At 32.8% G+C, this 288,358-nt stretch overlaps 3 protein-coding genes across 7 annotated transcripts; 1 reads left to right on the forward strand and 2 right to left on the reverse strand.

Annotated features, from left to right (window-relative positions):
* Nucleotides 1-3,249: 3,249 nt before the first annotated feature.
* msk (importin-7 msk) lies at nucleotides 3,250-96,042 on the reverse strand. 2 transcript variants are annotated; one of them, XM_085821005.1, is made up of 24 exons: nucleotides 95,824-96,041; nucleotides 83,343-83,578; nucleotides 72,171-72,329; nucleotides 67,409-67,655; nucleotides 60,067-60,161; nucleotides 57,211-57,384; nucleotides 56,762-56,807; nucleotides 56,583-56,682; nucleotides 51,990-52,183; nucleotides 47,854-47,943; nucleotides 44,748-44,913; nucleotides 43,067-43,227; nucleotides 40,262-40,451; nucleotides 37,003-37,128; nucleotides 32,541-32,638; nucleotides 32,082-32,174; nucleotides 28,396-28,479; nucleotides 27,773-27,909; nucleotides 26,193-26,338; nucleotides 18,739-18,798; nucleotides 17,278-17,529; nucleotides 14,082-14,198; nucleotides 8,369-8,443; nucleotides 3,250-3,365 (listed from the first exon to the last, which is right to left on the reverse strand). In XM_085821005.1, exons 1-24 carry the CDS (start codon nucleotides 95,905-95,907, stop codon nucleotides 3,361-3,363), a joined length of 3,135 nt encoding a protein of 1,044 aa, XP_085677131.1. In that variant the 5' UTR covers nucleotides 95,908-96,041; the 3' UTR covers nucleotides 3,250-3,360. The 2 variants fall into 2 exon arrangements, with proteins under 2 accessions (XP_085677131.1, XP_085677130.1); XM_085821004.1 differs by having other exon boundaries at nucleotides 3,250-8,443; nucleotides 95,824-96,042.
* Nucleotides 96,043-99,908: 3,866 nt separating this feature from the next.
* LOC118181176 (uncharacterized) lies at nucleotides 99,909-107,280 on the reverse strand. 4 transcript variants are annotated; one of them, XM_085821006.1, is made up of 5 exons: nucleotides 107,143-107,280; nucleotides 106,190-106,350; nucleotides 105,157-105,299; nucleotides 104,938-105,051; nucleotides 102,194-104,284 (listed from the first exon to the last, which is right to left on the reverse strand). In XM_085821006.1, the coding sequence occupies exons 4-5, from the start codon at nucleotides 104,959-104,961 to the stop codon at nucleotides 103,850-103,852; spliced, it is 459 nt and encodes a 152-aa protein (XP_085677132.1). In that variant the 5' UTR covers nucleotides 104,962-105,051; nucleotides 105,157-105,299; nucleotides 106,190-106,350; nucleotides 107,143-107,280; the 3' UTR covers nucleotides 102,194-103,849. The 4 variants fall into 4 exon arrangements, 1 of the variants encoding a protein (XP_085677132.1); XR_015042231.1 differs by lacking the exons at nucleotides 102,194-104,284; nucleotides 107,143-107,280 and adding an exon at nucleotides 99,909-100,299 and having other exon boundaries at nucleotides 106,190-106,628; XR_015042230.1 differs by lacking the exons at nucleotides 102,194-104,284; nucleotides 104,938-105,051; nucleotides 107,143-107,280 and adding an exon at nucleotides 99,909-100,299 and having other exon boundaries at nucleotides 106,190-106,615.
* A 122-nt stretch (nucleotides 107,281-107,402) lies between these two features.
* On the forward strand, nucleotides 107,403-123,706 carry LOC118181175 (exosome complex component RRP41-like). Its single transcript, XM_035350249.2, has 3 exons — nucleotides 107,403-107,710; nucleotides 112,088-112,294; nucleotides 123,310-123,706. Exons 1-3 carry the CDS (start codon nucleotides 107,540-107,542, stop codon nucleotides 123,658-123,660), a joined length of 729 nt encoding a protein of 242 aa, XP_035206140.1. The 5' UTR covers nucleotides 107,403-107,539; the 3' UTR covers nucleotides 123,661-123,706.
* The last annotated feature ends 164,652 nt before the right edge of the window (nucleotides 123,707-288,358 follow it).

Here is a 288,358-nt window from a genome sequence, read left to right on the forward strand (position 1 = left end):
CAAGATTCAAAGTTTCTGAATCACATTTTCATTATTTGAAAAAATTCAGGTACATTTTTCATTTATTTCCTTATATTTATTGAAAGATCACAGTTTCTATAACAAAACAAGGAAAACTACATTCCTGCCTGGAAGGTAGCCAGCAGGACAGATACTATGACAGTGAAGGTGATGATAATTGCCTTTTCTAGAGAAAACCAAATCTATTTAAAACTTACATCTGACAGATCATACGCGCCCAACGAAGTGTTAAGTACTGTAGCTGATTTCCAAAGGATGAAAGCCTCTTTTCCTATTCTCCACAATAACTCTTCTACTTCCATACTCCTATGAGGTTTCCCCACTTTGGCTTTATCTATGAGACTATTCTGCTTTGCTGCTAATTATTGTCTTTTAGTATTAAGGTCTAAATGAGTCAACTGACAGAGAAGTCTAGCTTGTTTATTGCTATAAGTGCCACCGAGTTTATTATTCAGTGAATTTAGCCTTTGCTGGGTAAGCAATTTAATGATTCTTCTATGCTTTCATATCTTTCTAGAAGCAAACAGAATTTAGTGTATTATCATTTAATTCCGCCACAGAAATTAGGTTGCATGCATTTTAACCCTCTAAGTGGCAAGGCCGTATTTATATAGCTTAGAATATTTATTGTGATATCTGTAAGAACGTATATATATGTGCATATTAAATATGTCAACGAAATTAAGGCAATATATCAAAAGAAAACAAACCCAGGTATGAAATACCAGGAGAGTTTTTACATTAAAATAAAAAAAATAATTTCTTCTCATAGTAGTTTTTGGGAAATTTGTGCTTTCTTAGTGAAAACCCTGGCCGCCGAGAGAGTTAATTGTGCAAAGTGCAACAAATTCTTTCATTAAATTCTGCAACAATAACTTCATACAATGACATTCATCCTTTAGCCCTCTGGCTGATCATCCCGCGTCAACAAATTCTTTCATTAAATTCTGCAACAATAACTTCATACAATGACATTCATCCTTTAGCCCTCTGGCTGATCATCCCGCGATTTACGCGGGCATATGTTTTTCTTCCTTTATTGAGGAGCGCATCCCGTTTTTTCCTCATTTAACCATTGAAATAAATTATATACAGTATTAGGCGTTCAATTTACGTTTTGGCCACTAGATATCGTTAATTGCGGCATTTCAAGGCACGTGGTATTAGCACTCAAACTTCACTTTTTGAAGCTTTTTTCTTACAGAAATGGCTGCTTGAAAACGTTCAACAATTGTCTTGATTATTTAATTAAATTAATAAATTTAATTAGATTTATTGAATTTGCTGCAAAAACTGTGAAGTTGGACTTTGCCTTGAACCCTGTTTAGAACTCTACCATACTAAACTGCATTTCTAAGGTATTTTTCCCTCAGCGCTTTAATATTTTCTTAAATTTTATACATTTTACTTTTTTATATTATGGAATAAATAGAAATTAACTGTAATTCGAGTGAAATTTATTTTTAAAAAGATTTCTTTTGTGATAACATCTGAAATTGGTTTTTCTGGCAACTTAGTTTCTCATGATAAAAATCTATATAAAAAATTTTCTAAAAAGAAAAAGTGCATTTTTCAACTCTCCAATATACATAGATTTAAAATATGGGAAACAAATAAACAACACCCCCCCCCAAAAAAATTTTTTTTGGAAGCGATTTTGGTTTACAAATTGAGCAGTCACAGGGTTAATTTTCCAACACCTCTACATTCAAATGTCACAGTAGCAAGTACTCAACGATTAAAACATATCATATTTGAATGAACATTTACTTGCAACAAAGTAATATTCAGCAAAGTTAACAAGGATAGTTAATTTTATTTAAGCTTTCCAGAGTAGTACGAATTAAAAAAGGTTCTACCTGAAAATTTGGAAATTTCATTAGTGAAATTAATAAAAGTAGCCAGCAGAAAACCAGCTGGTGAGAAATAACAGCACTTGTTCAGACTATAAAAAGATACTGGTTTCTGGAAGATTATAAATTTTTACAAGTCTCAAAGGGATAATTGTATATGTGTGTACGATAGAACAAAATACAATAGCTGCTTTTAAAAATAATTGGTGACCTCAAAATTTAACATTCTAGATTTGGTGATCTCCCCTTAAATTCATCTGTTGTCCCAAATTCGAGATTTTTTGACGTTATGTAATGCTGCTTGAAAAGGGTAACCAAAACTGATAACTAACTAATGATAGCTTATCTCTAGAATCGCACCTACTCTGGTATAAAAACCCCTGGCAGTTAATTACATCACCTTTTTTCTTAGCTTCCACCTTGTTAATACCTCGCTTTGCTTCCCCATCTAAACTGCCTGCTAATTTTTTTAGAATCAATGTACGTAGAAATTTACCATATTTAAATATGAATGAATAAAGTGTCTGCCTAATTAATTGGATATGTGTGAAAATAAAGACTGGAAATTCTTCAAGTTCATGTTTTATTATCTTCATCTGTATGCCTTAACCACAGCCATGATGGGCATCGAAAGCTGTTGGAGAGTTCCAGCCATTGCAACGGTGCTTAGAAAATATGGCATATATATATAAAGCATTTCATATAAGAAATCAATCTTACTAAGATTTTGTCCCTAGTGATGTTGCAAAACTTTGCAACAACACAAATTCATTCATTCAAGACACACACGCAGAATGAAAATGTTTAAAACAATAAAGGCAATAACAGCATTACAAATAGAAGTATCACTTCAAAGAATTCTTTTGACCCTTTCCCAAACAGCTAAAGGTAACTAAATTACCTTTTGCAGCATAATTTACCCTTTTAAACATCTAAGTTTGTTTGTAATTTAGATTATATACACTTTTATTGTTATTCATCATTTGTTATTTTGAGTCAGAGCTGTCAGCCAGCCAGTTCAGCAATTTATTTCAGGATTATGCAACCATCCTGAGCTCTTGCTTGGTAACTTAGCTGGTTGAAAACTTGTCTCAGAAATTTAATCTGAAATATTTCTTGCACATTAAAGAGAATTTACCTTATTTCTGTTTTTCTCTTTGGGCTATTTATAATTAGTTAATCTCATCTATTATTTGTTCCAATAAAAAATCAATTTCTTCCTATAGTTATTAAATGAATTTGTATCATACATCATATTTTCTACATAGATATGTTTGGACTTAATGAAATATTCTGTATAAACTGACTTTTAATTGTGAAAATGCAGGTTTCCCACCCCCAAATAGAGACATGATAAATGAAAATGTAAGGAAGCTGATGGTCATACAAAAATATTTAATGCCAGCAATCATTTTATTCTGTACAGCACCTTTATCACAAACCATGGCCTTGCATATTTGCACAGCTCTCACACAGAAATAAACATCTAACCTGAAAATTTCAAAATACTACTATAGAAATCTTAAAAAAAAAAAAAAAAAAAAAAAAAAAAAAAAAAAAAAACAATAAGTTAATTAATATACATGAAACTATAAAAGTTATGAAGATGGTTTAGAAACAGAACACTTTTGATAAATAAGGAACATTAAAACACTGACTTTTAACAGAAAAGCAATATTTAGATTACTCTGCTATAGATATAAATTACACCACACAGTATAATAATAAGACATTTTGAATCAATGAGAATTAATATTATATGCAATGAATGATCTTACGATAAACTGCAAACCAAAGCAAGAAATTATTTATACAATAATGTAATCAAATTAAGAATAATTAGTTTCACTACAAAAGTTATTTCTTTGACAAATATAAATATCTCTAAACATTCTTACATAGCATTTCTTTCACATTCTGCAATTAAAAATCTGCACAAGCATTTAATGAATTTCAATGAATAATAATAAAATAACATTCAAGACACAACATAAAAAAACTAACAAATATAAGACAGTTGACAAGCTAATTTCCTTAGAATAATGGGCACTTTCCTAGCAGCATGCTTAATTCGAATTCCAAATTAACTTCGAACAAATTTTACAGGGAAAAACTTATTTTGGGAAAAATAATAATTAATAAAACTACAATTCAGAATCAAGGGGATATGTAAATTAGAAATAATTCAGACTTTTTGAAATTAAAGTTTGCAAAAAAAATTCAATTTAGTTAAAACCCTAGGAATACACCACAAATTTCTTTCTTCTCTTTTCACATACTGCATGAATCAAAGACAAAATTAGCATCAAAGAAAATTTTAATGATTTTCATTAAGTTTATTAATTTTACTGATTTTTTTAAATTTAATATTACATACACAACAATAGCTATTACTGCCAAATTTTGCAATTCCTAATTAACCCTGCAGTAGTTTAGAAATAATTTATAATTTTACACTAACTGTGTGGTGGAATATCTAATTAATACTATAGTAATATATAACCCGATTCATATTGTCTATATTTACATATCCGATTTCATTATTTTCAATTTTTTTGCAATGCCCTGCAATCACATACAGGAGATTCCTACCAAAAACTGTCTAGGGTTCAAAAACTTCATCACAGTTACAGATGGATAACAGGTATCATTAACATTATCAACTAAGTATTAATAAGTGGATAGTAGTATTTGTATCTCTTTCCTAATTTAAAGAAATTTTTGTTTAGTAAATCATAGCCGATAATTTTTAAGTTAAAAAAAAGTAAAACGTTTTCATGTAGCACTGTGATGTGACTTCACTCCACTGACAAATCTTCCTTCAAGTCACATGCAATGCAATATTAAGAGTTATTAAACCAATTATATGATGATTTTTATGCAATATATATTCACTTAATTACTTATTCATTACTCTAAATTATGATTTATGGCTAATTACAATCAACATTTGTAAATTTCTTAAAATTTTATATTGATGAAAACCCAAATAGGAAAAAAAGCTTTTGTGTTTTCTAAAATGCTTTTAAGCATGATAAAAATAAAATCAAAATTAATATGCATGTAACTGCATAAATAAACTTACTAATGTTATTAGATAAATATAAATATTTATCTATTAAAGATTAAGTAAATCTTCTTAAAATGCTCAACATATTTCTATAACCATGAAAACCAATGAAAAAAAATTTGCACAGTGTTAATTTCATTTAGAGATGACATTATAACCCTTAACTTTTTAAAGAATTTTTTTAAACTAAGTGATCAACATTTCTACTAGTGCTACATTTAAAAGAAAAGAATCTACACTCAGACAAATTGATAATCGAAGCTCTGAGAGATGCGATAAAATATCGGAAGTCTTTCGATTTTACCAAGATGTTTGGAAGAACTGATAAATACATTTATATGTGCTCTACATATTTGTTAGCTTTGTCTTTTCAAATTACTTTCATTAATCTTATTTTGATTTTTTAAATTTTATATTATGTGAAAACAGTCAATATTTTGAAAATCTACTGATACTAATTTTTTAGAAATAAACCAAATGCCTTATCTGATATTTGAACACACAGACATCAAAGTTATTAATTACTATACAGAAGCTTGAAATTACGTTTATTTCAGTGGATCAAACTAATAATTTATGGCAAGTAGTGAGGAAAGAGACAAACAGAATGAACTCTAATATGCTGCTGAAGAGGTTATAGGAAGCTGATGTGGACAAAAATATCTTTTTCACCTAACTAAAGTTATGAAAATGGAAATAACTACTGATCTCAGTGTCTACATTCAATGACCACATCAATTATACTTTTTCTTTAATATAAAACATCTTAACGGAAAACAAAAGCATATAAAGTTATTTTATCAGTCTTATTGAAGTTCAGCTTTCAATTTCTCTAACTTTCTATGATAAAACAGAACAAATTTTCTAACCAAACATGACAAACTGGTCCTCAAATTCTATGCCAGTACCTGAGCACTTTTTAAGGCACTTACTACAAAATAAAATGCAATAACTAATGTCATAAAAATTTATGTTATTCAATACTGTGATGGAAATGAAATATATGTACAAAACATGCATTTAATTTATTCAAAAAAGGCTTAAAAGAAAAAGAAAACAAATTCTGGAAAACAGTTCAGAACACAAAAGTAATTTATAATAGAATATTATTCATAATGAATATATTGCTTCTTATGATGTTTCAAAAATAAAACAAAACGCAACATTTACACAAGACTGAAAATGGTGTTGCATAATTATGGAAATTTATTGCAACATACACCCACACAGCATAATGTCTTCCTAATTCCATTATTTATTTTTGAAAGGCAAGTACATTTAACAAAATTGCATCTTGATACAAGAGAGGCAAAATATTTTCTAAAAGTAAATTTTGCAGTAACTTTTATTTCCTTACATCTTAGCAGGAACAATTTTTATGTATCATACACTATTTAAAACATGAGCTTTTATTATTTTAAGAAAACTTTTTTTTTTAAAACTTCAATGACTTTCCATGTTTCCATTTCCCTCGGAAAGAACTCCATCTCCTTAGGCAGAGAGCCCACGCATGCTTTGTCATATTCAAAGAACCTAACTTAAACTAGCAAGTGTTTTGAGACAACTACTCCAGGGTTAATAAAACCAACAACAGCTATTCAGCATACTACTGGAAAGTATAAAATAGGTTTTCCTATATTAATTATAAAAATAAAACTTTCAAAAATTTATTTGTATCTTTAAGAATATTCTTTCTTAACTTTCAAATTTAACCTCAAACCTGTTTTTGTCTTTTTAAGCTTAATATCAAAATGGTACAGAAGAAAAGAAAATATGAAAGAATTTTATGTTATTGTATACTTACACCTAAAAAGTACAGAATATGGCCTTCAACTTGAAAATGTTACCAAAATATGAATGCCAACAAAAAGAAGCATTAAAAATTTCTGATAAAAATGCAGATATGACAATAAAAGAAATGAATTTGTATTTTTAACCCCCTCCAAAAGAAATATAGCAAAGTTCTTTAATTCTTGATCACACTGACTTTTGAAAATCTTGTAAAATTTTTCAAAAATCTACACAGTAGAAAGTTTTTTAAAAATGCATGGAATTAAAAAATACTTATGATTAAAAAAAATCAGATTATTTGAAAGAAAAGAAATGCATCTGAATGCAAAATATTTTATATCATGATGTTATTTCATGCTTATGCCATATAATAAAAAATAATGAATATAATCAAACTGTCAGAGGGAAATTTTTCTCTTCACCATTCTCTCTCTTTTTCAAAATTATTTTGATAAAAATCATGTCAAAAAACTCACTAATTGAATACTGAAAGGGGAACAAATTAAAATTTCAAGCTCAAATACACTTTAGGTCTGACTTGTAAACTGGCGGATTCTTTGCTTAGCATATTAACGATAATATTTAGAAATTTACTTCAGTCCACTCTGATAAGATAACAAAACAAAATATATTTCAGAAGCAAAAATTACATTTCAATCACCAAACTGGTAAAGAATTTTTTAAAAAATATAATACACAGTCAACATAGGCATGATAGAACAATAAAAGGAACAAAATGAAGAAAGGAAGACTTCGGAATCTCGTTCCCCCCCCCTAAATTTTAAATACCTCAATCTTATATTATTTGTATAACAAATAAATACAAGTTTAGCTGCAAAATATAACTTGCATATTATACTGCATACTTGAAAAATATACATATTTAGACTAAAAATCTCTTTTCTCTAAATTTTTATTTTAAAGAAGGATCCTATGAAAGAATACTTTAAATATAAAAAGTAATCCAAAATTCATCACAATATCTATAACTGCTTATGAAAAACAATAATTTAATTTAGAAGGGGAGAAAAAGCAAATATTAACCCAAATATACATGTGTTTTAATTATTTTCACAATAAAAGACCAAAGGCAATAATGCACTGTAATTCAAATCTATGACACAAGGTTACTTCAGCTTTCTTAATTCAATGTAAAGGAAACAGTATTAAAAATACTAAATTACAACACTACATTATTTGCATGCTTAAGCGCAACTGAAGTCTTTTATAAAACAGCAAATTTTATTTCTCTGAAATCTGTCTTTTTCAATTCGCTATCGAGAAATACAGTCACTCAGCTGATGAAGACATAAGATAGCAATAGATTTCATAGTGCATTTATTCCCCACATGGCACACAAGGTAGATGAAAAGTGTTTATCACTGCACCCCACCCTGTCTTTGGTGTGAAATACTGATCGTCTTTAGCTCATGATCACTTCAAGAGAGCAATATTTTACTCGTTACATATTTTTATACAATAAGCCACAGGTGGAGTGCTGGCAAAGGGGAAAAAAGATAGGACTGTATATAATTTTTCTTGGAAGTGCGGGTGAGGAAAAAAAAAATTTCCCCCTTCCAATTGTCTTCACAGATCAGCTGATAAAACTATTTGGCTTAAGAAAGAGGCGTACCACCAAAATTAAAAGATGTTGGAACAGTCTGGTTTTGAAAAACATAACCACCACTTTTTTCTATTCTTCTAGATTCTGAAAGAGACAAAATAATAAATTAAAAAAAATTTTTTTTTTGCATCTAAATTACATAAAAATATTACACAGCTTTAAAATTAAGCTTAAAAAAATCATTGTATAGCACAGATTTTGAATAAACTATCAATTTCAAGGGCAGGCATGGGAGTGGATGGAACATAAAAAATTTTCCATTGGTCGCACAGGTATAGTCCTGCTACGCTAATAACTGTGCAGTCTACCGCTAATTTTGAGGAAAGCACCCAATAGGGCTGTCCCAGAGTCTCCCATTGCACTACCCTACCACCAGTCAATCGCTTGAGAGGACTTTCGGCTCCCCTTGTCGCAGACACTATACACTTACAAACACACACGGCTTCTTTCGGATTTGAACCCAAGCCAATAGGTATCACAGTTAGCTTCACTAACCACTAAACTGCAAGAAGCAATAAGACATAGATTCATCTTATTACACAGCTATTAATGAAACTAATAATTTCAGTTTTCAAAATGTTACTCACAGTATTAAAATGCTGCGTTATCGCTGAGCTGAAAATGACATCATGAAGTTTCACTTAAAACTTAAAAGCAAGCCCTTCAGAATGTTACAAATTAGTAAATCACAGAAGATTATTACTACATAACATTAAAGGGTTAAAAAAATCAATCGCAAAAGATTTAACTAAATGATATTAAATGGTTAAAAAAAATCAATCTCAAATTATTCTTAGTTATTTTTTTAATCACAACCCCCTTAAGAGAGAATGAACATGAGGTTAAAAATACCAAATTTTAAAATTAAATAACTGTCAATTTTTGTTGCATGAGAGTCAAACTTTCTATGTTTTGTTTCTTAGAACACATATAAATTTTTTATGGACAAACTACAAGAACAGGAGGAAGTGCAAAAATTTAGATTTCATAAATTTTACAAAATCAAATTTTTAAACTGAAAAATGACAAAACATGACAATTTAAAACATTTTTACAACTAGAAACATATGTCTATGATCAATGACTGTGAAAATAAAGACTGCATAAGAAATATAGCTGATCAGAACTTTTGATAAAATATTAGAAAGTTCAAAGAGCATTTTACTTGAAAATGTTATTTATAAACTATGAGTATTATTCTTGAACATACCTTTGGGAAAAGTGCAATCAAATCTAAAGTGTCGCACTCTTACAATAGATTAAAGTATGATGTATTAAGAGGAGTGATTACTGATCTTTTACTGATCATTGATTTCAACTGATCTAAAATTTAAAGTAGAGAAATATTTCTTTTGTTTATATCCAATTTCTACTTTGCTTTACAATAGCTGCTAATTAAATTTTGGTTATGTGAATTACATTTTACAGGTTTCCAAAAATTGGAATACTGCACACATTTTTTGGAGGAGAAGATTTTTTTTTTTGGAAGAACAACTAAAAAATTAGAAATTCTTTCAAAAATTTAATGCACCAACTTTCTTTTAATATTTCACTTAATTTTTAAAATGCAGCTTTAGATCAAGAGATTTTAAAGAGTCTTGCATAGGCAATATGCAATAACAAAAGCAGCCTCTCGATAGCATTTCAAAAGCATTAATGGTCTTTCCTCCAGGTTGTTATCTTATTTTTTACACATTATAGATTTAAATATTTTATGCATTGGAGGGGAATAAAAAATTTTTTTCTTTTACCAGTGTCATGGTCTGAACAAAGAGCCCTCACCCTCCTCCAAAAAATAACACCCAGTTTCTTTCTAAATTTTTCATATTTATATTGCTAAATTAAAGCAATCTAGAATTCCTCTTTAGTAGCAACAGGGAAAATAAAATAAGTAAAAGTGAATACATTTTGGAATTTTAAAGAGTGATGTATTTATACAAGTAACAAACATCAAGAAATACAACTACATATTTAAATAAATTTATAGAAAATCAATAAGCCTATGCTGCCAACTGGTAATAACACTTTGCAGTCAAGTGACACTACACTAGTTTTGTGCGAAGCTGGCAAACAAATGCCCATTTACCAACATCTCAAAATGGGAGATAAAAGCTGGTGTTACCAAACTGGTGTGATGCACAAAGTTGTTGCCAGGTCATTTGTCCTTCCTACTCTCCACTTTCTATTTTTAATAAATAATTTAAAATTTAAACCTTGTGATAATGGCAAAGCAAGAAACAAATGCATTTTTATGAGATGAATACGTTAAAGATTTATTCAAACCTCCAAATGAAACTGAGAATTCTGAAGAAAACGATGAATATTTGGCATGTTTAGATGAAAATATTGTTGTAGAACTTTCAAATCCCCCCCAATTATAAACTTTGCCAAGTGAAGCAGAATAAGATGATAATGCTTCTTTAAGGATTATTTTATACCAATATGAGAAGAGGGTGATAAGAAAATGTTTATTGTTCATGCTCATATAAAAGTGTTAATATAAATAACAATATAAATTTACAAGTAAATACTCAATGGTTTGTCACTTTATAAGCTATTTAAACTATAAATATAGCAAGCTATTAATTTTGCTTGGCAGTGGCTCTCAAACCATTTATGGTTTATGTAAACTGCAAAAATATAGGTAAAAATGTTGAAATATGGTACATAATTATACGTGGGGGGAACACCGCATGGGGGAGGGAGATACTAAATCTCCCATACTACTGGGCTGATTGATGGAATTAAACCTGTGTTTTTTATGTCTCGAAAGCACGACTTAGGATATGTATTAGATTTATATATAGCATTGTTTTAATATAGGTACTTTGACACAAAATCAGACCTTCTCTGAAATTACGTGGCAATTTTTTTCCATATTTCGATTCTACGACTCAAATTATGAAAAACTGTCAAGTTTTTTTTTTAAATCGCATAAGTACATTTTTAAAAATTAGCTCTGAAAAATGTTTGCTCCTCAGTGTTAGTTGAATTTGATATAAATTTATATCTCTTTTTAAAATAAACTTATTAGATTCTTTCTTCCAGAATTTGAAAATTAGGCTTAATGCAATTATAATTTGCACATTTTTCATTATTTTAAAAATTTGTATTTTTAAAAATTCTGTATTATAACCTATAAAATTTTTGACAGCATCTTAAAGTAGATGTATTTCTAAGCATATCTGCAAAGAATGAGAGTTTTTTTTATTGAAAATTTCCTAGGATATAGATGGAATTTACATTTTGGCACGTTTTGAAATATGGCTTATTTAATATAAGCGATAATAACGAAAATTGGATTTACGCACTTTGTTAAAATTATTTGAAAGAATGAACCATGGACCTTTTTTCCTCTCGTGCATCAATGAAAAAAAAGGAAAGGAAGAAGGTTACTATAAATTAAGAATTCCACCACGTGAATATTTTATATAAGTTAAAAAATTTCTCACCAAACATTACAAAATTAAATATCTAGGAATAATTTGAATCGTAGAATCAAAATATGGAAATAAAATGGTAAGCCATTTCAGAATTTATTCTGTCTGATTTCGTATCAAAATACCTAAGAATAATGCTATACATTCAAAAGTCTTTAATTCGGAACGATCTATAATCCGGGCCTTAAAGCTATAAACTTTCTGTGCATGCGTCAACGCGCGTTGACGCATGTGCATAATACCTTACCGCATGCGCGTTTAATGTGTAATGGATGGTATAAACTAAGCTAAAATTATCCAATTATCTATTTCGGTTAATGTTCCAGATTGCATTGTTCCTTAATCTTCTAATTGGATCTGGCTTATTAGTTTTTGCAGACTGTTAGACCAATTTTATAAAAGTAAGCTTGAACTTTCGACTACGTCAAAAAAAATTTCCGATTTTGGAGCTGCCAAAGGATCTACAAAGCGAAAGAAGGTTTTGATGTCTATCAAACAAAAAGTGGAATTGCTGTAAAAAAAATGGATAAAGGCATATCCTTTGTTTCTCTAACCATTCCGAAATCTGTTTATCAATTTCACGCTGGTCGTGGCAATGAACTGGAAGTTGATCTGTCAGCACTATCCTTATCTTCAGGGCAGATGTTTTTATTTTATTCGGCTTATAATTCCTTACTAAATGTAGTATTTCATCTCGATGCATTCCGTCTTTGATATGATTTGATTTAAATCAAATTCCTCGTCAATATAAATATCACGAATACACATCAAATAGTTTTCTGGTTGCAATTTTCTAATTTCGACTATGCGTAATGTATCCTTTACGCATGCGCGCGTTGAAAGAAATGTTTAATAAAATAAACAAATAAAAATTAAGCTTTTTTTTGTAAATTTCGATACTCTTTAGATCATAATTGCTCTTCATTTCATAAATTATGGTTTCATATTTTTAATTTTATAATTTCTGCATGCAATGTTTCCAGATTTAAACTGATGATCTATAATCCAGAATCGCCGAAGTCCCGACGAGTCTGGATTAAAGACTTTTGACTATACATATATTTAATGTGATTTCTTCGAAACATGAAAAATTAAATTTTGAATTTCGTCAATCAGCCCAGTAGAACGGGAGCAACAGAATTCTCCCCCTCCCCAGTGTAATGGTAAAGTTACAGTAACACAGAAAAGTTATACAGTACAATCCTTATAGTTAAGTTACAGTAATAACAACGGGAATAAACGCACTCATTTAATATCATAATCATAAATTACAAACTTAAATAAATAGTGATAAATATTTTAACAAATATTAAAAACTATTCATTTAATCAGGTAGTCTTCCGTAAGAAACAAGAAAGACAAGCCTGCACAGACATAGAATGACACATGCTCTATTAGTTAGATATTAATCAATCATAATTTTTGCGAACCTCACACCTTTCTTATTAGATCTACTGACATTCAAAAACTCAAATACAACACACACATGACAACTAGTTTCAGGAAATTTTCCTGTTTTGACAGTACGTAGTTCTAACCATCCCTCCCTTTTTCTTGCTTCTATTTACATAACCTCACATTTTCTTAATTTGCAGTGACTGCCCTAGGAATTCGGTAAGTAATGGATTGCAAAACAAGTTTTGGGTTATTTCTAAATGCTGCACATTACCTTTCACATAGATTTGTTAAAATATTTTTCTAAAACTACCGATTTTTTGTTTATTTTTATTATTACTTAAATTTAAAATTCTATTATATAAATAAATAGTAGGGGAAAAAATTCATTTGGGCAATTTCTAAATGCTGAACATTATCTTTCTTTCACATAGTTGTACTAAAATATTTTTCTAAAAATAGATAACTTTTGTTTATTTCTATTATTACTTAAATTTAAAAGTCTATTATACAAATTCAGAATAATATACAAATAGAAAAAAAAATTCAATAATAGAACCGAAAACATATATCTTATTCCAATTATTTGAATTTGAAAAATACTACACTTAAATTTGCTTATATAAATAAGACATTATATATTCGCTTATATTAAATAAGCCAAATCTTTTTGTTATTGTTATTTACAAAAGCTTTCCAAAGCTTCTGTAAATAACAATAACAAAAAGATGCGCAGTTCTCTCATTCCAGTAGTAGTTTTTTGCACATCCCCACCACGTGCTTAAATATATCACTCAGTTTGATAAATTTTTGCAGAAACTTCATGTTTCATTCGTATATGAAAATTAAATAAGATCACAATTTTAAGAAAATAGATATAATAATACCTGCAGCAGCTTTTCTTTGATCTGCCAATATACAAACTTCCTCAAAAGACCTCTGCTGTTCTGTTGTGAGATGTGATGTTAAAATATTATACCAGTTAGGATCACTTGCTTTAAGATCTAAAACAAAGAGAAAATATAAATGAAATCTATAAATCAAAAAGCAAAGGCAAAAAGAAAAAACAAAATAGTTGTGTATTGATAATGGCAATTTACATTATTAAAAACATTTTGCCTCATGTATCTGTACACATTAAGAAGCCACAGGCTTAAAAAATGAAACTCTCAGCATTTAAATTTCTTTACACACTTCAGTAATAATAATAATTTATCCAAACTGAATTCATAATTCTGGCTGGCTACAACAATCAAAAGCATGGAAGTGAGTAAACTATGTTTAGAAGAGATGAAAAATTGCCTGGTCAAAAGTGCAAGACCATGATACTTTCATAAATGTACTGGCACCTTAATACATATCAGCCATTGTTTGAAAAGAAAGAAAATTTCTTTGTTGTAACAGCAGATGAACACCCATTCCTTCACAAATTCACAGAATATTACTATGTCTCAGACAGAACCACATCATTCTTGCAGATACACTAAGGCAAAAAGTTCTTTTTTTCCGAAGGTCTCGCTTGCAGACACCAGCTGCTCTCACCCACATCATGCTGTGAACAATACTAGAGACTTGCTGTATTATGCACTTCATACAAGTCATGTGGAAATTAAATACAGTAAGCCCCCGCGTCGAAGTAGAGCGTAATGCGAAACAGCGCTAAGCGAGGCTATCTTAACATGTAAATAATGGGGTTAGGGGAAGACGGATAAAAAATGGTTAGGCATTAAATTTAATAATGTTTTTTTAATAAAAATAAAATCAAACATTTATTTCTTACAAAAATAAAAACAATATAAACGCATATACTTTTAAAAACAAATAAAATTCTCAGTCAGATCATTCAGTCTATTCTGGGTTTCCAATTTTCTGCCTTTTTGTCAAGAAGGCATTATGATAGATTGGCTTAATGGCATATTGTGTTCAATTTCGTCGTCAATCCATATAGACAGTCGTTTTTCCATTTCCTCTATAATGTTATTTCTAGAACGGGTAATTCTAGTTGCAGAGCTTGACGTAGTTGCAGTTGCCGATGACAGTATTTTTTCTTTATTCTTAAGAATTGTCCTTATTGTTGAAGTTGCCAAAATCAATGCAGCACTAATTTGAGATTGACGTTCACCAGAATCTAATCTTCTAATCACTTGCATTAGAGTTTCCAGTGAAATGCTTTTTCTGGTTGCTTTCTTTTCTTGTTTTTTATTATCACCCATGATAAAAACTAAAGATCATAATATTTGTCACTGTATTAATCGTTATAGTATTATACAAATTTAAACTTACAATAATGTCAACAAATGTTTCAAATGATAAAAATGCGTCCCCAAAGCAAGAAACACAACTACACTGTTTCGGATATAATATTTGGAAACCTAGCGCTGCGCACAATTTCGGAGAATCCCCGGGTTGAAATAAAAGAGCGCTAAACCGAAACAGCATTAAGCGGGGTCTTACTGTACTCTTAAGTTTTATTAAAGATTTTAGCAAAAATGAATAATAACTATACTTTTACATAATATTGCGAGTATTATTACTTTGTTTAAATTGATTCATATAAATGATGTCTTCTTCATTAGCTGTATTTGAGCTCCCGTTATGTATCAATTTGTCCTTAAAGTTTTATAATAGTCATGTTTAATACGAAGAATGAATTTCAACAAGTCCATCATATCCTTTTTCTTTTCTCTTGTCACAGAGGCTGGTCTACATTTTTCAGACATAATGGTCTACCTGCTACACATTTTCTTATATTAATAGTATTAAATTCGGTATCTTCATTAGAGTCACACTTGAATTGTATCTCTGCAAGTAATCCTATAAAACTACACAAACAACACAAGAGCTAAGAAATGACAGTATGGAAACTTTTTGGAAGTGACCTCGTAACTTGTGGGGAAAATCAGATGTGATACATACGACTAACAGATTACATAATCAGTTTACTGTGGATAGGATATACCTAGCTAATAAAAATAGGTTTACAGAAGTTGAAAGGGCATTATTTCAAAGATAACTTTATTCAGTTTCTTTACCAGAATATTCATCAAAATACTCTGAAATGCCTAAAAAGCTCAAAAAAATGCTTTAAAAGAGAAAAATACCCAATGCAAAAAAAATCCAAAAATCGTCAAATGATGAAAAACCGGCCTTGTTTATGAATATGATTCGTGATACACCCACCGGAAATATTAAATTTTGCTCTTCCTGTTAAGCTGCCAACATTCAGATGATATAATGTCTATGGAATCATCTTAAACGAATAATCATATATGAGAAAAATAACAACTGAGATGGCAATCCTTCAACAAATTTCTGACCATGTTGAGAGACATCAGGTTGTTTGAATGAATCAAAACTGAGATAGCTATAACTATTATTTTATGTTTGATTATAGTACTGAAATGATGTTGTAACAAATATGACAGATGCTGCTTTCTTAATGTTTTTAAAGTACGATGATGGTCATTAAGGGATAGAATACATCCTTTTCAAGACCATATCAATACTTTTTTCTGGTAATGCTGTATAATAAATCTGGTAATGAAATAAAAGTAGGTAGGTATAAGTTCTTTGTATTTATTAATTTTGTAGAGATATTAAGTATTTTTTGGAAGCAGGCAAGATGAAAAATATGCAACGCCTTCACTGGGAATCGAACTGCGAACCTCTCAATTACACACTGTGCATGCACACCACTACATCACGAAGGCAGGAGAAATACCTTATAATTTATGTACCGCTACTTTTGTGTAGTTTAGCATGGTTATTTTTCCAGCTTCCTTGGTTCTGATCACGATCCATTAGCAACAGGTTACCTGTTGCAAAAATGTCTTTGCAGTCTACTAAGCAATTATTGTAATATGCTGCTTCATTTTACATTCTTTATTCAAAGAAGAAAATGTTCCAAAATAATAATAGGAAATACTCCTTGTGCTGAACATGGCATAATACACTGTATAGAAATGGACTTTCATTTCAAAGTTTTGAGTTTAACAGATTTTTAGAACACAATTATCTACAGCTGCAACACCTAGATAACAGCAGATCTAGACTTAATCAAATTAAATTTTAAAAAAAACTTACTATTCATAACTTCTTTAAAGACAACATATTCATCAACAGATGTATCTTCATCATCTAAGGGAGTAGTATAACCTTCTAAAGCTGTCTCTTCTGCACCATCATCCTCTTCATCTTCGTCATCTGTAGCCTCATCATCATCAGTTATTGTCGCAGATGTAACTGCAAATGGAGACTTTTTCTTTATGTTGGCAGAAATTTTTTCAAGATATTCACCTTCATCATTTACATCATCATCATCACTCCCTAAAATATCTGGGAAAAGGACAATTGGATAATTAAGTAAAGTCAACAATTAAATCATTCACAAAAAAGCTTTTGAGACTATTCAGAAGTAAAAACAACTTTCCAAATATGAAAATTTTAATAACAGATTTTTTTCAAAATCATGTCTAATTAGAATGGAGACAACTAGGATATAACAGCCCCCAAATAATCATGGCAAATATTTTTGGCAATTAAGAAATGTATATTTTAATATTTTTATACAAAAGCATGCATTAATTCATGTTCATTTTTGCAAATAATTATGTATTTGATCATATTTTGGTTTTTGAATATTTTTATATTACTTATTGCATTTTATGTGATAATTTCAGAATTTATTTTTGTTTGATCTAATTTGAGGCTGACTTTTGTATCCAAATCTATCCTATTTGTACATGTATTATAGGCATTTATTTTTCATATAATGCAGATTTTGTGAATTCTAAACTGCCATGTTGTCGAAACTTCGCTACTTTATGGGAAATTTTTATTTTTGAAGCCCTAAAATTTTTTCCAGATACTTTCAAGAAAATCAAACAAACTTTATAAACAGCTGCATTAAGCCTTGGAGTTCAATACAGAGAATCAGCTAAGTGAATTAGTTCAGAATTGTGTAACTGATTATAGTGCATTCTTGCTGAATGATTACTGTTATAATAGTTTACTCTGTGAGTAATATTGATAATCTCCAATGATCGAAAATTTGATATACAAAATTTGTCCTGCCTCTGGTGCTCTCCTTTAAGCTATTTACATTGCTGCGAACTGTTTCACTGCAATAAACTGTCATTTTCTTTCTGCTTAACTGGCATAGTTACTGAACAAACCTGCAAAGATCAACAATATATACTCTGATTAAAAAGATACTTTCTAAACACGTGGAATCTTTACTTATGTTTGAATTGTAATAATGTACTGTTCCCAACAACATTGAAACTTTTCTTTAACATGGTTATCAAAAAAATATGTGCTGTTCAAACAAGCACTTCCATTTAGCAATTTCATTATTTGTTACCAAATATCAACATTCTACTTATTTATACTTCTGCTTAAAAATAATGAAAAAATATAACTTAAATGGTGAAAGCTTAATCGATTGGTCATGAATGCCTTTGCCTCTTTATAAATAACAATTAAAAGAAAAAAACACTTGTCTCTTGATTTCCTCTGATAAAACTCTACTGTTTGAATTCATACCTGGGTCATATTCTTCCTCCTCTTCTTCATCTGTGTCACCTTCTTCCTCTTGAGCTTTGTCTAAGTGTTAGAAAATAATAACTTTAGAAATATTAACGAGGAATGCAAAATCTCAGGGGGGAAAAAAACAGCCATCAAGAAACAAATATTACAAAAGTTAATTAAGAAATCTGTAATCCAGCACATTTATTATCGTCGCTCTCCTTTCCAATATTATTAACTTTATATTAATAAATTTGGGACATCTGTGACAAAACATCTTATGATGATAACTTTAATGGCCTCCAATAGGGAAACCATCATTTTTTCCATGGTTTCTTTAAATGTACCTCTTGTCCATCATACTTTAGCTTCTCATGCTCAATATAGTGATTACTCATGCAGCTGCATCAGAATAAATACAAAATAAAACATTGAAACAAACTTGTCATTGCATCCTACAATTAAACGAATCATACAAGAGCATCTATTAAAGAAAGTGATTTCAGAAATCTTACATCCCTTCCTGCGCACTTTATGTTATATTTAAAATGGTGTAAAAATTAGAACTATATGTAAGAAACGTATATTTCTAATTACAGTCACAATGAAAAAATATATGAGGAGTGTGTTGAAAACATATGGTCAAACTTGCTAATGAATGGATTGAAGGAGGCAGCATAGTAGTTAAAAATCAGGGCTGCGGAGTCAGTAGGAAAAATGACCGACTCCGACTACCTCATATATATATTGTGTGTAAACATACACATGGGTTACAGCTCATTTTTTTAATATAAAAGAAGTAATAGATGGTATAGAAAAAAAAAAAAAAAAAAAAGATAGAAATGATTCCTTCGGCAATAAACCCTCCATTTCAGAAAGAACTAACATCACATTCTTTCATTCTAGCATCCTGTCAATTCTTTAATTGCAGTTTTTTTGTGTCAATATACTGTGTAGAAAGAATTTCCAATTCTGCAAGATTATTCTACAGTCTTTCTGTTAGTGAAACATTAAGGTTATCTACATCTTCTAAAAAAGTTATTAATTCCAACAACCTCTTTATCATCAAACATGTACTTCCTTATTGTGTTGCTTGATCAATAATAGCTTTTTTTCCTGCTCGCTTTCTAAGAATCACATCAATTTTGGGAGTTCTTGCTGCTTACCTAAACTTACCAGTGAGATTTGTAACTAAATGAATAAATTTAATCACTAATGGCATATATCACATCCATCCTCTTATATTTATTTATTAATACATCAATAAAGTAGAAAATAACTATTTATTAATGTATATAGTTCATAAATAAAAATAATAACTCAGCTTGTCATTAATTTTTTTCAATTCATTTTAATTTCATTTCAAATCCAAATTGTATAACAAAAATTGGAGTCGGAGTCAGCCTATTTTTAGAGACTCCAGCTCCGATCCCTTTTACTTCCAAAACCTGCCCAACTCAAATTCCGACTCCACAGCCCTGGTTAAAATAAACAAGTCACTCTGTTCATAGAACAGGCATAAAAATAAATTTTATAATCACCTTCCATGGTGATGCATATGTTAGAAAATAAGAGAATCTGCTAAAACAGCCTTAAAAAGAAAGAATGTTGGAGATAGAAACTTGTTTAATAGATTAAAATGATTTCTCTTTATGGACCACATTAAGTTTTACCTACTATCAGTTGGAAGAAATGAAATCAATGAACTGGTATGAGAATCAATAATATTTAATAACACTACCATTGATTGGAATAATTTTACAAGGGGGATTAGTTGAAACATCTTAATCAGGGTTCGTACACATTTCTGCACACGAAAATTAAGTACTTTTAAGGACCATTAATGAAAAAAATTAAGGACCGTTGAACAAATGGAAACTGAATAAATTCAATTAAAAATATTATCTATGCCTGAATTTCACTTTTGTAATACTATCCTAAAAATAAAATAGATCCCTAAGTAGTATGCATTATTACTAAATATGAATCAATGAGAATAATCATTAATAAGTTCGAGAATAAAATAAACTTTATGCAATTTATCAAGTAGCATTAAATATTTTACACTTATAATAATACTCAACAAAATATTAATCCGTCATTTTAATTGGAAGCCTTCCCAGACATTTTGGCTAGTTTACATTGATTTCCTTCGCTTTAAGCATCTTTTATAACAATATGAGATTTGTCTTAATATGCAAACCAAAGTTCTCGCTAGTTTCTGCGTACTTTATCTTCTAACTTGTCAATCTCTTCACAATGTACCTATGAGGGTTTACTTGATCTGGTTAAAGTTATATAGTCCAAAACCCCTGACAGACTTGAAGCATATTATTGCTATGTCTGAAACTAACTACAATATCAGACAAAGGTTTAAATAACAGGGTTGCCACTCAAACAGGAGAATGAAATTCCCTGACTTTTCCAGGTTTTCCAGGTGCGTTTCAAGAAAATTCCAGTCTATCCGCGTAATGTATGTTGCCTACGCTAAGAGGTAAATTATGGTATTACTTGTATTGTGTAGCAAATTCACTTAATTATTCAATAAATCCCAGAGGACATTTATTCTTAATTATTCTTGGTTATACTTTGTTTGATAATTTTGTTTACTTTTCCACTTAAGAAACTTAATAAAATTTAAGATATATACATTGGATAACAAATGTATGTTTTATTTAATTATTACTCATGATCATCACCAGTTCAACACGAGGCTAATCCGGTCCTTATAAATCACAACGCAATGCTAAATAGTTAGGTTAGATTTTAGGTAAATTTAATTTGTGTGAGGTATGTTCTTAAAAAGCACCTTAACACTTGAAAACACAAATATAATTATAATAGTTCTTGTTTTCTCCATTGAAGATTGAGATTAGAATCTTCCCAATCTGGAATAAAATAAGGCTTTTTTTGCAGACATTCTGCAGCTAAACGAAACAAAGAAATCTATTTTAATAAATCGAGGTATTTTATATTTAGTTTGCAGCATACATAAGAAAAAATATGTGCATTAAATTTCGTGATGGTATGTCATCATACTGCTAGAATTAATTTCAAGATTATGCCAGAGAAAATTTCCTAAAATTTAGAAATATTATTTACTAATAATTAATAAATTTAGAGGAAAGAAGCATCATTAAATTATACGAATAACATAAAAATAAAGATAATTACTTAAAAATTGAATTAGAATAATCAACGATATTTTAGCGAATATAGTTATATTACATGGTTAGCCTAGATGACAGATTACTATTTTTTATTTTACTGCAAAATGGCAAGGTATTTATTAAAAAGAAAAGTTTAAAAAGATTTTGCGGTAAAATTCTAGTATACGGTAAGGCTTTGGCACGATTTTGAAAATTGTCGCCAAGACCAAAATGACCCGTTTACTGCGCATCATCATGTCGCCAAATCCATACATGGAGATTATTTTAACCAAAAAACGTCTATGCAAAGAATCTCTTAATTCTTTGGTCTATGTAAAGAAGAAAATTTTCCATACAAGTAAAATGCTATTACGCCGCTAGAATGCGGAGGGAAAATTTGCCAAGGGATTTGGCGACGGAACCTGTCGGCCAGAATTTCCCTCTCCGCGATGTGTACCGGAAATTGAGAAACGTGTTAAGAAGAAACGTTCTTTGCCAAAACGAAAGCTACGAAAATCCGTTTTTAAATTATTGCAAAAAATCCAAGAAGAAACGTTTTATCAAAACACGTTTCTTCTTGGATTTTTCGCAATAATTTTAAAAACGGATTTTCGTAGTTTCCCCCCCCTGAAAATTACTAACCTATGAATTAATTTACTTGCGCCAAAAAATATTTTCTTTTAATTTAGAGTTTAACTACTTGCGCTAAGACTAAACTTCAAGGTTGCGGTGCCGTGCGCTACAATATAGCAAGTGGTAAAGTGTCTCATTTACGCCGCTCCGCATCTGCGAGTGCAATCCAGAGCTGTAACTCGAGAAATAAACAATCTCGTTGTTAGGCGACGTGTGCACCACGTTATTTTCATTTTTGCGATAAATGCTTATCGACGTGGTGTTCACGTCGCTCGCAGTTTGAGACAAAAACATCTCGACGTGCGTGGCACGTCTTTTTAGCGCAAGTGGTTAAAGAAATTTTAAAGGATATTCATTTAATGAACTCTTGATAACGTGACCTTCGAACTTCGACACCAGTTTCCAGCTTTGGCGGCAGATATATCACGCATGCACAGCTGTTTCCTTCTATTATGGAACGGAGCCACGTCTGTTACAGAGAGGTTTTCCTTCTTTACAATACATATTCTTTGATTCTAACCTCCATGGTACCGTATACTAAGATTAAACCCATTTTGTTTTATACGAGAACAGGTACTTTCTTTAGTTCATGCACTGCACATGCGATTCTCGAGAATACTGGAAACCAAAAGTTGCGGGAAACTTGCTTTGCCTTTCTAAAAGGCAATCAAATTGAAGCTGCGAAAATTGGCTCTATGCCAGCAGACACTCACGTGATAGGCAATTCGCCAAAAAAGTTATCTCTTCCGACGTCGGCGCAAAAATCGCTTTTTTTGGCGGGATCATTGTATGAACTTCCCTGACTTTTCCAGATTTTGACAAAAATACTTAAATTCCCTGACTTTTCCCTGAATTTTTTGGTCAATTTTCGAATTCCCTGACTTTTCCCGGTTTTCCAGGTAGCGTGGCAACCCTGAAATAAGCCTCTTATTTAAGAACTTAAAACATAAAGGCATGTTCTGATGCTAACAAAATCAATTACAGCTCACGGTGACGCAATTAAACAAGAACAGTCAAATTCAAACTAATATTGTGGACTAGTGGTCAAAGATTATACAATTAAATTTAAATTTAATCTGGCTCAGTAACTCTATCATATGAGGAAATAGAAATGAGAAATTATAGTAAAGGCTGAAATCATAAATAATTGGGTAATTTACATAATAATAACTGCATATATCTTTGAAGAATAATTTTCTTTACGTAATCAGTTTCTTTCTTCAACATGTTTCTTTTTCATTTTAGAATTTTGGATTTAATTAAGGGTTTCTGTTATTCTAAAACACACTAAATGCATTTAGAATGTTCAGAAAAAGCAGATAATTTTACTTTAGTAATATGAACATTCAGAAGAAATATGAAATATATATGGTAGAGACTGGTTTCAGAGCTGATGTGGCAGAATTTTTAGAATTTACAGCAGGCACTGGAAGCAGAATTTAGAAAGGCACTAGGCAGCAGAATTTAGAATCCACAGAGATTGCATCAGGTGGGAAAATGCCTAGTGCCAGCTATGTGTATAATGCATTAAGACATATCAGATGAATCTTTTAAATTGTAAGTTTTCAATTTCTTTATTAATAAAAAAATCCCTTTCTATAATGACTGCCCAAGTGATACGATTAGAAGCATTTTTGATATTTTCCATGCTTGTGTCTAGTGAAAAAAAGAGAAAATAAAGGGAAGATAGACATGTTAAGATTCTAGCATCATAAGTAAAACATTCAAATATTATGTTTTGATTGTTCTTCCAGACGTTCTCCAAAAAGTAAGAAATTCAGTGCAAATTTTCTGTAAAATACATCCATTACTTGAACTGGTATCCATTATGTGTTGATACCATGGAGACATCTTTGTCATATATTTCTTGAATCTTCTAGAATCGTGGATCTATAAATCTTGCATTCAAATCCTTTTAAACTTGCCAAGCCGCAATGTCTAAAACCCTAAAGTGAAGGAATTTCAGGCCAGCTTCCTCAGAAAGGATATTTTAATATGCAAATAAGTCTACTGAAGACAAGAAAATACTGTGACTAAAGGGTAATACCACTTCCATGTGACAAGAGGTGAATAGGCATTTAAATACATTAGACTCCTGATTATCCGTGCCTGCCGCACAAAGTTTCTTTTTTCTTCTTTTACAAGCGTAAAGCAAAGAAAATAAAATTTTTCACAAAACTGAGCGAAACGTCCAATTTGCTAACATCATGCTTATTTATGGCAAAAATATCCCAGACCTTCTCGGAACCTTCACTTCTGATGAGTAGGTGATTTCTTACTCACCCTTGCAGTGCCTGCTCCACCGGCCTCTCTCGTCTTAAATCTTACTGACATGTACACTTCCTCCCACTCGCCATTGTTAGTTTAAGCCGGATAGTGTTTGCGAACCGGTCGGAGTTAATTTCTTATCATTTATTTTGTTCAATGCTTGTGCTTTTTGGTTTTGTGTTTTTCGTTATGGATTTAAAATGTCAGGAAAACGAAAGAAGGTTGTTTTGGCGATAGCGCAAAAACGAGAATTAATTTCCAAAGTAGCAAACGGCGCTACAAGGCAGCAGATGGAATTAGATTACGGAATATCGGAAACAACAGTGCGTGACATTCTAAAGCAAAAAGACAAACTGGTGAACTTTGCATCAATATTGTGAAGAAGAGAATGAAGATGTAGACACGCCCACGGCAACTCTTGCCGATATGGTGAAAACAGTTCCGGGTGGTGAGAACGCCGATGCTGAAAACATTAACGAGTTGTTGGAGTGTGATGTCAACGAACCTGGCTTCGAACGCTTGACAGATGACGAAATTGTGAAGAAACCAAGGGGAGAGACCGAGAATGAAGGACAGCGAAGAAGAGCCCACTGTGCAGATGCGGAAGACTCCTGAAGGGGCTTTGCAACAAGTCGACGAACTGCTGAGCTATTTGGAAGAACAAGACGATGTGGAGTTGGCCGAGAAACTTATGTTACGAAAAATGCAATCTCGGATCAAGAGAAAATGCTTCCAAAGCAAGAAGTAAACACAAATGAATGATTTCTTCAAAAAGGTGTAGTTTTACAGTTATGCTTTTGTAATTACATAATACATTACAATATTAAAAGAGTACATATGTATTAATTTTTCTGTGTATCCTTGACGCCTCTCGTAAGTACAATGCACTTTTCTGTTTTCATTAACAAAATGCATTTTAGGTTAGTTTTGAGTGATATACTAAAATATTAAGCGTTAGTTAAACATTTTCTGCTGTTTATTTTACGATTTTTCAAAGTTGGAATGACTGTTTTCTCTTTTGCTGTACCCGTTTTTAGCTTTTTTCGGATTATCCGCAATTTTTGTTATCTGCGGCGGTCGCGCCACCCAATTCCGCGGATAATCGGGAGTGTACTGTAATACAAAAAGACTGCCTGTTTTATAAGGCTGCCTTGAAAAAGCGCAATCTAATAAAATCAATAAAAAGTCACAAAATAAATAAAATTTAAAAAAAAAAAGTCAGAGGACATTTGATAGCTCTGGTGAACAGTAAGTTAATATTTTTCTGTAATATGTACAACAGAAATTCAAAACATGCTGAAGGTTGAAATGAAGGAATTGACAGTCAAAATCAGAGTAACAAAGTAAAAACAGTATAAATAGTTTTTTTTTTTTTAAATTAAAGTCAACAGAATGTTCAAAATAATCATAATTTTTACTTACAGGCATAAGCTCGTTTTAGACCATCAAATAGAAGTAACATAGAGGGAATCACTTTTTGAACCACTTCATTATTCAATTTTGCTTTACAAACTGGTGTAGATACCAATGTGCACAATCCTAATACACACATTTTTCGATCGTGTAAGCTAGGGAAGAAAAATGCAAAATGTCAAATTTTTTTTAAAAAAATCACAAATTTACTGTATTCATCTTTGAATAGTATTTAAAAATAATAGTTCAGAGTGTTTAAAAACAAAATAAAATAAATATGCAACACTTAAGAAAGACAAATCCTTCCAGCAAATTTCTGGTAATCAAACTTAATGTTTTATCTTTCCCATTTACAAAGAGGTTTCAAACACACTATGTATGTTCATTCACATTCAGCCTTATTAAAATTTAAAAAGTAATTAATGCAATTTAAAAGAAACATAGCTTTTTTTATTTTACAAAGGACAAAAATAATCAATCGGTATATCTTATTGAAAGCGCATTACAAAATTAAGTTTTCATCATGTCCACAGAATGTAGGATTTGTTCTTCGGTACTACTGTGCATGTAGGGAGGTTCATGACACAGCAATTTTGTGCACCAGACAGTATTTCCTAATTCCTTACAAACGTATTATCACAGTAGCTGAACACTGCACTTTTATTCCCTCCCCAGCAAACTGCAAGGTTAAAAACCTATAAGAACACATGTTCATCATAATACAATGGAACACTTGAGATCATTTTGACCATGTATACATTTAAATGTTTTTTTTACCCTTATATTTTAAAAAACATCACAAAGCAATAAAAAATTAAAGAACATTTAAATTAATAAACGAAGCTTATTAAACATGGCTGATAATAAATGTATAACAATTTTGAAACTTGTAAAAGCAGAAAACTTGTTACCAAACACTGACGTATTATATACTGGTGTAATGTAAAGTTCACTAATTCCCTGAGATCCAGTGTCAACCAGTGTTGCCAATATCAGAATGTTAAAATGCCATTGGTCAAATTGACCAATTTGTACTTATAGGTGTTAATCTGTGATCAAACTTTTGGATATACTAAATACAGTTCCAACTGAAATTAACTACTTCCATCTGTTATATGAACTGGACTTTATGAACAAGCATATGTAGGATTTGTTCTTCGGTATAGTCAATCACTGATGCAGTAAATTTTCAGAAAGCCAACAAAATATGCATGAAGAGAAGCATAGTGGACAACCATAAATGCATAGCACTTGAGGAATTGTCTGATGGAAAATATTTCAACATTTGCCATACAGTCTTGATCGCTATCCCAATGATTTCCATCTGTATCCTTTCTCAAGTGATTCCGGTCTGTTCAACATTTCCAAAGCCATACAGAGGCGAAAATTGCGGGTTACGCAAATTTTGCTATTTCTACATTGTCCGTGGAAATCACGGGATGCGCAGTGAGAGGGTTAAAAGTTGCTGTTTTATATGTAATAAACAATCACATACTATATGCTTAACACAGAACTAATAGTGATTAACATACATCTACTCTTGTTGACTTTTGAACCAGTTTTCATAAACTAAACATTAAAATTCTTACCCAAGAAAACAATCTGTATCATGTATCCACTGTTGAATAAAATGTGAAGTTATAGAGTCTGAAGTATTAGGTATATGAATTTTTTCTAGTGTTTCTAATAGAAGAGTAGGATTGTAGTATAATGCTGCAATGACAACCTAGAAAACAGGGGAAAATAATAATACTAATTCTAAAACAGATTGATTGCATTTGGATATTTAAACATGCCAAAAAAATTTCAAACACATAAAATGGTACAGTTTAAAAAATAATTAATGATATTCATCATTAAGTCAAGTAATCAGTGAAAATATTTTAGCACGTACATTACACATTTTATCCCAAATATATCTTTAGATTTCATTTGCTATTTTAATGACCATAAATCACACAAAAATAAGAATTAAAGCATTTAATGAATAAATGAATCATTATATTCATTAAATTTTTATTTCCCAACTGAAATTTAAAAAATGCCGCTTAATTATTCTCCTACACCCACCCCAAACCGATCATGCAAATTTCACTCTAAAGAAATCATAATTTTTAAAACACAATATGACATATGAAATAAAAAAATTATAAAATAATTTATAATATCTAAGTAACAATTAATGTCCAGCAAAAAGAACTTTTTCTCTTACCTGTAAACACATTGTTCTTAATTCCGATGTTTTAACTTCCCTAGTTAATCGTCCTAAAACCAGTTCAACAAATGAAGGAATACACTGAAATGAATTAAAACTACAATGAATATTATAAACTTACACAACAAATGCTATATTCAGGGTTGCCACTCAAACAGGAGAATAAAATTCCCTGACTTTTCCAGGTTTTCCAGGTGTGTTTCAAGAAAATTCCAGTCTATCCGCGTTATGTACATTGGCTGTGCTAAGAGGTAAATTAATTACGGTATTACTTGTATAGTGTAGCAAATTCACTTAATTATTCAATAAATCCCAGAGGACATTTATTCTTAATTATTCTTGGTATACTTTGTTTGATAATTTTGTTTACTTTTCCACTTAAGAAACTTAATAAAATTTAAGATATATACATTGGATAACAAATGTATGTTTTATTTAATTATTACTCATGATCATCACCAGTTCCACATGAGGCTAATCCGGTCCTTATAAATCACAACGCAATGCTAAATAGTTAGGTTAGATTTTAGGTAAATTTAAAAGGCACTTTAACACTTTAAAACACAAATATAATTATAATAGTTGTTGTTTTCTTCACTGAAGATTGAGATTAGAATCTTCCCAATCTAGAATAAAATAAGGCTTTTTTTTTGCAGACATTCTGCAGCTAAACGAAAGAAAGAAATCTATTTTAATAAATTGAGGTATTTTATATTTATTTCGCAGCATACGTAATGAAAAAATATGTGCATTAAATTTCGTGATTGTATGTCATCATACTGCTAGAATTAATTTCAGGATTATGCCAGAGAAAATTTCCTGAAATTTGAAAATATTATTTACTAATAATAAATAAATTTAGAGGGAAGAAGCAACATTAAATTATACGAATAACATAAAAATAAAGCTAATTACTTAAAATTGAATTAGAATAATCAACGATATTTTAGCGAATATAGTTAGTTATATTACATGGTTAGCCTAGATGACTGATTACTATTTTTTTATTTTACTGCAAAATGACAAGGTATTTATTTAAAAAAAAAAGGTTTAAAAATATTTTGCGGTAAAATTCTAGTATACAGTAAGGTTTTGGCACGATTTTGAAAATTGTCGCCAAGACCAAAATGACCCGTTTACTGCGCATCATCGTGTCACCAAATCCCATTGTACCATACATGGAGATTATTCTAACCAAAGAACGTCTATGTAAAGAAGAAAAGGTTCCATACAAGTAAAATGCTATTACGCCGCTAGAATGCGGAGGGAAAATTTGCCAAGGGATTTGGCAACGGAACCTGGCGGCCAGAATTTCCTTCTCCGCGATGTGCACCGAAATTGAGAAACACGGTTTAAGAAGAAATGTTCTTTGACAAAAAGAAAGCTACGAAAATCAGTTTTTAAATTATTGCGAAAAATCCAAGAAGAAACGTTTTATCAAAGGACGTTTCTTCTTGGATTTTTCGCAATAATTATAAAAACGGATTTTCGTAGTTTCCCCCCCTGAAAATAACTAATCCATGAATTAATTTACTTGCGCCAAAAAATATTTTCTTTTCCTTTAGAGTTTAACCACTTGCGCTAAGACTAAACTTCACGGTCGCGGTGCCGTGCGCTACAATATAACAAGCGGTAAAGTGTCTCATTTACGCTGCTCCGCATCTGCGAGTGCAATCCAGAGCTGTAACTCGAGAAATAAACAATCTCGTTGTTAGGCGACGTGTGCATCACGTTATTTTCATTTTTGCGATAAATGCTTATCGATGTGGTGTTCACGTCGCTCGCGCTTTGAAACAAAAGCATCTCGACGTGCGTGGCACGTCTTTTTAGCGCAAGTGGTTGAAGAAATTTTAAACGATATTCATTTTATGAACTCTTGATAACCTGACCTTCGAACTTCGACACCGGTTTCGAGCTTTGGCGACAGATATATCACCGCATGCACAGCTATTTCCCTCTATGATGGAACGGAGCCACGTAAGTTGCAGAGAGAGGTTTTCCTTCTTTACAATACATATTCTTTGATTCAAACGTCCATGGTACCGTATACTAGGATTAAACCCATTTTGTTTTATACGAGAACAGGTACTTTCTTTAGTTCATGCACTGCACATGCGATTCTCGAGAATACTGGAAACCAAAAGTTGCGGGAAACTTGCTTTGCCTTTCTAAAAGACAATCAAATTGGAGCTGCGAAAATTGGCTCTATGCCAGCTGCCCGAATGACACTCACGTGATACACAATTCGCCAAAAAAGTTACCTCTTCCGACGTTGGCGCAAAAATCGCTTTTTTTGGCGGGATCGTTGTATGAACTTCCCTGACTTTTCCAGATTTTGACAAAAGTACTTAAATTCCCTGACTGTTTCCTGAATTTTTTGGTCAATTTTCGAATTCCCTGACTTTTCCCGGTTCTCCCGGTTTTCCAGGTAGCGTGGCAACCCTGTATATTCAGCAAGGTAAACAATTTCACAAGAATCAATTAACTTCCAATTAATGTGTTGGTCCAAATTAAAGGTAACAGCAATTCCATTTCAAAAAAATGAACCTGCATGTATATTATAAAGACATGAACAATCATAAATAAAATTTGAGAAACAAAAATTAAATTGTTTTGTTTGCACATAATTTTTGTTCACTGCATTTATAACACTTTATGCAATTTCCTCGTGCAAAATTTACACATTCCAACGACCTACATTTCTTCTATGGGTCAATAGTTCATAAAAGTATATTATTACCTGATAATACATTTTCATAATTCATCACATCAAGCCTATCACTATGAAGTAAAAGTGTATTTCAATGGTTTTAAATAAAGAACCAAATACCGCAGAGCTTTAAAATTAAAAAAATAATAATAATAATAAATCTAAAAACAGATATGCCAGTTGCAAAGTAAAAAGCAGACTCCTTAGAAAATTAAAGAAAAAAAAAGTATAAAACAAATTTAACAAACAATAAATAAAAATATCTGAATACTTTGCAACAGACTGGAAGAAGGGGAGGAGGGCTTCCAGAAAATCAAACAGCAAAATGTATTTACAATAGCCTTTTTCACTCCAGCTTAAATTAAGACACCATACTACCTCATTTCAGTTTCGCAATCATTTAAAAACCTGTCACAATTTTAATATATTCATTATTTTGATGATATAATAAAATTATTCGCTATTACCAAAGAAATTATAATAAAATTTTAAAAAATCTCTAAATTTTTCAACAACATATTTATCTTAAAATTTCCAAAATACTGAAATGTTGCAAAACCTAGCAAACACAGTAGAATTAATCACTCCTCCAAAAAGATATAGAACAATTTTTTTTAAAAAAAACTTGTTTTTGATGTAACAAAACGGACATAAAATGGTAACTCAATTATCTGATAAAAGTATTCACTTAAAATAAAAGATTTTGTTACAAATATTCAAAGTGAGACATTCTGACTTCTTTAGCCACCCTCCCAAAAAAAAAAAAAAAAAAAAAAAAAAAAAAAAAATAAATAAATAAAAAAATAAGCATAAGATCATAATACTATCATTCTGAAAAAATTATGAATGCTCATAAAAATTTGATTTAAAGGGAGAGGTAGTAATATTCCTTATAATGATATTACAGCATTAAAAATACATTAAATGAACTAGCATTTTAGTAAAAAACACAAAATTATGTATTCAATTATACCTGATCAATCATTCCTTTACACTGCAATATAATTATTTCTAATAACTTTGCTGCATGACATTCAGCATCTTCACCTGCTTCACCATTTAAAATCTATATGAAGATAAAATATACATCAACTGGCACAATTAAAAAAATTACTGTAAATGATTTCAAAATTGATGTTTCTTACCCAATAAATGTTGAGAAATATAAAAAACCTCTTTTTAACATTAAACATACCTTCACTGATATTAAAACTACTGTTATATATAAGTACAAAGGAAAGAAAGAAGAAAAGGGGGGAAAGTGGAAAACAAGAAATGCATGCAAATTCTTTATTCTTTTAAGGAAAACAATCATTAATTTACTAAATTAAATTAATTTGAAATTTCAATTTTCATATACTGTATTTTTCTCCTGAAATGAAATGCAAAAATAAATATGCATAATCAATATGATACTTAAAAGCTAACTTACTGCTTTGCACATATTGTATATTGCTAAAAGGTGGTTTTCGTTACTGACAAATGCTTGTGTGTCCACTCTGACAAAATTGTGAAGAGCAGGCATCATATCTGCAAGTACAAAATTAGACAGAATAAATTGATTTTATCATTAAATAATACAAAAATGTTTCTGAAGTATTTGGTTGCATAAGCCGAGACATTGACTTTTTAAGGGGAGTACACATAGTAACTAATTCCAATACCATCAGAGAGCATTAATTTCAGAGGTAAGTGATAATTCTGCTTTGTTATTAATACACACACGTTTTATTTACAATATAATACAATGGTTTACAAGCATTATTATTAGGCACACACTTTCATCATTATTAGGCTTAACACCTTCATTCTTCCATCAAATTAAAATTAAGTTAGAATATCAAGAGACAAGATGCTTGGAGCGCCACCTAACGGCACAAGCTATCAATTTATAACAGCATATCAGCAATACCTAACTGAATTACAATCACAACTGAGTGTTTCACAGATGAGAGGGAAGAGGTTCGGATGCATAAACGGGATGATACAACGTATAAAAGGCACAGTACTCACAAAGAAATAAACACTTTTGAAAAAAATATTCCTCCACATTACTGTCCCTGACAAGGTAAACTTTGCTCCCCGCTTGTTCAAACTTATGGCTTAAGTTATCCTGAATGCAAGCCCCTCGTGACAGCATCTAACCAAGTGATTGATACACTTGAAAGATTTCGTATCAAAGCCCCCCCCCCAGTTGATGCACTTTTACTAACTACACACAACACAGGTGCATTAAATCCAGTGTGGAAGAAAGAGCACTAATTCTACAGGAAAAAAACTTAAGGGAACCAGATCACTTTTTCTTGCTGAACTACTGATTTTACCAACAGTGGGAAACCTTAAAACTCAGAAGGGAACCAGACTGCTTTGTCTTGCAGAACTGCTGCTTTTACCAACAGTGAGAAACCTCAAAACTCAGAATGGTTTTCTTTAGACAGTCTTTTCTATCAGAGATCAGCTAGGCCTTAGATGGGAACCTATCGATTTTGTGAAACCACAATGTCCACGTGATAAAAGAAAATATGTAGTCAGAAACAATATGTTACAAGAAAATCTCAAAAAAGAAACAAATGACCAAACTTTAAAATCTATGTCTTTGGAAACTATTAACACTTTATAATCTGAGAGTGAATGGCAGCATGTGTTTACGGATGGCTCTGTGTTGGACAACAGTGCCAACTGAGGTGCTGGTGTCTTTGCAAAAATATTCAAAGTGAGTGAAAATTTTACAACCCTGCTGGAAGGAATAGGACTGCTTTTGATGTTGAGATTACAACCATACACAATGGCTTATCCCACCTCCAATGTCACCTTGAATATTTTTCAAAAGTTGTCATACTCTTTGATTCTAAAGCTGCTCTTCTAGCCATTTCTTCTTTTGAATCTATTGATGTTTTAAAATGTCAGCAGTCACTAAACAACTTAGCTCAGGATGGCAAAGTTGCTATGCAATGGATAACATCCCACTGAGGCCTTCGTGGAAATAATAAGGAAAATTTGTTGGCAAAGAAAGGGGCCAGTATTATCTAAATAACTGATAATAGCATCCCTTTTTTACACTGCCAAAAGAGTAACAGAAAATTATTACAGAAGTTTTTCTGGAATGACATTACTGAAAGGAGCAGTCATAAAATATGGATTATTTGATTCTCTGGCATAATGCTAAAAATCCTTTCAGTCAGAGCAATCACTGTGAGGTACACATAAAATAGTCAACATTATTTTGCATTCACAATACTGGGTAATGTGACATCTGTTCAAGAAGCAGCAGGAGCTTCTTCATCAAAATCACACTGATTTCCAGTTGGTCAATATCAACAGAAAAGTTTATGAACAACAATTTACAATCTACACACTGAACGCAAGAAAATGAAACATTCCAAGAAACATGCACTGCTTCTGCATGCTTTAGAAATTCAGTGGAAGAGTATTTTCTGGATGTAGGAGCCACAGTCTACTCTCTAAAATCCCCCTACAATGGAATAACACTAACTTAACTGTGAAGACATAAGATTCTTTTCTACAATATAAATGCTAGTCTTAGCATTGTTTATAACTTTCTGACTTTTTTCCTCTGCAAAAGTCAACATTAAGAACTGGTTCATCATCAGAACCAGCTTTTAATGGTTGTGACTTAATAAATCTTACTATTAAATTTGTGAAGTACATGCATTCGAAGAGATTCTTTTAAAAGAATACATTAGTGAAAAAAAAAAGGGGGTGGAAAGCTATTAGTAAAGACCCAACAGTATTTATATGCAGCATTTTCTACCTGCGAAGAAATGTTGTGAAATTAAGAATTTAAATAATCAGCAATTTCATCAGATAAGAAGAGCTTTAAAACTTTCAAAATGTTAAAATAGCCTGTTAACAGATTCTAAAGGAATAAAATGTGCAACTAGCAGTGTTCCACAGTGTGAATTTATATTAATTTTTTTTCTTATTATTATTTTTATCAATGACAAAGCTTAAATTTTTTTCAAAATATTTAAGATACATGAGATAAAAATGCAAGACTGCAATGCAATGTTATTTATCACTTTAATAAATAGTAAAATTATGGTAGTATACTATGTTAATTCTAAATAAGCAATTGATTATGTTTATTATCAAAAATAAAGTTTTAAAGAATTTTATGTTAAATTAGGACAATAAACAATTGATTACTGCTATTTTCAGTATAAACTGCAAATCAGAATTACTATGATAGATGGAAATAAATTCTGCTGTCACAGGTGTATTTCCATCCATCTACGCCACAAAATCCTCCCCTCACAGCATTTTCAGCAACATACTGTACACTTTTATCCAATTTACAAAACTGTATCACAATAGTTTTTATATGCAATAATCACCCGCATGCATATTTATGGGTTCAAGAATAACATACTAAGGTTTGACATAGCTCACATTACATGAGTACAAAAGCTTGAATAGATTTGAAACATGGATCATTGAAGACAATATGATATGATTATGATATCAACACAATCATTAAGTTTTCATCTTTCATTTTTGCCACTCACATAGAGCATTTATGTAGTTCAAACTTGACATTTTCCATAGCAATTTTCATCAAATCCATTTCTGTAGTATAAGGCAGAAATCCATTTTAATTACAGAAAATCAGTAATAGTATCCATTTTCATACTTATTTTTTAACACGAATTTGACAATACTCACCAAGATATTTGTTAGCAGCTTATGTACATGAAGGTTCAGAGTACTGGTAGTTCTTTATTTTTGTTAAAGGAAAATTCATTAAAAATTTAACCTAAAATGCTAAACAAATTAGAACATGTTTGGGGGGGAAGATAAAGTGAATATGCTATTCTTCATGATCAATGTTGCTTTTTCCCATAGAACCATTTGAAATATTCAGATATGTTTCAGTTTTCTCTATAAAATTCAATACAGAAACTCCATCTAACAAAATTTGGCATTTTTGAAAGTTTCTTTAAATTTCAAAGCAAATTGCATAGTACTTTTCAAATTACATCTAATTACCTGCTAGTGTCATCGATGTTAAGTCCTTTTTCCGTAAATCCCACACTGCCACGCAAAATGTCCAAGATACATTTACAATAAACTCAGCACTTTTATTTACATTCTTTTTTTTGGGGGGGGGACGGAATGGTGTTTTTATCAAAAGTAATTTTCGCTTTTATGGAGAAAATAAAAGGGCATATGTGGAGATGTAGGAGTTAAATAAATAGTGGATCTTCCAAGTCCACACTATGTAACAGCTAAATATATGCATATATATAAATTAAAATATATAAGACAAGGACCAACTGTTTTGCATGCATGGTATAGGAAAGTTAGAAAAGCACTGGAATGATTGCATAGCTCTTCATGGTGATTATGTTGATGAATAAACGTGAAATTTGTGAAATGGATGTCGTTTTCTTAGTTAGTCTCGGGACTTATTGAATGATGTGTTATATACAGAGCAGGCCAAGCCACATTCAAAGTAAGTCTCATTTTTTAACATATTCTTCCTGGAAAGGCAGCAGTGTCTGAAAGAATTTCACTAATACATATAAAGTAACTGACACATATAATTCTACTATAAACTAATAAAAGGACCCTCACTATTTTAATGCAGAGGCGATTTAAACAATATACCCATTGTAAAAATATCTCTAGGAGTTTTACATCATGAAAAAGCTAGAAATAATCTGACACAACTGCAGAAATTTTTTAATACAAAACTGCTTTAAGATTTCTCTGCATATTATTAGATAAAAGACATCATATGCATGATTTGTTTCACAATAACACGAGAAAGATAAAAAATAACAATTGTTAACATACTTTACATACAATGCCTTTAAACATTATTTATACATGTTTAAGAATATTTACATATTTTGACATTATTCATACATTACCTGTAAAGAAATCAAACCCATCCTTTAAGAAAGTCTGATACATGAGCTCAAAAACTTTCCACATGTCAGGGGAAATGTTATTCGATGATAAACTGTATATTAAAGACATTGACTCTTCATAAAATTCTAAGGGAGAAAAACATTTTTCAAAATTTTTTTAAAACACACATTATACATATAAGAACAAAGGTAAAAGTTCAGAATATCTAATCCTGCATCTATATTGGATACAGATTAACTGAAGCCATGAAAACCTTAACTAGAACATAAAAAACAACATAATTCAATCACTTTAACACACACACACACACAAATGCACAATTCATCAACATATAAGCAAGTCTGACCATAGCATAGTCTAATAAAGAGAAATGTCTAGGGCCCGGTTTTTGGATGGGCCCATCAAACCGTCCACTTTGGAAAAAAAAGTAAAAATTAAAGTTTCCTTTTATTTCACAAAATATATAATAAATCTACAGGTTTCCTTTTTTTTATTAAGATGTACTGATATAAATGGTCCAATGTACATGAACAAAACTTTACTAAGTTTGCAAGGCTGACTAGTTGATATAAACAATGTGACAGTTGATATTGGAAGCGTAGGTGATATTGGTGGGGCGCGACAGCTGATATTGGAAGCATATTGTATGATGTGCAGAAGTCTAGTAAAAACATTAAACATACCAAGAGTAGAGAGATGATTTTTGGTTCTTAAAGTTTCTGGGCAGCTTTGAAGCAGCTTTTTATGTAAAATGAAAATGAATTATAGTCACATTTCCGGTGGCGAAAAAAGAAAGTGTTAGAAGAAAATGTAGGGGAAAAAAAAAAAAAAAAAACCTCTGCTTAAATATGTTGTTAATACAAAAACAGATAATATTGATGCAGAAGTTCAGTCCAAAGCAAAGATTATAAAAAAAGTTGAAGAATGCTCTGGAAACTAGGAACTACCCGCAGAAATTACAGAAAGCAATCAAACAGCAATTAAAGTAATAGAAATGAAAAACACAGAAGGCATACCAGGTATTGCGGAGAAAAACCAAAATGCAAGTGATGATGAAGAAATTCAAAATACAGAATGATACTTCAGTTTGGAAAATTTTGACATTTCTTTGTGACCTTTAATTTTACAACAGACATACAACATTATTTGCTTAAAAATAAACCACTATCAAATATTTCATTTATAAATACCACTGAAAATGTAGTAACAGAAGGTGGGAAAACTGTAACTCGGTCATTAAAGAAAATATATATATATATATATATTGCAATAAAGCAAATAGTGAAAAAGTTGAACGGGAAGGGTTAGTGTACAGTCCAAAAAGTAACATAATTTAAGGCTATATTTGCAAGATATTCTCGATTAAGCTAACAACTTTTATAGAAGGATACTCGGACTGGAAAAATGCAAATGTAAGAACATGAAAATCCTATCCATCATATACATTCTATTGAAATTTAGTTGAGGGACGTATAGATATTACCGTTGAAAAACAGTATTTAGAAAAAATAAATAAATAAAAAATTGGAGAAAAGTACTGCTATGGGTAGTAGCGACAAAAAATTTTTTGGCTAAAAACTCTCTTGGATTTCTTGGATGAATGAACTCTTTTCTGCTTCTCATAGTGGAAATTACATAGAAGCTCTAGAATATTTGGCTGAATATGATGAGTTTTTAGTTTGGCATATAAAAAAAATTTTAGGTCAATTCGAAGAGGCAATCTGAGTTATCTTTTGTCAACTATTTGTGATCAATTTATTGAAATATTGAACAAAAAATAAAAAATATTTTATAATTGACTCTACTCCTGATATAGCACACATAGACCAGTTAACTTCTATACTGTGTTATGTATCAGAAGATGAAATACCAACATATATATATATATTTTTTACCAATGCATTTGTTAAATGTGGTAGTAAACAGTCCTACTTCTTGTTGTTGTCCATATTACATGGAACAATGCTTGCCACAGCCTTATCTCTCTATATGAATCTCAGAAATGTTCTGTAAAACTACTAACATTCCAAGAAATAGTAATATCGGAATAAAAGTAGAGGTGAAATGTGCCAGAAATAAAAACTTTTTCTGAAACTAATTAAAGGCCGTGAAAACTGAAATTTTTGATACAGTTCATCATGATGAGGTCGATAAAAGTTCATATAATCAGGGTCAAGAAGGCTTTAAAGAAAATTGCTTTTATATAATACGTGACAAAATATCTTTTGAACTAAAACCGCATAGCAAAAGTTACAAAGGCTTTTAAAACACTTTTTTTAAAACACAAACTTTTTTTTTGTAAATTTTGATACCCTTTAGATCATAATTGTTCTTTATTTCATAAATTATGGTTTCATATTTTTAATTTTATAATTTCTGCCTGTCATCTTACCAGATTTAAACTGATGATCTACAATCCGAAATCGCCGAAGTCCCGACGAGTCCGGAATAACGACTTTTGACTGTATATTACATGTCTACAAGTCAGTTTCCCTTCGAAAGTCCTCCAAAAAAGGCATTACCTCTAATGCAGCTAACCAATGCGTACTTTGCCATACTCAAATAACCTAACCAAATCAAAACATAAATAATTCAAAAGAGTCTATATGGGATTGATTATATGGGTATTTCGAACAGTATTCAAGAAAAAATTCCAACAGTATCTCCAAATATTACGCAGATGAAGCCAAAAAGCACTGATTACACAGATGAAGCACTGATTATTACCTTAATGAGATATGTTCAATAAAAATACACCATATTTAACAGGATATACCAAAATTAAACATGGCTTAGGTCTTAGTGGGCATTTAAGTCAAAATTAACTTATTTTGGTAAGAACTGAAACCATATTGAATAAGTCACTCATTATTAGCTTAGACTGGGTTAGAGAAAATATTAATTATGAACATCTTGCTAAATTCTGCCCCAAAAAGCACCAAAATTTTTGCATTTAAACATTATGGATTAAGGATTTTTTTCCTTGCGGACTATAAAATTAAATTCTGTACTTCTAAAACCAATCTATACTTAGTTCTGAATATATTCTCACAGAATTCTTGGCCAATTTAAAGAAACTGTGTCATTGTTATGCAACTATAACTGTCTACAACCATATTTTATGAGATACAGCCACATCCATATTTTATGAAACAGAGCCACATTTTACTAATTTTTATGAGTGTCTTGTATAAATTTATGAATTAATTTTAACCTACTGATGTATTATTAAAGAAATGAAATCTCCTTCAAACATACCTATAACACTCTGTGTAAGAATTAAGCCAACAACATTTAAAACTGTTGGTTCCAGAAGAGCCATTATCTCTTTATGATCTTCCATTACTGATAAGATTGTGTCTATAGTGTTGAGGATACCCATTGCTGTGATCGTTTTCTCATCAGAATTGTCATCACCACTATTTATAACATGAGTAAATGTCTGTGCCTATAAAAAAATTAGTTTAGCATATAACACAAATAGTTGAACTGCATAGTATACATGGCTCTATCAAGTAATGATAGAAAGAATATCATTACTCTAAATATTCTAATAATGAATTGTTACATATAATATTTTTATAAAAAGGCAAATATATATATATATAATTAATTAATTATAAATAAGAAGCATTCAAATCAAAAGAACAAAACAAATTTTCTCACTACAAAGAAAATATATCAAAGTAAATGCATATACTCACAAAAGCTATTAAATTTCTCTGTCAAAACAACACACTTAAGTTTACACATGCTTTAACTCTAGTATTTTTTTTCAGAAATGAACTTTTAGCTTATTCAATAGAATGAACACACCAAAGTACCCAGAGTTTAAAATATGTATTTAAGTTTCTCCCGAGCCTTTTTTTTCAATATTTTGTCAGGTTCCTTTACATTAATTAACCAGTTATTTCATGTTTTGTATCTTAAATGACGCTTATGCCTTCCGTTTTCCTGCCAGAATGGAAATTAGTTTGTGAGCATTTATAGTGAGTCACTCCCCCTTTGTATGAAGTAAAATGAAAATATTCATTTTGATTGCTCTTGAATATATCTAAATGTTTTTTTTTTAATTAGTCCAAATGTGCTTTGTCCCTGAAGGACTATTGTCTTCGTTTTGCGATTTTGCGCTGAATCAGTATAAACGGCGAATTACTTTTCAAACCGTTGCCACCAAATGTTAGAGTCCTGCATTATATTTGAAGAAATTAAATAATGAAAAATCTGCATAAATATATGTATATTTCTCACGCTGTGATAAAACAACAGTACACAGAACCATCAAATTTTGAATGACATAATCCTCCTAGGGAGATGGGCATTGGAAGACCAAATTTGAAATTTGTTTTATTATCAATGTCACATTTTGTAAAACTTTAATGAATTTTTGAGAAACAAACTCAATGATTTAAAAGCGAGCAATGGCAACACTCTACCGGGTAGGGGGCTTTTTATCTCCAGCGTGCGGAACTGTGTATCGAAAATTCTAAAAATTATTTTGTGACATTGCTATTGAACTGAATTTTATGGATTAAGTGCAAAGAACATGATGTTTAATAAATAAAGGTAACAAACAAAATGTTAAAAGAAGTCCCTTTGGACGTAATTTAAAATCTGAAACCGTTCAGTTCATCCTCCCAAGACGTCAATATGTACGGACAGAATAAAGGACTCTTTAAAAAAAAAAAAAAAAAAAAAAAAAAAAGATTGCAAAAATGATTCAGAAGAAATTTTTTCATGTTTGTATGTACATATTATGTATCTCGCATTAACTCAAAAACAAATACCCATAGAACGTTGAAGTTTTGTTCCTATAACATGTAGTTGCGCACATCTCTTTATCATTGCGATCTGCCACACCAAAAATATATGTACATACATAACTGCTCTGATATTTTATTATGCTGGTAAATTCTGCATATTAGAAAAATAACATATTTTTATTCAAACAGACTGGAAAATTGTGCATTTTTTGCTTTTAAAAGTATTTGCATTATGTTGTTCTTATGTTCCAGTTAAGGATTTTCATGGCTTCGTTAATCTGCATACCATACATTATTGCATGCTATTGATGAATTATCAATAATTTAAAAATGACACAAAGCCTAACAGAGGCCACCATTTGTTTACATTTGAAACTCTTAGTAGGAGAGTGAATTAAGTCAGCTGATGCACCAATTTCAGTGCCTTTTTGCCCCAGTGTTACCAAAAGTTAACTTCAATTTTGTGCACCGAAATTTTTTGTCTTTCTGCTTGGTTTGGCACAGAAACATTAATTACAAATTCGTTCCCCTTAACTGTATCTGATGTTAGCCTTTTCTACATTTTAAAATTTTTAATGAACGCGTTTTAATTTTTTATGTATTTTTACCTTTTCACGAAGTGAGACCAAATCGAACTGAATAACTGATCGAATAAGAAATATATGTCTAATGAAACTTGAGGAAATAAGTTTAAATGAAGTGCAGCAAAAAAAAGTGTACAATTTAATATGCCATACAAGAAAATCATGTGGTGTCCTGAACAGATATTTTATTTTAAGACAGAGCACGTTCTGCCTCACAAGGCTACGTTAAAGCTAAGATAAGATTTGTTTTGTCGGCCTTTCATCGCCAATACTGAATCTCCATGCCAGTTAAGTTCAGACATCTTTGCGTTAAATTGATTTATGTAGCCTTTGGATACTAGCTTTTTTTAAATTAAGTTTTACATTTGACTCTTAAGTTACATCGCAACTAGTGGCTGGCTGATTTGTAAGCACTTCAGTTCTTAGTTTTAAATAAAAAGTTCTTTTATACTTTTCTCAAGTTTCAGTTATACTTTTATACTTTTCTCAAGTTTCTCAAGTCTCAAGTTTCACTATTAGATGATTGCAAAACATATCTAACTTTATACATTTAAAAGTCAAATTTATAGCAATGATAACTTTTTATCATTGTTTATACTTATAAAAAATATACATACGACTTCTACATACACAACAATATATACTTCATAAATACAGGAATTCCTGCATCAATAATTTAAGCTTAAATCAAAAGAATCAACATGTATTCTACTCACCAAATGCTGAGTCATTTCAACAGCAATAGGCGTTAACTGTTCCGTATACGTGCACACGATTTTCTGCATAACATTTGTTAAATCATCATTTTCTGTTTCTCGAATAATTTTCAGCAGTTCCAAAGCAATGGGCTTTATATGAGGTTCGACATGCTTTTGAGCTATTGAATAAACATTCCAATAAATACAAACTCAAGAAGTAAAAATACTTTATATTAAATAAAAAATATCAGCATTAATAACATTTCAATTGCATTCCATAGTAAACACTAATTTTAAATGACTGGGAGGGGGGACCTTCTAGTAAACCACAGATAAAAGTAAAAATGTTCGTGCCAAAGCATAAAATAAAATATAGTAACCTCTTTATTTCTCTTCATGAGTAGCATTGCAAATAAGTGGGGAGAAAGAAAATCAATTTGGTTATTTTCCGCCACCAGATTTTCATTTGCTTCACTTTTTTTTTTTTGGTGCTTTTGCTGTTGAAGAACATTAATATGAATTGCACAATTTTGTTGAATGATGAATAATGCTGATCAAATTTTTTTTGAGATAAAGAAATCTCTCATACTGAAAAGTTTTGTTTGAAAAACTACAAAAAGAATTGTATCATTCAATGTCCGATGCATCAAAATGATAATGCAACAAAGGATCATGTCTGAAAAAAGCTTATAGAGCAAAAGTTTGTTCATATATTTCTTTTCTGATAGTTATTCAAAGTTTATTTATTTCTGGTCTCAAGAGTTCACACTGGCAAATTCTGTCAACTGCAACCATAAATGAAATACTTTCAACTGTTGACTGGAATAACCATGTATTCTTATTCGTGAATTTAATAAAATAACCATACCTTATAAGAAGCTGCATACATCTTTGGGTTACAATTTTTATCTACAGCTAGATTTTGCAGGAACATTTGCATAGTTAGTGGCATATTGTTAAATGGAAAGTACCAAACTTTTCAATATTATAAGATTTTATCCAACTTCACAGCTAAACACAACACAGAAGTACACAAAAGATAGTACATAAATAGGAAAACTAATATTGTAATATTTTATTTGCAATAGATTGTTATAATTATGCTGAACTATATTAAATTAAAAATAACTTTCAGCAGACTTGAAAAAACTGATATTTCATGATTTTAAAAACTTGAAAAATACAGTAATAACAGAGTTAAATAAAACTTCTGGACAATATCAGCATTAAAGTTATTAACTTACTATATTTGGTCTATCACAATAAAATAAAAATATGCTTTATCCCAGAGGTTTTCAGTTGGAAGGGGATTTCATAGTTTTAGGGGGAAATGCAGTCAGCATTTTATTTAGCTGTTTTGGAAGGGGATTTCATAGTTTCAGGGGGAAATGCGGTCAGCCTTTTATTTAGCTGTTTTGGAAGGGAATTTTATAGTTTCAGGGGGAAATGCAGTCAGCCTTTTATTTAGCTGTTAAGTATTTAGTTCTACTTTATAAATATTAAAAACTTACTTTTATTAAAGTTTTGGTATTTATCAACATCTTGTATACTTTTTGCTGTTTAATTTTTGAAACACATTAGAAATAACATAAATCTAAATAAACATCTATGTATTTTCAAGTTTTAGAAAGGAGTGGGAAATGGTGAAAGAAGTTACATGAGACAAAAAGGGTTCAGAACCATTGCTCAATCCAAATACCTTTTTCTTGATTGGTGATAAGCATCTGCAGAGCCACAGCAGCTTCGACTTTAACTGGTAATTCCTGGTCATTTAAAAGAGCTGCCTGCGTTAGTTGAAGAGCAGTAATCAAATTGGCTTCATTTCGAAATTTCATTTCACAGAAATAATGCATCACCCAGCAGGCCTACAAGTAAAAAATATTACACTTATTCAGAAACTTTGGAGGAAAAAAAGCAATACTTAATTATAAAAGTTATGTAAGTAAAAAACTGCATATAAAGAACCTTACACATCATGATTTTAAAGAACCTTAGGCCTTTTATAATATCAGAGTAAAAGATTCTTTTCTATTGCTTACTATTCCTAAGCCACATGTTTGGTCAGTTAGTGTGTCCAAAATGGTTTACTTTCAAACTGATCTTAGCTATGCAGCTAGGATTCAAGCCATGCGGACTGGACCAAAAGTTTACACAGTTAGTACAGTCAAAAGTCGTTAATTCGGACACCCATAATCCGGAATGATCTTTAATCCCGACCTCAAAGCTACAAACTTTCTGCGCACGCGTCTCATTGACGCATGCGCGTAAGACCTTTACCGCTGCGAATTTGCGTGCGAAAAATACGTTTACGAATGCGCGTTTAATGTATAACGGACGGGAAAAGCTAAGCTAAAATTATCTAATTATCTATTTCAGTTAATGCTGCAGATTGCGTTGTTCCTTAATCTTCGAATTGGATCCGGATTATTATTTTTTGCAGACTGTTAGAGCAATTTTATAAAAGTAAGCTTGAACTTTCGATTATGTCAAATAGAATTTCCGATATATATTTGCTAATATGTAAAGGATATACAAAGCGAAAGTATCTTTCGGAGTCCATTAAACAAAAAGTGGAATTGCTGCAAAAAATGGATAAAGGCATATCCTTTGTTTATCTTTAATGCTGCAGCGGCGTGCAATGAATTGGAAGTTGATCTGTCAGCACTATCCTTATCTTAAGGGCAGATGTTTTTATTTTATTTGGCTTATAATTGCTTACTCAATGTAGTATTTCATCTCGATGTACTCTGATATAATTTAAATCAAATGCCTCGTAATTATAATTCACTTTTGATGCGGACTGGACCAAAAGTTTACACAGTTAGTACAGTCAAAAGTCGTTAATTCGGACACCCATAATCCGGAATGATCTTTAATCCCGACCTCAAAGCTACAAACTTTCTGCGCACGCGTCTCATTGACGCATGCGCGTAAGACCTTTACCGCTGCGAATTTGCGTGCGAAAAATACGTTTACGAATGCGCGTTTAATGTATAACGGACGGGAAAAGCTAAGCTAAAATTATCTAATTATCTATTTCAGTTAATGCTGCAGATTGCGTTGTTCCTTAATCTTCGAATTGGATCCGGATTATTATTTTTTGCAGACTGTTAGAGCAATTTTATAAAAGTAAGCTTGAACTTTCGATTATGTCAAATAGAATTTCCGATATATATTTGCTAATATGTAAAGGATATACAAAGCGAAAGTATCTTTCGGAGTCCATTAAACAAAAAGTGGAATTGCTGCAAAAAATGGATAAAGGCATATCCTTTGTTTATCTTTAATGCTGCAGCGGCGTGCAATGAATTGGAAGTTGATCTGTCAGCACTATCCTTATCTTAAGGGCAGATGTTTTTATTTTATTTGGCTTATAATTGCTTACTCAATGTAGTATTTCATCTCGATGTACTCTGATATAATTTAAATCAAATGCCTCGTAATTATAATTCACTTTTGATAGCGAAGAAAGTGACAGAGGTTATTAAAAACGAAAAAATTTCGATTGACAAATTAGTCGGTATTCTCGACACAGCAATTATAGGACTTGAATAGCGGAACTTTGTAACTGAACAAGAAATTATGTCTGTTTAAAGAATTAAAGAGAATGTATTATCACATAAAAAACGAAGCAACTTAAACAACTTACATTAAAAGAAATGTTTAATAAAGTAAAGAAATAAATATTAAGCCTTTTTTTTTTTTTTTTTTTTTTGTAAATTTTGATACTCTTCAGATCATAATTGTTCTTTATTTCATAAATTACGGTTTCATATTTTTAATTTTATAATTTCTGCATGCCATTTTACCAGATTTAAACTGATGATCTATAATCCGGAAAAATCGATAATCCGGAATCGCCGAAGTCCCGACGAGTTCGGATTAACGACTTTTGACTGTATATCTTTTTCTGTTTAGATTGTGAAAGCGTATTCAAACTAGGACAGTTTCAAAATTCGACTTCAGTCGAAGTTTTTTTTTTTTTTGTTGTAGGAAATGACACAAAACAATCATGCAGTGAGGTGAAAATGCCATGGCAAATGAATTCAAAATGTCACACCATTTATATATATGCAAGACAACCTTTAAGCAGGAAATCCCCATATCATTTACAGCCACATATTTATATTGTTCATACATCTAAATGTAATCAAAAGTTTGATATATACCTTTGTAGCATACCCCATCAATGATTATAAACAGCAGCATCCATTCATTTGCTGAGCTTTACCAGAGCTGCTGGCAGTGGCAATATCTATACCAAGTCCTCCCCTCCCAAAAAAAGTTTGGGTTTTTCATAACTCGAAAGCTTGGTGTAAGATACATATTTAGATTTACATATACCATTGTTCTAACGTGTATTTTGATACAAAATTAAACTTTTTTTTAAATGATAGCCAAATTTTTCCCTCACTTTAATTCTATTATTCTTCTGAATTTATGATAATTTCACTTTCCCTTTCATTCCGTATGTGCGGGAAAAAGCCTTGTTTCTTCTTTCTTGGAAATATTTAATTCTATATCACACTTTATAACCACAATTATTACTTTCAGATATTTTTCTCTTTTTAGAATTTTACAGTAATTATTTGGGTTGTGTAACTGAATTATTTTTCTTCATAGGTTTGTTTTAAAAATACGTTATTAATCTAGATTGTTATTCATGTAAATTTGTTTAATTTATTTGATTTGCATTTCTTATGAGAGAACACCATGTGACCCAGAAATCACAATCATGTCTTTGAAAACTGGAGAGGGGGGAGGGGGAAATCATACTCAGAATAAGCTTATTTAAAAAAACTTACTCTAGCTCTCATAAAACCATGCTCACTCTGGAAATGAGGAAAAACATATGCAACCAAAATGGATTCCATCTGTTCCTTATATATTTTGCGCTAAAAAAAAACACAGACAAGTTCATAAAAATATTCCACAAATTTTAAATATATATAAAATAATGACAATAAAAATATGTATTTATGCTTAATTAAAGAAAAAACTTTATGTCAGTAAATTTTATTAAAAAAAAAAGAAAAGAAAAAATGAAAAAAATAAACAGGAAGAATATTTAAGTTAAACAGATTAAGCAGAATATTCGTAATGCTAAAAGACAAAGCATTTTCATATCTTTTTTTTGCGTTGAAAAAAAATCATTGCATCTAATGTACTAATTTCTTTGGAGAAAAGTTTGAAAAATGTTTTGAATCCCATTTTGTTTTGAAATCCCAGTAAGGTATGATGGGCTTAATCTTTAAGACAAGCAAATGGCATTTCATAAAAATTGCAAAACTGAATTTTTATGCAGGAAATGCAAGATAAATTCAAGTTCATAAACGGTTTGTAGTAACTGAAGAGCTGCAAGCAAGGTATTTAAATATGCTCAATGAGGTTTATGTCTAAAGATCGGTCATATCAATTTCGAGATCTTGCCAAATACCATGAAATATAAGTCATTCATATATTAAAAGAAAATTAGATTCAAACCCTCATAGAATTATTGATTTTCATCTTGGCAGCACACTTAATTTTATTACGAGGGCTATCCAGAAAGTAGATTACGTTTTGAAATAAAAAAATAAACAAAGTATAGGAAACAAATTTTATTATATACAGATGAAAGCCACACTCAAATACTACTTTTCTACATAGTCACCATACAAATTAAGGCATTTATCGTAGTGATGTACGAGCTTGGAAATTCCTTCGTCGAAAAATTCGGCCGCCTGCGCCTTCAACCACTTCGTTACCTCTTCTTGCAGCTGTGCGTCGTCATCAAAACGCTGCATAGCCAGCCACTTCTTCATTGCTGGGAATAGGTGGAAGTCGCTCGGTGCCAGGTCGGGACTGTACGGCGGATGAGGAAACAACTCCCACTTAAAAGATTCAAGAACTTTACGAGTGACATTTGCCGTGTGGGGCCGGGCGTTGTCGTGAATCAACAAGATCTTAGAGCTCAACATTCCTCTGCGCTTGTTTTGAATTGCTCTTCTGAGTTTTTGGAGAGTTTGGCAATACCTTTGAGAGTTTATTGTAGTGCCTCTTTCCAGGAAGTCCACCAAAATTACACCTTTTCTGTCCCAAAAAACAGTCGCCATCATCTTCCTTGCCGACATTGTTTGCATGCATTTCTTGGGTTTTTGGGGAGAACTTGTGTGCCCCCACTGCATTGATTGCAATTTCGTTTCACAGTTCACATGTTTCACCCATGTTTCGTCACCAGTAACGATGCGATCGAGTAAAGAGTCACCATCCTTATGGTAAGCGTCCAAAAAGTTCAACGCTGCAGCCATTCGCTGATTTTTGTGGTCCTCTGTCAAGATTTTTGGAATCCATCTTGCACAAAACTTGTGGTAACCAAGCTTTTCGCTGATGATTTCGTGCAACAAACTTCGCGAAATTTGTGGAAAACTCAAAGAAAGTTCCGTTATTGTGAAATTTCGATTTTCACGGACTTTAGCATCGACTTTTTCGAGAAGTTCGGCGGTCACTATGCTGGGTCTCCCACTTCGATCTTCGTCGTGAACATTGGTTCGGCCATTTTGAAATCTTATGACCCACTGACGCACTCCACCTTCAGTGATAATGTTGTCCCCATACACTTCACGAAGCTGTCGATAGATTTCTATCGGTTTACAGTTTTTTGCAGTCAGAAACCTTATTACTGAGCGCACCTCACAGCTCGCGGAATTTTCAATTAACGCAGACATTTCAAACCGTCACAGTATCTGAACGGAGCACAGCACGAACCTCTCACTAGCACGGCTAGATGCAGACTGAGCTGCACAACGCTCTGACCCCAAGATGGCCGCGCTAGCCCCGCCCCTAGCGGACACAGACGGAAACGTAATCTACTTCCTGGATGGCCCTCGTATAATACTCAAAATTTCTACCCTTAAAGAATCTCCTCCCTAAATGTCTTACAGATCATTCACTACAGGTTCCTCCTTTCCCACAGGTGAAATCATAATTAGATTCAGTCTATAGATTAGATTTGATAATGATGTAGTATGCAATCTACCATATTCAATTAACACATTGACTGGAATTTTTGTTAGCTGGCGTCGGTCCTCGGAACCAACAGTATTAACATCCGTGGCCAAGGAGCTTTGTCATGCACAGGCAGGGCTTGTATGTCGGTAGCCAACAAAGCTCACCAACAGATAAGCTCCACTCAGTGCATGAAGTCGCGGATCACCCTGCAACAATGCTCCGCTTGATCGCTCGCACCAGCTGAACAGAAAGAACAGCAAATTTGCCGCCGGACTCAACATGTTAATTACTTATATTTTATATTGTGCCATTAAAATGGTATTTTTAAATATGAATAAATATAATAATGGTAATTTTATATATGAATTAAATATAATAAAAATTAATACAAATAATTTAAAATATAAGGTATGTCAGAAAATTGTCCATTTGGGAAGTAAAGCAAAATAATACATTTTTCATACCTATAATAATATTTATTGCACAATGTAATTTACATTATTACTTATGACCTCTTGCCAGCATGATGGTAATTTGTTGATACCATTTTTGAAAAATGTCTTCTTAGAACATTTTTCAAAAAACTTAAAGTAGTGCTTGGATGACATCTAAAAGAACTACATCTAAAAGACATTACAAAGAACTCAAGTAGTGCTTGGATGACACCTGCTTCAGTTTCGAATTTTGTTTCCAAATTTTACAAGAGAAACAAGTGATAATTGGAGAGTACTAGATCTGGAAAATAGTCCCGAGAAACAAAATTTTCCAGCCCAGCTCTATGATTTTCTGACATGTAACACATTAGGCTTTAAGGGTTGCAAGATTAAGTATTTATAGAACACAACAAATATATTACACGTCGTCAAAACGTAGTCTAGCATTATCACGATGCAGTATAATCTGCTTCCTACTGAACACCACTGGCCTCTTTTCTACAACAACTTTGTTTACATCGTCTATTTTTGCTGACAGTATCTCTTTAAATTGCATTTTTCTTTAGGTCCTAAAAGCTCATAATATATTGGTCTTTGAAATCCCACCATAGAAACAGCATTTTCTTAGTCAGGCTCAAGCTTGGTTTAGAGGCTGAGGAAGCAAACTGTCTGAACTTACAGTATGCTCTTTTCCTAAAGATGTTCAGAAGTTTCGACATATTTTGTAGACAGTTTTCATCTGGTCCAAAAAAAGGCTTGTTTTTGTTCTAAGGAAGAAGAGATGTACATATGACGATTTGATGGAACAAATTTTTCTGAAGTTATAAGGCACCCAACTGGAATATTTACAGACCAATCCTAGTTTCCAAATATAGTCCAAAGTGGTTTGATACGTTGAATTAAACTTTTCTAGAATATAAGTAGTGGGCAATATTACCAGGCATACAATGTGTGCCTTGGTTAAATGCAGTTACAGTGGTCTACTGAGAAATCTCCATCTTTTTATAAGGTGTTATTCTTCAAATGACTTTGGTCAGCATTGTATTGCTATTGTATGAAAAACAATAAAGTTGAACAGCCTGTTACTTGAGCAACAAAACTGCTCTTTGCAGAAGTTCAAATGATGGCTCCAGAGAAAAGAGACGCAAACATTGGATTGTGCAGCATGACAAGCAACATTACTAAGTTTACAACATGCACATTGATTTAATATAATAACTTACAGAGAAATCTCCATCAAAACATGTTATTACTTCTCATAGCACTGTAATGCTAGAGTCTACAGAACAACAAAACTGTTAGCATAGTTACTAAAGAACTGCATTATACTGCAAGGGACTACAGAAAGGAGAAAGTTAAAAGATTTAGTTGCCAACTTTGCATAAGAAACTACCTTTAATAAGCTATTTGAAAAAAGAATGAAACCATTTAATGTAGACTGCAATACGACTTCTTAGAGGGTTTAAACACAAAATTAATATGAAAATTAGTTAGATTTAAATGCTCCCACAACATACCTTTAAAAGCACATCAGCTACTGTTCCGATCATGTGCAGAGCTCCATCCTTTTGTCGGGCAGTAGAAGCTTGATTAGTTAAAACAGTCATAACAAATTCCATTGCTTTTTGTAGCATATCTTTCCTCTTTTTAGCAACTGAATGTAACAAAGTTTGAGCAGCAGTAACAGGTGAAATGAAGTCTTCAAAGACATCTATATAGTTTTTTAAAAAAATCAACTTACTATTATGAAAAATAATTTTTGAATGTAGTGCATAATATAAGTAATTCATTAAATAGTTATGTAGTGCATAATATAAGTAATTCATTAAATAGTTCATTAAATTTTTTCACATCAAAATTTAGAAATTAAATGTTCTGAAGAAAAAGTAGTCAGTTGGATCGACGGTTTTCCCATATCGAACACAATTAATCCAAACTTTCGTTATTTTGGTGGCAAAAAATGTTTTTTATGCAATTTCAGAACATATTTTGTTTGGCAAACAATACTGCATAATCAAGGAGTTGCAACTCACATATATATATATATATATATATATAATATAATAAAATATTATAGCTGTTTCAAAAACATAATTGACGACCTCAAAATTAACATTCTAAATTTGGTAATCTGCCCCTAAATTCATCTCTTCTCACAGGTTCCAGAGTGTTCTATCTTACGTAACATTTTAATGCAGATGCCTCTCGTCCAATCAAGTTAATTCTAAACCAAAACTGTGAGAACTGAAACTTCAGCCTTCTTGCTATGAAAGTACTATAACCTTGCCTTTTCCCCCGCATAGCTTTCCTGATGGCAATACACTCTTAAACTATGCTGCTGCTTACTTGCTTGCTTAAGATGACGTCGTATTTCAAAATGGGAGTTTTTTTATTCAAATATAATTAGGAAATATCTTATCTGAAAAAGGATGATTTGATATGCATGGAAAAAATAAAGATTATGATTTTTCAAGATATATTTTAAAATTGTGTTATCATGCTTTCCACTGTGCCACCTTCAAACCACAGTTTCATTACAATAATATGGTGCAGCCGATTTTCGACCCTACAGGAGTGGAACTTCAGTGCAGTTTATTTCAACTCACCTCACATCGTTTAACGAATGGCTAAATAAAAAAGGTAACTATTCATCTGAATTCCCAATCGAGCCACTACGGTCTTCTCGGTCATCTACGCAATATCATAAGCTGTTAGGAGGTCCACTGCTTTCATCTATGCATTTGAAATCATCACATATTTATAAAAAGTCAGGACAGGATTAACCTGATGCAAGTTTTCCCGAATGGATTTCGACCTCTGCTGCCTCAAACTTCCAGTGAATCACCAAATTCGTTTCCGGTGTGTGATTTAACGGCATATTCTAAAAGTGCTTTGAAATCGTAGAATATCTGCAAGTTCAAAATCAAAACTGTTTCGAATCAAGGTCAGCGACGCCAACATAGTGAAATATGTTTTTCATTCTGGCTTGCTTGGAATATTCGTAATGCTGTTCCAATCGTCGCGTAAAAAGAAAATTAAACATCCAAAGTGCTTTGAAGGTCATCAACATCATTAGTGAAATAAGAAACTAAATAGTATTTTGTGCTCTCTTGCATATTCAATGCTTTATTCGGAAAATTCTTCAGATTCTAAGAATGCTATATTATCATACGTCATCAAATATGACAGCGAAGATTAATTTCCAAATTGAATACATTACGTTTAAAAAAAATTGCATTTATAAGTTAATTGTATTATGATTTATTGATGGTAATATTTTGCTTAAGTCATTTTAAAATCAAAGTTAATAATTCAAACATTTTATGATGTATTTAAAATGTAGTTTAGTATTTCTGAATTGGGAAAAAGAAATTATTGAATTTGGTAAAAATTAGGAATGTTTTACTTAGGGAAGGTTTCTAATATGAAAAATATTTTTGTACTATTGTTTAAATTTTTTTGAATTTATATTTTTTAATTTTTACTGTATGTTAAGAATGAAATTATTGTTTGAAATTTCTTTAATGTTTTTATGATAAACGTTGAAGGCTCTCACCTTATGAAAAAATACATTTTTTTTTAATCTAAGTATTTTTATTTTTTCATAAAATGAAGTGTGTTTTTAATATTCATATGGAATGACAGCAGTTCAAAAAAGGCCAGTTGCCTCTACAGAAGGAACGGAGGTCTTTTCTACAATAACTGCTAATTTGGCAAATCTTTCGGCCACTGGTGAAGAATATTAAACACCAGTTTGCTCAACTGATAAACCAATATGATGGAAATGCTAGTATTTAGATAAAGTTGTGGAAGCTTCAAGTTTTGTAAAGAATAAGTAAATTTTAAATGTCTTAATAATAGTGAAAATTTTGAAATTGTGTTTATGAATGATATTTTACAAATTTTTTATATTTTAAAATACCTTCCCTAAAAAACATAATTAAATAACATGAAAATTGGCATCTTAATTTGTAATATAACAGAAATATTTTCATCAGCAAAAATTTGAAAGAATTTTATTTGAATATTTAGTTTGTGAAAAAAATTGAACTTTCACCATGTGGAACTATCAAGAACTTTACAAAATTCCATTGGACATTCTTATCTCAGAACACTAAAATGTGCAATTGTTTTAAAAGAGTACAGTGTCTAAAATTATTATTGAATTCAAAATTTTGTGACATTCAGTGAACTGTCAAAATTGATTCAAGATATTGGTCAAAATTTTATGACAATAATTTTTGTTTAAAAGTTAATGTGTTTGTATTTTCAAAATTATATCTTTCACATTTTGCTGCTTTAATGCTTGCTCTTCCACCCTGCTCACCCAACTTTTCTTTTGAAGGGAAGGGATATGCAAGATATAATAAAATATGATAGCTGTTTCAAAAAAATAATTGACGACCTCAAATTTAACATTCTAAATTTGGTAATCTGCCCCTAATCATCTCTTCTCACAGGTTCCAGAGTGTTCTATCTTACGTAACATTTTAATGCAGATGCCTCTCGTACAATCAAATTAATTCTAAACCAAAACTGTGAACGGAAACTTCAGCCTTCTTGCTATGAAAGTACTATAACCTTGCCTTTTTCCCCACATTCCACACATTCCCCAGCAGCATGGTTTGAGAGCGTCTTGCCAGCTTTCCTGCTGGCAAGACGCTCTCAAACCATGCTGCTGCTTACTTGCTTGCTTAAGATGACGTCGTACTTCAAAATGGGAGTTTTTCTATTCAAATATAATTAGGAAATATCTTATCTGAAAAAGAATGATTTGATATGCATGGAAAAAATAAAGATTGTGATTTTTCAAGATATATTTTAAAATTGCATTATCATGCTTTCCACTCTGCCACCTTCAAACCACAATTTCATTACAATAATATGGCGCAGCCGATTAGTGGAACTTCAGTGCAGTTTATTTCAACTCATCTCACATCGTTTAACGAATGGCTACAATAAAAAAGGTAAGTATCCATCTGAATTCCCAATCAAGCCACTACGGTCTTCTCGGTCATCTACGCAGTATCATAAGCTGTTAGGAGGTCCACTGCTTTCATCTACGCATTTGAAATCATCACATATATATAGTTATTTAGTTATTTATTTAACTGTACACATACATGTGTGTGTAAGATAAAATATGAAAGAAACTAATTTAATTTAGCAATAGCCCTTAATTCCTATACAATTCAAGATTAGTAAAACATATTTTAAGTAATAATTTTTAAAGACGTGTGTGTGTGTGATAATGGCGAAGCCTCGAGGGCTATCTGCCTAAGGGGAGGGATGCTTCTTTCTAAGGGAAACTGGCTCGTATACACAATAATAATTTTTAAAGAGAAAAATTTCTCTGAACATTTATTGTTTTCTTATAAAAAAATTGCTGTTTATTACAAATCAATACAAAATAAAAAAGACAATTTTTTTAAATCAGAAAATTCTACACCAGTAATTCCAAATTTAAGCAGCTAGCACAAGAAATATACTGAACTATTTCATAAAACCTTTTAGCTGTGTATATAGGAATATTAAATTTTACTCTTTTAATTTGTTATCATTTCATATGAAAAACAAGGCATGGAAATTTAAACTATTCCAAAACAGATTTCATACATCCAAATATGTTTCTTATTCTTTAATGGAATAAATTGAAAACATTATTTAAAAAAATGTTTGAAAAATTATGTTTAAAAAAATCCATATCTATGCAATCAAATTTTTTATCAGACTCCCCCCCCCAAATTTCTGATTTGAATATTTCTTTTACAGAAGGTGGTTATACGATCATACACTAAAACATAATAACATTTCAAGTGTTTCCTAGGCTAACATATCTCAAAACTTCATTGGTGAAGTCATTCTTACTTCCATTTTCCACTCAGCTGCCATTTGCTGGAAGAGGACAGATTCTATACTGTGCTCATTAATTCTATGTAGTAAAAATCTCAATATATGTGATTAGACATGTTAACTAATGCTGCTGAGAGAGTTAGTGCTAGATTCAATAACTTAATGAAGTAAATTAAACTTTATATACATAAAATCAACATTTCTCTTAATATACACTACAGAACCATGTAACATTACAAAAATGAAACATTTCTTACCAAATTTGGATCTTATATATTCATGGGGATCAGTATTCCATAATTCTTCATCTCTATCACTACAGCACATCAAGGGAAATACAACATCTTGTATGATTAACTAAAATCAAATCGTTTATTACCATTTTTGCAGATAAATAAACTAATATACAGAAAAGGAGATTTTCAGATAAACTTACCAACATATGTGGCTTCAAAAGTTTCCATGAAAAAGAATGAGAAACTCTATAAAAAAAATTATGCAATTTGATAAACTGAAAACAAAAATAACAAATCTAAAATTCTGCAAATCTTATATAAAAGCAATTTAAAATTTTGTGTAAAAGTGTGTCATTTTTTGGTATGCAAAATAATACGTACATGAATTAAAATATATTGGTTGAAGGATAAAAAATATTTTATTAAAAAATGTCTAAAAAAATAAGTCTTATTCTTTGTTTGAACTCTTAATGTTTCATATACGATGAAAACTACTTTCACTTACAACATCAAATCAGCCATGATATGAATCAAAAAAAAAAAAAAAATCAAAAAAAGTATAATACTCAAAGTGTTGAGCATATTTTCTTTACATTTCCAGTGGGCTATGATCAAAAGAAAAAAGAGAAATTATATGGAACTTACTTACGCTTCATTAATATAATTGAGAACTAACTGCAGCACACGTGGAGAAATAAAGACCTTCTGCCTATACTGATCTAATAATTTAAGTAAAACTTCTAATATTCCAGCAGTATATGCTTTGAGGTAGTAGACAGCAAAATCTTTATATTCTTTTGTTACATTCCCAGGGTTCCCATACCTATAACAAAAGTAAATCATTAATGTATACACATATCTAAAACAGAGCATACTTACAGGACTGCATGATAATATTACCTTCAATACAAGCCAAACTTCAGATAAACTCCCTTAAAATATGACAAATAAGCATCCTTCATTATTAACATCAGAGTACAATTCTCGTTATTAACAAACTACAAGACTGCTGTCCATGTGGATAAATGATAATACTTTTTTTTAATCTTTTTACTACAAGCTAAATAGAATTACTGCAATTCAAGTGAAGTAATTTTATCTCCATTTATTGTATTTTTATTTCAGAAAGCTTACAAAGTTATATAATAAAAAAGGAATTTGCAATATTCATGGTGTAGAACAGCGGTGCCCAATCTTGTGCTTGCCACCTCAATTAGGTACTATGAACAAAAAATATTTTAAAAATAAACATTCATTTATATTTCTTAATTGTTAACATATAGTAAGGATTTATAGTCATAAGAGATATCTTGCAAGCCATTATAAAATAACTGATTGCTGACTGATGAACATGACAGCAAACATGGAATCGAATGAAGATCTAAACGGAACAGAAAAAAAAATCTTTTTCAATTGACTGGGACTGTAACTGCTTTTCAGATAAAGTTAAATTTGTGGATAAATCAGATGAAAGGAAAAAATGTCACCCATTTTCAGAATTTATGAAGCCATATTAATAACCACAAGGCAATTGAAATGGAGAAATATTTTGAAAACCTAAACGCACTAAAAAACAATTTTGAACTCAGCTTCTCTGATTTCCATAAAGTTCAACCAATATTATTATTCATGTCAAATCATCATTTACTATCCCAATGCTAAACGAGAAAGAAGGTTTAGAAAAGTTAAAATGCATTCTAAAAGCAGCCAAAGAATATGATTTTGAGATCAATTTTAGGAATTGTCAGTTTTATAAAGAAAAATGGAATTTCTCGTGTATATTATTGAGGATGGTAAAATTCACCTCTTTTCTGGGGGGGGGGGGAGAACAGGGCTGTTCAATTTCCTGGAGCCCTAAAACCTTAAGCAAATTCGGTATTTTAGAAAAATTTATTGCCAGCTATTCAAAAATAGCCAAATTTTTAAGTGACCTTTTTTACAATGAAGCAGAATTCAAATTTGGGTCTTAAGTAAAAACAGACACTTAACAAACTGAAAGAACTTTTATCAACAAGCCATGTTCTTCATGTTTCAAACAAAGAGCATCACCAGAATTAAACACAGATGCAAGCAGTGGTGTTTCAGCGTTGTTTTGCTACAAAAGTCCAATGATGAACAGTTACACCCCATCTCTTTCATGAGTATGAAAATGAATTTCCAACAAGAGAAGCTATCTAGTTATGAGCTCGAAGTTTATATATGTTTATATATGTATGTTATTTAGATAAATGAAATGAATTCTTCTCTTTTGATAAAAAGGGATGTTTACCTTACTGTGATTAATAACATTTCCAAAAGAATATAAGAGTTCTGACATTATAATTTTATTCATGCATCATAATAACTTTACTACATGTTATATATTTGCAATTCAACAATTAAAAAATTAGATTTAAAATTTTGAAAATGTTGAGAAGATGCCAAACTTAGCAAAGCATAACAAAAGAAATCATATTCTGAAAATGGAATATCTTCTTTTTTAATACAATCAAGAAAACAAATTAAAATGGCAACTCAAATGTCAGCCAAGAAATGCAGATTTACCAACAAATTGCCAAACTGGCAAAATATTTTGCAGCTAATTTTTTTTTTTTTTAATTTTTATTTTTAAAAAAGGTGCACAAGATTGTAAAATTAAAATAATTTTTTTAAAATATTATGAAAAAAATCGCAAAAGCTGGCAGATCAAAACACATACTAAGCAATTTAATAAAATGCAGATAAATTAAATCCAAATTAATGCATTAAATCCAAATTAATGCAGTAAGTATTTAATTAAATGCAAATTTAGCAACAAACTCTTAAAATATTTTCAACTAAAAAATTGTTGAGTCTTATTTAAAAAAGAAATTTTTCGCAGAAGATTGTGCAACTAAAAGTCTTTATAAAAAATCATAAAAGCTAGCTTTCTGGAATTTGATACAGAAATTTCCAAAATGAAATTTTTGAAACAAACTTTTGATATTAATTTTCTTTCTAGGCAATAGCTTATTGCATGAAATAAATTTACCAAACTCAATCACTTCATTTTGTTTGGAATAACAACCATTTATTTATATTTAGTCTTGCAGGATCTTCATATTGAACTAGGTAAATAATTGATGTGCTTCTTTGCATGGCTACAGATCTATTTCAGTATTTATGGATTTTTATGACAGCTGTTGGCCAACTTATTGACTCTGTATTTAATTGTATTTATAATTCAAAGTTTGAAAAGGTTAAAAAAAAAAGGATATATATTTGTTAAATATCAAATTCTTAATTTCTAAATTCAAATTATAGCTTAAAGATACACAGATAACAAATAAAAAATTCAGGTAAATATCATAATTTTAATAAAAAAACTGAAACAGTGATAAAAATTTATAAATAATACAGCCATTTTACTTTCACTAATTTGGTGATAAGTTAGTTACAACAAATAATCTGTCATTATAATTAAATATTTCATCTTGCGGCAAACATCAAAATATAAAAAATTCAAATCGATACAAAAATATATAACCTTTCAAAGACACGAGTAAGGATATGCAATGCCCATTTCTTGCATTTCCACCATGACAACTCAACTTGTTCTTCTTCATCATACGTAGATGTGTGCTAAGATTTGGAAGAGAAAAAGAACTTTTTAAAAATTTGTTTTTTATTTTAAATCTTCATATTCAAGATTAACCTTTTCTAGATATGCTACATATAATGTTTCAGAACCCAATGCTGCTACGGTAAGAAACTATGCACAAGTAGAAAAACAATCAAATGTTGGTTTTTCAATAATAGTTAGCATTTTCATCCACAATGCTTTTCTTACTACTTGAATTTCATTAAATGAACTTTTCTTTTAAATGAGAAATACTCTAATGCAAAGTTTTAAATTACCCCTTGTACCCTCCCCCAAAAAAATTGGTGTTTATTTCAAATAAAACTATCAAATTTGATCAATTTCACATGAAAAATTGTTTTAACATATAGCTTTAAAAATCAGGCTTTGTTCAATATTTAAACCAATCTGGGATTGCTTTTTAATAACACCAAAAACCTATGACTTTCGATAACTTTCTATTCAAATGTTAGCCTTTTAGGGTAAAATGGTTAGTGTAGTTTGTCTCACAATGTTAAACTGATGAAATTCCCCTCTATGTACAAGACTGAAAATACTAAAATGTGATCAACTAGAGTTCCACTGGAAAACTTTTAACCTCTCTGAATTTGCAGACATCGAAGAGAACAATGTTTTGGAATATACAAAATGAACTAGTTCTCAAATTATGTACGAGTAACTGAATAATTTTAGGAATTTACTATAAAATACAATGAAGTAATTAAGAATGTATAACAATTTAATTTGTCTTTATTATTACTAGTGATATGCAATTATAAATGTGGGAAACATACATCTAAACAATTTTTTTAACAAAATTTAGGAGGATAAAAGGGTAGAAAAAGTTACTAAGAAGACTGATTCTGAGGGGAAAACTGTTCATTTAGCAAAATTTTGTAAGCAAAAAGCATTTAGCAAAATACACATGATTCATAATAAATATAACTTTTCTATTATTGCAAAATAAAACAGAACAGCTAAGAATTTAAGCAGACTGGAAAAAGGTGTTCCGTTATAACACAGTGTAGTTATTTCTAAACTGCATTACTCATTTTCAAGCATCATTACACCTGTAAAGAAAAGATTGATAGAACAGTTACATTTCCAAAAAACAAAAGAATAAATAACAGCTCATTAACAGATGCAGGAGAAAACTGTGGGTTGACTGCTTCAGATGTGAAAAATACTTGCAAGAAAAACTGATTATCGTGGCCGTCCCTTTTCTTTCTGTGTGTGTATATATATACAGAAACCTTCCCCTTTATACAAACCATCTTAAGGCAAACACTCGGTTGAAATGAATCGGTCCTGGCAAAGATGTATTTAACCTTATAGAAAGTTTTATCAGTTAATGCAAATTTCAGTTAGCATGAACTGAGAACTGTTTTTTTTTCAATTGTACCATTCGATTTTTTTCACTTAATGCAAACTTTCCATATTTTTTCAGTTGTTTCTCTGCTAGGACTGCGTTCAAAAATGTTCCACCCTGTTTAATTAAAAATCTCAGAGAGAAAACACTGTATTGTTTAAAACATATCCAGCACATGTAACACTGCTTGACAATCAAGATCATCAAATCCAATTGTTTGGTCATATGTGCAGTTAAGGATCTTAAAACAAAACTAAAAATCCTAAAGAAAGTAAGCTATGGTGTAAAAGAAAAGCATAATTGCCAAAAGATATGAAGCTGCCAATTATGTGCTACCCACAACACCTAAAGATAATTAAATTCTTAACGCTGCTGCATCAAGTTTCAAAAACAAATCTAATTGACTTTGCAGCACTCAAAATGAAGATGTGGAATCTTTACTTCTAGAATGGTTCAACCATATGTGTGCTTTCAATATGGCTTTAGGTAGACCTATAATGCATTCAAAAGCAAACAAGATTACAAAAAATTTACACAGTTAAGATTTCAGTTGTTCTGCTAGTTTGCTGTAATAATTCCAAATGAGACATTAAGTTTCATCATTAGTGATTTGTGGTAAAGTAAATAAAAGTTGAAAAAGGAGCAAACAACTGGTTGTAAAAATCTGGTTAAGTCAGAAAGATTATTCCATGTATGATGTCTAGAGAATGGATGAAGCTGGTCCATTTTACATCTTTCCCCTACTATGGTTGAGCATGCAGTAAACAACATTTAACTATTGTCCTAGTACGCAGCACAGAGGGTAGTGATAAATACACTTTTTGGCTGATCGGAAAGTTTGAGAAATCATGTTGTTTTAAGCACATAAACTGCACTTTACCTAGCATCTACTCTCCCTATAAGAAATCTTATATCAACAACTCATCATTTCATAAGTGGTCTCTTCATTTTAATAGTCAAATTGTGGGTCAAACATTATGGCACTGAACAGGTATACAGCCCATAACATACAGAATCTGAACTGTACAGGTTCACATTTTCCCAAAAAAATTAACAAATCATCTTCAGCCCTTGGATCAAGGCATTGTTACTCTTACGAAGTGGTCTTATCGTGGCTTGGGATAGCTGCAACTCACGCTGCTGAAAAGGAGACAGAAATGCTTAAGTCTGCTTGATGCAATAAAAGTTGTCACTGCATTCTGGAAATCCATGTCATCATAACATTTACAGAACTGTTTTAGCACTGTCTGGAGACACACTAATTCTGTTGACGAGTTAAATGGCAATACCACTTCGTGGTGAAATGGTTGAAGATACCACTTCACCTGATCAATGGAATATTCTGAAAGACATGATGAACCCTAATTTTGTTGTGATGAGTTTGTTAGTGCATATCATGATGTTGTTGTGTGTAATCCAGGGACATCTTCTTGCATCTCGGACACAAACATTTGTGTCTGAGATGCAAGAAGTCATCAAAAGAATGACTGCCCTCCTGCCAGGCAGAATTACATACCTTGGACACTTTAAAATGTTTTGCTGCAGCATTCGAACTGACTGCTATTTTTACTGAAACCATGACGTCAGTTGGCCATGAAATTACAGACATTTTCTTTCCTATTAGTGGCAATGCTACACAGAGGAATTTTTCACAAAAAATTATCTGTGAGTACATTGTTTCAAATTGCAGTACAGGAACTAATGTAGTATGGTAGTGTTTTCTATGACAACATACTTAATATACTGTAAATGGTTATTGCACAGAAATAACTATTACAAGAATAAAATTTGAATCCTTAATTAACATAGAAATTTTAACACGAATTCTTGATTTTCTGGTCTCTTGGGATTCATGTTAATGAAGCTTTTACTGTATATATATCCATGAATATTTTTATTTGTTAATGCTTATTTCTATGAGCTTCTCAAAGCATTTTCCAAACTACTAAAGATACAGATTTAACCCATTAGCCACTGGTGTTGCGTTGACGCAACGGTCAAAATAAATGCGTATATAAATATAACTACCGAAGATATTTTATACCAGCAGATGATTTTGTGTAGGGAATATTATGAAGATTATAACTGTAAAAAAATATTTGCCTTTATAATAATTAATCTCATACTTTAAGCAAAATTTTCGACCGGGTATTTTTGCTGAAAATACTTTGTGAAAGAATCGCCGTCTTTATGAGTGATCTACTTTTAGTCAAGGTCACCGTTTATCAGAACAGTACATCAATCAGATGTTTATATTTGTGTTTGGAAGAAAGGAAAAACAGGTGTTGTGTTGATGCAACGTCAGCAGGAAACGGGTAGTCAATCTCCTTTTTCACTCATTCTTTTCGATGTTCTGGTTCATGTTCTGCTTGTTTAAAAATGCCTAGAACGAGGTATCTTACATTAGAAGAAGCCCTTCAAAGATTTTTTTGATGAAGAAACAGATGATGAAAATTTTAATAATGACCAGAATAAAACTGATATTGTTGTTGTTCTGCCCGAAACTGCAGAAGCTAGTGAAGAAGAAGGGAATGACAATGTTTTAAATTAATGATATTTTACCAAATGATACTGCTAGGGAAGTTGAAATTCACTTAAGAAGTAAGTTTCTGCCTTCTAAAAGCAGTGATAGTCATACAAAAAAAAGTTTAAAAAGCAGAAAATTGAAAACTTGAAATGGATTAAAAAAGGAAGCATCAGTTATGTCTCGGGAAGAAAATGAAGAAAAAGATAGAAGAGAAACTATAAAAGACAAAATACAAGGTAAAACTAGTGGAGAGATTTTTTATTTTCTTTTTGGTTCAGATATTTACTCTCTTCGCGTTGAACAGACAAATATATACGCTCAGCAAAAAAAATCGCCCAGAATTTATTGCATCTGAATCCTATACGAGAAGATTTATAAAATATTATTGCTTACAGGATAACATTCTTTACCTCAAGAAGAAATGTATTGGTCTTTTGATAAGGACATTTCTGTTCCTATTGTACGAGAATCGATGTCACGTTTGCAGTACAGGAATATGAAGCAGAATTTGCATTTAGCTGACAATAGTCAAATTGACAATACTGATAAATTATATAAGGTGAGACCGTATCCAAACTTACTAAATAAGAAGTTCCAACAATTTGGTATATTTTCCTACGATCTGAATATTGACGAGCAAATGATTCCTTATCGAGGCAAACATTCAGCAAAGATGTTTTTAAAAGGGAAACCTGTAAGATTTGGATACAAAGCATGGACTCTGGCGTCATCTGATGGATATATGTTTCATTTCGATATTTACTCAGGTAAGTCGACAGCTCCAAAATTACCAGAATATGAAGAATTTGGGCTTGGAGGAAGTGTGGTGATAAATTTGCTCAGTGTCGTTGAAACTCCAAGCATGCTATTTATTTTGATAGCTTTTTTACATCATTTCAGCTTCTCTGTCATCTAAAAAATAAAGGTTTCAATGCTACAGGAACAATTTAGGAAAACCGCATACAAATGTGCCCACTAGAAACTGCGAAAGGTGTTCGTAAGAATGATAGGGGTTATTATGATTTCCAGTATGAAGAGAAAAACAAAATAATTTTTGTCCCATGGAATGACAATTCGGTTGTAACTGTTGGTTCAACATTTGGAAACATTCAACTTACCCGTTATTCAAAAACGCAAAGGAAAAAGGTTTTTATATCTCAGCCTCATCTTATTGAACAATACAATGCCAAAATGGGTGGAGTCGATTTATGTGACAATTTAGTAGCCAATTACAGAATAAGAGTTCGTGGCAAAAAATGGTGGTGGCCAATATTTACTAATTACATTGATGTCGCCTTGACAAATGCATGGAAAATATCCCGACTTTCTACTACTGGAAATAAAACGTCTCTTTTATATTTCAGACGTGAGGTTGCATTATTCCTTTTGCAAACTCCTATTGAGAGTGTAGATTTAGCCAGAGATAGATCAGCAACAGGAAGACCTAGTAAATTCAGCATTTAAAAATCATTGCATAAAGATGGTAGACATTTTATCCTAAAGTCCGATGATAACAAAAAACTTCGTTGTAAAGAGTGCCATAGCCAGACTGTTTATAGATGCAAAGTATGTAATGTAGCTTTACATCATGATTGTAGTGAAGCTTTTCACGCTTGAATCTTTCAATTGAAATAATCTGTATTTGTAAAAAAAATATAATGTATATTTTAATATTAAATTAATTACAAGTAAAGTGAATGTATATTTTAATATTAAATTAATTACAAGTAAAGTGATTTGTAGATTTATAAAACGTTATACAGCTAAAACGTAATCCAGTGCTCCACTCAAAGGAAACATCGCATGAGTACAATCCTACTCACCTAACATCTGTAGTCTTATTCCGCTGACGTTGCGCGAACGCAACACCCGCTTTTTCCACAGGTAAGAGCATTTTTTTTTAATTTCCAATGTAAATTTATGTTATAAATGCTTAAATTAATATGTGTTATTATTTTCATAAGAAAAAAATCATTCCTTGTAGTTTTGGCGGTTAATGGGTTAAAGAAAACAGTTTGCATTTAAAGAGCTTGGGTATTTCAGAATTAATATACAGAAAAAAGCTTTTCTCATGACATTTTAAGGACTTCAGGTTTTTGCAGATAAACTTTTAGACAGCTGGAGGGTTAAAAAATAATTTTTGTCCATCCGAAAATACTGGCCCAAAGGATGTGTTAACACAGAAAGGCTATCAATTTTGTGTTGATTCACTATAAACTCCAAGCATGCTATTTATTTTGATAGCTTTTTTACATCATTTCAGCTTCTCTGTCATCTAAAAAATAAAGGTTTCAATGCTACAGGAACAATTTAGGAAAACCGCATACAAATGTGCCCACTAGAAACTGCGAAAGGTGTTCGTAAGAATGATAGGGGTTATTATGATTTCCAGTATGAAGAGAAAAACAAAATAATTTTTGTCCCATGGAATGACAATTCGGTTGTAACTGTTGGTTCAACATTTGGAAACATTCAACTTACCCGTTATTCAAAAACGCAAAGGAAAAAGGCTGATTTTAAAAGTAATTTTAAAAGTGATTCACTATAACAGTGAATCGCTTTTAAAATTGTTGTCACCAAATATTAGAGCTCTGTATTATATTTAAAGAAATTAAATAATGCATAAATGTATGTATGTTTCTTGCACAATGATAAAACAATGGAGACTAGCACCATAAAATTTTGAAGAAACGTACGTCTCCACCCGAATGTGGGCATCTGAAAGCTCAAATTTGGAATTAGTTTTATTATCGATTTCACATTTTGTAACACTTAAGCAAATTTTTTATTAACAAACCTACCAATTTGAAAACGAGCAATGTCAACACTGTATGTAAAAAAAAAAAAAAAAAAAAAAAAAAAAAAAAAAAAAAAAGAGATAGAGAGAGAGATTTTACAAGTGAATGGACATCCAGAATAAACAAATAAAACGCCATGTCTTTTTACATGTAAACTTGCCAACAAATAAAACTGTTTAAGTGTTTGAGCGAAAGTATCTTTCTCAAATCAGCAAAATCTGAAACATGTTTAAAACTGCAGTTCTCAACCTTTTTGCTCCATATACCCTTTTACCATTGCTAGATGACCATTCCTTCCTTTCCAAAACTCAAAAAATACATATACATTTATTTAAATTTAGATTATTTGATAATATGCTTCATATATTAAACCAAAAAAATGCATAGAAAATAATGATAAATACCAAATCTTGAATAAAAGTAGTTCTTTGTATTCATAAACTAAATGCTTAATAGCTAAATAAAAGGCTGATTGCATTCCCTCCTCCCTGATACTTTGAAATTCTCCCTGGTTGAGAACCGCTAGTTTAGAACATAACAGAAATTTATCATTACCTCTGGAATCGGCCTTCCGACAATCGTACGAAATAATTCCATCCATTGAGAGAAAACTTCTTTAGATATTAAATCTAAAGGCAAGAAATATTGAACAAGAGCAAAAAAAATTTTCAAAATTTGTTTCTGCAAAAGGACAGACACATCTGAAGGATCTTGTAAAAGCTGTACACAACGCTGATAAATCATTGGAAGTAACATATTCATTGCTTCATTTAGAGGTCCTCGTTCTTCGGGCTTCTTATATCTATTAAAAAAAAAAAAAAAGATTTACAACAGAAAAATTACACATCTACTTACTAACTCTTAAACAATACTTAAATACATGCATTATCAGTGAAAGCTGAATCAGTTAGACCTGCATGAATTGAATATTTTTTATAAGGTATCAGGTAAAATGAGTAGCCGAGAAAGTATGGATGACAGAATGAGATGGAAAATTATTAGCAGATGGATGACAGGCCAACCACAAACACAGGTGGCTACAGAGCTCTATATAATGGCCATTGTGGTTTGTAATTTGCGAGAACAGTTTCCATATCGAGAAAGCCTGGACATGGTCGACCAAGACCCATAATAACGAATGCAGGTTGTTATTTGCACTTTCAGCACAATGGCATACAACTACTAGAGCTTTACATCTCTTGTATGAGCTGTATGATGCCACCAGAACCCGAGTTTCATGGTCAATTGTTTTCAATTGCTTCATGAGATGGGTTGTATGAGAGAAGACCCACTCAGTGCAGCACACAAGAGATCACATTTAGCACAGCACCTTGGATAAGATTTCAGTAGACCACCATGCTTTTTACAGATGAGTCAAGATTCAGAGCCTGGACATTGATTTTTGGTGTGCCAGTATCTTGAACACAATACCATCAATCCCTCATCAAGGAAAAAGTTCATTACGGTGTTGAAGGTGTAATGGTTTGGGCAGCCATTACACTTTTCAGCCACACACATCTGACAAAGGTTCCCTTATCATACTATGCTACCCACGCAGCACATTATATTATGAACTCTGACTATGTGTTCACTCTATGTGACTATGTGTTCTAAAAGAACTACTTGGAAGTCAAACAGAATCGAAAACCGACACTGCATTACTTCAAGTTAACGATCACACGCAGGAACCCGTCACAGCGAACCTCTCATGTTTGTCTGAGCCAACAAAGGTTTCCTGACTGCTATGAGGCATAAGATCTTAGAGCACTAAATTCAACTTTTACGGGGTGCAGTTGGTCCTATGTTCCTGTTAACAGGTGACAACACCTGTTCACATACGGCTCAGATGGTTGACGATTACCTGGAAAGTGAGGATATTCGCCGCATGGATTGGCCAACCAAATCTCCTAACCTCCTCTATATGGCATGTCTGGGATACTCTTAGGAAGGCAATTTCATCTCGCCATCTCTGTCCAAGGACCATCAGGGATTTTAAAGCTATCTTACTGCAGGTGCGGGATCGACAGCCACAGGGACTCCTCCATTGCCTCCTGTCCAGTAGGCCATCATGCTATGCGACCTGTCTGGTTGTGAGAGGAGAGCATAGCCTATATTAGACTCATTTTCAGTTTGATATCACAATGTGGATTTTGGATATCCCTGCACTATGAGCTTTAATGATAATTATGCTTACATAAAATGACTTTTGAATGGCAGATCTCTTTTTTCTACTATAGATATATATTCATAACAAATTTTGCTAAAAATCTGTCTATTACTGTAATTTCCATAAGAAAGGCTGCATCTACTTAAACACATCTACTTAAATGAACTCTTAAACAATACTTAAATACATGCATTATCAGTGAAAGCTGAATCAGTTAGAAGCTGAATCAGTGAAAGCTGAAACAGAAAGCTGAATCAGTGAAAGCTGAATCAGTTGCACTATGAGCTTTAATGATAATCATACTTACATAAAATGACTTTTGAATGGCAGATCTCTTTTTTCTACTATAGATATATATTCATAACAAATTTTGCTAAAAATCTGTCTATTACTGTAATTTCCATAAGAAAGGCCGCATCAGCGTAAACGCCGCACTCGAGAAAAATGGCAGGAAAAAAATTTAAATTACACAGAAACGCCGCAATAGATTAAATTGCACGTGACATCATCGTGGGCCGTACAGATGCAAAAACTCAACCTAAGTCCTGATATATGACATACCAGTTAAGAAGAATGCATGAAATGAAACCATAACTCAAAAATAAATTAAAAATAAGAAATGCATAGCTTCTGTGCCATTTAGAGACATTTTCAAAAATTTTCCGCTCCCTACTTAAAAACTATCCAACAAGTACTTGTACCCTAACTGATGGGATCTATATTTGGCAGAATGCCAAGAAAAATCCATTCATGCTGAACCGGAAATACGTCAGAGTTCGTTATTGCGAGGCAGGTGGAGTCGTGTCCGCCTTTGAAAAAAATTGCAGAAAAGACAGGGGTCGAAAGAGGATGGGTCCTGGAAGATTCATCGAATGGCAGAGGAGAGAGACTATTCAAACTGATGAGAATGTTGATTTGAAAGGGGGAAGAATGTTATTGTTCTGAGATCTCGTTTAGGGTGAATAAGGCATGTAGGTCTGTTCAAGGGAAAGAACGTAAACAAAATAACATTCGCAAAAAGCAACTGAGTGGTCTTTTGTGTCGGAACAGCACCAATCTATGCACAATGACAAGGCCATCCAAACTATGTACAATGACCATCATAGGAAATATTTTATTTTTAGTGCACCTAAACGCCGCACCCGCTGAAAATTTAAGTTTTAAACACGTAAACGCCGCGGCGTTTCTTCCGGAAATTACGGTAGTTTTTCAGAAATTTGACATAATGTGCAAATTCTCTTAATTTTGCACATAAATATACATATACTGCACTTGCACAATCCAAAGACTACTTGGATTGGAAAAAGATAGGTAAGTCTTCTTACCTGGTTATTTTAATACTCAAGAATTGTTTATATAACAATACTAAAGAGCGAGTTTCCAATTCAACTGTTTGTGTTTTAACTCAATAAATGACATGGAAATTGAGGAATAAAAGCAACATTTTCAACTAGCATGAACCATGAGAGAATTGAAATCTAATTAGTGACGAAAAAGTTCACAATGCAGAAATATGACAGAGCTGATTGCTTTCTAAAACATTTACATCGATATACAAGAATGTTTCTGAAGATGAAGAAATTGATGAGAACTTCCTTCTTAGAGCTAAGATGGATTTGGTTTATTTAATTATGATAAAACACACGAGGGCTAATTTCCTAAGGGAGGGATGTCTTCGTGAAGGATCTTCTATGGGGAGCTGTCTCATATAGAAATTGCACATATATATAAAAAAGCCCATGCAGCTAGCGTGTTCACCTGGAATCGAACTCAGGTCAGAACCACCATAGTTCAGCGGCTTGGCCACGGGTGGGCTCATTTTACTAGTATTGTGGTATAGTATTATCAACATAATTTCTAGAATGAACAGTTTATAAATGAAGTTTAGGATAATAATACCAGCAATTTTACTTTTATTTCTAATAAAAAATCATATAAATCTCTATATCCATATACTTCTACACAATTCTTAAGTGAAATGAGATTTCAGGGAAATACTTTTCTTATCATTTAAAGATATCATTCAAGTAAAGTTCTAAAAAGAATGGTGGCAAATAAGCACATAATGTCATACTAAGAGTAAATAATTTACTTATGTACATCATTCTTCAACCATTTTCATTATAAAATATGTTTTGAACTTCTAAAATGTGAATCTGAAAAAAAAAAAAAAAAAAAAAAAAAAAAGGGGGGGGGGAACCTGGTTTAAAAATGATAACTAGTTTTGGGATCAAGGGAATCACTTTTGTTTTCTCAATGATCGAGTGCAATTCTGATAATGCGAGGTTTTTCTTCACCAACTGAAACACCTCATCAAAATTCTCTGGACTTTTTTTTTTTTATATATATATATATAAGGAAAAATGTATTGGTATATATTAGTCCTTTTTAATATTAAAAAAACAAAAATGTACAAGATTTTCACTTTTATGCAGAGACTATGTAGCTGATCCAAAAAAAAAAAAAAAAAAAAAAAAAAAAAAAAAAGATTAAATTTTTGTTACACACTTATTTCATTTTAAGGCACAAGAAACAGATGAAAACAGCCACTGCACTCACTTGCCATAATAGAGCAAACTTAACAGCTTAACCTGTAACATGCAATTTTAAATGTTGCCAAACTTTTATATTATGATTATTTGTTGGAATGCTTGCTTTGCCACACACTATAAAAAATTCCCAACTTAAAATTAAAGGTCAATTTTAAAACTTGAATGCAAATTCACATAAGAAAATGCAATGCAACAAAATTTTGAGTTCAATAATAAAAGAGCTCTGCTGGCCAGCTGCCATTAACATAATATCAAGATTAAAAAAATATATATATAACCACATTTGGATTTTATTTCTATTTTTGCACTTTAACACAATGGGTATCCATCCTACTCTGGAATAACAGTTCATACATAAAACAAAAATAACACTTCTCAGTAGCAATTTCAATAGTGAAACTATATGAATTTTTAAGTACTACCATATTACAGATTATTAAATTTCAGAGATATCAAAGCATATAGACTACCATTAAAAATTTTCAACCCAATGATTTCACTTGCAGATTAATGCTTTGAAATATTATTTCAATCTTACAAAGTGTAACTGTAAATAAAGTTGGCAATGAAAATATAGATGGAAAATGGTAAAACATACTCAAAATTTTTTACTAGTTGATATAAACATAGTAATGCTCCCATGCAAACATTGGAATCATTCATTTGAAGATATACAGATATCTTGTCAACAATTCCAGTCCATTTTCCAGGAAAATCATGTTTAACAATATTACTCACACAAACAGCAAGCTGAACCCTTTAAAAATAAAAATAAAATTATATGTTTCAGAAAATAAATAATCAACATAAAAAAATTAAAAATAATATAGATAGGGCACATCAAACATTACAGCTATGTACACAAATTCTTCATATTTTATGTTCAGTTCATGACGGTAAAGGATATTATTTATTAAAAAATAATTCAAGACAACTATACACATATTAATTAGAATGAACACAAAAACTATGAAAAATATTAAATATATTTTCCGCTCAAAATAAATACTGATCTATTCAATATATCACTATCAGTATAATGCTACTTCATAAACTAATTTTATTTCATGCACAAGCTCAACAAGTTAAAAAATATTCTGTCATAAGCATATACTTTTATAAGCTGATAAGAATTAATGTCAGTTTATAAAAGTTTGTACATGTGCACAGTAAGTCTCCAAAAAAATACCTAATTTTGTGAAATCAAACACTTCTTTTAAAAATCTTAAGTCAATTAAACTTATTATGTTTAAAATGTACTAAAAGTTCATTAGATTTTATTTTGGTATGTACAGGATGTTCCAAAATAGAAATATATATATATATATATATATATATATTATCTTAAATAATGAATACAGAAGAATAAATCTTTGTAGTGATCTCCCATATCAAAATAGTAAAAAATTTAGAATTTCGCTCTAGATTTTTTTTTTTTTTTGTCTCAATTTTGTGTCCTTAGGGTCCATAAGTTATAGTTCATGCAAAATTTTACCACAATTTAAATTATTTTATATACCGCCCCTTAAAGGGTTAACAAGCTCTCAAGTGGTTACATACTGATCTTTTTCCATAAGTTCTCGCAGGCTGGCCTCATCAGCATCAGTAGGCCGGCCAGAGTGCTATGCTTCTTGAATGTCATAGTCCTTGTTTTTGAACTACCAAACTGTCACAAGTGTCATATAATACAACATTAGTACCTAAAGCTTTACACATGATTTGGTGACATTCTGTTGCTGATATTTTGTAACAGAACTGGAAGAAAATGATGGTTCTAATCCGGTAGCGTGATAGTTTCATTTCAGACACCTTGTACTTAATGATATTTTCTTACAAATTTTAGAATGCAATGTTCTAAAGCAAATCTTTTCCTTTCAAATGCCAAAAATCATTCGACAAAATATGATTAAACATGCCAGTGCAAACTGTTTGAGAAGACAATATTTGCGGTGGTGAAACATTTTCTTTAAAAACCTGATATATGCATTTATACAGTCAAAAGTCTTTAATCCGGACGTCCATAATCCGGAATGATCTACAATCCGCACCTCAAAGCTACAAACTTTCTGTGCATGCGTCAACGCATGCGCATAATACGTTGACGCATGCCTGATTAATGTATAACGGACAGTATAGGCTAAAATTATGTAATTATCTATTTCAGTTAATGTTGCAAACTGTATTGTTTCTTAATCTTCTAATTGGATCTGGCTTATTATTTTTTGCAGACTGTTAGAGCAACTTTATAAAAGTAAGCTCGAACTTTCGATTATGTCAAAAAGAATTTCCGATTCTGGAGCTACCAAAGGATCTACAAAGCGAAAGCATGTACCGGTGACCATCAAACAAAAAGTGGAATGCTGTAAAAAATGGATAAAGGCATATCCTTTGATTCTCTAATCATTCCGAAATATGTTTATCAATTTTCACGCTGCTCTGCAGGGGGAGGGGGGGGGGGGGAACGACGCAGCACGCAATGAATTGGAAGTTGATCTGTCAGCACTATCCTTATCTTCAGGGCAAATGTTTTTATTTTATTCGGCTTATAATTCCTTACTAAATGTAGAATTTAATCTCAATGTACTCCGTCTTTGATATGATTTAGATCAAATTCCTCGTCATTATAAATATCACGAATACACATCAAATAGTTTTCTGGTTGCAATTTTCTAATTTCGACTATGCATAATGTATGCTTTACGCACGTGCGCGTTGAAAGAAATGTTTAATAAAGTAAACAAATAAATATAAAGCTTTTTTTTTTTTTTGTAAATTTTTATACCCTTTAGATCATAATTGCTCTTTATTTCATAAATTACAATTTCGTATCTTTAATTTTATAATTTCTGCATGCCATCTTAAATTACGGTTTCGTATTTTTAATTTTATAATTACTGCATACCACCTTACCAGATTTAAACTGATGATCTATAATTCAGAAAAACCGATAATCCGGAATCGCCGAAGTCCCGTGACTATATAACTTGTACATAAATGAATAAGGTTAATATTGGGTGAGGGAAAGTTCTGTCGTATTTTAAAGAAAATATTTGAATTCATTTATAAAAATATGTGTTTAATATTAATCAATTATATATGCTCCGTTATTTGTTACAACCTGTTGCCATCTTCCAGGTAACCTGTAAATTCCTGTTTTGTAGAAGTAACTTTGCTTTTTTTTTTTTTTTTTTTGTAAATTTTGATACCCTTTAGATCATAATTGCTCTTTGTGATGACTTCACGGTTTAATAAGGCACCATTTAGCAAGACGAAACAAACATTTATTAAATATATAATTCAAAGCATAATATAATAGTTACTCAGAGCAGTACGTCGCTCCTACCGCATAGTACAATCTACTACCTTCCTCTTCCGAGGCTAACATGCAACTCCTAATAAATACATTAACCCTTCTCGAAGAAGAGCTACCTGCGCCAAGCATGCTCTGTTGATCGCCAAACAGTCGCCAGATATCACACCTCCGTCGTAAGATTGTTGTTGATATTATTTACAAATCAATCAGCAATCTGGAAACTAAAATCTAGCAACTGTTTGCGATCAACGTGAAAAAGAAAAAAAAAAAAAAAAACTACATATATTTTTATACATTCTCTCCTAATTTTCAAATCTCAATTACTATAGACATACCTCAATTTACTACATAAACATAGATAATACATTTTTATATATAAACATAGATAAATCATTTTTAACTTCACTTGTTCCGAACCTTATTATTATTGTAACAATTTATCAATTCTTAATTCAAAGAAACCAAGTTGATATTTTCTTTTATAAACATGTTAAAATATACCCTAGTATTATTCCAATGATGACAGTAAAATTATTAAGTTTCTTATATATATATAAAATTATATTCTTAACATTCCTTTTAATTAATGATGCTGCAGCATGATTTAAATCCTTGGGAGACAAATATCTAAATTTACCACTTACCTCGAATATTTGTTATCCAATAATTTCTCTATCTATTTCAAATTACATAAACATCTTATTTGCACAGAATTGTAAAATGATTATGAAAAGCAAAGAAAACCATATAATTATTAACTATACAAAATGTTCGTGAAGATGAACAGTAAATTAATGTTCAAAGTTCACAAGTGGGAAGTATGGATAATGCATCCGCGTTTGACAGTTTTTTTCCAGGGCAATGTTCTATTTCGAGATTATATTTCTGCAAAGCTATGGCCCATCGTTGTAATTTGGACGATTGCGAAGCATTTCTCACTATAAAGGCTAGAGGATTATGATCAGTCACAATTTTCACCGATGAACCGAATATCCAAGATTCAAACTTCTTCAATGCCCATACTATAGCATAAGCTTCACGCTCTATAGTCGGCCAGCTCTGTTGAGGTTTCGATAATTTCTTGCTCGCGTAGCAGATGGGAAATTGCTTCTCTCCCCTTTGCTGTGACAAACATGCACCTATTCCGATTTGGGATGCATCAGAATGAATGACAAACGGATCCTGCAGTGTTGGGGTGATCAGCTCCGTTGACATCGCTAATCGTTCCTTCATTTGTTGAAATGTTGACTCATGAATTTCTTTCCATTCGAGTATTTCCGGTTGTTTATTTTTCGTGAGTTCTGTGAGTGGGTAGGCGATCTCTGCATACCCTGGGATATAATCGCGATAATAATTACATAGTCCTAACAGACTTTTAAGATCTCTTTTCGTTTTCGGCGTTTCCAGCTTCTTGATTGCCTCTATTTTCTCGGGATCTGGTTGATGTTTTCCTGATTCAATGATGTGTCCTAAATATTTAATTTGAGGTTTTGCAAACGAACATTTCTTCGAATTGATAGTAAATCCAAGTGACTCTAGTTTGGTAAAAACTTTATCCAGATGTCGGAGATGAGTGTCGAAACCCGTGGAAAATATAGCTATGTCATCAATATAGGCTCTTGAAAATTGTTGAAATTCTTTCAGCGCGTTATTCATTACTCTCTGAAAAGTTGCTGCTGCGTTCCTTAATCCAAAGGGTAGCACTTTAAACTGATATTGACCTCGATGAGTTTTGAACGATGTGTACTCTTTACTTTGTTCCTCCATGGGAATTGCCCAATATCCTTTCAGCAAATCTAAAGTTGTTATGACGTTGGCTCTTCCTATACTGTACATTAAATCAATGGCATTTTGCATAGGAAAGTCATCTGGCTTCGTCACTGCATTCAAAGCTCGATAATCTAAGCACAATCTGATATCTCCATTTTTTTTGCTTACACAAACTACTGGATGAGTTTTTTTTGCTTACACAAACTACTGGATTTCTGCATTACTTTCTTCTATTAGTCCCGATTTCAATAATTCTTCTACTTCTTCATCGACCTTGGGTTTCAATGCTTCAGGAATCCTATAAATGTAAGGTTTCTTCCTCTCCATATTGGGTATTAATCTAATTTTATGAGCTTCAACTTTAGCTATTTTCAGCTTTCCGGTGAATAGTGCTCGGTGTTTGTTGATAAGAGCTATCAATTTTCTTCTCTGCTGCGGATTCAAATTTTCTAAATTCAGATTTGCATCTATTTTAAAATCTTCCAGGGGGGTCGAGAGATCTTTTCCTGGTAAAATTATAATTTCTCCAAATTCTTCTTCATTTTCAAACATCACTCCAACTGCATTGACACTAGCTTGGAACTTTCTAATTTTATTTGCATGAACATGTTTGATCTTTCCATCAGGTAGTTTTACTTTATAGGAATGAGGTCGGCAATGATTCACGATTTCTCCTGGACCAGTCCATCGTGCATAGAGTTTGTTATTTGAATCTGGTATGAGTAAATAAACTTGTTCTCCGATTTTGAAATTTTTTGGTATTGATCTCCGATTAAAGTACTCAGCATATTTTTGTTGTTTATCACTTGCAATTAAATTGGCTTGTTCGGCTGCTTGTTCTAACCTTATTTTTAAAAGTTGTAAGTAATCCACTGCCGATTCACTTAGATTAGGTGGTATAGGTATTCTCCTGACCATGAAGACTTCAGTACTGCTAAAGGACCTCTTGGTTGTCTTCCATACATCAGCTGAAATGGTGAGACACCCGTGGTGCAGTTTGGTACTTCTCTGTATGCAAAGAGCAGGTATGGGATGTGCTTATCCCAATTCGAAGGATCAGTCCTGATGACATGATGTAACATTTGCTTGAAGGACTTGTTCCATCTTTCTACTAATCCATTTGAAGCACTGTAAGCAGGTGTAGAGAACCTAGTCTTTTCTGGAATTCTTCAGTTAATTTTGAAATGAAGTTACTTCCGTTGTCACTAGCTATTGTATTAGGGATTCCTGTTCTCATGAAAATCTCCAAAAGCGCGTCGCAAGTGGCTTTTGCTGTCAAGCTTCTCAGAGGAATGGCTTCTGGCCATCGGGAATGTTGATCTACCAGACATAACACATATTTATGTTTCCTAGCAGAGGGAGTTTCAATGGGTCCAATAACGTCGATGTTAACTGTTTCGAAAGGTAATCCTGGCCTTCTGACCGGTGTGATGGGAATCTTGTCAGATCGCTTTTCTGGACTTTTCAACTGACAATCTTTGCACGTTTTACAAAAGGTTTCAACATCTTGTGCTAATCCAGGCCAATAAAATGAATATCGTATTCGCTCCTTTGTTTTTCTTATTCCAAGATGTGCGCCGAAAACGGAACTATGTGCTAATTCCAACACTTGTGCTCTTCTACTAAGCGGAAGCACTAACTGAAAAACATTCTGTCCTAATATTTTTTCTTGGTGATGTAAAAGATGATCAATAAATAAATAATTTCCTTTTTTTTCTATTGCTAGCTTCCATGCTTCTCTCAGCGAGGGACAGTTAACTTGCTCTTCGCGTAGGCGTTCAGCAGACGATAAGTCTGTGTTTACATAAACACTCGCCTTCTTCCCTTCCTCCTCTTCGTTTTTCTCCTCTATAAGCATTAGCGGGGGTGGGGGTGGGGGATTGACGCTGTCGTTTGACTGTGCATTGGCGAATAAAGTTTGTAAGTTTTCGCTTCCGTAATTATTTCTTTCTGCGTTTGGTTCTTCTGCCGCAGGATTAATCAACAGTTCCTATATTTCTGGAGTTATTAGGCAAGGCACATTTAGCTTATCAGTCACTGCAATTAATGTATCCACAAAATTAAATATATTGCTTCCATGATCTTTATGGTAAATAGGTACACGGCAAACTTTTGCTTCAATTGGTTGTCCGAAAGCAGGTGTTAGCAATATTTTACCTCCTTCTCTCTCCTCTAAATTTGGAATGAGCGATGAATGTACGATCGTTATCTGCGTTCCAGAGTCTACGATAGCTTCGATTTTCTCAGAGTTAATAAAAATATCTACTTTTTGCAGTGGTTGAACGATGCGTTCTGCGAATTCAGATCGTAGATGGGATGAGTCTACTTTAGCTACGATGGCTTCTTCTTTTGATGTTCTGTTTGAATTTTTTTGAGTTTTGGAATCATCCTTTCCCTTCTTATTTACTGCAGTTTCGTTCTTTCTTCTTTTGTCTGGGCAATCTCTCGCGATGTGTTGATAATTTCCACAAATATAACACTCTTTTCTTCTCGCGTGAAATCTTTCGTGTTTTGGATATTCTTTTCTCATGGGTGGTGGAATATATTTGTCGTGTGCACATGTTGTATCCAGGAATCTCGGTGATCGCTTAATTCCATTTCGAACTTCGTCGAAAGATTTTCCTTTGGCCGTGAAATAAATATCACATTCTGTAGCTAATTCTTGAGGCTTCAGCCATTTATTTCCTTGGCGTATTGCGACGTGTGCAGCTGTTTCTTCATCTTATGCTTGGAATAATTTATCGGAAATAATTAACTCCTTGAGTGTCTCGAAATCCTTTACTTCTCTTGACTTGCAGTAATAGTCCCATGTAGCTGTTAGTCTTGAAGCGAACTGGATATGCGTTTCGCCGGAATAACGTTTAGTTTTTCTGAAGTTTTCTAAACAGGTTTGAGGAGTAGGTTGATATTCCTTCAGAACAAGAGTTTTCACTTTTTCGTAATTTTGCAGATCTTCCTCCTTTATATAAACAAGAACATTTGAAGCTTTTTCTCCAATTAATTTCAATAATATTTCTGATTTGTATTCTTCAGGAACCTTCTTGTGCTTAAATGCTCTTTCGATAGAATCGAAAAATATATTCGATTCTTCTGCTCTCTTCGGTACTGGTATAGTCAGTGTTTCTACTCCTTTGATCAGCTTGTCCAGGAAATTTCGGTTTCTCGTTCTGTGTTTTGTATTAAAGGTGTTGGACTTCTACTTCCTTCATTTTGAGTTGCTCGAATCTTCGCTAGTTCTATTTCGTGTTCTCTTTCTGTTCTTATTCTTTCTTCTTCCATTTGCATTCTTTCCATTTCTTCTTTTCTTTTTCTATTCTCCACTGTAGTAATCAGAATTTCTTTCACGAAATCAGCATCTTCGATGTATTCCTTGCTATTCTGGAGTTTGTGTTTCAGTTCTACCAGCTTCAAATCTGGGGATGCTTCTTCGCCAATTTCCAATAGAACTGTTACTAAATCCTCTTTCTTTGCGTTTTTGAACATTTTCTTCTATTTTCCTTTAGAATCAAGCCTTTCAAACTCTCGATTAAATAATTCTCACGTTTTTACTCTCTTTTGCAAATGAACACTTCTTTCGTTAGTTAGGCTTAACTTTACGCCTCTTCCGTTTTCAACGCTCTAAGCTTCTAACCTCTCTGGTTCTCGTAAGAGAGCGTGTTGTGATGACTTCACGGTTTAATAAGGCACCATTTAGCAAGACGAAACAAACATTTATTAAATATATAATTCAAAGCATAATATAATAGTTACTCAGAGCAGTACATCGCTCCTACCTCATCGTACAATCTACTACCTTCCTCTTCCGAGGCTAACATGCAACTCCTAATAAATACATCTTATTCTTCTCGAAGAAGAGCTTCCTGCGCCAAGCATGCTCTGTTGATCGCCAAACAGTCGCCAGATATCGCACTCTTTATTTCATAAATTACGGTTTCGTATTTTTAATTTTATAATTTCTGCATGCCATCTTACCAGATTTAAACTGATGATCTATAATTCAGAAAAACCGATAATCCGGAATCGCCGAAGTCCCGTGACTATATAACTTGTACATAAATGAATAAGGTTAATATTGGGTGAGGGAAAGTTCTGTTGTATTTTAAAGAAAATATTTGAATTCATTTATAAAAATATGTGTTTAATATTAATCAATTATATATGCTCCGTTATTTGTTACAACCTGTTGCCATCTTCCAGGTAACCTGTAAATTCGTGTTTTGTAGAAGTTCTCATCCATGGAGTTAAAATAGTCAGCAACTGCCTTAGAAACACTTTCAAAAGACTTGAATTTTTTTCCCGTTAGATAATTTTGCAGAGATCTGAACAGGTAATAATCAGAGGGTGCAATGTCAGGTGAATACGGGGGGGGGGGTGACTAAGGATTTCCCATCCTAACGCAATTAGTTTTTGTAGTGTCACCACTGCAGTACGCGGGCGAGCATTATCGTGATGGAACACTATTTCTTTTCTGGACGCTAATGCTGGCCTTTTTTCTTTGATAGCTGCATTCAATTTATCCAGCTGATTGCAGTACAGATCCGCGTTGATGTTTTTCCCTGTTTCAGCAACTCGTAATACACTGGACCTTTCCTGTCCCACCACAAACAAAGCAGTACTTTTCGTTGATGGATACTTGGTTTTGGACCTGTTGCTGATGATGTTCCTGGTTTGCAGTAAGATTTTTTTCTTTTAATATTCTCGTAAAGAATCCACTTTTCATCTCCAGTAACCAGCCTGTCCAAAAACGGCTCCACATTGTGTCTAATCAGATGTGATGAACACATTCTTACACGATCAGACAAATTCTTTTCCGTTAATTCATGTGGAACCCAAACACTTTGCTTTAACACAAACCCAAGAGATTTAATGTGATCTCCAACAGTTGTATGATGAATGCCAAACTCTTCTGCAATTTCTCGACTTATTAAATGTGGATTATTTTCCAACATGAATCGCAAAACATCATTATTGATCTTGGATGGTCGTCCAGATCGAACACTTTCTTTGAGGCTCAGGTCCCCGGAACGAAATTTGCTAAACCATACCGACATGTTTTTCCCTTTAAATATTACATGTAAATGATGAACAGTAAAAAAGGGCACCTTTTATATTATACAGCAGCTAAAAAAACAAAACAAAAAAAAATCCGATTGACTCACTAGCCAGATGTTTTTTTTTTTTTTTTTTATTTATTTACAAGAAAAATCACCTGCCTATTTAAAATAGGACAGAACTTTCCCTATAACCGGATAGCTGAAAGTTGAGTATGGTCAGGAAGACATTAAGACAATGGCTTCACTTCACCCTTCCAAGCTTTTACGCATATTAATAGGTTTTGGAGATGAGGATTTACAAACAGGGATAGAATGGTTCAGTTGGATTTACAGTTTTTTGCTATCATTTTATAGCCTAAGAAAATTCAGAGTATACCACATCCGTTGAAAATATGACACAAACTGCGACACAGCATGAAACGAGATGAATTCTATGAATTTGCTGAGGCAGGTAGTCTGAACTCAAGCCTGAACATATAGCCTAAAAGTTTTTAATTTCTGTAAGCTGCGAATGTTATATTTATTCTATAATAAAATACGAGGAAGATAAAGAACCCACATCTGAATTCACGATTTGAGTAAGTAAAATATGTAGATATATATTTCTAGCTATATATGGACCACACTCACCCTTTAAACTACAGTAGGCTTCAATTTTATGAAAGGGAGAGGCAGAAGAAAAATCACAATAAAGTGAAAGTTATTTTCAGTTCTAGTCAAACACCCCTTTACGGGGACGGTGGACTTTAAAATAGCTAAAATTCAACCAAAATATTGAACTTTTTTTTTAACTCTCTTAATATTTCAAATATTCTAATTTTTAAAGAAGTTACAAGCATTTAAAATGTGTAAACGGCGTAAACTTTGCTCTTTAAATTTTGGAGAAAATGTTAAAAAAATGTATTTTAACAGTTAATTACTGATGTTATAATTTATATATTTGACCAAAAAAAGCCTGTATTTCTTTAAAAAAAAAAAAAAAAAAAAGAGGCTAGAAATGTCAGTATTGACAACTATTAATGAAAACTTTGGTTATGTAAATGCTATAGGCGTAGAACAGGAGGTAGGTAACTCGTTTTCCTTACTCGTTGCAAAAAAAGCGTGATAAACGTCGCTTGAACCAAAGCAAAAAGAGAAGTTTACCTGCTTGGAAAAAAAAACAAAAATAGTAAAAAAAAAAAATGGTAAAGCATTAAAAAAATAATGTAAATGTAACAAATGAAGGTAAAACATGATGCGGGGAAAATTCAAAAGTTTTATTGGACATAATTCGTAAATTGTTTCTACCTCTAACTTTGAATCACATACCAATTTGCAATATGTTTATTTTTCTCAAATTTAATATTATGAGATTAAAAATAGTTAAATGATAGGAAAATGTTAGTACAGTAGGGCTAAATTTTATGAAAGGGGGAGGCAGAAGAAAGACATGATAAAGTGAAACTTATTTTCAGTTCTAGTCAAACGTTCAGCAATGTTCTGCTTACAAGCAGTGCCTTTCGCAATAACTCTAGGACTGTATTCATTATTAACATACAGTGGTTAGATGCAACAAAGACATGTTGTTCATTAAATACTGTATACTAAAGCATGAAGAGTAAAATTTCATTCATAAAGGAACTACACTTCATACCTGATTAGTTCTGGAGCATAAACTATTGCATCTACAATAGAATCCCTTATCATAGCCCTATCTTGTTCGTGAATAGAAAATAAAATCGGTTTCCCAGGCTCTTGTTCTTTGTCTTGCCAAAACTGTCCAACCATATTTTTTAAATAAATAACACCAGCTTGTCTCACAGGCATTTCTAATGTATTCATCATAACTACTTGTAAAAGGGAGGGTGCAAAGCCTATAATTTTATGAACCTGAAAAAAAATAATAAAACATTAAAATATATAAAAAGAGATACATGTATGTAATAAAAATGACGTTAGAGTAGAGAGAACAGTACTCCTTGTATTATTGAAAAGTTGTTGTTTCATTTATAGTAGGTAGCCTGACTAGTTGAATGTTATGGAAACCCTATTATGATGTAATCAGTTGCATGATTGCGGTAAATTTGTAAGGGCTTGTGGTGTGTGTGTGTGTGTCGGTTGGGAAGTCTATTGCTTGTTTTGTGGTTTAGAGAGTAAAATGGCAGAATGTGGTATGATTAGTTTAAAGTTTCTGTAGGATTTGGAAAGAAAGGGGAGAAGGGCATTACTTGACTGGTGTATAAATGAAGGTTTACTTAGTAGCCATTATTAGGTGTCTTGTTTGTAGCAATATGCGTATGGTCAAATGTTGCTACGGCTATATATGTTGCTATATTTGGATATTTTTTACTCTTATTTTGTGAATTAATGTAGTGATGCCAATATACAGATCCTAGTTCAGATAATTTTAGGAAGGTTTTGGATGCTGTTAAGGAATTTTGTTTGACTGAAGATATGTTAATTCGTAAATAAGGTAAGTGGGTATTTCCTTTGTGTAGTTTAAAGATCAATTTCCTTTTTTATGCTATTTCATTATTTGATTTAAAATGTAGTTTATTGAGATTATATATTTTTTGTTGGCTGCTCCTTTGACTTTTTAAATGAATATAGTTTGACGTGTACATGGACAAAATCAAGGGCCAAGTTTAGTTTGATGTGTACATGCCAAGTTTAGTTTGATGTGTACATGGACAAAGTCAAGGGAGTGCACAATGCCAAGTTTGTACAATTCTCTGATGTTTTTTTAACCATCCAGCACACGCTTATGTGCAAAATTTACAACAAATTCAGTTTTTAATGCACATTTTTTGCATATTGAAGCTGAGACGTCTTCAAGTCATTTCTATTCCTCCTTTCTACCCTTCCCCACATCATGGAATGTGCCAACAGTAAGTCATTTGCCTTTTTTTTTTTTTTTTTAAAACTAGGCTTTTGTGCTACGATGCAGCGTTTTCATAAAATTTGCGACACATGCGTGGTCATGTTTTAAAATTTGGAAAACATTCTTTTCTCAAATATTTTGTCATTTTGTGTTATTAATTCGTGTGTATTATTTTAATTTGAATACATTTGGCTCTGTAAATTTTATACCGGATTTCATGGCAAAAAAAAAAAAAAAAAAAAAAAAATATGTGCAACTAACTGATTTTGCTCGGATTCTTCAAGAATTATCTGAAGAAAAGGAACACAAGGAAACCTTTGGATGGGAGAACAATAGTGATTTCCATTCTTATTTTCTTTTATTTCTATTTTTTAGAAATAAATAAAAACATTAAAGTTAGTTTAAAGTGTGTTTTTGTAACCAGTAAGAAGTAAATTTCCTTGCAGAAGTAAGTAATGCTAAACTTACTTTTTTCCTACCAAGGCGTTTTCCTTTTTTACTGTCTATACTTGTCTTTGGTGAATATTAAAATTAGCTTCGATTTTAAAATATAATTATTAAACAATAAATTTAAAATTTTCTATAATAAAATACATCATTGCATTTCCATCTCACTAACATACGAACTTTAAAATAATTTACTTACCGTATTTGACGGCATATAAGATGCACTTTTTTCCCTAAATTTGGTCTCAAAAAAGTTACCTGCGTCTTATACGTGAAGGACACAGGTTAACAATACTGAATGCTATTTTTAGCCCGGATATAGGTCTAGACACACATAACCTTTTTTACATCTGCCATAATTATTTTACGCATGCGTGAAATACCTGTCGCCATAAAGTGACAAAGCTCGAAGCTGATTCGAAGTTCAAACAGGTTCGACGGTTACATTACGTTCATGGATCCTTTCCTTCTTTGACTCAGCCGACACAAGTGTTGGTATCGGTGCTTAAAACTATTTGTTTAAAAAACATACCCTGTGAAATATGACTACATGAAACAAGAGATTAAGCTATACAATTCAGGATAAACTAGGAGTGTTAAATTACGCCAAAGTGCATGGAAACAGAGCAGCAGCAAGGCATTTCGGTCCTATATCTATCGAAAAAATGATACGTACTTGGCGATTGCAGGAAGATCAACTGAAGACTGCTAAAAAACAAAAACATAACCTTCGATGCTCAGCTTCATCTTCGCCTGAACTTGAAAATGCCGTAAAAGTGTGGGTGATAGATAAGAAGAAATCTGGGATAAGTGTTTCAACCAAAATGATAATCAATGAGGCGAAAGGATTTGCAGAAAAACATGGGAATCAACTTTTCAGGGTCTGAGGGCTGGTGCTTCAGTTTCTTGAAAAAGCAAGGCTTGGGCTGGTGCTTCTGTTTCTTGAAAAGGTAAGGCTTATCAATGTGCACAAAAAGAACTATTGCACAGAAAATACATGCAAGAAAACTTCTTTTGAGCTCGGTCATAGGAAATATGGATGAAATTCCACTCACATTTGATGTACCATCCAAGAAGACTGTGAATATTATAGGGTCTAAATCAATAACCATAAAAACCACAGGTCATGAAAAAACCAGATATACGGTAGTTCTCACATGTTGTGCCGATGGCACAAAACGATCGCCGTTTTTCATATTCAAAAGAAAAACTTCCAACGGGTGTAATTGTTCATGTTCATCCGAAGGGCTGGATGGCCGAAGCTGGAATGAAACTGTGGTTACAGAACATATGGGCGATGCGACCTGAAGGACTCTTAAGAAAACCCTCTCTTTTTGTTTTGGATCAGTTTAGCACCCATAGAACTGAAACCATAAAAAATAAAGCTAGAGAATTAAAAACCCAGATAGCTGTCATTCCTGATGGACTGACTAAAGTGCGAGAACGATGGAACAAGTGGATAGGAGAGCCACATTACGCCCTCACACCCTCAGGTAGAATGAAGTGGCCCTCTATTTCACAAGTGTGCGAGTGAGTAAAAAGATCTTGGGAGGATGTAAAGGCTGAAGTAACTGTTAAGTACTTTCAGAAGTGCGGAATCAGTAATGCTCTTGATAGAAACAGAAGACGACGCATTATTCGAAGAAGGTGATACGAATGATGATGGAAACAGTAGTGATGACGATAGTGGAAAGGATTTTTATGGTTTTGAAAGTGATTAAAGTCTAATTTCATGATAGGCAACGTTTTCCTTGAATCTGTGTTTTTTGTTGTTTCTGCTTTATTTTGTATTATGTTTGATTGCTTACCGTTCATTCATTTATTCATCATTGAAATTTACATATCATGTTCAAAATAGCTTGCCGTTTGTTAATTTTCCTTAATAAAAATATGTTTGGCAATTGCAGTCAATGATTGTTTATTTGGCTTTTACAAAATGTGAGAACTAAAAGAAACCACATTTTAAGTTATTGTGGTACCACGCTATCGCGCAGACTATTGAAACTTTTTCCCCTTGTGTGTCGCCTTTTAAATAAGGGTGCATCTTATATGCCGTCAAATACGGTATATTTGAATGTGATATCATTTGTATTTTGCAATAATAAGATTAATATTTTATTTTTTAACAAATTTATTATGAATATTCACTTATTTCTGTCGTTTTTCATGCCAAAATCGGTAAAATAACGGGTGTCATAAAAAACACGATGCGCACGTGCTCAAGTAAAATTGCCAAGCATGCGTACTGGAAGGTTAAGTGAAAATAGGTCAATGTGCACATGGATACAAAGTTTGTGCAATTCTTTGTCTTGTTATTTTGGCTTTGTGTAGCGCAAAAATAGGCGCTACACAAGCCAAAATAACAAGTTAAAGAATTGAACAAACTCGGCATCCATGTACTGCTAAAAATTGCCAAGGGGTACCTGTAAATATATTTTTACCAAAAATTCTAAGCACAAAAGATTTTAATACCATTAGTATAATCTTCTGCACGTTCCCCTTTTACTTAATTTTACTACATGAAAATTTAAGAGTAAAAATTAAATGTCATACACCATTTCTAAGGCAAGGGCAAAAAAAAGTATTGCATATACGATATTTGGCATTAGAAACATCTTTTAGCAATTAGAATATGCATAGTTATAAACTGCATACATGTGAAATTAGATGTAAATTCGATATATAAGTAAACGAGCATAGGATTATTTGTTAAAACGGCCACCTCATCTGCTTTAGAAAATTATTAATTTTCAAAAAGGAAACATCATAGTAAATATCAAAACAATCTGAAAACAAAATCTGTTTCAGGTAAAAATTCTAGGAATTATACCCAAGTCTGCCGTCTAATCTTTTGATTTCAGTTACTTAAGCAAAGAATTATCAAAATATACTACAGTATAAAGTCTGTAATCCAGAATGATCTATAATCCAGACCTCAAAGCCACAAACTTAAGCAAGTGCGTAAAGCATTTACGCATCCGTGTTTAATGTGTGCGTCTGCTACGCATGCACATAAAGCGTTTACCAAAGTGCGCTTCCGATAGAAAGTGACAGAGAGGTTATTGAAAACGAAAAAATTTCGATTGACAAGTTAATCGGTATTCTCAACACAGCAATTACAGGACCTATCTTATTATTAACAAGAAATTATGTCTGTTTATAGAATTAAGGAGAAAGTATTAGCACAAGAAACGAAGCAACTTAAACAACTCACATTGAAAGAAATGTTTAATAAAGTAAACAAATAAATATTAATCTTAGTTTTTATAAATTTTGATACCCTTTAGATCATATCTGCTCTTTATTTCATAAATCACGGTTTCATATTTTTAATTGCATAATTTCTGCATGTCATCTTACCAGATTTAATCCGGAATCTCCGAAGTCCCGACGAGTACGGATTACGGACTTTGTACAGTATATACTAAATTATATCTAGCATTACTAAATAAGTATACTTTTGGTATCTAAAGTACTAAAAGTAAAGTAGTAGTACTCTCACTAAAAGCTGGTGAATGATGATTCTTCACCACCAGGATTTGGCAACTGGGTTCCCTAAACCCCAGTCGCCCTTTAAATGGGGCAGTATATAAGGTATTTCTCCCGCATTCTTGGCATGCCTTCATGGTGCAGTGATTAGCACGATCGACATGTATTCGAGAGGTCCGTAGTTTGAGTCCTACCGAGGACACTGCTCATTTTCCAAGTCTTCTGCTTCGAAATAACCTAATGTCTCTACAAACTGATGATGTACTGTCCTCTTACAGTGGTGCATAGGCAGAAAAACAAGAACATAGCAATGCAGAACTTCTTCCTCTTTGAATTTCAGGTATTAAAATCAATAATTCAGAGCAAAACTAGATTAACCCTTTAAGTGCAGTGAAGCACTATCATGTTTCTCTTCTGTTGTGATAAAAATATGAAGTCAAAAATGCGTAAAAGCTTGATTGTGGTGATGTTTGGTACCTATAATTTTCACATTGACAGCAGTTGTATAAATTTACATTACCGCTTTTATTAATATCACTCAATACTGCTTTTCAATAACATAATGAATCTCTTAGACATGATGTGCTACTATAGTGGCTCACCATCACTAAATGATTGATTTCATGTTGTATTTCACACTTCTTTTGTCCTTACAACACGTTGTAGAGGCAAAAATAAGGAAAAGGTTTTCTTTAGAAAAATTGTCTGGACGAAACTTGCAATAACCTGAGGTATGCAGCAAAAAAAAAAAAAAAAAAAAAAAAAAAAAAAAAAACTGCTAATGGAATTAAACAATCTATTTTAATTTGAACTATATGTAAAAAAAAAATTCATGGAATTTGTGCAGCAAAACACTCTTGTAATAAGTGAAAATAAAAAATAGGTACTTTTCCGTTTTGCCGGCGCAAGCGATAAAGTCGCTAATAATGGTGCAACCGATGCCAAACGGAATATTCTCGCTGGTAACCTTTTACGCATTACCTCATTTTCAAAACAAGTCGCAGCTTTTTCTTATCAGATTGATTGTTTCTTTCAATACTGACATATACTTACATAGAATTTTTATCACATAGTTCAGTTTTATGTCCAAGGCCATTTTCGATAATTAAGTCAATTAGGATGCAATCACAGCGCTTACCCGAAGCCGAAAATATAGAAAAGGTAAAGTCAAGAGTTAAATTCATCAATTCTAATGAGAATGCATTAGCGAAGTAAAGTACTGCAGTTTTACATAATTCCTGAGTAAGCTATTCGTACGAATTGAAATATTTCTTATTTAAACTTGTGTTCCAAATTAAGATTTAACTTGAAATTAATGTAGATAATTACTGAGAACATTAGATTTTTGTAGAGAGTAGTTTACGTGAGATGAGATTGCTTGGGGTTACGTGATATGAACCGGCGAATCAGGATGCTGAACCATGAAAGCGTAGTAAATTCTTAAATTAATGTCTTTTTACAAATTTATTGTCTTTATTTATCGGTTTTTTATAAAATTTTAAGCGATATTAAAATGTTCGTGCCTTTAAAAAAAGAATTCTTAAAACTAACATTTTTTTAAATATTTTTTATGTGTATACTGTATGTTGTCGCCAATAAAGTCTGCTTGGCGAGATTTGCGCCGGCGAAACGGAAAAGTACCAAAAAATATTTTTGTTGGTAAAAATTACTTTTTATATAATAAATAGAGTTAATAATAACTGTTTCTATTATTTTCCAAAAAAAAAAACTATGCATTTTATTCCGCACTTTTAACCATACACACAAGAAAATTCACCAGGACTTGAATAGTTAAACACAGTTAACAAAGATTTTGCTATATGAACAAGTTAAAAGCAGTAATTAATTTTTCCCAATTTCAAATTTATAGGCATACAGTGAGACAACATCCCTGACAAATGCACCCAATGCAAAAAGAAACAATAATCAAATAATAATAATAATAATAATAATAATAATTAAATTCCAAAAGTGCAAATCAACATGTACTATATGCATTTCTGGGTTGCCACATGAAAACGTTTTAGTAATGCTATATGCTACCTAATCAATACATTTTTGTAACTTTTCAATAAGGGTGCAGACATGTGTATTTTGATGTTTCTGCATAAATTAATAAAAAGGAAACAGCTTATATTACTATGCTTCTATTCTAATCATTTAACATTCTATTGATGATAGGTGTAATTGCATTTTATAATTTTTTTAGGATTGAATTACTTAATTACGACAAAGCACTTGCAAGCTACCTGCCTAAGGGAAAGGATGCCATAATGGTGAACTTTTTATAGAAAAATTGGCGGCTAATCTTTGGAATATAGTAACAGGTAGTTTGCCGACATTTTGGTAAGGCGACAAAGGTTACTAGCTAGGACTTTAGCAGTGTACACGGATAAGGTCAAGAGTGTGTGCAATGCCATTTTTGTACAATTCTGGGATGTTTTTTAAAGTGAAAATAGGTCGACGTGTACATGGATGATACCGTGTATGTGCAATTCTTAAAAACGCGGCAAGCAGTGGGCGATTCTGCACTTTGTCCCAATTTCGCACCTAATCTTCGTCATGATTAAGCACTTTTGTTCCATAAAAGTTCTAGCATAAGCATAATTCGGCTGGCAGATTGTTGGAAAAAAATGTTGAGTAAAAAAAAAAAAAACATGCCTTTACTTCGTGAAAACAAAATGGCATCCAAACAAAAACTAGCAGGTTGCTATAGCAAGGTTGGTCGCCAAATTACCATAATCCAAAGATTAGCCAAATTGGCTAATACTCACAATACACATGGAGAAAATTATGAAAACTTCCATGCAGCTAGCTTATTCACTAGGACAACCCAGGTTAAAGTACTAGTGTTTAATGATTTTGCTACATAAATGTTAACAGGCTATGAAAGTTTTGAAATTTTACTCTTCATAATGATCACAAATATAACAAAAAACTCAGTTGCAACATACAAGATACCACACAGTCCATTACAAACATAATTTCTTCTATGCAAATCAAGTTTCTAACGTCTATTTGCAGAAACTAATAACTATTTGATAACTTCCTCCATAGCAGTAACAACTATGAAAAGCCGCAAGAGGAAAATTCAGCTGTAAATACAGCTCTTTTTTACAGAAAACCTTTCTCCACCTTTAGAACGATTACACATATCATAATACTGCAAACTCGCATCTAATTGTTATAGTAGCACACCAGCAATCATTCAAAAGTTACTAAACACTAGTAGTTTGACTTGGGTTTGATTCCAAGTGAACAGGCTGGCTGCAAGAGCATTTTCACGGCTCTCTCTACATTTAACATTGATCGGCGCTTTGGCAAACAAACCATTGGCACCACTGCAGTTTTACTCACCACGTTTACCAATGGTTGATTGACACCGAAAAAAGTAGAAAACATGCCTTCATATATCATTAACACAAGAAATAACTACAACATAATATTCCCTTCTTATATATTTATAATACAGCTAATATTATTTCCAATAGGCCCCCAAATTATTTTTATTTGCAGAATCCTTATTTGTCATTAAAAATGTTTTTCAATACATTTCTGCAAACAAAACTCACCTTCACTTCACTCTTTCCCCATTTCCTCAATTGTTTAAGAGTTTTGCTTAAACTCTTATCAAAACTAATATACACAAATTTATATACTAACAACATAATGTTTTTAAGCTAAGATTTAAAAAAAACCTTTAGTTCTAACATGATCTAAGATCTGTAATCTTATCAGGCATGAATGGTTTAGGACATTTAATTCATTTCATCCTATGTATTCTCTGTTGAGAAAATTCAATTTTATTTTTCATACCAAAAACATATATCACAATATGTAATTGTACATGCTGACAGTAATTTGACGAATTTATAAATCATGAGATTCAAATATTAAAATATTCTCTTCATAAAAGCAGCTGATCTTTAGAATATGGTAACTGGTAGTTTGGCGACATTTTGGAGGCGATAAAGGTTACTACCTGGGACTTTGGTAATAATGTGAGCAGTACTCAGTTCCGACTACGCATTATTTCGTGTGAGGGAAATGAGAGATCATGGGATATGTCATGTGATATTAATGGACGAATTATGGTTCTTTAATCGGAAAAGGGGGGAAATCGGGAAAAAATCTGGAAATTTTGTATTTGGCTTTATTCTGTGTTGTGTGAAACAGTGTTCGTTAATTTTTGGATCCCATGACCCTAACTAAAGTGAATTCGAAATGGGTATTTAGTGGGATTGAAAGGGGTAGTAATAAGTGTTTCTTTAAGGTTGTGCGAGATAGAAGTAAAGATGTTTTATTAAGTTATTTATTTTACCTGGCACCTTGGTGTGAACTATAAGTATGATTTTAAAGATCCTGAAAGAGAAATAAGAAAAGTTTATCGGACACGTAATCAAGATTCTGAAGAAGAGTAGGTAAGTTAGTATTTTTAATTATTTGAGGATATTATTTCTAAGCATTGTTCTAAATGTAAGGTGGAAGTAAAGTAATTTGCGTAAACGTGCATGGAAATAATTTAAATATTTGAAACTAAGTATTTATAACCATTTGTAATGTTTGCGGTATGAATTAGTTAGTGACGTTTGTAATATAATAGATAATGTAGAGGTAAAAGTTTTTGGATATTTTATTTATTTTATACGGGGAAATGTTCATATTTGGAAAGGGTATATACTTTTTCGCGATTAGGTAATTTCATATATGTTCTTTTTACCGGGTTTAAAGATTCAGAAAATTGTCATGTATTTTCGTGAAATTTTTCTAATTTATGAGAAAAAAGCAGTGTACATGGATATAGTGAAGAGTGTGCGCAATGCCATTTTTGTGTAATTCTGGGATGTTTTTCTAAGTAAAAATAAGTCGGCGTGTACATGGTTTATGTGCATGTGTTGTTTTGAAAAACACATAAGGAGTATGGTATTGTGCACTTTTTCCCAATTTTGCAGTGAATATTTGTCATGATTAAGCAGTTTTGTTAGATAAAATTTCTAGCATAAGTGTAATTCGGGTAGTAGATTGTTGGAAGAAGTGTTCAGTAGATAAAAAGAAAAGAAACATGTCTTTACTTCGTGAAGACAAAATGGCGGCGGGAAAAAAAAATAGAGTGTTGCTGTAGGAGAGTTGGTCGCCAAATTTTCGCCAAAAAAACGCCAAGTTACCATAATGTAAAGATCAACCATAAAAGCTTCTTAATGAATAACATTTTGTGTCTATTATTTAAGTAAATAATTTCAGCAGACGGAATATCATTAGACCTACAAATACACTATCATGCCATTTGGGAAAATATTGCAGAACACGGGTAACTTAAGATACATTAATATGGGAAATAAGTATGCGACATGACGTTCTGCTTTTATATATTTATAAATATGAAAATTATATATATATAAATATATATATATGAAAATTATTTCCAATATATCAAAAATTTCTAAATTATTAGCAGAACAAAATTATTTGTCATAAAAAAATTTTCAATACATTTCTGGGAACAGACCACACTTTCATTCAACACTTCTTCATTTGGCTGAAATTAGTTTTGCTTAACCTTTAACTGCTGTGAGCGGTCTCTTAGACCGCAACACATTTTCCATTAAATGCTTCCACCCCTTAGAATAATTAATGGATATTGCCATTCCTATTACCTTCCTAAATCAGTTGTCCAAGGTCACATACCAAGTTGCATTTGGGTAGCTATATTTCTTCTTTCACTTTTTAAAATTTTTCCCCTTAGCTGTCTGTGGGACCGATCACAGCAGATACGATTTAAATTTCAGCCGATAAAGTTCACTTTTCGTTGTTGTTACATATTTTGTTTTTATAAATATTCTTGAAATGGCTTCAAATGCGTGCAGAAAATGTTCTAAATATCTTACCTACGACCAAATTGAATACATAGTTCGAAATTGGTCTAATTTAGAGTTCTCTGATGAAAGTTCCCATGATGAAATTATTGAGAATGACCACGACACAACTTCAGAATATCTGCCGATGAAAATGAAAATCCATGTTCTCTTTCTACAAGAGATCTTTTTATTGGAAAAAATGAATTCAAATGGTCTATTCAAGAGCCCAACAAGGGTGTTCAAACTCGTAGTCACACTATCGTTCTTCATTCAATCTATTAACTGCTTGTCGAACCCGACGTTAACCTATGGCAATATTCTTCAGAAACTTGGATATTTGTGCAACAAATGCATTCGTATTATTTCAATCTTATCCCATTGGCTCCGAAAATGAAACGAAAAGATTTCATTAGCAATTGAATTGGTGCAGTCTCATGTAAAACGTAGGATAACTTCCATCATTTTTACCTAAAGAACTCAAACTTACAATAAGAAGTTTTCGGAATAAATGTTGATGAAGGAAACATTGCGATTGAAGACGGTAAATTAGATAAAAAAAAGAAAGTGCTATATTTGTCCACCGAACAAAAAAAAAAAAGGGAAAACAGCTTACAAATATATAGCACGCAAAGAATCAGTGTGTCTACAAAGCAATAGAAAAGTATGTATAAAATGCAACTCGAATTTTAATTTTTAAAATAAAAATTAATTTTCTGTATTCTTATCGCAAATTTTAATGTAAAATAAAAAACTTGAATTTTAAAATTTACTTCTTCCATCCAGATACGTAAGTGAAGGAATTATAGTATATATTTTATTTTAATGAACTGATTTAAGTATAAAAATTGCTTTATATCTTCATGAATATATGAAATAATGAATATATTAAATATATGAAATTAAATAATATTTATTCAAATAAGAAAAAATTACAATATCTTATTTTGTTTTTAGCAGAAGCAGTCTGAGAGACCGCTCACAGTAATTCACAGTAATGCGACAATTTAAGTCGCAGTAGTTAAAAGTTAAACTCCATCAAAACACATTAAATACAAATTTATATGCTAAACAGAATGTTACAAGGCAAGATTTTGGGAAAACTTCAATTCTGACAAGAACTAAAATCTGTAACCTTTATCATGCATTAAAGATTTAAGACATCCAATTCATTATCTCTCGAGAAAATTCAATTTAATTTACATTACTAAAAAACGATTTTCATATCAAAAATGTAAATTACAATATGTAATTAATTGTACACGCTGAGAGTAATCTGACAAATTTATAAAGCACTAATGGATTCGAATATTAACGCATTCTCTTCACGAAACCTTCTTAATATCTAATATTTCGTGTGTATTAATTTCAGTAAATAATTTCAGCTGACGGAACATCATTAGGCTTAAAAATACACGATCATGCTATCCACAATAATATTATAGAACACCGGTAATATTTCGTACCTGTTCCAATTGTTTCTCTGCGGCTTCTCTCTGATTTGGGTCTATAGTTGCCCGAAGTATTTCTATAAGTTTATTTGCATCCATGTCGGCGGTCACTTGATCGTAAGGATTTTTCAAAATACACCGACTTAAAAATAAACGAAACACCTCACGTGAGTTTCACAAATTTAGAGAAATGGCCACGCTTAATTTCTTCCCAAAGCGCATGCTCCCGCGCAGAGTAACCCCACCACATGTGTGAAAATTGGAGTTGCATTGAGTTGCTAGTTTCAAAGCCTTTCGCATTCAGTTCCTGCTTGTTTTCAAAGCCTTTCGCATTCAGTTCCTGCTTGTTCCTCCACTGAAATACTGCCATGTGTCATATTTCATTCTTCGTGACATAGAATTCACAGGTTCAATAAAAACTTTTGATCTCTGAATTGTAATCCTCTGTGAGTAACTGGTTATATAAATAGATATATATATATATATTGATTTCCACACGTCGAATTTTACAATTAGATTCTCAGTTTATTTCATCTTTTGTGTGTAATTTTGTAAATATTGTATATTTTATTTGATTTTTGAAAATATTACTTTTTTATTATCCTTGGTTGTACTTTTATATTATTGTAAATTTTAATATCCATAGAAAATATTTATACTGCACTATTGAACACCACAGTCAGTAAAACACTTTCTTAAAGCTGTAAGTAAAAGAGACTTTATAATAGTGAGTAGGATTATGATTATGAACTCCAAAGTAAAAGAAAGAGGAGTTGGAAATCAGAGATCACTGTTTAAGGCGGTTTGTTGACAAATGTCTGCCTGTTCTTTCAATGTAAGCAAATTTAGCGGTTGATGGTCAGCACCATAGATATAATTACCATATCTTTGATCAGCGTATCTAGCAATGAAGAAAGAAAGATCTCTCTCCTTCCACCACCTCCACTAAGACCTGAGTCATAGAGCGTTTCGTCAACACCGGCTCTACTACGGTGTCGGATGTTGGTCTACTTAAGACTAGGAGTTACAGACTAGGAGCTATACTTAAGGCCTCTAGAGGAGACGGTGTTGGTTCAGTCAAAGCCCAACTAGATATCTAGTTGGCCTTGGTTCAGTCCAATTGCTTCCCATCTAGGATTTGAAATGCCTGTCTGCATTCCATCTACATATTGAATGGAATAAAAACATTTTTTAAAAAAACTGATTTCTTATATTAGTTTTTAGAAAGGACCTTAGGTGATCTCCCTTTCTAGACTAGTATTCAATATTCTAGCTCTTTAAAAAAATTAAAGAAAGAAAATTAAATTAACTCGGGAAAATATTAGAGATAACTGCTAAAAAGAGATCACTCGACACTTTCACACTCTCTAAATTTCAGCGGTCGCCGCTTTTTCGGATGGCCAAGAGTCTCCTTTCCCCATCGATGACGACTAGCTGATAGCTTTGCAATTTGTAATCGATTACGAAGTCTCGATACTCTGTTTACGTTTTAGGCGGAATTGTGGAAAATTTTGCGGAACGGAAAAGGGCCTTCACCTTCATATTTTATTTTATTTATTTATTTTTTTGCGGTATACGAGACTGGGCGCAATGCGAATAAATCTGTATGATACACAGAAACTTGCTCATATTGCTGATACAATGATCAAGAGTATTGATATGTTTAGTTCATTTCTGTTGTTAAAATAAAAAACCGCAATTGTGCATGTAATGAGTGTAAACAATAATGAAAATTTAAATATGTCTGTATTGTTGACTAAGAAGTAATAATGCCTGATTGTAAAATATATATTAGACTACTGATTGTATATGTACGATTTAAAGTAATAATTACGTTGGGTAGAACACAGCAAAAGAATCACTGAATTTTTATTTATTTGAATGACCCATAATTTTTGTTTTGTTCATAGGGATATATCTTTTTTAGGTGATATATCTATTTTAATATATTGTGTACTTAATTGTGTGTGCATATATATACGAATAAACGTGCCTTAAAACTTGGGTTGATTTAGTAAAAAAATTAAATATAGTATAATGTGTTATTATAAACATTATAATACTATACCACACAAGCACTTTCTTATATATGTAATATAATCTTAGAGAAATACCAACTGAATCCTTCTTTGAATATCTATAATATTCTCTGACTGTGTTGTTTCATATACAATGATCAAGCAAAGACAGCGTTAAAATTTTGCTCCGAACAGCTGAGATGCGTGTCTGAAATTTTGTACTAAACAGCACAAACTTATGTCTGGAGGTAAGAAATTTATAAATTTTGTTTTGTCTACGATTTTCATTTCTCTACATCGAAAAATTATACTGGTGTGGGGGCACCACTTCACTTAACATTTGATTTCAAGTGGCATCTGATGTTTTATGTCAATAAAAATATGACAGTTCATCCTAATTTTAATCTCTTCTTTATTGTTAGCTTTTAAGAAATTTGCTTCTTATTTGCATTTTGTTCTCTTTCTGTCAGTAGATGATATTAAGGATTTGGTTTTTATTATTTAACCATACTCTCCAATTTCTATCTGTTGCTTCTCATGTAGGCACATGTTTCTTTTTCATTCTTGCAGCAGATATTAAGATGTGTAGTGCTTCAAGTGAACTAATATTTTGTGGATTTTTGTTTGCTATTGATTTCTTTTTAAATTATAATCCTGCTTAGTGTTAAGATTTATGCGCTGTTTATATCTGGTAATTAATAATAAAAAAACTATGTATTTTCATCATTTTGTGTACATTTTAACCATACAATTATTTTTGTATGTGAATAAATTTGTATTTATTGACTTTTCTTTACACCCAATTATCCCTAAAGTATATATGCTATGCTGAATGCATTATTTCAGATTCAAAATGTATACACAGAGAGATGCATATCACACTATGATGATAACAAAAGTGGTAATTTAATAACATTGACATCAAATATCACCTAAGACAACCACTTCCATAGAAAATTTTTTGTAGCAGCTGTGTCTGACTGTCTTACAGAAGTGTTTTGTGATTTAGAATTAACTCGCTGTAATACTGATGCAATTTAAGGTTACTAATATGCGCATTCAGCTGTTTTTCTTTATTAGTTCAAACAACCCATGTTATTGATCAAAAAGCAATACCTTATCGTTAGTCATATTATAAAAATTAAAAAATGGGTTTTGGAAATTTTCCTCCTTATGCAATGATTTCCAGTTTGGTAAAAAAGCTTTCATAAGTTGATCTTACTATGGGCACGTATTGAATTTTATTTAGTGTTAAAAATCATTTCTATGGTATATGTACATATTTTTACAGTTTTTAAAATACTTCAGAAATTCATTATCTCATGCCACAAGGCATGCATAAAATAAGCTTATTTCCTTGTACTATTATTAAGCTGTCCAGAAGAAGCCTTTTTTTGACAATGGATCACTGAAAGTTATGCTGTATCTTTCTGTTAATTAGAAAATAATTTTGGATAATAAAATAAATGTATTAGAAAAATATTATATTAAAATGATATTTTTAAAACACATAATTAAATTAATGTATTAGAAATCTGTAATTTAAAGCAAACCTTCGTTCTTCAACTACATATTCATTTCCGATACCCAAAGGCTAATTCCATCATAATAGCTTGTATTTTAACTCGTCATTATTCAGCAAAACTTTTTGATTAAAAAATTCTGTATTCGTCCTTTGTGATAAAAGCCCAAGATACGAACCTCCACCATCTGCAAAATGCATGGCTCTCTTTGTACAGGATCTCTGTGGCTGTTACTGGAAGCCTAGAGTATGTTCAAGCAGTAGTAAATAGGCTTCCTTATTCTCTGTTTATTTAGTGTGTGATATATTTGTTTGTGTGTGTTTATTTGATAGTGTGTCTGTATAAATACTTTTGTCTGCCATTGGAAATAAAAATATATGCATTACAAATCCGAGTTATTAAGTATATTAAGGCTGTTTACATTTTTCATTCCAAAACATATATTCAATTAAAATACATTATGCAATTTGTGTTCATCTACATTTGTTAATGTTTAATTAATGCCAACAGAAACATGTTCGCATAAATTCCTCTAAGTAATTTAAACATGAGGTTGTTTAAGAAGGTCATTTTTTATCCATTCATTTATTGAAATATTTGCATTACTTCTTATATATTAAAATTTACATATATTATGTACTTTTTTCAGTAGACAATCCAAGAATATTCTATATGTTAAAATGTATGGTATATGCAATAATTCCCCTCCCCCCAAAAAAGAAAAAAAAAAACTTATCCTCTATTTGTGATCTTATTATCTGATTGTGTCTTCTTCAAAATACACAAATAATCTGATGGAATGAAAATATTTTGGTCATTAAAACTTTTTAATCACTGCTCTTTACATCTGCATTTCTTTTTTCACATAATCTGAAGTTTTCGAGTAGTCTGAAGGTTTTCAAACTGTGTTTCACAGAAATTTTAGATACCATGCAACTCCTCTAGGGCATCTGTAAGTCAAAATTTAAAACAATTTTTAATATCACTGGACATCAAAATGAAATACTTGAAATTCTCTTATTATTGTTAAAAAATATTAAGCAGATTTTTCTTTATGATTAAATTTATAATGAAATAATGAATTTCTTTTTACTTTCTGCATAAAATGCACAAATTTTATATTTCAATTCTTTAACATTTATTTTTCTGAGGATAGAAATTCTTCTATAGAAAAAATTACGATTTTAGAAGTTTTTCTGAATTTAAAGATTTGAAGACAATCCTGTTATAAGGGTTTACGATTATAATGTGAATGACCCAAATAATTGTAAATGGCCTATGGCCATACTTAATACACATATTATTTAAATTGACATGCTTTACCTGTAATGTACATTTGTGACTTATGTTATAATTTAAGTGCACCAGTTTACTCACACTTATCTGTATTGTGTGTATGTATTATATGCATCTCTAGACTCAGGTTAAAGCTAGCTCGTTTCCCCTTTCTCAGCTTTCCCAGATGACATTTTTGGGTCTTTACTGGAACTCGACGCACACTTTATTTCGGCTAGAATAACCACTTACTCACTCTTCTTTTATTCAAAAATTATAACATACTAATTTGGGGAAAAAATTATATTTTATGTTAGTTACTCATGACAACATTCGAAACAACCTACATGTTCGACAAGGGGTAGGGGTCTAGGAAAGCCACAACTTTTTCAATGAACTGGATGAATAAATGCAGCCCTGCCTTTTGTTGTGTTTTATGCATTTATAAATTTCTACCTGACTGTTTATTCTTTAATTCTATATAACACAATTAATCGATGCTTGTTTCTTGTATGGAATTTTAACATTAATTCTACATAACATGAGTAATCTTTTTTTTTTAAAATTGTATTTTAGCATTATTAAAAAACACTTTGGCACTATGAACTGAGAATATCTGTCAATCTGTCTTCTACGTTAATTTACAATAATATAAATGTGAATATCTGAATGGAGTTATATTGAAAGATCTACTGGATGCTATGATTCCATGATGGTCAATCCACCACATTGGAAATATTAAATCAAACAATAAGTACAGGAAAAGATTCAGCAAGACAATATATCCTCTTTTGAATCAATACATTTAACTGTAGTTATTCCAAATATGTTTTATACAACACCCCAAAATCATGGAAAATAACTTTGTAAACCAAGTTTACAGTGTAAAAAAAGTAGTGGAAAAATGTTGTAGTCATGTAACTGGGCTATCTAACATAAAAATTACAGCATATTACACCAGTGTTCTTACCTTTACTGCATATTACAACCAAATAACTACAATTAGATATGAGAAAGAACAGGCAGTGTCAGTACAACCAAGAGTAAAACTTTTACAGAGTTGCTAATTTGAAAACAAGTGAACCTGTAAAACTAACCCTGCATACTGGTTTGCTTTAGATGCATTTGGTAACCAATATGCCGTAAGTCTTTACCAGATTCAGTTTTGAGTGCATTAAATACTATATTGCTCATATGTCTTGATCGTGACAATCAATGCAGCTGCAGCATTATTGAATAGAAATAAGTTATATGACTCTCAAATAAGTGTTTGTAAAGTTGTTCAGGAAATAAATATTACTAAATAATAACATGTATTATGTTTATTGAATTGTACAAAACTTACATGTTATACTTTGAATTATCGTCAATTTTAATTGTCTGAAATCTGGTATTTGATAGTATATAGTTGTAGCAGTTTTTTCACTATAAATTCTGAAGAATCCGAAAATAAATGCACATACTAAAGTATTTCAAGTATGATAATATTCAGTATTTAAGATTATCCTAAAAGTATGAAATTTATTATTTTATTTGAAAATAAGTATTAGTGTATCCATGGCATGCAGGTCCCCGAGATTACTCTATTATCCACTCATAGGTGGGGGTGTCACCTTTGCCAAAGGCTCTTTGTAGCCTGCTTTAGGTTTCATACTAATTTTAATTACTGGCCATCTACTGAAATGGTTTCTTTATGTATATCCACCTTTATTCCAACTCTGGTATTTCTACGGCGATGGAGGTTTAGTTGACCATACTTCTTGACAATTCTTTTACTTTTTTTTAGTTTAATTTTTTTTTCAATTTGAAGCGGTAGACCAGTATTTTCATCTCGCATAACTGTTTTTGAAGCAGACTCTAAAATCTCCTTCAAAGAGTTGGCTACATTGTGTAAATTTTCGCTATCTAAATTCCAAAGGAGTGACCGAATTGATCTGTAATTTGCATCGCACTCATTGATCAAATTTCTTTTTTTACTCAACGTTGCTTCTTCAGATATGGTGGGTAAATTATCTGATGTTCCACCTGAAGGAGTTTCAGTTGATGAATATTTTCATTTTCTGGTGCCTGAAATACTTCTTGAGACTAAATCTTCATCAACTTTGAAAATAGGTGTTGAAAATAGCCATTCTGCAGTACATTCCAAACTCCAGGCTGGAAACTTCATGCCAGCAAACACAATATGCTTGCACAGCAGTCGGTTTCTTCTGAAATCTAAGCATGTGCATTGACACAGTTGTTTCTGTTCATCAAACGTGACAGAATAAACTGCATCATGCTTAGTTTCAGAAGAAACTTTAAAGAGGCCATGTGAATTTTTTTTTATACTACCCACATAAACTTCAGCAGCTCTTAATTTTGTTTTTATGTGATCAATTAACCATTTTGGCTTATTGATTAAATAATTTGGTACATGTTCATTGTATAATCTGGCCTGCGAAAGCATACTCAGATTTTTTCGGACGTAAATTCTATATCTTTCTGGCAGAAATTTCTCAACCAAGATCTTAATTATTTCAGACAGCATACAGTTTTTATATTCCTGAAGATATCTATATTTTAGTTCCTCATTCAACACCATTGTTCGAGTTTATGAATAAGTCATTTGGTTTGTAAGCCAAAGCCCATCTCTCAATTTCCTTGAACCATGTTAATTCAAAATAATCTTTCACAGCTTCATATTGGTTCCATGATTTTAATACCTCTATTGCTGCAACCATTTCATCTTGAGTTGGAGCATTTGCTATGGCACGTAATTTACACAAAAGCTCTTCTTTGGGAACCACTGCATTCTTTTTCTTAGAAGCCCATCTTGACCATGCCTGCTCTCGATGGAAACTACATATAAAAGCCTTAATTCCTGTAAAGACATTTTCCAAACTTGTAATTTCTTCCATTGCAAAATCAACCATCCCATATTTTGGTCTAACGAGAGGCGACTAATTTTTAATAATTATAAGAGCTTCTTCTAATGCTTTGGCTGTTTCATTTTGTGTAATTATTATGCTCACTATTTGATAGTTCACATTTGTTTTGACAACTAAAAAATAAAGTGGGAGAGCATACTTACAGGTTCGATAGGTCGCGTCGAGAAGAACAAGATTAGAACCATATAAGACATATAAATTTTTCATTTCTTCACTTTGATATACAAATAGCAGATTTAGTTTTGAATCTGTAAAGTCATTTGGCTCAGTACCATCATATGTATTTTCAGTACATGGTCTAAAAAAAAACAGAACACTTGGAAGTATCCCAGCTATTTATTAACATTTCTGTATTTTCCTGGTCAATTTTACTAGTTCTAATATCGGATTTTGCTTGGCTTATTATTTTCCTTATTGCCTCCATTTCTGGATAAAATCGTCTGCGCGTTTTATCAGTTTCTCCCAATTCAGTTGAAACGTATACTTCTAATAGCTCTGCAATTACAGTGGCATTGCATTTTCCATTCTTAACTTTAGAAGCTATGAAATGCCGCACTCTAGCATCTATAGGTTCTATTACTGCAGCCATGTTACCCATTAGATGATTTTGATGATCTTGGCTATTAGGTAAATTAAACATGAAAACTTCTTCACCAGCAATACTATCTTTATTGGCTAGTTTTTCCTTAATTTTCCGAGATATCATAATCTTTCTTTTTCGGGTTGGCACTACCTGTAATTTAAACATATTTATCACAGTAAAATTTAGAAATTCCAGCACAGTCATCTAAAACTAATTATTGATAAAGGTTCAATTTTAAAAACTTTCTGTTCATAGCAAATTATTCAAAAAAAAAAAAAAAAAAAGGAGGAGTCATTTCTCATTTCTTTCCTTTAAAAAAAGCTGTAAAAAGAATCTTCCATTTTTATAACAATAGATCAAATTACTTCTTCAAAGAAACATAACCAATAAAACTTCACTTTGAACAACTTATTTCTATTTGTAGCAAATTGGTTAGAATATAATTAGCATAAAAAGCCTTTATTTCTGGTCTGAAAACATCATTTTATTTGCATGTCAATTACTGAATTATTTATTTAGGAAAATATTACCGTTAAAAACCCTTTTTTGGCAAAAAAAAAAAAAAAAAAAAAACCTATTTAGAAAAATATGTTGAATAAAGAGACACAAAAAATCATTTCTCTTTTTTACATTGTGACTCTAAAAATACCTTTTGTTTTTATGTCAAAAAGTATGTATACTTTATCATAGAATACCTTCAATACATCTTGCTCATACATGACAGAATTATATTTTTTCCTTAAAAAAAAATTCCCTAAAATTACTAAGACCATCTTAGAACAAAAAGTTAAATAAACTTCTACCTTGAACTGAGGCATCCTGTACATTCGGGTAACATTAATTACAGCTGGACAATTAATTTTTTTAGTTGTCTGGTTCTTGGAATATGCTTTACCAAAAGCATGATCAGTTTGACACTAAAAGGAAAAAAAAAAAAAAAAAAAAACACACACATATATATATATATAATCCAAGAGGTGATATTTTTGTATAAATTTTTAAATATAACAATGTTATTTTACCTTTTCATTTTTTTCTTTAGCATAATTTTCCTTTTGACGTTTATTCAGATCTTTTCCTTGATGGCAAACATAGGTTTTTCGCCCAAAGTGGAAATAGGGAATATCATCTAACCAGTTTAATCGTAAATCTGGAGTTAGTTCAACTGGAAAGAAAATTTTGATTTAGATCACAATCTGCTAAGCTTTGATTTTTAAAAGAAAGAAATTACAGATCTCTATAAACATATTATACATTTAACTGTCTCTATATATACTACATACTGTAGACACTGCTTAATGTATTGCAGCTGATGTCGTGTATATTGCTATTGAATTTCTAAGTTCTGCTCTTTCATATATGGAAACATAAAAAATGCATCATTTGCTGTAGTTTTATTTGCTCAATTTGGTTAATATAATCAAAATATTATACAATAAATTTCTTAAACTGAAGAACGAAAATGATTTTAATCAAGCATTTAGAAAAAAGCGCAAAACAATAAAATTAAAAAAAAAAAAAAAAATTTCATACGAATTTTCAATAGCTATTGATTTGGAAGGGCTTCAGCACAGTTCCCTCTTCTTCAAAAGGGAGGTAAAAATTCCTGAAAACATCTTTGCCAAAATATACTTGCATTTTTGCCCAATTTCAGATTTTACATTGGCAAAATCTCTTTAAACAAGGATGCCCTCCAAGTATTAAGATTATAGGTATAGAATTGGTCCAATAAATTTCAGAAACATTATGGACTACTCAAATGAACTTTTGCAATGAAGACTGTAAACAATTGATAAACAAACTTATTTTTCCTAATTAAAATGTTAAGAAAGTGGCTAGTTATATTTATAGTTAATTCAATTCCTATTTTAAAAGATACTTTTCTCATCATCTTATATTATCAAAAATGGGCAAATGTAATCACATTAAGCAGCACCTACTGCAAACATAGAGATATTAAAAGCATTAAACTATTATGTAAAAAAATTATGTCATTTTGTCTCATATTAAAATTATATATGCTAGGTAAAGTATAGAATGAGCTAGCTGCCTTACGCAAAAGGGATGCCTTTGAGAAGGTCTAATGGGAAACTGTCTTGTATTCACTTATATATAAGGAGAACAGGAAAATTCCCATGCAGCTAATCCATTCAACAGTATTTGTACCTTGATCAAACATCCAGTATTCAGCTATCTCATCTGCTAGTCCATTGGTGCTAAGAGTCAAAATAGACAGTAATGTGATTTTACACACAAGATAAGTAGCATTCATTGACTAAAGAAATATATATATCACATCACTAAAGAAATATATATACATTTCAGAAAACTTTCCTGTTTTCTAAAATTCAATATCTTTATTATTATAACTTCCTGATATTTCAATGCATTATAATTTTATGGTGAACTATTACCTGAAAATAAAACAGAATATTTTTTGAATTGGTAGTGTTTATTATAAGGTTATTTTGAAACATGTTGTTAATGATAAAACTAAAGAATGGATTTTCTTTATAGACTATTAAATGATTATATTTCAAATCAACAGACTGCATTCATACACTAAAATAGGATGAAAAATATAGTAGTCATGGAGACAATTGTCGAGTTTCTCAAGAAACAACAATAAAAATTTTCAAATCTAACACGGTATATCTTGTTTAATGTTTAATATAGTACGGAATGTTTCGTGAAGCATCAGCTATTTAAAAAAAAAAAAAAAAAAAAAAAAAACATGCAATACCTGACAATGAAACCAAATAAAAATCAAACATAACGCTATTACACGTTATGCAACAAAATTAATGAATATGAACGTCTATAAACCCTTTTTTCAACTTGGACCGAATCTCGCAACATCAACTAGATCTTACGCAATAAAATTAATACAAATTAGTGCTGATAAGTTCTTTGGAACAAAATGGCCAAATATCAACTAAACAATCAAAGAAAGCATTTACATTCTAGAGGATTTTTATTTACTCATTACATCTTCAAAAATTACTTACTCTCTTTATCTAATGACTTTCCATAGTAATACACATATTTTGTTACAGTTTCTACTTCGTGTCTGCGAAGTATTTCTTTAAATTCGCTCCAAGATTTCGCAAAATTCATTTTGCCTCTAAACACAAAGGTTCATACACGAGACGGACTTTGAAACTCGTAATCGATAAACCTGCCATTCCCCTATCGTTGACACAAGTCTTTCTATCGATGGGAAAAGGAGACTCTAGGCCATCCGAAAAAGCGGCGACCAATTTCAGCAGAAACCAATAAGCTGAAAGACGTAAAGAATGGCGCAGAATCATGATCTCTTAGATATTTTAGTGTCGAGTGTGTTTATATTTTTGTTAAGTGTGTCGAGACCGGCAAAATTATAATTTTTAGATATATATATTAATTATGGCAGGCTTAGAACTTTTATCTGATCAAGGTATCAGAATGGATGGAAGACGTCCAGGTGAATTAAGGAAAATCGAATGTAAACTCGGTGTTTCCGCTTCAGCAGATGGCTCAGCTTATTTAGAACAAGGAAACACTAAAGTTTTAGCATCAGTCTACGGACCTCATGACGTTAGTTTTTAAAAAAAGTTTTCACATTTACTTGTTTTCTGTATTTTACTTTTATTTTATATATTCTAACTGATCACGGTATATCTGAAGTTTCATTCTAAATAGCGATGTAACATATAAAATCGCCGGAAACGTGGTACTGTTTTAATTGAAGTTCTGATCCCAGCGAATGGGCATTTTCATAATTTTTCCTTTGCGTAATGTGCATATGAGCCAGTTTCTTATAGAAAGCTCTCCAGAAATGCACCCCTCTGTTTATGCAGATTATTCTGAAGCGCTTTCTCATCCAAATATCTGGTATAGTCGTTATTAAGCATATCATTGCTCAGTCTCATGCTTTTGTATACTTATATGAACTTTTAAATTGGATCTTCTCGAATACTCGTGATTTTTGCTTCTTTAGAAATTGCTTTCCATGTGTTTTAATCTGAACTTACTCTAAAATTCCTTTAACTTTCTAAACATTTTAATTTTAAAATGTAAGTCTTAAAAATACTGAATTGTCGTTACATGAAAGCCAAAATAACAAGTCAAAGAATTTCACAAACTTGGTATCCATGTACACACTGACCTATTTTCACTTAAAAAAAATTACAGAATTGCACAAGCTAGGCATTGCACTATCCCTTCACTTTATCCACTGCACGTGTAACCTATTTTCATTTAAAAAATATCGGAGAATTACACAAACCTGGCATTGCACACTCCCTTGACTTTGTCCATGTACACATTGAACTGTATTCATTTAAAAAGTCAAAGGAACAACCAAAAAATAATAATAATAATCTCAATAAACTAAATTTTAAACCATACAATGAAATTACATAAAAAATAAAATTCATCTTTGCACTACACAAAGGATATATCCACTCACCGTATTTACGAATTAACACGTCTTCAGTCAAACAAAATTCCTTAACAGAATCCAAAAACTTCCTAAAATTATCTGAACTAGAATCCGTATACTGGTGTTGCCACATAAATTCACAAAATAAGACCATAGCAAAAATATCCTCCATAGCGCCGTATCCATCCGACCATACACATTCCATTCCTATAAACAGTAATAATGGCTACTAAGCAAACCATTTACACACCAGTCAAGTAATGCTCTTCTTTCCAAATTGTACAGAAACTTCAAATTAATCTTACCACATTCAGACATTTTACCGTCTAAACCATAAAACAAGCCGTGTACTTCCTAACCCTTACAAATTCACCGCAGTCATGCAACTGAGTGATGTCATAATAGAGTTTCCATAACATTCAACTGCTGAGGCTTGGCAATAAATGAAACAAAAACTTCACTATAATAATACAAGGTATACCCTTCTCTCTACTCTAACTGCAATAATTTTTTGTGAAATTTTTATTGTGCAGAATATTTTACTTTCATGCTCAATTTAGACTATGTAATATCATGCTTTCTGTGATTATTTCCGTGCAGAATTTTGCATACTGAGCAAAGGTGTAAAAATGCTTACTGAAGAAATTTTTTTTAGAGGGCAAAGCGTTTGGAGATGCAATGTGAACAGCTGCTGGGTAAAAAATAGACCCTTACAATAATTGATTTCAGAGTTCCAAGATTCCTATTCTTGCTGCTTTGCACTTCATATACTAACTTTTATCAGATGATGCAATCAATAGTTAAATATGAGAGGAAACTCAGTTCTTTGAATTAACTATATAAGAAATGTTTGTTGCCTACTTTTGTCCAAACACTTTTAGGATAAACTAAACCAGACAGAGGCACTAAAACTGTAACAGAGGTAGTAAAAGAAGGTGTATGTGAAGTACAACATATTTTGGTGAATCTTTACATTATGGTAACTTGACGATTTTTTGGTGGCAAACCCTGCTACAACAAACTGCCAAACTGCTAGTTTTGTTTTCACGAAATAAAGGCTTTTTTTTTTTTTTTTTTTTTTTTGCTGAACATTTTTTCCAACAATCTGCTAGCCGAATTACGCTTATACTAGAACTTTTATGGAACAAAAATGCTTAATCATGACGAAGATTAGGTGCGAAATTGGGAGAAAGTGCAGAATCGCAAACTGCTTACCGCGTTTTTAAGAATTGCACATACACGGTATCATCCATGTACACGTCGACCTATTTTCACTTAAAAAAACATCCCAGAATTGCACAAAAATGGCATTGCGTGCACTCTTGACTTTATCTATGTAAACATCGACCTATTTTCACTTAAAAAGTGAAAGGAAATTGACAAAAATCCAATTCCTCTTACTCTTGTAAAAAGAGCCAAACAAATAAGTGGGCGATTCTGCACTTTAGCAGCGAAATTGTTTCTAAGTGCTTATTAGCTAAAATCCCGATCGGAATTTTCCGGAAAATGTCACATTACATGTCTCATACTCTCATTTCTCCGAGACAAAATAATCTGTGATTCGAACTGTGTACTTCTCAGATTATTGCTAAAGTCCTAACTAGTAACCTTTATCGCCTTACCAAACTGTCGCCAAACTACCTGTTACCGTATTCTAAAGATTAGCCCATATTTTGATTGCTGGTATGCTTAGCAGAACAAAGAGAAAGCAGGTTTTCAACACTTTGTAGTAAATCATAAATACAGCTTTGTAGATGCAACAACTTGCACAAATATACAAAAATTCAAATGATTCTGACATGTGGCCAAATGTTAATGCTTGGATTCATATTTAGAAGAAATTATATGATGGCAGTATGTAGGATCAAAGAAAATATTTAATTCTACAATTGCAACATTTTGCAAATTAAGGCCTCCACAAAGATAAATAGTATTATTTTCCCCCTTAATATATTGTAGTTTATTTATTTATTTATTTGATAGTTTGAATAATATTTTCTAATTTTCATTAATAAATTTATGTGGTGGGTGCTTTAACAGGGAAGTACCTTTATTACTTTTTTTTAATTTTAAACTGTATTTTTAGGTATGTATTTTAGTATTTGTATGTACTGTATTTTAGAGGCAGGTTAAGCTAGTTGGGGGCTCCTAGGAATGCAATTAGTGATTTGCAATAAATAATTACATATAATTAACTAAAATTATAAATATTTTAATAAAAATCATGACTTGGTATTTTTGTTAATAACTAGTCTCATGTTTTTTCTCTGCATATAGAGACTGCAATACATTAAAATTATATTAAAGAAATAAAATATTTTATGAAAAGAAAAATAAAGCATCAAACTGCTAAAATGTTTCATGGAATATTTTAAAATTAAAATATTTAATTATAAAATTAGATTAATGTAAAGTAGAAGATTTAAAAACATCGTTTTTTCTTTTTTCCCGGCAAGTTCGTCAATTATTTTTGAAATATCAATGTTATTTAATGCTTCTTATTCTATATAATAGAAGCATAGAGTTTAATCTTCTAATTTCTAATACTATCATACTAAAATATCTTTTATCCTTTTTTTAAAACAGCAAAATTTTTTTCTGGAGGCAAGGAAAACTGGTATAGTCATTAAATTCTATTAAATAATTTTTACATTAGGAAAAACTGATGACATTTCTCTCACAACATGACATACTTATGCAGCAGAAATAAATTTGTCTCCATCATCTAATAAGAATATTCCTATGCATCCTTAGAATGCAGTTATCTGTACATTTTTTATTAATCTCTTTTAACTTTTCTATGCAGACAGTGCAACAAATTTAAATTGAGCAACTCTTTAATTTTTGTGTTATTTTTATATACTTTACATCTGCAAGCAGGATCTGCTATTATATTGTCCTAAATAATATTAAAAGAATTTTCAAATAATTTTTATGCAATGAAAGTGATTTAGATCCTTTATTACTTTCATCAAATATTTTTCTTTTGGTTGCCTATAATTCTGTTTCTCAAATGCACCAAAAACTGCTTTTTCTACTTTAATAAAATTCTTGACAGAACTGTGCAATAAAATTTAAACAAAACCAGCTAATTTAAGTGCACACATTTAGTTAAATGTAAAGATTTGCTGATGTCATTCATTCTATATAAACTGGTATTCCAAACTATTGTTTTGAGTATTGTTTCATATCTACACAGTTTTATATGGCTTCCACTACAGTTACTTTCTTTTGGAACTTGAACTGCAGATGCCAGATAAGGCTTGTTTTACATAGTTGCAATCATATTTTAATGCCAATATGCCATCTTTGTTTATCAACTATTTAATATCAGATAATTATTTTTACTGTTGAATTATTTTATCATTTTTGAGCTTTCAATTCAAAATTTGCCAGCAGGGAGAAAAAATGTTTGCAGAAACTGAAATTATTGAACAACAGCTCTACAACTTTCTACTACAGAATTACCCACTAAAGTTAACAAACCTATTTACCGTCATATAACATTAATTTATATTTCTAATTTGTAGGTAACAGGAAGAAAGTCAAAAGCTCTGACTAATAGAGCCTACATCAACTGTCAATACAAAACAGCTCCTTTTAGCAGCAGTTCAAGAATTAGAGTTAGTCATAGTGATCGAAGGTCTCAAGAGATGACAATAGTTTTGCGCCAAGCCTTTGAAGCTACAATACTTGCTAACCTGTATCCAGGTTCTCAAATCGACATTTTTTTCCTGGTAAGATAATATTTTTACTTAAGCAATTTAATAAAAAATACACAAAATTAAATGTTCATATGTATTGTTTTTGTAGAGATTGTTTCCTTAAAACTGTATCTGAAAAAATATTTGAGAATTAAATGGCATATGAAAATAAATTAATGTTATATACATTTTTAAGTTCTGAATGTTCTAATAAGTTTACCTTCCTTTGTTTTATTTCCAAATTTCCTTAGTGATAAATTTATCGGAACTTGTCTTCAGTCCCTGTATCATTTCAGTATTAAAATACAGGGTGACCCAAAAGTCCATTAACGTTTGAAAGTTGAGTAATTCAGTGAATAATGTAGGTATAGAGGTAAAAACTGATGCACATGCTTGAAATATCAAGGGGTTTTATTGTTAGCAAAAAAAAAATTGAACAGCCAAAAGATGTTGCTTCATATGATAACAAAAGCAATAATTAGCATAACAATTGATTTTTAGTAAAGAATTTGTTCTTTATAACAAATGTTCAACATGTCAGCCATCATTCATCAACAACACCTGTAGTCAAGGGACAATGTTATGAACAACAATACATTTGTGGAAAATAAAAGAATTTATTGAAAAAGAACTCGCCTTAATTTTAGCCTAACGTTTACCATACATTATTGGCTGTGTATTATGAGATTAGAGATAAAAGGCAAGTTCTTCTGCTAAATTTGGTCTTGCTTCTTTCACACACTGAAGCAGTGAAGCCTGAATTGTTTGTGATATCTGGCGACTGTTTGGCGATCAACAGAGCATGCTTGGCGCAGGTAGCTCTTCTTCGAGAAGGGTTAATGTATTTATTAGGAGTTGCATGTTAGCCTCGGAAGAGGAAGGTAGTAGATTGTACTATGCGGTAGGAGCGACGTACTGCTCTGAGTAACTATTATATTATGCTTTGAATTATATATTTAATAAATGTTTGTTTCGTCTTGCTAAATGGTGCCTTATTAAACCATGAAGTCATCACAACATGCTCTCTTTCGAGAAAACCAGAGAGGTTAGAAGCTTAGAGCGTTGAAAACGGAAGAGGTGTAAAGTTAAGCCTAACTAACGAAAGAAGTGTTCATTTGCAAAAGAGAGTAAAAACGTGAGAATTATTTAATCGAGAGTTTGAAAGGCTTGATTCTAAAGGAAAATAGAAGAAAATGTTCAAAAACGCAAAGAAAGAGGATTTAGTAACAGTTCTATTGGAAATTGGCGAAGAAGCATCCCCAGATTTGAAGCTGGTAGAACTGAAACACAAACTCCAGAATAGCAAGGAATACATCGAAGATGCTGATTTCGTAAAAGAAATTCTGATTACTACAGTGGAGAATAGAAAAAGAAAAGAAGAAATGGAAAGAATGCAAATGGAAGAAGAAAGAATAAGAACAGAAAGAGAACACGAAATAGAACTAGCGAAGATTCGAGCAACTCAAAATGAAGGAAGTAGAAGTCCAACACCTTTAATCCAAAACACAGAACGAGAAACCGAAATTTCACTGGACAAGCTGATCAAAGGAGTAGAAACACTGACTATACCAGTACCGAAGAGAGCAGAAGAATGGAATATATTTTTCAATTCTATCGAAAGAGCATTTAAGCACAAGAAGGTTCCTGAAGAATACAAATCAGAAATATTGAAATTAATTGGAGAAAAAGCTTCAAATGTTCTTGTTTATATAAAGGAGGAAGATCTGCAAAATTACGAAAAAGTGAAAACTCTTGTTCTGAAGGAATATCAACCTACTCCTCAAACCTGTTTAGAAAACTTCAGAAAAACTAAACGTTATTCCGGAGAAACGCATATCCAGTTCGCTTCAAGACTAACAGCTACATGGGACTATTACTGCAAGTCAAGAGAAGTAAAGGATTTCAAAACACTCAAGGAGTTAATTATTTCCGATAAATTATTCCAAGCATTAGATGAAGAAACAGCTGCACACGTCGCAATACGCCAAGGAAATAAATGGCTGAAGCCTCAAGAATTAGCTACAGAATGTGATATTTATTTCACGGCCAAAGGAAAATCTTTCGACGAAGTTCGAAATGGAATTAAGCGATCACCGAGATTCCTGGATACAACATGTGCACACGACAAATATATTCCACCACCCATGAGAAAAGAATATCCAAAACACGAAAGATTTCACGCAAGAAGAAAAGAATGTTATATTTGTGGAAATTATCAACACATCGCGAGAGATTGCCCAGACAAAAGAAGAAAGAACGAAACTGCAGTAAATAAGAAGGGAAAGGATGATTCCAAAACTCAAAAAAATTCAAACAGAACATCAAAAGAAGAAGCCATCGTAGCTAAAGTAGACTCATCCCATATACGATCTGAATTCGCAGAACGCATCGTTCAACCACTGCAAAAAGTAGATATTTTTATTAACTCTGAGAAAATCGAAGCTATTGTAGACTCTGGAACGCAGATAACGATCGTACATTCATCGCTCATTCCAAATTTAGAGGAGAGAGAAGGAGGTAAAATATTGCTAACACCTGCTTTCGGACAACCAATTGAAGCAAAAGTTTGCCGTGTACCTATTTACCATAAAGATCATGGAAGCAATATATTTAATTTTGTGGATACATTAATTGCAGTGACTGATAAGCTAAATGTGCCTTGCCTAATAACTCCAGAAATATACGAACTGTTGATTAATCCTGCGGCAAAAGAACCAAACGCAGAAAGAAATAATTACGGAAGCGAAAACTTACAAACTTTATTCGCCAATGCACAGTCAAACGACAGCGTCGATTCCCCCCCCCCACTAATGCTCATAGAGGAGAAAAACGAAGAGGAGGAAGGGAAGAAGGCGAGTGTTTATGTAAACACAGACTTATCGTCTGCTGAATGCCTACGCGAAGAGCAAGTTAACTGTCCCTCGCTGAGAGAAGCATGGAAGCTAGCAATAGAAAAAAAAGGAAATTATTTATTTATTGATCATCTTTTACATCACCAAGAAAAAATATTAGGACAGAATGTTTTTCAGTTAGTGCTTCCGCTTAGTAGAAGAGCACAAGTGTTGGAATTAGCACATAGTTCCATTTTCGGCGCACATCTTGGAATAAGAAAAACAAAGGAGCGAATACGATATTCATTTTATTGGCCTGGATTAGCACAAGATGTTGAAACCTTTTGTAAAACGTGCAAAGATTGTCAGTTGAAAAGTCCAGAAAAGCGATCTGACAAGATTCCCATCACACTGGTCAGAAGGCCAGGATTACCTTTCGAAACAGTTAACATCGACGTTATTGGACCCATTGAAACTCCCTCTGCTAGGAAACATAAATATGTGTTATGTCTGGTAGATCAACATTCCCGATGGCCAGAAGCCATTCCACTGAGAAGCTTGACAGCAAAAGCCACTTGCGACGCGCTTTTGGAGATTTTCATGAGAACAGGAATCCCTAATACAATAGCTAGTGACAACGGAAGTAACTTCATTTCAAAATTAACTAAAGAATTCCAGAAAAGACTAGGTTCTCACCCTAGGTTCTCTACACCTGCTTACAGTGCTTCAAATGGATTAGTAGAAAGATGGAACAAGTCCTTCAAGCAAATGTTACATCATGTCATCAGGACTGATCCTTCGAATTGGGATAAGCACATCCCATACCTGCTCTTTGCATACAGAGAAGTACCAAACTGCACCACGGGTGTCTCACCATTTCAGCTGATGTATGGAAGACAACCAAGAGGTCCTTTAGCAGTACTGAAGTCTTCATGGTCAGGAGAAATACCTATACCACCTAATCTAAGTGAATCGGCAGTGGATTACTTACAACTTTTAAAAATAAGGTTAGAACAAGCAGCCGAACAAGCCAATTTAATTGCAAGTGATAAACAACAAAAATATGCTGAGTACTTTAATCGGAGATCAATACCAAAAAATTTCAAAATCAGAGAACAAGTTTATTTACTCATACCAGATTCAAATAACAAACTCTATGCACAATGGACTGGTCCAGGAGAAATCGTGAATCATTGCCCACCTCATTCCTATAAAGTAAAACTACCTGATGGAAAGATCAAACATGTTCATGCAAATAAAATTAGAAAGTTCCAAGCTAGTGTCAATGCAGTTGGAGTGATGTTTGAAAATGAAGAAGAATTTGGAGAAATTATAATTTTACCAGGAAAAGATCTCTCGACCCCCCTGGAAGATTTTAAAATAGATGCAAATCTGAATTTAGAAAATTTGAATCCGCAGCAGAGAAGAAAATTGATAGCTCTTATCAACAAACACCGAGCACTATTCACCGGAAAGCTGAAAATAGCTAAAGTTGAAGCTCATAAAATTAGATTAATACCCAATATGGAGAGGAAGAAACCTTACATTTATAGGATTCCTGAAGCATTGAAACCCAAGGTCGATGAAGAAGTAGAAGAATTATTGAAATCGGGACTAATAGAAGAAAGTAATGCAGAAATAGCTCATCCAGTAGTTTGTGTAAGCAAAAAAAATGGAGATATCAGATTGTGCTTAGATTATCGAGCTTTGAATGCAGTGACGAAGCCAGATGACTTTCCTATGCAAAATGCCATTGATTTAATGTACAGTATAGGAAGAGCCAACGTCATAACAACTTTAGATTTGCTGAAAGGATATTGGGCAATTCCCATGGAGGAACAAAGTAAAGAGTACACATCGTTCAAAACTCATCGAGGTCAATATCAGTTTAAAGTGCTACCCTTTGGATTAAGGAACGCAGCAGCAACTTTTCAGAGAGTAATGAATAACGCGCTGAAAGAATTTCAACAATTTTCAAGAGCCTATATTGATGACATAGCTATATTTTCCACGGGTTTCGACACTCATCTCCGACATCTGGATAAAGTTTTTACCAAACTAGAGTCACTTGGATTTACTATCAATTCGAAGAAATGTTCGTTTGCAAAACCTCAAATTAAATATTTAGGACACATCATTGAATCAGGAAAACATCAACCAGATCCCGAGAAAATAGAGGCAATCAAGAAGCTGGAAACGCCGAAAACGAAAAGAGATCTTAAAAGTCTGTTAGGACTATGTAATTATTATCGCGATTATATCCCAGGGTATGCAGAGATCGCCTACCCACTCACAGAACTCACGAAAAATAAACAACCGGAAATACTCGAATGGAAAGAAATTCATGAGTCAACATTTCAACAAATGAAGGAACGATTAGCGATGTCAACGGAGCTGATCACCCCAACACTGCAGGATCCGTTTGTCATTCATTCTGATGCATCCCAAATCGGAATAGGTGCATGTTTGTCACAGCAAAGGGGAGAGAAGCAATTTCCCATCTGCTACGCGAGCAAGAAATTATCGAAACCTCAACAGAGCTGGCCGACTATAGAGCGTGAAGCTTATGCTATAGTATGGGCATTGAAGAAGTTTGAATCTTGGATATTCGGTTCATCGGTGAAAATTGTGACTGATCATAATCCTCTAGCCTTTATAGTGAGAAATGCTTCGCAATCGTCCAAATTACAACGATGGGCCATAGCTTTGCAGAAATATAATCTCGAAATAGAACATTGCCCTGGAAAAAAACTGTCAAACGCGGATGCATTATCCATACTTCCCACTTGTGAACTTTGAACATTAATTTACTGTTCATCTTCACGAACATTTTGTATAGTTAATAATTATATAGTTTTCTTTGCTTTTCATAATCATTTTACAATTCTGTGCAAATAAGATGTTTATGTAATTTGAAATAGATAGAGAAATTATTGGATAACAAATATTCGAGGTAAGTGGTAAATTTAGATATTTGTCTCCCAAGGATTTAAATCATGCTGCAGCATCATTAATTAAAAGGAATGTTAAGAATATAATTTTATATATATATAAGAAACTTAATAATTTTACTGTCATCATTGGAATAATACTAGGGTATATTTTAACATGTTTATAAAAGAAAATATCAACTTGGTTTCTTTGAATTAAGAATTGATAAATTGTTACAATAATAATAAGGTTCGGAACAAGTGAAGTTAAAAATGATTTATCTATGTTTATATATAAAAATGTATTATCTATGTTTATGTAGTAAATTGAGGTATGTCTATAGTAATTGAGATTTGAAAATTAGGAGAGAATGTATAAAAATATATGTAGTTTTTTTTTTTTTTTTTCTTTTTCTCGTTGATCGCAAACAGTTGCTAGATTTTAGTTTCCAGATTGCTGATTGATTTGTAAATAATATCAACAACAATCTTACGACGGAGATGTGATATCTGGCGACTGTTTGGCGATCAACAGAGCATGCTTGGCGCAGGTAGCTCTTCTTCGAGAAGGGTTAATGTATTTATTAGGAGTTGCATGTTAGCCTCGGAAGAGGAAGGTAGTAGATTGTACTATGCGGTAGGAGCGACGTACTGCTCTGAGTAACTATTATATTATGCTTTGAATTATATATTTAATAAATGTTTGTTTCGTCTTGCTAAATGGTGCCTTATTAAACCATGAAGTCATCACATTGTTTTCATTTAGTTATTTATTATACTATTTTTTTAACATATTTAAGGCTTATGTGAGCTTTGAATAAATAGCTTTGCACACGTACACTTTGCACAGCTCTAGATATTTTACCGCATGATGCAGTCTTTGGGGGTTCTAAATTCTGCTACCAAATGCCTAAGTTCTAAATTTTGTGCCCCAATACTTTTTCTAAATTCTAAAAATTTTGCTGCTTGGTACTTCTCTAAATTCCAAAAATTTTGTCTTTTCTTAGTTCTGCTGCCCCGTGCGGCCATACGAACTCTGCACTGGTTCTGGGTTTATGTGGATAACAAATGAGTTATTTTTAATTCAAATGGCATGAAATGTAATCTTTTGGTATATGAGTATCATTAACAAAATCTGTTTTTAGTATACGGAAAGAAATTTTTGGTTAATTTTTCCTTTAGAGCATTTAACTTAAATCTGTAATCATCGCCAAGCGTAATGTCAATATAAAAGGTTACCATACTTTTTGCTATTCAATTACTAACATAAAAAAATATTTATGCATCACTTCATGAATCATTACTCAAGTTATCAAGTTTTGATAAACATGCGGTGATGATATCAAAGTATAATGACTCACCAAGTTGGTGTCAGGGATATATTATATTAGTAGTGTAAAATTAATGATGTTTCTATATAAAATCTTTGGTATGAGATGTATGCCAAGCAGGTATGAGCTACAGAGCCAAATTATTTGTCAGACAAATTTATGCTAAAATGATTGTTTCTTGAATAGCAAGGTATAATTTAGTGCCAAAGTGAAATTAAGAGTCCTAACTCTCCACGTGTTTTTTTAATGGGGAAGTCAAATGTGCATGTGTAAAACATACCAAAAAAAAGGTTGGTGGTGAGAAAAAAAAAAGGTTTGAAGTCCGGATTTTAGATCATTCCGTGTATTGGACTTTATCGGGCTTTGTACTGTATTTAATAAATAAAGGTAACACACAAAACATTAAAAAATGGCCCCTTTGGACATAATTTAAAATCTGAAAGCTTTGAGTTTTTTTTGGGGGGGGCTATGTATACTCCTAATATAAATTTTTAGAATTGGCTGGGTGAAATTCGCCAGTTACATTCCTCTGCACATAGTTTCAGCTCATGCTAAACACACGCAAACAAAATACATTAATTCTGTTATTTTTTTAATAAACTGTTTGTTATTGTAAAATAATGCAACATTTTTATTCACTCAGTTTGAGTCCTAATCTAAATATACAGAGTATTAGTCATATTTCATTGAATTTTTGAATTAGTTGTGAATTTATATATTAAGTATATACCTAATAATGAAAAAATCGGAACTGGGGCTGTTTTTAATAACTTTGATATACAGAAACAATGCTAAAAGCCATTATTCGGAATGGGGTTGTTTTTAATGCTATTAAGCTTTTCACAGCAAGTAGTTATGTTGATCTGCTTGCAGAAAATCTGCCCACTTTTCTGACAAAGTTTGTTTTAATATATTAATTATGTGTTGCATTATTAGTACAAAGGGGCCTCTGTCCCTGAAGGACTATTGTTTTTCATTTTGCGATTTTGCATTGGTTCATTACAAATGTCCGTTTCACTTTTCAAATTGTTGCCACCAAATGTTAGAATTCTGCATTATATTTGAAGAAAATAAATAATTAAAAATATGCATAAATGTATGTATATTTCTCAGATTGTGATAAAATAACAGAACATAGAGCCATTGAATTTTGAATGACGTAATCATCCTCCTACAAATATGGGCATGTAGAAGCCCAAATTTGAAATCTAGAATTTGTTTTATTATCGATATCATATTTTGTAAAACTTTAACAAATTTTTTCTTAACAAACTGGAGGATTTCAAAGAGAGCAATGGCAACAATGTACAGAAAAAAACATTTTTATCTCCAGAGTCTCTGTATCGGAAATTCTAAGCTTATGCTCATTTTAAAACTATTTTGCGATATTGCTGTTGAACTGAATTTTATAGTTTTAGTGCGAAGAAGGTGATATTTAATAAATAAATGTAACACACAAAATGTTAAAAAAAAAATGCCCCGCTGGATGTAATTTAAAATCTGAAGCCTTTCAGATTTTATATATATATATATATGTTCTTGAGAAAATGTTATAGTATTTTACAATAATGCAAATTGCTTTACAATAATATGAGTAAATAACTCTCTTAATATGTTTGATGAAATACATGAAGAATTTTTTTGGGGGGGTTGTTATCTATTGAATATATGGTTTTCATGAAAGACTTGCAAGAAAAGGACTGTAAAGAAATAATTAGGGTACTTTTCCATATCACCATTGCAAATCTTGCCAAGCAGACTTTATTGGCAACAACATATAGTATACACATAAAAAAAATTTTAACAAATGTTAGTTCTAAGAATTTTTTACTTTAGAGGCATTCTTGTTTTCCTTCTCCACACAAATCCCGCGAGATAACTTTTCAGATCATCATGTGATGTTCCTCTGTGTTTCTTATTTCGCCATTTGGCATTACTCTATAGTCTTTCTATTGTTCATTTGTGTGTTCCAGTTTACAGATCGACAAAATTGTATTTCTAGTTCATTTTGAAATGTTCGAAACTTTCCTCTTCCAGTTTTTCAGCGCAGTATGATTTCTACAAATCCAAACATATTATAGTTCCTTTTTGATATTTTCCTTAATTGCTTCTAATGTAATGCTCATGTATCGGTCTGGCAGTTTCACAAGTAGACATTTGTTTGCTTCACAACAAGCTCCTTTACAGATCCACTTTTGAGGTAGAATCCATCCCGCATTGTTTTTGCACTTCGTGAACATACTTTCATCCACTTCGATGTTTATACCAGGTTCGTACTATTTTCTGTTGTTGACTTTTGAGCAAAGACTCCACACAAACCTCATGCATGTAGTTATTTCAGTCCACAATTGTTCTGTGACTGATTTCCAACTAACTGATTTTCACACCTTTTACCTGAAGTTAATTCTTCGCTCCAACCATAAATAAACCTCACACACTTCAAGAAATTCAAATTTGATCACCCAAACCATGTGCCTTACCAGATACTTTTATTACTGCGACAAATTGAAAGGCTGCAGCGCCACTGAATTTCGTCTCCGAAATAAAATTTCATATCATGCAAGTACCAATTTTAGTCAAAATGCCTTTCGCTTGAAAGAATTTGACACATTCATCCTCTGTTGTAAGCCAATCCCAAATTTTCATTGATTTTTCATCCATTTTTGATGTATTAGGAAAAAGATGTGATTGATAAAAAATGGCCATGACTTGTTTTGAAAACGTAGCATTAAAAGGTTACCAGCTAGGATATACCATCTGGCGTGGATTGCATCATTTTTAGCGACTTTACCCTCTGCGGTGGTGATATGGAAAAGTACGGAAATTATATAACAGTATTCATGTTTAATATTTCAAGAACTCTGATATTATTTATAGGAAGAAACTGATAACTAACTCTAATTATTTGGATCAGTTTTTATGATCTTTTAAAAAACAGTTTGAGCTTTAAAGTTTTAGGTTGGCACTATAAATGTGTTTTCAGGCAGAACAACAATTGATCTAGCCTTTGATGAAATTCTTTTTTTTCTCTCATAATTTTGTATATTTTAAAGTTGTACAGAATATTTTAAGTTATATTTTGTATAATAATATTTATCTTCCTTTTTCTCATGTTTTATTGCCTTTTTTCATAAAGAAATGTTTTTGTTACCAAAATATTTTACTGTTTGAAGGGAGGAATATATAAAATAAAAATCTAACTGTAAAACAAAATCCTAAACTAATTAATAGTAGCCCATAGGTATCTTATTTAATTGGATTTCCCCTTTCTGTCTTAAAAATGCTGAAAATAAATCTGTCTAAACTGCATCATTTCAGAATTAATCATTGACATAAATTAGAAATTGTACAAGTGCTAGAGTCTACAGTTTTTTGTTAGTACTATCATTATTGCAAATTAGGAATCTCTTTCTGCAAAAATAAAAAAAAGTAATTTTTTAATGTTTGCATATTTATGACAAAAGAAAGCTAAATTTACTATTTCATGGCAACTGCTAAAGCTATATTTCATTATTAGTTATCATTCAGTGTAATAAGAATACTGGTGATAAATTACTTCCATAGCATTAAAAATAAAAACATGAACACATAAATAAAACTACTACTAATAAAAATGTTTTGGAAAATGCAAAAATTTCATGCACCTGTTATGTACTTTTACTTATCATCCTGTGGACATACCCACCTATGGTCAGGTGGATAAGACTACTGAACATTAGTAGTCTGAAGTCCAGGTTTAAATTCTGATCAAGGAGACCTTCCCCCCCCCCAACATTAGGCAGATATATGTTCTTGTATAAAGTCAAATAAAGCACACCACCTGTGACCATTTTTTTTATCAATTCCATATTAATAATAACTTCTTTAATTAGGATTTTGACATTTATCCCCTCAGCTATTTCTCTTCTTAGAATTAAATGTAATGTAAATACACTCAGAGCATTTTTATTTTTCAGGTACTTCATTCTGATGGTGGTAACTGTAGTGCGTGTATAAATGCTGGGACATTAGCTTTGATTAATGCAGGTATACCTCTGAAAGATTACCTGTGTGCATGTTCTGCAGGCTTTGTAAATGAAACACCTCTCATGGATGTAAATCATTTTGAAGCAATATTAGGTGGTGCCGAGCTTAATTTAGCCATACTGAAAAAATCTCAAGCTATTGTATGTGATGAGTTAACTGCCCGTTTGCATCGAGACCATATGCCTAAAATTCGACAGATTGCCATTGAGGGTTGTAAAGATATTTATGCTATTTTAGATGCAGCAGTGCGGAAACATGCAGTGCAGTCTCAAATGTTATAATTAAACTCTCTTTTGTATTGTAATTAAAGATTTATATTTGTATGAATTTGTTTTCTGTGTGAAAAATCATTTTAGTACATAAGGTTACCTTAAATTTAATAGAATACTGAAAAATTTTATTTGGCATTTTATTAAGTTGTAATAATTATTTTTGGCATGGCCTTGAAAATGGCAATGTGTAATATTCTGTAACATACTTAATCCACAGTCTTGAAAAGCTAATGAAAAATTATTGTATTGATTGATATACGTTAATATACCCCCTTTTTTTAAAGGCTTTATATATATATATATATAAAGGCTTTTGACACTACACAGGCCGAAAGTGGTGGTCATTATATTACGGAAGCCACCATTACCTCCTATGAAGGGACAGACAATTTACATTCATGCCTTTTCTAGGATTCAAACCTGGGCCCTTTGGTAAAGCAGTATAGTTCTAAAAAAAAATAGAGAAATATCTAATATGATCTCCCTGTATCTAGCTATACTTTTTATACATTTAATGAGCTAATCTCTGCTCCTGTAAATGTAATCCCCCTGTATCTAAATATACTTTTCATACGATTAATGAGCTACTCTATGCTCCTGTAAAAAGTAATTTAAAGGTTTCTCTTTAAAATGTTCCATAAATGATATTTTTCCATCATAATCATCGTTAAATCTCTTTTCACAAAGATCAAATTTCAGTTTGGAGAACAGATATATAATCACTTTAAGTTAAGGCTGTAAGGGAGTTTAAAGCTCCTTAATCCTGTACTGCATTTCTGCTCTATTAGTAGCAACAGCTCCAGTGCAGAAGAACATTATCAAGGAGAAGACAAACTCTGTGGCTCAGTATTCCTTGCCTTTTCTTTGTAATTTCATTCTGGCAGTTTATATAAAAGGCTTAACTTAATATTCCCCCTTAAAGGTTATTTAAAGTCTCTCAGAAGAATCTCTTGGTTGTCCTAAAAATGGCATTCATTATCTTTTTCACTGATTGCTGCACCTTTTCTTATGGTGTTTTACCTGGTTTTTATCACTGCAATGATTCTTCTGTAATAGAAGATTGTAGTATAGAACCATTGTTTTATCATCAGTTAAGATTGATTGTAAAACATTTATACTCTAAAGCTGCAAAAAACTGTGTATAACATACAACACATTGCTATTTTTGAATGGTTGGAAGGACTCTAAATATAAATCTTGCAGAAACTTTGTTCATGTGAAGATGTTCACATAAAATACATGATATATTTGTTTGAGATAGATCCAATCTTGCTACTCTCTTTTAAACTTTTTTTTTCCTTCCATGTCACTCAAAATTTTCAATTCCCCCAATGATAAACATTCATGAGAATCTGTTTTCTATGGATTCTCAAATTATGGAGAAAAATTATTTTGCACTTCAATTTTGATGACTGTGGTTTATGATAAGGCACATTTATTATAAATAGTCTGTAAATGTAAAAATATTATACAGTCAAAAGTCGTTAATCCGGACTCATTGGGACTTCGGCGATTCCGGATTATCGATTTTTCCGGATTATAGATCATCAGTTTAAATCTCGTAAGATGGGATGCAGAAATTCTAAAATTAAAAATATGAAACCGTAATTTATGAAATAAAGAACAATTATGATCTAAAGGGTTTCAAAATTTACAAAAAAAAAGCTTAATATTTATTTGTTTACTTTAATAAAAATTTCTTTCAATGTAAGTTGCTTCATTTTATGTGATAATACTTTCTCTTTAATTCTATAAACAGACATAATTTCTTGTTCAGTTACAAAGTTCCGCTGTTCAAGTCCCGTTAATTGCTGTGCCGAGAATACCGACTAACTTGTCAATCGAAATTTTTTTGTTTTTACTAACCTCTCTGTCACATTCTTCATGTCTTTATCCATTTTTTGCAGCAATTCCAATTTCTGTTTGATGAACATCGAAACATACTTTCGTTTTGTACATCCTTTGGGAGCTCCAGAATCGGAAATTCTATTTGACATAATCGAAAGTTCAAGTTTACTTTTATAGTATTGTTCTTACACTCTGCAAAAAATAATGAGCCGGATCCAATTCGAAAATTAAGGAACAACGCAATGATCAACATTAACTGAAATCGATAATTAGATAATTTTAGCTTATACCGTCCGTTATACATAAAACGCGCACGCGAAAATGTATTCTGCGCTTGCGCACACTCATATGTGCAGTTGTAAAAGGCCTTACGCGCACCCGTAAACGCCTATGCGCATGTGTCAACGCGGCGCATGCGCAGAAAGTTTTTAGCTTTGAGGTCCGGATTATAGATCATTCTGAATTAACGACTTTTGACTGTATTTGAAATAAATATAGTTATATTATGTTGAATGCAATAGAGCAGCGGTTCTCAGCCTTTTGATTAATGTGCACCATCTAAACAAAAACTGAAAACATTTAGTACCACCACCTCTCTGGAATAAAGTCATATCACATAAATTTACGAGTGTTAGAGAGAAACTCAATCAGGAAGTTGGGGTTTAAATTTTTGAATTTAATAGTTAAAAATACTTTGCTTCTTTGCATATCACCAATTGAGAACCCCTGCAATGGAGAGAATCTATAGCCTGTCATAGTGATTGTGGTACAAGCCTTTAAGTATGGTATGAGAAAATTAATTTGATGAGTAATTATTTTATTAGAAAGTAATGCCTATTTGTTTAAAATTTAAAATGACCTCTTGTAAAGAGTAATGGAGTAATAAGTCCCTACTTGAAATCTTGACTTAAAATTATAGAACAGATAACAGTCTATTTGATTATGCATTAATTTCATGATAAAATTTAAATCTCAGAGATAAAATTCCCAATGCAAATTACTCTGTAGCCAATCAGCAAGAGGCGCAACAACATCTGTCCTGTTACGTCACAACTTCTATCTCGCCTCACAGCCTCTTTTTGGCCGGTGCCGTTGGAGTGAAAAGCTCGCTACACAATGCTCCCAGTACGAGTCTCATTCCTGTGTGTATAATAAAATATATTTTTATGTCAATGCTGTTTCATTCAGTTATCGAATCAGATCAACTAATATATCACCTTCAATAGCAACCAGCCTTCAACTCTAAGAGGACCATAATTCTGTATTGAATGAGTTAAACTTTCAGCTGCAGCTTACTGCTTTGGGCAGATATTTTTATATGATTTTCTGTATCAACCAGGATTAATAGCAATATAACCAACAACTAATTCTCCATGGCTCCATCCTTTCATTAAGGCACAGCTAAAGATAGACTCTGACTTATGCTCTTCAGTCAACAGACAGTTTCTACAATTTACAGTTAAAACCTATTTATACTCTTGCTCTTGTCTCATAAAAATCTACATAACTTCCTGGAAGGAATGAGCTGCATGACTTAAGTAAGAAGTGATAATAACAAAAATTCAAATTAAGAACCAACTTGTTAATTAAATTGTCACAAATTAATTTCAAAAAGCCTCTATTTGTAAAGGTTGTATTTTATTACAAAAGAAAATTTTAAAACCTTTTGCGCTTAAATAGCAAACAATAAAATGTTTTTGGAGAGATTTATATAATGAAATATACTCAGTAACGGGTCCTTGCTGTTAAATTCTCTTCTGTAAACAAATATAAATAATCATGTAATAAACTATATTACATGTTTAACATACACTCAAACAAGAGCAAAATAAGCTTTTTAATTATCAGTCATTTTTTAGCTTTACCGTCAGAAAATAAATTTATTATTTCAGAAAAATGCAGTCTGGTAATGCTAAGTCTGTCAAATATTCTTCAGTAATAAACATTATTAATACTTGATGTACTACTAAATAATCTTTTAGGTTGAGCCAGTGCAACAAGGTACAAAATATATCCAAGTACAGATAGAAGTGGGCAAGACACCGGAAGTTCACCAGTGATTGTAACAGGTATAGTCCCGCCACACTGACTGTACAGTTTCTCGCCAATTTGCAGGGAGAATGTCCAAGGGTCTCCCATCCTTTTCTTTAACACTTATGCATTATCTTTAATGTTATGCTTATTGTTATCTTAGCATTAATGCTATGAATAAAGGAATTGGATTACTTAATCTGGATCTTGAATGAAGAGTGGTAAAAGATTTATTCACTGTTAGCAAGATTTGTTGATTCAAATGCATCAAGTGTTTGAAATGAGGGCATACATCTATGAGGAATGAAGTATCTTTTTCAGACATTAAAATTTCATCTAACAGCTGAAAAATCATATGTGAATAAGCTTCACATATGCAGTAACACTGTAAATATGTGAACTAATAAGGACTACAACCCACCCAGATATTTAGAGAAAAGAAAAAAATTAGAAGAAAGTTTTGATACATTAAAATGTATGTACTGTTTAATATTTTATGTGAGCAAAAATTATTCAGTTAAAAGGAAAAATATTTTTAGCTTTACAAAATAATTTTATCATTAATAATAATCCTAAACAAATGCATAAAATGTCCACTACACACTGAAAATCTAATAGAAAGGTGAAGCTGCTGAAGGGTGTCTCTTTTTTAATTCCCTGGCTAGTGTCAATTCTAGTGCCAGATCTCAAAATAGCATATACAGGGTGTTTATAAAGTCCCGGACCCATTTTGATGTTTAATAACTCATAAAATAATAAAGATAGATTAAAATTAATAACGTAAATGGTTAGGTAGACTCAAAAAGTTTCATGACACTTGTCAATGAACTTCCACGTGTGCTCCCTTCGTCGCACGGAGAATATCAAGTCGATATTCAATTTCACGCCAGGCACCGGCAAGCATGTCGGCATCCACAGAGGCTATTCCAATTGCAATTGCTTTCGCTCGCACTTGGTTTCAACTACACAGAGTTATTACCAAAGAGTTATTACACAGAGTTATTACACATGAGTTGCCAAAGACCAATCGCGGTAGTAAAATAAAAGAGATGTACTTTAGGTACATTTGTTACCCGGAGGCGTAAAAAACTTTCAGAGCTTGGGACTGGCATTCCTGGTCGTGGTGGCAAATGTTGCATTCAGAAATAACAAAAGTCGTAACTATAAAACAGAAGAAAGCTGAAAACTATTTACATAAATACAACTACCAAGACGGGTTGTGATGTATGGTCCGGGGCCTTTTGACTACATATTCAACAGTAGGGTCATAATCGCACAAGCTTCTAATAGAAGCGTAGGAAGAGGTTCTAAGGCTTTCAAAGAAATTATGGGAAGTGATCAAAGTTTGTTCATGCATGGCCTTCACATTCAGATCTTCCTGAATTTGAAAGTTCCTCAGAAACCACGGTGAGTTCACAATCGCTCTAAGTATTTTATTTTGTATTATGTCTAGTTTGCACGCTCAGTCTTGTTGGCTGTCACCCATGCACTGCGTATAACATAATCGGTCTGATTAAGGACAGATACAGTGTTCTTTTGATTTTTATCGATACGAGATCATAAGTTGAATAAAGCTGACCGGGAGCAGGAAACTGCTGAGCTTATGGATAAGTCCTGCGTGCCACACTCAATCGAATGCCATTTCGAAATCGAGGAAGCACGCAGTGACTGCCTTCTTTTTTTGAAAGTTGCCTGCAATATATTCAACCAGATTTAAAATTTGATGCGTAGTGGAATGACCGCTTCGAAATCCAAATTGCGAACTGTCGATGAGGTCAAGTCTCTCAAGGTGATTGGTAAGTCTGATTTTTAGAACTCTTTCAAAGATCTTTCCCAAAGCAGGTAGCAGACTAATCGGCCTGTAACTAGTTATTAATTTCGGGTCTTTACCCGGCTTCGAAATTGTAATGATGATGCTGTGCTTCCATTGCTGGGGAAAATATCTATGTCGTATGCAGGCATTAAAGATTTTCACGAGAAGCACAATACACTTTCTTGGGAGGGTCTCATTACTGATTTCATCAAAACCTCTGGCCTTGCGAACTTTAGGATTTTTGATAATCTGTCGAACTTCTCTGGGGGTGGTGAGATCGAAGTAGTTAGATGGAGTGCTGCATTTAAGCGAGGTAACTGAGTATTGTATTTCTCTTTCATGCTCGGTATCCTCTTCTGGGTGGGGCTGGAAAACTTTACTTAATTCTTCTGCCATTTAGTTCGCAATTTCAGTATCAGAATGGTGTATGTTACCCATGTGATGAATTGGAGTAATGCTATTGGTCCTTGTGGTTCGAAGCGAGCGTGCGATTCTCCAGACCGTCCCTGGCTGCAAGTCAATATTTTCCAGCAAAGAATTCCATTTTTCAGAGCGGAAATCCTGAATTTCGCGTTTGATTTCCCTGTTAAGATAAGTGTCTTATCTCTGGGGTTACGGGATAATTGCCACTGCTTTCTAATGCGATTTCTCCGCTTAATAATGTCCTTAATTCTTGTCGGAAGAGCGAGATGACTTTCAGAATTCCTCGGCGAGGGAGCGTTTTTAATGGCATTGTGCATTGAGTAAAAAGGTAGATTTGATTTTCGATATCACCACAATGTTTAAAGCTGCAATTACAGGGGTAATCTCTGAGCTGCTCTGTGAAGGAGTTCCAATTTACTTTATAGGAGATCTTTTTTAAAGGCGGATAAATTCCATAAAAATCAAACGTGACCGGAAAGTGGTCCGATGACAATTCTTCGTGCATTTCAAGTAGTGGAGTCATACTAATGTTCTTGAGTAAGACAATGTCCAAGATATCTCCCACTCCATTATTATGGATGTGAGTAGGTAAGTGAGGGGCAACTAGTCTCACATCATTCCTAAGCAGATAATTATTTAGAATTCTTCCATTCGGGTTATCCTTCCTAGTGTGCCAAGTATGAAATTTAGCATTCAGATCACCCGCAATGATCGTGGGGTAATTCGTGGACGTCAAAATATTGAGATCCTGTACCTGAAGAAGTCTATTGGGAGGGTTGTAAAATGCTATGAAGAGATAGGCCTCATTTGTGGTCCTATACACTAAAACAGCTGTATGTTCAATAAAGCTAGTAACAGGGAGGTGGAAAACTGAATGCTTGATGTGATTCCTGATTAAAATAGCGGTACCGCCACCACTATTGTGTCTTCTTTCATTTCTGGCGATAGCATATCCTGGAAATTTGATCTTGTCATTAACTCGGAGTTTAGTCTCATTGATGAGCATGATATCAATTTGAAATTTATCAAGGAAGTTTCCAATTTCATGGAGTTGACATTAGCATTGAAGTAAGCAATTTTCATAAAGCCTGCTTTGGCTGCGATCACTGTATTTATATTTTTGATGTATTAAAATTCATAGTCGAGACTAGTAAAATATTCGAAGGCTTTCATGCCTACTTCCAATTTAGCTAATATATTTTTAGCCTTTTTGAATTCATTAAACAGTTCCTTCGCTTTTTGGATTTGCGTTTTAATCCAATCAAAGAAAGCGGGACGGTCTTCAGATTGTTTGATCCAAGCCGACACTTTCGCATTTGGGTTAACGCTGGGTAGCGCGGGAAATTCATCATTTTTGAGTTCGAAACCTTTCGCTTTAGCTTCCTTCAGTTTTTTACGATTTTGAATGCTTTTTTGTATATTTTCTGGATGCTGAGAACACCCCTTATAAGAAGAAACGTGCGGTCCACTGCAAAGGGCACAAATCGAAGGTTTTTGTTTACATGTACGCGTTTCGTGAAATTCAGCGCATTTCAAACAGCGCGCTTTATAATTACACAGGGGCCGTGTGTGACCATAGCGCTGACACTTATGGCACTGCACGGGCCCCGGTCTAGATTTGTAAGTCTCAATACGTACAGTCCTCTCAAAGTTTTAATTTGGTAAATCTGCTTACCTAGAGAGTTTCTCTTGCTTTCAGCCACAAATAGTGGAAGCGGAGTCACATTTCCGTCTTTATAGCTTTTGAGCTGTCGAATTTTCTCAATAGGGATCCCTTGATCCTTTATCTCATTTAGGACTAATTCCGCGTTAGTATTTCTGGTAAGCTTCCTGATAAGAGCCTTTATGGGCTTTTTGGAGTTTATCTGAAAAGTGTGGAAAGGAATTCCACGTTCTTTTATCATTTTCGTGACGATTCTGTAGTCGTCGTCCGAATCGAATACTTTAATTTTGAGTATATCTCCGGTCATATTACCCTTAACTTTTTTAATTCCTTTCGCCTCAATTTCCTCTTTGAACTTTTCCCAGTTTGCATTAAAATCATCCAAGTCTGTAGGGGGAATATGTCCTGCAGTCTTTTTTGGTTGAACAAAATCACTTGTGCTTACATTGTCTTGGTACATTTGGTCATCTGGGTTAAGATTTTCAAACTTATTCTTTTGCGCTGGGATTTCATAATCAGTGTTCGAGTGGCCGAGTACGCTTATGTGTTATTCTCGGCGAAATATAACCTTCCTCATCAGTTTCATTTTTCTTTTTCCGCGATTAGTACGTGCAGTTATAGTGATTTGCTTTTCCGGTTTATCAGAATTTACAGTTAAATTTTTCATCTTTTCATTTGCTATCAGCGTATTTATTTTAAGCAGTGAAATTTCTAAAAAGTTTATTCTAGCAATCGTATCCTCATCTTTATCAGTTATAGCAAAAAGCTTTGCGTGCTCTTTCTCTAGCAGTTGCTTAAGTGCGCGTGCAGAATCTTTATCATTTCCTAACTGACAAATAGTGCTCTCAATTGATTTCAAATCTAAAAACGTTGCTACTTTATCCATAAGTTCTTAACTTCGAAAAGCTAGCCCTAACCTAAGAAAGGTGCCGACATCCCGAATCAAGAAATTTCTTACCATACAGTTGATACTCAGTAAAACGCACTAAGGCCTTTTTACAACTCTTTGGTCACTTAAGACCAGTGAACAACCTTTTATGTACTAGCAACTAAATCAGAGAATAACATTCTCGTCAACATCGAGATTCGTGTTGGACGAAATGAATCTGAAGGTAGAATCGAGAGTATGCGCTATTCCTATAACAGAGGCTATTGCGGTTGTAATTCTGGCTTGTAGGTCATCTATGTTTGACACTCTCCTCCTGTAAACGTTTTCCTTTACAAATCCCCAAAGGAAAAAGTCCAGCGGCGTTATTGTTAGAACCCAGCCTCATTTGTTATTTTCCTTTTCATAGTTTGTCATTGTAAGAGTGGCAACCATCTGATTTTCGTTGTAGTTTCTTGTAGTTCTATGGATTTTGAAAATAAATATGACGCTGTAGAATTTTATATGTAAAGTTATTTTATTTTAAGTTTATTAGGAGAAAGGAGAACGGTTAGTTCTTGCAAATCTCGAACAATTTTGGTGAAGACGGAAGTGATCGGTAAAACATGTCAAGGTAATTTTATTGGTTTTATCGAATTTAATTCTATTTGACTTTAGTGAATTTATTTTTATTGAAATGGAATCGTTAATTGAGAAACGAAAACCTGTCAGAGCGTTTTTTACGAGAATAATTAATGCAATTTTGCAAGAATTAGAAAAGGAAATTCCTGATGAAGAATTTATAAAAACGAAACTTGTTACTTTAGAACGTTTATCTGTTGAACTTAATGTATTTGATACTCAAATATTAAATTAAGAATTTTCTTCAAATGATCAGTTTGAAAATGAATGGGCGAAAATTGAAGAATACAAAGAAAAATTAGATTTAATACGAGTAAAAACGGAATTATTCTTCAGTCGCCAAATGATACAATCTACTAGCACTATTCCGCTGAATTCGAACAAATGGAAACTGAAATTACCTAAAATAGAGTTAAAACAATTCGGTGACAAAATTAAAGATTGGTTACAGTTTTGGGGACAATTTCGGAGAATACATGAAGATAAAGAAATTCAAAACGAGGATAAAATGCATTATCTCGTTCAAGCGACCGTACCCGGTACGAGACCACGGGATATTATAAACAGCTTTCCTGCAACTGCTGAAAATTATGAAAAAGTTATACAAAGCTTAAAAAATAGGTTTGGCAGGGAAGAATTGTTGGTAGAATTCTATATTCGGGAATTATTAGGTTTGATTATTAAAAATGTCACTGATCAAAAGGGAAAATGCAGTATATCAGAATTGTATGACAAGTTAGAGTCGTATTTGCGTTCGTTGGAATCAATAGGAATGACAAGCGATAAATATGCTGCAATGCTGTTTCCGCTCGTGGAATCTTCCATTCCCGAGGAAATTTTACGAGTTTGGATTAGAAATTATGCATCAATAATTACAGCAGAAAATTCTCACTCTGAGAAATTGAAACAATTATTATTGTTTTCAAAGAATGAAGTGGAATGAGAGCAGAGAATTTCTTTGGCAAAAGCTGGATTTAAATTAATTGACTCGAGTGCCAAGAAAGAAAGTAGAAAAGATAAAAAGTACCAGAGTGAACATTTCGTGCCTAGAGCAAATGATTTATTCTCAGGCCAAAATAAAGCAACCAATTATAGTGAGAAGAATTCTTGCATATTTTCTGAAAAATTTCATGAAAGTCGAGATTGCTTTGTTGCTCAGAAGATGCCTCTGAGTCAAAAGAATGATGAAATTAAGAAAAAGAAGGGTTGCTTCTTCTGCTTCAAAATTGGACACAGGGCCAAGCAATGCAAGACAAAGATACGATGTTTGATATGCTCGAAAAGACATTGGGGTGTCATGTGTCCGGATTTGCCCACCAATCAAAAGAGCAATGATGTTGAAAAGAATAAAGAAGAGGAAACACAAAACGTATCACTTGCGAGCACTAATTTCCTAGATGAAGTGTTTCTTCAAACACTATTAATTAATATAGACACAAACAAAAAGCAGAAGACAGTAAGGGCACTTATCGATACAGGATTGCAACGTTCATACATATTAAAGGAGACTGCTGTAGACACAGGGTGCCACGCAATTGGATCTGAATCTTTAATCCATGCTCTTTTTGGAGGAGTAACAACAAAGAGAGAAATTCACAAACGCTGTGAAGTGAACGTTAGAAGCCTAAGAGGTGATTTTTCTAGACTACTAATCTTGTTGGAACAGTTGAAGATTTGTGGACCAGTAGTCAGTTTACAGCCTGGACCATGGATAGAAGAACTAAGACAGAAGAATATCCATGCATTTGATGTAGGAAAAAAGGATTTGAAAATAGAAGTTCTTATTGGAGCTGACGTCGCAGGTGTTCTGTTAACCGGAAGAATTCAGAAATTAGAAAATGGGCTGACTGCTGTGGAATCACTACTTGGATGGACAATCATGGGAAAGATAAAAGATAACGTTTCAGAAAGAAACTCCTTGTCCATGTCTTCAATCATAACGTCGATGTTGACTCACAGCAGTGACATAGAAAACTTGTGGAAGCTAGAAGCACTGGGTATTACAGATGCCAAAGAAAGTAAAACTGACTCAGAGTTAGAAGAAGCAGTGTGGGATCACTTTCACAAGACTCTGAAGAGGGTGGATGATCGCTATGAAGTCAATTTACCTTGGATCAACGATAAAGAAACTTTACCAAGTAACAGAGAAGTTGCTGAAAAGCGATTGATTTCCACGACAAAGAAGCTCATATTGAAAGATAAATTTGAAACATACAATGCAGTGTTCGAAGAATGGCTCGAATCTGGAGTAATAGAAGAAGTAACAGAAGAAGAGGAACGAGTTAACAATCATTATCTTCCCCACAGACCGATCTTCGAAGATAACTGTACAACAGCAGTAAGGCCTGTATTTGACGCTTCGTGCAAGCAAAATGATTTCCTGTCACTTAATGACTGTTTAGCAAAAGGTCAAAATTTAATTGAATTAATACCTAGATTGCTTTTTGAATTTAGGCACGGAAAAATAGGGATTATCTCAGATATTAAAAGAGCTTTTCTGCAAATATCTGCTCAAAGATCTGATCGTGATTTCCTAAGATTCCTATGGTGGAAAAACTCGGAACAAAAGGAAATAAGAAAATTTCGCCATTGCAGAGTAGTCTTCGGACGAAAATGCAGTTCGTTTCTTTTAGGAGCAGTGATCAACTCTCATTTAGACCAATGTGAACCTTCTTTGGAGGAAGTGGCTACAAAATTGAAAAATTCTTTCTATGTTAACAACTGTGTCACTTCAGTGAATTCGAATGAAGAAGCAGAATACTTTATTGTAAAATCAACTCAGTTAATGGCAAGTGCTAACTTTGACTTAAGAGGGTGGGAGCAAACAGAACTGAACAGTGGAAAATCTACAATGAGCGAAACATTGAAAGTACTTGGTCTTCTGTGGGATAAATATGAAGATTCTTTGTTTTGTGACATCCCTAATATCAACTTAACTGATCTCTCAGTGACAAGACGAAACGTACTATCAGTTGTACAGAGAGTTTTTGACCCAATAGGTTTCACATGCCCTTTTACTCTCCTTCCAAAGTTATACTTGCAAAAGAGCTGGGAAACTAAATTGAGCTGGGATGCAGAGCTACTTGAAGATATTAAAAGAAAATTCTTGAAATGGGTCAAAGAATTGCCCTTGTTATCCTCTGTGAAGATTCTCAGACTACTTTCATTGACAGAAGGACAATCTTTTAGTTTACATACGTTTGCCGATGCTTCACAGGGATCTTATGCAAGTGCAGTATATTTGAGAAGTCAAAATAAAGAAGTCAAAGTGACCCTAGTGTGCAAGCCAAAGCACGAGAGGTTCCCTTGAGAAAAGTAAGTATACCACGACTTGAATTGCTTGCTTGTCTTACTGGGGTGCGATTAGCATCATTTGTCAAGAAGATACTTAAGGCCGAAATTTCAAAGGAATATTACTGGACCGATTCGTCAACAGCACTGTTCTGGATAAAGAACGTACAAGTTTGGAGCACTTTTGTGAATAAAAGAGTTTCAGAAATTAAAATCCTATCGGATCGTGAAAATTGACATCATGTACCAGATGCGGAAAACCCAGCCGATATGCCATCAACAGGATTTCCTGTGAAGAAACTCATTGAATCAAGATGGTGGGAGGGCCCACCTTGGTTGGGACTGACGGAAGAAGAATGGCCTCGTTTTATCCCAATCGATAATAAAGAAGAGGTTAATACTCAAAAACGTAAAGCAGTTATAATTTCGTTAAGCAATGTTAGCGATATGTCTTTACAATTCTTTGGCTATTTTTCAAAGTATAAGAAAATACAAGTTTATGAATTGATAAGGGCTGAGAAATCTATCGTGAAGATTATTCAACATGATTCTTTTTCATCTGATGATATTAAGAAACTGAAGTCAATAAGTGTGTTCAAAGATGACGAAGGCATTTTACGTGTCAGGTCTAAGTTGACTGAAATGAAAGATCATGAAAATTTTATTTATCCAATGTTACTTCCGAAGAATCATAAGATTGTGGAGAAATTGATAATTGATAAACATCTCTCTATGTCTTATGCAGGAATTCACGTACTGATGTCAACACTTAGAGAGAGGTTTTAGATCCTGAAAAGTAGAGCTACGATTCGAAAAGCTTTATATGCATGTGTCAGGTGCAGGAGACATGGAGGTAAACGACTACAGACTGTGCCTGCTACTCTACCAGAAAACAGAGTTAGAGAGGCTCGTGTTTTCCAGATTGTCGGCGTTGATTTAGCTGGCCCATTAATTTTGAAGGATAAAAGAAAAGCTTGGATTTTACTTTTCACATGTGCTGTTTTCAGGGCGGTCCATTTGGAACTGATTTTGTCCCTTTCAACTCAAGGATTTTTACTTGGTCTTATAAGATTTATTGCTCGTAGAGGGAGGCCATCGATAGTTTATAGCGATAAGGGAAGCAATTCTGCCGGATCCAATAATCTCTTGAGATCGATTAATTGGAATACCATTGAGATAGAAGCCGCCACAAACAAGATCGATTGGAAGTTCAGTCCACCCGCAGCACCATGGTGGGGTGCCTTTTAGGAACGATTTGTTCAAATGATTAAGAAGCTTTTGCGTCGAGTCCTAGGCCAGTCATGTCTGAATTATGAAGAATTGATGAGTGTGCTGTGCGACTGCGAAGCAACTGTGAATGCCAGACCACTCACTTATGTGTCAGAGGACTCTGATGATCTCATCTCTTTGACACCTCCTTGTTTTTAGGTGAAATTCCAGTCTTTGGATTTCCTGACTTGGATCATCTTGATAAAGTTGATTTCAACAAGAGACTGAGACATTTACAGAATTTACGAGAGCTCTTGAGAAAGAGATTTAGAAATGAATATCTCGGCCTGCTAGTGCAACGTCCATCTACAGTGCCGATTTCTCAACAGATAAAAATCGGGGATATAGTTCTTATCGAATGTGCTGACAAACGCAAGGTGTTGTGGCCTCTAGCAAAAGTAATTGAACTATATCCCGGAAAAGACGGCAACATTCGAGTAGTTCGTATCAAAACGATGTCTGGAGAATTAGTTCGACCAATCCAGAGAATATTCCCTCTCAAAATACCTTCATCTTTGGAGTCAGATGAGGCAAATGAAACTGAGACGCAGGGTGAAGACAGTTTAGTCTCAAAATTACCAAAGAATAATTCAGCTGCAGATTTATCAAAGGACATTAAGACTGTCGTGACTAGAATTGGACGACAAATCAAAATTCCATCTAGATTTCTAACCTGAACACTACTTGAGTTATTTTAGAGTAGAATTTCAAGAACTTAATTTTTCTTTTGTTTACTATTTAGCCTTAATATTTGTATGGACAGTATTTTTTATATTTTGTTTTGATTGATTAAGTATATGTCATCAATCAAAAGGTGGGAGTATTATTAGAACCCAGCCTCATTTGTTATTTTCCTTTTCGTAGTTTGTCACTGTAAGAGTGGCAACCATCTGATTTTCGTTGTAGTTTCTTGTAGTTCTACGGATTTTGAAAATAAATATGACGCTTTAGAATTTTATATGTAAAGTTATTTTATTTTAAGTTTATTAGGAGAAAGGAGAACGAGTAGTTCTTGCAAATCTCGAACAGTTATATCAGGTGATCTGGGTGGCCAAGGAATTGGATGTTCTCGCCCAATCCATTTTCCTGTAAAATAGTCATTCAGAGAACTACGAACGATGGTACCCCAATGAGGTGATGCATCATCTTGTTGCAAAAAGACATGTGGCTGAAGCTCTTCTAGTTGTGGAAATACGAAGTTTTCCAACATGTCTAAGCATACGACTGATGAGATCGTCTTTTCTGTAAAAGAGAAAGGTCCAATGACTCGGTCGTGCATTAGTCAGCACCACACATTAACCTTTGGGGAATCCCTTTTTGCCTCATTGTATTCATGGGGGTTTTCAGATCCCCATATGCGCACATTATGGCGATTAACAATGCCAGAAAGATGAAAGGATGCTTCGTTGGAGAACATCATGCGCTTCAGAAATTCAGCATCATCTTCATTAAGGAGTATTTCTTAGTATATCTGTTGCAAAGGCCATCCTCCTAGGCCTATCGTTCGGTTCCAAAACTTGTTGAACTTTGTATGCATGCAGCCTTAATTTAACAAAAGAGAGAAAAATGCAATTAATAAGCAGCATTTCCTGTACTCCTCAACTTCCCCTCGCATTTCTTGCCAGGATGTAAATTTAAAGTTAAGTGAAGTGAGTATTTAAACGGGTGAATCTTGAAGTTTATTCAGAATGTGTTTTCACTAACCAGCACACGTCTCGTTTGCTGATCTTGATGTTACGTTAATACTCTTCTTGGCCATTTCGAATAACCGTCACGCTTGTTAGGTTTCTTAAGTCAACCTAAGCTAGCCGTAACTTAACGCGTAAATCCAGCACTATTCTATTTAGACTTGAATTATGTTATAATGTTTAAGTTCCACCGCAAGTTGTCGGTGTTATTGTAAAGCACGAAGTACGTGCCTTTATATTAAAATTAGTTGGAAATAATAAAGGGTTGTTTTCACCCTTCTTCTGTGCTGGTGTTTACTTCACGCCTGTGCGAGAATTCACCAGCTTCATTTGTAGGATCTAGTTTAGTTTATATGGAAAAGAAGAGACAGATCTTCTAGAGTCATAAAAACATGCAGGCTCTAGGGCTCAAAATAAGTCAAATACCTAAAATTTTGTCTTATCTTTCTTAATTTGTCCATTGGGAGACCAAAGGACATACTGTTACGCATGTAAAGACATACTGTTACGCATGTAAAGAAATTGAAGGCTAGTTACAAAAGGAAAATCTCCGTGCAAATAGTTAAAAAATCATATCAAAGTGGCAAGTTCATTTTTATGAATTATTGTTTTTAAAAAGTTATATTTCACTTGGTTTCTCTGTTTGTTTGGATCAAATCTTAGATCCAATTTTTTATTCTTATACCTACGGAATTTCTTGAAATTTTTCACTTATTTGCTATGAGAGTACACTATTCCAAAGAAATGTTTCAAAATTCAAAGGAGGTTTTTTTTTTTATTATTTAGCTTTGATATTATCTCTCATATCCTTGTTTTAAGTGTTACATAATTTCGATCTTTGTACCCTTACATAGATCGGAAAATAATGCTTCGAATAAAGAGTTTTTAAAACTTGTAATTTACCAAATTTTGGCAGTTTTTAAAATATTAAATTTCTTCCCCTGAATCGAAAGATTTGATTCTTCGTTTTCAGCAGCATATAATTTTAAGTGATGGGTTTTTAAATTTCACAAAAATTTTAATTTCAGTAATTTTAATTTTAATTCCAGGCATTTAAATTGGCTATTAATTATGTTAGGTCATAGGTGGAAGTGTTTGTCGAATTAAAAAATATTACCAAGATTTTTTTCCGCAACAGCAGACATATGGATGTTTGGAAGAAAAATTCTTCAAAATATCCATATGTCTGCTGACGGTTATAATAACATACTGTTACGTTATTTTCTTCCTTCGCGTTCGTACGGGGTTCGTAGATTTGGAGTGAATAACGACGACACTTGATGAAGTATCAAAACACACTTTATTTATCAATAATGGTCAGGACAGCTCCAAAACACGATTTACAGTCGTCGATCAACTACTATAAACACGTTGGAACAATCAGTGACACAACCTTCACACTCTCAGGCAATAATGGTGGAGACAGCTTCACTGCAAAGCACCCGAGTACAGCTCCCAACTCTGCTTGGTTGTTCTCGGAACTCCACGTACTCTCGAGACTCTCCACACGATGCACTCGACGATACAGAAGAGTATAGCTCTCGACTCAGCACAGTCTATGACGAAACTCGACGATGCACTAAAAGACTCTCTCGATGCACTCGACGACCACCTCGGCGCTAGACTTCGAGACACTCGCTCAATGACTGACTATCAGCTCGCTAGACGAGGCACACACACTCTCGAGAGACACACACTTGCTGACTGCAGACCAGAACGGTTTATATAGCTTTCGGCTTGTGTTCGGGAACATTCTGGACTAAGAATTCGTTCCAGAAGGTTCTCCAACCGTCCATGGTATATCGCCAATTATGTCGCCAAATGGGCGACTTCTCGCCAAATGTGGCAATTCTGCCTTCCCTTGCCATTTAAAACTGCTTTGCGGGGAAGCCATCTCACCGCGCCTTTACATTTCGTAACAATACGCATTAAAAACATTATACAGTTGCTGTAATTTACCAGAAAAGGGGGAGAAAGGAAAAAGGAGATAATTACCTTTTTACATTTAGTTTTTTTTCTTACTTATTGTTAACTTTAACAAGTGGTATGAGTGTAGGTTAAATGGAAGCGCATTTATTCTCTTATTTCTTCCCATATATATAAGCCTCATTGTAATGGTTTGAACCATTGTAAATTATTTAAATTTATTCCGAAATTACCAACTTCTGCAGCAATTATTTTATTTAAATTGAGTTTTTTGTATTATTAATCTCAAGCCGTACGTGCGTATTTTTAGATTGTTTAATAAAAAATCAAACAACAGGGCATGATTACTGCTCAGGCCACAAGTTTCAGCCCATATTTCAGAAGGCTTCAAATTTCTCATGACTCTGGTTTTGTCTAGTATATGAAGAAAGAGACCTTGAAATGAAGTGGGACGCCCTGAAAGCACACTGTACTTAGGACTATGTTGATCGAGCTCCATGAACTGACATTTAATCGAGCTTCATGAGCTTATATTATGTCAATCGAGCTCCATGATCTGACATTTTATTTATTCTAGCTGATCGTGAGTTCAGATTGTCATTTGCGTTACACTAGCCGTAATTACAGATAGTAATCTGCAAGTATCCAGCAATTTCGTGGGGGAAAAAAGTTACAAAGTAATAAGATACAAAACCTTTTCTCCCAAAAAATTTCATATGTTCATCATATCATTTACGGAGCTAAAAATCAATAATTACGATTAAACTAGTCTTATTACATTATTTCATTTCCGTCGCTTTATAAAGCTGGTTTTAGACTGAATGGCTGAAGAGTGAAAAATGCAGGGGTGTAGCTGGGGGGAGCACAGGGGAACATTTGTCCCCGGGCGCAGCATCCAGAGGGGGGGGGGCAAATTGATGTTAAGAAATTTTAGAATAATATATTTCCCATTCCTGGACAATAAGAAAGGGCGTGAAATCTTCAGTTGTCTCCGGGCGTTAGAAGCTATAGCTACGGCTCCGGAAAAACAGAAACAAAGTGCGCTAAATTTTGCATATGTTTCCATAGTGTAAAAGTTGACGGAATAAGTGGGAAAAAATACTAACGTGAAAGAGCAAATACAAACGTGGAGAGCTTAATTCATAGCTAGATCAGCAACTTGCATACTGCATTCTTATATTATGATTGGTTGATGAAAATCTTTGAGCTCAAAGAGTTATTTTACTCTACAGCTTATGTTTTTCATAAATATTTATTGCTAAGTGTATAAGGTATTTTCTCCCTCCTTGCTGCTGGCCTTCGTGATGTAATTGGTAGCACAATCGGCGCGTATTCAAAAGAACCAGGTTCGAGTCCCGGCGAGGGCATTGCACATTTCTCGTGCTTTAAAAAAAAAAAAAAAAAACCTAATTACTCTACAAGTGCTTTGCTGCTGACTCTACAGTCAGATTATCGTAATGAATGGAATTAAGGGTGAAACTGCAAGAATTTCCTTTCCCCATCTTAATAACTCAACAAGGAGATTTAAGATTAACAAATGGCCTATTCCCTGATTTTTCTCAAAGGAGTTTCCTTTGATCCTCCTCCGGAAATGAAATACTCATTTGCCAACTTATAGGACAAAAAATGCCAACACTGTCTACAGAAACCTTTTGAAATAACAACCAATTACCTTCTATTCATTTGTTTCTTTTAAGATGGGTCTGAATAAAAAGTTATTCCGATATCAAGTGACAGACTGACTGCTTATTATTTACGTGAGAAACTATGAAGTCAGGGAAAATCTGTTGGTCCAGTGATCTTTGAATTTTTGCACTAAAAAATTTCAGCATTAATAAAAAAGAGAACAAAATTTTTAGAAGCTTTTGCTGTTTGATATCGAAGCAGGGAAAAAAAAAAAAATATCACATTTTAGGGACATTTTTGCATTTGTTCAGGGTTTCATTTTTGCATATTTTAGAAGGGTGTAATTGCATCCCACTGGCTACGTCCATGAATAGTGCATAAAAATTTACATAATAGAAAGTTTAAATTATAATAAGTTTAAATTTTAGTTATACTTACAGCAAATACTTGTCGAGTGCAGATTTGTGGAACGCGAGTTTCTCCCTTCTTTCTGCATGCTTCGTGGTGTAATTTAGCATAGTCGGCGCGTATTCGAAACTTCCGGGTTCGAGTACTGGCGAGGACATTGCTCATTTTTCAGCTCTCCTGCTTCAAAACTAATCTAATGACTCTACAGTTGCTCCCGAACTAAAAAAGTGGTGGATGATGATTCCTTTAAAAGGGGGATTATATAAGGTATTTTCTCCCTTCTTTCTGTATGTCTTCGTGTTGTAACGGTAGCACACTCGGCGCGTATTCGTATGTCCAGGTTGGAGTCCTGGCGATGGCATTGCGGATTTCTTCAGCTTTCTGACATCGAAAATAACTAATGATTCTACAGTGGCGCCCGAGCTAAAAGGTGGTGGATGCTGATTCTTCATCACCAGGATTTCCCCCCCGGGGGTCGACGTAGAGAACTCTGCGAAGCTACTGGCTACCCACATAGCACAAAAACATCCTTGGGATATCCCAAGGATGTTGCTCGCGGGATATGCGCACATCCCGCGAACCTCCTCCCGAGTGCTTAATGTCACATCCCGGGATATCCTCAGGACATCCTAACCAAGTCCCATCGACAGCGTGGGGGATGTTATTAGGATTTAAAGTCCTACTTACTACATCCTCAGGACATCCCGTAATATCCCAATTTCCTCCTAAACTCATCCTCCTGAGCGCTTAATGTCACATCCCAGTATAGCCTTAGGACATCCTATCTACGTCCCACCGACAGCGTATGGGATGTTATCAGGATTTGAAACACTAGTTACAATATCCCTTTAACCTCTTAAATACATATTCTCAACTGCTTAGTGTCACATCCCAGTATATATACAGAGGAAAATTCCAGTGAAAGTAGTATGTGAAGGTGTGATGATCCAAAACCTACTTTTTTTTACACAGATAGTCTCAAATCGTTCTCCTATGGTTACTATGGAAAAATCAGAAATGTTGAAAATATTTATACAACTTATTTTGTTTTTAAATCTGAATTTGTGAATATATTAAAACTGAGCAAGGAAATTAAAATGAATTATTAATACAAAATATTAAAACTGAAAATTTTGCTTTTATTTTTAAGATATTAAAAATCTTTTGATCATTTTTAAACATCCAATAGCCCCCAAATTAAATTATTCATAATTAAATTATTTTACAAAATCAGTTTCTAATTTCAGTTAATTTGTATTAAAAATTGAATAATAAAATTACCCATTTAATAATCTTTACATAAATGAATCATCTTTCTTTAAAACATGTAAGGAATTTATAGTTTTGATGACACTGTTGGGAAATTGTTAAAAGGAATAAATTGTATTTTTAAAACAATCAATTCCTAGCCTCAGAAAAAATAAATATGTTTTCGTAACATGAGAATGCTGCAGGCTTTTTTATATATTTAATATTTAGTTGTAAAAATTTGACATTATGTTAACAATTCTTTATATCATTCAAAAGGTAACTCAAGAAGCTCTTCTAAAATTCTATCTTTCTGCTCACACAATTAAAAAAAAAAAAATCTGAAAGGCCTCAGATTTTAGCAGTCACTCAAAGAGGCTAAAAGTTTATGAATGCATAGATTATCAATACAGATGGGGCAGTGGAAATAGCAAAACATTTTATAAGATACTGACACCAGAAAGTTATATATCTTCTATATATTTGAAAAGTGAAGAAATATATCATGTAATTATGTAGAAATATTAAAATGTTTTCAATTAGATATATCATGAATTAAATGCATTTTAAATCAATCAGATTAAAAATTAAAAAAAAGCATTGTTAAGAACTGTGTGTAATGCTTTTAATTAACTTGGCTTGTTAGTCAATAATATATTAGATTTTAAAGGTAAATAAATATGTTAAATTTTGCCAAATGGCAAGACTTGAATGAAAAGCGAAACAAGTTTACGACTGACGATATGAAGTCACATTTCAAAACTAATAGCCCTTTTAGATTAAAAAAAAAAGTTCTGAAAATAATTTGCAATGGTTCATTAGTATTATTTTATGCAAAATTCAGTAAAATGAAATTTACCCGTTGAAATCAGCACCAAATTAAACTTTGTAAATTCTAGCGCATGTTAAAGGTTGTCTCATCCAGAATTTTATTACATTCATTTCAGAGCAAAATAAAACAGTAATTGCCATTTATATGACAATCAATATCAAAAATTTAAATCTGCATTTTACGCAACATAGAAAAACTTCAAAAGATCTACTGTTTACCATGCAATTAAGGCATTTTAATCTACTATCAACTTTACCAATTATTAACTCCATTAAGTATATTCAGTTTACTCTTTCTGCTCAATATATGCAATGTAAAATTTTCCATAAATTTATTAATTCATTTTATTTTGAGGTGAGCTTTTATTCAACTCTCAATGTCAACGAGAATGTTTAATTAATTTTTTATTCGGTCTCAAAAGAGAAATCAAAATACGTGGATTTATGTACGTGTATTTATGAATCAAAATACATGAGAAATCACAGTGAGAAAAGCACTGCTACCTTAAACTGTGATTATATATAACAAATACAGTGAATTATAGTTAAAAAATAGTGAAAATATTTATATTTCTGAACTATTTCATATATAACATTTTCAGTTTCGCATATGTGGCAATTTAAGAACTTTTTTACGTATACCAATTTTTTGAAATATCTGCAAATTTTTGTATCTTCAAGGAAAGCTTATTCTTTCACCTTTAGTATATAAGTAATGGTAATTTACCAGATAAAATTACTTAATGGGGAATACAGAAAAATATCTAACCACTTACCTTTGTGACTTCATCTGCAAAGAGACTAAAAAAAATAGTTCAGTTAAATGTGCTATAATAAATATTTATAATAATGCTAAATTATGCAATATCTATTAATATGACAAATTTTTGTAAAGCTATTTATTTGGATGAAAAATAAACACATTCAGAAATTTATGGCACTATATTATGATTAACAGAGGAAAAACACTTTTCAAAATTCAAAATAGTTTTTATTAATCCAATTTATCACATTTTATTTGAATTCATGAAAAACAATCTTATATCCATGTATTCTTATGTATATAAGAACTTTTGATAAATTGGATCTCTGTCATTGCCTTTCACAGCACCTAAAATAAGAAAACACTCACAATTACTATATGTCAATATAATTCATAATTAAATTTAAACAAATGACTATTAGAATGCAAATTAAAGGAAACATTTAAAATATTTTAACATTTAGTACCTATAAACAGAGTAGCAATTATTTGATTTTTCGATTATAGTAAAATAAACATGGGGGATGCCTTTTAAAATTTTTTGTGTCAGAAAATAAACTCAAACCACCAGCTGAACATATGAGCAGTTTTATCAATCAGCCACTGGTAGGTAACCTGGATACTGAATCAACATATAAAGTTGCCAAGATAAAGAGAGAAACAAAATTATGATAATCACATCTTACCTATTCATAAAACTATTTTAAATTTAATGTGTAGGCAAGTCCAAAAAGAGTGAGAATGAATTTATTTTGCAACACAAAGTAAAGTCTTGCAGGAGCAAAAAAAAAACTTGTCTCATGAGATTGGCAAGTAAAAAATAATTAACTGCATCTGGTAACATTTATCTGACAACACATAAGTAATTGTTAGCTACGTGCAGAAAATAAAATCTGCATCAGGGGTGTAGCTAGAGGGGGGAAAGGGGGGCATCTGTCCCCAGGTGCAGAATCCAAGGGGCGCCAAACTGATGTTAGAACATTTTAGAATTAAATGTTTTCCATCCTTGGCTAGCAGTAGGGGGTGCGAAATCTTCAGTTGTCCCTGAGCGCTGAAAACCCTAGCTATGACTCTGAATCTGATCATGTTAATGCAATTTTAAACTATTGAATTTAACCGCAGAAATTTACCAAAGAAGTACTTGTAACAGTAGTAAATGAAGATGTGGCTAATCTTTACTGTATGGTACACCTTGGTTTCTGTCTGAAAAAAAATCGCAAAGTGGTATTGGTTGTTTGTGAAATGTGGAAGCCCATTGCGTCAAATAAGTTTTTCGGTAACTCTAATGTTGATAATGTTGGCGAAAGTAGCCTTTGGGAAAAAAAAAAACTTTTTTTGTCAATAAAAAGGAGTTATTTCTGCAAATATTGCCAACGTGCTGTGATAAATTTAGTTTTGGGCTACTTTTTTTAATAGTAAACCTTTTGTACGGTCCCAGGTGTTTGGTTCTTACCATTCTTTTCAATTGCTGTGTTTGGTTGCACGGAAGTGGTATGGTCTTGTATTTTGAACATACTATTTATTATTTTGGTGTGGATACCATCGTTTGAGTATGTCTGAAGTGACTAAGAGACGAAAAATTTAATTGAATTGCTTACCTGGAAGATGGTGGTGGGAAGCCTAAACATATGCATGTGAAAAAAAAGGTATATTAAAAAAAATGACGTTTCATTTATTTTTTTGTCTCTGTGTGTTAATTTTTGTTAGAAGATTTGTTGTTTAATGTTTTTATGTTAGGAAATATGTATTTTTGGTAATTTATTCCTCTCTCTGTTTGTGTATTTTTGGTTGTCTGTGTGTTAAGACAGTGGCGAATTTTTTCTGGTAACTATGATATTTTTAACTTTCTGATTTTCTTAAAGTGAAAATAGATCAATGTGTACATGGACAAAGTTAAGGCAGTGCACAATGCCCAGTTTGTGCAGTTCTCTGTTTTAATAGGTCGATGTGTACATGGACACAGAGTTTGTGTATGTCTTTGACTTCTTATTTTGGTTTTGTGTAGCGGCCACCTTGAAATTGGTGCCGATCCTCTCAGGTGACGATCTTGATATAAAAAAAAGAAACGATTCACCAAGGGTTACAGTAGAGTAAATTTTTACCAAAGATGTTCTACCATAATCACCATTTCAGTGGTTTAAACACTAGTAGAGCAGTATGCAGAGATGAAGATTTGAGTTTTGTTTACACAGCATGATGGTTTAGGCACTCCAGCCATTACAGTGAACAAAATTATAATAAACATAGCCACAATAATTGTCTATAAATATTGATGTATAACACTGCATTAACTAATATATTTCTTATGCTAGTATATACAGAATCCTTAATCGAAGGGAAAATCAGAAGACTGTGCATGCATTTTCCTTTAACTGAAACATGGATTTGACCATACAAATCTCAGTCTTACCGGACATGCCACACTATGCAGATAGACAGTAAAAAGTGCTTGTGTTGTTTTTATTTGTTACAGGTATGAAATAAATATACTTCTAGATTTTAATTTTTTCTTTTCTTGTTTTACATTTGGATTACCTATCAAAAAGTAAGGAATTCTGATATTATTACAATATTGGAGTTAAAATAACAATTATTGGACATGTTAAAGTAATGAAAATTTTAAATTAGGTTAAAAAGTAACCCTTAATGTGGCATATTTTTGAATTAAACTCTATCGACATTAAAAACAACAAAACGTCCCTCTTTATTAAGGACTTTAACTGATATTAAATACAGAGCTATGAATGAATTTTTTCCCTTGCATGTTATAATAACTGAAACAAAATTACTCTGATACAGTCAAAATTCCTAAATGCAAGTACATAAAATTTACTTTAGCAATTTAAAGAGATGAGACACACTGAACAAATGAATAAATTTCTATCAAAGAATAATTTATTAAATTTGGCCTGTTCCATAGTAAACTTTAACCATTAGATTACATTATTACACCATGTTATCAGTTTGAAAAGCAAGTCATATGCCAGATCTTGGATGTAAAAGAAATGCACAAAATAATAAACAGATTATTGAAAAATGATGTATACCAATGTTTATAGATATGATTAAATGTAACAGAAAATTTACTGTCACAACCACATTTTTAAGTGAAATGTATTATTTTAACATTTTACAATATTTAAGGTATGGCATTAAATGCAATTATGTGCCTGGATTAAGTTAGTAAATTAAAAAAAATAATAATAATAATCAAAGAATAAATGTCATGAAAAATTTCAAAAACAAGCAGAATTTAATTTAGAAGACCTTTAGACACTTATGATAAATAAATTTGAGAATTCTTCACTCAAAATTAAATTATAATTAACTAAAACCAGTTTGACTGACCTTCTACAAAATCCTTCAGCTGCAATTTTTTCTAGCTTGAAAACCAAATTCTTCTCCACATGGTAATAACATCTTAACCAGTTGAAATTCCTGCAGAAAGTTTGATAACACAGTAATAGAATTAATAGAATAGAAAAATTAACACAAAAGTATAGAACATCATTTAAACTTAACATTATTACAAATTTTGGTGCTTTCTGACTATCTGCAAAGCTGTGAAAATTGGCAAAATGGTTAGTTTATGGTTCATATCTACTGCTCTGTTCACAAGTAGTAATTCAAATAAGCACTTTATAAGAAACAAAAAATTTTAGGATGCACACACACAAAAATATATACATTGGGTCAATATTCACATATTTTTCATCCAATGGAATACTATTCAGAAATAAAGATTAAATATAAAGCATGTAAATACATGTGTGTGGTATGCATATTCATAGTTTGCTATTATCGTGTGCATACTCTTGCTGTTTTAGCATAAGTTGAAGCTGTGAGGGCAGATGATAAGAAAGTATCAGAATTTTTCATGTATAAGAAAAGATTGCCCTGACAATAGTATCTCAATTGTTTAGCACTGACATTTACATAGCACATTAGAAATATATAGTAATATATGTATAATAAAAAGATAATTGCATATTATTAATTCATTTTTTTAAATGCCAAACTTTAACAATTCTTTCACATATACTTAAACAGAATTCTTTCACATGAACATCTAAAATCCATTCTTAACTAAAGAATAAAGAATAAAACCATGTAAATTTCTTATCAAGCCCATCATTTCCGAAATGTCTACTTCTGAAAGTTCCCAGCATTTCTCAATATATTATTAAATTACTAAACTAAGCATTAATGATCGTCATGTTCGCTAATGTGGCAATATCTTTCACACTTCTTTGTTACCACAAGTAACAAGTAGGCTTCAATAAATCTTTAACTGTTACATGCTACTTTTGTCTAAAATTTGTACAAATAATAAAATTAAATGAGCTCTTTATAATATGCTCAAAGAAATAATTTTGTATGAAAATTTGTATGTTATATATTGGCCTGATTAATGATTCAGGAAATAATTCGGGTTTTCAAAGTGCTTCCAATAATTCAAATTTCAGCTTGTGTCAAAATAAAATCTATAACACAAATCTAAGCAAATTTCCTTATGAACAATGCATTTTAACATTATTCAATCACTGGCAATCACACAGTACTGATTGCTTCAATAAACATTACTGTAACTGTGTTATTTAAAAGACTGTAATGTTTTAATTATTTCCTTAATTAAAACATTACAGTCTTTTCCTCCTTCTAACACCAAAAGAAAACCCAGATAAGAAATATAAAAATATCAGTAAAAATAAATTATATTATTGAATGATACTTTACATTAATTACACTTATGCATATATTATTTTATTATAAATTATTTCAAAATCAAAGAAGAGAAGGGGGAGAAACTTTAATATTGACATTTCTAAAATGATATAAACATTAATCATTTAGTACAGTTTGTTATTTCAGGCAAAAAGAATTCACTTTTCTGGACAGCATTTATATTTCCAACTCACTTTCAATGAAACATTAAGAGAAATGCATATAATTTAAACACCAGTTTATTTTATTTATCAGACAGATTATGTCAACTCAAAAAAACCTATTGGTAAAATTCGGTAGTAATAATTCTGAATGTTAGGCAACTTGCAAGATTCAACAAAAATTATCAATACTTTAATTATAATGACAATACTACAGTAACATGAACATAAAATTAAACTGCATATAACTATAAAATAAGCCAGCATATAATAATGGTGCATTGGTTTCTAAAACAATGGGCTCGATGAAAAAATACATGTATTATGGTAGCTATTCATATTCTTCAGCTTTACTAATATTCTCATGTTCACTTTACATAACTAAAGTATCTAAAATACAATAAAAATGCAAACAATATTTATGAGAAAATGTTAAAAGCCATTATTACATAAGCATTTGATTGAATGACCATATTTTGTCTTCCTGCAAGTCGAATCTTAAAATGATATGCAGTTTGAAAAATGCTCAATCCTTTTATAAAATATTCAAAAAAGGTACTGTTCTGTTATCAGGACCGGGTTCAGAATTGTATTTATGTATGCTTGTATATTTGTATGTCTACATATACACATCTATGCACATACTTACGAACACAGGTTCATACATTTCCGATTCTGGTCCCAATAACAGAACAGTACCCCAAAAAAAACTTGAATTACAAACTAGATTAAGATAATGTTTCAACCATACATATTTTGGACAAAACAATGCACTCTTATTTTTATACAATTGTTCAAACTATTTAACATAAATGTATTGCTGCAATAAAATAATAAGCAATCTGATCACACATATTATTTTGAAACTGAATGCATAAACTAGACTAAAAAAAATTCAGTCATAAACATTTGGATAGCAGGGCTAATTAGATATTTGAAAAGACAGCCAGCCATTGAGATACACGTAATTCACGACAGAATGGTAACAATTCATAAAGCTGTGAAACATTTAACTGTCAAAATGACATAAATTCGAAAAGCAAAAAAAGTAAACATACAAGTTATTGCAACTGAACTTACCTTTCATGCAACAAAAAATATCCATACAAGTTAACCTCATGGCGCAGCCATTTTGGATTTCGTTTCAAATCAGACAGATGTTTATGGATTTGCGGAAGAATACGAGGAACTAGTAGTTAAGTAATGCCGAATTCATTTTTAATGAAATGTAAAATTTTGTATGTATGGGACGACCACCTTCCGTCCAATATTTCTGAGAATATAAACAAATTTTGGAATCTGAGAGTATCAGTAAATAAATATATAGAATATCGCCTCTCAAACGACCACTTCTGAAAGTGACCAATAGTTCTGAGATTATAAATAAATATTGATATTAAGCATTATTTCTATAAGACGACCATCTCTATATAAGACCAAAGTTTCTAGAATCTTGGATAGTCATCAGAGATGTATCTTTACTGCGAAATTATCGCACGACTGTAATTCAATATCAATAACAGATCGCGCGATTGAAAAACATTTTCTGTCCTGTAATTAGAGGAAAATATTTTCCTTATGAGGTATTTCTCCCGCTTGCCTAGCGTGCCTTCGTGGTGTAATAGTTCTGCACGCTGGGCCGGTATTTCAGAGGTCCGTGGTTCGATTCACGGCGAAGGCGGTTGCTAATTTTTCATCTCTACGGCTTCCCAAAAAAATCCTAATGTCTCTACAGTGGCGCCCGAACTAAAAAGGTGTTGGATGAGGTATATCCATACCCAGGATTTAGTGATTGGATCCCCTTAAAAAAAAGTCGGCCTTTAAAAAGAGAAGTAATATGAGGCATTTCTCCCGCTTTCCTAGCGTGTCTTCGGCCCACCAGCGGCCGAGCGGTAAAGTCGCTGAACCCTGGTAGTGCGAACCGAGGTTCGAATCCCGCGAACGGGCTGGCTGCATGGGTGTTTTCGTGGTTTTCCTCACGTGTAACGTGTATACGAGCCAGTTTCCCTTAGAAAGTCCTCCACGAAGACATCTCTCCCCTTAGTAGTGGTTCTGCACACTGGGCCGGTATTCCAGAGGTACGTCCTTCGATTCCCGGCGAAGGCAGTTGCTAATTTTTCATGTTTCCTGCTTCCAAAAAAATACCTAATGTCTCTATACCCAAATTTAAAAAAAAATTCGTTTCCGTAATTAAATATATCTATATCTAATTTTACCTATATTTGTAGTAGGGTTTGTAATCTGTAAGTAATTATACATGTAATTTATACATTTTTTATAAAAAAAATATATGTTATTTAGAATTTTGCAAATATTCTAGAAAATGCTAATCCATTGAAAAAAATCTTTTCTATGACTAAATAAATTTTTAAAAACGTCAGAAAAAATAGCAGTTAAAATTAATAACAAAATAACAAGAATAAATCATCAATCATATCAATATTTTTAATGTACAGCATTTAGAAACAACTTAGTAAAATACATATGAAAAATAAAATAATGTACAAGTTTCAGATGTGCAATGTCAAAAAATTAAAACTGGTAAATTTGAGAACAAATATCCTCAAAATGTTTGACAACGAAAGTCCTCCGGACAATGCAGAATGAATGTCCTCAGGATGTGAAATTGGTGAACTCCTCAGGACATCTGAGAATCAACATCTTCAGGACATCCTGTCATATCCCGGGACATAGCGACTTAAATAAGACATCCTTAGGATGTTAAATTACGATCTCCTCAGGACATCTGAGAATCAACATCCTTAGGACATCCTACGTATATCCCGGAATACTGCGACTTAAATAGGACATCCTGAGGATGTTTTGTGCTATGGGGGTAGGATCTGTACCTAGGCAGTCTCGGCCACGGGGGGTATAAAATTTATGAACTTGGTGGTTCTGAAGGCTCTGGGAAAGGTCATTTATTGGCCGGTCTCGGAGTCTGGCACGTCCTAGCGCGGCGTGGTACTACCCGGGGGTTTTCCCCCGGGTTCGCTGGGTAATGTCTCGCTGCGACGGGCTCGCCCAAGCGACTGGTAGGAGCAACGTGACGACCGGTGCTGCCTGGTGTCGTATCCAGGTGGTGCGCCGCTCCCTCGGAGGGTAATAGTGGAGGTTGAACCTCCACGAGGTGCCCAAAGGGGGAGTGGACCTGTAATGTGATTGAGTTACACGAGGCAGGGAAGCCCAAATTGTTATTATTATTATCACCAGGATTTAGCGGCTGTGGAAGGAATCTCCATTCGCCCTTTAAAAGGTGAGTGTATAATGTATTTTCTCCCTCCTTTCTGCATGCACTTCTGGTGTAACGGTAGCACCATCGACTTCATATAATAGGTAGACGGCTCATTCCCCAGGGAATTCGTCTGCTAGCGGAACCCTAGCATATAGCACGTGATTTATGGTCTTGGCGCTCTTGGGAAGTGATAGTTCATTGCAGGTTTGGCGCGCTTTTGATATAGGAGGGAGTGTTTTTCATTTCCGTCTGCTGGCAGTCGGCAGATAACGACCTCGAATTAGATTATTGGATTTTTTACTATTATTTTTAAATATAACTTAATGCTTTTTTTCCTGACTATTTTATCTATATTTTTAATAATCGCTTTAAATTATTTGCACCGTTGTTTAAGATGTTTAGGTTAAATAATTTTAGAAAGAAAATCTGAACTAAATAATACAAAACTGAGATGGAAACTTTATTTTTTTGACTAATATCTAAAAATGAAAATAGTAAAAATTAATTGCAATACTGTTATAATATTTGAGGGGTAAAAAAATCTCGTTAATTTTTAATGCATTGCATCCTAAAGAGAAAACCACATCTTATATTATATGCGGCTTAAGTGTTTGTCGCCGATAGTTTATTGGTTGCTTGCGTAACTGTAAATTATTTTATTCCTGTGCACTACAGCGCGTGACGAATATTATGAAAAAGCTAAGCCGGAAAAATTAAAAATACAAGAGCACGTGCATTTAACATTTAATAAATAAATTTAACATCTATATATAATATAATTCGGAAATATGCAACGGCAACAATGAAAAAACAAATAAAATCAAATAAATAAATATCTTTATTATATGCGGCTTAAGTGCCTGTTTGTCGCCGATAGTTTATTGGTTGCTTGCGTAACTGTACTACCCAATGGGTTGAAGTTGCCACGACACAGGGTTACCGTTTCAATTGAGACGTAGACAATTTCCTGTAAAACTTGCCTTTGCTATGACCATCAATAAGTGTCAGGGCCAAACGCTTAAGCGTGTTGGCAATTTTTTAGAGCCTGCATTTGGGCACGGTCAACTTTATGTTGTCTGTTCAAGAGTTCGTGAAGGAATGGGCGTAAAATTAAGAATAATGGATGGTCGTCTGCAAGGCCAGCTTAAAAATGATGGAAAGATCTACACAAGAAATGATGTGTACAAAGAGATCTTTGACATGTGAATTAACGTTTTATTATTTAAATCACCTTTATTTATTGAGCTAGCGGAGGCTCTTAAGAAATGTACCGCTAGTGGTTTCCTTCATTGCACTCTACTTTAAGCAATTAAGCAAGTAGAAGGGGGAAACTCCGTGCGGCAGTAAGCAAAGGGGCGTCCTGCCCTGGGTAATTCAGTTTGAATTAGCAGACACCTTTGCACAAATCATTTTAATTATAATTTATAATATCTAGAACAGCGGTCATTCCGTATGACCGCCGGGCTTTCTAGTTGTAATATATGTACTTATGCAATTGATGAAATATATACTTACAAACTGTTGACTTTCAGCTGGAACTATTACTGCCCAAGCCTATAATATAGTTTATGGTACAAAAAGATAAATTATACCGAAATCTTTTCATAGAAAAATACTTTACTTACTTATATTTTAGTAAACATAATTTTACTTAATTTAAAGTCAGAAATTTTTGGAAGAATTTCATTTACCTCTGACCTTTCAGTGTTATTAATAGTACTTCCACTCTGGAAATGTAAGACAGTAAAGAATTTTTTATTTTTGAAAAGGTCTTTCACTGATTGTTAATTCCCATTTTATTCAGTTACTTGCATATTAAAGTGCTTATAAACTTAGCAATGTCCAGAAAATAATTTCATTCAAACTTCGAAGCTACTGTCTTAATTGTAGGCTGCTATACATTAAATTTAGTAAGATTTCATATTTTGCAGATCAGCTGTAAAATGTACAATTCCAAAATAATTTTTTTTTGAATTATCAATTCAAACATGGCAATACATATTCTATTTTATTCTTGTATCCCAATTAAATAAACCCATTATGAAAATGTGCATTTAAATATAGTATTTACTATAAAGTAACTGGATTAATTACAAATAAACACTCAAGAAATTGGTGTTAAGTAAAATAAAATAAAAATATACTACTTCGTATGAATAACAATCTTTTACACATGAGCAGGACGCACATTTTGAGCAAAAAGCTTTCGTTCTTCACCAGGTACAAAGCAGCCAACTTGCATTTGATGAAGAAAGAAAGCTTTATGTTTGTAAAGCATGTCCTACTCATGTTTAAAAGTTTGGTGTTCATACAAAGTACTATATTTTTATTTTAAGTCGATTAATGCTTTTTTTCTTTATTTATTTAAATTACTTATCCTAAAGTATATCAGGGACAAGTACCAAAAATCACCTATTCAAAATAAATAGTCAAGTGTATTCAAAATTTCCTATTGTTGATTTGTAAATGAGTTTTTTAAAAACGCACAAGTTGGCCGAAATATAGAAACTAGGTATTATTATATACTACATGAATAACTTTATGAAATATAATACCCTATATATCACTCTGATATGGGAAATGTGACTTATCAAGTACATTTTTTTGAGATGGTATAAATTTAAAAAAAAAATTAGCTTGTGAAACCATGGAAATCTTTATAGATATATAAAGAATGTGATATTTACTTTTAAAAAATGAATACATAAAACAGTATAAATAAAATACAAACTAGAAATTAAAATACATGCTTTTATTTTAACAAATAAAACTGACTGTTTCACAGAAGAAAAAAAAAAAAAAAAAAAAAAAAAAGCTTTTATGAATCGAAAGTGAAAACTAGTAAATATATAATGATGCCTCATTCAAACCTGCAAAAGTTCACTCAGATGTAGTTTTGATGGCCTTTTATTTATTTATTTTTTTTTTTGACAAACTATATTTGTTTGTATGCAAACAAAAAGTTAAGGTCTTTATTTGTATGCAACAAAAAGTTAAGGTCATTTCAAGGACTTTTTTTTTAAATTTAAATTTTCACATCATATTTTTTCAATTACGATAAATTTCCAACAACATCGTAAATGTGACAGAATTATAGTCCAGATTATTTTTATTTTAATTGATTTCATAGGAAATAATGATAAAGCACTGAGCTTTAGAAAAGAAATCTGAATTTTTAAATAATGCTGTTTAAATGTTAATGTTCAATATTGCATGAATCAAGATTTTTTTTTTTTTTTTTTTTTTTTTTTTTTTACAAAGTAAACAAATCGCACAATCTTTTCTCAATAATTTAGTAATAATAGCATTTTTCTTTTTCTTATCGCAGGCAGTACTTGTTTACAAAACCAAAACTTGGCGAAAAAAAGGTTAGCGCCAATTTGCGCAGCTTTCTATTTCAACGGAGTACACGGAAAAAGAATATTGAATTCAATTATTTGTAAAGGGTGATTCTAGTAAATAGTGTCACAATATCTAATACATTTTGATGATAATAATACATGCTGTCAAGTTTCTAATTTAGTTAAAGCGGAATGGCAACACAGTTTCCGCGAAGAACGAAGTAAATTAAGTTCGGTATTCTATCATGCGATTTAATGTGCATGTAAAATGTAAATAAATATTATGAATAAGAATATATAACGTTGTAAGGAATACAATATTAATTCTATTGGAATCAGGGAAGTGTTTTGTTTTTTGTTTAATTTAAAGTATTTTGTTTGATCTGCATTTATTTTTGGATTTCTAAATTGTGCTTCTAGTTGAATAAAGGCTTCCAAAAAGGAGGAACTTTTGCTTACTTTGGCGACAGACGCAGTTGTTGCTTTAATTTCGGTTTCCTCGTCGTCAGCCATTGTAGAATTCGAACACGTCCGGGTCACCAGTGAAGTGTTTCGTATGCAAATGTAGGAAAATAACACTTCCCTGACTCCAATAGAGTCAATATTTTATTGACTAATTAATTCTAAATTAATTCTAAATTAATTATACTAGTCAACATAATTTGTATATTGATAGCAGCACAGTTTTAAAATTATTTATTACTATCTGCTTGCTAACGATTATAAAATTAAGTACAGTGGTACCTCGACATACGAGTTTAATTTGTTTCGTAACCTTGCTCGTATCTCAAAGTAATTTTCCCCATTGAAAGTAATCGAAATGCCATTAATCCGTTCCAGCTCCCAAAACACGACATCAGCTGTTTTTTTAAGTGTTTTTGAATAAGAAAAATGTAGTTTCTTATTCAAAAACAAGAAGAAACATTTATTTATAAATAACAAATACATATTCTATAAAAACATAATTAAAAGAAAAAGTGCCTATGGAAGCGCTTAATTTTTGTCACTGGTCTTCGCTCTTTTTGTCATGATCTGCTCATTTTCACCCGCAGATCGTTTAAAAAAACTGTCCAAGGAGGTTTATTTCTTCCTCCCTGTCAAGGTATTGCGGAATCGAGTTAGGCAAGTTTCGTTGAACAACTCCGATGCAGGACTACTTGCAACTTTTTCGCGGTGATTTTTATCCACGAACTCTACAACTTTATCCCACATTCTCAAGATCCGTTTTATATCTCTTGTAGGGATAACCTCCTCCCTCTCTGGCTCCTCTTCAAAACTAAGTTTTCGTTGAACCACCGTATGCTGCTGCAAATGCAGATCGTGTAACTCCTCGGTTGTCACCTCCTGAGACTGTTCCTCGACGTGTTCGTTCACATCTCTCTCCTCCACCTCCAGACTCATGGATTTTCCCAGAGAAAAAAGCTCCTCTACCACTGACACTTTATGTTCCAATCCTTCGAATGCCCTTTCAGCTACAGCCTCAGGCCACAGCTTCTTCCATGCAGATGTTGTAACACCCAGTTCCTCGTTGTAACACCCAGCCAGGCCTGAACAATAATTCTTAGGCACATCACGATGTTAAAGTGGTTTTTCCAGAACTCTCGAAGGGTAAGGTTTGTGCTCTCCGTCACCTCAAAGCAGCGGCAAAAAATGTGCTTGGTGTAAGGGTTCTTAAAATTAGAAATCACCTGCTGATCCATGGGCTGCAGGATAGGAGTGGTGTTGGGTGGTAGGTAGGGAAATTTTATATACTTGAAATCTTCGAGTAAATCATCTTCGAGATTTGATGGGTGAGTAGAGGCATTGTCGAGGCCAACACCAGAATAGAACACCAGAATTATCCACTCCACAAAGAATTTCATTCTGTCCCACGCCTTCGGATTTTGACCTCCACATATCTTCTTAAAATTATAACTGGCAGGTTTTCTTTTAAAATATTATATGACTTAAAGCCTCTGGGGTTTTCCGAATGGTATACTAGCAGAGGCTTGATTTTACAGTCGCCACTCGCATTGGCGCAAATTGCTAGATTTAATCTATCCTTCATGGGTTTGTGACCTGGCATCTTCTCCTCTGCCGTTATGTAAGTTCTATTCGGCATCCTTTTCCAGAAAAGCCCTGTCTCGTCACAGTTGAGGACTTGCTGGGGGGGATGTATCCTTTGGCTACAATCTGTTCGGAAAACATTTTGATGTAAACATCAGCTGCCTTCACATCCGGATTTGCTGCCTCACCATGCCTGACGACGGAGTGAAGGCCGGTCCTTTCCCTAAATTTGTCAAACCAGCCCCGACTGGCTTTTAACGGGTCTTCCGATTACACGTTTGTAGAAGTGTGTGGGATCTTCTTTAGAAAATAACCGTAAATTGCTCGTAAATAACTCGTAATAGTTCCTTCTCACATATGATGCTTGGTGTTAAGGTTCCTCCTTGAAGCTGCTTCTCTCTCACTCACACCATCAGTAGTTTCTCCATCTCTTGACGGAGAGAGGTCGGAGCTTAAAAATTATTGTAACGCCCATAGTTGGCGTTATACCCTTTATCAACTCCTTTTGTTCAAGCACAGTAAATATCATTGATGTGTTACGCCCGTGCATCCTCCCCAAGTCAATTACTCGCACACCTTGCTCATGGTTTTCTATTATTTAACCCTTTAATTCAATAGACATCATCTTCTTCTTTGGACCCATGGTTATAAAAATAAATATGATAATGTTTTCTAAATGTACAAAAAGCAAAAAACGCGAACCCAACTTATCAAAAATGCTTCCAAAACGAGGGAAACAAGCACTCAGACTGAGGACTAGTCTGAGGTGAGAGAAACTGTTAGACGCTGCAGACGACACCAACATGCGCGCGCATGTTGCGGTCGTGTACATCGGTGTAGTGTGCGATTCCTCGTATCTCAAATCTTGCTCTCGTCTCAAAGCAAAAACATCGCTCTCTCGGTAGCTCGTGTCTCAAAACACTCGTATGTTGGGGCACTCGTATATCGAGGTACCACTGTAAATATAGTTTATAGTTTTTTTTTTAATGTGACAATCATTATAAGGCATGTAGATTTTTCCTTGTGGCTTCATTTGTTTTCTCTTCCAAAATTTCGAACGTCCGACAGTTTTGTCAGTTTCGAGCTTTTGGTATGGAGTGTGAGAAAAAGAGATAAGACCTGAATGAACTTCAGTTCTGAACTTTGCAGTTCAGCATAGAGTAAGGAGTATTGACAGATTTAAGTTCGCTCTTTACGTGCGCTTTTCATCGTATTTTCTTCATCATCCTCAGCACTTTAAAGTGATAACTACTAGCAGTGTTCCTTTATATTTCGAATATTTTTGGAATTATATTTTTTTACTCGTACTTTTCGAAAAACTCCAGAATTCTTTAGTGTTTTTTCGGGACAAATAAATTCTAACAAGCTACCAGCTCTTCCGCATACTTTACGAACCTTTATGCCAGGAACAATTTTGGGTGTTAGAAGTAGGACAGAATGCTAGTGACAAGAACAATTGAGGAGCATCTGAGGCAGCTTGTGACACTCTTTGCTGCGTTCCAGGAAGATATAAAAGGAGAGGTTGATTCCTTTTCAGAAGAGATAAATGCGTCCAACAAAAAAGGGAAAAGGGAAATAATACCAGTTCAAGGAAAGATAGAATCTATCCAAAATTGATACTTAAGCCTGTCAAGAAGAAATAAAAGAGAACAGTAGAAGATTTTCGAGGATTTTGAAAGCAGAAATAACATGGTCGAAAGGAGAGTTAGAGAATCTGGAGAACGTGTTTCTGCTGTCAAACAGCAAATCAAAGAAAGAGCTAATGCTGTCAAACTGCAAATCAAAGGAAGACTTTCTGATGTCGAACAACAAATCGATGACAGAGTTTCTGCTGTTGTCGCCAAAGAATCTGACACCTTGAACACATTCATAATGACTACTGGAGACGATTATGATACCTTTAAATTGGTACCTATGTTTTCCGACATATTTCTCATGCTTTACACGTATGATGGAAAAAACATTCGGCATATGTACAAGGCTCAGCTCTGTATAGCTCCAAATGGAAATGGGTAGGATTCCGAAGAAAAACCTGAAATTTTGCAGCTTCTCTGAGAATAGAAGAAGACGATATCGGTCCCACTCTTCCGGAAACCCAGAGGCTAGATTTTGATGCTGTACCGGTACGCTAAAGCTCTACTAAGAAGTGTTTAAAAGGCTACAGAAGGCTGCAGTTAATATCTCGATAGCAGAAGCTCACCAAAATAATCCAGAAGCTCGCCACTGATATCGAAATGCTCTCCCATCTCTCCTTTTTTGACTGCTCAACAGAAATACGTGAAGTACAATCCATGAAATACTTCCTCGGTGGCATACGGGAACCTGAGGTATAGAAACAACTGCGAATAGTGGATCTCAAGGATTTAAAAAATGCCTAGAGTATACGCCATGAAAAACGTGGCAGTCCTTTCAGAAACTTACACACACCATTGCCCAATCGGAACTACTCCAACCCAGAAGCTAGTGGACAAGTGACAGCTCGTCCAGACAGTCTACCCACTTAAGTAAGTGCCTTGAGGCGGAACAGACGTCAGATGAAAGCGACCTTAGAATGCTAGAACTGCAGTGGGGATGAACACTTACGAAAGAACTGCAGAAGACATTAGGACATAGAAGATAATGCTGCTAATCAGCAAGAAGTCACGAAAACAAATCGTGGATGTTGAGCGGAATTTTCCAGATATTGCCAGATATTGAGAATTCCCACATAAAATCCTTTCAGATATTTCTTATGGTTGGTGGCAATAATGGACTTTTCAATCATGAGGCATACAAATAGATTTCCTTTAGTATAACAATCGATACAGGAGTAATTTACCATCATCCGAAATGTTCTGGCTCAACGATGGAAGGTAAACGTATCTGAATGTTGCCCTGCCTTGAAAGTATTCGGTGATAAAAGCGACATCGATGAAAAATTATACGATAATGTCCCGTTTGGAATTTTTGACAACCATCACATGGCTTATGGGGCAAACAGTACCGACCCATGCTCGGATTAGTCTTTCTAAGGAAATATTGTTTTAATTTTTTTTTACTTTAAAAATATGGAATGGCATTCAGCATCTGGTTATGTAATCCTATTAGCAATTAAAAACAAGTTAAGGCTATTCGAAAAACTCCCAAAAACCTCAAGTCGAGATGATAGAACCAGCATGAACAGAACTTTTCCTTCCAGGATTATAGCTGAAAACAGAAATTTCCGGTAAGCCATTATGAAATATGCTAAGAACGTTAAGAGCACGAAAGGAGTAATAGTAATATGTGCTTTCGTTGAATTATCAAGGCCGTCATTTCGGTCACGGTTGAAACGTAAGTGCCAAAGCGAAAGTCATTGGGGAATGCGAAGTGGTTGCATCACGTTCTCTATTGAACTACCTTAAGGGGTCTCGTACACCTTAAAACCCTCAAAATCTCTGAACATGATACTTTTGTAAGAATTGGGATAGCTTATTTATTTTTAAAGCAATTACTTGCAGTTTTTTACAGCTGACTACATAGCACAGCTGCTTTGTGAATTAGTAAGCAAATACACTCACGTTTGTGAAAATTGCAACACCAAGAAGGAATAGTCATAATTGAATGCAATTTAATACACAGTTGAGTGGTAGTGGTACAAATAAATGATTAAATGTTCAAAGCAAACAAACAAGAACAAGAGATCAGAATCAGTATTTTGTGTGGCCACCACGCGCCGCAATAAGTGCTGCTACACGACGTGGCATGGAGTCAAACAAAGTTTGAATGTCTGACTGAGGAAGAGCATTCCATATCGTTTGTACGCGTACGCAAAGTTCGTCTGCAGACGCAACAGGACGAGGATCACGAGCAAGACGCCGACCAATGACATCCCACACATGTTCAATTGGCGACATATCCGGGGAACACGCAGGCCAAGGAAGAAGCTGTACCTGCTGCGCTGCAAAGAAGGATTTAACAATCCGAGCAGTATGAGGGCGGGCATTGTCCTGTTGAAATACAGCGCCTGGCAAGCTTTGAAGGAAGGGAACAGCTTCGGGCTGTAGAACTTCACGGATATACCGGTTGCTGTTCAGATTGCCCACAATTCGTAGCAATTGAGATCTATGCTATGGCGCCCCAGACCATAACTCCGGGTGTTCGTCCACTGTGGCGTTCGATAATGCACTCCGGAAGGTGGCGTTCACCGGCATAGCGTCTGACACGAATGCGGCCATCATGGTACCACAAATTAAAGCGGGATTCGTCAGAAAACACGACATGCTGCCAATCAGCACACCAGTCTCTATGCTGATTGGCCCATTGTAGCCGCAGGCGGCGATGGTCGTGCGTTAGGGGGATCCTGTATAAAGGAGTCCGTGCGCGCAGTCCACACTGCAGCAGACGTCTACGAATTGATGAAGCACACAATGAAACACCTGTAGCTATTGACCACAGTGCTGCCAATTGTCTAGAGGAAGCTGTACGGTCCGTCCGCGCCATGCGGACCAGGTGTCTATCATCGCGAGCTGACGTCACATTTCGGGGTCCACTCCCGGATTTCCGAGTTGTCCGACACTCGTCCGTCCACTGCTTCCAAACGCGCATCACTGTGCTGCTGTTACGCTGCACACGAGAGGCTACTGCACGATACGACAATCCAGCTTCACGAAGGCCGATGATTCTCCCTCGTTCAAACTCTGTAAGTTGTTCAAATCTCGCTCTCTTTCGTCGACGAGGCATAAGTACAGATTGAGTTAACGTTTACCACTAGCAGATAACCACCGATAACCATACACGCCTCGCTACAGCCGTCTATTTATTCGGATCCATCAGCCGTTCAGAGGGCGCTGCTCAGCATACGCATGCGCTAAGGATTTGCAATTCTAATCATTTGCATATCTTGCGCTACTTTGCATTTCCTGAAAATTTCAGCTCACTCGCGTAAGTCCTTCATGGTGTTGCAATTTTAACAAACGTGAGTGTAGTTTGTGTTGCCACAAATATTTTTATAATTTAATCTTCCTTGTGAGGTATTTTTTTATATGTTCACGTAATATTCCCACCTTGCGCACACAATTTAAAACATTCTGTTATATATTTTAACTTCATAGTTAATATATAGCTTGTATAGCATCTAAAAACTACTGCGAACCAAAAATCTTAAGAATTTCATGTTAAATTCTCATTTTATTTAGAACTCAATTTATACAACGCATTTTAATAAAAAAAATTAATATTTCCATGCATAAAATTTTTGACTATTAAAATATTCAATATATTTTTGGTTCAGTTAGATGATAATTCTCATATAAAGAAGTCCATTAAATTTAAAGTGTGTACCAAGAACCGTTTTTAAAATATCATGCGCTCAACAGTGAAAATTCATGTTTTGAGATAATCAAGTTTTAATGTAAATATTTTTTTTAAATACTTTTCTTGTTATGAAATATATAAAAAGCTTATTTTCTGAAAGATACTGTAATATTATACAATTTATTTACATGCTTGCTGAACCATTATATTCTGGTTTTTTTCCCTTCTATTAGTGTATAAATGTTTTCAAAATTTCGATGTTACGTTTTTCAATCTTTGTGTTGAGAAAAGGGATAAAGAATTCAAACTTTTATCTCGGAAAACAAAATTCTAAATCAGATTTCTAATGAAGAAGTGAAATTCTCTATAGCTTTACTTTCCGGAATAATTAAAATTAAGAAAAAGAAGAGAGGAAAAAAAATAACTGATTTGGGTAAGCAGAATATTTAGCCATTCAGTATCTATTGATGGGAATGTATATAACTCTAATGAATAGTACAGAAATAAGATAAAGTTACGTTTCAGTTTGTAGGCCTTACATTTCAAAATGGTTTTAATACAGCTTAAAGCGCATAGCCAAAGATTATGCTCTCAACCGCATTTTGAGTAATAACGTCAGAGAATAATTCTTACAGTTACAATGTTTTCAAATAATCCATTCCTTCAAAAGTAATCTATTGTAATAAGATAATGTGTTTTCGAGGGCAGAAAATGAAACAGAACGGCGAGATCCATCAGAGTATGATCCTGTAATGCTTTAACAAATCTTTCGCAGTCTTAAGTAATAGAGAAATGTGGTAGAGCTTGATCTTACACTATAGTATTGTACTCATATTATTTATATTATGTGACTATGTGTCTCTATTCGATGTGTGGGAAAACAACGTCTCCAACAGGTTTATATATACGATACCATTCAGATAAACGCAAAGGAAACCAACATTTCCATCTAATAATATTCATTTTATTTTAATTATACCATTTTCTAGTTAGATAACCAATTTGTGAGCAAGAATTTGCATCGTAACAGTGAATCATATTGCTGCCAAATTCCAAATATAAAAAACTAAAGCTCACGAATCACAAACCGAGAATTTCTGTGAGATTTGTGAGGTCCCAAGGAATCTCTATTTTGAAAGAAATCGAAATTAATATAAATTCGCTTTATAACATATTATTCATTTTATTTATCTAATTATATTATGATTCTGATGTAATGTATACACACATTTTAAAAGTTATTTCTTTCGCTCATTTCAATTTGTAATCTTGAATTTTTACACTGAAAAAATCCTGAGTAGAGACGGAAACTGTGGTATTTCAAACTGAATTTAAACAAGGTGAAAGCAAATGAAAAACTAATGTACATAATACAATAGCTTTTAATTTGTTTTCAATTACAGTCTTAGTAATGCAAATCATGCTGATTAACTTATAATTAAAAGTGGATAAACATTCCTTTTTGAACGTTTCTTTGAACCTAGATATAAAGTTCTATGGATATCTGCCGTTGGATAAAACAGCTCAGGGTCAAACAAATTTTAAAATGAAATTTGTATAAATTAATTTCATGAGTTCAATTATGAAATATATGCCTTGCAATATTTATTTGCACAATTTAAAGCCAGTAGCACAACATAAATTTATTGTTGAAAAATATTGTCATGTGTAAAGCTATGTGTTAAAAAAGTCAAAAAACTGTGACTTTCCAGGTAAAACCGGAAGACCTCGCAGCCATGAAAGGCACTGAAAACATAGATCTGAACTACGAAAGAGTGTACTTAGTTGCTGATAAAATAATACTGGTATCTTAAAGTTAGCATGACTAATTACTAGCTAATAATATATCAGTAGTTACACTTACCGAGCAAAATATTATCAAATGCAGTCCATATACTAAGAATACCATAAAGTTCTTGATAATAAAAATGTTGTTGATAATAAATTTTGGTAAAATGAAGCAGGTATATGATTTATTTGTTCTATTTTTCTTTTCCGGGTCTTGCTTCGTTTGATCATTAAATCAATCGTTCTACAGTCGGTATCCAGTTCTGGCTCTTTTCGCAGTTCAATCGGTTTCCTTTTCGGGTTTGACAGTTCTTTTCAGGTTGCAGCTTGTCTTTCAGATTTTGATTCTTTTCCGTTTTTTGCTTCTTTTCCAGGTATTGCGTCTTTTCAGACTCGTCTATATTTTCCATTTCTGGCATCTTTTCCGGCTCTTGCTTCTTTTCCAGTTTTTGCATTTTTTCCAGTTTCTTCTTCATTTTCAGGTCTCTCTTTTTTGGTTTTTGCAATTTTCCCCTCAACTTCTGCCTTTCCAGTTCATTTTTGTGTGCTTGTTTTAGTATCTCTTCAATATGTTTCTCCATTTTCAGTTCTTCTTTCTTTTCTAGTTTTTGTATTTCTTCCCGTTTTTTCTTCTTTTTCAGTTCTTCTTTCTTTTCTAGTTTCTGAAACCATTCCAGTAATTGCTTCTTTTTCAGTTCTTTCTTCTTTTCTAGTTTCTGTTGCTTTTCCAGTTTTTGTTTGTTTTTCAGTTCTTCCTTCTTTTCCAGTTTTTGCTTCTTTTTCTGCTCTTGTTTCATTTTCAGTTCTTGCTTCTTTTCCAATTTTTGCTTCTTTTTCAGTTCTTCCTTCTTTTCCAGTTTTTGCTTCTTTTTCTGCTCTTGTTTCATTTTCAGTTCTTGCTTCTTTTCCAATTTTTGCTTCTTTTTCAGTTCTTGCTTCTTTTCTAGTTTTTGTATCTTTTCCAGCTTTTGTTTCTTTTTCAGTTCTTGCTTCTTTTCTAGTTTTTGTGTCAATTCCAGTTTTCTCTTGTTTTTCAGTTCTTGCTTCTTTTCCAGTTTCTCCTTCTTTTCCTGTTCTTCCTTTTTATTCAGTTTTTGATTCTTTTTCAGTTTTTGCATCTTTTCCGGTTCTCGCTTCTTTTCCAGTTCTTTCTCGTTTTCCAGTTTTTGCTCCTTTTCATGATCACAAGGAGGATTTTCCAATCTACAAAATAATCGGTATATCTTTATTTCAGTAGTAAAATAGTGAAAGTAATGCAATGACGATCACGTTTAACATGTACAACACTTCCATATTTAGATACTATATAACACTTTTGCCTCAGTTTCATAGGGAAAAAACTCCCCGTAGATTTATTGCCTGGCAGAATTGTTTTCTACAAAGGGTGAATTTGTTGTTTTCGTTGTTCTGACCTAAAGCCAAGCAGATAAGTTAAAGCATTTTGCGTTATTTGTATGCAATAAGCCGCTTCCATGAATCTCACGTAGAGCGTAATAATTTGCAAAGTTTCAGTGCCTTACTTTTCCTTACTTAATTTTTACATAAGTTGCAATAATAATAACAGAAATAATAAACATGTGGCTTAAAAACAGAGGGAAACAATGACGAAAATTGCAAAATGGGAGGAAAAAGGAAACTGATATGGAAAGGGAAACAACTACAAACAAAGGATGGAAAAAGCATTTTAGAAGATATACACGTAACGTTCTTTCTGAATCAGCAAAACCTGTATTTAAACGAGTATAAGTTTGAGAGCTTTTTATTCATTTATTTTTTGTATCAATTACTATTTCTTACGCATACCGGATATTTTAAATTTCTTCAATTTTTGTATAATTTACTTACGTATTTTGTATTTCAACCTTTTCTTATTATTATCCCAGTAGAGGTATCCTTAAACATCATTAAATTATCTCCGACTTTCCTCATTTAAGTCATCTTTCTCTCAGATCAATCTCTTTGCATTGCTGGCTGCACAGATTTCAAATTTTCTCTCGTTATTCCAAATTCGGATCATATTGCTGGTCTTTTTCGTCGTCCAGCAGAGCCGCACTAGGATTTTTGCCACCATTTGTTTTCAATTGAAACTTTTATTCTCATTCTTCAGTTGCATTCTTAAAGTTTATTTATTTATACAGGAAGAAAGAAATCAATCAAAGCAAAGCAAATTAGGAAAAGATACACCTGTTTTCTCCTATATTTATTGTTCCCTGTAATTTCTTTTGCCTGTTCCATTAAATTTATTGAAGGAAAATTTACAAAATCTTTCAAAATGTATTTCCTAAATCCTCATGCGAATTTAGCCTTTCTGATCATTTCGGCCACACTTTAATGGCTTTTAAAATTTGATGTTTAAATATTGACAGCTGCCTATATTGAAATATGTTCTCCATTGTCCTCGAAAAAAGAAAAATTAAAGTTCCAGGAAATTTTGCAATGAAGGACACATATATCTTATTTGAAGAGCAAGAAGAGAAGAAAATATATTTTTGGATGGGAATATGTAGCATTTTAAACACCGTGTTTGTAAATGTCATCATATATTAGCAACACTTTAGTCTTAAGTAATTATACACATATATGAGACAGACGACGATGACGAGAAATTAAATGGCAAAACATGGCCGAGACACTTTCCTGGCCGATGCAAACAACACAAAAGAAAAGAAATATCGGACACCAGTTATGCTTAGCACAAGAGAAATTAAAAAGTAGGAACAAAATTAGACACTTATGGACCTCAAAAAAGGTGTTCGAAATTACGACCTGCACCCTGTTACAGGTATCCCATCTCACGCACATCCAACATAACATGTTCTCGAAAATACCGTGCATCCCCAGGACTTTCCCAGTAGCTGCAACAATATGTGCCACAAGTTCCTGTTGGACTTCTAACAGGGGTTTCGTGCACTAATGTGTTGACTTACCCCGAGAGGAACTGATAATGCAAGTGAGTTCTCGTGATCTTGCTGAACAATTCACTGGACTATCCCTACCAAACCCATGTTTAGGATACGTTCCGAAAGAACTTTCGAATACTTCCTTTGATGGCGATCCCCTGCTTTTGTTCTTATTTCTTGGTTTTCGCTGCGCTAAGAAAAATAAACAAATATCTTTACAATGTTCGTACCCTATTTTTCTTGTGTTGTCTCTCGTCACTATGGGCCAGGAAAGCGTTTCCGACAATGCATTGCAATAAACGATTATATATATATATATATATATATATATATATATAAACAATATATATATATATAATCTTATAAACATATGTTACCGTGAAAGAACGAATTTGGAGAATGTCGACTTTCACCGGAGAATGTCAACATTCACCAAATACGTCGGTGAAAGATCGAATATTGCATTACATTCTTCTACATTCGGACACTCACCGGTGTATGTCGACAATCACAGATATGCTCTGGTGTAGATTGAAAAGAGAGGAGTATATGTACACACTGTTATTGCAAAAGGAAGTGTTCCACAAATAAATGCAGTTGCAAAAGCAAGGGCCTCTTGTGCAATTGAAAGCGTCATAACATTTTAAGTTGTTGCAATAAATAAGATTTGAATCACGTAATTTAGTAAACATAGCTTGAGTAAGCTCCCTGTTCCGAGTCAGGATAGTTCATGATTCCAAAGCAAGTAAAGAGGAATACAAGTCCTGATAGTGGCGCCCGACGAAGAAGAATAAGCATGGCCGAGTTTCAAGAAGAACCTGTGGTGCCTGTAGAAGCGGCTCAGAATCCAGAAATGCCAGCTGCCGCCCTGGAAAAGATTTGGGTACATCGTACAGACCATGAGCGAATCGATGAAACCAGAAGCAACATTTAATGGAAACTCACCGGTAACCAGTTTTTTGGAAAAATTGGATGACCACTTCATGCTGTATCCAGTCCATGAGTTCCAGAAAGTCACCTTAGCTACCAGCGCTTTGAGGGGCCAAGCGCTTAATTGGTTCAAATTTATAGGCAGAAGCCTCTTGGGTCAAGAGGGAAGTCCACGTATACTTACGAAAATTTTAAGACTGCCTTAGTAAAAGCCTTCCCTGTCGTAAGAGATCGTGCAAGATTAGAAACGGAACTCTTCAGCATATACCAGCAACGAATCGAAAATTTTTCCACCTTTATTTTAAGAAAAATTCAGGTCTTTAAACTCTTGTATGGAAACCGTCCGGATCCTGAGATAATCCAAGTGATTTTGCCGATGTTAGTTCCCCAAGTACAAGACTTTATTTAATTAAGGAATCCGACTACACTGGAAAAGTTATTTGAGCTAACAATCCAGTTTGAAAGAAGAAGAACGGCGGACATCGAGTGAAGACGCCAGTATGAGCAACGAAGCCAATTTGGTGCGCCAAGACCACAGCAAAGGCAAGAACACGGCTACGGAAGCAAATCGAATCAGTGGGCAAAGAAACCTGAGTATCCAAAAACATCCGGCGAACGTCGACAGTTCAATAGTAAGCCAGAAATAAAGTCTGAAGGCCAGCAGAAAAACAAGGAAGGCATGGAAAGGAAGAAAGAAAATTTAAACTAAAACGAATTTCTGCTGACGGGAGGGTGCGGAAATCCGAAGGCCAAAAAAAGCCCTTTTCTTTCAAGTTAAATACAGTTATTGTGAAAAATTTGTCTCTTCCAAAGATTGAAGTGTTGGTGAACAACATCCCAGCCACTGCACTCCTGGATACAGGCGCGCAGTGTTTCTGTGTGGCAGAAGATTTTTTAGGAAGTATTTCCGTAGATACCGCATATATGATTCAGATAATACGCAGTGTTAGCTGCGCAGGGAGAAAGATGCAAATGCATAGGTAAAATACCATTATATATACGCATCAAGGACGAGCAAGTAAAGATTATGCTTTTTATCGTAAAAAATTTACAAGCACATGTCATTTTATGGATAGATTTTCTTTCAGAGGCAGAAGCAACGCTGGATTTCAACCAAGCGTCCCTTAAGCTGACCATGCAACCAGTTCGGGAAGAAAAAAGAGAACCACCCACATTAAACCTCGACACTTGCCTAAGGGAGAGCAACAAAAAATTCGACAAGTGGTAAGTGAATTTCCTTCGTTATTTAGTGATATTCCCATATTAACTCTAGTTACTTACCATAGTATCGACACCGGAGATTCACTGAAAGTTCGCCACAAACCACATCGGTATGATAAGAATAAAGAAAAAATTATAGAGTGGCACATTCGAGATATGTTACGTAAAAAGATCATAACGCCCATCTCAAGTAGTTATGCTAGCCCGGTTGTGTTACGTAAGAAAAATAATGACTATCCGGTAACACATCAGAAAAGGTGGCGTTTTGCAATTGACTATCGTAAATTAAACTCCATGACTAAATATCCGGTATATCCGTTATCTATTATTGAAGAAATTTTAAGGAACATAACTTCTACGAAATATATTACTACGTTAGAGTTAACAACTGGTTATTTTCAAATAGGGGTTAAACCGGAAGATGTGCCTAAGACTGCTTTTATAACCAAGTCTGGCACTAATGCATTCTTGGGTATGGCCTTTCAGGGGCACCGGCAACATTTCAGCGATGTATGGACATTGTGCTAAGGCCTGTTCTAGGGAAGACCACATTTATCTATTTAGACGATATCATTATTACTAGTTATAATCTGGACCAACATGTACAGGATTTAAGACAGGTGTTTTCATTATTAAATGGGGCCGGTCTAAAAGTTAATGTCGAAAAGTGCAAATTTGCAGCCCATGAATTAAAATACTTAGGTTACAAAATATCTCAGAAAGGAATCGAGACGGACGAATCAAAAATAATCGCTGTCCAAAAGTATCCGCCGCCAAATACGACGAAGAAGCTCTCTTCTTTTCTAGGACTTTGTTCATATTATAGAGTTTTATAAAAGATTTTGCAGCTATTGCTGAACCATTGTTAAAATTAAAAAGGAAAAAGGCAAGATTCTCGTGGACGGCCAAAGCCAATAGTGCTTTCGAATACTTAAAGCAAGCATTAACGCAAGCCCCTGTTTTGAAATTTCCTGAAAACGATGAGAATTTAGAAATTTCAGCGGATGCTTCCGATTATGCAGTAAGAGCGGTACTTTCGCAAAATCAGCAGCCCGTGGCATTTTTTAGTAGAACTTTAAATCAAATACAAAGAAATTATTCCGCGACTGAGGGAGAGGCACTTGCAGTTCTGTTAGCTGTGCAAGAGGTCCGAGTCTAATTTGAAAGGCGCTAATAACAGTGTATTCTGATCATGCGGCGGTAACTTTGACTAACGGTAACGATTGTACTCAGGGAAAAACGTATCCCCAAGTTAATAAGATGGGCACTCAAGTTACAAGGGTATAATCTGGTAATTAAGCACACCCCCGGAAAGGAAAATATCGTAGCAGATGCCCTATCCAGAATAAAAATAGATGAAGAAGGTAATACTGTAAAGGTGGCAATGCTCACAGCATGTAAGTTACATTCCCGAGAAACTGTGATAATCGAACTTAGTAAGGATCCTGAATTTAAAAATATTTACGATTATTTAAAGGATCCTGAAAATTTTATCCACCAAGATATTGTGGCGATAAGAAATAGGGCGGCCCATTACGAACTAATAGATGGTCTATTATTTTATACAAAAACTACGAATTCCAACGACGAATTTCGACCTAGCTAGTCTTAGATTAAATATACTTCAGGAGTTACACGACTCCCCTTTAGCTTCTCATGCTGGTATTCGAAAAACCATCCAACGCGTACGCGAAGCAGTTTATTTTCTTGAGCTGCAAAAGTTAACAAGGGCGTATGTCCAGTCCTGCCCAACATGTCAAGCAGTTAATTATATTAATTTCCGTCCGGCCGGGTTTCTAAATAGTATTAAATCGGAATTTCCAAATGAAATAATTGGCATCGATTTATTGGGCCCTTTCCCAAAAAGTCAGTTAAATGAAAGTCGCTATCTCCTTGTTATGGTTGATCATTTTAGTAAGTGGATCGAAATTGTTCCCTTAAAACGAGCCTCCGCGAAATTAGTTACTGATTCTATTTTAAATAAATATATTTTAAAATACGGGGTGCCCCTAAAAGTAATATCGGATAATGGTCCTCAATTTGCAAGTAATATATTTGAAGACATGTGCCAAAAACTGGGCATACGTCATTTAAAAATGGTCCCGTATCGGCCGCAATCAAATATAGCGGAACGGGTCAATATAAATATACGGAAAATTGTCCGTAGTTATGTTAAAAATTTTCATAAAAGCTGGGTTAACTATGTCAATGAATTAGCTTTCGCCCTTAGGACCGCAAAACACGATACGACATTCAAAACTCCTGCTGAGTTATTTTTAGGCAGAAAGATTATAACGCCGTTAGATAAATTATTTTATGTTCAACAAAGAGCCCCAGAATTTAAAATGGGCAATATAGAAAAATAAATTAAAGTAGCGAAAAAGAACACTGAAGTAGCACAGAGAAAACAGAAGCTTTATTATGATATGAAACGACGGGGAGTAACTTATAAAGTAGGAGATGAAGTGTTAAAAATTAAGCATTCACTTTCTTCAGCTCCAGAAGATAAAACTGCCAAATTTTATCCACGATTTGAAGGACCATATGTCATAGAAAAAGTAACTCAGGCTTAGTGGTGTTAAAAGCCAGGAATGGTGAAACCTGCACCGCAAACGTAGACCAGATAAAACCATTTTATAATCGTAAAAAAATGCCAATATTTCAAGATCTTTTGCAGGATCCGGCACGGCAGGCACAAGCTCCAGAGGTGGAACAACGACAATCCCAAGGGCAAGCCATTAGTAGACAGGAGCAATTGAAAAGAAAGTTCCCCCGTTGGAAAACTGAAGGTAACAAGAAAAAGAAGTCGTTCCACCGACCAGAAAAGAGAGGGCACGACCACCCCCAGAATAAAGAAGGGAGAAGTACGACTAATGCAAAGAGAGCCAGGAGAAATGACAGCAACTATAACACGGCTCCAAAACAGAAGATCTACCCATCGGATAGGAGTCTACGCAGCAAATGTCGACGAATTGATGAAGGAAGACCAGCTGCAGATGCAAAGACGCAAGAAAAATTTGAACAGCCAGCAACGAGATCCAGGCAACAAGGAGAGACAGTTGTCCCGGTTCCGCCAAGACCAGCTGCCATCAAACGGCCGAGACCACATGCGACATGCGACGGAGGACGTGGGCACCATCCCTCTACCATTAGGGTTAATTGGTATAGCGCCACGTCCACCTGTGTCTAGTGAAACGTGCCAAGGTCACTGAGTCCACAAAAACGCCTCGCACCGACCACTGAAACCCAGCGTCTGATGCAGGCCACATTGCATCAGCTATACCCTTGCGGCCACTGGGAAATTATTTTACAAATATTGTAGAAAATGACATGGCTAAACAAGGGTCATCACTGCTGCTGCAGGCTGAATTATCAGACATTAGTATGCACAAGTTGCTGAATTATATACCAGATTACTAAATTATATATTGGAGTACAATATGGTATAGAATCATGTAATGCATAGTAAGATTATGCTAATGCTCAAAATACATATTGAAACAGGAAGTATTATACATATTGAATTATGACACTTACTGTATCTGAACATACTAAGATATGATATACATAATGAGGTTATACAGATACTTCTGAGACTTGAAATACATGGTGAAACATTAAATACTGCACATACTGAACATGAGCATACTATGACTGAGCATATTGAAACATGAAATATATAGTGAGATATTACTGATTACGCTAATTACACGAGATACCTGATGAAACATGAAATACTGTACGTACTGAGACAGAAAACATACTATAACAGAGCATACCGGAACGTGAAATGCATGGTAAGATTATACTGATATAAGATACTGAATTATATACAGGATTGCTGCATTATATACAAGAGAGATATTTGTATAACAAACATAGAAGGCATAGTGAGATTGTACTGAGACTTGAAAAACATGTTGGAACAGGAAATGCTGAACATACTGAAACATATAACATACTATAATTGTACATTCTAATACGTGAAATACATAATGTACTGCTACAAAGTACTGAGTTATATACGGAATACTTAATTATATCCAGGAGAGATATACATATGTCAATATTGAATTGTATAGAAAGGTTATACTGGTGCTTGAGGTACATAGTAAAGCACATTGTATCTGAGCATTCTGAAACACGAGGGTAACATAATGAGGATATACTGAAATAAGATACTGATACTAATACTTATGTTATACTGATATTTGAAAGACAGAGAAACATGGGAAACTGAACATACTGAAACATGAAACATGCTGTTACTGAATAAAATGTGACATGAAGTACCTTGTGAGTTTATACTGATGCAAGATGCTAAATTAGATACCGGATTACTGAGTTATACAAGGAGGATATATGAATTACAAATTTGAAATACATAGTAAGGTAATTGATACATAGAAAGGGTGACATTATGCTGATATTAGATAATAAATTATATACAGGATTACTGAATTAAATATGGGAGAGAAATACGTATTATAATGTTAAATACGTAGCAAGATATGCAGACAGACGCTACAAGAATACATAAACAAAACAGTTCACTTGGTGACAGGATATAGGAGTGTGTAGTAATGGCGTATATAAATTACAGACTTGAGATGCATAGTGCGGTGATATTGAAACATAGAGAGGGTGAGATTATACTGATACGAGATAGTGAGTTATATACATGATTATTGAATTAAATACCGAGGGGAAATACGCATTGCAAATTTAATACGTATAGTGAAATTGCAGACTGGCGTTACAAAAATACGAAGATAACAGTGCATTGGTGGCAGAATATAGGAGTACATAAAGCATACATTTGGTATTTCATGTGTACATATGATGCTGCTGACTGTGATTACAGATGCTGCCATTACTGCGTTTTATGAAGACAAAGTACTTGTATACTACTGCTGCATACATAATAAGTTAGAGCCATTCATATGTGCAGTTACAATTATATAATGCTGCCAGTGAGCTCCCTTTAGCTGGTATGGGAATGTTGCATGATGCACTAAGTACTCTTAAATGGTTTACACTTGGCATAGGTTTGTTCCTAAGCCCATAAGCTTGTCAACAATTTTTGTAATGCTGCGTTTGAGATGTCGCTGATTAATTATGAACCTGCTGAAGGCTAATCTGTTTGTCTCTGGGAACGGGATGTGTAGATCCTCCGTTAGTGAGCATTTTTCGACATAGTGTTCTGGCGTTCCCAGTTCACCGCAGCAACATAAGGAGGTAGTCGTCTTGCCGAATCTTTCAAAGTAGACTGGGAACGGGCCATGCCCGGTAATATAGTAGACCAGTTGTGGATTTACTATAAGACGTTCTGGATCAACCTTTGGCAGATGCGCATACGCACGACGTCCTGTCTCATCGTTGTTCCATGCCTCTTGCCACAGTGTGAAAGCGACCTGTTTCAAGCTCTTTTTTAGATATGAGGTGGGCCATGGAATTTGCAGTGTCTCTGCATCATTATTTTGGGCTGCTTCTTTTGCGAGCCGATCTGCGGCCTCATTCCCAAGGTTGCTAATATGCGCTTTTGTCCATTCTAGGTTGATTTTTAAGGTCTTGTGAAAAGAGAGTTGTTCTTGAATTGCTGCAATTATGGGGGAGCCGTGCATAGGATTTAATATAGCACCACAGGCAGATGCTAAAAAAAAGGTCTTCAAGGGTGACCGAACTGGAAGAAAAAGAAAGCTCATGGAGGAAGGAACCGAAGGGCGAACCCGCACAAGAAGGAAGATCAACCAGACCGTAGTCTTCGCTACCTTCCAGGACTGGGCAGAAAAAAGGATGTCTGAATATCACAAAGATAAGTAAAACTTTATGTTACTTTGAAACGTTAAATTAATTTTTCAATCTTACTGCAAGTGGCAGAATTCAAGAAGTTTTACCTCATGTGAGGCCTACCTTTATCGCCAAAAAGGCGAGAAATGAGTTGTTACCTATTTTGGTATTGTTTTTTAATTACTCGCGAGTAAAACTAAAATTAATGTATAATAGGAATGTGTAAATACTTGAATATTAAAAAAGCATTGATAATCTTTGAGAAAGGTACCTTAAGAAAATTGTAAAAAATATTGTATAAAATTTTATTTAGAAGATTCTGGCAAGAAAGAAGTTTTAATTTGAAAGACTTTTGAAACGTGGTATTTCAATGCAGAAGAATTGGCACTTGCTTGGAAAAGAATAGAAGTTAACAATGTACTACTAATATATGTTTTAAAACGCGTAAAATTAACGGCATGTTAATATGTCCTTATATACAATGTGAACTGTTATCTTAAAAGTTAAGAAATACTGTGATATGTTAAAAGTGAAAATATTAGAATAATGCCAAAAATTTTAACTTATTCGTGTGACTGTAAAAAGAGCAAATTATTGTGAATATGTGATAAAGGTTGAATGAATGTAGTTAGGCTCTCTGACGCTACACTTCAGAGTTAGCCACTATTCAGAATAGTACCTCAGGGTTTAGAGATGAATATAAGGTGTGTTCTGAGGTCTTGTTATGTTGAATTTTAACACGTTAGTGTTTTGATTGCAGGCGGTAGTGTTGAACACTTGTACATAGACACGCTCGTGTTTGGTGTTTTTCTTTACAACACATGTCAGAGAGCACGGGGAGATAATTAAATAACGTCATGAATGAAATAAGAATTTTAAAGGAGAAATATAAATATTCATGTTACTTGCCATTTGATTGTGTAACATTTCATTAAACTAGTTTTCCTTCCATAAGGAACCAGATTTCAACTAGGAAACTCCAGTTTATAGATGCAGTACAGATGAAAATACTTGTCCATGGAGTTGATAATGTACAAACGACTTAATTTCTAGTTTCTAGAGAGAAATATTTGTAAAAGATTGGCCTCGCGTTAGATTCTAGAACTAAAAGTTTTCAACAAGGTCGTTTTAGACCTCAGTTTCAAACTAATTAACTCTGGCGGGTAGTATGTAAGGATCCTAAGTTTTACTAACGTTTTTGATGTCATTTAAAACGCTTAATTACAGGGCCGTAGTACAATACACAACCCCCCCCAACCCCAGAAGTATAGCGATATACAATAGTGACGTGATCGAAGATTCTTTGGAAATAATCGTTGTCATCGAATGACATGCATATTCTATTTAAGTAATCGTAGTCATCGGCTTTTAATATTCTTTGCAAATGATCATTGTCATCAAATAATCATTGTAAAGAATCATTCTCATCGGATAATCATTGAAAATAATCCTTGTCGTTACATAAAGGGGCATAGTAGCTGATGTATAAAGAATTGTACTCAAATTCTAATCAAAAGAATCGCATATGTATGCAATTTATCATATGATCATTATTTACAGCAATGATTCTTATATGTTTTCGACCTACGGCTCCTAATGACGCCGCGGAAAATTTGCGCAACAGTGACAAAAATAATATTTAAAAATACCATAAAAGCTTGAAAGCTAGGGAAAATGTCTGAATTTATTTTCCTTTTATTCAAACGAAGCTTAATGGTTTTAAAGGAAATTGAATATTGTAAACAGGAATCAGCAGTTTAAATATATGTGGGATTTTGCCTCTTTGTTTTTTTTTCTCCGTAACATCATATCCTCCGGAACGGGGGGGGGAGATTTGAGTTTAGAAGGAGGTACCATCGGATTTCAAAAATTCATGGTAAAACTTTTCGACTATTGTTATCTTCCTACGACTATCACTCGAGATGTTATATAAAATTTCGGAAAGCGCTGGACATCAAATTGCTTTATTTAGAAAAATGATGGCTCTTCTCACTCTCAAATCGTCGTGTTTAAGAGAAATTTTTAAGTTAAAAAAATATGAAATAAATAGTATTGCCAAACTTGAAAATTATTGTTATTATTTACGGTTATATTCTGAGTTGAAAAAAGCACGTGATTCCATATAACGTCACTGTATGTCGAAAAATATTTCGTTAATTTCAGTATTTTAAATGAATAGCTGCTTTTGGCAACTTTTATGTTTCCCCTTTAGATACGTGACACGATATGCTATCGCTACGTTAATTCTTTTATTGAGATTTTGCAAATTTGTTATATTAAAATAAATTTAAAACATAACTTCAAATGTATTACCCCTAGTTTCAAAGGTCTTTGTTTCCTGACTTGGCAAGAAAAATTTATTTACGAATAGCTGGTTGCTTGGAAAGAATGAATACATTTTCTTCATAATGAAATATTTCTATGCATTTTATGCTATTCTAATTTTATTTATAAAAATTTAATTTCTTTTATTGTATAGTTCCTTTCTGAGTAGAAGTTTAAACTTCTGTAGGTATTTAACATATTTTAGATGCAAAGTTACTTTACTACAGTTACATAATTTTTTTTCAATTTACTAAAATGTCTGAACGCAAGAAGACAGCACAAATGTTACAGCGAGCTACAGAAAAAAATGAAGTAAAAAGCACTAGGAGACTCAGCAGGCAAGTACAAGAAACTTGCATGCTTCAAAAATTAATGAAGTTACAACTAGAAACTCAGCAGGCAAGCATAGTGACAAGAAAGGTTACGCATTCAAGAAACTGAAGAAGAAACGAACAGGAGTTCCACTAGAAAAGCAACAACTCAAGAAACTTCGCTTGCTCAAACTGTATCAGAAACTAGTAGCAGACGTAAAAGACATTCAGAAAACCAAGAAACACTGCGTGCTCCGGAAAGGTAAGCAGAAGCGAAACGGAGGCCCATTAGGCAAGCGGAACGTCAAAAGAATATGCGCGATGAAGGGAAGAAGTAAACGAAGGATACAAGACTGTCCGCGTCATCGTCAAATTCGGCAGGAAATACCAGAACAGCTCAAGAAGCTGCATAAACAACTCAAGACGCTGCAGATTACGGACAATTTCGGTTCGAAGAGGCAGAGCTCATACGAGGAAACAAGCTTCGCATGAACGCATCAAGACATACACGTAGTACTCTTTCACAGTGCAGGAAGTTTACTTTGAGCAACACACCGTATACGTAGACCTCGTAGACATATATAGTAAAGATTTTGCTTTGTCAACAGCCCCCTTGTAAAATGTATGAAATTTATATTGACATCTCACAATACCTGAAAGAAAGTTTTCTATTTATTTCTTCATTTACTATTTTCTTAAATTTTTTATCAGTAATCCTGTCTATATATTATAGATATCAAAATCAGAAAAAAATAATTAATTATCTTTAAATGTATCTAAGTGATGAATACTTCGCACATGTTCGTACCGAAACAACACGATGTAATTGTAGATACCTAGAAAGTAAAATGTATTCAGCAGGCTGTACAGCAAGCGACATCTATAAATGGTGATAACACAAGAATGTTATATAATGTTATATACTGGCAGAATTTTAAAATAAGAACATATACATCAGTGTTTTAAAAATACGAATTTTGCATCAAATTGAAAAACAAATATCTTAAAATCTGCCTTTCCATGCATAAGAGTTCAGGATTCGGAAAATTATAGTTTCGTAAAAGTTTTAGCAAAAATAATAAAAATTATTGCCTTGAGAAATGGATAATCTTGGTATGAATACGAATTACGCCAAGACTACTCGTCAATGGTTGTTTTGAACACGCCCTTAATGTATATATATAAACATTAAAAAACGTAAAGTGAGTGAATCTACTATTCGAGAGTGTCTTTATATCTTGAGTATTTAAGAAATAAGAATTGCATTTATCTATCTCGATAAAGCTAACGCTATTGCCCGAAGAACAACGTTTATTTAACACTTGATATAACCAACTTCATATATATCTTGAAATAAGACATAAATTTCCTAATCAGATACTACGAATTGCAGAAAAAATACAAAAATAATGGAATTTCTAATAACACTACAAGTAACATACCGAGGAATAAATTGCGCTGCAAAACTGATGCAATCTACAATATGTAAACCACAAAATTTATGTACCGCTATAGAAATGCAATAGAATGAGAAATGAAACTGTGATGAGATTTATAATGAAAAATTTACCATAAACTATTAGTATATGATATAAGTAAATATATACTTTTAATACTATTCATTTAAATATGTTCAAACGTTCATAATATTCATTACTTACAAACGCTTCTTCATCCATCGAAGCATAGCACAAGCCATTCTCAATTCAGTGCTGGTGCACGTCAATAAAATAAGGATAAATCCAAATTTTTACAAAAAATCAATCGCTTTGAGTCGTTTCTCAAAAAACGTATATCTACAAATGCAGTATTAATATATCACATCAATATAATTCGGGATCATAAAATCACCAAACAACGCATTAAACGCAAAAAATCGCATTAAGACAGAATGAAGAATTTTCACTCTTACAATGACTTTTACAACAATATATAATAGAATCGAATTTCTAAACTAAGTGTTCATTGTTACACCATATTTCATTCTTGGGGAACCTTTCATGGTTGTTCAGTAATTCTAACTGTTAACTGGTATAAAAAGAATTATGATTTCATATATATGCACAGACTTATATATGTATTATATTAACACGTATCTGTAGTAACATACATCATCTTATATTATATGTATTCGCATAATTCTAAATTAATTATACTAGTCAACATAATTTGTATATTGATAGCAGCACAGTTTTAAAATTATTTATTACTATCTGCTTGCTAACGATTATAAAATTAAGTACAGTGGTACCTCGACATACGAGTTTAATTTGTTTCGTAACCTTGCTCGTATCTCAAAGTAATTTTCCCATTGAAAGTAAAGTAAAGTAATTTTTACATTGAAAGTAATCGAAATGCCATTAATCCGTTCCAGCTCCCAAAACACGACCTCAGCTGTTTTCTTAAGTGATTTTGAAGAAGAAAAATGTAGTTTCTTATTCAAAATCAAGAGGAAACATTTATTTATAAATAACAAATACATATTCTATAAAAACATAATTAAAAGAAAAAGTGCCTACGGAAGCGCTTAATTTTTGTCACTGGTCTTCGCTCTTTTTGTCATGATCTGCTCATTTTCACCCGCAGATCGTTTAAAAAAACTGTCCAAGGAGGTTTGCTTCTTCCTCCCTGTCAAGGTATTCCGGGAATGAGTTAGGCAAGTTTCGTTGAACAACTCCGATGCAGGACTAGTTGCAACTTTTTCGCGGTGATTTTTATCCACGAACTCTACAACTCTATCCCACATTCTCAAGATCTGTATTATATCTCTTGTAGGGATAACCTCCTCCATCTCTGGCTCCTCTTCAAAACTAATTTCTGGTTGAACCACCGTATGCTGCTGCAAATGCAGATCGTGTAACTCCTCGGTTGTCACCTCCTGAGACTGTTCCTCGACGAGTTCGTTCACATCTCTCTCCTCCACCTCCAGACTCATGGATTTTCCCAGAGAAACAAGCTCCTCTACCACTGACACTTTGGGTTCCAATCCTTCGAATGCCCTTTCAATTACAGCCTCAGGCCACAGCTTCTTCCATGCAGACGTTGTAACACCCAGTTCCTCGTTGTAACACCCAGCCAGGCCTGAACAATAATTCTTAGGCACATCACGATGTGAAAGTGGTTTTTCCAGAACTCTCGAATGGTAAGGTTTGTGTTCTCCGTCACCTCAAAGCAGCGACGAAAAATGTGCTTGGTGTACAACTTCTTAAAATTAGAAATCACCTGCTGATCCATGGGCTGCAGGATAGGAGTGGTGTTGGGTGGTAGGTAGGGAAATTTTATATACTTGAACTCTTCGAGTGAATCATCTTTTGAGATTTGATGGGTGAGTAGGGCATTGTCGAGGCCAACACCAGAACAGAACACCAGAATTATCCACTCCACAAAGAATTTCATTCTGTCCCACGCCTTCGGATTTTGACCTCCACATATCTTCTTAAAATTATAACTGGCAGGTTTTCTTTTAAAATATTATATGACTTAAAGCCTCTGGGGTTTTCCGAATGGTATACTAGCAGAGGCTTGATTTTACAGTCGCCACTCGCATTGGCGCAAATTGCTAGATTTAATCTATCCTTCATGGGTTTGTGATCTGGCATCTTCTCCTCTGCCGTTATGTAAGTTCTATTCGGCATCCTTTTCCAGAAAAGCCTTGTCTCGTCACAGTTGAAGACTTGCTGGGGGGGATGTATCCTTTGGCTACTATCTGTTCGGAAAATATTTTGATGTAAACATCAGCTGCCTTCACATCCGGATTTGCTGCCTCACCATGCCTGACGACGGAGTGAAGGCTGGTCCTTTCCCTAAATTTGTCAAACCAGCCCCGACTGGCTTTAAACGAGTCTTCCGATTCCACGTTCGTAGAAGTGTGTGGGATCTTCTTTAGAAAATAACCGTAATTCGCTCGTAAATAACTCGTAATAGTGCCTTCTCACACATGATGCTTTGTTTTAAGGTTCCTCCTTGAAGCTGCTTCTCTCTCACTCACACCATCAGTAGTTTCACCATCTCTTGACGGAGAGAGGTCGGAGCATAAAAATTATTGTAACGCCCTTAGTTGGCGTTATACCCTTTATCAACTCCTTTTGTTCAAGCACAGTAAATATCATTGATGTGTTACGCCCGTACATACTCCCCAAGTCAATTACTCGCACACCTTGCTCATGGTTTTCTATTATTTAACGCTTTAATTCAATAGACATCATCTTCTTCTTTGGACCCATGGTTATAAAAATAAATATGATAATGTTTTCTAAATGTACAAAAAGCAAAAAACGCGAACCCAACTTATCAAAAATGCTTCCAAAACGAGGGAAACAAGCACTCAGACTGAGGACTAGTCTGAGGTGGGAGAAACTGTTATACGCTGCACACGACACGCATGGTGCGGTCGTGTACAGCGGTGTAGTGTGAGATTTCTCGTATCTCAAATCTTTCTTTCGTCTCAAAGCAAAAACATCGCTCGCTCGGGAGCTCGTGTCTCAAAATACTCGTATGTTGGGGCACTCGTATATCGAGGTACCACTGTAAATACAGTTTATAGTTTTTTTTAACCCTTTAACTGCTTAAGACGTGTTTAAACGTTTTTGGAATTTCTTTAAAAATGCTTAAGACGTCTTTACACGAATTTCAAATCGCACGAAAAATGCTTAAGACGTGTATACACGAAGCCCGAATTTCGCGAAGATTGCTTAAGACGTGTTTAGACGACGCGATCTGGTCTTCCTTCCCCTACCTTTCTGCAGGCGGCTGTCAGTTGACACGAAGGTCTTAATAGGGTGTGAAGTCTCTTTGAAAAGAGCATTTTAGGAAAAAGTCCTTAGAGTGAAGTATCTTTGTCAGACAACAGGTATGTATTATCTGTGTGCTGACTAAAAGTTTGCGAAAGAAGATAAATCGTTTTACAACTGTTTGCCTTGTGGTACTTTATACAAATGAAAGTCAAACAGGTTTCGACGTTGTTATAGTACATTGCCGAATTTTAGTAGAAACAAGAAAAAATAAGAATTGTAACGGAGGACGCCTTTATGCCTATATGTTATAGAATATTTTTTTTTTTTTGTATTGAAAAAGGATTACAATTTCTGATTCGTCAGGAAAAAATATAAAATGTTGCAACCAGCTTTCTTGTTTGCCTTCGTATTTCAAATGCGCGTTATTATAATGGTATATTCTTCTTTTTACATTCTTAAATGTTAAAACTGTACTTTCAGCATGCCTGAGTTTTGTACTCGTATGTGTGGCTCTATGCTCCGTAGAAATGGCGAACTGACATATAAAAATTATGTGAATGTTGAAAGGAAGATATTCTACTCGAAACTTCAACTAAATGGAATAAATGAATACGCCAAAGGAATTTCTAGAAATATCTGTTTTAAAAATTTTATTCTTAAGATTTTAAATCCAAAATGTTTTGAAATCTAAAGAAAAAAATATGTAATCCTTGAAACATTTTTGGAAAGAAATCTATCGATATAAAATCTCTTAACATTAATGGAGTGTAAATTAATTAAAACAGTTAGTGTACGAAAGGGTTAGTTATACTCCGCACAAAAATTACAGTCAGAAGAACAATTATTTAAAAATATAAATTAATTACATTAAAAGAATTTAAAATAAATTAACATCTATCCAAATGTCAATGCTAACAGCAATAGCACGAATGAAAGTTATTCTTTAAATTCCGAACTTAATTCATCCGTCGGTACGCAATGATTGTGTCTTTGCGATTACTTTTCTTATAGATACTACAAAAGGCCGCCAACGAAGTAGCGGTAAAATCATTGAATACTAATAGTTTGAAGCGGGTTCAAATCCTGACGAATGGATTGCCTGCATACCAGTTTTAGCGAATTTTTGCTGCCCATGTTTAATGTGAATATGAGCCAATTTTAGTTATCTTTTCATGATGACGTGCCTTGACTACGAGTCCTCGCTCGGGTTGTGTTTGGTTTGGCTTGTTAGATTATTAAGCACGTGAAGGCGATCGGTCTAAGGAGAGGTATGTTTTCGTGTCAGATTTTCTAAGGGAAACAATCTCGCACTACAAAAAGTTAAAACCATAAAAACGCCCATGCAATCAGCTTGTTCACGGGGGTGCGAATGCAGGTCAAACTACCAGTATGTTAAGAGAAGCGATTTGAAGAATGTTTAATTATTTTATTTAGTTTGTCATAAGCTAAATAAAATAATTTAAAATTCTTGAAATCTCTTCACATTACTGAAATGGCAATAACTTCGAATTATACTTTGCTAGCACTTTTCCTCAAATATGAAATTTTGAACTTTTCCGTTATCGGACAGCCCACCAGCGACTGAGGGTAATCTAACGGAACAACTGGTGGTTCTGTCCGGGGTTCGAATCCCGGCAAACGGGCTGGTTGCTAGGATGATATTCTTAGTTTTCCATATGTGTAACATGTATGCAAGCCAATTTCCGTTAGGCAGTCCTCGAACGAAGGCATCCTTCACCTTAGGCAAATAACCATCGAGTACTTTGCCATAATCAAATAAACCTTTATCCATAACATGCTTCAAATATTTTTATGTTGAAAAGTTCATGCGCCAAAGTTGGCCCCCGTTGAATAAAATATGTTGCTTATTTTTTCTTTCTTTTTTATATTAACAATGTTCTTGTTTTCAGAATCTGAATTATCAATAAAATTCTTTTAATAATATGCGATTTTATTTTGTTTTTTTGTTTAATGAAAAATTAATTTAAGCGACAAATCTCTTACATTTAAAAAAATTTTCGATTTTCGAAACGAGTTGCTGTCAAAAGCGCATCTTCTCGTTGCTGCATATATTTATTTAAAGCAAACTGCTTGGCTCGTGTGCTTTTATATTTGAAAAGATTCAGAAAATTTTCAACAGGGAAGTAAAGTTATTAATTTTACTGAATTTTGTGGATTCTTTGTGTTTTGAGGTAAAAGTCAAACCATCAGATATGTGATAACCTTAAAATAAGGGTATATATAATCAGGATTTTGCGGCCAGACATTCCCAGGGAAATACATAACAAAAAATTATCTATGTAGAATTAATGTATATTCCGTTTAGTATTTTAATTTATCAGTGTTATTACACATCAGTTTATCAGTGTATGTTATATCGAGTTTTAGTTGTGTTTGATATAAGAATTTTATTTGGTTTATATAAATCCGATTCGTTTAATAATATTATATTTATTAAATACTATTTATTAGGTTTCCAAATCTGTCAAACACAATCAATGGCCTCCTCGCTAAGATATCTGATTATCGCTATTTCGACTCATATTCGAACCCAAACAAACGAACTGGTTGAATTTTGTGATTTCCCCTATGTGTAACATGAACATGAGTACGTTTTGCTTAGAAAGTCGTCCATGGAGACATTCATTGCCTTCGGCTGATAGATCTCGTTTCCTTTGCCATACTCAAAAAATCTAAAAATTTTTCAAAAAGACTAACAGATGCATATAACAAAATAAAATTAAGTAAATGCGTATAAGAAAATAAAATTAAGTAAATGCATATAAGAAAATAAAATTAAGTAAATGCATATAAAAAAACTGAAGTAAATGTATATAACGAAAAAAAATGAGGTAAAAACAAATTTTCAATAATTTTTCAATACAGTATTTTTTAAATTGCTTGTTTTCTAATTTTATTTCATTTTTATGTATGTACTAATATACAGTGTATGTGTGCGAAAGTGTGTTTGTTCGGCATATCCATACATATTAATTAAATAAATCTGATCTGAAAATGCATGCACTAACGCGCTATTCTGTTAATTTGAAAAAGATTAAAGTATTGTCTGAGAAAAATATTTATAAAGAAAATTAAATTTCGTCTCCTTACTCGGTGCTGTGTAAAAAATTTAAAGCTTATTAATTTTTTTCTTTATTAAAAACAAATTAGTTTCTTTTCATCTATATATGAAAAATAACAAAATCTTGCTGTCAGAATGGAAATTCTTAAAAATATAAAACTCGTTTTTTTCGAACTTTAACAAAGCAGATGCGGTCCAAATGGCTTTACTGAGAAGCGTTCGTATTTGAATAGCTTGAAGGTTTGAGTTGGAAGACTTAATGTTTCAGAAGCAATCAGTCAGACAGCAATAAAATTTGTTATAGATATTTTTCTCTCTCTCTGTGAGTTCTTGAAATCTCGGAATGGGTGAAAGTTTATTTTGTTTTACATATATAAGGAAACTGCATGTAAAGCAAAATAATTCAAGGTACCCATTGTATGTTAATCATTGTACGTCCCCTCAGCTCTTCGGTCTGGTATTAAGAAAAGAAATTCCTATACTGCTTTTGTATTACTTGTATAGTGAAAGATTTGAAAAAAATAGCTTCATATGAAAACTTTTCCTCCGATGAACGAATACAGCTGAAACATGTTTCTGTCTTCAAGTATATCCACAAAACATGAAATAGTATTGTACTCTTTTGTATTCTATTGCATTTTTATATTACTTCGTGGTAAATTTTTTGATTCTTAAATTTCTCTCTCTCTTTTCTTATAATACACAAGTACTCTTTCAAATCTGTCTGACCTATGAACCTAAATTTTTATACTATAAAATTTTATATAAAAATTAGCCGTAATCATTAGACACAGCTTTGTGTATATTATATTCTTGAATACATGCTTGCAATTAATACTAAGAATACTATTGATAAAATTCGTGATATAATTAATAATGAAAATACTGTTTAAGCTAAAAACCGATTTGAATTTTTTTTTCATTATAGGGTAACATGAGCCAAACAATTTTTGTTAGAAATATACAATTATGCTAACTTGACACATCAGATAGAAAATATTTTACCGTCATCATCGGCTATGATAAAAGATTTTTACGCGTAAGATTTTGGATTATGATAAAGCACACAGGACCTATTTGTCTAAAGGAAAGGAAGTCTTCAGGGTAGACTTTTTTTTTTGTAGGAAACAAATTGTTAATTCACAATCAATTGTACTTATGAAAAACCCCTAAACCTCCCATGCAGCCGCTAGAATTTAACGGTGCTCAGCTATCTTACCGCTTGGAGACTAGTTGGCTTTCTGAACTTACGCAATATCTATCTGAATTTGAATATTTGCATAAAAAACGAGCAAAATAAAATTACACATTGTAAATAGTACATTTTACTGAAATCAAACTTTCTTTGAAAAAGGAAAATTAATTGTAAGGAATAAGATGGATACATTTAATTAAACAGCGGACAATAACAGCGCTAATCATATGTTTCGTATAGGAAATCATTTTCTTCGTGTTATCGTATAACGGAAAATATCCACAGATTATATTTTACAGTTTTTAAGAAGTCATGGGTTATCTGCTTTAAGAGAACACCTTCGTGGGCAATTTTCTAAATAAAATTGTCTTGAATTCACGTTACGCACCGGGAAAATCATAAAGACCACAATCAGCTAAACTGTTCGGTTGCCAGCAACAAACTACCAACATCTAGCAATCTTATTCACTCAACTATAGTGAACTTAAACTAATGTTTGTATATTATTAGTACTATTAAAATAACGAAAATATTTATTCTAATAAAAATTTTTGTTTGAATATCCTCCCTAGTAAGGTATTTCCTTTGGTTGAAGATTTGTCAACAATAAATGCTATGTTCAAACAAGACATTTATTTAGAGCATAATGCTTCAAAAATGTATGCTGGGATCCCTAGAAAAAAATATCGCTGGAAAATATATCTCCGAAAAAATATTTAATTATTCATATTCTTATGATTAATTATTAAATAATTAATAACTTTTATAATTATTAAATGAAATGCTTATTTATACTTTACCAAATGTACAGCAACACTCTTTCTTTACAAAAATACCATATTGAATAAATTATATTGTAAGCTAATAAGTAACAACATTGCTTTGTTTAATTAAGAGACAATAACAAGCCGAACAAACATTTAATTGGATGTCAAACAACTAAAATCAGCGTTATATTTTCAAATTTTCACAATCTAATTTTCATTATATCTTACCTCGTTCATTTGCGCTTTTGCAGCTGAGGATGATGGTTCGGTAAAACCATCGAAACTAGTATATAGGACATGTAGATGTGCACCGCATATTTTGGTTGCAATCGGCCGCACCAAACGTATATAAATATATTTATATATATATCCACTCTGTTACCCGGTTCAGTGATCTGAGGTTCTTTACTTATATGTTTGTAAATTGTACATTTTTTGCTTTAAAAATGATTGAATTATGTTGTTCTTATCTTCCGGTTAAGGTTTTTATGCCTTTAGTAAATCTATATGCAATATTTTTAGAATCAACAATTTTAAAGTTGTTTAAGTGCCGCTAAGCCTAATAATGTTTTTGATGGTGGTCATTGCTTGTTTACATTTGAAACAGCAGAATAGTGGATTTGTGCCAATCTAGAGAAACTTATCTTCGCAATAGCAAAGATAACGCCTTCATTTATTATTGCGAATTAAATCATGTTTAATCCTTTCTGGAATTTTTTCGAGGAAATAAGTGTTTCAGATTTACTTCGTAATTTTAATACAGATATTTGGTATTTTTGCCTTGTCGCGAAGTGAGAACTGAATTAATTCAATGAGAAGTACTCAATCGTTTGTGAAAAACGGTTTCTTTATTATAGTATTTGAATAGAACATATGGCAACGATTAGATAATTCTTTAAATAATATAAATTTTGTGCATTCTGAGTTATAATATGAACGAAATATAATACTGTTAAGTGAACCTCGCGGCAGAATGTCGCTATGGTAAACAAATAGAGTGAATTTTAAAGAATGCATTTATTCTATTGGGGTTTATGCGCTGTCGACGGAAAAGATTTAATTCAATCCATTAAGTTTAAATGAAATGCAAGAAAAAATGCGTATAATTTAATATTCTGTAGAAAGAAGTCATGTGCTGTACACATCAGATTTTTTATATTTATTATCGTACAAATGTTCGTTTAAATAAAAATGCCATACTCGTGGCTTTTACAAAATATTTTCATTCAAAACTGATATGCTTATCAAGATATTCTGTAAGTAAGGATATTCGTAGAACAGTTTCTGTTTGTTCACAGCATTCTAAAAACATTCAAACTCGTAACAGATTTAAAATGTTAAGTTGGTATATTTTGGGGTTGTGGCTTTCATTGAAAAGATAATTCAAGTAAATCAAGCCCGCCCAGTAAAGCATTTTTAACAGTATGGATTTTGTATATGATCGGGAGTGATTTTAGGAAAGCTGTACGAAAACATTTACGCTTAAGAAATAAGATTAAAATGCAAAAGTAATGCACCCCTTTTCATATTTTTTTTTCCATTACAGTTCCAAATACAATGACATATTAGTAGTATAAAACAGAGAGCCTAAAAAAGTTCGAAACACTACAGGTTTATGAGAATAATACTTTTCGCAAATGTTTAATTTTTAATAATTATTCCCTTCGTTCCTGGTGCAGATGCATAATAAGAACTGCGAAAAATCTCGTTCGCTCTTTTTTTCCTTCTCGTCTATTTTTTTTCGTAATTAGTTTGAAATATAGTAAATTATTTCCTTCATCAACATCAGATTATAAGTATGCGTTATATTTAATGCAATCATAGTCTGCTCTAAATTTATACCCAATAAATCGCAAATATTATAAAGGACAGTTTGAATAGGATAGAACTAAATTTCGTAGTTCTAGACACATATTTTTACCGTCATTCTATTTAAAATGCTGCATTAGGGAAATGTACAAATTATGGATTTTCGAGAGCGCGAATACCTTTTTCGTACACTAATAAAGCAGTTTCTCTTTCAGATTCCTGAACAGAGAAGAGAGATCTGGAGCATACTCATGAACTGGCAATAAAACATACAAAAGAGTATACTAATTTTTTCTCAGCTATTTGATAGGACAAATGTAATTTTCAGATATCTTTCTGTTATTTTATAAAGTATTTCTCCCGCTTTCCCAGCGAACCTTCGTGGTGTAGTGTATATAAGGTATTTCCCCCTTCTTAGGGTGCCTTCGTGGTGTAGTCGTTCTGCAAGCTGGGCCGGTATTCCAGCGGTCCGTGGTTGGATTCCCGGAGAAGGCATTGCTCATTTTTCATCTCTACGGGTTTTTCAATTAACCTAATGTCTTTACAGGGGCGCCCGAACTAAAAGGGTGTTAAATGATGATTCTCCTCACCCAGAATTTGGCGATTGGGTCCCCTAAAAACCCCAGCGAGTATATAAGATATTTCTCCCGCCTTCCTAGCCTGCCTTCGTGATGCAGTGGTTCTGCACGCTGGCCCGGTATTACAGAGGGCCGTGGTTCGATTCCCGGCGAAGGCGTTTGCTAATTTTTCATCTTTCCTGATTTCAAAAAAAAAAAAAAAAAAAAAAAAAAAAAAAAAAAAAAAAAAGTACCTAATGTCTCTACAATGTAATGTAAAGGATATACATATAATTTAATGTAAGCAGAAGCACATCAATTTGAAACTTATACAAAATTCATCTTCAGATTGGTAATAATATGAAAGATCTTTCAATTATATTGGACATAAGTTTTTCTCCATCAAACAAGAGTACTTTGCAAGAAAATATTCTTCCTTTTTGAAAAGAAGCTTTTACTGAATGCTGTTGAAAGGTCCATAGCAAATCTTTCAAAATAATGCTGTTCTCAGTTATATTGACTAATTGCCGAAACTGTAATACTTCGCTTGCATAGATACATATACATATACCATTCTTTTACTCAAATATATTTAATATTGAATTTAACAAATTTTATGACCTCTAATATAAATGACAGATAGATAAAAGTACAGAATAGATAACGTATCACATTATTTTTTTAAAAAATCAGTTACAGCTTTCTATTTCATTGTGCTGCCTCACTTCCTTGTCCCGTAAAGCATCATAATGATTGGTGATCGTCAAGAATATTTTTTTAATGTTATTTTTATTTTCTAGATCTTATAATAAATACTTCAAAGGCATGCGTCGGAAATTTAGTTTTAGGTTTAAATTATTGCTAAAACCGAAGTCTACATACTTTTTGACTGAGGTTATCGAGCTACTACTTTAATTAGAGAACCTGGCATGTTGTTCTCTTCCCCAAGGAGTAAAAACATCTTGTTGATGTAGATCTACTTTGCCGTTCGCGAGTTTTACCTAGATTTGAATTTCAAATTTCATGATTCGCTTTCAAATATAGTAATTTTAAATTGCTTAAAAAACGTTTAATGCAGTGTATTGCATGGAATTTTAAGATCACATCGGTAGTCGGCTTATAATAATCAAATATGTATACACAAATATTGTTAAACGAAAACTTCCGCTTTTATATATATTTTGAAAACAACATTATGTTTCATATTTTTAATGTTACTTCTTGTAAAATAATTATAATGATTCGTCATTCTGTTTTTTAAATACCAAAATTTCTGCTTTGGACGTCTTTGTCAATAAACTACCATATGTCAAACAAAATCTTGCTTTTATGCCATAATCTCAGTGATGCTATTTATGGTGCTAAGTAAATACTGAATGATTTTTAATTGTTTTACGCAAAAAAAGCTAAAGGGCATAGAAGTGTTCTTAGGGAAACTTTCTCTAAATGTCATTTAGATTATCACTTATCTAATTCTTCTGAGATACATCGTTAACAACACCATTTCGTCTTAGATTTTACTTGCAAACTGTCACAGTTTACAAATGAATGCTTAAAAGTTACGGTATCCTCATAACATTGCTAAAATCATTGGTGCAATAGGTAGTATTAGCAATTGTTAATGGAGATAAACAATTCATTAGCAATTACATGGCACTTTGGAACGCAAAATGCATGTTGTTTTTTTATATCTGTTTTCTTCCTCCTGACGACTTTCTGCTTGCATTATGATGAAATAAATTTTGATTATCATATCCTCTAATCGTCATAAATACAATCTTGGGGCAAAAAGAGATTCCATCGCGGATTAAAAAAGGACAATGGACAGTAAATTTTAAAAAAATTGCTTGGTTCTATTAAGAGTTTATTCTTCGGTTATTAAAATATTTTCTATAGCTAATTTCAGATTGTTCCCTTCAAAAAGGAGAAAAATAGAAAGCGATTCACGATACTGACCTCACACTACCATATAAATTTATTTAATTTTAAAAAACTAGCTCATATACAAAGAGTGTAATCAACATATTTGAGCGAAGTATGTTTCGATTCTTAATTTTTATGCAAAAGTATTTTAAAAATACAAATAACTATAATACTTATGCTTAGAAATAGCACACAAGCCACACACACACACACACACACACAAAAAAAAAAAAAAAAAAAAAAAAGCATGTGATATATATTCTACTAACATTCTCACTGACATTAAACATTTTAAAAATATTATTTCAAAGTATGCTGACTCCCTATATTGCAATGATAAAAAATAACAATATTATAAATTTAAAGGCTTATTTAAGATTCAGTTGTTGATAAAAGTTCACTATATCAGGCATCATAATTGCATTTTGTTCTCAAAGATGTGTTGAAATGCTTTCAAGCCGAGTTTTATATACATATATGCCAAATACAGGCATAAAGTATAATAAGCGAAAATGAAAACTTTCCATTAAGGGTAAGTAAATTTTTTTCCAATTTTATTACTAATATACTTATTATTATTACACGTGTTCATATGTGTTACACATGGGACATACACATTGCCTGGATGAGTGTAACAATATGAATAATAAATAAATTTTAAGATAAAATAACTAAAAGGTCAGCATTAAATTATTAATTTGCCTATACAGAAGCATCTTACCCTAATGCGGCAAATAAAATGTATTAAAATGTGCTTTAGAATTTAGGGCAATTATTTATGTTATAATAATTGTACATATAATGGGAGCAAAAGCGAAACAAATTCTTAAAATATCACTCTGTTTCGTACACATTTAAGCAAGCGGTAATTTTCAATCTATAAAACAAGTCAATGATTTATTAAACAATTCAAGCAAGTATAAAAGTGATACTTTCTAAAACTTCTTTTCTAAAATTTCTTTAAACAGAAAAGTAAGACAAATGAAATTGCATTTGAATATTTAGGTTTATATTCAGTTTGTCTAGAAAGTAATTGTAACAAGAAAGTTTTGAACTTTGAGAATCGTGAATTACCCTACGATACACAAATTCATTTATGTACATAAACAGTTCAGAATTATTACTAAAAGGATTAGCAAAATCTAATTTAAGTTTCATTAATAGGTGGAGAAAGAGCATATATATATCACAGTTCAAATTTAAATAATACTGGAATCACAAAATACCTATGAGGCACAAATTCATTTCAGTACAAATACAGTTCAAAATTACAACTAAAAAGATATAAAATACTATAATAAATAAATGAAGGAAGAGTATATATAATTCCGATTTTAAATACTATAGAGAATCGCGAAATATCTCTGATGCTCAAATTCATTTCAGTACAAGTACAGTTCAAGATTATAACTAAAAGGACATATTAAAATATCATTCTTTAAATTTCATAAATAAGAAAAGAACATATACATTCCAGTCAAACCATAAGGAGTAATAATAATCACGAAATTCGTATGGTACAGAAATTCATATAAGTACAAATGCAGTTCAAAATTATAACTAAAATTATATATATGAAAACACTAAAATAAACACTTGTACGGAATGCAATATGTAGGTAACATGACACCTAAACACGTATAGAGAATTTGCAAGCCTAATTAATAAGCAAAGTTATACTTCCGAAAGGCGTCAGTTTATACGTAAAAGCTTGATACATTTTACGCTTTAACCATAGTTTTACGAAAAACTCTCCATTGTGTGATAAATTTCAAAACAAGGAGTTACACGTAAAGCCACATCACAGTTTTGGCAGTAATACCTAGATTCTTTCCTCAGTCTCTTGCCATTTTCATTTAATTTAGAGGAACAAACTACACACTTTTTACAAGGTCTTTCTTTCTGTCAAGCGTAGTATTGGTAAAAAGTTTTTAGACTTCCGCATAGTGACAGTGCTGTCTCTATTTTGTTTAATTAAATTTTTTATTAAATTTAATCTAAAATCCAGCTGCGAAAGATTTTTTCCTGATTTTTGAAATAGCACAAATGCGTTCCAAACTGCTTGATTTAAGAGATGTCTGAATAACTTTTTATACAATTTTCTTTGTCTGTTTCGGTGCACAGGATAATATGAGAGGCACTGATCTGCTTTATCTACGCCCCCCCATTTTTAAGTTGTATTCTAAAGCAACAATTGGTTTTAGCAGAGTTCCAGATCTTGTGATACTTTCCGCCATTTCCGCGTTGGGCTTTGTACTTAAACAAATCGGTTTTTTGTCTTTCCACTTAATCGCGCACATTTTTCCTTTTTGGAAAGCAACCACTTCCCCTTTCTTTAAGTTTTTCGATTGGATTTCGTAAGGCAGATCTCTTCGATTTTGTCGCATTGTTCCAAAAACATCTGTCTTTTGGGCTATCAAAAGCTCTGCAAGTTGTAGGGATGAATAAAAATTGTCAACAGCCAAACAATAGCCTTGATTCAGCAAATCGTTAACAAGAGATAAAACACTTTTTATTGATAACCCGTAGCTTTCATATTCTTGGCGAAATCGAGTACTTTTGCCGGTATAAATTATGCTGTTCCATATATAACCACTATCACTTTCGCATAAGTTAAAAATTTTCATTCCGAACCTGGCTCGTTTCGACGGTATAAATTGTTTCCAACCAAGGTTTCCTTTAAATGCGACTAAAGATTCATCGATATTTATATCCCTTTGTGGAGTATATGCTCTCTGAAAGTTTCTGAGAAGTTTAGTCGAAAAGTTGTATATTTTTCTCAACTTCGGATTTGGACATTGGTTATTGTCATTATCTCCTTCAAAATGAAGAAATTTCATCAAAACATTGAAGCGATTCGCAGACATAATTTCTGCAATACCCGGTGTGCTTAATATAGGTCGTTTATACCAGTAAAATTGTTCATTCGGCTTCTTTATAATTCCATGTAAAATTAATAAAGATAAAAATACTTTCATTTCATTTCTGTTAGTTTCAATCCAAGTTCGAGCTCTTGAACTTGTGGTCAAAGCATTATTTCTGAGGTATTTCTCCGCAAAAGATTTCGTTTCGAAAACGATCAAATCTACTATATCATCATCTATTAAAATACTGAAATAGTCTACTCATTTGCGTCACTAGGCATATTGATTTTTATTCCAGGAGAACCACTGAAAGGAAAGGGAGGAGGCGGTGGCTGAGGATTTGATATGTCAATGTAACACCAATTCCTTGCGGTAGAAATATCATCTTCCGACTCACTTCCTGATGTCGGCTGGTCATCCGATGAGCTAGAGGAAGAAGATGTTGAAAATTCATCGTCATCAAAACTTGCCATTTTCAGTAAAACTGCGTAACGTCCATATTATGAAGATTCAGAATAAATTCCCGATGAAAGCAAACTGAAAACCTTTTAAAAATGCATTGGTGACTGCAGACTTGAATATTTTCTAAGAAAGCACCGAATACTCTTCAAGTGCTCAGTGCCACCACTTGGTAAGCCTATGAGCTACTCTTGTATGGACTGTCTTTTAAATGCAGCAATCAAAGGGGAAAATAATTTCTTTCCCAAGAAATAGCTTTAAAAGCCTCATCAGGTGTCTATTCATAGCGGAATTCTTTATTTACATGTATTCAAATAAAGATCGACATGATTAGGCGGTGCTTTTATTGGACCTCTCAGGAAAAGTAAGGATACATTTATCCGTTTGTAGGCTAAATTCGTTAACATTTCAACGAAGTCACTTCCCTTTACTTCTAAAACTTACTCAGAATTCTAAAGGGTGAACATATTTCCCACGGTCCGCCTTTTCTCCGCGCGTTATTTTCAAAACGTAGACTTATCGGAAGAAATCATCTTTCCTCCTTCAAACTGGAAGCTTTTTTTTGCTTGCGGAGTAAACAGCACTAAACAATAGATCGAAAAGTGTGTTGTTGTCTCATTTGATTGACATCGGCGACAACAGTATTGCTTTTAATTGTAGTATCGTCGCCTCCATCATTCACACGAATAAGGGCTACTGGTCTACAATCAAAGAGAGGATGAGTGAGACATTTCCTACAACCTGAGCATGGTTTAAGATATTTGAAATTACTTTAAAATTTATCAGTTACTTTGCAAAGTTGAAAAATTTCACCAGATTTAAATATCCTTGATTGTTAGTACTTATATGCCTGTCCTAAAAAGTCAACTTATTGAAAGAGTAATTGTGGGATTCGGAAATGAATGAATTTCAATATTTAATCAGAATAAATAAATTATAAGTAATTTTTAATCTTATTTCCTTTTTCCTTTTTCTTAAAAAATTCTTTTTCCTTAAAAAATGGCTTTTGTGACATTTATTTAATTTAGTGCGTCAGAACACAGATAAATATATAGCTAAGAGAAAGGGTTTTCCAAGAGAAAAGGGATGATATTTACTTACTTTTGGGAAAAATCATGGGAATATCCAATCAGTCTTATAGTTCACCGGGATTCGTATCTATTTGGAGATTTCCGTCCAGGTTCAGCTGTTAACCACTGGTCTCAGGGAAAAGAGACCTTTGAGAATTACTTTCGAAAGGAAATTGGCTTGTATTTATGCTACATTCAGAAAAATCACGAAGATATTCATGTAACCAATTAATTCCACGGATTCTCGCACAAATCGAACTACCAGTGTTCAAGTGATTACTCGCCCTTTGACGAGGATTCGTGTTTGTGTGTTTGTGTGTGATTATGGCAAAGCCTCGAGGGCTATCTGCCTAAGAGGAGGGATGCCTTCGTGGAGGACTTTCTAAGAGAAACTGGCTCGTATACATGTTACACATGGGGAAAACCACGAAAACGCCCATGCAGCCAGCCCGTTCGCGGGATTCGAACCTCGGACCGAAGTACCAGTATTCAGCGACTTTACCGCTCGGCCGCTGGTGGGCCCTCTGACGAGGAAAGCGATTTCATAGCATGTTACTCATGAAAGTCCCAAATAAATATTTTTTACGCTCCTAATACCAGGAATTAAATCTTGACGAACTACCAGTGTTCAGTGGTTATATTCACTCAATCATGGTGTCTTAAATTACTGTTTGTATATCATAAATAAGGATTAAAATAGTGAACAATAAAAATTAGCCCGGTGAATTTTTTGTTTAATGAGCTTTTTACTACAAATTTTGGCAGTTTAGTTGAATAGCAGAATGTTACATTAGATCATGGTATTTAGTTAGAATTCACCGCTGCTACTTCTTCATACAAAATAAAAAACCGGAAAAAATATTCCTAGAAGAAGGTAGTTTTGTAAAAAATACACCTAGAAAAAGTATCTCTGGAAAAACTGTACCAGTTCTAGTATAACAGTATTTCAGTATAAGGGGAATATTTACACCTTATACTGAAATACTTTGGATTATGAGAACTATTTAATACTTTTTTATTCATGGCAAAATATACACTAATATTTACTAGTACGTTGGCTATTAGCGATATATAAATCTACTTAAAAAATGTACAAGAAGAGTCTGTTTTCTATTTCGATTGCGTATACAGCTCCTTAGAGAATAAATGGTATTTATACGATATATTTCAAAATGTTTTCGAATTAGAAGTACGATTCTGTATGATGCGTGGAGAAAATTAATCAGCGTAAGTAAGGTTTTGTATATATGCTCACGATTTTCTTCATTAAAAGTATAGCTTAAATTTATATTCGAAAATCCAGTTAATGAAATTATACTCGTATATCACTTCATGGTTTATTCTATTAATTCTCAATATCTCTTAAAAATAATACACATTCAATGCATCTCTTATAACCCAAATTATTAAGTGTAGAGGTAACATTATTATTCAAGTCAACAAGCCTTGTTAATGCATAAATAACTTTCGTTACAAATATGACTTGAAATTATATAATTTCTCTCAAAGCTTTAAAAAAAAAAAAAAAAAAAAAAAAAACATAAACAACAATGAATTTCTTTTGCCATTTTTCCCAAGAATAAATACAATATTAGTATAAGAAACGTGATAAAATTATCTCTTATGAAAATACGATAATGCAATGAATGTTTTTGCAAGTGTACTTATTATTCTGAAGCTTAGAACAATATACATACTAACTCAGTGATTTTCACATAAAATTCGTATTAGTCTGCTAGCATCTAGTGCTGCAGGTTTTACTTTTCAAATGAAACATGAAAGCAAGAGAGTCAGAATCCCTCTACGCTCACTGTTTGAGATTTTGTGAGAATGTTGAAAAGTATTGCAGTTTTCTCATGATCGAAGCCTCATCAGTAGATGAGAAGTTAAAGACTGTTGAATTGTTGAATACTGGTAGTTCTATTTACTTTCGGTTGAAACCCAGGCGAAGGGCATGGCAGCGTGTTTGTTTTTCCCGTATGTAAGGTTAATTTGTTCTTGTTTCCTACAGAAAGTCCTCTTTTTGAAAGAAGACGTAATTGTCAGTATAAAAAATACATGAAAATACTTTAATCTCCTTAATTTATAATTCTGAATTTTGTTTAAATTTAACTTCTTTAAATCTCACATCAAATTAAGTTGATAAAATTTAGTGTAACTAATAAAGTAATTATTTGTGTATAATTATTCATCAAATCATACGCTAAGCATTTTGTAATAATATTTATTAAAATAAGAAATCTGTAGAGGTATTTTTAAAAATAATTGTAAAAATAATTGTTGCTAATACATAAATGGAGAATAAGAAAGATTTTAAAGGTTTTACTGTTTCAATTCACAATGAAAAAGTACTGAAAAATATAAATATAAATTGCAATAGAAAAATAGAAAAAAAATTGATATTTTCGCGCTTCAGTCATGAAAGGAAGAATAGAAATTGAACTAAATAAAAATGATTTAAATTCAGGTTACGCATGAGAAAAATCATAAAGACTCAAGCAGTTAACCAGTTTGGTTGCCAGGACCCAAACTCGTCACAAACTACAAACGTTCAGCAGACTTATTCAATCCACTATAGTGAACTTAATTTATTTTTATATATTATTTATTAACAGCATTAAAATAATAAAAATATTTGTTCTAAATAAAAGTTAATGATCCTTCCTTGTATGGCATTTTCTTTGGTTAGGAGTTTGGTGTAAATACTTAATGCTATATTCAAACAAGACATTTATTTAGAGCTTAATGTTGCAAAAAACGAATACTGGGAAAATTATCACTAGAAAAAAATACCTCCCTGATAATGAATCCCATAATATATATTTAATTACTCATATCCTTTATTAAACACATTCTCATAATTATTAAATGCAATCTTTATTTATTACGAAACATTCGACAATACACTTTCTTTACAATAATACTTTACTTTTCTATACAAAAATACCATATTGAACGATTATATTACTTATGTGAGTTAATAAACAACAACATTGTTTAGTTCATGCATAATAACTTAGATAAAGTGTAATAAAACATTGCATAGTGATATTAATTATGTTACATAATTCCTTTGCAGCTTTCAGTTTGTAGAGTCATTCGGTTATTTTTGAAGTAAGAAACATGAAAAATGTGCAATGCCCTATCCAGGACTTGAACCTGGGCCTTTCAATTACGCGCCGAGTGTGCGAACCATTACAGCACGAAGGTATAAAGAAAGGAGGGGGAAAATACCTTATGTACTCTCCCTTTTAAAGAGCGACAGGGGATTAGGGTACCCGATCGCCATATCAGGATGGTGAAGAATCATCATGCATCACCTTTTTTAGTTCGAGTGCCACTGAAGAGTCATTAGGTTATTTTTGAAATAAGAAACATGAAAAATGTGCAATGCCCTAGCCAGGACTCGAACCTGGACCTCTCGAATACACGCCCAATGTGCTAACGATTAAACCACGAAGGTCTAAAGAAAGGAGTGAGAAAATACCTTATAAGTTATAAAAGTAATGTTTTAATCCTATTTCACATCAAGTTTAGTGTTTCAGTGGCAGAAAAGTAAGAATTTATAAACTCAATCAATTAATAATAAATTTCTAAGCTGCATGAATTTCTAAATTCTGCAAGAATACCATTAAAAATGCAATCCTTAAAAAAAAGAGTGTATTATTTTGGAGCTGATATAGTTTGCATTGAGATTCAAACAACTGTCCTTAAATAATCCAAATCTTTGTTTTCGTTAAATAAGTCATATTTAATACCTATCCTTTTTCAAATCAGCAATCCACGTATAATTTTAAAAATGCTTTCCTTTACACTGAATTTTTGACATTTAGTCACAAAGTTAGTGAATATTTAAATTGGTTTAAAAATTCTTTTCTATAATTTTTCAACTATAAACAAATAAATTAAAAACAATTTTCCAGAAAACACCATTCCTTCGGAAAAAGGTTCGAATTTGAGCATAAGAGGAGCCTAAAGTTTGATATACCCTATTTTTCACTATCAGTTTCTTTGAAAAGCAGTTTTAAAAGTCACATCATATTGCGTTGATTAAACTTGCAGAAATCATAAAACACCATTTTTTTATAATAATTATTCGAATATTATGCTAAACATCTTAAAAATATAAAAAGGTAAAAGGAATATATCTATAAGGAATTATAGAACTGTTAAAAGATAATTATTATTTGTATGCAAATAAAAAATATAGAAAAAGATTAATGTTTTAAAGATTTTTAATTTATGCTAAAAAAATTGGAAAATAATGTAACATTCAAGAGAACTAATAAATAATGCTATTTAAATGTTGTAACAGTGTCACAGAAGGAATGTAACATGTACCAGTTAATACAGATTTTATTAATAAATTATAATGCAATTTAATCGATCTGCAATGATTAAATTGCATTAAATCTGGGTAACTTGGTTATAAAATGCATAAAAATTAAAAATGAAAACAGGTAAATTTTAAAAGCAATTTATTCGAAAATGAGAATTTGTATGAAAGAATATCCTTTTAGTTCTGATACCGTTTACTCATGAAATGTTGAGGAGTATTTGGTAGACAATTACGCTAGAGCACCCCCAGGGTCCGTCAGAGAGAAGCTATCCATTCGCAAAGTTCTTGACAGTTCGCATCTACTAATGTTTACAGTGCAATCAACCTCTTTTAGGCGGAACAATTGATCTAAAATTCTGGGAGGGATGGGAAATAACAAAACAACTGCTTGACAATTTTCAGAGATTTAGGGTTATTTTCGCTACATTTTACAGGAAGTTCGGTCCAAAACTAGCGACAGTTTTAAAGGCATTCGCAGAAAGTTACTCGACAGGCTAAGGGTTAAAGACTCTGGGATTTTCCGAATGGTATACTAGCAGAGGCTTGATTTTACAGTCGCCAATCTCATTGGCGCAAATTTCTAGAGTTCATCTATCCTTCATGGGTTTGTGACCTGTCATCCTCTTCTCCTCTGCCGTTATGTAAGTTCTATTCGCCATCCTTTTCCAGAAAAGCACTGTCTCGTCACAGTTAAAGACTTGCTGGGGGGATGTATCCTTTGGCTAGTATCAGTTCGGAAAACATTTTGATGTAAACCTCAGCTGCCTTCACATCCGAACTTGCTGCCTCACCATGTCTGACGACGGAGTGAATGCCGGTCCTTTTCCTAAAGATGTCAAGCCAGCCCGACTGGCTTTAAACGAGTCTTCCGATTCCTCGTTTTTAGAAGTGTGTGGGATCTTCTTTAGCAAATAACCGTAAATTGCTTGTGTCTTCTCACATATGATGCTTTATGTTAAGGTTCCTCCTTGAAGCTGCTTCTCTCTCACCCACCCCATCAGTAGTTTCTCCATCTATTCACGGTGAGAGGTCCAGAGCTTAGACATTATTTTATCGGCCTTAGATGGCGTTATACCATTTATCAACTCGTTTTGTTTAAGCACAGTACATATCATTGATGTGCTACGCCCGTACATCCTCGCCAAGTCAATTACTCGCACACCTTGCTCATGGTTTTCTATGATTTCACGCTTTAATTCAATAGACATCATCTTCTTCTTTGGACCCATGGTTATAAAAATAAATATGATAATGTTTTCTAAATGTACAAAAAGCAAAAAGCGCCAGCTTATCAAAGATGCTTCCAAAACGAGGGAAACAAGCACGCAGACTGAGATCTTGTCTGAGGTGGGAGAAACTGTTAGACGTTGCATCTAAATATAAATAACCATCATCTTCACTGCCGAAACCCTCTAAACTATTCTATAAATCACTATCATATCAGCTATAAAATCGTCATTAGCCAAATGTATATCATCATCAAAATCATCTAAATATTCCTCACCACACAAAACACATCATCATTTTAAACCATCGTATCACTATCACCATCGTCAGAATAAAATAAACCACCATCACACAAATCACATCATCATTCCATACTAATCAATCGAAACTATATATCATATACACCATCATCATTGAAGTCGTCAAATACTAAAATCACCTGAATACAAAGTACTATCACCTAAAGTTTTATTACCATCATACTCAGTTAATCACATTCTTCATCACTATAACATATAATCACGATAACTTAAATAAAAAATCATCAGCAGTTAGTATAAATCCTCATCCTTAAAATACCAGCTAAATTATTTAAATCATCATCATTTAAATCAAGATTTGTTTTGGTGTTTTGCTAGTATAACATCAAAACGAGCCAGTTTCATTTAGGTACAGACATGTACAGGTAAAAGTGTTGGAGCTTCATTAAAGATTGCACAGGTATACATCCCAATAACTAACCCAATACAGCACGGAGGGAAGGCCAGAAGAGGAATAATCCTGCTGGTAGTTCTTTAAAGAGAGATTTAGAAGTTAGTTTTTAAGTGAGGAGGACAAAAAGGGAGAACGGTTAATAGAAGAAATGAAGAAATCTAGAAAAAGGGTCATTAGAAAGTAGTAATAATATTGTAGTGGGTAAATCAATTATTAGCCCACCGTATGAGACCAGATCTCGAAACTTTGTGCTGTTGGGAAAGGAGGGAAATCTAATAAAACAAGTTTTATATCAAGTTTGTACAGAATACTAGCAGCTTAGCTGCCAGCCTTCGTCTGGCTTTTAAATGTACCGGGAAAATGGCTGAAAGAAACACCAAACTTTAAACTTAAAAACAGCGTAGAAATTTACTCTGCAGAACAACTTTATAAAAAAAAGTTATTACGTAAAACAAAATTACCATGAAATAAGCAATATCCCTTAATACAAATATTAATGATTCTAATAAATAAATTAACCAACTTCCCTTTGCAAAATCTTAAGAACTCAAATGGTATAAAGGAGGTTAAGAACTTTGTTTCCTAAAAAAATCACTCAAAACTTTTCAGTATCTTAAAATGAGTGAAATAAGCAACAAAGAACACAAAAGAATACAAAAAACAAAAAAATTCTGGAAAGCAAAGTATAATTAATGATATTTTAGCTTATATTTTCAAGAGAAAAAAATTACAATGAAATAAGCTATATCCCTTGTAATGTTGCGCGTTTCCAACCTGCACGCAACAATAGTGGTGACTGCTAAAAACTGGAAAGTAGACAAATTCTTGAGAAGGGTTTAAATCCCTTTTTATTCAACTTTAGAAATTACAAATACGTGCTCTTGACGCTCGCAAACTACGCCGACCCGGCGGTAAAATAAAAATAAGAAACTGAAAAAAGAATAATAACAAGTGACTAACTACGAGGCTCTATTACGTTGAAAAATTAACAATCTGCCAAGGCAAGCACACAGGCCTAAACGCGTGTTTCTTCAATTTCTAACTAGCCACCTCCACGCTCGTGCAGCAAGAAACACACTTTCGAACTCGTTTCCCTTCTATTTAACTCAGATTACTTCCGCTGACAATTTGAATCCTTTGCGCGTTCTACTAAAATTTACATACTCTGGCATTGGCAATTCCAGGGGAAAGTAAGGCTTAACAGGAAAGATAGTTTAAACTTAAAATAAATATAAACCCTACATTTGCCGCTGCCAGAATTTGGTAAACTTGGAGCCAGCTCCTAGAACCGACCTGTTGGAAAGTTTCCACAATTCTGATTTAAATTTTAAGAGCCTCGTTGACATAAAAAAGAAATCTGTTATCTCACAAAAGGTAGAACAAATTTCTGTAGATACTTATTTAATTCTCTCTTCTTACAGCAACCTTTCCTGGACTTCAGCAATCATTCTGTTCTCTTCCTTGCAGTATCTGGAAGGAATAAGTATCAGTATATTTCTAAATACATTATAATTTACACTTTCTTGACACTGAATAAGTTTTTGTTTTTGAACGATTTATTTTCCTTAGTTACTGCTTAATTCACATACATTCAAGTATTCAAACATGAATTTAACTTTACCCTGGCTTTCCACCATGTGTGGTGTCAAACGGGAATATTCGTGTTTTAGTATTGCAACACTTCTCCTAACCACAATGATTTGTTAGAATTCAACGACCAAATAGACACACCTTACTCGACATTCTACAACTCGATGAGCTACATTAACATTCTTAGAATTCAAGTGTACGTGGAGAACCCTACAAAACACATTCATTCTAACTTCCCCCTCATTTATCTTTAGACATGCAGGCTTTCGCTCTAAAGCATGATTTTATCTACAGTTTAATACTTAAATTTGAATTCATTGCTATTGAGCATTTACTTTTAGCATCTAAAATTTTATGCTTCTAGACTAAATTCTACTTTTACCTAACTTTCAAGCATTTACGTATATTTACAAAATTCTAATACATATGATTTTTACAATTTACCATAAAATGAATAAGAGAAAAATAAATTTTTACTTTACTTATTCTTCGCCAAGCTGGAAGCACTGAAACTAAAGTTGTTATTAATACAAGAATACGAAGTTATTTTTATCTTCGGCCAAATTTTGGCTTTAACATAACAGAATTAGTCTTTCGACCAACAGAAACTGCTTGTTCCTAGATTTTATACTTAAAAAAATAATACTTTTGCCTTAGCTAAATAAAGTAAAAGAAAACTAAATCTCAACCGAGACACATTGACTTCCGTCAAAACATAGAACTTTGTATTTACGCATAACATTTCGGAACAAAAGAAAAAAATTTTATAGAAGATTTTTAACTTATCTTTGAGTTTCCGATGATTGTAACTCCGACATCCTCTTCTGGAAGAACTGCTCCCACGTTATAGATTTCATCGACGTCAGTCGTCTCCTTAGGGTCCTCCGAGTGTCGTCAACGTTGCTTCTTCTTTTTCGCCCTCTGCATGCTGGCCTCTTGGAGTGGTAGTCGTCGGGTTGCTGTCTTTTCCGGTTTGCCCCTGGACGGCTGGTCTTGGCGTCCTCCGGTCTGGAATCGTGCTTGGATTTCTTCTGTTGGTGGTGGTCTTTTCGTTCCTCCTGCTGTCTTTTCGTTCTGGGGAACGGCGGCCTTGTTTGCACCTGACTCTCTGGCCCTGGAAGCGTTCTTCTCGATGTAGAATTTCTACTGCGATACGTTGTAAGTGGCGTTTTCCTCTTTACCAAAGTGTCTTTACGCAGCGGCTTTGCTTTCTTGTATTTCTTAAATGCTGGAGTCTGACGTTTTCATGTCTTCTTTTCGGTACCGTCGCATGACTTATAGAAGGGCTACGTTTCTCTTCAGTTCTCTGCTTCTTGGGTTGTGGAACGGGTGACGTTACTTCTGCACCTTATACTTCTTTTACGCTTGAGTTCTGCAAGAAACTTCTAAGGATTTCAAAATCATTTTGATTATAATATTTTTCACCTGGTCGGGACTTGCTTTACAGATTTCCCCTCTCTCGCTCTTAAGGTACAATACGACTCCCTTGATTTCCTGAATTACATAGGCGCCTTCAAATTTTGGAGCTAACTTTGCAGTAAAATTGTCTGGGGCACTTGATAAAGAAAATTTCCGCTTCAACACTTTATCTCCAACTTTAAAATCTGCTTCACGGCGTTTTCTATCATAGTATAACTTTTGCCTATTTCTTGCCGTATCCGATCTTTTAACCGCCTGGTCAATAAGTGTTTGCACATCTTTTTGTTTAAATTCTTGCTCTCTTTGTTGTACAAAGAATAATTTATCTAATGGCGTAATTAACTTTCGTCCTAAAAATAATTCTGCTGGGGTTTTCCCGTAGTATCGTGATTTGCCGTTCTTAAAGCATAAGCTAACACATTTATGTAGCCATCCCAGCGCTTGTGATGTGTGCTAACATAACTTCGAATTATTTTTACAATGTTTTTATTAACTCTTTCTGCTATGTTTGCCTGTGGTCTATACGGAACCATTTTGATGTGGCGTATGCCAAGTCCAGTGCATATGTTTTCAAATATTTGGCTAACGAATTGTTTACCGTTATCGTTAATGACTTTTATCGGTGCACCGTATTTTAAAATGCATCTGTGTAAGAATGCATCTGTGTAAGAATGCATCTGCGACTGTTTTGGCTGATGCGCGTTTAAGTGGAAGAATTTCTGGCCATTTTGAAAAATGATCTACAATTACTAAAAGAAAACGATTTTTATTTAACTCACTCTGGGGGAAAGGACCAAGAAGATCTATGCCTAAAATTTCATTCGGAAATGTAGCGCGAATGTACCGGCCGGGCTGTAATTAATATCATTTATTAACTGACATTTATTGCAGGACCTGACATACGCAGTTACTATTTTGTATAATTGCGGGAAATATACCGCCTCGCGTACCCTTTTTAATGTCTTTCTGACCCCTAAATGACCCGCTGTTTTCGCGTCGTGTAATTCCTTCAAAATGCTTAATCGAAGCGAAGCTGGGATGACTGGTTTGTATTCGAGATTTTCGTTTGTTGTTTTCGTATAAAATAATAAATTATCTATTATTTCATAGTTTTCTGCTCTATTTCTTATCGCATCGATATGTGTGTTCAAAGCTTTCGGGGTCTTTCAAATACGCATAGATACTTCCAAATTCAGGATCAGCTTTCAATTCAGCAATAATTGTATCTCTAGAATCTAAAATTTTTGAAGTCAACACAACGCATTTAAGTTCATTGCCTTCATCGTCCAGTTTTATACGAGAAAATGCGTCAGCTACATTGTTTTCCTTACCCGGTTTATATTTGATTATGAGATTATATTCTTGGAGTTTTAAAGCCCATCTTATTAACCTGGGCGTTAGGTTTTTCCCCGAGTAAAGTCTACCAACAGCCGCATGATTCGAAAAGACTGTTACTGGCGCTTTGCCGAAATAAACTCGAAATTTGTGTACAGCCATTAATACGGCTAATGTTTCTCTCTCTGTAGCTGTATAATTCCTTTGTGTATGATTCAACGTTTTACTAAAAAATGCCAAAGGATGGCCATTTTGCATAAGAACCGCACCCACAGCATATTCCGACGCATCTGCTGCAATTTCCAGGTTTTCGTCCCCCTCCGGGAATTTCAAAACAGGGGCATTGATAAGCTCTTCTTTTGACCTTTCGAATGCGGTATTTGCTTCTGCTGTCAATTTTCCATGCCTATTTCAATGTCTATTTAATTTTCATGCCTCACGTAAATTACGCCAGACTTCTAGCACATATTTGATTATATATTTGGTTAAAACAACAGGAATGGCTTATTCATTTTTATTTGGATTTTCACTTAACTTACATTGTAATTACATTTAGCAGTTGTTAATTTGACTAATATTTCAAAAGGTTAGGATAATTTTGAATTTTAACCCGTTAAGTTGTGTGTTCACAGCTTTTTTTTTTTTTTTTTTTCCATTGCAAAAAGGTTTACCCAACTCAAGCGAACATTGTTTGTAATTAGACTCCTTATATTTTCTACTATCTGAGGTTAAAAATAGAATGTGATTTCCGAGCTGATGATACAACATATTAGACTGAAACTGCGTTAAAAATTAGCATTTCATAGGACGAAAAGGCACGAAGACAAAGCTAGCGGTCTTAATCTACAGGCCCTTGGTGAAATTTTTGCGACCAGCCAACACATTTTCCGTTCAGTTAATTTGCATTATTATCATATTAAGTATTATGACAATGAATTGTAGAAATTTTAAGATTTTAGTTGTTTTGTGTCGTCTTTCACATTAGTTTGATTATCATTAAAAATGAACACGAGTAACGTCTCTGCAAAATATGCACTTTGTATAAGATTACAATCAGAGCTATAAATCTTATTTAAAGATATGAAGTCACCTGTTTGATTATTTATGCGACCTATCATTATAGTCGTTTTTAGAATACAGTAAGACCCCGCTTAACGCGGGGGATACGTTCCATCGAAGTAGAGCGTAATGCGAAACAGCGCTAAGCGAGGCTATCTTAACATGTAAATAATGGGGTTAGGGGAAGACGGATAAAAAATGGTTAGGCATTAAATTTAATAATGTTTTTTTTAATAAAAATAAAATCAAACATTTATTTCTTACAAGAATAAAAACAATATAAACGCATATACTTTTAAAAACAAATAAAATTCTCAGTCAGATCATTCAGTCTATTCTGGGTTTCCAATTTTCTGCCTTTTTGTTAAGAAGGCATTAAGATAGATTGGCTTAATGGCATATTGCGTTCAATATCGTCGTCAATCCATATAGACAGTCGTTTTTCCATTTCCTCTATAATGTTATTTCTAGAACGGGTAATTCTAGTTGCAGAGCTTGACGTAGTTGCAGTTGCCGATGACAGTATTTTTTCTTTATTTTTAAGAATTGTCCTTATTGTTGAAGTTGCCAAAATCAATGCAGCACTAATTTGAGATTGACGTTCACCAGAATCTAATCTCTAATCACTTGCATTTGAGTTTCCAGTGAAATGCTTTTTCTGGTTGCTTTCCTTTCTTGTTTTTTATTATCACCCATGATAAAAACTAAAGCTCATAATATTTGTCACTGTATTAATCGTTATAGTATTATACAAATTTAAACTTACAATAATGTCAACAAATGTTTCAAATGATAAAAATGCGTCCACCAAGCAAGAAACACAACTACACTGTTTCGGATATGTTATTTGGAAACCTAGCGCTGCGCACAATTTCAGAGAATCCCCGGGTTGAAACAAAAGAGCGCTAAACCGAAACAGCGCCAAACGAAACAGCGTTAAGCGGGGTCTTACTGTACTTCTTTTTCGGCGGGGTCTTTATGCTGTTTAATGTCGTATTGTGTGTACTTTGTATCATTGTACTGTTATGTTTTGTATATTTTGTGTTGAACTGTGTTTTCTCTATGTATATTTATTTGTCATGTATTTCAAATGTGTGTGCTTAATTATGTATCATATTAATGTGTAATGTGTATATGTAATAATGTATGTATATAATGTGTATGTAATTATGTATCATATTGATGTATAAGTAGTATTTTATGTGCAAGCAGTAACCCAAGTGTAAGCAGTAATTTATGAGTAATAATATGTAATGTAATGCATATATTTAAGTATATTAATGTGTAAGGTAATGGGTATATGTAATTATGTATCATATTAATACGTAAGCAGTATTGTCTGTACAAGCAGCAAATCATGTGTAAGCAGGAATATGTGTGAGCAGTAACTTACGTGCAAGCAGTAATTAATGAGTATTTTTGTATCATACTAATGTGTAAGCAGTAATTAATGAGTATTTACGTATCACACTAATGTGTAAGCAGTTACTTATGTGTAAGGAGTAATTTATGAGTATTTATGTGTCATACTAATGTGTAAGCAGTATTTCATATGTAAACAGTAACTTATGCGTAAGCAGGAACTTATGCATCATCAGTAGGCAGCAATTCCTGTGTACGTAGTAATTTACGTACAGTGCAACTGAATATGTATGTAATCTTATACATGTAATTTATGCATAAGCAGTAACAAGGTGCAAGCGTAGGCAGTAATGTATCATATTAATGTGTAAGCAGTATTTGTATTATATTAATGTGTTATCATGTATCATATTAATGTGTAATGTAATGAGTATATATAATTATGTATCATTTAAAGTGTAAGTAGCATTCTATGTGCAAGCATTAATTCAAGTGTAAGTAGTAATTTATGTGTAAACAGTAATTTAGGAGTAATAATGTGTGATATAATGCATATATTTATGTGTATATGTAAGCATATTAATGTGTAAGGCAATGTGTATATGTAATCATGTATCATATTAATATGTAAGTAGTATCTTCTGTGCAAGCAGCAAATCATGTGCAAGCAGCTTATGTGTAAGCAGTAATTAATGATATCTATTTAACATAATGTGCAAGCAGTATTTCATATGCAAGCAGTAACTTATGTGTAAGGAGTAATTTATGAGTATTTATGTATCATACTAGTCTGTAAACAGTAACTTATGTGTAAGCAGGAACTTATGTATCATCAGTAGGCCGCAATTCATGAGTACGTAGTAATTTATGTACAATGCAACAGAATATGTATGTAATGCAATGGTATAACGCAACTATGCACAATGCAGCTATGTAATAAAATCCCTGACTGAAACAGCATGCTGTTTCATACTCCGCATTGAATAACCAAATACGTGTAAACTGCGATCCGAATGTTGCCATATGTACAATGCTATATGTAATGATGTATCATATTAATGTGTAACCAGAATTTTAAGTGTAAGCAGTAACTTATATAAGTAATAATTTATGTGTCATCAGCAGGCAGTAACTTATGTGTAAAGTAGCAGTTATGTATAGTGCAACAGTATATGTGTGTAATGCAACGGTGCATTGCAACTATGTAGTATATTCTTTAACTGAAACAGCATTTTGTTTCATACTCCGCACTGAATAACCCAATATGAGTGAACTGCGATCTGAATGTTGCTATATGTACAATGTATCATGCAATTGTGTATCATATTAATGTGTAAGCAGTATTTTTCAGTATTTGTATCATAACAATGTGTAATTATGTATCAAATTAACGTGTAATGTAGCATGTATATGTAACTGAGCATCATATTAATGCACCATATTAATGTAGTCATATTAATGTAAGCAGTATTTCATGTGTAAGCAGTATTTCATGTGTAAGCAGTAATTTATGTGTAAGCAGTAATTCAGGTACAAGCACAAGCAGTAACTTATGTGTATGCGATAATTTACGAAAAAGCAGAATTTATATGTTATCAGTAGGCAGTAATTTATGAGTAAGTAGTAATTTATGTTGAAGTATCGATAAACTCCCGGTGCGTCCTTATGGGGCCACAGGGAGTTGTTGCGTCTGGATAGGGGAGGGTGTGGGACATATGCCTGTTTACCTCTGTTAGACGCCAGGCGTCCGCGTCCTCCGTCACCTGTCACCAGTCACCTGTACTACTTTTTTAAAATTATATTTTTTTTCGTTAGCTTGTATAATGATGATTGAAGTTTCAGTGTTTTTCCAGTATTAAATGGGTGCGCACAATGATTACAGATATGTTGTTTAAAAAAATCAAATTTAAAGAAAAAACGTTGTAAGAAAATGCAGGTCAATTTTTTTCCACAGTGTGACTCAATTTTTCATGCATGTTTGAGCAACCTAAATTATGTCGGACTTATAGCGATTAATATTAAAATGTGAAATATATATATCTCTGCTTCTAAAAATGTATTATATTGTCGTTCATTGCTTTTGATCAATATCAGCATTTATCTCTGATAACATTTTCAGAAAATCTGTGATAACCGTTTACTACCTTTTAAAGAAATGAATGCAGCTTATAAAGTTGGGCTCTCAAATACTTCGAAAATTGTATTCTTAAAATTATTAAACATATTTCGTATTTCTTCATGAAATGCGCCTGACATGGAAACATGTTTCCATTCAATGATGCCATCGATACTTAAAAATGTACTTACAGTTTGAAATTATAATTATTATAATAAAAAATATAACCAGTTTGTTACTCACTAGTTTTCGCGTATAGTCTTGAACTTTGTGTAATTTAAAATTCAGAAGTGTGCGAATTGTTCGATGTTTCCGAATTTTTATTAATGAAACTGCTTTATTTATTTAAAGGCAGAGCAGTGGCTTTGGAATAAAATATACTTATCTTATGTCTACTACTTTGTTTTGTGCTTAAAAAATTGTTTCTTCCGTTTGTTATTCTCCGAAAAACATTCCAGACAGGTAGTTTAGATATCTGATTTAGACGTGCAACGATGGTTCTACGCTTGATATAAAGTCGAAGGAATTTTAAAGAAGTTCTAAAAGTTCTTCTCTAAGGATGCGTGCTCAGTATTAAGGACAAATGCACATGCTTCAAGCAAAACAAAATTACGAAATTAGCAGTTTCAAGATTTTAAAGTATTTAAAAAAGCTGAAATATGTTTCATTCAGGGCAGTGTTTCAAAATCTTCACAAAAAGGATTTATCATTTAAAGTTTTAAATAACCGTAAATCTTTCCTGCTAAACTTTCAAACAATAAAACGTCTATGTTAATCATTAATATAGTTTCCTCAGGAAAATGACTTGATTTTTTAATTTTACGAAGATCCGCCTGATTCCGTTTTTTTTTATTTGAGCTAGATCAAACTTGTAGTATTCAGCAATTTCATTCCTTGGCTGATGGTGGGTCTCCCTCACTAGAAGCCACATAGTGGTAACCTTCAATATTCTTAGGTGCTGCAATAATAGACAAAGCTGCATATTTATTTGGCAAATAATCCAAGGGGCAGAAATCCTCATAAACTGATATCCCCCTTAATACACTCATTCAGCAGCTATATTATAGAGACTATTTGTTTGACGCTTTAATGAAGAGGAGTCCGACGTTCAGCTTTCCTGGGCCACACTGGAAGAAGAGATATTTTGGATTACACAAATAATTTCTAATGTCAGTAGCTACCCATGACCTCCCAAATAAGCAAACCACATATTAGCTTGGGTTTAATCGAAAAGTGTTGGATTTTTTTTAGGTTTGACTGCCGAAAAAAATTTTCCAAATTCCCATATAAGAGATAAATTTACGGGATTGACTGCATTATTCAAATTTACACAATATGTACTGTATACAAGAAATCACAAATATAGAAAATTTAAGTAAATCAGTGATTTACTAGACTTTAAATGGCGAGGCGTATCTGCCTTACTCTAAGGATAGGTGATGACAAAGTAGATTAAAAATGCATTCAAATAATTTAAAAACTTTATTAATTTATGATTCTTTTAATGTAATCATAGCAACATAGAATAAATTTTGACATTTTATTTTACACTGTACGCATAAAATTTAATTGAAAATTTGTTTGTCCTCGTAAGAAATAAAATTTATGTAATTTTCTTTTTCAATTTGTGAATATCTGGTTTGACTGAAGTGTTTGCAATTTTTTGGGAGCTCTTAAGATATTCGTCACGTGCTCTGGTTCTCATTTCACGCTTAGTATGCTTTACTATTAAAAATATTTTTTCTCAAACATTTTTTCCAAATAATTATAACGATAAATAACACATGACTATGAGACATATTTATTTCTCGTTAGTCATGATTTATAAAATTCCAGAAGTGATCAGTTTGCTGAATCTCACATACCAATTGTGTGCATTCTGTTGAAAATGTTTCGGCAATATCTATATCGACTGTAAATAGAGTAACAAAATGCAGAAAAATTTATTTCTTTTCAGCATCCTGAATGGTCAAGCCGAAATAAGCCAGCCGAAATAATTCAGCCATTTAAATTTCAACACAATAGACAAATATAAACCTAAAACTGGAGAAAAATACGCTGGATTATGTTTTGATTTGATACAAAAATATCAAAACCAGTTTCAAGATTTTAGGTAAAGAAATCAAAATTTGTGTACTTTTACAGTCGATACAGATATTTCTAACAAATGTTCAAGTACAAAACTCGGAAGTGCTGTATGGCATTTAGCTGAAGGGAAAACTGATGGCGACTCTTCGTTGGAATTGTATAAATCAGGCCTACCGAGAGTTAAATATGCCTCACTCCAAGTCATGCGTTATTCCCTGTCGTTATTATTTGGTACAACATATATTTATGAACAAATCCTTTCAGTAGTGAAACACGCTGAGAGTAAAATTAGAACCAGAATATCAGATGAACACCTTGAGAACTCCCTGATAAATACAACCATTTCAATCGAACCAGACGTTAGTTTCATTTCTCAAATTTGAGGTCAGTTGTATAATATTGTTGCGTACGTACGGGTTCGTGATGCATTGAATGCACAAGTCGATAAAAGATTAATAAAATTTATTCTTATCCCAAACAATAAAACAAAATACTGAAATTTTCTCAGAGATATTCGTACAATATCGAAGTTTCTCACAGTATTTATATTTTAAACTACTAAAACGTTAAATAGAACTCAATTGAAAACACAGAAAAACAGATAAAATCCGATCTCACCGCGAATTCGCTACAATCAATAACAGCACTAAGTAAACAACTGAACTGAGATATTTTGCTCCGGCTTTTATAAGCTACTCAATCATGCACGAGGACATTCTGGTAAAATCTATTTTCTCGAGGCTTCTGGAAAGCAAAAGAGTACAGTTACGGAGATATATATTTATTAAATTGGCGTGTTCCTGTACTTTTACATTTGCACTAATACATTTTCTGAAATATTTGACAGTCCAACTTGCATAAGCTGCATTCATTTATTAAAAAGTTAGTAAATTCTTTAACAAGTTTTCTTTAAAATGTTTCAGAGATAAATAAATGACTGCTTGAAAACAATGAATAAAAATATCATGCATTTGTTTAGAAACATATACGAAGTACTCTTGAGATTTCCTGAACGATCAAGTCTCTATGTTAATACTTTTCTGATAATCTGTACAAATTTGACATAAATTACGAGCCTCAGCTTGGTAGGAAAAATTGATTCTGACTGAAATTGATCTGCATTTTGCTACAAGAATTTTTCTAATTTTTTTTTTTTTTTTTAATCACTACGCCTATAATCAACGTGTGCATTGATTTTATGCTGGAACGTCTGTGTCACTTTGATCATCAGTATACAACTTGCAGTAAAAGTAAAACATAATTATGAAAGTAAATATTCTAACAATGATTGTAAGGCTAAGTCACATAAATAATCAAATCTGTCCTTTCGAATCTTTGAAAAGGACTTGTATCACAGTTTATAGATTTTCAGAGGTGGTACTCATGTTCGTTTTTAATGGATAATTACTATAGTGTGAAACTGAGCTCCAAACTAATAATGTTATTAGTTTGGAGCTCAGTTTCACACTATAGTGTGACTTATCTATCTACTATCTTAAAACTTTCTCAAAATTCTTGCCATAAATATAATTTCCTAATAATGCTAATTAACTGAATGGAAAATGCATTCGCGAGCCACATAAGATTGCTTTAATGGCTTCTAGTTTCAGACCACTGGCTTATATGATTAGTGTTTTTTCGTAATATAGGTATAGAATGGTAGCAAATACACGCTTTAAATTCTGCACTTTTAAATTAAACCGAAATTCACAAACCTCTCACAATTTTCTGCCATATAATTTCAGATTTTAATGGCCTTTTAACCTTTTTTTTTAATCTGCGTTAAAAGTAATCCTAGTGATAAAAATAAAATATTCTAAGAACAGATGATTATGAATATACATAAATGATGTTCTTTTTTTTAAATATTTCATTACAGCAAATATGAATTTTCATTCATAGCAGAAATGATCGCAAACTGCCGAATACCAGATTCGTAGTTGTTTGAAAATACGAACGGACTATTCGTATCTTAAATTAATTTCCCAATTTTTTATCTGTGACTAAAGTTCCCTTATCGCCATTACATACATGTTACATCAGGTATGTTACATCAGAATTGCTAGTAAAATAACTGCATTATGAAACTACTTTACTAATCTCTGGGTTCACCTTTGTTGAAGTTGCAATTGCTAATTATTTAAAACAGTGTTACTCAAGTGGGTCGCGATCACATTCGGACTTAATTTTACTTCCATTCGAAAATTTCGAGCGAGATCGCAAAGTGAATAAAAGTCCTGAAAAGTCTTTATTGATGTTATATAACAATAAGTCGAGTCTCTGACCAATGCGCGGCCCAAATCAAGTATCAGTGCGACCCAAGAAGCGAACGGAGACGCATCAGAGATGTAACAAGAATCCGCCCCCGATGACATATTTTACGATTGCGATCGAGGCTCAGGATTGGCCTTCAACACGCACTAAGTTCTGTTTGGCGCTCCGATTTGGAATGAAATAAATCGCCTGCTGAATGGGGAGATAAAGGAAGCCCAAAGAAATGCATATATTTTTTTTTTACATTTCAACCGTGTGGTTGCACATAGCGCTAAAAACGGAAAAAATAGGCAGAATTACTTCTTAGTTTGACACAAAAATATCAAAATACATTTCAATACTTTCGGGAAACAAAAAGACATTATGCACATTTGCTACTCTATTTACAGTCGATATAGATATTGCCTACAAAATTTCAACAGAATACACAGAATTGCCATGTGACTTTCAGCTCAGAGAAAACTGATGACGTCCTTTGACTGAAATTTTATAAATCATGCCTAACGAGAAATAAATATGCCTCATATCATATGCTATTTATCGTCATCATTATTTGAAAGCTAGAATATAAGAGTAAAAATATTTTCAATAGTAAAGCATACTAAGAGTGAAATCAGAACCAGAGCACAGGACGAATATTTTGAGAAAACCCTGAGAATTGCAAACACTTCAATCAAAACAGATATTCACAAATTTAAAGAGAATATTACATTAATTTTATTTCTTGCAAAGAGAAAAAAAAATTCAATGAAATTTTATGTAAAATAAAATGTCAAAATAATTCTATGTTGCTATCATTACATTAAAAGGATCATAAATTAATAAAGTTTTTAAAATTATTTTAATATCTTTTTAAGCTAATTTTTGTCGTAACCCATCCTTAGATTAGGGCAGTTACGCCTCGCCATATAACGCAAGTAAATCGCTGATTCACTTCTTAAGTTTACTATATATGTCATTTCTTCTATATAGTACACATTGTGCAAATCTGAATAAATGCAATCAGCCCCATCCTTTTATCTCTTATAGGAGAATTTAAATAATTTCTTTCATGATTCAAATCTGAAAAAATCCGAGAATTTTCGATTAAACCTATGCTAATATGTGGTTTGCTTATTTAGGAGGTCATGAGTAGCTACTGATGTTAGGAATTATTTGTGTAGTCCAAAATACCTCTTCTTCCAGTGTGGACCAGGGAAGCTGGACTCCTCTGGATTAAAGCGTCAAACAGATAGTCTCTCTGCTGAATGCTTGTATTAAGGCGAGTATGCTACTATGAGAATTCCTGTCCTTTTGATTATTTGCTAGATTAATATGCAGCTTTGTCTATTATTGAAGCAGTTGGAAAGTTGAAGTTTCGCTCTATATGGCTTCTAGTGGGGGAATCTACCATCAGCAAAGGAATAAAATTGCTGAATACTACAAATTTGCTCCAGCTCGAATAAAAATAAAGGAATCAGACGGATCTTTATGAAATTAAAAATAATCTAGACATTTTCCTGAGTAAAGTATATTAGTGATTAACATATACGCTTAATTATTCGAAAGTTTAGTAAAAAGGATTTACGGTTATTTAAAACTTTAATTAATAAATCCTTCTTGTGAAGATTTTGAAAACCTCTCCTGAATGAAACATAATTCAGTTTTTTAAAGCCTAAATGCGTTTTTCTAATATTTTAAAATCTTGAAACTGCTAATTTCTTAATTTTGTTTTGCTTGAAGTATGTCCATTTACGCTTAATAGTGAGAATGCGTCTTTAGAAAAGAACTTACAGAATTTCTTTAAAATTCTCTCGAATTTTTATCAAGAGCAGCATAACAACCGAAAAAACACTTTTAAGCACAAAGCAGTAGATGTAAGTTCTTTTATTCCAAAGTCACCACTCTGCCTGAAATACGCAAAGCAGTTCATTAAAAAAGTTTGGGGAGTGAAAAAGAAATTTGCACCATTTCGTAATTTTAAATCATATAAAGCGCACGGCTATCTGAGAAAACTCGTGAGTAACTAATTGGTTGTATTTTTATCATAATAATTATGATATCAAATTGTAAATACATTTTTAATATCGATGGCATCATCGAATGGAAACCTGTTTCCATGTCTGCCGCATTTCATGAAGAAATACGAAACATTTTTAATAATTTTAAGAACACAATTTCCGAAGTATTTGAGAGTCCAACTTCTATAGGCTGCATTCATTTGTTTAAAAGCTAGTAAACGGTTATTGCAGATTTCTCATGAAACGTTATCAGAGATAAATACTGATATTGATCAAAAGCAATGAACAACAATACAATACACTTTTTAGAAACAGAGATATTTAGATTTCATACTTTAATATTAACCTCTACAATTCAAACATAATTTAGGTGACTCAAATAGGAATGAAAAATTGAGTCACATTGTGAAAAAAAATTTATCTGCGTTTTCTTACAACGCTTTTTTTCTTTAAATTTCATTTTTTTAAACAGCAAGTCTGTAATCAATGTGCGCACCGATTTAATACTGGAAAAACACTAAAACTTCAATCATCATTATACAAACTAACGAAAAATAAAATATAATTGTGAAAATGAAGTACTCTAAAAACGACTATAATACTAGGTCGTATAAATAATCAAACAGGTTGCTTCATATCTTTAAATAACATTTATAGCTCTGATTGTAATTTTATACAAGGTGCATATTTTGAAGAGGCGTTACTCGTGTTCATTTTTAATTATAATGAAAGTAATGTGAAAGAGGACACAAAATCATTAAAATCTTAAAATTTCTACAATTCATTATCATAATACTTAATATCATAATAATGCGAATTAACTGAACCGAAAATATGTTGGCTGGTCGTGAAAATTTCACCAACGGCCTCTAGATTAAGACCACCAGCTTCTAGTTTTCGTGTTTTTTCGTCTTATGAAATGCTAATTTTAAAAAAAATTTAAGTCTAATATATTGTACATCAGCTCAGAAACCACATTCTGTTTTTAACCTCAGATAGCAGAAAATGTAAGGGAGCCTAATTGCCTAAACTGTGAACACACAACATAACGGGTTAAAATTCAGAATTATCCTAACCTTTTGAAATATTAATCAATTTAACAACTACTAAATGTAATGACATGCTTTTTGGTTTGGTGAAAAATCAAATAAAAAAGTATTAAGCCATTTTTCTGGTTTATAACCGAAAACTCAACACAAATCAAACACGATGACTGGTAATAAAAGTAATATGACAAGGATGAGTTTGTTTTCGCTTGCAATTAAGTTTGGAATATTATAAACACAAAGCGTAACTGAAAAATTAACATATTATAGGTTTACACTACTCTTAACTCTTGGCGTTAGCTTTCCTTACTACTGTGTGTCTGATTATGGCAAAGACTCGAGGGCTATCTGCCTAAGAGGAGGGATGCCTTCGTGGAGGACTTTCTAAGGGAAACTGGCTCGTATACACGTTACACATGGGGAAAACCACGAAAACGCCCATGCAGCCAGCCCGCTCGCGGGATTCGAACCTCGGATTTGGCGTTAGCTTACCAGTTAGCAGTACAACTATTTTTTTGGCCCTCAAATGGATATAGCATTAACTACCTTTGTCGAACACCCCATTACCGAGCTAAATTGTAACTTTTGCCGCATGTAGTTTAAATGCCAATTGTTGTCTAAATATTTAAAACTTTCTGATCTGAGCAAAAATTGTGGCGTGAACAAAGAATTGCCTATACCGAAATGTAAGTGTTAGTGATACATATAACTAGTTGTCGCAAACTTCCTAAATGTGAAATTCTTTTATCCGCTTCCGAAACTTAAAATTAGTTTGAAGTTTTCAACGCAAGGTTTCAACTGGAAATAAAGGAATGTTTGTTGTTATTTAATAAGCTCAAGGACTTCAATCAGTAACGATATAGAATTTTTTATCTACATAACAAGATTTACACCTTTAATTTGCTGAAAGAATTCTTAGCCTTTTATTCGTCAACAAATGGACAGCTACGTCTTCTAACAGACTTCCCTCCCAGGCAATCGAAGTAAACGTTCTACTTAGATTTCACTTCTTTGAAGACGTAATGAGTCGCACAATATGGACTTAGACAGATGTCTAAGTACGTATAAAATTATGGAGTTCCTTTAACTATTCAACACAAAGTTTGTTATCCAGAATTAAAGTAGAGGTTGATCAGAGTTAAGGTAAGTAGAGTTTAATTTCTCCGAAGTTAAATAATGTTTGATCACGTTTAAGGCTCAGACTAGAGTAGAAAGACATTGAAATATATTATACCGGTAAATTTAGATAACATAACTTACAATAAATATATTAAAACATGAATCATTAGGCACCACGTGTAGCGGAAATTAAAAAATAAGTAAAAGTATATCTGAAATTTGTTAATTCACTCGGTAGCCGCTGAAAGAATTTAATCTGCGAAACTTTAGGGATTCTCCTGACGTTTTAAATTGCTTTGGAGAGAATTTGGAATTTTTTTTCCAATAAAATTGTTCTTTTACTTGTTAGATTGTCCTCTGGTTCAACATATTTTAAAGATTATATTAGAATTAGGGTCAGTTAGAATTTAAAATAAAGCCATAGCGCCCTGATATGGACATGGTCCAATAAGATGAGAATAGGTTCCCTCTCAAAAAGAGCATTAACAACGAAGAATCAAAAGAAGAGCGTCCGACTGGCGGACCAAAAGTATGAATGAGACAGAAGCGAAGGGAAATATCAAGACCCATCTCCGATGACGTACTTTACAATTGCGATCGAGATTTAGCAGGGAATGCTTTGCTCACCCGGCCTCTAGCTTTTGAAGGGGGCAGATGTAAAATATAAAAATATACGATGGCTTTGCTCTACGCGAACACACAATCTCCAGTTAACTTTCCGCAATTTAGGATTTTCGCCCTAGACCAGTACCTTCTAGAACATTCTAGTCTATTACGTAACAGCTGCTACAAATAACGAATGCGCGCCATTTAGCGATACAACAACAGAAGCTTCCTATCCTCCTGCGCTATCAAACCTAGCTGCTGCTTTTCTGCCTTTCTTTGTTCAAAGTATGACACGTTAAATTTAAAGTAATCTTAATTAGTGACAAATATTGATCTGCTTCTTGAATTGTTATTTCAATTCATAGCATGGAGCTACAAACTATTGTGTCGTATCCTATTGTGTCGTTATTTGATGTCGCCTTGACACTCAACCACAGCAATGCCGAGCTTCTTCGTTCATGTGCCACTGCTGCGGTATCATCACATGTATATAGTTAAAGAGTTAGACATAAAAAAACAATTAGAGTCATTGTTTGGTTGCATATATGTAAACTGCGCAAAAAATGGGACAGTTCTATATCTCCGGTTCTACTGGGCCTATTGACGGAATTCAATTTGCGTTTTTCATGTATCCAAAGAGAGACCAAGGATATGTATTAGATTGATATTCGCCATTGTTCTACTATAGGTATTTTGACACAAAATTGGACTTTTTTTTAAACGACATATCAATTTTTTTCCTTTTTTCGATACTACTACTCAAATTATGCCAAACTGCTACGCTTTGTAAAATTCGCACAAGTAGTTTTTGAAAACTAGCTTCTTCATGTTAATTGAATTTAGGATGTATTTATTAATATCTCTTTTTTATTACACTTATTTGGTTCTTTCTTTCACATTTGGAAATTTAGGTTCATTCCGAATAAAATTCGCCCATTTTTATGAATTACTTTTAAAATTTATAGTTTAAAATATTTTTTATAAATTTTTCGAAAAACGTTTTTGTATCATAATCTATAAAATTTTTAACATCATCTTAAAATAGATATATTTATAGGCACACCTACAAAAAATAGAGTTTTTATTCAAAATTACCTAAGATATACGTGAATTTACATATTGGTGTATTTTGAAATCTGGCATTTTCGTTACAAGCAATAATAACGTCAAATGTGTTTTACGCATTTTGTTAAGAAAGTGGCCTTTTTTAGGGGTCGTGCACAATGAAAAAAACGGAAAGAAAAATAGGTGTCTATAAATTAAGAAATTTGTTAAGTGAATTATTCTTGGCGCAAAGAGAAAAAAATGCGGCAAGATAAATTGTTAAATATCCACGTAAATTGTGCACCAAATTTCACAAAATTTAATATTTAGGCATAATTTGAGTCGTATAATCGAAATACGGAAAAATTTTCGCGCGTCTTTTCAGATGCGATTTGGAGTCAAAGTACCTATATTAGAACAAATTCTGTATACAAAGTTAGCAAATATCCTAAATCGCGCTTTCGAGACATGAAAAACGCAATTTGAATTTCGTAAATCGGCCCAGTAGCATGGAAGATATATAACTGTCCCATTTATTTTCGCAGTGTACTGTAATATCTAGTTATTTAATAAATAAATATAATTATTGTTGAAGTGGCAACGCCATGTTTGTATCAAACCGTTACTCAGCAACGAGAGATATTGTTTTAAAAAGATTTTGTATTCTGAAGATGTTTACAGCTAGGAGCAGGATGAAAATTTTGCCACTTAAGAATTGTATAAAATTTGTCTATCACCGTGAACTAGAAATGAAATTTATGTTCTACTAAGAAGATTGTCTGTTTTGTAAATTACTGCAAAATACATTACAGTACATATATATTGTGCGAATTTAGTATTCAGGTAAATAATTTTAGTAAAATTTTGTGTGAAACTTCAGCCTTTTTTTGTGCAATGAAAACGAAATGATTGAAAGGAGCGAAGTTCTGATAAAAAAGAAGCCTACAGGAGCAAGTCTTTTTAAAACTGAGGTAAATGGCCATCTCGTTAAATTGGCGAGATATTGCCGAGTTGACGATTGTTTCGGGAAATAATTTTTGCTGCCAGAAAATTTCCAAAGAAATCTCTAAAATCGCGAAACATCGCGACCATTTGGCCACCTGATTATCCGGTCGCTGCATAACTCCAATTGATAGGGTAACCGAATAACTGTAATTGATCCCTATATAACCGCATTCAGCCTTCATATGCCTTTTACTAATATGAGTGCGAAAGTCGCTGAACACTAGGCCTTTTTGTGGCTTTCCCCGTGTGCAATATGTATACGAGCCAGTTTCACTAACAGCGTCCTCCCAATCTTCTAGTAATTTCGAAAAATGGAAGGTACTAGAGACTTTTCGGCGGCCGGTTAAAATTATATAAGCCCGCAGACAGCATCAATTTTTCAAAATAAAGTTTTAAAGTCATGAGCCGATCACCGGCAGGATATCAGCAGAAGTGGTAGCATCGCGTTTCATGCGATATCTCAGATTAATTGAATGATAGTATTACAAGTTATCAATTCACAACCTACTTTGGATTACTCAGAAAACTCCGTGTGCTTTCCTCTTTGAATGTGCTTTATATTGTCTTGTACATAATGTTCTGCGTAGTTTCATGTGGTAATTACTGATTGTGTTCTGTTATACTGATAAGATACTTACATGTACTTTTATGGAAAGTTCCAAAACTGTAAAGTGTTCCTTTTTACAAAAATGAATTCCATCAAGCTATCATCATCAGGTATTTGCATTCAATCCATTACGAGCCCGTAGGAACGCAACAAGTTTTGGTATCTGAAGTCGGGTTAAAATGCGGTGACAAGAGCGATGGATGAGCAACTAAGACAGTTGGTACCGGCCTTTGCTGCATTTAAAAGAGAGACGAAAGTAGACCAAAAATCCCTTAAAAAAGGTAAAAGCACTCTAAATATCAGGTAACAATAAAATCCTCTCGAGTAACTGCAGTAGAGAAAGAAGGGTGGGAGATCCTCGAAAACGTCCTACCGGGGAGCTGTTCTTCAAATTGAGTGTGGAAATGAGAAAAGTATTATTACTTCTATGGTGCCCAAGCTTCTTGCGAACGACAGGAGCAATTCTAACACCCTGCCACGATAAATTTCGTGGGTGTGATCTGATTCAGACAAGCCATGTTAGTTTAAACAACAGCTAATTTAATTATAACGAGTGACCGTTTTAGATTTATTTAAATTTTCACCAAATTTCCTTTTTGATTACAGTTAAATAGTTGCTAAATGCACTATGCTTTCAAATGGTTTAGATTATTTCGCATGTTAGTCGTTCGATAGAGTGCTTACAGGTAACAGGTAATTCAAATTTATAATAAGTTTTACCCAACTCAAGAGAGCTCAGTTTGTAAACCAGTTTCCCAGTGCGGTTTGCGCTATCTTGGACTAACAAAAGAAATGGGATTTCTGATCAAAATGTATGATCTATTAAACTGAAAGTCTGTTACGAATTAGCATTTCATAGGACAGAAACACTAATCCTGTAACTCAGCGGTCTGAAACAAGAGACCGTCGAAGTAATCTTTCCTGGTCGGCGAACACATTTTTGCGTTCAGTTAATTTGCAGTATTTTGGCACTAATTTTTATCAAACGTTTAACCTTTTGTAGCCGGATGGCCAATATATTGGCAGTCGTATTCTCTTTTTGAATGAACGGGGTTGTCCACTTTATTGGCCATGCCTTTTTTCCCCATTTTACAGGCTGAAAAGTGGGGTGAAATGTCAAATTTGACGTCCCTGGGTTTTCAACCACTTATCTCTTTCAAAGATCTCCCTTTTGCGACATACATGCACCCCTCTGAGAATCCATTAAACTACACAAGAATATTTGTTGCAAATAGGAGGTGATTTCTTAACGGGGGGAAAGCATTCGGTTCAAGATTTCCCGTCTTTTGGTAGCTTTTACTGCTACCAAAGCCCCGGCCTCAAAAGGTTAAAGAAGTTTTAAGATTTTAATGGTTTTGAATTTAGTTTTATATTAGTTTGATTCGCATTAAAAATGAACATATACAACACCTATGAAAATTTAAAAACTCTGGTACAAATCTCATTCAAAATTTGAAGATACAGAGTTTATTATTGAGAAGACTTGGCATTAAGGTCGCTGTTAGCACTTTCATAATTATTAATTTCATAATTATTAATATTAGTTTCATAATTATGTTTTAGTTTTATTGCACCTTGTATAATGATAATTGAAATCTGGTGCACAAATTCATTGCAGACATGTACATTAAAAAAAAAATAATTTAAGAAAACAAAATCTGGTAACACAATGCAGATCCATTTTTTTCGTCAGTCAGAATAAATTTTCCGCGTCGAGTTCATTCACGTAAATTATGTTACACCTGTAGACTTAGATAAAAAAAATTTAAAAACTGAAACTTTGTCACGCAGGAAATCCCACAAATACTTCGTTTCTATTCCTAAACAAATGCATGAATTTCTAGTTCATTCCTAAGAATCAATACTAGCATTTATCTCTGATCACGTTTTTGAAAAACCTCTGATAACCCTTTACTAACTCGTAAACAAAGAAATTCATCTTATACAGTTTGGTCTGTGAAATACTTCAAAAATTTAGTTCTTTAGTTTTACACAAATTTCAGATTTCTTCAAGAAATGCATCTGACATGGAAACAAGTTTCGATTCTATGGTGGCATGGACTTTTAAAGTAATGTTTGCAGTTTGAGAAGATACTGATTTCGAAAAAATAAGTTATAACTGATCGTTAATGACCACTTTTTCCGTAAAATATTTCGCTCTATACATTTTAAAATTAGGAATATCAAAACGAGAATTTCAAAACTCGACTTAATACTTAAATAAACCTGCGATGCTTTGTTTGGCGTAGCGGTGGTTCTCAAATAAATTCGTGTTCTCTTATTTCATCTGCTCGATTTTGCTATTAAGTATTTTCAGGTTTGTTATTACCCGGAAAAGCTATCAGAGTCTTGAAGTCAGATATTTGATTTAAAGCTTGTTTGACATCGATTCAACATTTGGCGTCAACTTGACTAAATTTCAAAGAAATTTTAAAATCCTTGTCTAGAGATACCTTCTCAATATTACGGGAAATGAAATACTCATCGAGTGAAACAAAATTAGCAGTTTCAAAACTTTTAAAAAAATCGATTTACGCTTTAAAAACTTCAATTATATTTTATTCAGGAGCGCTTTTCCAAGCGCCGCCTGAAGCTTTTATAAGTATTCAAATCACAGTAAAGGCTTTCTGGTAAATTTTTAAATATTAAAACATCTTGTAAGTCTAACATTTTAAGTAGCAATTTAATTTGGCAGCAAAGTAGCTATATTTTTAACTTCACAAAGATCGTCTTATTATCAGGCACGGACCAAACTACCAGTGAAATTCAGCAATTTTACCACTTGGTTGCCGGCAAATCACCCACTATAAGCAAAAAATGCCCTGACATTTAAAGTTTGCTTGCTCCAATAATACAAAAAGCTTCATATATAATCTGGCAAATAATTAAATAATCAGAAACCTCTCTTATTTGGATACTCGCTTGAATACAGGCATTCAGCACATATAGCACAGAGGCTCTATATTCTGTTTGATGCTTTCGTGAAGAGGAGTCCAACCTTTTAGCTACACTGCAAGCAGATGAGATTTTTTCTGCTACACAAATAATTTCTATTATCTGTGGAAACTCCCAAATAAGCAAATCACATAACTGCATAGGTTTGATTGCGGAAACAAATTTTTGAATTTCACCTCTTCGAGAGAAACATACGGGTTTGACTGCGTCATTTCAAATTTACTTAGAGTGTACTATATACATAAGAAAGCGCATATATAGAAAATTTAAGTTTATCAATGGTTTTCTTGATTCATACGTGCAGCCTTCAAAAACTAACACTAGCGATAGCTGATGACAAAAATTAGCTAATATATATATATATATATAAAAGTAATTAAAAAAAATTATTAATTTATAATTCTTTTAATATAGTGACAGCAATCGAGAAGTATTTCGGCATCTTATTTGACATTTCATATATAAAATTTCATTGTAAATTTTAGTTGTAATTACAGCAAATCATAAAATTAATACCATATTCAACATAAAAATTGCGAAACTATTCCTGATAACCTAATTGTTCCTAACTAAATAAATAATTCATAGAACCATAGAAGTAATAATTCCTAAATATTGCGAAACTAATTCCGTAATATCTAGTTCGACTGAAGTGGTTGTAATTCTCAGCAAGTTCTCGAGAAGTTTCTTCAGCGTTCTGGCACTAATTTTACTCTTAGTACGCTTCATTATGAAAATATTTGTTCACAAATACACGTATTGCCAAATCATCATGACAACCAGTTACGTATCACTGTATAGTGAAGCATATTTATCTCTCGGTAGGCATGATTTGTAAAATTCCAACAAGGACACATTATCAAATTTTCCCCTGACCTGAATATCAGATTGCAAATATGTGTTTTGATTCTATTTGATAATTTATTGACAACATCTGTATCAGCTGTAAAACGAATCTCAAAAATACAAATATTTTGTTTCTTTTCCGAAAATCCTTAAAATTTATTTTCATGTTCTTTTATCAAACACAAAAATAAGGATGTATATTTTTTTTCCATTTTTAAGTTATATTTGTCTAGGTTGTTGAAATGTAAACAGTTGTATGCATTTATTTAGGCTTGCTTTGCCTGGCCATTCAGAAAGCAATTTATTTCAATCCATTTCGGTGCATCCGATAGCCATGTTGAACGTCTGGCTTGCATCCCGATCGTAAACTATTACATTATCGAGGGGGCGGACTCTTAATATTTACCCAAAGCTTCGCGATCATTTTCTGAATAGCACTTTTATTGCTTGCGGTCGCGTACTCAACGCCTGTGCCTTTATACTCCGTTATTAGTTTTGATGGTCGGCACGATTCTGCGCAATTCGTTTTTAAAGAAAATCTTATTTATCTTTTGAATCATCTAATTTATTATTATAATTTTCTTTTAATACTATTTCTAAACTTTTACCTTTTGTTCGATTAAAGGTAGGATGCTGTGCACAACCATGGTGATCTAAATGCCGGTACACCTAACTTGACTGACAGTCGTCATAAATCTGTTTTTCGGCTTCGTATTTCTTATTTCATTTTATGTGATAATAAGTTCAATACGCTAATATGATCTTTGATTGCCCTTTGCATCAAAATGCTTATATATTATTTAGATCATTATGGAATTCATTAAGAGTTTTTAAAGTAAAGAATACCTCTGAGAAATCAGCACGCTTAAAGACAGTCTGAAAAACTAATTTACGTATTTTTCAGACATGCAAAATAAAGCTATCAAGGAATTCAGAAAGTTATCTCACAGTTTTATTATTAAAGTACTAATATAAAGGATTAAAGTCAGTTAACAGGCAGACAGTTTCCTACTGAATGCGACGTTTTATAACGAAGAGTTAAAGCAGGGTCATCCAATGCTCGAGGACCAGAGCAAGTGTCAATGCGACCATAGAGGTGAGAGCGAACCTCTATACAAATCTCAAGACGCTGCCTGCATCCACGAGGTATCTTAACTTTGCGATCGGGATTGAAGGCTAGCTTTCAACATGAACGAGCGGGCTATTTCATGCTCCGCATTGGTTTGAAATAACAGCTTTCATAATGGTCACATAAACGAAACCCAAATAAATGCATACAATCATTTACATTTCAGTACGCTAGACAAATATAACCTTAAAATTGGAAAAATACGCAGGATTATGTTTTGATTTGATTCAAAAATATGAAAACGAATTTAAAGATTTTACGAAAGCATACCAAAATTTTTGTATTTTTGCTATTCTGTTTACAGTCGATTAGTGTATTGGTAACAAATTTTCAACTACAAAGCACAGAGGTTCTATAGGAGTTTCAGCTCAAAGGAAAATTGATGACGACTGTTGTTTGGAATTGTATAAATCAGTTCTAACGAGAATTAAATATGCCTCTATTCATAGTCATGCGTTATTCCATGTCATCATTATTTGGTAGCAATATATTTATGAACAAATAGTTTCAGAAGTGGAACATGCTAAGAGTAAAATTAGAACCAGAATATCAGATGAACATCGCTCGAGGTCCCAATCGACCATATAGATCTTCCAACCTAATGAATATTTCCCCCTCCTCAAAATACGTTGTAGAACGTCCCACGGACTGTTGAAAGAAAAAAGATATTTCAGGTAACACATATCTTAGACCTTGCGGTCAAAATTATCTCTTTCCAACCAACGCCAGGGCACAAACAGTACCATAACTGTCAGAGATATGGACATAGTCGCTCCCACTGCAAACATAAACCAAGATGCTTAAAGTGCGGATTAAACCCATGGACCTTATAAGAGATAGACTCCAGTGAGCGGGGCGCGCGTCACCGACATGGGGGCAAGAAAGAGTAGGGACGATCTGGTTTACTCTAACACTGAAACCTATGGCGTTTGTATCACATAACTCTTTTTAATTATTAAATGTGATACGTTGTATATTGATGAGATTATGAAATCCACAGTTTTTTCCAAATAGGATTTAATATATCTCATTAGAGCACTTTTTACTGCATTTCGCGCATTTTTTTCACGCGTAATACTTGTAAAAACATCTTTACGTTGGTAAAACGGTAAAAACCCTAAGCACAAAATTTATGAACTTAATTTTGCGTAAAAATAAAGTTAAATTAAATAAGATTGATAGTAAGTGATGCTTTCAAATAAATAAGGTAAAATTAAACAAGATCTGATAATTTTTTTAAAAAATTTAATGAATATTTTTAGGCAGTGATTTTCCAAACTATAATAACATTACGAAACGATCATATTTATTTGATTATATGATCATTAAATTCTTATCATTAAAGTGGATTAGTTATTTTAATAATTCATAAATTTCGGAGCATAAAATTTTCTGAGCGTAATGAAGGGAAAGAAAAAAGATAAAATAAAATCTAGAAGCACTCATTTTATATTACGCCCAAAAGGAACCTTTTTTTTAAAGTTTTGTGTGTTACCTATATTTATTGAATATCATGTTCTTTGCCCGTAAACCACATACATTTGAAAACAGCATATCTTTAGAATTTCCGCAATGGAGATAAAACTGTTATTTTTCGTACAGTGCTGAACTCGTTGAGTTTGTTAGTCAAAAATTCGTTTTACAAAATATGAAATAGATTAAAACAAATTTGAAATTAGGCCGTCCAGATGCCCATGTTCGGTTGGAGGATTACATTATTCAAAATTTGATGGCTCTAGATACTGTCGTTCTTGTCACAGTGAGAGAAGCATACATGTATTCATGCAGATTCTTCATTATTTAAACTCTTTACATATAATACAGGGCGATAATATTTGGTAACAACAATCTGCAAGGAGACACGGACATTTATAGTGAAACAGCGCAGAATGCCGCTTCGAAACTAACAGCCTTTCTAGGCTACCGCCGCTTTGGGCTAATAAATTAAAATAACAGTAAATAAAAAATCTTATGAAAGACTAAAAATAAATTAAAAAAATAATCACTATAAAATACAAGCAAAATTAATTATTACGGTTAAATACAATTTTAATATTAGAATTAAATGTATAAACATTTTTAAGGAGTCAAAAGTGTTTATCACTATGATGTATTATGATTATTATAGCATAATTTCTATAATTCCTTTATAGAAATTATTGTATAATACTCATCTATAGTTTTAAAAAAGCAGCACAATTTTGAATTAAAAAAAATTCGTTTTTAAATATTTTAGTATTTTTTACTTATTTACACTAATAAAAAGCATAAAAATTGCAAGAGAAAATTGCTTGTTTGAAATTTTCTATTAGTTCAGATTTAAAATATTATTTTCTAAAGAAGTAGTTACAATTTCCGTACAGAAGAGGAAAAGCTAAAAAAATATCCAGCCCTGAAAGCAAGCAATAGCTTTATAATTATTTGGAACGTTAATTATGCTTGATAAATATGCTAAATTTTTAAAAATCAATCTCAATTTCCAAAAAAAAAAAAAAAAAAAAAAAAATGCAGAAATTCTAATTTGTGAAATGAGGCGCTACAACCAGCTTTTTCTTGACAATTATACACTCTGCAATAGGCAACCAACGTTAAATTTCTATAAGTCGTCCCTACTCCTCCGGATGTGATCAAGTTGACAGCCGGTAACGCCTCAGACGAGGGAGAAAACCCGTTTTTGTTAGTCTATTTCTTATAAGGTCCATGATTAAACCATATCACCACTAGCTGTACAAAAGATAGAAATCTTCCAGGAAAGTGTTGCCTTTGTGGGGGACGCTCCGTCAGTTCCTACAGGGGTTGCGAAATGCACCATGATAATATTAAACGTAAGATTGCTGAAAAAGAAAATCAAAGATATGCCTGGAGAAAGACAAGAACAAGTCCTTCAGAAAACAACTTGGAGAACTTCCCCCCCGTTACCGAGTAGGAGATCAAGGATCATAGATCAAAGAAGTTAATTAACGGAGTGCGCTAGGCTAAGCCTTTAACTCCACATCCTCAGAGATAGTATAATTACATCAAAAGAGGGGTTCATCTAATAAGGGAAAATTTTGAAGCCTGATTATAAAAATAAAAGCTTTTCTGATAATGCCTTTCGCATGAGAAAAAAGGAAAACTTTTAAATTAAATTTTTAGAAAACAAAAGTAATGTTATGTGAAAGTCTTTAAATTAAATTTTGTGTTTAAAAAGGGCCAGGAATAAATTTTGAGAGAGGAGTCAACATTCAAAAAGTTTTGAAAAGAATAAAAAGGTGCAATACATTTCCTTGATTTTTGATATCAACAGCAAAATAAAATCCTTAGGACAAGCAATCCGGAGAGTTTGGCAAAAACGGTTGGGGGCGAAACCCGTTGGCATATAAGCAAAATGTACACTGCTAAGACAACGGCTTAAGTTTGGCCAATGACAATCCAGATAAGGATCAGCATTAACTCCGCCCATATGAGTGATGTCACATTCCTGACGTTTGTTTACATTCTGCTATTCGGCGTTAGGAAGTGCGTTCTTTGAATGAAAAACATTTTTACTTTGCAACGTAAATTTGTTCTAGTGATACTATTTTTTAAATTTTCCTTTAAAGTATTATTTCCTTACTGTTCCAGAAGGAATATAAATTTGTGTCTCAAACATTACAAAATTTCTCACGATATGCGTGAGTGTGTATACACACGCATGCTCACATACATATATTTTCAATATGTAATTAATCATATGTCAATTATATCTATCAATATGTGTGTGTTTTATGCATATAAATATGAGTGAGTGTGTGTGTATGCGTGTATTCATTTTTCAGAATGTCAGATTTCTAGGAAATAATCTACAAAGCTTTTTTTCTCTTAATTTTTCCCATCTTCACATTCAGTTTTTTTAATTAATTAAGCTGAATGTATTCATATTTAATATTTCTGCACAACTTGATTTATCACTCAAAAATGCATTTATTTAATTTTGGATAAAGTGGGATGTTAATTCCAGTAGTATATGATTTTTAATAGTAGAATAATTTCTTTAAAGAAGCTTTTGTTTGTTTTTATTTTTTAATTCCTTTATAAGAAAATTACGTAATAATATTACAAATAATTAATTTGTTACTCCTTACACATGTCTGAAGCAGGTTAACAGAAAATTTCCATTCAATAGCTTTATAAATTTATTCTAAGCAGTATTTTAATTTAATAAGAACTAATGTTGATAAGTGAATTTCCATTGCTTTCTTTATACATTTAATTTAGAATTCAGTTTTCAGTGCATGTAATTATTCTCCTTCATGGCCCTCGAGCGGCCGAGCGGTAAAGTCGCTGAAAATTGGTAGTTCGGTTCGAGGTTCGAATCCCGCTAATGGGCTGGCTGCATGAGTGTTTTCGTGGTTTTCCTCATGTGTAATATGTATACGAGCCAGTTTCCCTTAGAAAGTCCTCCACAAAGGCATCCTTCTCCTTAAGCAGATAGCCCTCGAGACTTTGCCGTAATTAAATAACCTAACCTAACCAAACCTTCATGGCCCTCCCCACACAGCCCAACAGAGGCTGAGTGGTAAAATGACTAGAACGCTGATAGTTCGATCTGAGTTTGATTTCAGTTGGACAGGCTGGCTGCATGAGCACTTACGTGGTTTTCCACATGCGTAACATGGATATGAGAGTTTTTCCCTTAGAAAATCCTCCACAAAGACATACCTCCCACATAGACCTTGTATGCTTTCCATAATCAAACAAACCAAACCAACCCTCCAAGCAAAACAGCTCCTCAAAAGAAATTCTTCATATCTGTCAAGCAAATGACATTCGTTAATGTAATAAACTGTAATCATACATACTAAATCAAACTCGGAGTTGTTATTAATTATGCTTACAGAAACAAAGTACAGATTTTGTTGATTAATTTGAATTTTAGAAATAGTTGAATAAATTTCTGACCTTTAATAAATACAGTGAACTCTAAGATGACCACCAGCAGTTCTACATGATTTTAACTTTGTGTAAAGCTTGTCATTTCAAAAAGAAGATGTTCAGTACCAGAATTTGTGTATTGAGGAGAAGTAGTCAGTTTCAGAAATGATCACAAAGAAAAAGTTTACTGTGTTAAAATGATAATCTGTTCCTAACTTTTTTGCAGGGTTTGATTTGGTTTATGTGATTTATAGCATTTTATAGCTCGAGGGCTATCTGCCTAAGCAGAGGGATGCCTTCATGGAGGACGTTCTAAGGCAAACTGACTTGTATACACATTACACATGGGGAAAACGATGAAAACGTCCATGCAGCCAGCCTGTTCACGGGATTCGAACCTCAGACCGAACTACCAGTGTTCAGCGACTTAACCGCTTGACGCTGGTGGGCTTCTTTTTTTGCAGGGAAGGAAGTGTAGGACATAACATATCTAAATAGTCCATGTTAAGATTTAATCTAGGAAATGAATAATGTTGAAGCTGAAATTAAAATTATATAAATTTGAATATCATGTAATGTTAATCTCAAATTTCGTTTCCTGTGATGTGATTTTTTTTTAATGTAAAGATCAGGCTCTGATATGTTGATATATATATAAACTTTAAATATAGTATGAAGTCTTATATTTGAGTATAATACTGAAAAAGGTTCGACATATGAGAAAATAAATATATGTTTTCTTCACATGTTATGGAATATTCATCCTTGACTTAAGGGAGCGTGAAGTTACACAGTTTTAAATTTAAAGTTTACAGAAAAATGTATGATAGTCACAAGCTTGACAAAAGATCCTTTGCTCAAATGATAAAAGGCTTTGGGGAACATAGATGCTAATTAGAAATGTGTGCTAAATACGAGGCAATTGGCATCCACAAAAATGCAGAGTATTAATTTTAATACTGTTTTAGGTTCTTACATATTATCCCTTTGACCGGCCAAATAGCATGATTTAGTGCCCTTGGTTTAGTGATTTTTTTGCCCTCGGTTTGGTTTGGTTTATTTAATTATGCAAAGCACTCAAGTGCTATCTGCTTAAAAGGAGGGATGCTTTTATGGAAGATTTTCAAAGGGAAACTGGCTCTTAAACACATTACACTTGAGGAAAACCATGAAAGCGCCCATGCAGCCAGCACATTCGGCAAAATTGGAACCCTGGGCTAAATATCTAGTATTCAGCGACTTTACCACTCAGGTGCTGGTGGTCTGGCCCTTGGTCCTATTAAACTAAAATTCATCTATATTTATAAACGGATTATCAAAAAAATGCACACACTTTAATAATAAAAGAAAATTCGGTTAATCTTCAGATTATGTTAACTTGGCAATTTTTGGGTGAAAATTTGGGGACCAAACCTGCTAGTTTTTTTTTGGACGCCATTTTGTTTTCACATTGTAAAGGCTTTTTTTTTTTTAACTCAACATTTTTTTCCAACAATCTGCTAGCCGAATTACGCTTATGCTAGAACTTTTATGGAACAAAAGTGCTTAATCATGATGAAGATTAGGTTTGAAATTGGGACAAAGTGCAGAATTGCCCACTGCTTGCCGCGTTTTTAAGAATTGCACATACAACACCGTATCCATGTACACGTCGACCTATTTTCACTTAAAAAAACATCCCAGAATTGCACAAATATGGCATTGCGCACACTCTTGACTTTATCCATCTACACTGCTAAAGTCCTAGCTAGTAACCTTTATCACCTTACCAAAATGTCGCCAAACTATCTGTTACCATATTCCAAAGATTATTCGTAAATTCTTGTGCTTTAGTATTGAACTTAATTATAATTAAATCATACATATGAGAGGCTATGCTAGGTTTAATAATAATATTTATGAATATGTACAGTAACTTAGATTGCTCAGTCACAGCGGTAGCCATTAACAGCTAGAGTTATAGCACAATACTGAGCAGTTATTTGAACGATGTTTAGTCGATGTGTCTGAGGCGACTGCTGCACATTCTGCCATAATTTTTTGATGAAGGACCTCTAGCCTAACCGATTTCTTGTACTACACAACATCGCTCAGAGTCCTCCAAATCCATTTTGGTTCACTGTCATGTGTTACATATATGCGAGAGTACGAACATGTTAAGGAAATATCATACTACATATTATAAAGATAATTCAACTTAGATGCCAATATATAGATATCATCTATTAAAGTTTCTATGTATTTTTCTGACAGATTCTGTATGTGAAGTTGTACTTTTCATTAGTCCCACCTATTAATTAACTTAGGGGTTTTATTGTACGGAATATCTATGAAACTGAACTGATAAATTTTCATATCTGTTTATTTGTTTGCTTTTCATATATTTTTTATGTTGCTTTACATGATGTCAATTTAAACATAAGAAAGCAGAGAACAAAAGAAATTCACACTGAAACTAAATTTAAAATTAGTCTGAAGATTACTGATGTAAAATAAATAGTGTCTAATTTATCAAAATCACATAAGAGGGCAAATAAATAATTAGCATATTCAGATATTTATTATAAGCAAAAATTTTATATTCTTAACAGTAAAAATGCACATATTACAATGCAATTACTTTATTACTTGCAACCACCTCAGTAGAACTCGTCAAATTTTTAAAATGTGTCAAACTCTAGCAACCATGCTCATAACAATCCTTTAATAAGACAATGTCGCCATTTTCGTATACATTCATTGTGTTGTATTTCAAGTTTCAACATTTTTATGAACAAATTGTGATATTTTTTGCCTTAATTTTAAAATATGCTCTTTGGAATTTATCAACAATGGAAAAAACTACAGTGGAAACTCTACAGGAATACGAAATTTCTAAAAGAAAGAAAAAGGAAATGCATTTGGTAGATAGCCGATGCTGCTGAAGTTTGTGTGATGCCGAGTGTCTGAAATTATTTAATTTTTTTTCAAGCAAAAGCAAACCGCTTGGGGAAAAGAATAGGGCAAAACAATTACAGAAAGATTTGGAGAGGAACGTGCTTTATTTCCTTATTTAATAATTAAAATTTATATTTCAAATTTTAAAGTATGTTTTCTTTTTATAATTCGATAATGTAAGCCAACTTATGATAGATATCAATAATTTGGGTATCTATTTAAGAAAAGTTGTGCAAAGCATCAACTGGCACCCAATGAATATCAACTGGCACCCAATGAATATCAACTGGCACCCAATGAATAATTTTGACCTTTTCATGTGTTAAATCCAAATTGAGCGAAGGTGGTTGTGTTAATATGTAAGTATCATTAATTTTACAGGCAATACACTGTATTCTTTTATATACTGTAATATTTAGTTTGTGCTGAAATTATGTAGTGGCAATTTTACTTAAGAGAGAAATTTTTCAATATTACAAGTTTACATTTTGGTTAATTTTTTTATGTGATAAAAAGCAGCATGTTAAAAGTTGGATTTCTTAAATTTTGTAATAGTACTAAGTATTATATTTTAAATTACTCGATGACTAATCCAGAAATAAATAATTTAATTCTGTATACTCGAAGAAAATCATTTCTGACTGGCATAAAAATCAGATTTTTGAAACAGTAGTAGAAGAATCATTAAAAATGCTTAGTTTTAAAACTCGAATGCAATAAAAACAGGTTAGCATGAAATGTCTGAGTAAAAGCTAACTTGTGATCATTATGTATATACAGTCATTTTTATGTAAAATAAATGTTACACGATTTCTTAGACCTCTGCTTTTCAAACTCTATCTATTAATCTGAGAATTTGATTATTTCAGTGTAGTAAATAAATGTATTATAGACGTCAATATGTTTGTTTTTTGTAACATATACTTTGAACATTTTAATTAAATAATTTTTCTTCAATAATGTGTGCATATATTTTACTTATGATGAAGAGAAATTAACATTTAAAAAAGGAATTATAGACTGCAAATATTTTGTAAAAGAAGATATTGGAAAAGGAAATTATTGCAATTCATAGAACTTATATATAAATAAATGTAATAATTAGTATCATATTGTTCTTATTTATTAAGAATGGATATTAAATTATTGATAATAGAATGGACTTCTAAATGTGAAGCACTTATGCAAACAATAATACTAATTCATAACATTCTGATCTTGATTTTAGTACTTAATGTAAAGCATTATTGACAGCTTAGTGGAACTCATATTAAATAGTTACAGTGCAATCTTAAGTCCAATGTATTTATTACAAGATAATGAAATTATAGTGTGGATTTTAATTCAAAACTCTTTTCACATATCTTTAAAAGCCCAATTTTAAACGTTACTTTTCTGTTATCAGGACAGGATTCAGACAAATAATGTATGCATCAACGAGTGGTTTGGGTTTTATTTTAGTTTAGTATGGCAAAGTACACTAGGTCTATATGCCTGTGGGAAGGGATGCTTTTGTGGAGGACTTTCTAAAGGAAACTGGCTGGTATACACTTTACAAATGGGGAAAACTACAAAAACGCCCATGAAGCCAAAGAATTTGCCTGGATTCGAATCCAGTGTTCAAAGATTTTACCACTCTGCCACTGGTGGGCCTATGCACGTGTGTATAAGTGTGTGTGCATACACACACGTAACATGAATGCATACAAAATCTGGTTCCGAAAATAGAATAGTACCTTTTAACTGTATATCTTACAGTTTTGATTAATTTTATGTACTGTCATCAATAACACATCTTATTAGATACATCAATGCATCTTATTATCATTAATTTCTTACTAACAATTCAATTTCAATTGCCATGAGTTGATGCATGACTCATACATATATAATAGGTTGATCTTTACATTATGGTAACTTGGCTTTTTTTTGGCGAAAATTTGTCGACCAACTCTACTACAGCAACCCTCTATTTTTGTTTTCCCGCCGCCATTTTGTCTTCACGAAGTAAAGACATGTTTCTTTTCTTTTTATCTACTGAACACTTCTTCCAACAATCTACTACCCGAATTACACTTATGCTAGAAATTTTATCTAACAAAACTGCTTAATCATGACAAATATTCACTGCAAAATTGGGAAAAAGTGCACAATACCATACTCCTTACGCGTTTTTCAAAATAACACATACACATAAACCATGTACACGCCGACTTATTTTTACTTAAAAAAAACATCCCAGAATTACACAAAAATGGCATTGCGCACACTCTTCACTATATCCATGTACACTGCTTTTTTCTCATAAATTAGAAAATTTCACGAAAATACATGACAATTTTCTGAATCTTTAAACCCGGTAAAAAGAACATATATGAAATCACCTGATCGCGAAAAAGTTTATACCCTTTCCAAATATGAACATTTCCACATATAAAATAAATAAAATATCCAAAAACTTTTACCTCTACATTATCTATTATATTACAAACGTCACTAACTAATTCATACCTTTACTTCATTACAAATGGTTACAAATACTTAGTGTCAAATATTTAAATTATTTCCATGCACGTTTACGCAAATTACTTTACTTCCACCTTACATTTAGAACAATGCATAAAAATAATATCCTCAAATAATTAAAATACTAACTTACCTATTCTTCTTCAGAATCTTGATTACGTGTCCGATAAACTTTTCTTATTTCTGTTTCAGGATCTTTAAAATCATACTTATAGTTAACACCAAGGTACCAGGTAAAATAAATAACTTAATAAAACATCTTTACTTCTATCTCGCACAACCTTAAAGAAACACTTATTACTACTCCTTTCAATCCCACTAAATACCCATTTCGAGTTCACTTTAGTTAGGGCCATGGGATCCAAAAATTAACGAACACTGTTTCACACAACACAGAATAAAGGCAAATACAAAATTTCCAGATTTTTTCCCGATTAAAGAACCGTAATTCGTCCATTAATATTACATGACATATCACATGATCTCTCATTTCCCTCAGCCCACCAGCGGCCGAGCGGTAAAGTCGCTGAACACTGGTAGTTCGGTCCAAGGTTCGAATCCCGCGAACGAGCTGGCTACATGGGCGTTTTCGTGGTTTTCCCCATGTGTAACGTGTATACGAGCCAGTTTCCCTTAGAAAGTCCTCCACGAAGGCATCCCTCCCTTTAGGCAGATAGCCCTAGTGTGCTTTGCCATAATTAAATACACCACACCACCTCATTTCCCTCACACAAAATAATGCGTAATCGGAACTGAGTACTGCTCACTACCAAAGTCCCAGGTAGGAACCTTTATCGCCTCCAAAATGTCGCCAAACTACCAGTTACCATATTGTAAAGATCAGCCATATAAGGTATAAGTTGGTTCAATATAAAGATCACAATATAAGTTACATAGTATATTTACAATAATTATTTATTACTCATACATATAATGTATAAAATCAGGAGTAAATTGTAAAAAAATACTTTTAATGAAATTGGAAATAAATGAAAATATAATAATCTACATGCCATTACAATTTTTAAATGCACAAACTTCACAGTTAAAAATACATACTGATGTAAGAAAATCAATATTAAATGCTTTTTCTCAAAAAAAAAAAAAAAAAAAAAAAAAAAAAAATTGCCTGTTCAAGACATATTTTATCAAGTGCAACCATCAGTGGAAACCCAGGTAATCAGTCTTTAATATGACATAAGTTATTTTTTTTAATCCATTCAGTTTTGGCTTATATAAGTTTCACTGTATTTAACTAGATGTAAAGAACTATAAACACACATTCACTTGAAGGTATGTTTCCAGGAAATAAAAGTATACTTATCGGATTCAATTCAACATTACACCTTAGAACACGTAATGATACCTCATTGTTAGGCATTTTCGATAGTCTTGAAATAGCATAACTGGTAACATATATTTCTAAATTCAGTTCTTGTTAAATTATGTTAAGCATCATTTAGCATTTGCAGTTTTATAACTAAATTAGGTTTCAGTAGGCAGTGGCATAGCTAGGGTGGAGCAGAGGGGGCGGCATCTGTTCCTAGGCGCAGCATCCAGGGGGTGCCAAATTGATGGTACGAAATTTTAGAATGAAGTGTTTTCCATTTGTGGCACACATAAAGGGACAGAAAATCTTCAGTTGTCCTCGGGCGCTGAAAAATGGCACTACGCCTCTGTCAGTAATTCTATTACTCTAAGCACTTACAGTTATTCACTATTATTTTCTTAACATTTTAACTAAACAATGAGCTTCCTTTCTAAGAATGCATACTGAACAATGAAAATTCCAAATATTGTAGTATATGCTTTACCAGAACTATAATGTCAGTTAATAATGATTTTTTAAAATTGAATTTGATTAAAATACCTCATTGTTAGGCATTTTCGATAGTCTTGAAATATCATTACTGGTAACATATCTTACTAAATTCAGTTCTTGCTAAATTTTGTTCTTTAGCATTTGCAGTTTTATAGCTAAATTAGATTTCAGTAGGTCTATTACACTAAGCACTTACATTTATTCAGTATTATTTTCTTTACATTTCAGAAAAATAATGAACTTCCTTTCTACAATTCCAAATATGATATATGCTTTACCAGAACCATAATTTGTCAGTTAATAGTGATTTAATCTTCATAGATAAGCATATCCAACAGTCTTGAAATATCAGAGCTGGTAGCATATCTTAAATATATTCAGTTCTTATTAAATAACATGTTCATCATTTAACTTCAGTAGTTTCACAGCTAAATTACATTTCAATAGGTTCATTAGAGTGGACACACTTTTTCCTCTTTTATACTCTTTATGTTCTAATAATGAAATGAAGTTTATTTCTAAGAAAGCATATTGAATCCTGTAAATCATATTGATTTCTTAATCAAAGCACAATTAATGTTGTAAATATTCAAATAGATATATATGAAATTTTCTTGACACACACTATGTCAACAGTTACTGGCAATAGTTACTGGTGGCAATTTGATTCAAAATATTTACTGCATTAATTACTGACACAAAATAGCACTTGGATTCACTAACTTAACATAACCTTCACTTGGTTTAATTCCCGCAAGTACATTTTATATAGTAGATGATTTAAGTCATTGTCACTTAAAAGTTTCTGATTATCAATATTCAGAATAATTTGTAAACCACACTTTACATTGTATCTTCCAGCCATCAGTAACTTCCATCTGACTAGACCTAATTTTGTATTAGAACAGAAGAATAATCCTTAATATTCGAAACAAACATTAAATCGTTATATACAGATATATACGCATATATATACACTTTTATTCGGAAAAACTAAATGTACATTCAAAAAACGCACTTCGTAACTCCGAACAGTAGAATGTAAACAAACGTCAGAAATATGACGTCACTAATGTGGGCGGAGTTAATGGGACCCTCATCTGGACTGTCATTGGCCAAATTCAAGCCGTTGTCCTAGCAGTGTACATTTTGCTTATATGCAACCCGTTGGGCCGGTTCTAGTAGCAGTTCAGTGTGATACACTGAAGGAGGAGAAGAAAATTATTGGTCGCTATTTAAATAGCGACCAATAAGTTTAGCGGATGGAAAGAAGCCAGTAGCTCATCAGCCAACCAGAATGAAGCTCACGAAAGAGAACAATCAGGCTCCGCCCCGGATTGCCTGAAATGGATCAAACATCTATTTACCCAAGGCAAAGCGCTATTTGAACGCTTTTTTAAAGCCAAGTCAATAATGGAAAAGCTCCAAATAGGGTGGGAAGCCTTTGAACTTTTAGCAAATTTAAATTATGAATGTTAATATTGTAAATAACTATGCTTACTGCCTCCAGCAGTTTAAATTTCGCCTTCTTTAATGCCAACGGAGTTCGCGGCAAGAACACTGAGATCATAAACTTTCTTAATTGCCATGACATTGATATTCTCTTAATTAACGAGACACATCTTCGAGCTAGTGATAGATTTAACATCCAAGGTTATAAAACCTTTAGAAAAGACAGAGAAAATAACAGGGGCGGTGGCACCCTGATTCTCATCAGAAGACACTTGCAGGCCACCTATTTTAATCTCCCAAGTTCTAGTAATATTGAAATTCCTGCCATCATAGCACACTCTCGCAATAATGAACCTATTGTGATTATTTCTGCATATAATCCCCTGGGACATAATAGCAACAGTGACACGAGCATCTTTAGCGGCATTATGCTTCCCACAATACTACCCGGAGACTTAAACGCGAAGCATCACTCCTGGAACTCTCGACGTGCAAATGCAAACGGGAACTTCCTTCATAATTATGCCCTTACAAATGATTTAAGTATCTTTAGAGCCACGGATTCCACCAGATACAGCCATACTGGCAGTGCTGAAGTTCTTGATATTGTTATCACAAAAAATATTGCACAAATTCCCTTCCTACAAGTTTCACACCAGCTAACTTCCGATCATCTGCCTGTCAGGTATATTTATCACGATTTTGAAAAAAATATTCCACTTAGAAAAATCACAAACTGGGATAAATTCATATATTCTCTGGAAAAGCTACCAACGCATCCTGCTTTAGCCGATATTACTGACATTCAGTACCAAATCACTAAGGTCAATAATTGTATAAAAAGTGCTCTTGACAAATCTACTAAATATGAAGAATATAAAAAAGAAAAACTTCCGGATAACATTTTTGACAAAATTAAGGACAAAAATCGCACCGCTAAAATTTGGCGCCGTACTGCTGATCCTAATATCAAAAGAATTCTTAACAGAAAAAAATAGGAATATTAAAAATCTTCTAAGTGAATACAGATCTTATAGTTGGAAAAATTTATTAGACTCAATGGACTTCAACCCTGATACAGTGTGGCGTATTGGGAAAGCGCTCAGAAAAACACATAGCGACAACATTGGACCGTTGCACACCGATACTGGAATCGCATATTCTGAAAAAGATATGGCATAAATTCTTGCAACACATCTTGAAAAAAAAACCTTCACGACAAATAACTCATAAGATGAAGATACAGAAGAAAAAGTTTTTAATTTATTATTCCCCTTCCTGATAGAACAGATGGACAGCATATTTGTTACACCTCGCCCATTGAAATTCAAAACAGTATAAAAAATCTGAAAAATAGAACCCCCGGCTACGACGGGTGACAAATAAAGTGCTCAAAATTTTCCCCAAGAGATATATTGTCTTAATTACCAACATAATTAATGCCTGCATAAGGCTTAACTATTTTCCACAGCAGAGGAAAATGGCACATAACATTACTTTTGTTAAACTCGGCAAAGATTCAAAAAATGTTAACTCTTATCGCCCAATTAGCCTGCTTCCAAACCTTAGCAAAGTTTTTGAGCGAGTTCTACAGAAACGGCTGACCAGACACTTGGAAGATAGAGGGATAATTCAAAATGAACAGTTTGGCTTTCGCCCACAGCATAGCACAGTACATCAACTTCTCAATGTTACTGAATTTATTGCCGATTCCTTTTCGAAAAAGAATACTATTGCAAGTTGCTTCCTAGATTTTGAAAAGGCATTTGACAAGGTGTGGCATGAGGGACTCCTCTTTAAGCTACACCTTGCTCATCTGCCTATAAATTTTATCAAACTCATGCATCTAAAAAATCGCAATTTTCATGTCAAAATCAAAAATACTTTATCCTCAAGAAAGAGAATCAAAAGCGGCGTGGTCCAGGGAAGTGTTTAGGGACCAATTCTCTTTAATATCTTTACTAATGATATGCCAATCCCACTAAATTCAAAACTTGTGAAATATGCAGATGACACCGCTATTTTTACAAAATTTTTAAAACCACACTTTGTTGTAGACAAATTAGAAGAAGCAGTTAACATTTTCGCGCATTACCTCAAATCTTGGAAACTTAAAGTCAATCCGGCTAAGTGTGAAGTACTGCTCTTTAGAAGGTATAGAAAATTTACTCTAGTAAACGTAAATATAAAGATAGAAGATCAGCCACTCCTCGTCAATAGTACTAAATACCTGGGTGTCATTTTTGATTCAAAACTCCTCTTCAAGGAACAGGCTGCATATGCCTTACGGAAAGCTACAGCCACAAAAATGGCTCTGTACCCTCTCATCAAAAGAGACTCAAAATTCAACATTCAATTGAAGAAAAGAGTTTACATGATGCTGATTAGACCAACACTACTTTACGCAATTCCCATATGGGCTACAGTGTTCAAAACGTACAGACACAAGTTACAAGTCTTTCAAAACAAGATTCTAAGAGAAATAGTTAATTCTCCTTGGTTCGTTAGAAATTTGCAAATACACAAAGAATTAGAAATCAGACCAATTGCCGACCAAATTATTTCAACCTGCCTTTATAGTAAAATTTCAACCTTTTATAGTAAAATTGAACAGTCTCAATATGATCATATTAAGGAACTAACCATTTATAATCCAACACTTGAAAATACTGCTAAGCGTCTTAGGAGCATTTTTCATAATCCAAGGTGGAGAAACTTGAAAATAGCTGAACATACTGTAAATATTTCCCCACTAGAGACTTTTGTGTTTTTTCAACTTATTTAGGACTTAAAAACGCTCAGTGGATTACAACTTTATATCATTATTTTCAAGATTTTTATATTTTATTGGTGTTTCTATAAAGAGACTTTGTTAGAACTATTGAACTTTGGATTTAAAAGCTCTTTCAGGAGACACACACTGAATTATTTATGTGTGTTTCACCATCCCGCCTTCTGAACTGTGACTTATGCTGAAATATTATGTCTTTTAAAATTACAAGTGTTTCTTAAAAAGTGTGTTTATTCCAGAACTTTGTACAGTGTGAATTGCTTGTGAATACTGTTAATTTATATGACTTTAACATTTCTCATACTTGAAATTCACCAGAAATATACTACTGTTGACTTATTCCTCATTTAAGCCACTCCCACCAGTATAATTACGATCCATTTCATTCTGAACCTGTTTCAAAACCATACTTAATTTAAATTACTTAATGTTTATTTTTTCAAATACTGTATTAAGCAAACTTTTCAGTTAGTTATATCTTTTGTCACAGCTCGAACTGCTCCCAGATGCTTTTTCACTCTACATACCTTTGTATTTGCTGCAGCTTCGCCTAGTAGGCGCGGCGTTACACGCCCATTTTTTTCAATTTTATACACCAACGCCTATGGGCATTTTTTTCAAAAGCGGTAGTTAAAGCAGTAGAGGCTGCTAATTGCCTCCTAATCATTCAAAAGACAAAGACAAAGACCTCTAACACCAACTATTTATTCTGCACTTTATTTATATTTTTCTTGTATTCTGTATATATTACTTTTTGACGAATACTTCAACACCAATCAGATGTCATCTCAGAGCTCACGTGACTTTAGTCACACCCCTTTCTACATTTCAGCTTCCTGCACCGCGCATCTAAATCAAGACAGCCAGAATACAGCACGTAATTACTGCGTGCTAATCGCGGCTTAAAAAGAGGAACTTGGAACTTTATATGAACTCGAACACTCTAACACCAGTTCCAGACGCCGCGCCGCAAAGGAAGGGTGTATCACCAACAAATTGCCATGGAATTTCTTATTTTTACTAAAGATATATACCGTCATCCTTTCCTGCAACCTGAGAAGTGGTCATTTTGCAAAGTTATCATTTATTTTTTCTCACGATAACTTTATTATTTGCCCTCCCATTTTATGCCACATGCCAATGAGCCTATTAACCGTAAAATCTTTCCCCTCCGCTATATGCTTTACTGTTGTATTGTATTCATAAAAAAATATAAAATACCAAAAAAAAAAATTAATTTAAAAATACAAAAAAATGATTAAAAATCTAAAAACTTATAAAAAAATATTTATAAGTTTTTAGATTAATTAAAAGTTAATTAATCTAAGAAAAGATTAATAAGCTAAAGATTAATAAGTTAAATTCTCGCTATCCCTAACCATTCTTGAGCCATGTGGCTCCCTCTAGTGAGCATCAAGTTTAATACTTATGCAATTTTCCTATTTCTACTCGCTTTATGTAATTCTGATGAGAAGGTAAATGGTTTTGAACCATAATCACTCCGTTAATTTTAATCATTGTCGATGGCCGCTGCGAAATATTGTTACGTAGACCCAGTATTTTTTTCATGAAACTGCTTTGCCTATTTCAGGAAGAGCGGTGCGTTGAATATTTCTCTTATATCTGCTACTTATTGCGGCTGAAATTGTTTCTTCAGTTTGGATTTCACCGCAATAGCTTTCGGAAATCTGCTTTAAAGTGTATGTGATGATTTTTAATTGTTAATTAACTGAGTTTGAAAATTTTCCGATTAGAACTTATTTACGTCTACAAGAAGTGTCAATAATTATGCGGAGCTTTTTCGTCAGAATTCGTTGGTATACAAGTAAATAAAAAGCTTGCACAAATGAATAAAATACTCCTTATAGTTACCATTTCGACGTTTCATATATAGAAATTTTGCCTGAGACCTAGTAATAATTTAGATTTGCTCTCTCAGTGTAATGTTTGTTTATACTTTGTTCCTGACAAGTGCTTCTATACAATTATTACAATACAACATTAAGCCCCCCTTACTCGTATTCACGTTCACTCGGCTCGAGAAGCCAGTAAGGTGCTTCTCACGTTCTTCAGAACTGGAAGACCTGTTCAATTCTTTCAGAGTTCAAACCTCAGCAAATCCAAGAATTGTTGGAGGACATCGAAAATTAATGTTAGTTCTTTTTTACTTATAGTGGGAGACCCATCAACAGCGGAGGGGTAAATTGCTGAACACTGGTAGTTTGATGCAGGTCGAATGATAAAAAGGAAAAGACAAAAAATATAGAAAATATGCTAGCACAACTATACTGATAACTAACTCGTTAGTCTGGTTTTCATATTTGAAATTTTAGTAGCAAGCCTAAACTGTTACATAAATACTTTATTTAATAAAAACTTTCTGTGGGGCTTGAGAAAAGAGCTCCTGAATGAAACATAAAAAATGTTCAGGAGTGTGGACGCATTCATAAAGATGAATGTACTTACATAAGGATTTTAGAATTTCTTTAAAATTCTTTCAGTTTTACATCAATTGCACTGTCATCGCAACAGACCTTTTAAATTTAATTTCCGGAATAAATCCTAAATTATTTCCCGGTGAGCAGTAGAATAAAAAAATACAACAATAAAAACAACAAACTTCAAATTATTTCGAAAGTCACCGCTCTGCCTATATAACGCAGAGCAGTTTGATTTAATGTCCCAAATTGTGGAACAAATGATGCGATTTTCCAATGTTTTATAATGCATAAAGCGCAATAGTGTACGAAAAAACTAGTGAGTAACAAATTGGTAGAAATTTCTATCATAAATATAATCTGAAACTATAAATGTAATTTTAAAAATGTATAACGCCATCAAATCGAAATTTGTTGTCATGCCAGATATATTTCAAAAGAAATTTGATATGTTTTGCCGTCTGAAGAACGAAATATTCGACAATCGAACCTACTTAAGCTGCATTTAGTTTTTAAAAGGAAGGTTAACTGTTATCAGAGTATCTTGAAAATTTATCACAGATAAATGCTGATATTGACCAACAGCAATGAACGAGAATATCATACATTTGTTAAGGAACAGAAGCGAAGAACTTGTGAGATTTCTTGAGACAAAATCACAATTCTAACGATTTAATATTAATTAACCTGTAAAAATTTGACATAATTCACGTGTCTACACTGGGAACGAAAAATTGAATTCTGACAGTTAAGGATTGATCTGCCTTTTGTTATAAGACTTTTTTTCTTGAATTTAATTTTTTAATCAACATATCTGTAATCAATGTGTGCACTGATTTAATGCCAGAAAAACACCTGAAGCTTTAATCATCATTATACAAGCTACAATAAAAGTAAAACATTTTCATGAAAATAAAATTTTCTGATAACGATTGGATGCCAAATAATATATATAATCAAATCCTTATTTCCATATCTTTCAATAAGATTTATATTGCAGCTTGTAGATTTTGAGAGACGTTACGTAAGTTCGTTTCTAATGGCAATCAAAATAATATAAAACGGGACAGACAACCATTAAAGCATTAAAATTTCTAGAAATCGTTGCGATAATAATTAATGTCAGATTAATGCTAATTAACTGAAGGGAAAATGCATTTGCTTGGCCCGTAAGCTTATTTCGACGGCCTCTTACCTTTCTTGTGGTTTATAACCGAAAATACAACAGAAATATAAAAAGATGACTTGTTATAATTAAAGTAGGATAAGGCTGATTTCTCTTGTAGTTTTATTTAAATATTTATAAACATAAAATTGAATTCAAATTTAAATACCTGATTGGTCTAACCTACAGATAAACACTTACGTAGTTTGCCAGTAGCACAGCCACGATCTTATTTTTCTCTGAATTGAATTTAGCCGGAACTAACTTTTACTAGGGCGGTGACGAACATTTCACTAACTGGCCTAAATTAATATTTTTTTAGCTGCGCATTATGGAGTTTTATTTTGTATGACTTTCTGATCTGAGCAAAAATTACGGTAGGAGTAAAGGTAAGTGTTAATGAAATATATAAATAATTTTCGCAAACTTCATAAATGGGAAATTCTTTTATCCACTTCCGAAACGTAATTAGTTTTAGGTTTCCAACGCAAGGTTCTCAGGTGAAAACAAAATGAATTTTTTCGTTATTAAAAAACTCAAAGACCTAAATTAGTCACGATATGCTTCCAAGAAATTTTTATCTACATGACAATATTTGCATCTTTAATTTGCTAAAAAATGCTTAACTTTTAGTCCTCAACAAATGAACAGAACCGCCTTCCAACAGACTTCGCTCGCAGGCAATCAAAGTAAACATTCTCCTTAGACTCCAGTTCCTTGAAAATGTAATGGGTCGTACAATATGGACATAGACAAATACCTAAATATACATAAAATTATGGAGTTCGTTTAACAATAAAACACAATTTTTTTTTTTTTTTTTTTTTTTTTTTTTTTTATCCAAAATTAAAGGTTGATCAGAGTTTAAGTAAGTAGAGTTCAATATCTGTGATTCAAAGTTAAGGAAATGTTGGATCACATTTAAGGCTCAGACGGGAGTAGAAAGACTTTAAAATATATTATCCCTATAAACTTAATTAATATAACTTATAAATATATTAAAACATTAATCATTAGACACCATGTTTAACGGAAATTAATATATATATATATATATATCTGAAATTTGTTAATTCACTTGGTAGCCGCTAAAAAAATTCAATTCGCGAAACCTTAGGAATTCTCTTGTACATACATATAGTACAACACTATCTCCGTCCGCTCGAATGACGGATGTGTGGGGAGAAGAGACAGCTGGGCCACCATTATTAATATGCGCGTGCACATAAGGAAAAAAAGTTTACCCCGCCTCTGTTATTCTCACTCTGTTACCTGCCTCGGTGAGTGTACTTTTCTTATTCTTACATATCGGTAAATTGTTTCTTTTCTTTTTTTTTTTTTTTTTGCTTTAAAAGGGATTGAATTATGTGGTTTATATATTTCGTTTAAGGTTTTTTTATGACCTCTGTTAATCTGCATGTAATAATTGTAGAATTATCAACAATTTAAAAGTATAGAGTTTAGACTAATGAACCGCCATTTGTTTAAATTTTAAAATCAGTAGAATAGTGAATAATGTCAGTTTCTTCATCTTTAATGAACTTTTTGCCTAGTGGGACCAAGAGTAAACTTGCTGTTTTGTGCACCGAGATACCTGCCTTCTTGTCTGGCCGAAGCTTGTTTTTGCGTAAAATATTGTAATTTTAATCGTAAATGTTGATTTTTTTACTGAATTATATGTTTTATGTTTTTCCGTGTTTTACAATGTTTCATGAAGATGTTTTATGTTTTTCTGTGTTTTACAATGTTTAATGAAGATGTTTTAAGTTTTTATGTATTTTTGCTTTTCAGCGAGGTGAGAACTGAATTAATTGAATGAGAAATATATCTGGTGAAATTCGAGGAAGTATGTTTAAATAAAATGCAGCAAAAAAAAAGAAAAAAAAAAAAAAAAAAAAATAATAATAATAATAACTTAACAGGCGATACAAGAAAGCCATAGGAATGTCCACATCAGATATTTATGAAAGGCGATAATCTCGCAAGCTGGAAATAAAAATGCTTTATTTCGAACAGTGCTTCCAATATTCGCTTGAAAATGGTTGATTTTGCTAATAAAAAATTCACTAAATTCATATACATTATTTAATAAATAGAAAGAAAATTCGAAAGCAAATTTCGGTCTGCGAGTTGCCCATGTTCGCGCAGTATTAAAAGTTCGGTGGCTCTAGGTGCTGTCGATTTTCCACACTGCAAGAAACATTCGTACAGACATACAGATTCTTCATTATTTAATTCCTTTAAGAGTAATAAACGGCGATAACATATGGCGGCAACAATTTGAAAATTGAATCCGAGACAAAACTGACACTGGGAAAAATTATACTTCGAGACCTCTGATGCTATCAATACCATACAAACCATTGATTTCTGGACACTGAGACTATTCTTCTATCTCTTGAGAAGTATAAAATGCATGGGGAGTGTCGGCATGGTTACTCCACGACACGTGCTGTATTGGTTAGTTCGTATCAAATGCAATAGATACGGGATTCAATCTCTAGTGATAACGAGTCTCTTTTGTTGGCTGCTATAGACTGTTTAACAGTTCTGTGTACATTACTGTGGAGAGAATGTCTCATGTAAAAGTATTCATTTTTATTGAAATCATTTTCCGGAACTAATAAAACATAGCAATTCTGATTTTTAATGAGAAATATTTCACGGATCATCACGCTTTGCAAAATTTACTGATTTCATTGCTACAGTTTTGCAAAAATTATTGACAGAGAATATGTGTTACAGATAATGACTCTTTGATTTCCTGTTACTTGGGAATATATGTGTCTGTGGATTTCTGTTCTACGTATGTATCCGATACGTTATGCTGTTTTGCGTTAAAGGAGACCATTGCGAAATCCCTTTGCTTATATCTTGCTAGTTCATGGAAGTTAATATTAAATACATTATGTACTTTACATTTTAGTGAAAACTGCCAAGAAAACTGTTCTTTATCATGAAGAATAACTGCAACTTCGGGTAAAACAAATTTATTATTCTAATTCATATTGGAATATAAGAAGTAATATTTAAATAGTTAAAACTCTTATTAGTATACGGCTTTTGTTAGATTGTCAGACTGAGTTGAAGGTTATTCAAAATACCATTTGAATATGAAAATAAATTCCATGTTAAATTTTATCCATGTTAATCCATGTTTTATCCATGTTCTTCTTTCATGTTAAATTTTATCACTCCAAACAATTAAAGAGTTTTGAATACATTACTCTAGAATTTCACATCCTAGTAAAGAGAAACGCTTGTTTGATTTTTAATTTAAACTTAACGAATGGGTATTTCAGTTCTGAGTGAAATTTATTGAACTGCCTTAAAATAAATAATATGTCTATCTTATATCCATTTTGTATTTACTACGTATATTATATTATTTTCTAAAATTAATAACGTAAAGTCTAGTTTCCATTTCCTTTTATATGCTATAAATGGGTAGCATTCTTTAAGCCTTAGCTTTAACAGTACAACGCTCTAAAATTATTTTTCCACTTTTCTATATAATAACGCATTCATTTATAATGCATTTAGCCCAGAGATTCCGTACAACAAGTTTTCCCCATGTACAACGAGCCAGTTTCCTTAGAATGTCTTCCTGGATGGCATTTCTTCCCTTAAGCATATAGCCCTTCTGGATCTGCCATAATCACATAAACCAAACCAAACGTCCCCGTTTTAGCAAGAATCACACAGTTTGGCCAGTCGTCAGACAGTAAATTCAGTGAAAATTACTGGTTAGATCTGGAAACAAACCTCGGAGATCCGTTCGCGTGTTTTTTCGTTTTTCTTCACGTCTTCCATTAATACGAGCCGTATTCCTTAGAAAGTCCTCCACGAAGGAATAGCTCATTTTATATTAATGAAACTCGCATACTAATAACATAATCAAATAGTTCGTGAACTGGGGAAGTACTGGGAAAACAAAAAATTCATTAGGGAGGGGATTTGGGAAATAAGTTCATTGCGAATCTTCGAAGTCCGTATTATAGAATGTCAATAATCCAGAAAATCGCAATGATGCGTGCGAAAACATAATCGTGCGAGAGAAACACTTTCATCCAGCGATCCACTTAACGAAGTTGTGGAGGTTATTGCTGCTTTTAGCAAAGGTAATCCGCAAGCCATCGCCTTGTTCCTTGGTCCTAAAAGTGGAAAATAGCACAGTTACTTGAATGGAAGTCCAAGACGTCTTTTATTCGGAATTCTAATTTTCAAATAAGAAAAAAAAGGCAAAAGTTTTTGGCTATAAGGCCTTATAAAGCTCGTATTTCCAAAATGCAGTTACAGTCACAGAACATCTAGCGTAAAATTATATTTAATGATAACATTTGATCTAACCTATATTTCTTCTACATTTTCGGTAACCACTTCTTTTATTTGGATTTCTTACAAGTCTCTTCTACAGTTGGGTTGCATACAATGTTCTTTATTCTACCGTGTAGAAAGAATCACTTCAGCCTAAAAAATGTTCATTTTTGCTTGTGTAATATTGAACTTTGAAATCAGTATTTCTCAATTATGGTGTAATCTGTGAAAATATCACAACTTTATGCTCCGTAGGTTTTTAGAAATTGAAATTTAAAATAATACTATCGAATAGTCTAAAACACCGGTTCTCAAACTGTAATACAGGTACTACAATGGTGGTATCACGATTGTGGGTACATTACAATATTTTTAGTGATGCTATTTTGCAGAAAAAAATAAAATGAACGTTAAAATGACAAATTTAACACCTTGTTTTAATCTTTATTATTCAAAAAGTCATATATTTTTAAAATTTTTACCTTTACCTCTCTAGCTTTAATGTCGGCCGATTGACGAAATTCAACTTGCGTTTTCCATGTTGCGAAAGCCCGACTGAGGATATGTATTAGATTTATATGTAGCATTTTCTCATATAGGTATTTTGACACAAAATCGGACTTTTTGACATGCCAATTTTTTTCCATAGTCCGATTCTAAGGCTCAGATTATGACGACTCAAATTATTCTTATATAAGAACCAAGTTTTGTAAAAATTGCATAAGCGAATTTAAAAAATTAGCTTTCAAAATTTTGACGCGTCAAAGTTAATTAAATTTGAATTATATTTATTAATATCTTTTTTTGTATTAAACTTACTTCATTCTTTCTTCCAAAATTCGAAATTTCGGCTTATGCAAATTTTAGTATCACACTTTCCAAGATGAGATCTGTTTTCTTGATCACGATTTTTTTTTTCTGAAATTACGAGAAATCTGAATTAAAGAATTATTTCTGTTCCTATCGTTAATGATTCTTTTTTAGCCCAAAAGGACGTTAGTCGCGAATGGGACAGTCAGACTCAAAACGGTACTTTAGGTTGAATCACTGTAAATGGAGTATAAATTTTCAAATTGTTGAAACCAAATATTATCGCCCTGTATTATATTTAAAGAAATTAAATAATGAAGAATATGTCTGGATGTATGCATGCTTCTTGCATTGCGAAAAAACAACGGTACTTAGAGCCATCCACATTTGAGTAGCGTAGTCCTCCATCCGAGCACTGACACCTGGAATCACAAACTCTGAATGTCTAATTTCTTTTCTTTTCTACTTTTATATTCTGTAAAACTCTGGTAATAAAGTTTTGATTAACGAGCTCAACGGTTTCAAAGCGAGCAGTGGCAATACTGTGCGCAATAAAACATTTTTATCTGGAGCTCACGAGACTGTCTATCGGAAATCCTAAAGATGGGTTGTTTTTAAATATTTTGTGATTTTGCTGTCGAATTCAGCTTTGTGCGGCGTAAGCGCCAAAAACGTGCTATTTCATAAATGAAAGGAATACACAGAACCTTAATAAAATAAGACAAAAAAATTTTGTCAAGCCGAATTGATATGATTAACGGAGTAAAGACTGAAAAGAACGGAAACGTGTAGGCCAATACTTAAGGTCGCATCGTGAATTCAAGCATGTACTGCTATGCTGTTTTTTAAAATTTTTGTAATTTTTCTGTTGAATTGCATATGGCGTGAATGCGAAGAAAATTATGTTTAATAATAAAGAGACAAAAAAAAAAAAAAAAAAAAAAAAAGAGTTAGTAGGAGTGAGTGTTGCAGAGAGTTGTAAACTGCGAAGTCAGCCAGACCATAAGAAATCATAACAAACTCCTTTGGGCGATCGTTAATTTTTTAAAACTTCCAGACATTTTTTTATAAATTTTTAATTTGTCCTTGAATTTGGAGACAAGTTTATAAAGTAGTTTTTTTTTGTTTGCTCTAGAATCTGGAAATCCATTGAGCGATATTCGATAATTGAAATATCATCAGTAATAACCTTACTGTGGCTCGCTAATTCTCTAAGGGATATTATGTATTGGAAACATGTTTCAGAAGAATTTACCTTTGTCTTATTTTTTTTTCATTTTTTTGAAAATGCGAATTTTCGTTTGGAAGGATCATTTGGAATGGTATCTTCTCTTCTTTCAAAATTCATTTTTAAAATGTTCGAACAATCTTTCTCATGTTCTGCTGCAAACGATAAACGACTTCTTACGACTCGTGCAATTAACACCGGTAATAAATTTCCTAAATACATATTTTCATAACTGTAAGAACATTGCTAATTCCTACAGAAAATAAAAATCACATACTGTTTAAGCTACAATATTTAGATCTATGTTCATCATGTATAATCTTAGAATATATATAGAATAGATTAGCCAGAAGATTACGTTATTCAAAACTGGATGGTTCTAGGTACCCAATGCTGGAGAAATGCGCATATTTATGGAGATTTCACTATTTAATTTCTTTAACCATATCACAGGGTGATAATATTTGGTGGCAACAATGTGAAAATTAAACCAACATTCATAGTGAACCAACGCAAAATGCCAAAACGAAATAGTCCTTCAAAGTAAATTGCCCATTTTGGACTAAAAAAGTCGTCTGCAACTTTGTAGGTTGGGCTGTCAAATACTTCGAAAATTAAGTTCTTAAAATTTAAAAGAAATTCAAATTCCTTAATGAAATTCGTCTGACACAGAAATTGGTTTCCGTCCGACAATGCCACCGATATTTAAAATTACATTTACAGTTTGAGATTTAATTATTATGATTACAATTATATTACGAAATTGTTACTCACTAGTTTTCTCATATACTCAGGAGCTTTATGTGTTTTATAATTACAGGCAACGACCGAAAATTCTTCAGTTGTTATTCTTTTTTTTTTTAATCAAACTGCTTTGCTTATTTCAGGCAGAGCGGTGGGTTTGGAGCGAAATATGTTTATATTCTGTATAGTGCTTTGTTTTCTGATTAAATTGCTTGTTCAGTTTACTTTTAATCGCAAAAGCATTCAGGAAGGTGATTCAGAAATCTGATTTCGAACGTGTGTGACGATGATTGATTAATTTTGATTAGACGGTTTTTACTAGAAAGTAAAATATTCTGCAACAGGTGTCAATAATTAAATATTAAAGCAATAGGGATATTTACTTAGAAATTGTTGGTATACAAGTAAGTAAAATACTCGCACAAATGAATAATATAATCCTCATAGTTACCATTTCGATGTTTCATATACAGAAATTTTGGCTGTGACCTAATTATACTTTAGAGCTGCTCTATCAGTGTAATGTTTGTAACTCTTATAAACTTTGTTTTCCACACAAATGTTTCCACAAATTGTTACATTTAAGCATTTGTTCCCCTTACTCATATTCACTTTCACTCGGCTCGAGAACTCACTAAGGGACTTCTGACTACAACGCCGACAGTTGGATAATATAAGTTTACTGGCAAGTAATACCTAAACAGCAGAAACTCTGTATAATCACATATGTGTCAAAGTATCAGTTATCTCTCACTTCATCTGAGCTGTTAAAGCGCAAGAGACCAACAAGAAAGTGTAAATTCACATTGAATTTTCCCAAATTACATTTTTAGCTCTTGTCTATTTTCTCCTTTCTGTCCACTTTTTGAATATCTGATGTGGAATGAAACGAACTTTAAGATAGTAGGTGCTTCGAAATTTATAATCGTTGGTCCTTTGGTATTTATTTAGGAAAATTCTCAACGACCCAGAGTAGAAGTATTTCAGGTTACTGGGAGGTACTGCTATGTGCAGTAGAATTACATCTGCATCAAGGTATAAAACCGGCTCTTTAATCGCTCTGTAAAAGTTTTCATGGGAACGTGGATTGCAGTTGAAATTCAACTAGTTGCAAAATAAGAAAACTTCCAGATTTATTTTGCGACGGTGTGAAAACAGTAATGATGTGTTGTGAAGTTACGTGGAAGGATGAGCGGTTGAGCAAAAGGTTCCTGAATACTGGTATTTCGACCTAAGCTCGATTCTAGGCAAAAGGACTGACTGCATGGGCGTTTTAATTATATGTCCTCTGTTTAAGGAATATGCGAACTAGTTTCCCTTAAATCTCCCCCCAACAAGGCATACCTCTTAGGCAAACAGCCCACGCGGTCTTTACCATAATCAAATAAGACACCTATTATGTTACATAAATGACATTGCCAGTGGGTATATTGAATAAATAGGTAAAAGATAAAGGTAACAGAATAAATAAAAACTTTATTTGCAGCGCTAGTATATAAATGTAATCTAGTAATATAACTTGGTACAACCTAGTAATTCAAATGTTTTCGTCGAAAGACTTAAAAGCTAAATGCAGTTAAAAATATATTTGTTTACCGGTGTAATACATTGCTGCTCGAAAGTGCACACTGAATGCAAAATCCGAACTAAAGGTCCTTGAATTTTATTCGTCGAAGCTCAACGGTGATTGTAGAAACATTTGGGTTCGTCAGAAATGCACAGAAAAAAAATAAAATAACTGTTAGTTGAATAGGTGATACTTGCGGAAGAAAGATGATTTGACAGGAACATAGATAGACGTAAATTCTGAATAATTTTATAAATAGCTGAACAGAATTCTTGATTTGTTGTTATCGTTTACCCCATAAAGGTTGCCATATTTTCTATATATACAGATGCGTCACTTGCGTATATGTGTATTCAACATACGATTATTTTTGTTATGAAATTTCCGAACTAATTTTGTTCATATGTTGAATGAATGTTTCCTGTACCACGTTTCTGTGGATTACCTACAAAGCGCTTAATTACTTCTTATGGGTAAATCCAAAGATTAAATATTAGGCTGCCTATAACCATTTTTCGATTAATTTATAATGAATTTGTGTGCAAATGGATTTGTACTATAAAAAGTATTTCCTGTTTCTGCCATCGTTCTGTTTTTTACCTTGATAGCGTGTTAAACATTTTGCAACATTTACATATATTATTATTATTACTCTGGTAAGTGTTTTGTGGTTTGACTGTCTTATGGGTCGCACAGCGTAATTAATGCAAGTACAAAGTTAATTGCTGTGCTAAACGTTACTGTTATGTATGTAACCGTATCTATTATTGTTATTAATCATAACTGTGATGTAGAATAGTAGAGTAGGGGCGATCTGGTTTACTTTAACACTGAAACCTACGGCGTTTGTATAACATAACTCATTTTAATTATTAAATGTGATACGTTATATAGTGATAAGATTATGAAAGCCACAATTTTTTCCAAATAGGATTTAATATATCTCATTAAAGCACTTTTTACTGCATTTCGCGCATTTATTTCACGCGTAATTCTTGTACATACGTCTTTACTTTGATAAAACCGTAAAAACTCTAAGCACAAAATTTATGAACTTAATTTTGCGTACAAATAAATTAAAATTAAGTAAGATTGACGGTACGCGATGCTTTGAAATAAATAAGGTAAAATTAAACAAGATCTGATATTTTTTTTTTTTTTTTTAATTAAATGAACATTTTCAGTCAGTGATTTTCCAAACTATAATAACATTACAAAACGATAACATTTATTTGATTATATGACCATTAAATTATTAACATTATAAAGTGGATTATTTATTTTAATAATTAATAAAATTCGGAGCATAAAATTTTCTGAGCGTAATGAAGGAAAAAAAAAAAAAAGATAAAATAAAATCAAGAAGCACTCAGATTTTATATTACGCGCAAAAGGAACCTTTTTTTAAAGTTTTGTGTGTTACCTATATTCATTGAATATCATGTTCTTCGCCCGTAAACCACATACATTTGAAAACAGCATATTTTTAGAATTTCCGCACTGGAGATAAAACTGTTATTTTCCGTACAGTACTCGCTCTGAACTCGTTGAGTTTGTTAATCAAAAATTCCTTAAAGTTTTACAAAATATGAAAAAGATTAAAACAAATTCGAAATTCGGCCGTCCAGATGCCCATGTTCGGGTGGAGGATTACATTATTCAAAATTTGATGGCTCTAGATACCGTCGTTTTTGTTACAGTGCGAGAAACATGCATGTATTAATGCAGATTCTTCATTATTTAATTTTTTTACATATAATACCGGGCGATAATATTTGGTAGCAACAATTTGCAAGGAGACACGGACATTTATAGTAAAACAGCGCAAAAAGCCGCTTCGAAACTAACAGCCTTTCTAGGCTACCGCCCCTTTGGGCTAATAAATTAAATTAACAGTAAATAAATAAAAAAAATCTTACGCTGAACTAAAAATAATATTAAAAAAATAATAACTATAAAATGCAAGCAAAATTAATTATTACGGTTAAATACAATTTTAATATTAGAATTAAATGTATAAAAATTTTTAAGGAGTCAAAAGTGTTTATCACTATGATGTATTATGAAATATAATTCAAATAAAATTCCTGTATAGAAATTGTGCTATAGTACTCAACTATAATTTTAAAAAAGCAGCACAATTGAGAATTTTAAAAAAACCTTTCAAAAATTCGTTTTAAAATATTTTAGTATTTTTTACTTATTTACACCAATAAAAAGCATAAAAATTGCAAGAGAAATTTGCTTGTTTGAAATTTTCTATTAGTTCAGATTAAAAATATTATTTTCTAAAAGAAGTAGTTATAAATTTCCTTACAGCATAGGAAAAGCTAAAAATATATCCAGTCCTGAAAGCATGCAATTGCTTTACAATTATTTGGAACGTTAATTATGCTTGATAAATATGCTAAATTTTTAAAAATCAATCTCAATTTCAAAATTAAAAATATGTTGAAATTCTAATTTGTGAAATGAGGCGCTACAGACAGCTTTTTCTTGACGATCATACACGCTGCAATAGGCAACCAATGTTAAATTTCTGCATGTCGTCCCTAGTCCTCCGGATGTGATCAAGGTGACAGCCGGGAACGCCTCAGACGAGGGAGAAAACCCGTTTGGGTTAGTCTATTTCTTATAAGATCCATGCACTGAAACCTATGACGTTTATACCACATAACTGTTTTTAATTATTAAATGTGATACGTTGTCATGGACCTTGTAAGAGATAGACTAACCCAGTAGGCGGGGCGCGCGTCATCGACCTGTCATGGACGATCTGGTTTACTTTAATACTGAAACTTATGGCGTTTGTATCACATAACTCTTTTCAATTATTAAATGTCATACGTTGTATAGTGATGAGATTATGAAAGCCACAGTTTTTTCCAAATAGGATTTAATATATCTCATTAAAGCAGTTTTTACTGCCATTCGCGCATTTTTTTCACGCATAATTCTTGTACAAACATCTTTACTTTGGTAAAAACCCTAAGCCTAAAATTCATGAATTTAATTTGGCGTAAAAATAAAATTAAATAAAATTGATAGTACGCGATTCTTTGAAATAAATAAGGTAAAATTAAACAAGATCTGATAATTTTGCTTTAATTTAATGAACATTTTCAGGCAGAGATTTTCCAAACTATAATAACATTACAAAACGATCATATTTATTTGATTACATGATCATTAAATTATTAACATTAAAGTGGATTAGTTATTTTAATAATTCATAAAATTCGGAGCATAAAATTTTCTGAGCGTAATGAAGGGGAAAAAAAAGATAAAATAAAATCTAGGAGCTCTCATTTTATATAACGCCCAAAAGAAACCTTTTTTTTAAAGTTTTGTGTGTTACCTATATTCATTGAATATCATGTACTTCGCCCGTAAACCACATACATTTGAAAACAGCATATCTTTAGAATTTCCGCACTGGAGATAAAACTGTGATTTTACGTACAGTGATCGCTCTGAACTCGCTGAGTTTGTTAATCAAAAATTCATTAAAATTTTAGAAGATGTGAAATAGATTAAAACAAATTCGAAATTCGGCCATCCAGATGCCCATGTTCGGGTGGAGGATTACATTATTCAAAATTTGATGGCTCTAGATTCCGTCGTTTTTATCACAGTGCGAGAAACATGCACGTATTCAAGCAGATTCTTCATTATTTAATTTCTTTAAATAAAATACAGGGTGATAATATTTGGTAACAACAATTTGCAAGGAGACACGGACATTTAAAGTGAAGCAGCGCAAAATGCCGCTTTGAAACTAACAGCCTTTATAGGCTACCGCCACTTTGGTCTAATAAATTAGATTAACAGTACATTAAAAAAAAATCTTACGCATAACTAGAAATAAATTAAAAAATAATCACTATAAAATACAACCAAATTAATTATTACCGTTAAATACAATTTTAATATAATTGTATTAGAAATAAATATATAAAAATTTGTAAGGAGTCAAAATTGTTTATTACTATGATATATTATGAAATATAATTGAAATGTGCTATAATACTCATCTATAATTTTAAAAAAGCAGCACAATTTAGAATTTTAAACAAACTGTCAAAAATTCATTTAAAAATATTTTAGTATTTTTTATTTATTTATACCAATAAAAAGCATAAAAATTGCAAGAGAAAACTGCTTATTTGAAATTTTCTATTAGTTCAGATTTAAAATATTATTTTTTAAATGAAGTAGTTACAAATTTCCGTATAGCATAAGAAAAGCTAAAAAAATATCCAGCCCTAAAAGCATGCAATAGCTTTATAATTATTTGGAACGTTAAATTAAAGTCCATGTTAGCATTCAGGTGACGCAATATTTACAATACACAAAGCGATCTCCTAACTATTTCCTCCGCAATGCGAATGATTGAAAGAATTTCGTTCTTCATCATACTACCGCGCAAAACTACAGGGCGAAAATATTTCGTAGTTTTTCAAAATTTAAAATAAATTCTTGCTACTTTTTAGAACCTTAGAGGCACGCTTTCTGTTTCGAGGTTGGCATTGCACAACGCATTTAATTTAAAAATCTATTAGTATCCCTTCTAAGCTCCATTCCCCCCCCGGGGGTCGACGTAGAGTACTCTGCGCAGTACTGGCTAGGATCTGTACCTAGGCAGTCTCGGCCACGGGGGTATAAAATTTTTGAACTTGGCGGTTCTCGATGGTCCATGGGGTAAGTCTATACTTGCTCTTCATGGGCCGGGAGGTGTAAGTCCTTTTCACCAGGGTATTGGTAGCCAAATAGCAAACTGGACCATTGAAAGTCTGGTCACTGCTGTCCTTGGAATTCCATGTAAAGCCTAAGGAGAGGGGCATCCCGTGTAGTGCTGGCAGGTAGGCCAAATCAACGGCCAGTCATCGACCCTAAGTTGTCATCGCCCACCCCACCGTGGTCTCGGTCCAGCCGGGACGGTGGTCTTGACTGGTCCGTGTTTAGCGGTGGGCTAGTTGATCGTTGAGCGATCATCAGAGGGTTCCATAAAATTGTTGGTGTCTCGGGGGTGTGGAACCCTGGGCCCAGCAGGAGTGTTCAATGTCATCGTTGGGTGACGCTTTCTGGTTTTTACAAGTTCCCAGAATGTGATTGAGTTCACGAACTGTGGTATAAACCTTAATTAGTTACTTCCAAGCTCCATGTGATAATGTATTATTCTGCAAAACTAAGGAAATTTAATTTTTAGAAATATGAAGCAACAAACGCAAATAAAGAAATTAGCTGGTTAGTGGTTATCATGTCAAAGAAAGGAATTTCTCTCGGTGTCCTTTTTATTCTTCAGTAGTGACAGAACAAGTGCTAGGAGTAAAGATGAAATAAGCAAACTCACCGCGTTAGAAAAAAAAAAAAAAAAAAAAAAATAAAAAATAAAAATTGAACACACGCTAATTACTGCACACGAAAGTTTTCCTAGAAGACTTTGGTCTCTAGAAGTTTTTTTTTGGTTTCCTAGAAGACTGTACAATATTGCTTGGGTAGCATCAGCATCGGAATATTTCACCACGGGCTACATTACGTGCACATTCCTATCATAAAAGTTATGGTGGAAATATAAATTTGTTATTAATATTAATTTTAAATTAAGCAAAGCACATACTTTGCCTCAAATGTTGAGTGTTGTCCCTAAAGAAAAGGATCCCTTGTCCTTACTACCCTCGAAATTCACTGCGCATTATGCCAACACCTCCTTATAGAAGGAAGCCGGGACACTGAAGCGAGGGGAAGCTCTGACGTCACAGGTAGTCGTCTCTGACTCACCTCGCTCCTTCAAACAAAATCAAAGCCCCCTAGTTGAGCCAAGAGCGACGAACGTGGAGCGGTTATTTGCGTTAGCGACAGAGTTTCTATATTGTCTCGTGCTTTTTTTATATATTGTCTCGTGCTTTTATAATTTCATACGATGCCTCATAAATGTGCTGTAGCCACATGTCGTGGTAATTATAAAAACGGACCAAAAGTGGCTGTATTCAAGTTTCCAAATGAGACTGAACTCCGGATGAAATGGATAAGGAGTCTACGAAAAAAAGATGGCTTTCAACCTACTAAACATACCAGAGTAAGTTCAATTTTACTGCATTTTTTATGTTTTGTATCTTTACATTTTTTTATTACTTTTATTGATAGGTATGTGATGTTTATGCTTACGATATTAGATTTTGATCTGTGGGTAAGAAGTTTTATGTTTGAAAGATTTTAATCTTGCCTGTTTTAATCATTTCAAAAAAATATTTTCCTTCAAAGTTTTATGAATGAAATAAAGTTCCATATAACAGGAATAATTCTAAATTTAGTAGTTACATAAATGCCAATAATTTGTAAATGCTTTCTAGTATACTGTGCAGGCAGATTCTGTAGTTATTCCAAATTTATCATAATTTATATGAGAAGGAACTACTAAGTAATCATAATAGGTTTCATTTTAAAATTTTTGTAATGATATATGAAAGTTTGGTATGATGTATTTAAGGTAATTATTTGTATTTGGTAACCAGTGTTTGTTGTAAACAATTATCTCAAATATATAATTTTCTTTAAATGTAAATAAAGCTGTAATCATTATGATGAGCATTCCAGATTTTACAAATTACTTAAATTATACACATAATTGAAATGATATTACTGGTTTTTTAATTCGTATTTATGTATCAAATTATTTATTTAAATCATAGGGCTTATTGACTTCTGTTACTAAATATTAACATGCATCTAACTTTTGTACTCACAACAAGTTGATTTTTGAATATTTTCTTTTATAGGTATGTGAATTACATTTTCGATCAGATGAAATAATACGAGAAATCGAAATGTATGATGAGAAATCAGCGAAGTTAATTAAAGCCCCAATTTCTAGGCCACGTTTGAAAAAAGGATGCATACCTTCTCAGTTCCCTGATGGCCCATCCTACATGTCATCAAATTCTGTATCGAGAATGTCACCAGAAAAGAAGAAAGCTCGTTTAGAAGAGAAATACCTGGAGAAAGCGATAGAAGAAAGTTTGAAAATGAAAGAACGGTATGATAATGAACGATCATTTGAAAGTTTAATTGAATTCAATAATTGCCTAGAACATCAGATTTTAGAAACATTTTGGACAACTGTACATACTGAAAATTCAACTATGTTACTTGATATTTTAAGTGACCCAGCTTCAGAAATCGGTAGTAATAAATGAGGATTTAACAGTATGTGTTTATATTAAAAACATCGCTATAAAATCTATTGGTAAATTCGTTTTCCCTCTAAAAATTAGTAATGTAAATATGTTTCTAGAAGTACTAAAGGAAGTTGAAAGTCTGTCTCATAACTTACAAAATGAAGAATATATTAAGAATTCTATACAAATTGTGGATGATATGCTTTCAGAATTGAAAAGAGTGTTACCTGAAAAAGAAACTGAACTGAACTTCCTTTCAGAGCAAGTAAATAAACTAAATGTAAAGAAAGAGAAGTATCGATATACTCCAGATTTACTTATTTTTTGCAGTTTGTTAAACTCGATCTCACCGCATGCATACAAGTTTTTACGACATTCAGGTTACATTTCTATTCCCCATCCACGTACTATTCGTAGAATTTGTTCAACGTTTTCTCTTAATCCTATTACTGAGCAATTTAATGATGACTTTTTAGGATATGTTAAACAAAGATGCAAGGATTTAGAAGAAAATGATAAAACTGTAATTATTATGATGGATGAAGTGCATTTAAATTCATGTTTCGATTTTAAAGGAGGAAATTTGTGTGGCATGGCCTACAACTGTGAAAAAGCTGCTACAAGTGCTTATGTTTTTATGATACGTAGCTTATTATCACCTTTCAAGGATGTGGCACATATATTACTGTGTTTCGATTTTAAAGGAGGAAATTTGTGTGGCATGGCCTACAACTGTGAAAAAGCTGCTACAAGTGCTTATGTTTTTATGATACGTAGCTTATTATCACTTTTCAAGGATGTGGCACATATAGTAACTTTAATGCATGTAACAAGACACAAAAAATTAATTGCAAAGCCTAGTGATGTTAGTTCAGATTTATTTCTGTTGAAAAAATATTTTCGCATCTAACAGTTACTGTTACACATTATTGTGAATTCCTTATTATTTTTTTTCTACTCATGTATGCTGTCTGTTTAACCTTGAGATCACTTGAAACGTAATAGTAACGAAAAATTCATTTCTATGCATCTATGTAAATAAGTGTCTGGGTTGTATTTTAAGTGGTCCTTATTATTAATGTGGATATCAAATTAGTGTTAACATATGGTAAGATTCTTTATCATTATAATTGACTTGAAATATTGAAAAATTCATTTCCTTGCCCTTAATTTGTTGTGTAAAAAAGTGTCTGCGTTATGTTTTTATGTGGCCACTACTTTTATCATTTGGGTATAATTTTGGTGTTAACATGATAAAATACTTTATCAAAGTAACAGTTATATGTTTCAAAATGCTTACAAAATGTTATGTATATAATAACTGCCACTGTTATACTGGTAATGGGTCATTATACTTTTGTTGATATGGACAGATATTGACTGTTTTACATTCAGATGACTTGAAATATTGAAGAAGGCATGTCCTTTTTTTAATTTCTCATCGCGGGTACAAAATGATATGTATATAATAACTACCACTGTTATACTGGTAATGGGTCATTATACTTTTGTTGATATGGACAGATACTGACTGTTTAACATTCAGATGACTTGAAATATTGAAGAAGGCATTTCCTTGCCTTTAAATTGTCATTGCGTAAAAAGGTGTCTCGGTTTGTGTTTTAGCGCAGCCACTACTTTTATCATTTGGGTATAAGTTTGGTGTTGACATATGGTAAAATGTTTTCTCCTGATAAAAGTTATGTTTCAGCATGCTTACCGAATGATATGTATATAATAACTGCCACTGTTATACTGGTAATGGGTCATTATAATTTTGTTGATATGAACATATACTGACTGTTTTATATTTAGATGACTTGAAATATTGAAGAAGGCATGTCCTTTTTTTAATTTGTCATCGCGTAAAAAAGTATCTCGGTTTGTGTTTTAGTGCGGCCACTACTTTTATCATTTGGGTATAAGTTTGGTGTTGACATATGGTAAAATGCTTTCTCCTGATAAAAGTGATGTTTCAGCATGCTTACCGAATGATATGTATATAATAACTGCCACTGTTATACTGGTAATGGGTCATTATAATTTTGTTGATATGAACATATACTGACTGTTTTATATTTAGATGACTTGAAATATTGAAGAAGGCATGTCCTTTTTACTTCCTTGTACGAAGTAAAAAGGAAGTATTGTAATCGCGAAAAGTTTCAGGCAGCATATTTCACCGAAAATATCCATTTTGACCGCTATCGAATGCAATTTAACGATGTTTTTGCACCATATCTGTACGTAAGGACAGAATAAAATACTCTTTTCCTTCAAAAAAATTATAAAACTGCTTAAAAAAACTTAAGCTAAAATTAATTCTGAAGAGAATTTTTCGTGGCTTCTGTACGAACGTATGTACGTACGTTCGTGCGTACGTACATATCTCACATAACTCAAAAACGAGTAGCCTCAGAACGTTGAAATTTTGTATATAGGACTGCTATAACATGCATATGTGCACCTCGTATTTTGGTTGCAATCGGCCACACCAAACGTATATAAATATATTTATATATATATCCACTCTATGACTTGAAATATTGAAGAAGGAATTTCCTTGCCTTTAATTTGTCATCGCATAAAAATGTGTCTGGGTTATGTTTTAAGTGGCCACTACTCTTATCATTTTGATATAATTTTTGTGTTAACATATGGTAAAATGTTTTATCGAGGTAACAGTTATATGTTTCCAGCATGATTAGAAAATTGTATGTTTATAATAGCTGCTGCTATTATACTGGGAATGGGTCATTATAAATTTGTTCATATGGACATGCACTGACTGTTTTATATTCAGAGCACTTGAAAGATGAGAATATTGAAAAATTCATTTTCGTGCTGTTGAGTGTTTGCTGCATAAAATGGTATCTGGGTTGTATTTAAATGGCTACCACTTAATGTTTAGTAAGTGGTTATCATTTGGTGTTAACATACTGTAAAATGCTTTCTCATGATAAAAGTTGTGTTTCAGCATGCTTACAAGATGACAAGTTTATGGTAACTGCTGCTTTTATACTGAGAATGGGTCATTATAATTTATATTTTTTATATGGGCATGTACTGACTGTTTTACACTTAAAAATATTGAAAAATTCATTTCCTTGTCTTTAATTTGTTGTTGTGTAAAAAAGGGTCTATGTTGTGTCTTTAAGTGGCCATTACTTATATCATTTGAGTATAATTTTCATGTTACCATATGATAAATTACTTTATCAAGATAACAGTTATGTGTTTCAGCATGGCGACAAAATAACAGGTTTGTAATAACTCCTACTATTATTCTGGGAATTGGCTGAATAAAGGGTGTCTCTGATTAGGAGCACTCATTTCACAAACCTGTGATTTTCATGTGCATTTTGAAATTACCGGTGTCCCATAATTAAGACTGGTGGCTTTCTGGAAAAATCATTTTGATATATTCTTTGCTTAAATTAAACAAGCCTGATAGCGAGTAACTTAGAAGATCACGATTTTAGCTTGGAAAAATTACAACAAAATTGTGTTGTATGTAGTGACCAGATACTTTCAAATTGGATACTGGTGCATAGGTAAAACATTTTTATTATTTTCTATATTTGAAACATTAACTGATAATCACTTCCTTTACACAACATCAATAAATGTTTTTACATATACTGGTGATGCTGACATCCATTTGCTGTTGAATGTATCTTTATATGCTTCATAAATAATAATAGCCATCGTATAAAATTTAATATCATTTGTGCACCTGAAGTGTTTTAAATGGTAATGGACGGTCTTCTCAAGTGTTTGCCCGATATTTATCCATATTATGGCAGTATCGTAATACATTTTGAAACTATTAATTGACTGTTGTAAAAAGTTAATAACGATGTTTGTAATTGCCAGACAAAATGGGTTGAAATTTAACGAATAGAAACTTGAACTTGCAGTATCAAAATTTAAATATTAAGGTCACATAGTCTCATCTTATTGTTTCTGATGAGACCCAATTAATATAGAAGCAGTTTTGAAATTTTCACACCTGTTAATAAATAAGAATTGATGAGATTTCTTAGTATGGCAATATGCTTAATGAGATTTCTGCTTCAATTTTTACAAGAAAGTTTGAATAATTTATTGATAAAAAGAGATCAGCTGGTTTTAACTTATTTGTATGTTATAACTTAGGTGTTGTGTTGTTATGCTGACTGCTTGCATAAAATTGTAAATAAAATTTTTTTATTTTTCACTTGTGAATCTTTATTTTCAAGTTCAGCTATATAACTAACACAATACAGTTAAGTACATATACAACTAATATTATTGGTTCTACAGATTTAAGCAATAATTTTAAATTGCACATTGAATTATTTGCTAAGCAAACCTCTGACATACTAATTTATTTGAAACTTGCAAGACACATAGCATATTATAGACAAAATTTAGTGCATTTTTATACCATTTTCTTTTAAAGACAAATTACTGATTGGAAGAAAAATGAAATGATAAGTAATAGTTTGTATGCAGATAATTTGGGTTTTTTTCATAAATATTAGAAAAATATAAAGCAATATTAAATTATGAGGGAAAAGTCAGAAATTCCTTTTTTGAGTTAGTATGGCTGATTTTTAACTTTTTAAATGCTGCTGTGAAACCTACAAGGAAGTATAATTCATTAAAGTCAAGAAATAAGAAACAAAAAATTCTTAAATTTATGTCAAATTTTATTGTGTTAAATTTTGAAGTAATTAAATTATTCATTATATATAATTGAATCTCTGAATAAAATCCCACCCAAGTATCTATATCAAATAGTGAAATCAACGTTAAGTACGGCACTAGCGCGCAGCCTGTTTTGTTTCGTTGCTCTCTCGGGGTTTCGACATAGACGACTACGCGTGACGTCACAATCCAGTGTCCCGGCTTCCTTCTATAAGGAGGTGTTGATTATGCACGGCTATTTTCTCCTTCAAAATGCTGTTCTGTCTATACATTTTTAACAAAGTCGAGGCTAAAACGCCCTGGATAACTCATTAATATCTGATTGTGTTTACATTTTAGTTCATTACAGATGGGTAATATTGATGATAAATGTATAAACTGACCGACAGATTGCCTTATTAGGTTTTTTTCCTAATTCACACACTACAAGATATAAATTTTCTTACGAGTTACCTTTTGTTTAGTTTAAAGCATTTATTTCCAAGATATTTTTATTTCGAAGCTTTGCATATACACTATTGCATAAGTTTAAACGGCTCGAAAACGTATCTATCTTTACAAATATACATTGAATATTTCCGTCTAATCTGAGAGTTACAAGGTGTGTTATATAATACATACTTTCGAAGGTTAACCTAATGTTGCAAACATTTTACTTGTAAAATATTGGTTACAAAGAATGTTTTTGTTAGTAATTATTTGTTTTCTTCCAAGCATCTGCTAATTACGACTACGGAATAAGGGTAACGAAAACCGGTAATATCTGTTTAAAGTTATTTGATGTTACCACAAGAAATGCTTTCGAATCTGTTTCGTAACTACAGAATCCAAACGAAAAACATATGAATTCCAATATTTACGTCTCCCATAAAAAGCGTTTTTTCTAGTTCTTGATTTGAAAAACTAGCTTCTTTAGATACCAAAAATCGCCGGTATGTTCACACATTATTTTACTGGGCGGACGCCGGCCCATTCCGGGAAGCGTAATGGCAGACCGCACATTGGGTTGAACAGTGTTAAGCGAATTTCGCTTACTGCGCATGCTTGATGGTGTACCTTTGGCGCGGGGAAAAATATTGGCTACTAAGCAACCCTATGCTAGCTTATTCGTGATCTCCATGGCTGTCGAGTGTGTTCGAGTGATCGAATGTGTGAATGAGTGTCTACTATAAATTAAGTATAAATCTTACTCTGAAATACTTAGTATGCTTATGCACTAATTTTTGCATTTTCTTAATTCATATATTTAATTATCATTATTACAAAATTATATAATGTCTGTAATAATTGTAATTGAAACAATTGTATTTGAAATTTCACCTCTTTCATAATAACCACAATTGCCTAGTACATATTCATTAGCAAAGCATACATTTGAGTGCTTCACAGTATTATTAACTGTAACTCAGACATTTACTTACATCTTAACATTCCACTTCCGGAAACAACGGTCAAAATTTTTCAGCTGCCATTCACTGTGCTAATGCCTAAAATTAATATAATTTTATAAAAATCTTTAAAATGATGATTCAAGTATTGAAAAATCTTAGATCATAACTTGGCCATACACACAAAATATTTATTATTTTTATACCAATGAAATGATATGTTGTTCAGTGCTGACTGAATTATTTAACAACACGAGAGTGTCAATGGTTGTGAAATCACATCATAATAATAAGAAAATTTATAAAAAATGAAATAAGGGGTTATTGTATTTAAATTTTACTAAGAATGATTATCTACTAACTATAATTCATATATTCATCTCTGGTACACACTTTCACAAATTATCTTTGGCTACTATAGTCTGTATAGTCAGCTTGACAGATACAAGCAAATGATAATTGACAGTCATAACTGTTATCTTGCCTTCCTGCTACATGTGCAGTACATGCACATGTTTTCCTATAACTTTCATGATGGCATACAGACTCTTCACTGCAAAAATATACAATTTTATGAAGAAATAATTTGCAATAATATATAGGGCGCATGAAAACAATCCAAGCATACTTTGTAATATTTAAGTGCAATGTTATGTAATCATTGACGAAAAATTACATACATCAAAATATACTTTATTGTTGAGTTTAATATTACTTTAGGATTATTAAAAATTATCATCAACTCCTACATGCTGTACATCCTACATGCTGTACAATAATCTGCCTTTTAAGAATAGAACTTGTTACATTTAATATTTCATGAGGTTTTTCTGTTGAATAGCTATTTGATAATATAACGAGTTAAGTAAATTTAAACCAATTATATTTTATTTTTACCAATTATTTACAGTTATACCACAATTCATTACATTTCGAGTTTATTACATTATTTTATATCATATTAACTTCAACAAAACATTTCAGCATATTTTGAGATAAAAGGCCCAGTTTTAGCTACATCAGTTTTAGCTGTGATAAAATTACGCTGTAAATACTAATAGTTTTCTTTTTGAAGTTTCTTGAAAATGATGTTTCTTTTCGAAAGAATTAGAATAGCAAGGAAACAAATCATTCCTTAAAACGTTTTTCTTAATGTTAAATTATATAGAAATTTAGGAAATGTTAAAAAAAAGTTAATGAACTCTATGTATGTTAAGAAAGATAATACTGTGACATAATACATAAACATACTTATAAATAACATATCAAATTTACTGAAATGGGAAAATATATACATACCTGAAAGCAATCTTGCAATAGCATTTTGTTTTAAGCTCTTGCGCTATTCACTGGGGCATTTGTATTTACGCTGACTTCCTTTACCCATTTTTTGCACTCTTCAATCGAATTTATACTTGATCGTATTACTCAGGTTTCCAGTTTTTGGAGCAGTACAGCAAAAAAATTGTATTTTACGCAGTAAAACATTATACATTTAGATTACACTCTAGAATGACAGATTTGTTTACAATCAGATGACGGTACATCGGCCATATACCGTATTTATCTTCTTTTCAAATCGCGCCAACATAGTAATTACGCCAAATTTTTTTCTGGGCATACGCAGTATGCCACATTCGTTTAACACTCTTCAACTCAATGTGCGGTCTGCCATTACGCTTCCGGCAATGGGCGTGCATGAAGCGGTCGTAATTGTGGGCACAGCCCCAGCCCACCTAGCCGACGGAGTCGGCCCTATGGCTCCAGTGGGACAGACCCCTCCAACACAAAAACGATGGGGCAAGCAAGCTGGCCGTGCCCCTTCCTTTACTATTAATATATTATCTTCATTTGAGAAGATATGCCAGCGTTTATTAATTTTATCTAACGCAGCCCGAGAATCCAGGCCCGAGTTCCGAGTAACTAAAAGATTAGTAAAACGAAACAAAACAATCTCAAAAATACATTTACAAAATGGTTGCCAGCTTTAAATCTTCTTTATAAAACTCTCATTCAGACCATAATTAACATAATAAAATTATAATGATAACTGGTTAATTAAACATAAAAGAAACGCCACATAATCATACATACATCTAAAACACATAACTAACTCTTGTGCTCTATTATTACAATTAGTTTATAATTCCAATTTTATCTCTATTATTATTTACAATATTCATGATATCTTTTGCGAATTTTTCCAAAATCTCATATTTAACATCTTTTATGTTTGTTATTTTATATTTATCCCTCACACTCTGAGTTAATTTACAGCTCTCGATGAAGTGCTCTACATTGCCGAGGATGTTACAATGGAGGCAATTTTGATTGCCCTGGAGGATTTGGATTTGGATTATTCAGTTATGGCAAAGCGCAAAAGGGCTATCTGCCTAAAGGGAGGGATGCCTTTCGTGGAGGACGTTCTAAGGGAAACTGGCTCGTATACACGTTACACATGGCGAAAACCACTAAAACGCCCATGCAGCTAGCCCGTTCGCGGGATTCGAACCTCGGACCGAACTACCAGTGTTCAGCATCTTTACCGCTCGGCCGCTGGTGGGCTCGCCATGGAGCTGAAAACGACTTAAGTACTCGGAAAATTATAATAACGCGCATTTGAAATACGAAGGCAAACAAGAAAGCTGGTTGCAACGTTTTATATTTTTTCCTGACAATCAAAAATTGTAATCATTTTTCAATACAAAAATAAAATATTTGATTCTATAATATATAGGCATAAAGGCGTCCTCCGTTACAATTCTTATTTTTTCTTGTTTCTACTAAAATTCGGCAATGTACTATAACAAAGTCGGATCCTGTTTGACTTTCATTTGTCTAAAGTACCACAAAGCGAACAGTTGTAAAACGATTTATCTTCTTTCGCAAACTTTTAGTCGGCACACAGATAATACATACCTGCTGTTTGACAAAGATACTTCACTCTAAGGACTTTTTCCTAAAGGGCTCTTTTCAAAGAGACTTCACACCCTATTAAGACCTTTGTGTCAACTGACAGCCGCCTGCAGAAAGGTAGGGGAAGGAAGACCAGATCGCGTCGTCTAAACACGTCTTAAGCAATCTTCGCGAAATTCGGGCTTCGTGTATACACGTCTTAAGCATTTTTCGTGCGATTTGAAATTCGTGTAAAGACGTCTTAAGCATTTTTAAAGAAATTCCAAAAACGTTTAAACACGTCTTAAGCAGGTAAAGGGTTAAAATGAAACTTCTTAGCGAATTTTAGGCAAGGCGGTGGTTTTTGAATAAATTGCAGTTTTAATATTTACTCTGAATTTATACTTAAATTCTTTTGCCCATTTCCTGATCACGACAGGCGCTTTTGAGACCGTAATTCAGAAATTTAGCGTGACGATGATTCAACGCTTGATGTGAATTATACAGAAATTTAAAGAAATTCTAAAATCCTTATAGAGAGTTGCATTCTCAAGAATGTGCGTAAAGGCACATACCTCAAGAGAAATAAGTGTACAAGTATGAAGGTTTTAAACGTTTTCGACAAAAAATAGATTTAGGCTATAGAAAGCTGAATTATGTTTCATTGATGAGTGCTTTACTAAAGTCTCACGGGTAGGGTTTACCATTTAAATTATTTAAATAATAGTAAAGACTTTCGCCTAAAATTTCAAATTTTAAAACCTATTTTAAGGCTAACGTGTTGAGTATTAATATAATTTTGTCAGGAAATCGTTTAGAGCTATTTAACTTCTTAGTCTTACTTCATTTTGTGATTTGACGTGGCTCAAACTACTAGCGTTCAGCAATTTTACCCCTCAACTGCTCAAATTTAATTACAAAAGAAAACAACTCATCTTTTTTACACTGTTTTTAGTGCAACAAGTTATCATTTTACTAGATAAATAACATTTTCGGTAATAAACCACAAGAATGGCTTAAAAATGTTTTTCTTGGATATTCACCAAACTTGCTTTGCGATTACATTTAAACAGTGGTTAAGAGAACTACTTCCTCAACTTGTTCAGATAATTTCGCAGTTTAGGTGCTAAGAGTGGTCACACATACTTCAGCTTTGTAAAAATGTTTATACAACTTAAGCGAACACATTTTGCAAATTATTTTCCCGCGCGGTTTGCGCTATTTCAGGTTAATAAAATCAATGTGATTACCAAGCTGAATATACAGCATAGTAGAGTCCAGAATCTATTAGACTGAAACTCTGTTAAGAATTAGCGTTTCATAATACGAAAGAAAACACTAAGCCAGTGATCTGAAACTAGAGGCAGTCGAAGAAAACTTACGCTGCCGTCGAATATTTCCCATTCAATAAATTAGCATTAATCTGATATTAATTAATTTAGCAAGGATTTGTCATTAATCGTTTTAAATACAATTTTACATCATTTTGATTACCATTAAAAACGAACATGAGCAACGTATCCGGAAATCTATAAACTGCGATAGAAATCTTATTGAAAGATTTGAGGATACCGATGCGATGAATCAAATGATTGATGAGTTTTAATCGTTGTTAATTGGGATTATAATCGTTGTTAAAATATTTTATTTTCATAATTATGTTTTATATTTATTACAGCTTGTATAATGATGAGTGATGTCTAATGAAACTTCGGGCATTCAAATTTGTGCCAACGTTAAATAATACACATGTTAATTAAAATAAACTAAATTTTAAAAAAAGTGTTGTAACAAAATGTAGGTTAACTGTTTCACTGTGAGAATGAATATCTCGTACCCAGATGAGTCGTGTAAATTAGGTGAGTCTCGTAGATATTAATATAAAAATATTAAAATTAAAATTTGGTCGCGCAGTAAACCTCACAAATACTTCGTTTCTGTTTCTAAATAAATGCATGATATTTTCGTCCATTGCTATCGATCAAAATTAGCATTTATCTCTGATAACGTTTTATGAAAATACGTCATAACGCATTCCTAAATTTTAAACAAATGAATGCAGCTTATGCAGATTGGGCTGTCAAACACTTAGGAAATTTAATTCTTCAAATTAAAAAAAAAAATTCAGATTTCGTCATGAAATAGCTCTGGCATTGAAACATGTTTCAATTCCATGATTCAGTGGGTTTTATAAATTATATTTACAGTTTGTGATTATACTTATTGAGAAGACACTTTAACCAATATGTTACTTTCTAGTTTTTTCGTACACTTTTGCGCTGTATACATTTAAAAATCTCAAAGCGTAACAGTAAATGAAACATTTATTCTTTTTTAAATAAAACTGTGTTGCCTGTTTAGGTCAGAGTGGTTGATTTGTATAAATTGTAATTCTCTTAATTATGTTTTTTTTTTTTTTTTTTTTTTTTTTTTTTTTTTTTTTGTATTTAAATTGTTTCTTCTATTTGTTTTTCGCTTCAAAAGATTTCAGGAACTGAATTCAGATAATTTGATTTAGTAAATGTGTGACAATAATTTAACTTTTGATATAAAATTGACGAAATTTTATCGAAATTCCAAAACCCTTATCTAGGAAAGCCGTTCACAAGAAAATGCTTAAATAAGCATTTCTCTTAAGAAAGAAAATGAGCAGTTTGAAAATTTCAAATTTTTGAAATAAAAGTTTATTTTGGCTTCCAAAATCTGAATTCTGTTTCATCAGGAGCGCTTTTTTAGAGCGGCACAGGATTTTTTTTAAATTTCAAGTATTTAATTAACACCAAAGGCTTTCTCCTAAACTTTCGAATTTTAAAACATATATAAAGCTAATGCGTTAAGTATTAATATAGTTTTGTCAGCAAATTTACTACATTTTTTAGCGTCACGAAAATCCTTTTTTTTTTTTTTTTTTTTTTTTTTTTTTTTGTGATTCGACCTGGATCAAAATACTAGAACTTTCATACTTATCTTGGGATATAATCGAAGAAATGGAAAATTGTCATACTCGGATATTCGCCTAAATGTAGGCATTCAGCAGTTATACCATAGAGGTTAATTTTTTATACTTTAAATTAGTGAAAAAATAATAATGCCAATTTTTTCAGACGAGAACAGCCTTTTTTCTTTTCTGGGCTGTACTTTAAAGAAGATGATTATTTTTGGCTACACAAATATTTTAAGATTAATCCACCAGAATTCGGTATAATAGGTAAGTACATATATTCGTTTTTTTTTTTTTTTTTCTTTTTTTTTTTCATTTTATTCAAGGTTCACTTACTTGTGATTTATGTATTTCCTCACAAAGCAGGATTACAGACTTTGTTTCTCCCTGGGAAAAGCAGGGCAGGACTTTAATTTTTGAACTTTCGAAAATTATTAAAAAAATGAAATTGTCTATCTTAGGGATTTATTACCTGGTAAAGCATGTTATGGATTACCTTGCAAGAATGGTATTGATTTACTTGGCAAAGAAGGTTTAGTAATGAGATCGTATGCTGGATTATAGTCTCAGAGCGCAAGCCGGTTTTTACTACGTTTTATTTGATGTCGTTTCTGGATAGAGAGATAATCTATGTGCTTTTCGGGGCTGGTGAGTAGGCAATCTAATTTAGAGCCGTCCATGAATCTGCGAGGTGCACCACGCACGTTATAAGAGGGATTTATTTGTTTCTTTTTTAAAATATCTATTTAATATAGTAAAATTTTCCTCAAATATAGATAAAACAATAAATATAAATAGTTTATCGATGGGATGCTGAGCTGCGTGCAAATCACGCATTTTTTCAGATAATGTCCAAAAAATATTTATTATTCAATAGCATTGAAAGAGACTTTCCAAGTCTTTAAGAAATTTTAAAATGTCCGTGCAAGCATTGAATCCTACGTCATCAGTCCTTTTATCATTAACATGATTGTCCAGTCTAGCATTATTACTCTTATCTATATTGTTAATAACATTTTCCGTTCTGCCTCCGGCAGAAACAAAACCTGGAACCATAATTGATTTTTTGTTAATACTATTACAGTAGAGTAGAATTAGATACATTGGTATTATCATTACAATTTTTGACTTTCAGATTTTTATAAACTTTCGGGAACTTAGGACACCCACGATGATTCGCAGTATGTCCACATTCCATTGCAACACATAACGTTTTCTAACTTTTCAGAAGAACAATTTTTCCTTTTGTGAGATCCCACGCATTTCACGTAACAGGGATAGAATTTACACATATCGGCAGAATGGCGATTCCCTAGCAGTTGAGACATTGCAGAACATTTCCACTAGACTTGTAAGCAGTAACATTTACATAGAAACTTATTAAATTAGTCAATCATAAATTCTGCTCACACCTGGCACATTTTCTAGTTGTAACTGGAACAGGGGCATGGGGGCGCGGTATTTGATCTGGTGCATCTGAGAGACTTTTCTGATCTTATAACCTAATTTTCCCAATTTTTCCTGGATTTCGTACGTAGGGTAGTCAATAGGAGACCCGTAATGACCATTTTTATAGGACGTTCGAAATTATTGGTGAATATATAATAGTTAATTTGGTTTTCGTCTTAATATCGGGTTATTTGTCTATTATCTGCTTCCGACTTAGGAAAGATTTTCAAAAATTCACCATTAATTTTGGCGGCAATATCTAGTTTGATTTAATTTTTTAACATTTTAACAGAAAATTTGGCAATCGGTATAACCATGACTGGTTTAATTTTAGGTGGCCGAACTTCTATATCTTCCGACTCACCCTGCATTTCAGTTTCATTTACATTATCGTTAGTATTAGGCTATCAAATTTTTTGTTCACTGGGATATCCACATTGCATTTAACAAGTTTTGATGGCTCTGCCACGTTACGTGGATAATCAAAACCATCTGGGTCCTGTAACTCTTTCACCATTTTTTGAGGGCGTCTTGGGGTTAGATTTTAACTTTTAGCAATGAGAGTATCCTTAATTTTACATACATTATTTTTAACATTATTAACATTAGTTTTAATATACTTAGCATCACATTTATCATTCATATCACTATCATTTCTTGCATTAATGACATTAGTATTAGAATTATTAGCATTTTCAGAATTCATACTTTTAATCCTATTTGTAATAATTTCAGTAGCAATTGAATGAGAAGGCATACCAACATAGGAGGGAGTTTGTTCACCAAAAGAGTTGAAATTACCTTTGAAGAGCTGTACTAATCAGTCAGCGATTCCTTTTTTCTGGTTTAATACAGATACATACGATTGTTTAGCTTTCTCAGTTTTAGCGAGGTTGACAAAAGTCTTTCGCAGTCATTTCCATAGTTTTAACTGTAGCTTGAGTTTTGCTAACTTGATTGAAGACAGTGATATAATCACCAAGAATCCGAGTCTCAGTATCCAATAATTCAGTCCAGTTGCCATACAAAAGTCATTCAGCAAACTTACTCATAACGTCCTTTAACCCTGCCACGTAATTCGGAACAATTGAAGTAAACGTCCTATCTAGAGTACTGTTAAATATTTGCATAAGTCGCCTGTAGTAACGGCAACCGCCGGCAATAAAAGGAGGTGCTTTCCTTAGTGGCACCGCAGTTCCTTTTAGTTCGAGCCAGAAGAGACCTGCCCGGGGAGAAGCCAGGGGATGAGAGATTCCGGTTTCCGCCCTGTTCCGGTTCCCGTCTTGTTGCGGATCCAGTCCTGTTCCGGTTCCCGTCTTGTTCCAGTCCAGTTCCGGTCCTGATCCAGTCCTATTCCAGTTCCAGCCTGGCTGTTTAAGTCCAAAACACGTAGGAGCGGATGTCTGAATTCTGCGAATGGAGATATACGCCGAAAGGGCTAGATGGATTCTGTCTTTTAAAGGAAAGTGTTCTTCACCGTGCCGGCATAGCTGTTACTTTAAAGCACTTTGAAGTTTTTCCACCCAAGATGTTAAGTTTTCGTTTGTGATGTTAAGTTTTCATCAGTGTTGAAGTTCCAGTTAAATAAACCTTTAAGTTTTAGACAAGGTTTTTGTATTCTTCAGAAAATTTTAGATTCGAAGTCAGATACTGCACATAGGATTATTATCGGAAAAATCAACATTTGGCGTCCGCGACAGGATATCGTCTGCAAGGTAAGCGACTTTTTTATTTTTGAATCATGGAAGCTTTAAAATTAGCAAGAACTCAATATAGAAGACTATTCAGTAAAGCTTGTAATGAATTTGACAATGAAGAAACTAAATTTAATCAGGAAGAAAAATTAATTAAAATAAAAGTTATTGCCGAGAAAGCTAAAGTTTTGTTTGATACTGAAATGAAAATACGAGAATTAATGTTTAAAGAAATTACAGATGAGACTTTACTTATTAAAGAAATAGATGAATCTGAATTCTATTTTGATAGGTGGAGACTTCTGGAAAGTAAAGTAAAAGATCTTACTTCTGGAACCCCGAATGTAACTTTAATTGATCCGTCCTTTGTTCAGAATAAAATGTTACATTATCCGAAGATTAAATTGCCTATGTTTGACGGCAACGTGAAGAAATGGCTAGGATTTTGGGGGCAATTCCAAAAGATTGATAAAGATCCTACATTAGATAATAATGATAAATTTGCTTATTTAGCACAGGCTATGGAGAAGAATTCTCCTGCAGAGGAAATAGTTAAAAGCTTTCCGCCAACTGGCGATAGTTACAAGAGCGCAATCGAAGCATTGCAGAGGCGTTTTGGTAACAAAGAATTACTAACGGAGATTTATATTCGTGATTTGCTAACCCTTGTTATTCAAAAACAAGGTACACACTCTTTGCGGAAACTATACGATGAACTCGAATCTAATCTAAGAGCCTTGGAGATATTGGGAATAAATAGAGGCAAATATTGCGCGATATTATATCCATTGGTAGAATCAGCATTGCCGAATGAAGTCTTAAAAACCTGGGAGAGACTTAGGTTTTCGCGTAAAGGATCAGAAAGTTTAACCGGCGAAAATGCCCAGTTAAGAGAAAGGGAATCTGACCTTGAGCGCCTTTTATGTTTCTTGCGCGGTGAAGTTGAAAGTGAGGAAAGAATTTCTTTAGCAGCTAAATCTTTCAATGTTTTCGATCGATTGGCTCACGGTAATAAGAAAGGAAATTCGGGTTTAAAGATAAGAGAACCTCGCTTAAAACCTACGGCAGCTGAACTGTTTACTTCTTCTAATGAAGCTAGAAAAGGCTGCATATTTTGTTCCAGTATAAATCATGGTTCTGCGGAATGTTTTCAGGCGCGTAACTTATCGTTGTCAGAAAGAGAAGTTTTGGTCCAAAGGACACGCTCTTGTTATCTGTGTCTGAAATCTGGACATTCTGTCAGGAGGTGTAGATTAAAAACAGTTTGTTTTACATGCGGCAAAAGGCATCATATTTTTCTATGTAAGGGCCATTCGCAAATGAGTGAGACAAGGGCAATGGAACAGCCTCCAAATCAGGCTGAAACACTCGCCAACATTTCTTCAAGGTCTCCTAAAGTTTCGCTGCAAACAATAAGAGTAATAATTAAAGGGGATAAAAAATCTCGTTCGGCTCGAGCTATAATTGATACTGGTTCTCAAAGGTCATATATTCTACAAAGCGCAGCTCAAGATATGGGTTACAGGTATACGGTAAAGGAATACCTTGGCCACGCATTATTTGGCGGTACAACGACCAGTTTGTGTGAACATAAAGTTTACAAAATTCATTTATCTAATATGTCTGGCTCGTACAGTTGTAATTTTGATGCGTTAAGTCAGCCTGTTATTTGTAATAGTATACCTTCTATTGGACAAGGAATATGGCTTAAAGAGCTTGCTGACTGTGGAATAAGTTTAACAGATCGTTTAGAAGGACCTATAGAAATTTTAATAGGAGCCGATGTTGCAGGACGATTATTAACGGGGAATCGTAAACAAATTTCAAACGGTCTTGTAGCTATTGAAACAAAGTTAGGATGGACGGTTATGGGAAAAACCGGGGAGTTGAATAGTGAAGGTTCAACATTCTTAGTTACATCAATGTTGAATAAAGAGGCTTGTATTTCTGATTTATGGGCCCTCGACTCGCTTGGTATTACGGACCCATCCGAACAAAAGACTAACTTGGAATTGTATGAGGCTACCAGGCAACATTTTCTTGATACTGTAAAAATAGAAGATGACCGCTTTGTAGTGTCTTTGCCTTGGTTGGAAGGGCACCCTCCCCTGTCGGATAATTTTGAGTTATCGCTTAAAAGGTTGCACGGTACGATTAGGCAACTTGAAATAGATAATCTTCGCCAAGAGTATGAAAATATATTCCAAGAATGGCTCAAAGAGGGCATAATAGAGGAAGTACCCGTAAATGAATTAGATTTACCCCATCATTATTTGCCACATAGACATGTTGTTAAGGAACATAGTACTACGAAGTTACGGCCAGTATTTGACGCTTCGTCTAAAGTAAAGGGTTCTCCGAGTCTCAACGATTGTCTTGAAAAGGGATTAAACCTTATTTCATTTATTTCTACAATCTTAAATAGATTTCGCCAAGAAAAAATAGGGGTGATTTCTGATATTCGTAAGGCCTTTCTACAAATTGGCCTGAATTTTAGTGACAGAAACTTCCTCCGATTTCTTTGGATAAAGGGTGAAGATGGCTTGAAGCATTTTCGTCATTGTCGAGTCGTATTTGGTGTAACTAGTAGTCCATTTTTACTTGGAGCTGTTATTCAATATCACTTAAATTCAATTTTGGAGAAAAATGATGCAGATGAAAAATATCCTTCCAACATTATTGTTAAATTAATGAATAGTTTCTATGTTGATAACTGTGTAACAAGTGTCGGAAGTGAAGATGAATTACAGCGCTTCATGAAAGTATCTTCAGATGTTATGGCAGAACGAAAATTTGAATTACGGGGTTGGGAATATACCGACTGTAGTTTAGAAACAGAATCTATTGCGAATGTATTAGGTTTGTTATGGGAAAGACAAGGCGATACTCTTCAAATAAATGTTGCTAATTTACAAAATCTTTGTTTCGAGAAAGTTACGAAAAGGAGTATTTTGGCAATAGCCCATAAAGTATTTGATCCCATCGGTATAACATGTCCAGTCCTTATATTACCTAAGATGTTATTACAGCGTACATGGGAAACAAAAGTAAAATGGGACGAAGAAGTTAACACCGAAATTAAAAGTAAATTTTTGAAATGGGTAAAAGACATTTCTCTTTTGAAAAACGTTAAAATTCCAAGGTGGATACGATATCAGCCAAAACAGTGTTCAATCCATGTTTTTTGTGACGCGTATGCGGCAGTAGTTTTTATTCGTGTAGAAGAACCTGAATCAGTTAAAGTCCAGTTGCTTCAGGCTAGGTCTAGAGTTTCCCCTTGTGGTAAAAAGGAAACTACTATTGTAAGATTAGAATTGTTAGCAGCAACTATTGCATCTCGTCTTGCTGCAGACGTTCTAAAAGACTTTGAGGCCAGAAGTATATTTTTCTGGACAGATTCAACTACTGTCCTTGCATGGATAAAAAGGGAAGAGCAATGGGGGACATTTGTAGAAAATAGAGTACAGGAAATAAGGCTTTTGACACGTGTGGAGGATTGGAGGCATATACCTGGTCACCTTAACCCTGCAGATCTTCCAAGTAGAGGGTGTTCAGTTCGCCAACTCTCCCGGTCAAAATGGTGGGAGGGTCCGAGCTGGCTTTTAAAATCCCAAGAAAATTGGCCGAGTGCCGAATTTATAACTGATGAAGCGGAAATAGCCAGCGAGAAAAAAAAGGCAGTGGTTTCATCTCTAGTGTCTACTGAAAGGTTTAGTTTGAGTGAGCGATTTTCTAGCTATCGAAAAACAGTTAGAGTTGTTGGTTGGATTCAACGATTTTTCTTTAATTGCAGAAATAAGCAAAAAAGGAAAGGTGAACTCACTGTTGATGAAATTGATTTTGCAGAAAAGGTTGTTATTCGCTTGATTCAATCGGAATCGTTTCAGGATATAGAAGACGCACGCTTACGAACTCTTAGTCCATTTTATGATGCGGGAATCGTAAGAATTAAAACTGGTGCGTTTCGAAGAGATGACACGTTAGAGTTTAGAACACCTATAATATTACCAGGAGAACATCCATTAGTTAGGAATTTAATTATGGAAGAACATAAAAAGAAAGGACATGCAGGTGTACAATATATACGGAATACCTTAAGGGAAAGGTTTTGGTTGTTATCTGGCAGAAGAACGGTGCGTTCTGTTTTGAGTAAATGCATTACTTGCAAGAGATATTCTGCTGCACCTGTTGACCACATATCAGCCCCACCGCCAATAGAGTGAGTAAATGATTCAGCAGTATTTCAAGTAACGGGTATAGACCTTTGTGGTCCTTTATTGTTGAGAAACAAAGAAAAGGCATGGATTTGTGTTTTTACATGCGCCGTTTATAGAGCGGTCCATTTGGAGTTGCTGACTTCTCTATCTACAGAAGTGTTTCTTCAGGCTTTTCATCGGTTCGTGTCACGAAGAGGTAAACTCACAACTGTGTACAGTGATAATGGAACTAATTTTGTAGGAGCTTCAAATGCATTTAAATTAATAGATTTTGAACAAATTAATCGGCAGGCAGCCAATGAGCGGATAACATGGAAATTTATTCCCCCTGGTGCTCCATGGTGGGGTGGTTGGTGGGAACGTCTGATCGGAATGATGAAGCAAGTCCTTAAAAAAGTTCTTAAACATGCTTGTTTAAATTATGAAGAAATGTACACGATACTGTGTGACTGTGAAGCGATTCTTAATGACCGACTGTTGACAGTAATTCCTTCCGATCCTGAATTTAAAGCTTTACCTCCTGCCGACTTTTTAAAAGAAATTAGAACTAGTAGTTTGCGGGATATAAAATACGGTATTAAATCAAGTAATTTACAAAAAAGATTTCAGTATATTCAAACTGTACGAGAAGCATTTAAAAATAGATTTCGTAAAGAATATTTGGGGATTCTCAAGGTTTCGCATAAAAGAGCTGAAAGGAAAGTTACTATTAAATTAGATGATATTGTTTTGATCGGTAGTAGTGACAAAAGACTTTTTTGGCAACTTGGTCGTGTCATAGAACTACTTCCAGGACCTGATGGAATAAATCGGCTTGCAAGAGTAAAGACCCGAAATGGAATTTTGCTTAGAGCAGTTCGAACTCTGTATCCTTTAGAGGTAGCGCAAAATGATGTACCCGTGAAGCTGCAGAATGAAAAACAAGATTCTTTGTCTGAACTTAAACTCAACATAGATGATAAATCTGTCAGGCCTGTAACACGATATGGTAGAACTGTAACTCCGCCGGACAGATTGGCATATTAAGGCTCTTTGGCATTGTTTTACTTTGATGTGAAAGTTCACTTTTTTTTTCTTTTTTTTTTCCCCTTAGGTGGAAGGATGTTAAATATTTGCATAAGTCGCCTGTAGTAACGGCAACCGCCGGCAATAAAAGGAGGTGCTTTCCTTAGTGGCACCGCAGTTCCTTTTAGTTCGAGCCAGAAGAGACCTGCCCGGGGAGAAGCCAGGGGAGGAGAGATTCCGGTTTCCGCCCTGTTCCGGTTCCCGTCTTGTTGCGGATCCAGTCCTGTTCCGGTTCCTGTCTTGTTCCAGTCCAGTTCCGGTCCTGATCCAGTCCTATTCCAGTTCCAGCCTGGCTGTTTAAGTCCAAAACACGTAGGAGCGGATGTCTGAATTCTGCGAATGGAGATATACGCCGAAAGGGCTAGATGGATTCTGTCTTTTAAAGGAAAGTGTTCTTCACCGTGCCGGCATAGCTGTTACTTTAAAGCACTTTGAAGTTTTTCCACCCAAGATGTTAAGTTTTCGTTTGTGATGTTAAGTTTTCATCAGTGTTGAAGTTCCAGTTAAATAAACCTTTAAGTTTTAGACAAGGTTTTTGTATTCTTCAGAAAATTTTAGATTCGAAGTCAGATACAGCACATAGGATTATTATCGGAAAAATCAACAGTACAGTTCTTTGAAAAAGCAGTGGGTCTCACAATGTGGATTTTCAAATGTCTAAGTATGTACAAAAGTATGGAATTCATTTAACTATGCAGCACAATTTCTGTTATCAAGTTTGATTAAAGTAAGTAGAGTTTAATTTCTGTGATTCAAAGTTAAATAATATTTAATCACATTTAAGGGTCAAACTGAGATAGAAAGATTTTGAAATACATTATCCCCGTAAATTTAATCAATATATAACTTATAAATATATTAAAACATGAATAATTTAAGCACCATGTGAAACAGAAATTTAAAAAATATGTCAAAGTTAAGCTGAAATTTGTTAATTCACTTGGTACCCGCTAAAAGTATTCAATTCGCGAAACCTTAGGAATTCTCCTGACATTTCAAATTGCTTCAGAGAAAATTTGTAAATTATTTTCCATTAAAGTTGTTCTTTTATTTGTTAGATTATCCTTTAATTCAACATATTTTAAAGATTATGTTAGAATTAGGGGCGGCTAGAATTTAAATTAAAGCGATATTACCTTGATATGGACATGGTCCAATAATAGGTAGGTTCTCTCTCAAAAACAGCGATAACAGAGAAGAATCAAAAAAGGAGCTTCCAATGGGCAGACCAAAGCAAGTATGCTGCACATGTCAAGGAAACAAATCAACACTTTCCCTGCAAATTAAAGACGCACATCTGTCACGCAGCTCTGCACCGGGGGACGAAGCCGGAAAACCCGTGAAGTTAGTGGCTGAGATATGTACCTAAGCAGTCTTTTCACAGGACTAGAACCTCCGTTCATTCGAAGGATGGTTCAGGCTTGGCAGGATTAAATAGTATCGTGTTGTCTACCCCTTCTCAGAAGGGTCGCAATATGGTTAGAGTGGATGCTTTCCTTTGCGGGGGTGGATTGGCTCGATTTTCTGCTGGGAGGCTCAGCCGATAAAACACTACATCGGATTTATTCGTTGCAGTGCTGCCCGGTTGCAAAGGTAATATCGTATTTTATATTTACTGGAAAACTCTTCCGTCCAGTGCTGTGTATAAATCTAGGCGGTGACCACGGGTGATACGCCCGTTTGAATGGTCTTCTGGAAATCAGACGATTTTTCCGATCAGACGAGTGATTATTTTTTCGTTGTGCTGGTATCATGCACGACTGCAGTCATCCAGTAT

This window comes from Stegodyphus dumicola, chromosome 7 (genome assembly GCF_044657685.1).
Source record: "Stegodyphus dumicola isolate Sdum_Otavi_A_Nest chromosome 7, ASM4465768v1".
NCBI lineage: Eukaryota > Metazoa > Arthropoda > Arachnida > Araneae > Eresidae > Stegodyphus > Stegodyphus dumicola.

Excerpts from the sequence above, each read along its gene's own strand:
- msk (XM_085821004.1), bottom strand. The coding sequence starts at position 95,907 with ATGGATGCAAATAAACTTATAGAAATACTTCGGGCAACTATAGACCCA. Across the intron at positions 43,228-44,747 it reads TATCACCAATCAAGAAAAAG|CTCAAAAGCATGTCGAACCT; the intron begins GTATTTGGATTG and ends TTTATTCAATAG. Across the intron at positions 27,910-28,395 it reads TAAGAACAATGTGTTTACAG|GTTGTCATTGCAGCATTATA; the intron begins GTAAGAGAAAAA and ends CCTGTTTTCTAG.
- LOC118181176 (XM_085821006.1), bottom strand. The coding sequence starts at position 104,961 with ATGTACAGGATGCCTCAGTTCAAG. Across the intron at positions 104,285-104,937 it reads ACAGGATGCCTCAGTTCAAG|GTAGTGCCAACCCGAAAAAG; the intron begins GTAGAAGTTTAT and ends TTTAAATTACAG.
- LOC118181175 (XM_035350249.2), top strand. The coding sequence starts at position 107,540 with ATGGCAGGCTTAGAACTTTTATCTGATCAAGGTATCAGAATGGATGGA. Across the intron at positions 107,711-112,087 it reads CAGTCTACGGACCTCATGAC|GTAACAGGAAGAAAGTCAAA; the intron begins GTTAGTTTTTAA and ends TCTAATTTGTAG. Across the intron at positions 112,295-123,309 it reads AAATCGACATTTTTTTCCTG|GTACTTCATTCTGATGGTGG; the intron begins GTAAGATAATAT and ends TTTATTTTTCAG.